Source organism: Lutra lutra, chromosome 12 (assembly GCF_902655055.1).
Source record: "Lutra lutra chromosome 12, mLutLut1.2, whole genome shotgun sequence".
In the NCBI taxonomy this organism is placed as follows: Eukaryota; Metazoa; Chordata; class Mammalia; order Carnivora; family Mustelidae; genus Lutra; species Lutra lutra.
In genome coordinates, this window is record NC_062289.1 from 67,369,450 (window position 1) to 67,657,807 (window position 288,358).

Genomic DNA, 288,358 nt, shown 5'->3' on the forward strand with positions numbered 1-288,358 from the left:
CACCAACTTGCATTCCCACCAACAGTGTAAGAAGTTTCCCCTTTCTCCACATCCTCTCCAACACATGTTGTTTCCTGTCTTGCTAATTTTGGCCATTCTAACTGGTGTAAGGTGGTATCTCAATGTGGTTTTAATTTGAATCTCCCTGATGGCTAGTGATGATGAACATTTTTTCATGTGTCTGATAGCCATTTGTATGTCTTCATTGGAGAAGTGTCTGTTCATGTCTTCTGCACATTTTTTTATATGATTGTCTGATTTCTGTGTGTTGAGTTTGAGGAGTTCTTTAGAGATCTTGGATATCAACCTTTTTGTCTGTGCCGTCATTTGCAAATATCTTCTCCCATTCCGTAGTTGCCTCTTTGTTTTTTTGACTGTTTCCTTTGCTGTGCAGAAGCTTTTGATCTTGATGAAGTCCAAAAGTTCATTTTTGCTTTTGTTTTCTTTGCCTTTGGAGACATATCTTGAAAGAAGTTGCTGTGGTTGATATCAAAGAGGTTCCTGCTTATGTTCTCCTCTAGGATTCTGATGGATTCCTGTCTCACATTGAGGTCTTTTATCCATTTTGAGTTTATCTTTGTGTTTGGTGTAAGAGAATGGTCGAGTTTCATTCTTCTACATAGCTAGACAGACCCATTCTTAGGGATATTCCTAGCTGCCTAGCCCAGACTGAGCTCCAGGGATTCTGTGGGAACACAGGGTGCTGCTTCACCCCAGTCTCAGTCCCAAGGGCCCATAGGCCTGACAGGGGAATGGAGTCTGTGATGTAATGGAACTTGCCACACCTTTTCTCTTGGCAGGGTTAGTCCTGGGGAGCCAGTGATCAAAATCCTTTTGGTATTAGCCCACGAGCCCCTTATGTTGCAGGAAGATCATGAGTATCCTGCCCACTATGGGTAGCCCCCAGCTGAGCTCAGAATCAGGTCCAGCCTTTTCCTAGATCTGTGGGGCCAGAGGTGTGTGAGCATGGGTTTAGTATCTCTGCATAGAGACAGGATGCTGAGGAGTACAGGGGTTCAAGTTCTGGTAGAGGTGTCCCAATTCTGCTCCCCAGGGCCCAGGTTGGCAGGTTTACAACACAGGTTACTTTTGTTCATTTGCTGAAAACATCTGCTGGTTATGCAAATCAGCCAGGTTTCAGGGGCAGCTGCTGTGGAGCTTTGTGTTTTCGGAGAAGGGCTCAGCACCAAGGGGCATACAGCAGAGGGGAGCAACATCTGTAGACCCAACCACTGGCCCATGATATTCTCCTTCAACTGTTTGTCCCTTATCTGGGGATCATTTCTCTACCCCAGACTATGTCCTGCCTCGGTTCCTGGCTAGGTCTGACCATAGCAGTACTCAGGGATGAGGTCAGGCTGAATATTCGGATCCTATTCTATGGTGAAATGAGAAGGCAAAGATTGGGGTAGCATCCTAACCCAAGCACAGCTCCTGAGAGTCAGACCCCATTAAAATGTCACCCTTACCAAGGGCATATACTCTATTCTATGAGTTCCTGCTGTTCTGTAAGATTCTGTCCTTGATGTGAGCTCCTGGGGCTCTACAGAGATGCTGTGCCTCAGTGTTCCCAATGTGCTGACAGGCTCATATAGAACAGTTCTGGCAAGAATGCTGGACAGTGTCTGTGTTTTGCCACAGGCTGGTGAAATACAGTTGGAGTGCCTGTGCCGGAAGAGTAAGAAAATCCAGAAAAGTCAAATCTAAGAGACCTAGAGCCAGCGGGATTTGGAAATCAGTGTGAAGTAAGATTCTCTAAGAAACGGACACCTTTCCTTCAGGTGATAGGTCCTAATATTAGTCCCTGCATGTTAGAGCCTCTGATGCCCAGACCCTCCCCTTGTCCAGGTGGCTTTCCCAGGTGACCTCTGCTGACTCTGGTGGCTGTTCACACTGGCTGCCGGAGTTACAAGGGTTTCCTCGATCCAAGTTTAGATTAAGAATCCACTGATTAAGTCGTGCTTCCCTGACCCATGAAGTGCTGACCAGAAGGGAAAAAATCCTCTCCACTGTGTGTCCTGTGCCATCCATAGACCAGACATGACAGGCTCAGATGAGTCATGAAGAATCCTATTAGAGACTGAAGAGAAAGGCCCTCCTGACGCATCCCCATAGATGTCTCTGGGGTGGTGGAAGTCATGCAGGTGATCGCGGGGCTTGGCACTGGAGCACACAGAACTCAGGGGCTGGTTCTCCCTGATGCAGCTGTGCATGCAGCACCGATAGGTGGCAATGGCAGCTCAATCCCCAAAGAGACAAGAGAACATCCCCTAAAGAACGTGTATTCCCACCCACTTTGTCTTGCACATTCCCCCTCATGTGTTGACCCAAAGGAGACAGAGTCTGCTCTCCATCTTGGGTGTGAGGCCCAATAATAGACACACTGGTGTGGAGACCCAGGTGGGAGACTAGACTCCTTTCTACCTGTGCATTGTCACCTACATTTAATTGGAAGTCAGAAGTTTGCTTTCTTCAGGTCCCTGGCAGTCAGGCTTGACCATGTGGTCCAGTGTGGACCATGGATGTAAGGTAATTGGTGGATATTCTCACGAAGCTTGCTCTCATGAGGAAGGAAGCTATGGGATTCAGGAGCACCTTTCCTGAGGAACATGGGGTAGGAGTTGGAGCTGAGCACTCGCTGGGGTGCATCATCAATAAGAGTTGAAGCAAAACCAACATTGTAGGTTTAAGAAGAAGGAACACTAGCCAGACTTTGAGGGCTCATGCAATTGATGAGCTCCCAGAAAACAAAAATCTTCTTACCTCAGACTTCTCTTTGTGGGGAAAGTCAGCTCCACTCTTCATGTCTAGGCTATTCCTCAGTGTGTTCTTGCAGTAGCAAACCTTCCTGGTGGAATGGGGACCAAGGCATCAGTGGCGAGTTCTGTGCTAGAGAACATGGATCTGGAGATGAGACAGAACTGAACAGGCAGGCTGCTCCATGATCAGAGGTCAGGGCCCATCCTGAAGAAGGAGTCCAGGAGCCGCTCTCAGGTCAGGAAGAAGAAAGAAGTAGTGAGACACGAGTGGGAAAAGCCCAGTCAGTGCCCTTGGGGACCGTTGTAGAGAATATGAAGGAAGGTGGGGAACCTAAGGGACCTGGGATTCCAACCCAGTTCAGGAATCATGTGGACTTCTCTCCTAAGTTGAGCATTCTGGGCACAGAGGGATGTGTCTGGTGTGGTAAGAGGTAATTTCTAGGTAATAAATCAGGTCCTCGGGGAAGCTGCTGGACACATAGAGGGGCCTCTAGGAGGAAGCTGGTGAGGTGGGGACAAGTTTGACACAAGGTGGGTTCAGACCAGCCCTATTTCACCTTAGGTCACATGGGGGCGGAGGACAATCAGGGTAGTAGTTGCTATTCTTCCCTTCCTGTCTTATCCAGCTATAAACACAAGGTGATTAAGGGGCAACATGTACCTCTGGTCCAGTCCCCCTGTCTTTGCCCATGTGGATGACCTGTCACTGCTTTCCTGAGCAGCAACATGAGGGGTGGGTGCACCTGACAGGGAAGGGAGGGCTGGGAGAGGAGTGTAGGTCCCCATCCCCCGGAGCATGAGAGAGAGAAGGCAGAAGCTGACAGGTGCAAGGCAGCAGGTGTCCTCTGCAGCAGGTGAGGAAGGCTGCTCAGACTGGGAAGGGATGTGGGACAACCTCAGCCAGAATGGTCCAGGTCCTGAAGGAGACAGCTTATGCTCTCAGTTCTGACAGCTACCTGTGGGGGCGCTGCTGCACTTGGCCACAGTGAACTCCCTGCTCACCAGGGAGGGAGGTGCCAGGCCATTCATTGTCCTGTTGGAGAAGAAGGCTCTGGTGGGAATCTCCAGATTGTAATTCTCTAGAGGGAACGTTCATGATCCTTTCACCTGAAAATCCATGGAATGATTGTTTTTTTTTTTTAATTTTTTTTTTATTTTTTCAGCATAATAGTATTCATTATTTTTGCACCACACCCAGTGCTCCATGCAATCCGTGCCCTCTACAATACCCACCACCTGGTGCCCCCAACCTCCCACCCCCCACCCCTTCAAACTTCTCAGATCGTTTTTCAGAGTCCATAGTCTCTCATGGTTCACCTCCCCTTCCAATTTCCCTCAACTCCCTTCTCCTCTCCATCTCCCCTTGTCCTCCATGCTATTTATTATGCTCCACAAATAAGTGAAACCATATGATAATTGACTCTCTCTGCTTGACTTATTTCACTCAGCATAATCTCTTCCAGTCCCGTCCATGTTGCTACAAAACTTGGGTATTCATCCTTTCTTTTTTTTTTTTTTTTTTTTTTACAGCTTTATAAACATATATTTTTATCCCCGGGGTACAGGTCTGCGAATCGCAGGTTTACACACTTCACAGCACTCACCATAGCACATACCCTCCCCAATATCCATAACCCCACCCCCCCTCTCCCAACCCCCTCCCCCCATCAATCCCTCAGTTTGTTTTGTGAGATTAAGAGTCACTTATGGTTTGTCTCCCTCCCAATCCCATCTTGTTTCATTTACTCTTCTCCTACCCCCTCGACCCCCCATGTTGCATCTCCTCTCCCTCATATCAGGGAGATCATATGATAGTTGTCTTTCTCCGATTGACTTATTTCGCTAAGCATGATACCCTCTAGTTCCATCCACGTCGTCGCAAATGGCAAGATTTCATTTCTTTTGATGGCTGCATAGTATTCCATTGTGTATATATACCACATCTTCTTTATCCATTCGTCTGTTGATGGACATCTAGGTTCTTTCCATAGTTTGGCTATTGTAGACATTGCTGCTATAAACATTCGGGTGCACGTGCCCTTCGGATCACTACGTTTGTATCTTTAGGGTAAATACCCAGCAGTGCAATTGCTGGGTCATAGGGTAGTTCTATTTTCAACATTTTGAGGAACCTCCATGCTGTTTTCCAGAGTGGTTGCACCAGCTTGCATTCCCACCAACAGTGTAGGAGGGTTCCCCTTTCTCCGCATCCTCGCCAGCATCTGTCATTTCCTGACTTGTTAATTTTAGCCATTCTGACTGGTGTGAGGTGATATCTCATGGTGGTTTTGATTTGTATTTCCCTGATGCCGAGTGATATGGAGCACTTTTTCATGTGTCTGCTTGGCCATCTGGATGTCTTCTTTGCAGAAATGTCTGTTCATGTCCTCTGCCCATTTCTTGATTGGATTATTTGTTCTTTGGGTGTTGAGTTTGCTAAGTTCTTTATAGATTTTGGACACTAGCCCTTTATCTGATATGTCATTTGCAAATATCTTCTCCCATTCTGTCAGTTGTCTTTTGGTTTTGTTCACTGTTTCCTTTGCTGTGCAAAAGCTTTTGATCTTGATGAAATCCCAAAAGTTCATTTTTGCCCTTGCTTCCCTTGCCTTTGGTGATGTTCCTAGGAAGATGTTGCTGCGGCTGAGGTCGAAGAGGTTGCTGCCTGTGTTCTCCTCGAGGATTTTGATGGATTCCTTTCTCGCATTGAGATCCTTCATCCATTTTGAGTCTATTTTCATGTGTGGTGTAAGGAAATGATCCAATTTCATTTTTCTGCATGTGGCTGTCCAATTTTCCCAACACCATTTATTGAAGAGGCTGTCTTTGTTCCAGTGGACATTCTTTCCTGCTTTGTCGAAGATGAGTTGACCATAGAGTTGAGGGTCCATTTCTGGGCTCTCTATTCTATTCCATTGATCTATGTGTCTGTTTTTGTGCCAGTACCATGCTGTCTTGATGATGACAGCTTTGTAATAGAGCTTGAAGTCCGGAATTGTGATGCCACCAACTTTGGCTTTCTTTTTCAATATTCCTTTGGCTATTCGAGGTCTTTTCTGGTTCCATATAAATTTTAGGATTATTTGTTCCATTTCTTTGAAAAAAATGGATGGTACTTTGATAGGAATTGCATTAAATGTGTAGATTGCTTTAGGTAGCATAGACATTCTCACAATATTTATTCTTCCAATCCGGGAGCATGGAACATTTTTCCATTTCTTTGTGTCTTCCTCAATTTCTTTCATGAGTACTTTATAGTTTTCTGAGTATAGATTCTTAGTCTCTTTGGTTAGGTTTATTCCTAGGTATCTTATAGTTTTGGGTGCAATTGTAAATGGGATGGACTCCTTAATTTCTCTTTCTTCTGTCTTGTTGTTGGTGTAGAGAAATGCAACTGATTTCTGTGCATTGATTTTATATCCTGACACTTGACTGAATTCCTGTACAAGTTCTAGCAGTTTTGGAGTGGAGTCTTTTGGGTTTTCCACATAGAGTATCATATCATCTGCGAAGAGCGATAGTTTGACTTCTTCTTTGCCGATTTGGATGCCTTTAATTTCCTTTTGTTGTCTGATTGCTGAGGCTAGGACTTCTAGTACTGTGTTGAATAGCAGTGGTGATAACGGACATCCCTGCCGAGTTCCTGACCTTAGCGGAAAAGCTTTCAGTTTTTCTCCATTGAGAATGATATTTGCGGTGGGTTTTTCATACATGGCTTTGATAATATTGAGGTATATGCCCTCTATCCCTACACTTTGAAGAGTTTTGATCAAGGAAGGGATGCTGTACTTTGTCAAATGCTTTTTCAGCATCTATGGAGAGTATCATATGGTTCTTGTTCTTTCTTGTATTAATGTGTTGTATCACATTGATTGATTTGCGGATGTTGAACCAGCCTTGCAGCCCTGGAATAAATCCCACTTGGTCGTGGTGAATAATCCTTTTCATGTACTGTTGAATCCTATTGGCTAGTATTTTGGCGAGAATTTTTGGATCTGTGTTCATCAAGGATATTGGTCTGTAGTTCTCTTTTTGTTGGGATCCTTGTCTGGTTTTGGGATCAAGGTGATGCTGGCCTCATAAAATGAGTTTGGAAGTTTTCCTTCTATTTCTATTTTTTGGAACAGTTTCAGGAGAATAGGAATTAGTTCTTCTTTAAATGTTTGGTAGAATTCCCCCGGGAAGCCGTCTGGCCCTGGGCTTTTGTTTGTTTGGAGATTGTTGATGACTGTTTCAATCTCCTTACTGGTTATGGGTCTGTTCAGGCTCTCTATTTCTTCCTGGTTCAGTTGTGGTAGTTTATATGTCTCTAGGAATGCATCCATTTCTTCCAGATTGTCAAATTTGTTGGCGTAGAGTTGCTCATAGTATGTTCTTATAATTGTCTGTATTTCTTTGGTGTTCGTTGTGATCTCTCCTCTTTCATTCATGATTTTATTTATTTGAGTCCTTTCTCTTTTCTTTTTGATAAGTCTGGCCAGGGGTTTATCAATCTTATTAATTCTTTCAAAGAACCAGCTCCTAGTTTCGTTGATTTGTTCTATTGTTTTTTTGGTTTCTATTTCATTGATTTCTGCTCTGATCTTTAGGATTTCTCTTCTCCTGCTGGGTTTAGGGTTTCTTTCTTGTTCTTTCTCCAGCTCCTTTAGGTGTAGGGTTAGGTTGTGTACCTGAGACCTTTCTTGTTTCCTGAGAAAGGCTTGTACCGCTATATATTTTCCTCTCAGGACTGCCTTTATTGTGTCCCACAGATTCTGAACCGTTGTGTTTTCATTATCATTTTTTTCCATAAATTTTTTCAATTCTTCTTTAATTTCCTGGTTGACCCATTCATTCTTTAGAAGGATGCTGTTTAGTCTCCATGTATTTGGGTCCTTTCCAAATTTCCTCTTGTGATTGAGTTCTAGCTTTAGAGCATTGTGGTCTGAAAATATGCAGGGAATGATCCCAATCTTTTGATACCAGTTGAGACTTGATTTAGGACCAAGATGTGATCTATTCTGGAGAATGTTCCATGTGCACTAGAGAAGAATGTGTATTCTGTTGCTTTGGGATGAAATGTTCTGAATATATCTGTGATGTCCATCTGGTCCAGTGTGTCATTTAAGGCCTTGATTTCCTTGTTGATCTTTTGCTTGGATGATCTGTCCATTTCAGTGAGGGGAGTGCTAAAATCCCCTACTATTATTGTATTCTTGTCGATGTGTTTCTTTGATTTTGTTATTAATTGGTTTATATAGTTGGCTGCTCCCACGTTAGGGGCATAGATATTTAAAATTGTTAGATCTTCTTGTTGGACAGTTCCTTTGAGTATGATATAGTGTCCTTCCTCATCTCTTATTATAGTCTTTGGCTTAAAATCTAATTGATCTGATATAAGGATTGCCACTCCTGCTTTCTTCTGATGTCCGTTAGCATGGTAAATTCTTTTCCACCCCCTCACTTTAAACCTGGAGGTGTCTTCGGGTTTAAGATGAGTTTCTTGTAGGCAACATATAGATGGGTTTTGTTTTTTTATCCATTGCTGATACCCTGTGTCTTTTGATTGGGGCATTTAGCCCATTAACATTCAGGGTAAGTATTGAGAGATATGAATTTAGTGCCATTGTATTGCCTGTAAGGTGACTGTTATTGTATATTGTCTCTGTTTCTTTCTGATCTACTACTTCTGAGGGTCTCTCTTTGCTTAGAGGACCCCTTTCAATATTTCCTGTAGAGCTGGTTTGGTATTTGCAAATTCTTTCAGTTTTTGTTTGTCCTGGAAGCTTTTAATCTCTCCGTCTATTTTCAATGATAGCCTAGCTGGATATAGTATTCTTGGCTGCATGTTTTTCTCATTTAGTACTCTGAATATATCATGCCAGCTCTTTCTGGCCTGCCAGGTCTCTCTGGATAAGTCTGCTGCCAATCTAATATTTTTATCATTGTACGTTACAGACTTCTTTTCCCGGGCTGCTTTCAGGATCTTTTCTTTGTCACTAAGACTTGTAAATTTTACTATTAGGTGACGGGGTGTGGACCTATTCTTATTGATTTTGAGGGGGGGTTCTCTGAACCTCCTGAATTTTGATGCTTGTTCCCTTTGCCATATTGGGGAAATTCTCTCCAATAATTCTCTCCAACATACCTTCTGCTCCCCTCTCTGTTTCCTCTTCTTCTGGAATCCCAATTATTCTAATGTTGTTTCGTCTTATGGTGTCACTTATCTCTCGAATTCTCCCCTTGTGGTCCAGTAGCTGTTTGTCCCTCTTTTGCTCAGCTTCTTTATTCTCTGTCATTTGGTCTTCTATATCGCTAATTCTTTCTTCTGCCTCATTTATCCTAGCAGTGAGAGCCTCCATTATTGATTGCACCTCATTAATAGCTTTTTTGATTTCAACTTGGTTAGATTTTAGTTCTTTTATTTCTCCAGAAAGGGCTTTTATATCTCCCGAGAGGGTTGCTTTAATATCTTCCATGCCTTTTTCAAGCCCGGCTAGAACCTTGAGAATCGTCATTCTGAACTCTATATCTGACATATTACCAATGTCTGTATTGATTAGGTCCCTAGCCTTTGGTACTGCCTCTTGTTCTTTTTTTTGTTGTGAATTTTTCCGCCTTGTCATTTTGTCCAGATAAGAGTTTATGAAGGAGTAAGTAAAATACTAAAAGGGTGGCAACAACCCCAGGAAAATATGCTTTAGCCAAATCAGAAGAGATCCCAAATTGTGAGGGGGGAGAAAGGGGACAAAAAGGGGTTCAAGAAGAAAAAAAAAAAAAAGAAACTATTTAAAAAAAGAAAGGTGATAAGGAAAAAATATAAAAAGAGGAAAAAAATTATATATATTAGATAAGCTATTTAAAAAATGTTAAAAAAGATAACGGTAAAAGTTAAAAAAATTTAGCAGAAGAAGAGAAAAAGACAAAAAAATTGAAAAAGAAAAAAAAATTAAATTAACTGCAAGGCTAAAAAATCATGGGGAGAAAGCCATGAGTTCCCTGCTTTGCTTTCTTCTCCTTGGAATTCCGCTGCTCTCCTTGGTATTGAAACTGCACTCCTCGGTAGGTGAACTTGGTCCTGGCTGGGTTTCCCGTTGATCTTCTTTCAGATAGTGGTTGATTTTCTGTTTCTAGAATTGCTGTTCTTCTTCTCTTCAATCTCCCGTTGGATTTGTAGGTGTTTGCAATCTTTAGATAAGCTATTTAGCTGATCTCCGCTACCTGAAGTAGTCTCAGCCTGCTACTTCTCCGCCATCTTGACTCCTCCTCCGCTGGAATGATTGTTTTGACCGTAGAGTTTGTCACCAAAGATCCTGTTTTTGATTGATGGGTCATTAAGTAAAATTTAGATAAAAAATTGTAATGGTACTCTCCATTCTTTTGTGAGGAGAAAATGATTTCACTTCTGTGTCTCCCACTCCCAGAAGGTATCCTCCTAACAGAAGCCAGGGTGGAAATGGCAGAAGCTTCTGCTCCTCCTTCTTAATAAATTCCTCATCTGTTCCTTGGACCTCATGCAAAATCAATTTCAAAATCACAGGTCAAAGAATCATGGAAAGAAATTGAACTTATAATACAAATCTCTTCAAATACTGGAAAAGATCTTTCTCCTCAGAGTTACAGTAAGGCCCTAATGTAGCTGGGGTCACCATACAGGGTCACATGGACACGGGTGTCAGTCCATGTGGGTAAGATCATAGCAAAGGGTCAGACTTGTTTGGTGCAGGTGACTTGGGGCAGTGGATGGACAGTGGTGCCAGGAGAAGGTCTCCAGGTGAGCTCCAAGGTGGTGTCTGCTTTTCCTCCTCAGTTTCTGTAAAACAGAGTCACAGAGCCGCTGTGTCACAGAGCCCCTGGGGCCCATCCAGGTGCTTGTACTCAAGGAGAAAGGAAATTCCCACAGGGCTGTGCTTTCTGATACAGCTGTCTTCCATCCAGAGTGACACGTGATTACATCTGGGGACCACACGATGTATAATGACACTCCAAATCTGTATTATGTAATCTGAAGCCTGGCTATAGTTCCCATACAAGAGCCCACCATCTGCCACTCTTCAGTTGAGTTAACACATATCTGAGATCAGGGAACCTGCTAGTCTCCCATCGTTCAGGGTCCAGGCCAGGACTAGGAAGGACTCATGTTCTTAGGCCTGACCAGCATCTGCTTAGAGGACAGGTGAGAGTGAGAGCCAGACCATGACAGGTTGGTTCATGTCCCATCCCCCATCCTTCTATGTCACCTGAGTCACTGACAGCACTCTCAATGTATGTGAAGTAGCACAGCAATGGTCAGCCTAGTCCTGGCTCTCAGTCCTGGTCATGCCTAGGCGGCCATTTACCTATGTTCCATCCTCAGAATCAGCGCTGGATGGTCGCTCATCTCTGTATATATACACCCGCTGGGGGACCAGGCTTGGGTTCTGCTGCTGCCAAGAGGCGTGTTCATGCCTGAGCTCATGGGCTTGATTAGGGCCACTGACATGGAGGGAGTTCACCGCAGATCAGTGGAGGCACAGAGCCTATAAGAGAGGAGAGGGAGTGGTGTTAGAGGAAGACAGCTGAGTCAGAAGTGACTATCACAGCCCTGTGAAGGGAGGGGGCGATGTGGACATAGTGAGTTCGGGTCCTGACCTCATGAACCCTGACTGGGAGGGAAGTCGGGTCACTTGTGTCTTCCACTGTGCCTCCCTGTGGGCCTCTCACCTCAGTTGCAAGCAGGAGCAGAGGAGGGGTGAATCCACTCAGAGAAGGGTCCCCGGAGGAGCAGTACCACAGGCTCACTGGGGAGCTGTCCCACCTGCAGATTCCTGAGCCTCACCCAGTCCGGCTGCAGCACCTTCTGCATCTTGGGGAGCAACCCTTTCCCCATCCCCCAGGACTGTGTGCTCTCTGTGCTTCACAGGGTGGGGATCTAGGCACCATGGAAAATCTCACTTCTTTTCTTATCTCCCTAGGTCCAACTCGGCCACCTGGGACATGGGGCTTCACTGACCTGCTCTGGGTAAGGGAGCTTGAATTAAACTCCAGACCCTGTATGATCTGAAAAGTTGATTCAGAATGGACACTTTCACCAGCCATATGGAGTGTGTGCTGTGGATGGTGATCCCTGGGGCATACTGACTGCATGGCTCTGTGAGCAGAGTCAGAGCCTTTTTTCTTCCAGTGCCTCCTGGGAGTGAATCAGGAGTCAATGTGAGGGCACTGGCTGGGGTGATTCATGGTGACTGTCACAGGGAGTCCTGGGTGTCTACGACACAAGTGAGGCAAGGGGCGGTATGTATGGATTCAGGAGATCCCCTAAGAGTCCCTGGTTTATGGTTACAGTCATGAATGTGCCACAGTTCAATTCAGAATGTCTAATAATAGACCAATGTTCCTGAATGAAGGATTAGTCCTCCCAACTGGCTGGGATGAAGACTAGGTCAGGTATTTTCCTGAAGAAAGGGGATCAAGGGGTGGGTGGTGAAGAAAGTCATTATAGTTGCCTTTCTCTGAATACAGTGTAGTGGCAGAAATGAGGAAGCAAATAACATGTTTTTCTCCTTATGTTGTAGGAATGTGTTTGGATATATAGTGATCATATGTTTATGTTTTCTCTACCTGTCTCATCCCATTATCATCTCACATCAGGTGTGCTAATGGTTGGAAACTGTCTATCTCAATGTTAATATGTAGGATATCAAATCATGTGGGACAAAAATAAATATCCCTAGCAGACAAAAGTGTATTTTGTTTCCTCATATGGGAGAACAAACCTATTTGTGGTTGTCGTGGGATAGTTGCATATTATCAAGTGGAAGAAAGATTATTGATATTCCCTTTATTTTCAGACTGTGGTTTGTGTGGATCTAGTGGATTTCATGAGGGCAAGGTGGGACTCTGGTGGCTTCTTACATGTCAGCATTGAGAGACTGAAATACATTTCATAAAATTGTTTTCTGTCCGTATTTCTTGGTATGGTGCGTGTAAAGAAGGCTTCTTGGGCAAAGTGTGTGTGTGTCAGAGCGTAGAATTGAGAGAGCACTCCTTGTGTGTGTCACTCTTGTAGATGAATATCTTCTGGCCACTCTGGAGGAGGAGACAACTGTCCCAATGTCACTCATTCACCATCAGAACAGATGAGACTCTCCAACTGTCTGTCAGAACGCAGAGCACCTACTGTGTCTGCATCTTTACTCCTTGTATAGAAATAGAAGAAAGGATCTCATCTGGTGGAGAGTGGATATGCACCTTGTGGATTTTGGGGAGGTATCCCAGCTTTGTGGATATATACAGTGGCCCCCTCTCTTCCCTGAGGACTGTCTCCAGGATGCTGGCCATGTCAGATTGGGTTCCTGGAAGCAGACTCTGAGACAGGGCAGTGCATGTTTCAGAGCCTGGAAGGAGAAGTAAAATCAGCCTGGGCAGAAGGAGAGCAACCCACAGAGAGTGAGCCATCAGATGAGCCTCCTTCTTTCAGGGAGCTCTCCAGCTGGGACTTTTCAGGACATCTGAGCCAGAGGCAGGGCCTTGGGCCCTCGGCCTCTGAGATCATTCATCTGAACCTCTCTGAGAAGGGACAGAAACCTGGGGAAGCAGATCTCTGAACTGACCGTACTTTCTAGTGAGGAGATTTCCTATGAGTGGCCAGGGGCTCTAGGAAGCAGTGGGTGCCTGTGTGAGCCCAGAAGAGGGGATGGGGATGAGCTCTAAGTGTCTACTGTACCTGTCTGTTCCACTTTGGTAGATGGGGTCCTCTTATGTCCCCAGAGCTTCAGGAACTCAGCTGAGCTGGGACAATTTGAACTGTAATCCTGATCAGTTGGGAGAGCATTAGCCCACGACCACCATATGGAAATGATGAGATCATGACCACTGGCCAAATGTCTCCCTGTGTCTTTTTTCTACCCAGGCCCTCTGTCTGAAGTTGACACCCAGGCACAGAGAACCAGGCAGCCTAGTGCTGTCAGCTGTAAATGCTCTCCTGACGTCCTGTGCAGAGCTGCTTGGAGGGCTGGATGCGGAGGAAGGTCTGGGGATCTCAGATGAGGAGATCTGGGCCAGAAGTGCTCCCTGCTCTGTGCACAGGCCTCCTGGGGCTGGAGGAGAGTGTGACACAGACAGGGAAGGGGTTTTTGTCTCACTTCTCTATCTGTCTGGGTCACTGTGAGCATTATCACTTCTGTCCCACACCTGACAGTAATAGTCAGCCTCGTCCTCAGCATGGGCCCCAGTGATGGTCAGGGTGGCCGTGTTCCCCGAGTTGGAGCCTGAGAACCGGTCAGGGATCCCTGAAGGCCGGTTTCTATCAGTATAGATAATCAGCACAGGTGCCTGTCCTGGCTTCTGCTGGTACCAGTGAGCATTTTCACGCCCAATGTTGTCTCTCCCACACGTGATCTTGGCCGTCTGTCCCAGGTTCACCAATAGTGAGGGTGGTTGAGTCAGCACATACGAGGCCATGGATCCTGCAAGAGAGAAAATGAGAGGTAGGTTCCAGCCAGAGTATCATCCCCTGGACACTACCACCACTGGTTTAAATCCCAATGATTCTCTAGATAGTTCCCACCCTGATGTCCTCTTTGTTCTGGGGCCCATGCACCGACCTTGTGGATAGAACCTTTGAACAAATGAGAACCATTCCTCCCCTTTCCCTGGGCAGGTGCAGCCCTTTTGGGGTCACACGGATCCAATGACAACAGTAGGAAGAGATTACACCCCACTAGCCCCTCATCCCAAAGGACGGTCTTGAGATCTTGCCCCCCAGTGGCAGTCGACTGCTGAGCTCAAAGTCAGGGCCAGGAGTGTCCCAGAATCAGGGGATAAGGGGGTGTGAGCCTGGCCTCAGCACCTGTGCAGTGAGCCAGGACTCCAAGGAGGAGAGGGGTCCAGGCCATGGTGCAGGTCCCTTGATTTTGTTCCCTGAAGCTCAAGGCTGGGCAGGGTTCCTCCCAGTCCCCTCTTATCCCCTTGCTGGAGACACCTTCTGGTTATGCAAATGAGCCAGAGCTCAGGGACTGCTGCTAAGGAGCCTTGTGGTTTTACAAATGGGCTCAGCTACTAACAAAACACACACACACACACACACACACACACACACACAGAGAGAGAGAGAGAGAGAGAGAGAGAGAGAAATGGCCTCAGCTCCAAGGGACACAGAGACGGGAGGGCAGCTCCTGCAAACTCATCCTCAGCCCAGGTGATTCTCTTTCACCCTGTGTTCCCATAGTCTGGGGTCCAAACTCTATCCCTCTCCATGTCCTGACTTGGCTCCTGGGGAGGCAAGGTCACAAATGAGCTGTGAGGTGGTCTGTCCGCATTTTCTGAATCCATCATAGAATGTTTCTTCTGTAGGTATTGAAGATCATAGGTCAGTGTGTGTCCTACTCCTGGTTTACATTGTGAACATCAAGAAAGGAAAAATTCCTCCCTTTCCAGCTGCACATGGAGTTTTAGGGAGCCATTGATGTGCTACAGGAGTCCGTGCCAATGGAGTGATCCCGGGAAGGTCATAGATTCTGTTCCTCAGTATCCCCAGGGTGCCCTCCATGTCAGGGACAAATCCAGTGCTTGAGCAAGGATTCACAGTGACTGGTGAAGCAGGAATGGGGGTGGGATGGAGCGTCATGAAGTCCTGGACGTATGCTAGAGCCAGAGACAAATTCCACAGGATAGAGATGAGAGACTCCGAGTCAGAACTTCATGTCAGAGCACAAGTGATGATGGTGTAGTAAACCTGCACCTTTACCTTCTGGTTTCAGGTTTTGTTAAGCAATCCTCTCAGTCAGAATCCCTGAGGTCTTTCCAGGTGATCTCTGCGGCCCCCTAGTGGCCACTCCACACTGGCAGCTGGAAGTGCAGGGAAATCTTTTCTCCAGGTAGAGATTCATGACCCAGTGCTCACATCCTGATTACCCTTGATCCATGCACTACTAGCATGCATCCTCCATGAGAGGATTTGTTAGTTTCTGTGGGGCTCCTTCCAGCCACAAGACCAGGTACGAGGAGTCAGATTACCCATGACGATACGAAGAGGCTTATGTGAAGAGGAGGCAGAACCCATCTGAGGTATCAGGCCTCATGTCTCTGGGGTGGTGGTGGTCATGGATGTCGTTTTGGAAATGAACACCAGTAGATACAGGATTCAGGGACTGTCTCACTTGATCTTACTGCTGGACCACCACATAGTCTGATCTTAGCTCCTGCTCCAAGGACAGAGACAGTAGGACACTCAACCAACAAAATCTTATTCAGACCCAACTTGTTCTTCCATAGGTTTCATCCTGGGAAATCAGTGCGAATAAGACACAAGTCTTTCTTGGGTTCCTGCCTTGGGCAGAGCAGCACTGGGGACACAGTTGCTTTGGTGAGACAGTACAACTTCACCAACTGCATCTACCTGCATCTTGTCTTCTATAATCATCGAGAAGCCCCACTATTTCTCATTCTGTCTAGGTCAGCATTGACCTTGTGGCCCAGAGCCAGCCCACAGATGTGTCATTCTTCTGGGGATCTTTCTGGGAAGTTCTGTCTGTGAATGAAAGAAACTGACTAGTCAATTTCTTTTATGAATGCTTTTATGAATTTCTTTTATGAATGCTCTTTCTCTTGTCCCCATGAGTGATAGCTGGAGCTGCAGCAGCCATCCTCAGGTCTGTTGTCAACAACAAGACAAAGCAAAGTCTCCATGGTCACAATGGTGGGAGACACAGTGAGAGGATTTGGGACCTCAGGGAATTGGCTGTACCTGGATAACTCCCATCTGACTTCAGACTTACTTCTGTCTGCTGGAAAATAGCTGCTTGAATGTTCATGCTTCCAACTGATATGGGTGTACATTGCATTAAAAATTCTGGTCCCGTGGGGATAATTACTAATAAAAATCAATCAGTTATTTAAATGATAGGAGAACCTGGACAGTGTTGGGATTGTGCAGAGAATGAAATGACATCAGACAAAATGACCGGCCTGTTGTATGTGGGGAGAGGCTGGAGGAAGCTTCTCTGCAGAGGGGACTATGTGGCTGCTGTCAGGATGGGAAAAGCGGACAAGAACTGAAGTGTTCTTGGAGTCTGTCCCTGTGGGGAAGAGTCTGGTTTGTGAGAGGATGCGGGGACAGTGAGGACCTTAGGTGTCTGTGATTTTATGCTAGTTGAGTTCCAAGGCGATATGTTCCCATAGCTTATAAAATCTTGGGCAGGTGTGTGTGATGTGTTAGAATTCTCATGTTATGTGTTTCCAGGAAGGTGAGTCACTGGAGGAGCCCCGTGTGAGCCTCCCTGCAAACTGAGTGGGAAGTAGGAGCCTGTTTGTAGCTGACAGTGACCTTGGCTTCTCTGTGGCTCACCTGTGTGTGACACATGACATCCAATTCCTTTCACACGCTCCTTTCTATCATATACTGATACACACACATATATATGAATATAGTTGTGAGTGCATGTGCACATATATACTAATTGTGTCTGCTGTGCATATGTTGGAGATGTATTTGTGTACATATATACCAATATGTATGATATATACACATATGTTTCTTGGAGATTTTGAACTCTGGATGGGGTGCCAAAGTTGTAGTTTTGGGAATCTTTGCATTTTTAGGAGACAGGCAGTTCCATTTTATCACCAATGGTAAGGTGTGTGTTGTTACCGTAATGAATGGCAAGACCAAGTTAGTAATCAGACTCATTTTGACAGAGCACAGTGGTTTCAATCAAAGACTTTATTCCTAGAACTGAAATAGTTGGGCAGCTTACCATTTTTTTTTTTTTGCATGTGTGTTTTTTGAAAGCTCCGATGGGCATATACTTTAGCTTGCTACTGAAACTTAACAGAGACTGTAGGTTCCTAATTCACCACTAAGTAACTATGTGACTGAGCTGCCTGAACAAACCATGTTATCAGATCAACCATGCCATGGAATTGGGTAGTCACAGCAGCTCCCCATCATCAAACAGAAGAGGCAAATTTGAGATCAGGCTTCCCCAGGTCCTGAAGGCACAGGCGAGATGCATGAGGACAGAGCCTGAGGGCCATGACACTAGCCCATACTGCATTGTATTTGCTCTGTCTGGCACAATTATGACCCAGTGGGGACAATCCTTTAAATAGTTGATCCAGAGCAAAATCCGTGGTTGGTTTAAGAGGTTCCTGTATGACGTGCAGCCAACTGTGCTAGTTAACAGTCATAGTCCTGCAGCCCTCATCTGGGACACCCCTGCAGAAAGGGAAGTCTAATTTCCAGTTGAGGTCCTCTCTGTGTTAGGACTCCTGTCAGTGTCCTGGGTAACAATGTGTATCTGACCTTCAGAATAAGGACCCTGCAGTCTGAGGAGATAGGTTGGATCATCCTAACAGTCTCTGAGGCCTGAAACCTTGACCTCTGCTGACCCCAGGCCTGGTGTCCCCTTGAGTCTCTCCATGGGTAGGCCCCCACTCTGTCCTGCTGCTCCTGATGCAGCTCTGCTACCCCTGCTGGTAGAGGAGGACTCAGACTGGGAGCTTCCCTCCTGCAGGTCACCCCAGAGCACCTGTCACCTGAGAAGGGGTGCAGACCAGAGTTTCCAGGCTCCCACAGGCAGCTGCCCCCACTGTCCTGCCCAGACCTGCATAGAAGGTCAGAAACATGGTGCAGGAGGTAGGACAAGTGCTATTCCTGTACTTGTCCCAAGGTTGAAATGCACTGGACAGCTTGCTGTCTTCTGTCAGAAAGGAGAGTGCAGGGTGCAGTGTAGTGCATTTGGAAAGGGTTAGTGTCCTGACAATCCTGTGTGATGTCCCACGACCACCAGGTTCCTGTGTATGTAGGAATCAGGACCGATGCTTCCTGCATCTCTATCTGTGTAGTTGGGTTTTACAATCCCTGGGTGATGCCTCTGGTGCTAAATTCAGTTGAGCAGGCAGATCTTTATCTTACTCTTTAGTGATCCTGTATTTACTGCTATTATTGTCGTTCCAGGCCTCATCTCCTGGAGCTCAGTAGCCTCATCTGTGGTTTTGTGGAACTGGGAATCTGCTAATTCTGACTTGGATCCATTTGCTGATGATGCAGCTCACAGAGCAGATGAAAACTTTTCCTTGGATCCCACAGAGGAAGACAGGAGACTCCATCTCCATGGTCAGCTGGCTTAGCTCACATGTAGTCTCTCTAGTAAGACTCTTACAATGTTATGTATCATCGGATGTAAACAAAACAAAACAAAACAAAACAAAACAAAATAGTGTTTCTTACTTGAGTGTAAACTTCCGCATTCACAGCCACTGAAGCTAATGCCTAGAGAGACTAGATTCCCAGGAAAAGAGAAGTGAGAGCAAGTCCAGGAGTGGAGTTCAGGTGTGCTGGATTCAGACCTTGGGCTCTGTGGGGCAGAGCTGACCAGTGCAGGCAAGAGGCTGAGGCCAGGCCTGGCTGCAGGGTTTGCATCCCAGGACTCACTGCCATCCCCAAACTGGCTGGTCTCTAAAGGAGTCCCCTCAACCTGGGCATGGGGAGAGTCAGTGGGGTCATGTCCCAGGTTAGGGCTGGAGAGTCTGTGGGGATGGTGGAGGCCATTTGGATGTGCTGCGGCCTGGTCTGGGGCCTGCTGGCTCTGCTCTGTATTATTGCTTTCTCTTCTCTCCCTGAGTAGTTGGAAATAATGGGGTCTCATGGACATACTACTAGGGACAGCTGATTAGTGTACGGGACCATCGGTTGTGCAGCTTCAGAAGCCTGTGGGACTCATTCTGGAGGGGCCCACCTCTGCAGCATCCCCTGGGCTGAGCTCAGGGCCAGGGTCATGGGCAGAGTCCTGTGGGGGCTGAGCTTGTGTCAGTGCTTGGGGGCAAGACCTGGGTGTGTGAGGAGGGGGAAAGAGTGAGGAGGGGCTATCTTGTAAGGGTCCAGGCCATAGTCAGGACCTCAGATTTCTACCTAGTTGGTCTGATGCTTATTCTGGCTGCCCCAAACCTCTCTCATGCCCTTCCTGGTGCCCATGAGAATGCTCCTTTTCAGGCTGCTGGAGAGAATCTCTGCTTCTGTGTGGACTTCACGGATCTGGTTCATGTGGAGAGGTGCTCTCCTCTGCACTCCATAGGGGAACTCTTCTCACTGTGTGTTTGAAAATATTAAAGGCTTGAGTGAGAAGGGACATGTGAAGATATTTCTGTTAGTTATCCTCATGCAATTTGCTCTGTGAATATTTCTTCTTTTCTTTTGTGTGTAAAATACATAACAGAAAATATTCCATCTTCATTATTTTTCCAGCTCGATTCATCTTCCTAGAGTTTGTTTCTGCTCCCTGAGAATGTTTCATGTCCCACATTGTGGAGCAGAATTGGTGTGAATTGTTCTGAAAGCTTCCTTACATTTTAGTGTCATTTCATATACTGTGGGGTTCTTTTGTTTGTTTGTTTGTTAAGAATTGTATTTATTACTTTATTTGTCAGAGAAAGAGAGAGTGAGCACTAGACCACATGAAATTCCCTGTGCCCACCACCACAAGGCCACTTGTCCCTTGACCCCCTCTGTGGTGTTTCAGTAGCCTGGCCATGGGGCAGGACAGGGCCCTCTGAGTGTTACAGACAACAGTTGAAACAGGGAGTGTGATCCTCTGGCCTTATTACCTTTCTCATCTTCTTGCCCAGTGTAAATGTACAATATACATATTCTTGCACAATGTAAAAACAACTGTGAGGTCAGTGAAGTATGTTAAGAAGAATCATATGATCTGACTTCATTCTGTTCTCTTTGAGGATGAAGGGGAAAAGTTTCAAGAGGTGTTCAAGACAAATGTCTAGAAAGAGATGAATTTAACCAAACATTATAGTTTGTTCAATGGGAGTCTGTGAAAAGTGAGGAGCCTGACATGCTTCCCATGTCATTAGACTGTGGAACTTTCTCAGAACATCTGTTCATCATTCTGTCATTGAGGTGATGGAGGATTCTGTCGCAAGGGAGAGTTCCCCCACTGTGCAGGGACAGACCCAATTAAGGATGGTTTGCAGTGAGTGAATTTAGTGCAGTTGGGGTGGGATGGGGAGGCATGAAGAGGACCTGTGCTAGAGACAGAGGCAAATTCTCCAGGAGACAGATGAGAGACAATGAGATAGAATTTTACATCAGTGCCTACCATATTGTGTCCTCAAAAAGAAATGGTAGTAATAATCAGGTGGATAATGTGACATGTCTGGGGACAATGGTCAGCTTTCTTGTCCATCCAATCTTGGTCTTATTTAGTGGGCTCCATAGCAAAGGGCCATGTTTTAAGGTGGGTGTTTATTTATCAGATGGTTGTTTTTTCATGGGCTAGTCACTTTGGATTTAAGTTTTATTACAACTCACATCTCCTGGAGTTTGGCATGGGAGGATTTTGAGCTCCCCTGTCTGTGGTTTGAATTGGGAATCAGCTAATTCAGACTTGGATATAATTGCACATGATACAGCTTACAGAGCATCTGAAAACTCCCCCTTGTATACCTACGGAGGCAGATAGGAGACTCCAACACCAAGATTAACTCACTGAGACCCCACTGCGTTTGCCTAAGTAATTAAACTCATCAATATTTTGTGTCATTTAACTTAAAAACAAGTGTTTCTCACACCAGTATAAGCTTCCTTAATTCACAGCAGGTAAAGTGATTGCCCAGAGGGGCTACTTTTCCAGGAAAACAGAAGCACGTGGGAGGAAGGGATTATGACTGCCCAATCTGGTTGTGGAGTGTGTGTCCTGGGTACCTCTGACTCCTCCTGACAGGGAATCAACATAGTGGGCACTGTCTGGAGTGTTTCATAATGACTTTCATAGTGCACCTGTGTGTCTACAACACAACTGGGGTAAACAGAGGCATATGGACTCAGGAGATCCCCTAGGATACCTGGGACTGTGATGAGAGTCATCAATTCAGCACAATCCAATTCAGCAGGTCTGATGATGGACCCATCTTCCAGAGTGAAAGTTTGGTCATGGGGGGGCATCATGAGTAGATCCGGTATTTGCTGAGAGAAGGGGGATATGGAGTGGGCAATGAAGAAGGTAATTCTAGACTCCAAATTGACGACAGGGTAGTGGTAGAAATGAATAGGATAAAAGTAATAAAGGTTTCTTCCTTATGTTGACATGAATAGATTTGGTTACATTTTAATCATATGTTTCTGTTCTACCCCCCTGTTTCATCCCTTTATCATCTAACATCACAGATGCTAACAATAGTTAGCTTTACATCTCATTATTGAAGTTATAGATTATCAAATCGCTAGGACAAACATAAAGATCACTAGCAGACAATGATAGACTTTTACCCTCTTGTGGGAAAAGGGTGAGCATGTTTGTAAATGTTCATCCAATATTTTATCATGTTAGGTGGAGATTCTCTTTATTTGGAGACTGTGGTGTGTGGGAATGTGAGTGGATTTTCTGTGGATGAGGGAGCATCTGTGCTGTCTTAAGTGTCACTATTGACAGGCTGAGCTCTATTTCACAGAATTGTTGTCTCCGTGTATCTGGATGGGTGTAAAGAGAGATTCTTGCCCGGATTTGGAGGGTAGAAGTGAGGAAGAGCCCATTCTGTGTCTCACTCTCATGGTGGTTTTGTTCCTTGCAGCCACTTTGTAGGCAGTGGCAACTGCCCCATTATCCCCATTTACCATCAAGAAGGATGTGACTGTGCAACTATCTGTCAGAACTCAGAACACCTAGTGTGTCTGGATATTTTTTCAATGTATAAAAATATAAGGAACAAACTGATCTGTCTGGAGATTAGACAAGTACGTTGGTGATTTGGGTGAGAAGGCCCAGCTTTGTGGGTACACAGTGGTCTCCTCAGGTCCCTGAGAACCCTGTCAGGGATGTTCACCTCCACCATTGTTTCCTGGAAGCAGCCTCTGAGGAGAAGTGCATGTGCAGGAAATCTGGAAGGAGTTGGGGAGCTCAGCTCGGGTAGAAGGAGAAGGGGCCTGCAGTGAGATATCAGGTGCAGCCTCCTTCCTGCGGGGAGACCTCAAACTGGAACCATCTAGGACATCTGAATCTGAGGCAGGGCCTCGGGGTGTTGGCCTGAGGTGATCATTTACCTGAATCTCTCTGAGAAGGGTCATAACTTGTGGAGGCAGATTTCTGAAGCAAAAGCACATCCCAGTGAGGAGCCCCCCTGTGAGCTATCAGGGGTTCCAGGCAGTAGTGGGTGGGTGTGTGAGCCCAGAGGAGGGGATGTGGGTGACCCCTCTGACTACTGTTCCCATCCTCTCCACTCAGGTGGCTCCCACTGATGGCTTCAGGGTTTTAGGAGCCCAGCTTCTCTAGTAAATTTGGACTCTAATCCGGGTCCGTTGTGTGAACAGTGGCCCATAGCACAAGGAAAATGCAGAGATCATGAGCACTGGACAAAAGGCTCCCTCTGTCTTTCCTCCACTGACGCCCTCTGGCCCACATGCACACACAGGCCCAGAGAGCAGGGTAGCCTGGTGCAGTCAGGTAAATGGTCTCCTGACCCAGTGGGTGCAGGACTGCCTGAGAGCAGAGTGGGGGAGGAGCTCTGGCCACCTCAGACATGGGTGCCTAGGGCCAGACCTGCACAGTGCTTTTCCATGGTCCTTTTGGGGCTGGAGGAGAGTGCAACGCAGTCGGGGAAGTGGATTTTGTTTCACTTCCCCACCTGCCTGTGTCACTGTGAGCATTACCACTGCTGTCATAGGACTGACAATAGTAGTCCGCCTCAACCTCATCTCAAGTCCCACTGGTGGTCAGGGTGGCCGTGTTTCCTGATTTAGAGGCTGAGAATGAGTCAGAGATCCCTGAGGGTCCCTCATTATTTTTATTAATCACAAGCACAGGAGCTTGTCTTGGCTTCTGCTGGTATCAATATGTGTATCTTTTTCCCACTACATCTCCAGAGCAGGTGATTGTAGCCGTCTGTCCCTGGGTCACGGACAGAGAGGGCATCTGAGTCAGCCCACTGGAAGCCACGGAACCTGAAAAGACAGGAGAGGAGGGGTTGGTGTGAGGTCCAGGGACTCATTCCCAGGGACCCAATATAGAGTCAGTGTTGGTGCTGAGTTCAGAGATTGTGGCAGGCCCAGCTCAGGTCCCATGAAGTCTGAGCTCATGTGCTGGGCTTGGGGGCACACCTGTGCAGGGAGTGATGATGTGGAGCAGGAAATGGGTCCAGGCCATGGTGGAGATGCCCAGAGCTCTGCCTCCAGAGACATCACAGCAGGGCAGGCTCACCCAGGCTTCTCTTATTCCCTCTACGACCATGGGGCAGTGATTGCTAGTATTTACGCAAATATATTTCCTCCATGCTTTCTGACTGGATTACTCACTTGTGAGATAAGAATGCTGACTGAGGAGGAAGCCAGGAGCCCCTTGCTTCCTTCATGGAGCTTTCTGGTGAGAAAATCAAACTTGGTTTCCAAGGTCTGGCTTCAATAGTGAAATTCCTGGGATCTGACCCTATGACTCTGTCTAAAACCTCTGTGCCTGAGGTCTATGCTGGTCTGACTCAGGGCCTTGCAGTGTCCTGGCCATGGGGTTATCTGGCCCTCTAAGCATGCAGACAACCCCTGATTCAGGATCGGTGCTCCTGTAGCCTCATTATCCACCTCTTACTGCCTCAGATCTCCTGTCTGCCCCCCACTGTGCTCTGGTCCCTGCTTGGCATGTCATCACATTGGCAAACTCTCTCATTCTGAGGTTCGTGCATCCCTTTCTACCTGGGAGTTGACTTGTTAACCAACCAGCAGCTGTTGGTGAGTTCTCACAATGTCTCATGTATTGACCCAGGCTATTTTCATCCCTCTGACAGCCCTCATCCCACAAGAGAGCACCATAATTTTTTTCATCATTGTTTTCATATAAACACGTAAAGGGCATGACAAATCTTTGGAAGCTTCCCAGTCGTTGTGTGGGTCCCCAAGGTCACAGAATCCCACCTGGCATGGGATTATTGCCATTTACTAATTGGCAGTTAGTAACTGGCACTAATGGAATCATTCACCCCTTTAATCAATGCTTTGTAGTTGTCACTCCCTCATTGATTGTTTACCATCTCAGCACAAGAGGGATTACTCTTTATCTGCCTTCCTTTTCCATTCCCTCTCATTGTTTTCACTCTTTGTCCATCTGTCTGTCTGTCCATGCCTACTGGGTTATTTTCTTCCAAGTCCTCAACACCAGAAGGCCCCAGGTGGGTCCTTTGGAGGTGGGATGATTCACTGTATGTGTTTGGATATTATTTCCCTACCATCCTCTGGACTACAATGCATGTGGTGAGGAAAACCCCACTAGAGGGACTTGTGGGAGTCCTTTTTTGGGACACAATCTCTGCAAACCCTTGGTAGAAAACAATCCTTTACTGGAGTGAGTAAGAGGAGCCTGTGATTCCTTGTGACTTAACCTATGTACTTGAAAGAAGTCACTGCAAGTCTGAGACCTGTTGTACTCCTCTCCTCCTGCTCCTCATTTAACCTTGCCTGCTCTGTCTCTAGAGAAGTAGGCGCCTGGGGGAGGAGTCAAGATGGCGGAGAAGTAGCAGGCTGAGACTACTTCAGGTAGCGGGAGATCAGCTAAATAGCTTATCTAAAGATTGCAAACACCTACAAATCCAACGGGAGATTGAAGAGAAGAAGAACAGCAATTCTAGAAACAGAAAATCAACCACTATCTGAAAGGTAGGACTGGCGGAGAAGTGAATCCAAAGGGACGGGAAGATAGACCGCTGGGGGGAGGGGCCGGCTCCCGGCGACTGGCGGAGCAACTGAGCAAAATCAGGACTTTTAAAAGTCTGTTCCGCTGAGGGACATCGCTCCAGAGGCTTAACTGGAAGCCCAGGCGGGGTCAGCGCGGCCTCAGTTCCCGCAGGGTCCCAGAAGGATCGGGGATGTCTGAGTGTCGCAGAGCTTACCTGTATTTGAACGGGGAAGCCGGCTGCAGAGACAGAGCCGAGGAGTGACTCTCAGCTCGGGGTTGCCTGGAACCGGTCGCGGGCTCGGTCAGCTCGGAGCGCGGCCGGAGGCCAGGGTGACGGGAGTCATTGGGAGCTGTTCTCTGGGGGCGCACTGAGGAGTGGGGCCCTGGGCTCTCGGCTCCTCCGGGCCGGAGACCGGGAGGCTGCCATCTTCATTCCCGTCCTCCGGACTCTACGGAAAGCGCTCAGGGAACAAAAGCTCCCGAAAGCAAACCCGAGTGGATTACTCAGCGCCGCCCCGGGTAAGGGCGGTGCAACTCCGCCTGATGGAACTAGAGGGTATCATGCTTAGCGAAATAAGTCAATCGGAGAAAGACAACTATCATATGATCTCCCTGATATGAGGGAGAGGAGATGCAACATGGGGGGTTGAGGGGGTAGGAGAAGAGTAAATGAAACAAGATGGGATTGGGAGGGAGACAAACCATAAGTGACTCTTAATCTCACAAAACAAACTGAGGGTTGATGGGGGGAGGGGGTTGGGAGAGGGGGGGTGGGGTTATGGATATTGGGGAGGGTATGTGCTATGGTGAGTGCTGTGAAGTGTGTAAACTTGGCGATTCACAGACCTATACCCCTGGGGATAAAAATATATGTTTATAAAGCTGTAAAAAAAAAAAAAAGGATGAATACCCAAGTTTAGTAGCAACATGGACGGGACTGGAAGAGATTATGCTGAGTGAAATAAGTCAAGCAGAGAGAGTCAATTATCATATGGTTTCACTTATTTGTGGAGCATAACAAATAGCATGGAGGACAAGGGGAGATGGAGAGGAGAAGGGAGTTGAGGGAAATTGGAAGGGGAGGTGAACCATGAGAGACTATAGACTCTGAAAACGATCTGAGAATTTTGAAGGGGTGGGGGGTGGGAGGTTGGGGGCACCAGGTGGTGGGTATTGTAGAGGGCATGGATTGCATGGAGCACTGGGTGTGGTGCAAAAATAATGAATACTGTTATGCTGAAAAAAATAAAAAAATTAAAAAAAAAAAGTTCCACATAGAGAAGTAGGCGCCTTCTCTCCTCCTACCCTCGTGGAAGTTTCTAGGCTATGGGCAGCTCCTGGATTTTCCATCTCAGGGCTGCATCACTTCCTACGGGGACCAGACCAGAGTTTCGAGGATCCAGCATCACATTTCCTCCCAACTCTGGTCTATGCCCAGGGACCAGGGTTACTTTAATCAATACAGATGCTCAACCTTAACACAGAAGCGTGGGTGTGTGTGAAAGATGCTGCTTTTCAGATACCAGAAAACCTATGGAGGCAATCAACACGTCAAGTAAGCTGGACCCCTTCCATTATATGCATTTGAGATGGGTACTCACAGCGTTGAGAGCCTGGGGAGTCAATATATTTATCACTTTGGTGCACTGTCTTCACCATGCCTCGCTGTCTTACCAGTCGTTGTGTTCCTTGGCAGAACCTGGAAAAGTTCTGTAGGCAGCACGAGGACACATTCTTGGCACCAAAAATTGAGAATTGAGTACCGATGGAGAGACCCAAGCCATGCTCCATGTTGGTCCTGGCAGAGACATCCTAACATGTATTCTGCTTTCTTAGTAGACCCCAGCTCTGCACCCACCATGGGCTTAAGACTCTGTGGCATACCTCCCTTATGGATCAAATGTTTCCTTTTGAACATTCAACACTGGCAAGCATCCTATTATGCTTCATGATGAAATTATAGTGATGATATTCACTCAATGAACCTCCTTGGTAAGCTGCAGAACTTGGAGATCTCTATTCTCTGAGCAGAGACCTGTTATGGATGCAGAGGGTCTGATGGTGCATGGGGTCATCTCAGACCAGCTACACTCTCAAGGTCATTTTCCTGTCTGGACTGATCTGGTCTTTCCCAGCAGTATGGCAAATTAAAGAGCATATTCTGTTTTCAAAAAGACCTAAGTTTGGGGCGCCTGGGTGGCTCAGTGGTTAAGTCGCTGCCTTCGGCTCAGGTCATGATCTCAGGGTCCTGGGATCGAGCCCCGCATCGGGCTCTCTGCTCTGCGGGGAGCCTGCTTCCTCCCCTCTCTCTGCCTGCCTCTCTGCCTGCTTGTGATCTCTCTCTCTCTGTCAAGTAAATAAATAAAATCTTAAAAAAAAAAAAAAAGACCTAAGTTCATCCCTGTGTCTGTCTCTTTGTAATGGTGTCTTGGGATTTTGTGCAGGATGACAGGATTTCCAGGGAGAGTCAAAGGTCTCAGGGCCCTAGAAAGGGGCATGCAGCAGCTCTGCTGAGTCCCCATGGGGAAGAGAAGAGACAGAGTGGGAGGTTTTAGCCTCATTTTCCTTTGTGTGTATCACTGTGGCTTAACCATATTGACCATCGATTGTGTGGCTCTCACCACAGTAATACTCAGCCTCATCCTCAGACTGGATGTTGGAGATGGTTAAATAGTGGTCAACCCCAGAGCTGGATCCTGAGAAGTGACTGGGGATCCCGTCCCCCTTGCTGTGGCTTCCGTCACTATTAACCTTCATCAAATACCGAGGGGCCTTCCCTGGTTCCTGTTGATACCAGCGAACATAGTAATTGCTGTGCTCCCCTGAACAGGGTGCAGGTGAACTGACTGAGGCTGCCAGGGAGGCAGATGCAGATGGAGGCTGAGTCAGCACAGGCAGAGCACAGAAACCTGGAAACACAAAACACAAGAATGATGCTGAATGAACTGGACACTGGACAGTGTTCCCTGGGTACTGTACTTGGAAATGTCAAAGAGGCAGAACCCTGACCTGTAGAGATAATAAAGGACAGGAGGTAGAAGGAAACTTAGTCCATGGTGGAGAGGAACTTCGTAGAACTCTTCTCTTGGGCTGTGCTCCTGGGACTGAGTTCTTCAAACTCCCATCTTTTTTCTTTTTTTTAAAGTTATGAAAAGCTTTATTCTATGCCATGCATTAGAAGTCAGAGTGACCGGGCAGGGCTGCCTCCAAAGAGAGCGACCCCCTTTGGTCTTACAGGCTAGTTTTTATAGGGCACTGTAAGGGCCTGGTTGGCCAGAGGGAGCCATTTTGTTGCAGTGAACTTAGATTGACCCTATGCAATAAACTTAGATTGACCCTGCCCCTCCCAGAGGAACTTACTTGCAAAGCCTAGATACAAGGGCGAGTCAGGCCAGGTGAAGACATCCAATCAGAGGGGTGCGCATATATTTACTGAGGTGAGATCCCATTGGCCACCTGTGTGTGGGTGGGGTTCAACCACCCCTATAAAGGTTTGTCTGCAAGGCTGAGGCTGGGGAGGAGTAGAAGAGTCATTGGAGGAGTAGAAGGGTCAGGGGAGGAGTAGAAGAGTCATCGGAGGAGTAGAAGAATCGAGGGAGGAGTAGAAGAATCGAGGGAGGAGTAGAAGAGTCGTCGGAGGAGTATAAGAGTCGTTGGAGGAGAAGGAGAGTCGTCAGAGCCATCAGAGCCGTCAGAGCTCTTGTAAGAGCTGTAAAAGCCATCAGAGCTCTTTTAAGAGCTGTAAGAGCCGTCAGAGTTATCAGAGCTGTCAGAGCCGTCAGAGCCGTTAGAGCCGCCAGCGACCCCGCTGCCATGAGCTGCGGACTCGCCGGAGCAGCCCGTCTGGGGAGCGGCCTCGCCAGAGCAGCCCCTGTTCGGGAAGTGGCCCTGTCTGGGGAGCAGCCTTTTCCAGAGAGGCCACATTGGGAGTGGCCTTGCTGGGGTCGTCATCGTCACCTTTTCGTAAGAGGCAGCCCTGACCAGTCAGTTTGATTCTTGATGCTTGGCATGAAATAAAGCTTTCCTTGACCTTCGCTTTGTATTAGTTTCGTTCCTTTGATCACGGACCCCAACAGGCACAACCTCAGACCTCTACGTATGTGGCTTTGGCTGATTGGATGTCTTTTACTTGTCTGGCCTTATTTTAGGTGTTTGTTTTAGCAACGGTTACCCGGAACTGATATCACTAACTGCTGAGGCATTTATTAAACAACAAAAAGGCTACCTAGGCAACGTGGTAACAACAAAATGGCTACCTAGACAATGAAATGGCTATCTAGGCAACATGGAGTCACTGGCTAAGCAGGCCCAGGCAGGCCCGAGGGATTTAGCAGGATTTAATGTGGAATTGGCCCCAATAGAAGGGAGATCCTGATATAGATAGGGGGCATCTGCTTCAGGAGGAATTTAAAAGGTTTGAGATTGAGGACTTTAACAGAGATACGGGTCAAGAGGATAGGATTTCGGACAGGGAACTGAGGGGAGATGAACCACAAGGTTCACTGTTATTCCTGATTTAAAGTTGAGCAGTTTGAGTAAGGAAGATGTATGTGCAATTCTGGTTTAAAGTTGAGCAGTTTGTGTAAGGAAGATGTATGTGCAATTCTGGGTCAGTCTTTCCAGCGCTCTCTTCATCAGGATGTGGTGTGGCCCAACGGACAGTTACAAGTCGCAAGTAAGGAGCTGATTTCCTTAACCTGAAGTTTGGGAACTCCCTGGATGAGTTCCTAGAGGTCCATGAACTCAGTTTCAAACTCCCATCTTATCCTCTGTTTTTGCAGCTCAAGGATGGAGGGGCATCAAATGCAAATCTACTTTCCATTCTTCAATTGGTCTGTGTGAGCTCTTGTTTGAGCTCACACAGAGCTTAAGAGCCCCATTCTGGTAATTTCCTGAGGTCAGAAGTAGGATCAGGTGTGGGTTTCTAAAGTAGAGAGTTGATTTTACACAAGAATCATCAATGGGAGCACCAGACATACCCTTTGCACTTCAGCACAACCCGGGGCTTTGGACATACTGGGGTCTGAAAACAAGACCCACAGCGCTCCCCTGGGTGCCCTGGGATGAATGTCACCCTATGTGTATTGCTAGTTTAACAAAATGACTACTTCTGAGGCCTCAGTAGTTGCTAAACCTTTGTGAGGGTGTACAGGTTTCACTGAATGAGACACAATGAAAACCAAGGCACAGTTTTCCTCCAGTCTTTTATTTTTTAATTTAATTTTATTTTTTTAAAGATTTTTTTTATTTATTTATTTGACAGAGAGAAATCAGAAGTAGGCAGAGATGCAGGCAGAGAGAGAGGAGGAAGCAGTCTCCCTGCCGAGCAGAGAGCCCGATGCGGGGCTCGATCCCAGGACCCTGGGATCATGACCTGAGCCGAAGGCAGAGGCTTAAATCACTGAGTCACCCAGGCGCCCCTCCTCCAGTCTTTTAAATGAAGAATCTAACATTGAGAGATTACATGATTTTCTCATTTCTCATTTGCCATGACAGTGATGAATCAGTCAAGTTTCCAATCCAGGAGATGTCTCAGAATCTGCCCTTCCAGTCCCCTCCCTGCACCGGCCCCTCACCATGCTCCCTCTCCCCTCATCCCAAGGCTACTGAGACCTTCTTGTCATCACCCTCTCTCCTTTATTCCAGTCTATGTCCTCCCAGGTTCTGTTCTGAAGAGTGCTCAGATCTTCATGGTGTTGCCGTCCGCGTTTCCCAAAGAAAAACAGCCTGCTGGCTGTGAGTCTATACTGGAGAGACCGTTACCCTAAGGAAATCTTATGCTTTTAACCTGCTTTGTCTATGGCTCCTACAAGGCATGAAAACCTGTGTACCATCAAATGTGGGTAGTCCCAATAGAAAAGTGTTGTCATTCTGGAGGACCCAGCAGATTTCAAAGACATAGCATAAGAAATAAGGTAAAAAATGTTTTTATATGTAATTCATATTGATGTGATAATATTTTCAAGATATTGATCTAAACAAAGTGTACTATGAAAACAAGTTCTGCTCATTGCTTCTCTTTTTTAAAATGTGGGTACTAGAAAATTTTAAATTCTGAATGTGGTTGGAATTTTATTTCTGTTGGATGGGCTGCTCTGCAAAGTCCCACTAGCAGTCACTTGCTTTTGAAAAAGGAGACAGAACCTTCTTGAGCATTAAGAAGAGTCCATGTCTTAGCCTGAAAGCACAAAAGTCCATAGGTTGGTGATGAAGACCAGGGATTTTGGGGTCAGCAGACCTTGGTTTGCTGCTGGTTTGGCCACTTTTAAGCTTTGACCTCAGGCAAGGTACACATCCTACCTGCCTCAGCTTCTGCTTCTGTAAATTGGGGTAATAATCAGAATGCTTTTTTGTAGAGTATTCATGATTAAACAATTTAATAAATGGGAAGTGCTTGGATCGTGGTTCATATGTGGTAAGCACATATAAATCTTTACTCCTCCTGCTCCTTTTAGTATCCTTTATCCTTAAACATGATGTAAAGAAAAGTCACTGGAGTTTAGAGGATGGAGGGAAATTATGGAAACCTAACAAATCTTGGGTTTGGACCATTGAATATGGGCAAAATTTCCTGGCAACACTAAAATCTCTCTCTCTCTCTCTCTCTCTCTCTCTCTCTCTCTCTCTCTCTCACACACACACACACACACACACACACCCAGGTCCTCAGAGGCACTACCCCTTGCACAGGTCACAAGAGGCACACCCTCTCAGGCTGCCATCCTGCTCACTGGGTTATGGGCCCAGGGACATCGTCCTGGTTCTCCAACAGAGACATTATGGGATGTCCCAGCAGAACTAGAGCAGAACTACTTCCTGCTTCTTTAGACCTTGTGATATGTGTCATGTCATCCCCATTGTCACATTAGAGTTGGTCCTACCTGTGATGTCCTTGTTCTGGGAGGGAGAACCTAATTCTGCAGATACTACAAACCTGAACTACATAGGTTGCCAGTCAGTGTGTGTCTTCTGACCCGACCACAGAGGGTAGCACAGAGGCCTGGGTGGGTAGGGGAGGACTGATGGACCTCAGGGTTGGGGCTGGTGGCACTGAGGGAAGAGAGGCTCAGGCAGAGAGACTGGGGCTCCTCACACTGATCCCTCTAGGAGTCAGAGAAGCACAATGGGTATTAAACAGGCTCTAGACATGTCATGTTCACAGCAGAGCTGAGATGGGCTCAGAAGGCCCTACACATGCATCTGGAGGAGAAGCAGATCCTCTTGGTGTCCTGGGGGAACTCCATCAGGCAGGCAGCAGGCACTGTACCCTACCTCCTGATGATGATGAGTTCTTGTCTCACTTCTGACCTACATGGGAGAATATAGAGACCAGAAGTCCAACATTTGCTCACTGTGGTGATAATCAGAGGGCAAGAATAGGGCCTGGATGCCCAGACATACAGATGGGTCAGTTAGGAGGCAGTCAGGGGTCTTTCTGGGTTTGTTAGTTATGCCCCACCTGAGAGCTTTGTGGTACCCATGCTGCCTGCAGAATCCCCCAAGGGCAGGGAGTGCCCAACCATGTCAGGGACACTTGTGGGTTGAATTGTGTATGTATGTCATTGTATGTCCAAATTGTGTATGTCCAAATGTATGTTTGTGTCCTCACCTCCAGCATCTCTCACTGGGCCCGGATTTCAGTATAGGATTATTGCAGACATAATTCCTTAAATTCAGATGAGGTTGCACTGGAGTAGGCTGGTCCCTATTCCAATTGGACTGGTGTCCTTATGAGAGCAAAAATTTGGAGACACATTCTGACAGGGGAGGTCACCCTATGAAGTTAGGGAAGGAATCTATAAGACCAGGAATGCCAAAAATTGCCAGAGAACCCCCAGGTGCTATAAGAGAGAAGATGAAACAAATTCTCTTTCACAGGCTACAAATCAACAAGCAATCTGCCGGTGCCTTGGTCTCAGACTGCTGACTTCCAGAACCGTGAGACAATACATTTCTGTTCTCAGCTCCTTCCCCCCAGTTAGTGTGGCTCTTTACTCCCAGCCCTAGCAGACTAATGTAGTCACCCATAAGAAGTCTGATTTCCCCACAGCAGCAGCATGGCTGGACTCCTTCCAGTTGCTTTATTCTCTGTGATCACAGCAGCAGGAGACGGGCCTCAGCCAGGTGCTTTCCTCTCCTAGAGTGTCTGATTCTCCTCCCCTGAGGACTGCCTCAAGTACCCCAGACAGCACAGAGTCTGTCCTATAACCCAATAATCCTGCTGGGATCCCATATGACTGGGGTCTGTCTGGGGCTGGCTCAGGGCCTCGAAGGAGCCTGGCCATGGGGCTGACCTGGTTCCTCTGGGACATGCAGACAACACCTGATTCATGGAAAGGTGGTCCTGTGGCTTCCTTACCTTACTCCTGCTGCTTCATGTCCCCTCTGTATCCCCCACAAACACTATGATCCCATCCTTGGCATGTCGTCAGAATGGGAAACTGTCATTCTGAGGTTTGTTCATCACTTACAAAAGTGGGTGCTTACCTGTTAAACAACCACCTGTTGCTGCACATTCATCAGGATTTCTAGTCTATTTACACATGGTGCTGTTGTCTCTATGACAGTCACCATCCGACAGCAGACCTGCAATTGGCATTGTCAGTCATTTTATTTCTTTAAAATTTTTCAGCAATGTTTCATGGGAACATATGAAAATATATGAGAAACAACTTCATGGTTTGTGATTTTGTGAGGATCCACACAATCACATGTTCCCATATGCTGTAAGCTCTAGGGCCTGAGCCATGGTCCCTGCAGCCATGAAAGTCACGTCACTCTGGAGACAGTCTCACAAGGAGGCAGTTGATTCTTCTTCCAGAGACCAGGGACCCCAAGTTCTCTGCCTCCTGCCCCCTGAGATGGTCTGAAAAAAGGAGCTGCAGCCCCAGGTCTGAGTTGGGTTGGAGTTGGGGAAGGAGAGGCAGAGTGTGAATCATAAGGTGTCTGGTTGTGCCCATCACGGAGGAGTCAGTCCCTGGGAATACTGGTAGAGAGAGAGGGTACCTGAATTTCCCAGGTGAGGTGCTCATTGTTTCAGGACTCTTGTCAGTGCCCTGGGTGACAAGGTGTGTCTGACCCTGAGAGCATGGTCCTTGAGCCTGCAGAGTCAGGATGAATCATCCTGAAAGCCTCTGAGGACTGAACCACAGACAACCCGCTGACCCCCAGGCCTGGTGTCTCTGTGAGTCTCTCCCCTTGGCAGCCCCAGCCTCTGTCCTGCTGCTCCTGATGCAGCTCTGCTGCACAGTGCTGGTGGAGAAGGACTCAGACCTGGAGCTTCCCTCCTGTGGATCACCCCACAGCACTCATAACCTGAGAAAGGGTGTGGACCAGGGTTTCTAGGCTTCCACCTTCCCTCTGCCGTCCTTGGCCCAGCACAGAAGGTCACATACAAGGTGCAGAAGGCAGGGCAGGTGCAATTCCTGTACTTGTCCTAGGGTTGTAATGCCCTGGATAGTCCACTGTCTTGTTTAAGATAGGAGAGTGCAGGCTACAGTGTAGTGCATTTGAAAAGGGTCAGTGTCCAGACAATCCTGTGTGATGTCCCACAGCCACCAGGTTCCTGTGTATTTAGGAATCAGGACCGATGCTTCCTGCATCTCTGTCCATGTAGTTGCATCATCAGAGTGACAGGTGATGCTTCTGGTGCTAAGTTCAGTTGAATGGGCAAAAATTTACTCTAATTACTTCTATTTTTGCTACAATTAGTTTTATTACAACTCACATCCCATGGAGATTGGTGTGGGAGGATTTTAAACTACTCTGTTTGTGGTTTGGTGCAATTGGGAATCTGCTAATTTGGACTTGGGTAAAATTGCATGTGATGCAGGTTACAGAAAAGCTGAAAACTTTTCCTTGTGTGCCCAGAGAGGCAGACGGAGAGTTCAACACCAAGGGTAACTCACTGAGACCCACTGCATTTGCCTAATAAGTTAAACTCTTCAATGTTTTATGACATTAATTTGATAAATAGTGGTTCTCACATCAGTAGAAATTTCCCCATTTCACAGTAGGTGAAGTGTGACTATCCAGAGCGGCTAGTTTCTCAAGAAAACAGAGGACAATGAGGTGAGTCCAGGAGTGGAGCTCACGTGTGCTGGATTCAACCCTGGGATCTTTTGAGCAGAGCCTGACCAGGGCAGGAGGGATGGGGTGTGACTGCTCTGCTCTGGTTGTGAAGAGTGTGTCATGGGTCCTTCTGACTCTGCCTGGCAGGGATTCAAAGTAAGGGTACTACTGGCTGTGGTGTTTCATGATGACTGTCATGGACATTTGTGTGTCTGCAAGACAATCGGGGTAAGCAGGAACATGGGGATTTAGGAGATCCCCTAGCATTCCCCAGGACTGTGATTACAGTCACCAATTCACCACAACCCAATGTAGCAAGGTCAGATAATGGACCCATCTTCCAGAATGAAGGTTTGGTGGTCATAACTGGTGAGGATCAGGATAAGCTCAGGTATTTGCTGAGGGAAGGGGAATATGGAGTAAGCAGTGAAGAAGGTAATTATAGACACCACACTATAGTGGCATAAATGAGCCAGATAAAAGTAGCATGTGTCTTCTTTATGTTGACATGAATATGTTTCCATATATATATTCATCATAAGTTTCTGTTTTGTTTTCATGTTTCATTCCATTATCTTCTAACATAGAGTTGTTACCAATAGTGAATGCTATATCTCAATATTGAAGTTGTAGCATATGAAATCAGTTGGGACAAAAAATAAAGATCATTAGGAGACAAAAATGTATTTTATATCCTCTTGTGAGGAAAGGGTGAGCATGTTTGTAATTGTTTCCTGGTGAGTTTTATCATGTTAGATGGAAACATGGCTGCCCACATTCTCTTTACTTGGCGTTTAGGTTAATGGGGAACTTGTTAGATTTCAGGTGGACAAGGGGGGACTGTGGTGTCTTATTATGTATCACTGTTGACAGGCTGAGCTGTGTTTCACAGAATTTTTGTGTGTCCATATGTCTGGGAAGGGTGGGGATAATTGGAGATTCCTGTACAGATATGGGGTGGAAGTAAAGAAGGACCCATTGTTTGTCTCACCCCCGTGTTTGTGTTTCTTCTGGCCACTGTGTTGACAGCAGCAACTGCCCCATCATCCCCATTTCACCATCAAGATGGGTGTGACTTTTCAACTATCCGTCAGAACTCAGGATACCTAGTGTATCTGGATCTTCTTACAGTGTACACAAATAGAAGGAACAATCTGATCTGTCTGGGGATTGGACAAGCACATTGGTGATTAATTGAGGAACCCCAGCTTTGTGGGGACACTTTGACCACCTTAGGACCCTGAAGACCCTGTTTGGAGACCCTGGGGACACTGGTGCAGAGAGAGGGGACCCGAATTTCCCAGGTGAGGTGCTCACTGTTTCAGGACTCTTGTCAGTGTCCTGGGTTCCTGGAGCAGATTCTGAGAAGGAGAAGTGCATGTGCAGGAAATCTGGAAGTATCTGGGGAGGTCAGACTGGGCAGAAGGAGGACACACAGTGAGATATCAGGTGAGGTCTCCCTCCTGTAGGGAGCTATAAATCTGGGACTTTTCAGGACATCTGAACCTGGGCAAGCTTGTGGGATCCTGTACTAAGGCCATCATTCATTTGAAACTCTCTGAAAAGAAGCAGAAACATGGGGAGGCAGATTGTTGAAGGACAGCTCTTCCTTGTGATGAGCTCCCTTGTAAGCCTTTAGGGCCTCCTACCACAGGGGTAGGTGGGTGAGTGATCTCAGAAGAGGGGATGTAGGTGACCACATAGTGTCCACTGCCCTTTTGTGCTCCACTCAGAATCTCAGCTGTCATGGACCAGGTTTTCAGGAGCTCAGCTGAGCGGGAATTTCTGGGTTTAAATCCTGGGCAATTAGGCAAAAGTATAGCCCAGTGACCACTATATGGAAATGAAAATCTCTGTCTTTCCATCTACCCAGACCCTCTGTCCCTGAGTCATACACACACAGACAAGCAGGGCAGCCTAGTCCTGTCAGGCCCTCAATTCAACCTCCCTGTACAGAACCTGCCTGGAGGGTAAAGGAGAGGGAACCCTGGGGATCATATGTGTGGGTACCATTGTCTTATCTGCTCACTGCTCCACTTATAGGCTTCCTGAGGCTGGAAGAGAGTGTGAGACAGACAGGGAAGGAGTGTGTGTCTCACTTCCCTGTCTGTGTCCCTGTGAGCATCAACCCTGGTGTCCCACACCTGACAGTAAGAGTCAGGCTTGTCCTTGGTCTGGGCCCTACTCATGGTGTGTTCCCTGAACACACATTATATTTCTTTTTTAAAAAATTTTTAAATTTCTTTTCAGTGTAACAGTATTCATTGTTTCTGCACCACACCCACTGCTCCATGCAATCCATGCCCTATTCAATACCCAACACCTGGTTCCCCCAACCTCCCACCCCCTGCCCATTCAAAACCCTCAGATTGTTTTTCAGAGTCCATAGTCTCTCAAGGTTCACCTCCCATTCCAAATTCCCTCAACTCCCTTCTCCTCTCCATACCCCCTTGTCCTCCATGCTATTTGTTATGCTCCACAAATAAGTGAAATCATATGATAATTGACTCTTTCTGCTTGACTTATTTCACTCAGCATAATCTCTTCTAGTCCTGACCACATTGCTACAAAAGTTGGGCATTTATCCTTTCTGATGGAGGCATAATACTCCATAGTGTATATGGATCACATCTTCCTTAAACATTCGTCCATTGGAGGGCATCTTGGTTCTTTCCACAGTTTGGCGACCATGGCCATTGCTGCTATAAACATTGGGGTACAGATGGCCCTTCTATTCACTACATCTGTACCTTTGGGGTAAATACCCAGTAGTGCAATTGCAGGGTCATAGAGAAGCTCTATTTTTAATTTCTTGAGGAATCTCCACACTATTTTCCAAAGTGGCTGCACCAACTTGCATTCCCACCAACAGTGTAAGAGGGTTCCCCTTTCTCCACATCCTCTCCAACACATGTTGTTTCCTGTCTTGCTAATTTTGGCCATTCTAACTGGAGTAAAGTGGTATCTCAATGTGTTTTTAATTTGAATCTCCCTGATGGCTAGTGATGATGAACATTTTTTCATGTGTCTGATAGCCATTTGTATGTCTTCATTGGAGAAGTGTCTATTCATATCTTCTGCCAATTTTTTTTATATGATTGTCTGTTTTGTGTGTGTTGAGTTTGAGGAGTTCTTTATAGATCCTGGATATCCTTTTGTCTGTACTGTCATTTGCAAATATCGTCTCTCATTCCGTGGGTTGCCTCTTTGTTTTGTTGACTGTTTCCTTTGCTGTGCAGGAGCTTTTGATCTTGATGAAGTCCCAAAAGTTCATTTTTGCTTTTGTTTCCTTAGCCTTTGGAGACATATCTTGAAAGAAGTTGCTGTGGCTGATATTGAAGAGATTACTGCTTATGTTCTCCTCTAGGATTCTGATGGATTCCTTTCTCATGTTGAGGTCTTTTTTTCCATTTCGAGTTTATCTTTGTGTACGTTGTAAGAGAATGGTCAAGTTTCATTCTTCTACATATAGCTGTCCAGTTTTCCCAGCACCATTTATTGAAGAGACTGTCTTTTTTCCACTGTATATTTTTTCCTGTTTTGTCGAAGATTATTTGACTGTAGAGTTGAGGGTCCATATCTGGGCTCTCTACTCTGTTCCAATGGTCTATGTGTCTGTTTTTATGCCAGTACCATGCTGTCTTGGTGATCACAGCTTTGTAGTAAAGCTTGAAATCAGGTAATGTGATGCCCCCAGTTTTATTTTTGTTTTTCAACATTTCCTAGCAATTCGGGGTCTCTCCTGATTCCATTCAAATTTTAGAATTATTTGCTCCAGCTCTTTGAAAAATACTGGTGGAATTTTGATCAGAATGGCATTAAAAGTATAGATTGCTCTAGGCAGTATAGACATTTTTTAAAAAAGATTTTTATTTATTTATTTGACAGAGAGAGATCACAAGCAGGCAGAGAGGCAGGCAGAGAGAGAGGAAGGGAAACAGGCTCCCTGCTGCGCTGAGAGCCTGATGCAGGGCTCGATCTCAGGACCCCGGGATCATGACCTGAGCTGAAGGCAGAGGTTTAAACCACTGAGCCACCCAGGTGCCCCGGCAGTATAGACATTTTAACAATGTTTATTCTTCTGATCCGAGATCCTGATATGGTCTGTCATCTTTTTGTGTCCTCTTCAATTTCTTTCATGAGTGTTCTGTAGTTCCTCAAGTACAGATCCTTTACCTCCTTGGTTAGGTTTATTCCAGGTATCTTATGTTTCTTGGTGCTATAGTAAATGGAATTGATTCTCTAATTTCCCTTTCTGTATTTTCATTGTTAGTGTATAAGAAAGCAACTGATTTATGTACATTGAATTTGTGTCTTGCCACCTTACTGAATTGCTGTATGAGTTTTAGTAGTTTGGGGGTGGAGTTGTTTGGGTTTCCCATACAAAGTATCATGTCATCTGCGAAGAGAGAGAGTTTGACTTCTTCATGGCCAATTTGGATACCTTTTATTTCTCCTTGTTGTCTGATTGCTGTTGCTAGGACTTCTAATACTATATTGAACAAGAGTGGTGAGAGTGGGCATCCTTGTCGTGTTCCTGATCTCAAAGGGAAGGCTGTGAGCTTTGTCCCATTGAGGATATTTGCTGTGGGTCTTTCATAGATAGATTTTATGAAGTTCAGGAATGTTCCCTCTATCTTTATACTTTGAATTGTTTTAATCATGAAAGATGCTGGATTTTGCCAAATACTTTTTCTGTATCAATTGAGAGGACCATGTGGTTCTCTTCTCTTCTCTTATTGATTTGTTCTATCACATTGATTGATTTGCAAATGTTGAACCATCCTTGTAACCCAGGGATGAATCCCACCTGGTCATGGTGGATAATCTTTTTAATGTGCTGTTGGATCCTGTTTGCTACTATCTTGTTGAGAATCTTTGAATCCATATTCATCAGTGATATTGGTCTGAAATTCTCCTTTTTGGTGGGGTCTTTGCCTGGTGTGGGGATCAGAGTAATGCTGGCTTCATAAAAAGAGTCTGGAAGTTTTCCTTCTGCTTCAATTTTTTGAAACAGCTTCAGGAGAATAGGTATTATTTCTTCTTTGAGGGTTTGGTAGAATTCCCCAGGGAATCCATCAGGTCCTGGGCTCTTGTTTTTTGGGAGGTTTTTGATCACTGCTTCAATCTCGTTACTAGATATCAGTCTATTCAGGTTGTCAATTTCTTCCTGGTTCAATTTTGGGAGTTTATAGTTTTCCAGGAATGCATCCATTTCATCTAGGTTGCTTAGCTTATTGGCATATAATTGTTGATAATAACTTCTGAGGATTGTTTCTACTTCCTTGGTGCTAGTTGTGATCTCTCCCTTTTCATTCATAATTTTATGAATTTGGGCTTTCTCTCTTTTCTTTTGGATTAGTGTGACTGATGGTTTATCTATCTTATTGATTCTTTCAAAAAACCAGCTTCTAGTTTCATTGATACAGTCTACTGTATCTCTGGTTTCTACCTCTTTGATCTCTGCTCTAATCTTGATTATTTCCCTTCTTATGTGTGGAGTTGGTTTGATTTGTTGTTGATTCTCCAGTTCTTTAAGGTGTAGAGACAGCTGGTGTATTCTGGATTTTTCAATTTTTTTGAGAGAGGCTTGAATGGCTATGTATTTCCCTCTTAGAGCCGCCTTTGCTGGCATAGGTTTTGGACCGAAGTGTCTTCATTCTCATTGGTTTCCATGAATTGTTTAAGTTCTTCTTTGATCTCCTGGTTGATCCAAGCATTCTTAAGCAAGGTGGTCTTTAGCTTCCAGGTATTTGAGTTCCTTCCAAACTTTTCCTTGTGATTGAGCTCCAGTTTCAAAGCATTGTGATCTGAGAATATGCAGGGAATAATCTCAGTCTTTTGTTATCGGTTGAGTCCTGATTTGTGACCCAATATGTGTTCTATTCTGGAGAAGGTTCCATGTGCACTTGAGAAGAATGTGTATTCTGTTGTTTTAGCGTGGAATGTTTTGTGTATATCTATGAGGTCCATCTTGTCCAATGTGTCATTCAATGCTCTTGTTTCTTTATTGATTTTCCGTCGATGATCTATTTCTGAGAGAGGTGTGTTAAGATCTCCTTCTATTAATGTATTCATATCAATATGACTCTTAATCTTGATTAATAGTTTTCTATGTAATTGGCTGCTCCCATATTGGGGGCATAGATATTTACAATTGTTAGATCATCTTGCTGGATAGTCCCTTTAAGAATTAAGTAGCGTCCTTTGGTATCTCTGACTACAGTCTTTAGTTTAAAATCTCATTTATCTGATATGAGAATCGGTGCCCCAGCCTTCTTTTAAGGCCCACTGGCATAAAAGATGCTTCTCCATCCCTTCACTTTCAGTCTGGGTGTATCTTTAGGTTCAGAATGGGTCTCTTGTAGACAACATATGGATGGGTCCTGTCATTTTATCCAATCTGCAACCTTATGTCATTTTATGGGTGTATTTAGGCCATTCACATTGAGAGTTATTATTGATAGATATGTTTCTATTGACATTGTGTTACCTTTGAATTCTTTCTTTCTGTAGATTGTCTCTGTATTTCTGTTCAATGATTTTTTAGGATTTTTTATCTTTTATAGATCCCCCCTTAATATTTTTTGCAGTGTCGGCTTGGTGGTTGCATAGGTGTTATAAGCCTTGCCGGTCTTGGAAACTCTTTATCTCTCCATCCATTTTGAATGTCAGTCTTGCTGGATAAAGTATTCTTGGCTGCATGTTGTTCTCATTTAGTGCCCTGGATATATCTTGCCAGCCCTTTCTGGCTTGCCAGGTCTCTGTGGACAGGTCTGACATTATTCTGTTGGGCTTTCCTCTGTACGTAAGGAGCTTGATGGGCTTTCCTCTGTACGTAAGGAGCTTCTTTGTCCTAGCTGCTTTCTAGAGGGCCTGCCTAGAATTATAATTCTTCTTTCTTACTATTATATGTCTCGAGGACTTTCGAGAATCTATAATCTTGTGGGGAAACCATTCTGCCTCTAGTACATGAACGCTGGTTCCATTCGTGAGATTGGGAAAATCTTCATGGACAACTTGTTCCACTATATCTTCTAGACTTCTTTCTTTCTCCTCCCCTTCAGGGATTCCAATAATTCGGACATTGGAATGTTTCATGGCATCATTTATTTCCCTGATTCTGTTTTTGTGGCTTCTAAGCTGTTTGTTCCAGGCTTCCTCCTGATCCTTTCTCTCTATCTGTTTGTCCTCCAGATCACTAATTCTATCTTCTGTCTCAGTTATCCTAGCTTTGAGAGAATTTAGATTAGATTGGAACCCATTGAGAGCATTTTGAACATCATCTTTGGTCGCTTTCAGTTCTGCCCTAATCAATTCCATTTGATCATCCATGGCTTTCTCCAACCTAGCTATTGCCTGGATAATTGTTAGCCTGGTTTCCCTTTCCAACATATTGTCTATGTCGATAGCCATTAGCTCTATTGTAGAAGGCCCATCTTCTGTATTTTTCTTCTGTTTGGCATTCTTCCTCCTAGTCATTTTGGTGAGAGATGACTGAATGGATGCAGCTGGATGTATCAACTGTGGTGCAGTCAAGGTGCACCCTGGAAGGCTTCTGAGCAATCCGGATTCCCCACCCAAAAGAGAGAAAAAAGAAAGGAAAAAGAAAAAAGAGAGAGAGAGACAGAAAAAAAAGGGAAGATAAAAGAGAAGGCTCAGCCCAAATGGGTCCCAAAGTAAGATTTATGAAGTACACAAACAAAAACAGACAAACAAAAAGACTGATAATAATATATGACAAGAGATAAAAAATATATATAAAAGCAAAAAAGGGAAGAACTTCATCAAAAAGAACCCCAAGTATAAGATTTATATACTCTCAGGACAAACACAAATACACAGAAACACTGGCAGAAGAAAAAGATGGGAGATTGGTTATAAATTCTCAGTGTGGGCGAGGAAGTTTATTTTGATTCTTCCTGGATGTATCTTGATATCTTTGTTAAAGAACTCAACTTTCCTAAGATAAATGGGGATTAAAAACTGGTTTACCTATAGGGGTAGCATTGACTGGGGAAAGGGGATTACCTTGAAGTTGAACTCTATATGAATATTAGAAAATAAAAATAAAAAAGAATAAACTAGACTCAACTAAACTAAAATTTAAAGAAATTTAAAAAATAGAAAAGCAAAAGAAAAACATGGGTGTATGTGTGATAAAGTTCAGGTTAGAAGGTTATTATGGAATTTGATGTACTGGACAGCTCACTGTGATGGTAAATAGGTTAAAAAATTATCTATGTTAAAAAAAATGAACCAGAATAGTGGGAACGAGTTAAAAATAAAATTTGTATCTATGTGCTGGCGAGGATGCGGAGAAAGGGGAACCCTCCTACACTGTTGGTGGGAATGCAAGCTGGTGCAACCACTCTGGAAAACAGCATGGAGGTTCCTCAAAATGTTGAAAATAGAACTACCCTATGACCCAGCAATTGCACTGCTGGGTATTTACCCTAAAGATACAAACGTAGTGATCTGAAGGGGCACGTGCACCCGAATGTTTATAGCAGCAATGTCTACAATAGCCAAACTATGGAAAGAACCTAGATGTCCATCAACAGATGAATGGATAAAGAAGATGTGGTATATATACACAATGGAATACTATGCAGCCATCAAAAGAAATGAAATCTTGCCATTTGTGACGACGTGGATGGAACTAGAGGGTATCACGCTTAGCGAAATAAGTCAATCGGAGAAAGACAACTATCATATGATCTCCCTGATATGAGGGAGAGGAGATGCAACATGGGGGGTTGAGGTGGTAGGAGAAGAATAAATGAAACAAGATGGGATTGGGAGGGAGAGAAACCATAAGTGACTCTTAATCTCACAAAACAAACTGAGGGTTGATGGGGGGAGGGGGTTGGGAGAGGGGGGGTGGGGTTATGGATATTGGGGAGGGTATGTGCTATGGTGAGTGCTGTGAAGTGTGTAAACCTGGTGATTCGCAGACCTGTACCCCTGGGGATAAAAATATATGTTTATAAAATAAAAAATAATAATAATAATAATAAAAAGAAAAAAAAAGTTGTATCTATGAAGTAGTGGTGGTTGTTCTCTTGTCATCTTTTTTCTTTTCTTTCCTTGTTGGTTTTCTGGGGGAGGGGCCTGCCATGTGGGTTTTCAGTCAATGATGTTCCCAGAGTTAAGTCCTCCCACCCCCCTCAAGGGGGTGGTCTCTGAGGAAACTGGTTTTTCAGGCTTTTGTTCTCTGGGGGGGTTTTTATGTTTGTTTATTTGTTCTCTCGCCTTGACAGCTTTTGATGGTTTTTGGAGGTTTAGAGGAAAACAAACTGCACCCTGACCTCCCTCTCAGAGAGAAGCCTCAGTCTGTTCCCCTCTGGGTCTCCAGAGCACATTCAGCTCCCCCTTGGCTGCTGGCAGAGCAGGTTCTGAGTCGTGGTCCCTGGGGATGCAGGATCTCCTGCTTGTACCCAAAACCATGGCAGCGGTAGCTGTCTGGGCAGCTCCAGACTGCCAGAGAGGATCGAAGCAGTGATCACACACTGAGATTTTCCTGCTGGCCCAGGCTAAGAGTACCTGGTCTTTCTGGGTTCGAGAGTGCCAGGCTTGTGTGCACCTCTCTCAGGGGAGGGTGTGGGGCGCGCGCGTCTCAGGATCTGAGTGCCAGGCACGGGTCTAAGAGCTCCAGGCTAGTGCCTGTGCGCACCTCTCTCTCGGGAGGGTGTGGGGCACATGCATCTCAGGCTCTGATAGCATGGTGTGGTGTTCTGTCATCTGGCGAGGCTCCCAGCCCCTCATGGGAGCCGGACCCCATGCATTCTCGGATGCGCTGGCAGCTCAGGGACCAAGACCTGGTTTCTCTGCTGCATTCTCTCTGGCTCAGCGCCAGGGGAGGCTGTCCTGGGTCCGGGAACTTAAGTCCCTGTCCCTAACCACCCCAATTCCCACAATTTCCCCCCACAATCCTTTGCTCTTTTTGAATGCTTTCAACGAGACTCCAAGTTAATGCTGGTCCCCAGTCGCAGGGCACTCTTGTATTGGGGTAGTACTTTCCAATGGGTCACCTCCCCCTTTCGTTTATCTTCCGATATCAGTCCGATGTTTCCACTCCGCTTTACCTGCCCTCTGTGTCTTCTGCCCCAGTAGAGATCCAGACGTGTATAATTCTGATCTCAGGCTGATTTCATGGGTGATCGGAGTTCTTTGGTAGGTAATCAGCTCACTTTAGGGTACAGTTTGAAACAGCGCCTCCTCCTACTTCCTTGCCATCTTATCCTCTCGTCATCCCTTCTATAACTCTGTTTGATTTCTTTTTTTTTTCTAATCTCAGTTTGATTTCTAGAGTCAAGAGTCTCCCATGGTTTGTCTCACTCTCTGATTTCTCTCCGTTCAGTTTTTCCTCCATTGCCCTATGGTTTTCAGTGCTGTTCCCTATGTTCTATACATGAATAAATCCATATAATAGTCTTTCTCTGCTTGACGTATTTCATTTAACACAATCCCTTCCAGTTCCATCCATGTTGATGGAAACAGTTGGTATTCATCCTTTCTGACATCACAGTAATATTCCATTGTATATATGAACCACATCTTCTTTATCCATTTGTCTTTTAAAGGGAACCTTGGCTTTCCTCACAGTTTGCTATTGTGGATATTGCTGCTCTGTCTGGCACCCATTCTATCCTAGGCACTCTGCGTGATCAAGACACAGTCCCTTACGAACAGGTAACTCCAGCACTACTCAGGTCAGAAAGAGATCTGTGAACTCAGCTGTGCCCTTTGGTGGCTTAGGGAGGATAGAGGATCTGAAAGAACAGGACAAAGCTGAGGGACATGGATTTCCAACCAAGTTCAGGGCCAGTATGGAGTTTTCTCCTCAGATAATCATTCAGGGCACAGAGAGATGTATCAGTTGTGGTAAAAGGCAATTTCCACATAATAAGTCAGGGTTTCTTGGCCACTGCTGGACACAGAGAGTGGCCTCCAAGAGGAAGCTACTGGGGTGGGGACAGGCTTGACACAGATGTCTCCTTCTGTGTGTCTTTGATCTCCTTAGTACTCCTGGGGGTGAGGCCCTCAAGGCAGTGGCAATTATTCCTCCCCCCAACCCCATGACCCACTTAAAGCCACAGGGAGATGAGGGTTCTACTTGTGCCTCTGGACCTGTCTCTATGTCTTGTTCCACGTGGATTATCTGTCACTGTTTTCCCTAACAATCCACAGATTGGCTGAGCTGAGGAAGAACATGAGGGATGAGTGTACCTGACAGGGAAGGGAGGCTGGGAGAGGAGCTCAGGTCCCTGGTTCCTGGAGTAGAAGAGAGAAGAGCAGAAGCTGGCTGGTGCAAGGCAGCAGAAATCCCCTGCACCAGGTGAGGAAGGCTGCTCAGACTGAGAGGGGATGTGGGCCAACCTCAACAAGAATGTTCCAGGTCCTGATGGAGATAACGTCTTAACTCTTAGTTCTGCCAGGTGAGGGACATTTTTATGATCATTTAACCTGAAAAAAATCCCTGGAAATACTATTTCTGTCACAAAGAATCTCACCAAAGCTTGTCATTCTAGTTCATCAAGTCAAGGAGTAATTTTTAGACAAAAGATTCCAATTACACTTGCCATAATTTGTGTGGGGAAAATAATTTTCTGACCTGTCTCTCCCTCCCAGGTAGGTGGCCCTCTGACACAAGCCAGGACAGGAATAGGGGAAGCTTCTACTGTTCCTTCTTAATAAATTCCTTATCTCTTTTTTTTGACCTCAAAGAATTGCTCTACAAATCAATTTTAAAACCACAAGTCAAAGAGAAAGGGTAATTCCATTTATGTAAAAAATCCGTTCATGTGTTGGAGATGTTCTTTCCCTTCAGAGCTACAGGTGAGGCTCTAATGCAGCAGTGACCAAAACACAGGGTCACACAGGGGTGGGAGTGAGTCCATGTGGGTCCGATGTCAGGTAAGTGTCAGATGTGCTTGGTGCAGGTGTCTTGGAGCAGTGGAAGGATACTGGTGCCAGCAGAAAGTCCCCAGGTGGGCTTAAAGTTTGTGTCTGCTCTTCCCCCACAATTTCTATAAAATGTAAGGAGAAATGGGCCTGGGGCAACAGGCGATTTTTCCCTTCTTCAGGATCCCTGAGGCAGCCCTTCATGATGTGGGGACCCGCATCCTGGTTCCCAGGAACCAGAGGAGACGCAGAGGCCCTAGAGTCCACCCAGGCTGCCCATAGCCACGGAGATGAATTTCCACAGAAATGAGCTGAGACAGCTGTCTCCCTCCTGAGTGAGCTGTGATTATATTTGGAGCCCATGTGATGTACCATGACATCCTTAATCTGTATTATCTACTGTATTATCTGACTCCGTTCCCATAGTCAGAAGAGCCCCCCAACTCTGTTATTGCTCAGTAGGGTAAACTCAGATGAGAGGACAGAGAACCTGTGGGAGTCTCCCCTCCTTCAGGGCCCAGGCCAGGATCAGGGAGGACACCTTCTCTTAGGCCTGACCATCTGCTGCTCAGAGGCCAGGGCAGGAGAGTGAGAACCAGGCTATAGAGGACAGTTTGTGTCCTATCCCCCATCCTTCTGTGTCACCTGAGTCACTGCCAGGTACTCCCACTGCCACAGTCAGTGTCACAGCAATGGTCAGTCTGGTCTTCACCCTCAGTCTGATCTTCCTCAGTGGGGTCATGTCTCTGTGTTGCATCCTCAGAATTGGGCTTTGATGGTCACTCATATCCATATATATACCAGCTGGGGGACCAGGCTTGGCTTCTGCTTCTGCCAAGAAGCAGGTTCACACCTGAGCTCATCCCTAGAGCAGGGATCTTAGGCCTGATCAGGGCCACTGACACGGAGGGAGTCAGCATCAGGTCAGGGGAGGCATGGAGCCTGTGAGAGAAGAGAGGAGAGAGTTCTGGGGAAGACAGGAAGCTGAGTCAGTCCCAGGCTGAATGAAAGACCCAGTCCTGAGGGGAGGGAGCAATGTGGACACAGGTGAGGGAAGGGCCTAATGCCATGGACCCTGGGTGGGAAGGAGGACAGAATAGCTGTGCCTCACACTGTGCCTGTTGTGAACATCACATCTGTTTTGGGAAAAGCAGGGGAGCAGGGGTGAAGGGACGTAGATGTTCTGGAATACCAACACCATTGGTGGGACTTCGAGCTGTTCCACCTGCAGATGCCTGGGCCACACCTGGAACTGCTACAGATGCTGATGCATCTTGGGGAGCACCCCCCACCTCAGTGTGCTCACTGAACTTCACAAGGTAAGGCTTCAGGCCACCGTGGAAGATCTCAGTTCCTCTGTTTATCTCCCTAGGTCCTACTATGCCACCTGGGACATGGGGCTTAACTATCTTGCTCTGGTCAGTGGAGCCTGGTTCAGTTCCTTGCTCCTGTAGTGATGTGGAAAAAATGGTCTAAGAATACAGTCTGTCAGAGAGGATAGAAGATGGTGGATGAGTAGGGGACCATTGTTTCATCTAATCCCTGGAGTTCAGCTAGATAGTTATCAAATCATTCTGAACATCTGCAGACTCAACAGAAGGACCTGCTGCAACTCTACAAGGTGTGACCACTTTCTTGCAAGGTAGGAGTTGTGAAGAAGTCAATCAGAGGGGATATATGGGAAGATAAGCCATGGGGGGAGGGGGCCTCTGTAAGCCTGTTACCAAAAGATGATAGAACAGAGTTTGCATAATTGGAACTTTTTGAAGTCTGCTCTGGTGAGGGACATCCCTGCCTGAGGAGCCTCCCAGTGGCAAGACAAGGCTCAATCCTAGGTGGGACAGTGTGGTCTCAGGAAACTGGAGTCACAGGAAGAGAAGGAGAGGATCAGTGTGGTAGAGTTCCCACGTATTGGAATGGGGAAATCAGTGGCAATCAGCAAGCCAGGAGTGGGCTTTCGGTTAGGTGTTACCATAAACCATGAACCGTGGCATGGTCAGGCAACCATTCTCTGACTAGAGGCCCCCAAAGCAGCCACGACAACTGCCACAACACTCCCTCCTTCACCTGGAGGAGCAGGCTGGTGAACACTAAAGGAATCTGTAGAGTTTGGTGCACACAGAAGTGACTGACTTCTTTTCCCTGAGGGTGAACTGAAGAGTGGGGACTGCAATCTTTGAGGTCTGGGACCAGAGGCTGGCCATTGTCATTTTCAGTCTCATCCTCTACTGAGGTGCAGAAAGGCTTCAGGGAACAAAGGCATGTAGAGCAGCCAAAACAGCTTACACTGAGCCTTGTCCCTGGCCAGGGACAGTGCCACTCCACAGGGCAAAGACACCAGAGAGAATCAGCCCAGCAGACCCCTCCCCCAGAAGACCAGCAGGAACATCAGGCTAACAAGCTTATAGATCACACAGAACTGAAAAATGCTTGTGGTAGGGGAAAATAATATATAGAATTTGAGGGGTTTTCCTCATGACTCTTGAGTCTTTCATTTAAATTACTTGCTTTTTATCAAAATTGGATACTAGCCTTTTATCTGGTATGCCATTTGCAAATATCTTCTCCCATTCTGTCAGTTGTTGTTTTGTTTTGTTAACTGTTTTCTTTGCTGTGCCAAAGCTTTCGATCTTGATGAAATCCCAAGAGCTTAGCAAACTCAACACCCAAAGAACAAATAATCCAATCGAGAAATGGGCAGAGGACATGAACAGACATTTCTGCAAAGAAGACATCCACATGGCCAACAGACACATGAAAAAATGCTCCACATCACTCGGCATCAGGGAAATACAAATCAAAACCACAATGAGATAGCATCTCACACCAGTCAGAATGGCTAAAATTAACAAGCCAGAAAATGACAGCTGCTGGCGAGGATGCAGAGAAATGGGAACCCTCCTACACTCTTAGTGGGAATGCAAGCTGGTGCAACCACTCTTGAAAACAGCATGGAGGTTCCTCAAAAAGTTGAAAATAGAACTACCCTGTGACCCAGCAATTTCACTGCTGGGTATTTAGCCTAAAGATACAAACATAGTGATCCGAAGGGGCACGTACACCCAAATGTTTATAGCAGCAATGTCCACAATAGCCAAACTATGGAAAGAACCTAGATGTCCATCAATAGATGAATGGATAAAGAAGATGTGATATATATATATATATATATATATATATATATATATATACACACACACACACACACACACACACACACACACACAATGGAATACTATGAGGCCATCAAAAGAAATACAATCTTGACTTTTGTGATGGCGTGGATGGAACTAGAGGGTATTATGCTTAGCAGAATAAGTCAATCAGAGGAAGACAACTATCATATGATTTCCCTGATATGAAGAAGTGGAGATGCAACGTGGGGGGTTTGGGGGGTTGGAAAAGAATAAATGAAAGAAGATGGGATCGGGAGGGAGAGAAACCATCAGAGACTCTTAATCTCACAAAACAAACTGAACGTTGCTAGGGGAAGGGGGTCGGGGGAGGGTGGTGGGGCTATGGACATTGGGGAGGGTATGTGCTATGGTGAGTGCTGTGAAGTGTGTAAACCTGGTGATACACAGATGTGTACTCTTGGGGCTAAAAATACATATGTTTATAAAAAATTAAAAAATTAGAAAAAGAGGGCGCCTGGGTGGCTCAGTGGGTTAAGCCTCTGCCTTCGGCTCAGGTCATGATCCCAGGGTCCTGGGATCGAGCCCTGCATTGGGCTCTCTGCTCAGCGGGGAGCCTGCTTCCTCCTCTCTCTCTCTCTGCTGCTCTGACTACTTCTGATCTCTGTCTGTCAAATACATAAATAAAATCTTTTAAAAAATTAGAAAAAGATATTAAAAAACAAGTTATTACTAAACTAAAATAAAAATTAAGCTCATAAAAAATTACTTGCTTTTTTCCTATTCTCTTTAGCAAGATTCTTATTTTATCAACTCATTGTTTTAAGTCTTTTTTTAAGTTTTCATTTTACATTTACATTTTATAGATTTTTTTTTCATTTTTGGTTTTCCCTCACTGTATTCAATGTTAGTATTGTATATATATGTTTTTCTTCCCTTTCAATTTTGGGATCTAGTGTCTGTTAGATTCTATTCTTTTTTCCTACCCACCCCCTTCACTTTTTTGGTTACTGATATCTTTGTGTTTGTTTAGTGTACATTTTGCTGGGGTCATAGTTGATATTTTTGATTTTGTTCTCTCGATCCTGTATTCTTCTCTGGACAAAATCGTGAGAAGGAGAATTTCACATCAAAAGAAAGAATCAGAAGTAGTACTCTCTGGCATACATTTAATTAATATGCATATAAATCAAACATCAGATGTAGAATTTAGAATAATGATTATAAGGATACTAGCTGGGATTGAAAAAAAAAAAAGCATAAAAGACACTAGAGAGTCCCTCAGTGTAAAAATAAAATAACTAAAAACTAATCAGCCTGCAGTAAAAAATGTTTTAACTGATATGCAGTCGAAAATGGGTACTCTTAACAACTGGACTAAATGAGGCAGAAGAGAGTCAGTGACATAGAAGACAAAATGATGGAACATAAGGAGGCTGAGGAAAAGGGGGAAGAACAATTCATGAGTTATGAGTGGAGGCCTTGAGGAATCAGCAATACTGTAAAGTGGAAGACTATTACAATAATTGGGGCCCAGAGGAAGAAGAAAGAGGGAGAGAGGGACAGAAGGTGTAGTTGAGAAAATCATAGCTGGGAAGTACCCAAATCTGGAGAAGGAAACAGGTATTCAAGTTCCAGAGGCACAGAGGACCTCCCAAAATCAAGAAAAATAGATCAACACACCAACCTATAATAGTGAAGCTTGCAAATTCAGAGATACAGCAAAAATCCTGACAGCAGTTTGAGATGAGAGTTCCATAACCTATGAGGCGAGAAACATTAGACAGGCAGTAGAACTATCCACAGAGACCTGGATGGCCAGAAAAGCATGGCAGGATATACTCAGGGTACTAAATGAGAAAAAATGCAGCCAAGAATACTCTATCCAGCAAGGTTGTCATTCAGAATTGAAGGAAAGATAAGATCTTCCAGAATAAGCAGAAACTAAAAGAATTTGTCATCATAAAACCAGCCCTGAAGGAAGTATTAAAGGGGATCCTGTAAGATTCTGTTCATTCAGAATAGAAGGAAAGACAAGATCTTCCAGGACAAGTAGAAACTAAAAGAATTTGTCATCATAAAACCAGCCCTGAAGGAAGTATTTTTTTTTTATTTTATTTATCTGACAGAGAGAGATCACAAGTGGGCAGACAGGCAAGCAGAGAGAGAGAGAGAGGAGGAAGCAGGCGCCCTGCAGAGCAGAGAGCCCAATGTGGGACTCGATCCCAGGACCCTGAGATCATGACCCGAGCTGAAGGCAGAGGCTTAACCACTGAGCCACCCAGGTGCCCCCTCTGAAGGAAGTATTAAAGGGGATCCTGTAAGTGAAGAGAGAACCCAAAAGTAACATAGACCAGAAAGGAACAGAGACAATATACAGGAACAATGAATTTAAAGGTAATACGATGGCACTAAATTCATATCTTTCAATATTTACCCTGAATGTAAATGGGCTAAATGCTCCAATCAAAAGTTATTAGATATCAGATTTGATAAAAAAAAGACTGATCCATATGCTGTGTATATGAGACTCATTTTAGAACCAAAGACAATTCCAGATTGAAAGTGAGGTGGTGGAGAAACATTTATCACTGTAATGGACATCAAAGAAAGCTGGAGTAGAAGACCTAAGAATTATAAATATTTTTTCTCCTAACATGGGAATTGTCTATTATATAAACCAGTTAATGACCAACTTAAAGAAACACACTGATAATAATATAACATTAGTAGGGGACTTTAACCCCTCACTCACAGCAATGGGCAGATCATCTAAACAGAAGATCAACAAGGGAACAAGGGCTTTCAATGACATACTGGACCAGATGTACTTCACAGATATATACAGAGAATTCCATCCTAAAGCAACATAACACACATTCTTCTCAAGGGCATATGGAAATTTCTCCAGAAAAGATCACATTCTGGGTCACAAATCAGGCCCCAACCAGGACCTAAGCATTGGGATTATTCCCTGCATTTTGTCAGACCACAGTGTTTTGAACATCGAACTCAGTCTCTAGAGGAAATTTAGGAGGAACTCACATACATGGAGGTTAAAGAGCAGCCTATGAAAGAATGAATGGGTCAACCAGGAAATTAGAGAATTATTTAAAAAGTTCATGGAAGCAAATGAATATGAAAACACAACAGTTCAAAACCTTTGAATTGCAGCAAAGGTGGTCCCATGAGGGACATACATAGTTATACAAGATAATCGTAAGAAAGTAGAAAATTCACAAATACACAAGCTATATTTATACCTAATGGATCTGGAGAAAGAAGAGCAAATAAAGCCTGAAGGAAGGAACAGATGAGAAATAATAAAGATTAGACTAGGAATCATTGAAAGAGAAACGAAAAGAACAGTAGAACAGATCAAGCAAACTAGAAGCTGGTTCTCTGAAGAATTGGGCAGATCAATATACCCCTAGGCAGACTTACCAAAAAGGAAAGAGAAAGGACCCAAATAAATAAAATCATGAACGGAAGAGGAGAGATCATGAACAACACCAAGGAAATACAGTTTTAAGAACATATTATGAGCACATATATGCCACAAATTAAGCAATCTGGAAGAAATGGATAATTTCCTAGAAACATAAACTACTGAAACGGAAAGAGGAAGAAATAGAAAACTTGACTATAGCCATAACCAAGCAGGAAATTGAAGCAGTAACCAATAGTCTCCCAACACACAAGATTCCAGGACCAGATGGCTTCCCAAGGGAATTCTACCAAACATTTAAGGAAGTTTCACTACCTATTCTTCTGAAACTGCTTCAAAATATAGAAACAGAAGGTAGACTTCCAAACTCATTCTATGAGGCCTGCATTGCCTTGATTCCAAAATAAGACAAGGAGAATTACCCACGAAGAAGAACTACAGACCAATATCCCTGTTGAATCTGGATGCCAATTTTTCACCAATTTACTAGGCAACAGGATGGAACAGTGCATTAATAGGATTCTTCACCATGACCAGGTAGGATTTATTCCAGGGACACAAGGGTGGTTCTACATTTGCAAATCAATAAATGTGATATACTACATAAAAAAGGGAAAGGACAAGAACTGTATGATCTTCTCAATTGATGCAGAAAAAGCATTTGACAAAGTATAGCATCCTTTCTTGGTTAAAACTCTCCACAGTGTAGGGATAGAGAGAACCTACCTCAATATAATCAAGGTAATATAGAAAAAACCCACCATGAATATCGTTCTCAATGGGGAAAACCACTGCTTTCTCCCTAAGTTCAGGAAGGTGACGGGGTGTCATTTCTTAGCACTATTTGTTCAAAATAGTGATAGATGTCCTAGCTTCATCAATCAGACAACAAAAAGAAACAAAAGCATTCAAAGTGGCAAAGAAGAGGTTAAATTCTCACTCTTTACAGATGACATGATACGTTATGTGGAGAACCCAAAGACTCCACTCCAAAATTGCTAGAACTCATACAGCAATTCAATAATGTGCCAGGATATACCATCAATGCACGGAAATTAGTTGCATATTTATACAGGAACAATGAGACAGAAGAAAGGGAAATTAAGGAATCAATCCTATTCATAGTAGTACCAAAAACCATAAGATACCTAGGAATAAACCCAACCAAAAAGGTAAGGGATCTATACTCTAAAAACTACAAGACACTTGTGAAATAAATTGGGAAAAGACACAATGAAATGCAAAAACATTCCACGTTAATGAGTGGGAAGAATACATATACTTGGTCTATGCTACCAAGAGGAATCTACACATTCATTGAAGCCCCGGACAAAATACATTAAAACATTTTTCACAGAGCTGGAACAAATAATCCTAACATTTGTATAGAACTAGAAAGATCCAGAATAACCAAGGGAATGTTGAAAATGAAAACCAAAGCTTGTAACATCACAATTCTGGACTTCAAGCTCTATTACAAAGATGTAATCAACCAGGCAGTTTGCACTGGCACAAAAACAGACACGATCAGTGGAATAGAATAGAGAGCCCCGGAGATGTGGGTGACACCTTACTGTCTCCTGTACCTGCCTGTCCCACTGTGGTAGAAGCGTCTCCACCCATGTCCCCAGGGCTTCAGGAGCTCAGCTGAGCTGGGACATGTTGGGCTCTAATACTGTTCAATTGGGAGGGCATTAGCACACAAACACACATGGAAATGATGAGATCATGACAACTGGATGAAAGTCTCCCTGTGTCTTTTTTCTACCCAGTCCCTCTGTCTGTAGATGACACCCAGGCCCAGAGAAGCAGGCAACCTAGTGCTCTCAGCTGTAAATGCTCTCCTGACCCCCCTGTGCAGAGCTGCCTGGAGAGCTGGATGGGGAGGGAGGTGTGGGGATCTCAGATGAGGGGACCTGGGCCAGAAGTGCTCCTGCTCTGTGTGCAGGTCTCCTGAGGCTGGAGGAAAGTGTGACACAGATGGGGAAGGAGTTTGTGTCTCACTTCCCCATCTGTCTGTGTCACTGTGAGCATCAGCATTGCTGTCCCATACCTGACAGTAATACTCAGCCTCGTCTTCGGCCCGGACCCCGCTGATGGTCAGGGTGGCCGTGTTCCCTGAGTTGGTGCCTGAGAACCGGTCAGGGATCCCTGAGGGCCGATCACTATCACCATAGATAATCAGCACAGGGGCCTGGCCCGGCTTCTGCTGGTACCAGTGGACACCTTCACTTCCAATGTTGTTTCCCCCACAGGTCATCCTGACCGTCTATCCCAGGTTCACTGACATCAAGGGAGGCTGAGTCAGCACATAGGAGGCCATGGATCCTGCAAGAGAGAAGATGAGAGTTGGGGTTCCAGCCAGGGTATCATCCCCTATGTATGCCACTTTCCTGGTTTGAGCTCTCTGAATTCCTTAGGCCATTTCCACCCTGCTGTCATCTTAGGTCCTGGGCCTACCTGCCTTGTAGATTGAGCCTTTGAACAAATGAAAAGCACCCACCCCATTTCTTTGGGCAGGTGCAGCCCTTTGGGACTAACAAGGAGCCAGGGAGCACAGTGGGGGTTTATCACCAGCCTGTCATCCTACAGCAGGGTTTGATCATCCTGTCTCCCCTCTCCCCCACTGACAGTCCACTTCTGAGCTCAGAATGCAGGCCAGGAGTGTCCCAGAACCCGGGGCGGGGATGGGGCTGAGCCTGGCCTTAGCACCTGCCCAGTGAGCCAGGAATCCGAGGAGGAGAGGGGTCCAGGCCATGGTGCAGGTTTCTCGATTTTTCTCCCTAAGGCTAAGGCTGGGCCAGGTTCCTCCCAGGCCTCTCTTATCCCCTTGCTAGAGACAGCTGCTGGTTATGCAAATGAGCCAGAGCTCTGGGTTTGTGGTTTTAGAAACGGGCCCAGCTCCAAGAGACACAGAGATGGGAGGGGCAGCCCCTGAGGACCCGCCTTGAACCCAGGGGATTTTCCTTCATCCTGTTTCTCTATAGTCTGGGGTCCAAAATCTATGCCTGTCCATGTCCTGACCTGCCTTCTGGGCAGGCAACTTTACAGCAGAGCTGTGAGGTGGAGTCTGTCTGCATTTTCTGAACCCATCATAGAATGCTTCCTCTGTAGGTACTAGAGGATCATAGGTCAGTGTGTGTCCTACTCCTGGTTTTATTGTTAACATCAGAACAGGAACAAAATCCCTCCATTGCCAGGTGCACATGGAGTTTTAGGGAGCCATTTATGTTGTTGTAGGAGTCTGTGCCAAGGGAGAGTTCCTGGGGCAGGTCATACATAGATGCTGTGCCTCAGTATTCCCAGGGTGCCCTCCCTGCCAGGGACAACCCAGTGCTTGAGCAAGGATTGACAGTGACTGAGTGTAGCACTAATGGGGTGGGGTGGAGTGTCATGAAGTCCTGGACGTGTGCTAGAGCCCAAGACGAATTCCACAGGATAGTGATGAGAGACTCTGAGTCAGAATTTTACATCAGAGCAAAGGTGATAGTGTAGTAAGCCTATACCTTTAGCTTCTGGTCTTGGGTCCTGGTAACCAATCCTCCCAGTTGGAATCCCAGAGGGTTTGTCAGGTGATCTCTTCTGCCTCCTAGTGGCGATTCCACACTGGCAGCTGGAAGTGCAGGGAACTCCTTTGTCCAGGTGTTCATGACCCAGTGTTCACATCCTGATTCCCCTGAACCATTCACTGCTGGCCCCAGGGGAGGATTTGCTCTTCTCTTTGGGACCCCTGAAAGCCTCGAGAACAGGCAGGAGGTGTCAGATTTCCCATGAAAATTGGAAGAGGTTCATATGAAGAGAAGGTAGGACCCATTTGAGGCCCCAGGGCTCATCTTTCTGGGTTGGTGGTGGGTCATGGGTGTGGTTTGGGGGCTGAACACAGGAATCAGGGACTGTCTCACTTGATCTGGCTGCTGGAGCATGAAGTAGTGTGATGATGGCTCCAACCTTGAAGGGAGAAACAAGAGGACAGTCACCCCAGAAACATTTATTCAGATCCAGCTTCGTCTTCCATAGGTTCCACCCTAGAAATCAGTGTAAATAAGACATAAGTGTTTCTTGGGTTCCTGCCTTGGGCAGCACAGCACTGGGGACACAGTTGCTTTGGTGAATCAGCACACCATCACCCAACCCCGTCTACCTTCATCTTGTCTTCTATAATCATTGAGAAGCCCCACTATTGCTATTCTTAGGTATGTCTAGGTCAAGAGTGACCCTGTGTCCCAGAGCTATCTCATCGATGTGTCATTATGCTGGGAATCTTTATGGGGACTTTTGTCTGTGAATTAAAGAGACTAGATTTATGCAGGGCTCTTTCTCTTGTACTCATGAGTCATAGCTAGAGCTGCAGCAGCCATCCCGAGGTCTGTTGTCAATAACAAGGTAAAGCAAAGCCTCCATAGTAGTGGTGGTGGGAGAGACAGTGAGAGGATTTGGTACCTCACAGGACTGGTAGTACCTGGAGAACCAACATTTGTCTTCAGACTTACTTCTGTCTGCAGGAAAATAGATGCTTGAATGTTCATGCCCCTGTTTGAGATGCGCATGTATTTCATTAAAACTTCTTGACTAGTTGGGATAAAAATGCATACAAAACAATCAATTAATTACATGATAGGAGAACCTGGACAGTGTTGGTTGATGTGCAGAGAATGAAGTGATATCAGACAAAATGACAGGCTGGTCATGTGTGCGGAGAGGCTGGAGGAGGCTTCTCTGCAGAGGGACTGTGGGGCTGCTGTCAGGATGGAGAGAAGGGACAAGAACTGAAGTGTGTTCGGAGTCAGTCCTACAGAAAGAGTCTGCTTTGTCTGAGGATGCAGAGACAGTGAGGAACTTAGGTGTCTGCGATTCAAAACTAGTTGAGTTCCAAGGTGATATTTTCCCATAAGTTCAAAACTGAGTGACAGGTGTGATGTGTTAGAATTCTCTGTTGTATGTTTCCAGGGAAGGTGAGTCACAAGAGGAGCCCCATGTGAACCTCCCTGAACACTGAGTGGGACGCTGGAGTCTGTTTGTAGCTGATAGTCACTGTGGCTTCTGTGTGGTGCACCTGTGTGTGTGTGTGTGTGTGTTTCCACATGACATCCAATTCCTGTCACGCACTCCTTTCTATCATATACTGATACACATACCTATATATGAATATACTTGTGAGTGCTTGTGCATATATATACGAATTGTGTCTGCTGTGTATATGTTGGAGATGTATTTGTGTAAATATGTACCCTTACGTATTGTATAAACACATACGTTTTCTAGAGATTCTGAACTCTGGGTTGGGTGCCAAAGTCGTAGTTTTGGGGGTCTTTGCATTTTTAGGAGACATGCAGTTCCATATTATCACCAATGATAAGGTGTGTGTTGTTACCATAATGAATTACAGTACCAAGTTAGCAATCAGACTCATTTGACAGAACACACTGATATCAGTGACGGCAGTGTTCATAGAACTGAAATATATGGGCAGCTTCGCAACTTTTTGTACATCTCTATTATTAGAAAGTTCCAACTGACACATGCTTTGGCTTGTTACTGAATCTTAACAGAGACTGTATGCTCCTTATTAGCCACTAAGCTACTATGTGATCAAGCTGCCTGCATGAAATGAGTGTTTTCAGATCAACCATGCCAGGGAATTGGACAGTCACAGCAGCTCTCCATCATCCAGCAGAGGAGGCGAATTTGAGATCAGGCTTCCCCATGTCCTGAAGGCACAGGCCAGTTGCATGAGGAAAAGGCCTGATGGCCAGGACCCCAACCTATACTGCATTGTCTCTGCTCTGTCTGGCACAATTATGACCCTATGGGGACAATCCTATGAACAGCTGATCCAAAGGAAAAACCATGGTTGGTTTAAGAGGTTCCTGTGTGATGTGCACCCAACTTTGCTTGTTAACAATAGTAGTCCTGCAGCCCTCATCTGGGACACTCCTGCAGAATATGGAAATTTTTTCAATAAGGCTACATCTGAGCAGAGTGCTTTTTTTATTCACCTGGACAGAGAGAAGGACAGAGTGGCTTATTTCTAACCTATGTTCTCTGACTCAGTTTGGGTGGATGGTTAGAGAGTTGGAAGAAACCCAAAAAGGAAAGTGGTGAAAGATGTTTGAGGAAGAGACATGTGAGTAGACCCCACCCCCAAATGAACATAGAGCTATTTGCGTTCCATGAAAATGCCCACAAGAGTGTGTCCTCAGAGGGAAATGGTGTTCATCATCAGGTGGATAATGTGACATTCAGCAGACAGTGGTGAGCCTTCTTGTCCATCCTCCCTTGAACTTGTCCAGGGGTCCTATATTAAAGTGGCTATGCCACACCTTGGTAGGTTATTAATGGGATAATCCTTAGGTTTGTTCACTCATAAGACTGATATAGATATGGACACTTCAGTGGGACCTATCTGACAAGATTGGGGCCAACCTAGCATTCCCAGAATGAGACCATTCCCTGGGGAATCAGCCAGGAGCCTCGTGGCAGATGAATGACATTAGACCTCTTCCATCATGGAGGGGATTGCTCTGTCCTTAGTGGAAAAGACCTTTACTCTGGATAGGAACTTGCTTTCTTTTCCTGAAGTGCTTCTTCCCAAACTGTAACCCTTGGACTTACTGAATGCCTCATCCAGTGTGGCTTTTGTCCAAGGCTCATATTTCATATCAGAAAAGGGCTGCAGTGTGCTGATGCCCATGGAATATTCTCGTTCTACCATGATCCCCACAGTTCGAAACAACTGGCTTGAATGATGGACTTACGGCCTCTAGTAGATTTGTTTACTGTCCAGTCACATGCAGCACCTTATGGGACAGTGGCAAGATATGTCAGGAGATGATATTTGCACTAAATATGTGCCCTATATTTGATGGCATTTCTCCCATAGCCAGCATTCATGGGTCCAGGAATGAAGAGGTAGAATTGGGAATGTCCATACTCACTGACATTCGGGTGACCTACTGTAAAATTTTCACTCCTTGTACCATGACTGTATACTCTGCTGCCCTTAAGGTCTTAGTTCCAAATGAAAATTGCGTCCACACAGAAACACCACAATGCTTCTATTCAACGGAAATGTGAGACTTCCTGTTGTCACTTTGAGCTTGTCTTGTCTCCATGGACATCTCTCTGTCCTTCCAGCCCGATCTTTCATCCCCAACAAGTACATAGGCAAGAAAACATGACAGCCTCATCCCACCTCCTGCACAGGCACCCCTGATCCACATGGTGCAGAGGCTGCCTGGAGGACTGTGTTGGGAGAGAGGTGTGGGAATCTCAGACCTGGAGCCCTGGACCAGACCTCTGTGCTTTGTCCTCAGTCCTCCAGGTCCTGAAGGAGAGTGTGACACAGATAGGAAAAGGGTTTGTGTCTCACACCCTGTCTGCTTGTCACTGTTAGCATTACTGTTGTCCCACACCTGACAGTAATAATCAGCCTTGTCCTTGGCCCTGGTCCTGGTGGGGTTTAGCGTAGCTGTGTCTTCCACGTTGGAGTCTTAGCATCAGAGAATCCCTGAGAGAAGCTTGTTATTTTCATCTATGACCAGCCAAGGTCCTGTCCTGGCTTCTGATGATACCACTGCACACTGAAGATTTCTATACTGTCTCTCTGATAGGTGATCATGGCCATCTGGACCAGGGTCACCGAGCACAGGGCAATTGGGTTCCGCACCAGGGAGTCCTTTCAGGAGCCTGGTCATGGGGCTGAGATAGGTGGGCTCCTGTAGAGCTAGAGACAACACCTGATTCAGGGAAAGATGTTCCTGTGGCCTCATCGTCTACCTTTCCTGCTTCATGTCCCCTCTGCATCCCCCAATTGAACTCTGGTCCCATCCTCAGCATGTCATCAGAATGGAAAACTCTCATTCTGTCACTTGTTCATCGTGGTGCATGTGGGAATTTACTGTTACACAGTCACCTGCTGTTGGAGATTCATCATGACTTCTAGTTTGTTATCACATGGGCTGGGTATCTGTATGACTCCCCTCATCCCAGAGCAGTTCAGCAACTTACATCTCAACACTTGGATTCCTCTAATTTTTTTCTCCCACGTCTCACATAAATTTGTGTGAAGTTCCAGAAACCATCCCTGATTCAGGAACTCACTTTAAGCTCTGTGTGTCTGTGAGGGTCCCCGGGGTCATGACTGCACACAGTGTGATCTTTGGGGACTGGATAGTCAGTGGTCCCTCCTGGGAACTGGATTCTGTCACTGAATCAAGGACATCACAGGGGCCAGAGATGTGTCCTGAGACCGTGGGAGTCACTGCACTCTGGAAACAGTCTCACAAGGAGACTACAGACCCTCCGTCCAGGGACCAGGAGCTCTGAGCACCCACCTCCTGTTCCTGAGACACTCAAGGCAGAGACAGCCCCGGGTCTGAGTCTGCCTGGAGGTGGTGCAGAAGAGGAAGAAGGGGAGTCAGGGCATTTCTGGATGTGCCCAGCACAGAAGGGTCAGTTCCCTGGGTCCTTATGTGGAGAATGAAGGGAGTGTAACTTCTAGGTGAGGTACTGCCTGTGTCAGGAATCCTGTCAGTGTCCTGGGTAATAATGTGTATCTGACCCTCAGAATAAGGTCCCTGCAGCCTGAGGAGATAAGGATGGATCATCCTGACAGCCTCTGAGGACTGAACCCTGGACCCCTGCTGGTCCTCAGGCCCATGTTCCTGTAAGACTCCCAGTGGACAGTCCCAGCCTCTGTCCTGCTGCTCCTGATGTAGCTCTGCTGCACCCTGCTGGTGGAGGAGGACTCAGACCAGGAGCTTCCCTCCTGCAGGTCTCCCCAGAGCACCTGTCACCTGAATAGGGGTGTGGACAAGGTTATCCAGGTCCCACAGGCAGCTGCCCCTACTGCCCTGCCTAGACCAGCACAGAAGGTCACATACATTGTGCAGGAGACAGCACGGGTGGGATTCCTTCCCCTTGTCCATGGGTTGATATGCCCTAGCCTGTCCCACTGGCTGTTGCAACATGTTGGGTGCAGGGTAATGTGTAGTGAATTTTTTAAAGATTTTATTTTTCTATTTGACAGAAAGAGGTCACAAGTATAGAGGCAGGCAGAGAGAGAGAAGAGGAAGCAGGCTCCCCGCGGAGCAGAGAACCCGATTTAGGGCTCAATCCCAGGACCCTGGGATCATGACCTGAGCCGAAGGCAGAGGCTTAACCCACTGAGCCACCCAGGTGCCCCACGTGTAGTGTATTTTGAAAGGGTCACAGTTCAGGAAACCTTTGTGAGATCCCATTGGCATCCCTTTCTCTCCATTTGGGAATCAAGTCCGATGCTGCCTGCATCCCAGTGAGTGTCGCTGGGTCACAGTGCAACAGGCGATCCTTCTAGCACCAACCTTCACATGTGCACCTAAATCTTTATTGGCCTATTTCTGTCATCTCTGCCACTGCTGTTTCTATTACAATCCATAGCACTAGCGTTCTGGAGAAGGAGGATTTCTATATGAGCCTCTTAGGTGATTTGGATGAAGCAGGGAAGTTGGGAATCCAACCAGGATGTGCAATTTCACGTCATACACGTCACACTTTTGCTAAGCCCCTTTCCTCATATTTCTGCAGAAGATGAACAAGAGACTCCCAGCCCAGCGCCCACTCACTGAGACTCCACAATCTCTGTTTCATTCATAAGACTTGTCAATGTTTGTACATCAGTGAATTTGGAAACAAAGTCTTTCTAACATTAGTATAATCTTCCCCACTTCATATAACCTAGAGGTCCAAGGAGACTAGTATCCCAGGAGATCAGAGGAAAGTGGGGTGAGTCCAGGATGGAGTCCAGATGTGCTGGATTCAGATCCTGGGCTCCTTGATGTAGAGTTTGTGCAGGATGGGAGGGATGGAGTGTGTGGTCAAGCTGGGCAACAGGGATTCTATCCCTGAGCCCATCCTAGCCTGTTCTATAAAGAACCTCCCACTAGCCTGCACATGGGGGAGGGTCAGCAGGTTAGAGCTGGACAATCTGTAAGGACAGTGGAGAAAGACTGGTTATGCAGGGACATGGCCTGTGTCCTTCTGGATCTGCTCTGTATTATTGCTTGGTCCTCTCTGTCTTCTAGGTTAGAGAGAATGACAGAGGTCGCCTGGACACACAACTGGGGTCAATGAGTCTTGCAGTGGCACAAGGCCTCCAGGTTCAGGAGGATCAGGGGTTCCTTCTTTTGGTCCCAACCATGCATAACCTCCAGGCTGACTTCAGGTCGAGGTAATGCTCAGGGTCCTGTGGGGGCTGAGCCTATGGGCAGCACCTGGGCCAGCACCTGGGCAGGGAGAGTGGAGGGGAGCAGGAGAGGTTCCAGGCCATGGTGGGTTTCTTGTGGATTTGCAGTCCTCACCTCTTACTGTACCAGTGTTCCTGCTAGTGAGATGACATCACTCACATGTAGGTTAAGGACGATAACTTGGTCTCATCTCCCTCATCATTTCTGCTCTCATTGTCATATGTTTTACCTGTTCCTCCATTATAAATCAAACACATTGGTATTGGTTTTGATTTTAGCACTTGATTGTATTTACAGACATTGACCACTAAATTCTGTTTAGGTTAATCCATGTAGTTATGATTTCCCAAGCTTGTTATAGTTTGTGTAGACTCAGATTTCCCTCTGTCACCCTTTCCTTCTATCCGAGGGGTGTCCTTCATTGTCACTCATGCTGGTTCTGTATAGGGATCATGACTCTCCTCTCTGGCTGTAAGAGTGTCTGCATCACTGCTTTGTAGAAATTTCATAGGATGTCTGCTGTGCTGTCTCTCATTCTCCCTGTGTCTGAGCTTTGTTGAGCTTCTTGGATACATTGATTCCTGGTTTCTCCAAATTTGAAGTGTTTTTGTAGAATATATCTTCACAGACTTTTTATTTCACCCCCAGTCCCTTACTTTCCCTCCCTGAAGTCCCTACACTTGCACACTGTCTGGGTGGTGTAAAGGTGTCTTCAAGGCACTGAGCTTTCATTAATTTTATTAGGTATTTCACTGTGTGTTTCATTTTGAATACTTTCCATTGCTATGACATCAGGTTTCCTATTACCTTCTTCTTTTTTTTTCTAAATTTTTCACTTTTATTAGTTTAATTACTTTTCAGTGTAACAGATTTCATTGTTTATGCACCACACCCAGTCCTTTTTGCAATACATGCCGTCCATAATACCCACCACCAGACTCCCCCAACCTCCCAACCACCTCCCCTTTTAACCCCTCAGATTGTTTTCCAGAGTCCATATTCTCTCATGGTTCATCTCTCCATCCAATTTCCCTCAACTCCCTTCTCCTCTCCATCTCCCCATGTCCTCCATGTTATTTTTTATGCTCCACAAATAAGTGAAACCATATGATAATTGACTCTCTCTGCTTGACTTATTTCACTCAGCATAATCTTCCGGTCCTGTCCATGTTGCACAAAAGTTGGGTATTCATCCTTTCTGATGGAGGCATAATACTCCATAGTGTATATGGACCACATCTTCCTTATCCATTCATCTGTGGAAGGGCATCTTGTTTCTTTCCACAGTTTGGCGACCATAGCCATTGTTGCTATAAACATTGGGGTCCAGATGGCCCTTCTTTTCACTACATCTGTATCTTTGGGGTAAATACCCAGTAGTGCAATGGCAGGGTCATAGGGAAGCTCTACTTTTAATTTCTTGAGGAATCTCCACAGTGTTCTCCAAAGAGGCTGCACCAACTTGCATTCCCACCAACAGTGTAAGAGGGTTCCCCTTTCTACACACCCTCTCCAACACATACTGTTTCCTGTCTTGCTAATTTTGGCCATTCTAACTGGTGTAAGGTGGTATCTCAATGTGGTTTTAATGTGAATGTCCTTGATGGCTAGTGATGATGAACATTTATTCATGTGTCTGATAGCCATTTGTATGTCTTCATTAAAGAAGTGTCTGTTCATATCTTCTACCCATTTTTTGACATGATTATCTGTTTTGTGTGTGTTGAGTTTGGAGTTCTTTATAGATCCTGGATATCAACCTTTTGTCTGTACTGTCATTTGCAAATATGTTCTCCCATTCCATGGGTTGCCTCTTTGTTTTGTTGACTGTTTCCTTTGCTGAGCAGAAGCTTTTGATCTTGATGAAGTCCCAAAAGTTCATTTTCTCTTTTGTTTCCTTTGCCTTTGGAGACATATCTTGAAAGAAGTTGCTGTGGCTGATATCGAAGAGGTTACTGCCTATGTTCTCCTCTAGGATTCTGATGGATTCCTGTCTCACGTTGAGGTCTTCTATCCATTTTGATTTTATCTTTGTGTATGGTGTAAGAGAATAGTCGAGTTTCATTCTTCTACATATAGCTGTCCAGTTTTCCCAGCACCATTTATTGAAGAGACTATCTTTTTTCCACTGTATATTTTTTCCTGTTTTGTCGAAGATTATTTGACCATAGAGTTGAGGATCCCTATCTGGGCTCTCTATTCTGTTCCACTGGTCTTTGTGCTTGTATTTTATGCCAGTACCATGCTGTCTTGGTGATCACAGCTTTGTAGTAAGGCTTGAAATCAGGTAACGTGATGCCACCAGTTTGATTTTTGTTTTTCAACATTTCCTTAGCAATTCGGGATCTTTTCTGATTCCATACAAATTTTAGGATTATTTGCTCCAGCTCTTTGAGAAATACTGGTGGAATTTTGATCGGAATGGCATTAAAAGTATAGATTGCTCTAGGCAGTATAGACATTTTCACAATGTTTATTCTTCCAATCCAAGAGCATGGAATGGTCTTCTATCTTTTTGTGTCTTCTTCAATTTCTTTTGTGAGTGTTCTGCAGGTCCTTGAGTACAGATCCTTTACCTCTTTGGTTAGTTTGATTCCCAGGTACCTTATGGTTCTTGGTGCTATAGTAAATGGAATCCATTCTGTAATTTCCCTTTCTGTAGTTTCATTGTTAGTGTATAAGAAAGCCACTGATTTCTGTACATTGACTTTCTACCATGCCATGTTACTGAATTGCTGTATGAGTTCTAGTAGTTTGGGGGTGGAGTCTTTTGGGTTTTCCATATAAAGAATCATGTCATCTGCGAAGAGAGAGAGTTTGACTTCTTCATTGCCAATTTGGATACCTTTTATTTCTCTTTGTTGTCTGATTGCTGTTGGTAGGACTTCTAATACTATGTTGAACAAGAGTGGTGAGAGTGGGCATCCTTGTTGTGTTCCTGATCTCAACGGAAAGGCTGCAAGCTTTTTCCCATTGAGGATGATATTTGCTGTGGATCTTTCATAGATAGATTTTATGAAGTTCAGGAATGTTCCCTCTATCCCTATACTTTAAAGCGTTTTAATCAGGAACGGATGCTGGATTTTGTCAAATGCTTTTTTCTGCATCAACTGAGAGGACCATGTGGTTCTTCTCTCTTCTCTTATTGATTTGTTCTATCACATTGATTGATTTGCGAATGTTGAACCATCCTTGTAGCCCAGGGATGAATCCCACCCGGTCATGGTGGATAATCTTTTTAATGTGCTGTTGGATCCTGTTTGCTAGGATCTTGTTGAGAATCAAAGCATCCATATTCATCTGGGATATTGGTCTGAAATTCTCCTTTTTGGTAGGGTCTTTGCCTGGTTTGGGGATCAGGGTAATGCTGGCTTCATAGAAAGAGTCTGGAAGTTTTCCTTCTGCTTCAGTTTTTTGAAACAGCTTCAGGGAATCCATCAAGTCCTGGGCTTTTGTTTTTTTGCAGATTTTTGATCACTGCTTCAATTTCGTTACTAGATATCAGTCTATTCACGTTGTCAATTTCTTCCTGGTTCAATTTTGGGAGTTTATAGTTTTCCAGGAATGCATCCATTTCATCTAGGTTGCTTAGCTTATTGGCCTATAACTGTTGATAATAACTTCTGATGATTGTTTCTACTTCCTTGGTGTTAGTTGTGATCTCTCCCTTTCCATTCATAATTTTATGAATTTTGGCTTTCTCTCTTTTCTTTTGGATTAGTGTGACCAATGGTTTATCGATCTTATTGATTCTTTCAAAAAACCAGCTTCTAGTTTCATTGATACATTCTACTGTATCTCTGGTTTCTACCTCATTGATCTAAGCTCTAATCCTGATTATTTCCCTTCTTATGTGTGGAGTTGGTTTGATTTGTTGTTGATTCTCCAGTTCTTTAAGGTGTGGAGACAGCTGCTGTGTTCTGGATTTTTCAATTTTTTTGAGGGAGGTTTGGATGGCTATGTATTTCGCCCTTAGGACTGCCTTTGCTGTATCCCATAGGTTTGCGACCAAAGTGTCTTCATTCTCATTGGTTTCCATGAATTGTTTCAGTTCTTCTTTGATCTCCTGGTTGATCCAAGCATTCTTAAGCAAGGTGGTCTTTAGCTTCCAGGTATTTGAGTTCCTTCTGAACTTTTCCTTGTGATTGAGCTCCAGTTTCAAAGCATTGTGATCTGAGAATATGCAGGGAATGATCTCAGTCTTTTGGTATCAGTTGAGTCCTTATTTGTGACCCAGAACATGGTCTATTCTGGAGAAGGTTCTATGTGCACTTGAGAAGAATGAGTAATCTGTTGTTTTAGGGTGGTTATGTTCTGTATATATGTATGAGGTCCATCTGGTCCTTTGTGTCATTCAATGCTCTTGTTTCTTTATTGATTTTCTGCTTCAATGATCTGTCTATTTCTGAGAGAGGTGTGTTAAGATCTCCTACTATTAATGTATTCATATCAATATGACTCTTTATCTTGATTAACAGTTTTCTTATGTAATTGGCTGCTCCCATATTGGGGGCATAGATATTTACAATTGTTAGATCATCTTGGTGGATAGTCCCTTTAAGAATTATGTGGTGTCCTTCTGTTTCTTTGACTACAGTCTTTAGTTTAAAATCTCATTTATCTGATATGAGAATCGCTACCCTGGCCTTCTTTTGAGGCCCATTGGCATGAAAGATGCTTCTCCATCTCTTCACTTTCAGTCTGGGTGTATCCTTAGGTTCATAATGGGTCTCTTGTAGACAACATATGGATGGGTCCTGTTGTTTTATCCAATCTTCAATCCTGTGTCATTTTATGGGCGCATTTAGGCCATTCACATTGAGAATGATTATTGATAGATACGTTTTTATTGACATCGTGTTACCTTTGAAATCGTTCTTTCTGTAGATTGTCTCTATATTTCTGTTCAATGCTATTCTTAGGATTTTTCCTCTTTTATAGAACCCCCCTTAGTATTTCTTGCAGTGTTGGCTTGGTGGTTGCATAGTCTTTTAAGCCTTGCTGGTCTTGGAAACTCTTTATCTCTCCATCCATTTTGAATGTCAGTCTTGCTGGATAAAGTATTTTTGGCTGCATGTTCTTCTCATTTAGTGCCCTGAATATATCTTGCCAGCCCTTTCTGGCTTGCCAGGTCTCTGTGGACAGGTCTGACGTTATTCTGATGGGCTTTCCTCTGTAAGTAAGAAACCTCTTTGTTCTTGCGGCTTTCAAGAGATTATATCTACAATTATGATTCCTCAGTTTGACTATCAGGTGCCTTGATGTTTTTCTGGAATCTATAATCTTGTTTGGAGACTATTAGGCCTCTAGTACACGAACACTGGTTCCATTTGTGAGATTGGGGAAATTTTCATGAAGAACTTGTTCCACTATATCTTCTAGACTTCTTTCTTTCTCCTCCCCTTCAGGGATTCCAATAATTCTGACGTTGGAATGTTTCATGGCATCATTTATTTCCCTGATTCTGTTTTCGTGGCTTCTAAGCTGTTTGTTCCAGGCTTCCTCCTGATCCTTTGTCTCTATCTGTTTGTCCTCCAGATCACTAATTCTATCTTCTGTCTCAGTTACCCTAGCTTTGAGAGAATTTAGATTAGATTGGAACTCATTGAGAGCATTATGAACCTCATCCCTGGTAGCTTTCAGCTCTGCCCTAACATTGTGAACATCCTCTCTGGTTGCTTTCAGTTCAGCCCTAATCAATTCTGTTTGGTCATCCATGGCTTTCTCCAACCTAGTTATTGCCTGGATAATTGTTAGCCTGAATTCTCTTTCCAACATATTGTCTATGGGATAGCTGTTTGCTCTGTTGCAGAAGGTCCATCCTCTGTATTTTTCTTCTGTTGGGCATTCCTCCTCCTAGTCATTTCTGTGAGAGATAACTGAACAGATGTAGCTGGATGTATCAACCATGGTGCAATCAAGGTACTCTCTGGAACACTTCTGAGCAATCAGGATTCCCCATCCAAATGAGAGAAAAAAGAAAAGAAAAAGAAAAAAAAAGAGAGAGAGAGAGAGACAGGAAAGAAAGAGAAGATAAAAGAGAAGGTTCAGCCCAAATGGGCCCCAATGTAAGATTTATGAAGTATACTAACAAAAACAGACAAAAAGACCTATAAAAGTGTATGACAAGAGAAAAAAATAATAAATATGTATATAAGCAAATAAAGGAAGAACCTCATCAAAAAGAACCCCAAGAACCCTCCTACACTGTTGGTGGGAATGCAAGCTGGTGCAACCACTCTGGAAAACAGCATGGAGGTTCCTCAAAATGTTGAAAATAGAACTACCCTATGACCCAGCAATTGCACTGCTGGGTATTTACCCTAAAGTACAAACGTAGTGATCTGAAGGGGCACGTGAACCCGAATGTTTATAGCAGCAATGTCTACAATAGCCAAACTATGGAAAGAACCTAGATGTCCATCAACAGACGAATGGATAAAGAAGATGTGGTATATATACACAATGGAATACTATGCAGCCATCAAAAGAAATGAAATCTTGCCATTTGCGACGACGTGGATGGAACTAGAGGGTATCATGCTTAGCGAAATAAGTCAATCGGAGAAAGACAACTATCATATGATCTCCCTGATATGAGGGAGAGGAGATGCAACATGGGGGGTCGAGGGGGTAGGAGAAGAGTAAATGAAACAAGATGGGATTGGGAGGGAGAGAAACCATAAGTGACTCTTAATCTCACAAAACAAACTGAGGGTTGCTGGGGGGAGGGGGTTGGGAGAGGGGGGTGGGGTTATGGATATTGGGGAGGGTATGTGCTATGGTGAGTGCTGTGAAGTGTGTAAACCTGGCGATTCGCAGACCTGTACCCCTGGGGATAACAATATATGTTTATAAAGCTGTAAAAAAAAAAAAAGAAAAAGAAAAAAGAAAGGATGAATACCCAAGTTTTGTAGCAACATGGACGGGACTGGAAGAGATTATGCTGAGTGAAATAAGTCAAGCAGAGAGAGTCAATTATCATATGGTTTCACTTATTTGTGGAGCATAACAAATAGCATGGAGGACAAGGGGAGATGGAGAGGAGAAGGGAGTTGAGGGAAATTGGAAGGGGAGGTGAACCATGAGAGACTATGGACTCTGAAAAACGATCTGAGAATTTTGAAGGGGTGGGGGGTGGGAGGTTGGGGGCACCAGGTGGTGGGTATTGTAGAGGGCACGGATTGCATGGAGCACTGGGTGTGGTGCAAAAATAATGAATACTGTTATGTTGAAAAAATAAAAAATTAAAAAAAAAAAAAAAAAGAACCCCAAGTGTAAGATTTATATACTATCAGGACAAACACAAAAACACGGAAACACTGGTGGAAGAAAAAGATGGGAGAGTGGTTATAAATTCTCAGTGTGGGTGAGGAAGTTTGTTTTGCTTCTTCCTGGATGTATCTTGATATCTTTGTTAAAGGACTCAACTTTCCTAAGATAAAGGGGGATTAAAAATTGGTTTACCTATAGGGGTAGTATTGATTGGGGAAAGGGGATTACTTTGAAGTTTAACTCTATATGAATATTAGAAAATAAAAATAAAAAGGAATAAACTAGACTAAACTAAACTAAAATTAAAAAAAAAGATATTTAAAAAATAGAAATGCAATACAAAAACACAAAAATGTCTGTATCAAAAAGTTCAGATTAGAAGGTTATTTTGGAATTTGATGTACTGGACAGCTCACTGTGATGGTAATAGGTTAAATAATTATCTATATAAAAAAATGAACCAAAAAGGTGGGATCAAATTAAAAATAAAAGTTGTCCTATGAAGTAGTGGTGGTTGTTCTCTTGTATTTTTTTTTTTTTTCTTTCCTGGTTGGTTTTCTGGGGGAGGGGCCTGCCACGTGGGTTTTTAGTCAATGATGTTCCCTGTGTTAAGTCCTCCTGCCCCCCTCAAGGGGTTGGGCTCTGAGCAAACCGGTTTTTTCAGGCTTTTGTTCTCTGGAGGTTTTTATGTTTGTTCAATTTTTTTTTCTCACCTTGACTGCTTTTGATAGTTTTTGTAGGTTTAGAGGAAAGCAAACTGCACCCTGACCTCCCTCTCAGAGAGAAGCCTCAGTCTGGCTGCAGAGTCCATATAAATTCCCCCTTGGCCTCTGGCAGAGCAGGTTCCAAGTCGCGGTCCCTGAGGACGCAGGATCTTCTGCTTGTACCCAAAACCATGGCAGCGTTGGCTGCTCCCGACTGCCAGAGAGGTTCCAAGCAAGGATCACACACTGAATTTTTCCCGCTGGCCCGGGCTGGGAGTGCCTGGTCTTTCCGGGTCTAAGAGTGCAGGACTTGCGTGCACCTCTCTCAGGGGAGGCTGTGGGTCCTGCACGCATCTCAGGCTCTGAAAGCGGGGCACAGGTCTGAAAACACCTGGCTGGGCCTTCGCGCACCCTCTCAGGGGAGAGTTTGGGGTATGTGTCTCAGGCTCTGAAACAATGGCGCGGGTCTAAGAGCGCTGTGTGGGCCTTTGTACACCTCTTTCTGGGGAGGGTGAGGGGCGTGCAGGTCTTAGGCTCTGTAGCAGGGCTTGGCATTCACAGGAGCCAGACCCCACGCAATCTCGGGCGTGCTGGGGGCTCAGGGACCAAGACCTAGTCTCTCCGCCACACGCACTCTGGCTAGCGCCAGGGGAGGCTGTCCTGGGTCTGGGGACCTAAGCCCCTGTCCCTAGCCACCCCGACTTCCACAATTCTCCCCCCCCCCGCCCACGATCCTTTGCTCTTTTGGAGTGCTTTCAACCAGGCTCCAAGTTAATTCTGGTCCCCAGATGCAGGGTACTCTTGTATTAGGGGTATTACTTTCCAATAGATCACCTGTGGTGTCTCCCTCCCCCTTTTGCTTATCTTCTGATATCAGTCCGACATTCCCACTCTGCTTTACCTGCCCACTGGTGTCTTCTGCCCCTGTAGAGATCCAGACGTGTATAATTCTGATCTCAGACTGATTTCATGGGTGATAGGAGTTCTTTGGTAGGTAATCAGCTCACTTTAGGGTACAGGTTGAAAAGGCGCCTCCTCCTACTTCCCTGCCATCTTGTCTCCCCCCAGAATATTTTTTAAGTCTTTTTATTTATTTTTGAGAGAGAGAGAACAAGCAAGGAGGGGGGAGGGGCAGAGAGAGAAGCAGGCACCCCAGTGAGCAGGGAGCCTGATGTGGGTCTCAATCCCACGACCCTGAGATCATGTCCTGAGCCAAAGGCGCAGGCTTAACTGACTGAGCCACCCAGGTGCCCAAGTAACAGAATATTTTTTTAAAGATTTTATTTATTTATTTGACAGACAGATATCACAAGTAGGCAGAGAGGCAGGCAGAGAGAGGAAGGGAAGCAGGCTTCCTGCTGAGCAGAGAGCCTGATGCAGGGCTCGATCCCAGGACCCTGGGATCATGAACTGGGCTGAAGGCAGAGGCTTTAACTCACTGAGCCACCCAGCCAACAGAATATTTCTTATGATCTATCTTATTTCTCTGTTTTGGCTCATTAGCTGTCCTCTCATCTGTGACTCATCACAGGCTACATTCAGGTGACATCACACTATGTGACAGAGAACATCAGACATTAGAGCCCAATTCCCACTATCCCTCCACTGCACTGTGGTAGTGTCACAGGATTGCAGGTTCTTGTCTTAGGGAGTCAAGGAATGAATATTGTGCACACAAAATGGTGAAGTAAAGTGACAGTTTACTAAGTGAAGGTGAGAGCAGAAAGCAAAGAAACTCTCTAGAGTGAGAGAGTCCTGAATGGGTTATCACTGAGGGCTTTTAGTGGCTATCTTTTATTGAGAACTGCCTGGGAACCTGGTGGCCTTCAGATTCTTGTGCCATTTTGGTTTGAGCACAGACTATCGATAACACCCTTAATGACTTAATTCTTTGACTTTTGACCATTTTCTGTGATATAATGCAGCCACCAAAGAAAAATGCTCCAACCACCCAAAGCCAGGTAATCTGTTTCCTTATCTCTGTTCAGTCTGTCTTAGCACTTCTGCCTGACAGGGATAGTCTTAGAGCCCAGCTAGAGGCCCCCGATCTCTCCCTGTCTACACCATAAACATTTCCTTACTCAGTAGGAATGTCATACCCACCACTGTTAGCTACATGATAAATTTCAACATATGCAGTGATTAGGTTTGGTATAGGCTGTGATTTATTTTTCAAAAAGAGTTATATTACCAAAAGAATTCTTCATATCTATCCCTGTAGTTTCCATTACTGAGTCTTGCAATCATTCTGTAGATTCAGATTCTTTATGGAATCCCTTCCTCTTGCCTGAGGGAAGTCCAGTATTTCCTGTGTTATGGGTCTGCTGAAGATTGTCTCTGTCAGTTTGGTAGAGCTGAAACATTGTTTTTCTTAGTATCTATTATAGAAGGGTATTTTCCCTGGGTAAAGAATTAAGTGGTTTCTTTTTTGCTTTTCTCAGTATTTTGAAGATGTTAACCCACTGCCCTCTGTGTGCATTTCTGCTCATGAGAAATCAATCTGAATCCTATCACTGTTCCCCTGAATCTAGTGTCTTTCCTCTCTGGTTCCTTTTCACATTCTCTCTTTTTCTTTGCCTTAAACAATGTGATATTGATGGGGTTGGGCTGTTGTTTTGTGCCCCCATATTTCTTTGCTTGGGGTTTCTCATGAATGTAAACTATAGGTACTGAATTTTCATGAAATTTAGGATATTTGTGGCCAGTAATTCATAAAATAATCTTTTCCACCTCCCCACCCTCACTCCCCGGGTTCACAATCACATGTGCATGACATTGTTCACGTTTTCCTACACTGAATGCTGCTCTGCTCACCTATAAAGTCTCTCTGTGCCTCTCACTCTGCTGTATCTGTGCTGTGTCTTCAGATTCCCTCACATTCTTCATCTTGTTGTGTCTGCTGGTGATCTCAAATGTTGTATTTGTGATCTGACACACTGTTGTTTTCATCTCTACCAGTTTGATTGGGATGCCTTAATTTTCTTCTCTGTCTCCTTTTAGCATTTTAATCCTTCAGATGCAATTTGGATAAAAGTCTGCAACACTGTCCTGACTTCCACGCACAGCCCTCTGTCCTGTCCTGTCGTGCCCCTTCCAGACCTGCCGCCCCAGGACCACCTGAGCTGATTCTCAACGTGAGTGTCTCCCTCCCATTGTCTCTGTTTCTCTGTGCCTCACAGACAAATACACACATACACAGACATGACGTGCATGTCCTACTGGATCTGTGTCCTCCAGACCGTCCCAAGTCATGCACCTTATTAGCTATAGTTCTTCATTGTTAAGCTGGTTTTATTTTATTGATTTCCTTAGAGTTTACAGTTCTCACCTCCTACCTTAAGAAAGTTCCTCCCAGTAATATGACATCATTCACATGCAGGATGAGGACATCATAACATGGTCTTATCTAGATCATCATTTCTGGGGCGCCTGGGTGGCTCAGCGGGTTAAAGCCTCTGCCTTCAGCTCAGGTCATGATCTCAGGGTTCTGGGATCGAGCCCTGCATCAGGCTCTCTGCTCTGCAGGGAGTCTGCTTCCTCCTCTCTCTGCCTGCCTCTCTGCCTACTTGTGATTTCTATCTGTCAAATAAATAAATAAAATTAAAAAAAAAGAGTTAGATCATCATTTCTGCCATCATCTCATTGCCATGTGTAGTATTTGTACATCCATTATGAATCAAACACATTGATACATCTTTTGCTTTAAGTAGTTGACTTTTATATACATTAACCATTAACATTGGTTTTACATTTATCCTTGTAGTTATTACATCTGATGCTTTTTATTTCTTTGTGTAGGCTCACATTTCCATCTGTCACCCTTTCCTTCTGTCTGAGGGGTGTCCTTTACTTGTTGCTTGTCCTGAGGGTCTGCGGGTGATCAGTCCTGAGAGGGTTGCTGTGTGAGAAAGGTTTACTTTCTCTCCACTTTTTTTTTTTAAAGATTTTATTTATTTATTTGACAGAGAGAGATCACAAGTAGGCAGAGGCAGACAGAGAGAGAGGAAGGGAAGCAGGCTTCCTGCTGAGCAGCGAGCCCGATGCGGGACTCAATCCCAGGACTCTGGGATCATGACCTGAGCCGAAGGCAGCGGCTTATCCCACTGAGCCACCCAGGCGCCCCACTTTCTCTCCACTTTTTAATGACATTCACCCTGTTTAAAGACAGAAGTTGATAAACATTTTCTATTAGGATTTTGAAGACATTGCTCCCTCATCTTCATGCTTTTATGGTTTAAGGTTAGAAATGTGCTCCTAGCACAATGCTGGTTCTCTGTAAGGTACATGAGTCTCTTCTCTGGCTCTGAGAGTGTCTGCATTGCTGGTTTGTAACAACTTCATTATGATGTTTGCTGTGCTGTCTCTCATGTTTCCTGTGCCTGGCTTCATTGAGCTTCTTGGATATATTGGTTCCCGGGTTTCTCCAAATTTGAAGCCTTTTTGTAGGTTGTTTCTTCAGATTTTTTGGATTCACCTTCAGTTCCTTACTTTCCCTCCTACCATCTCTACACTCATGCAGTGTCTGGCTGGTGTGAAGGTGTCCTATAGGTATTGAGCTTTTATAATGTCTTTAGGATTTTTGCTCTGCATATTATTTTGAATAGTTTCCATCAGGATGACATCAAATTCTATTATTTCTTCTTTGGCAGCCTCATATCTGTTTTCAGTCTATCCTGTGTGTTTTTAAAATTTAGGACCACTTCATTTAGCAAAGATTTAAAAGATTTGGACTTTGAAAATTATCTTCCATATCTGCTCCTAAATATTTACAGGAGATGGGGTTCTAATAACTGTTTATAAATACCCTGATGATCCACCCTATTGTAGCCTGTTTGGAGGACTGGGAGGAAGGGGATGTCCAGACTAGGGACCTGGGTCACACCTACTCACTGCTCTGTGTACAGACCTCCTGGGGCTGGAGGAGAGTGTGACACAGATGGGGAAGGGTTCCACTCCTTGGCTGGCCTGGGAACTGAGACTTGAGAGGTACAGTAGTCTTTATTTTCTGATGCCACTCTCTAAGTGTCATTATGAGACTTACACTGGTTCAGGGCCCAACCTAGATCATAGCTCATGGGCTACAGAGACCAAATAAAATTTATCTTCAAGAGCACATGGCATTTTCAAAGCCATCACAATGGTGTAAATGTCTGCTCTCAAATGTGATCTGCAGCAGGTCACAGGGGCTGTGCCTCAGTATCCCTATTTCACAGCCAGGATCAGGAACAGATCAGGTGCAAAAAGAAATATTGTCATATAAGAGAATGAGAGTGGACCTCAGTGTTTTGTAACTCTTCAAGGGAAGTGTTGTCGTAAGTCACTTTTCTTCAGTTTTGGGGAAAAATATATAATAAATATCTTCTCCTATAAGTTAAGTAAAAAAAAAAAAAAAAACAGTGTTGCAGAAACCAGGAAAGGGAAGAACAATTTTCCAGTCCCTTGTAGAAGGACCTTCAAGAAGGTAAACAGCTGTGTCTGGCAGGACAGCAGACTGTCAGCACATGAAAAGGAGGGGAGAACCTGTGATCACAGGGAGGATGAGTGTTTGTGGACAGTGACAGCATTTTGTTTCATTAGGGTGGGTTAAGGCTCGAGTTGGTAGGGGACTTTGGTTGGACCTGTATTGGAGAAATAGACAGTGTCTCCATGGGCAGGACTATACACATACATACCCTGAAGAATTTGTACTTGAGCATGAAGTATGCACTGTAGATAAATGGCCAATGCCAAAGGACCTAAAGGTCTTAGGTACTGGTTACTAACCTGGACTGCATGTTAGAACTCTTGTTGTCCAAACCCTCTGCATCTGCAGGTCGCCTTGTCATGGGATCTCTGCTGCTCCTTAGTAGCCAGGAGTAAAGGTATAGATTGATGAACCACAGCCCAATTTCTGAGTCCTGAACCAGTGTGGAATGACTTTTCTATATATGGCTTTTGCCTGCCTCATATTCTGACACGAGAAGCCCAGATTACTCAGGAAAACATGAACAGGCTCATTTGGAGGAAAGAGCACCAGTTTCACTGAGGTGTTCCTGCTCATGTGTTAGCATTGGGGAATACGGTACTTAGGGGATGGCTCTTTCTGGTGCCATCTGTGGATGCAGGGTTGGGGTGTGTGTGTGTGTGTATGTGTGTGTTTATGACTAGGAACTAATACCTCAAAGACCGAAATAGGAGAGCATCCACCTAGCAGACATTTTTTCTGACCTACATTCTATCCCGGGCATTCTGCATGAACAAGACACAGCCCTTATTGAAGAAGGAGCTCTGGTGCTTCTTAGGTCAGGAAGAGAAACAAGCAGTGAGATGTGTGTGGGAAGAGCCCAGTCCTGACTTTGGGTAGGGGTTAACATTGGGATGGATGACATGTAGAAGATCAGGACAAATCTGAGAGACCTAAGATTCAAACCCGGTTCCACGCCTGTGTGGAGATTTCCCTTAGGTTAGTGCTCTGGGTGCAGAGGGTTGTGTTAGGTGTGGTCAAAGGTAATTTCCAGGTAATAAGTCAGGTTCTCTGGGCAGCTGCTGGCACATTGAGTGGCCTCCAGGAGGCAGCTGCTGAGGGGGGGACAGACAAGATTCACGTAGGTGTGGTCGTTCCCTGGGATCTCCCTAGGTCTCCTGGGGGCTGAGGCACTCAGGGCAGTGTTTATCATCCCTCAGCTCCACCCTTCCACACTTAAGCCACAGGAAGACTAAGCTGCTCCATGTGCTCTGATATTGTTCCCCTGTCTTCTACACCGTCGATGACCTGTCACTGCTTTCCCCAGTGCCCATAGACTGACTTAGCTGAGCAGGAACAATGTGAGGGGGCACACCTGACAGGGAAGGCAGGCCAGGAGGGAAGTGCAGATCCCTGGTCCCTGGAGAGGGAGATGGAGAGCAGAAGCCAGCAGGTGCAAGGCAGCAGCCATCCCCTGCACCTGTTGAGGAAGGCTGCCCAGGCTGAGAGGGGATGTGGGACAACCTCAGCCAGAATATTCCAGGTCCTGAAGGAAACAGCTCCATCCTCTCAGTTCTGCCAGCTGCCTGTGGGGGGCGCTGCTGCAGTGGGCCAAATGATGCCTGCTGACCAAGGAGGTGACAGCCCCTCCATTGCCACGTTGTTGAGAAATTCTGTTGTGAGAATCCCCAGATTATAATTCCCTAGAGGGACTTTTCATGATCCTTTAACATGAAAAAATCCCCTGAAATTTTATTTTGGTCATAGGGATTCCCACCAAAAATCACCTTTCTTGTTCATTAGGTCAATGAGTAAATTGCGGATGGAAGAGTCCAATGGCACGTGCCATGCTTTTGTGAGGAGAAAATGGTTTTCTCCTCACAACCCCTTTGAAGATATCGCTCTGACGCAAGTCAGGGTGGAAATAGGGGAAGCTTATACTTTTCCTTCTTAATAATTCCTCCTCTGTCATTTGGACCTCATGCATTTGCTCTACAAATCAATTTCAAAACTGTAAGTGAAAGATTCATGGAGAGAAATTCAACTTATGATATAATTTTATTCACATCTTGGAAAAGGTCTCTCCCATTCAAGCTACAGGTGAGGCCCAAATGTAGCCATGGCCTCCACACACGGTCAGCACCGGGTGGGTGTGAGTCCACTTGGGTCAGGTCTAAGCTAAGGGTCAGAGCTGTCTGGTGCAAGTGATTTGGGATAGTGGGAGGAAGTCCGCTGTTGGCCCCATGGTGGTGTCTGCACTTCCTCCATAGTTTCATAAAATTTGAGGGATGGGCCTGGGGCGGCAGGCAACTGGTTCCCTCTTCACAAAGCCTCAGGCAGCCCTTCTATATGTGGAGAGAACTCATCCAGGAAACCAGAGATACAGAGACGCTGAGTCCCACCTAGTCTGTCCGTATCCAAGGAGAAGAGGAATTCCTTCAGAACTGTGCTATCTGAGACAGCTGTCTACCATCCTGAGTGACATGTGATTATATCTGGGGCCCACTTGATGTATAAAGGCATCCTAAATCTGTATTATCTACTGTGAAAACTGCCTAGAGTGCCCATAGTCAGAAAGTCCTCCACTCTGCCATTGTTCTTAGGGTAAACACAGATCTGAGGACAGAGGACCTGCGGGAGCCTCTTACCCTTCAGGAGCCAGGCCAGGACCAGGGAGAACACCTGATCCAAAGGCCTGAGTAGCCTTTGCTCAGAGGGCAGGTGAGAGTGAGTGCCAGGCCTCGGAGGAAGGTTTGTGTCCTGATGCACATCCCTCTCTGTCACTGTGAGTCACTTCCAGGCACTCTCACTGGGATAATAAGTGATGCAGCAATGGCCAGCCTTGTCCTGGCCCTTGTGGTCCTGGTCATGCTCTGGTGAGCTGTGACCTTAAGTCTCATTCTCAGAATCAGACCTGGTTGATCACTCGCATCTGTATATATAACCAGTTCAGGGACTTGACTTGGCTTCTCCTGTTACTAAGATTCAAATTCATGCCTGAGCTCATCTCCAGAGCAGGGGATCCTGCCCTGTACCATTGGGTCTGCCCAGGAACATTGAGAGAGGAGCAGAGAGGAGCCTGGAAGAAGACAGGGAGGCTGAGTCAGAAGCGACTGGCCCAGTTCTGAGGGGAGGGAGCCATGTGGACACAGTGAGTGCAGGGCCCTGACTCCACACACCCTGTGTGGTAAGAAGCAGGGTACCTGTGCCTCACAATGTGCCTCTCTGTGGGCCTCTCGCCTGTGCTGGGTGCAACAGGGAAGCAGGATGAAGCCACTCACAGTGTGGTCCTCGGAGGACCAGCACCACAGGCTCATGCATGTGCAGATGCCTGGGCCCCACCCAGAGCTGCATCTGCATCTTGGGGAGTCTAATGTCCTCTGGGGACTGTGTGTTCACTGAGCTTCCCAGGGTAAGGGTCTACGCCACTGTGGAAAGTCTCACTACCTCTCTTTATCTTCTCAGGCCCTACTAGGCCATCTGGGGTTTAACTGTCCCATTCTGGTCACTAGGCTAGATTTTAGACATCATAATGATGTGGAAAAGTGGTTTAAGAATATATATATATATATATATATATATATATATATATATATACACACACACACACACACACACACACACACATATATATATATATATATATATATTTTTTTTTTTTTTTTTAACCAGACACATGGTGTGTGCCCTGTGGGATATTGGTCACACTGCTCTGGTGGTTGAGAGGGCACCATAGTCCCATATACCATATCCTTCTGGCAATGAATTGCCAGGAACTATAGGGAACACTGGCTAGGGGAAGCCTAATGTCTATCATGGGGCAACTGGGTATCTACAATACCCCTGGGGTAAGCAGGTGTATACATGGACTCAGCCGATCCTCTATTACTCCCTGGGACTGTGATTACAGTCATAAATTCACCACAAACCAATGCAGCACGTCTGACAATGGACACACTTTCCAGAATGACGTTTTGGTATTGTACCTGGTGAGGATCAGGATAAGCACAGGTTATCCCTGCTGAGGGAGGAGGATATGGGGTGGACAGTGAAGAAGGTAATTAGATACCACTCTGTCCTCGGGGTAGTGGCAGAAATGAGGGTGGTAAAAGTAACAAGTGTTTCTTCCTTACGTTGACATAAATAAGTTTGGATACATATTAAGTATATGTTCCTCTTTTGTTCAACTGTGTCATTCTATTATCATCTATCATTAGATGTGTTAACACTAGCTAACTCTATCTCAATATTGAAGTTTGGGATATCAAATCATCTGGGACAAAAATAAAGATTACTAGTGGACAAACACGTATTTTGAATCATCTTGTGGGGAAAGGGTGAACATGTTGGTAATTGTTGATTGGGTAGTTTCATCACATTAGGTGGAAACATGGCTCCAACCTGCTCTTTATTTGGAGATTGGCTTGTGTGGATCTGGCTGAGTGTCATGTGGACGAGGGGGGACTGTGGTGGATTTTTAAGTGTCAGCATTGACAGGCTGAGCTGTACTTCACAAAATTCCTTTCTGTCTGCATTTCTGGGTAGGGTGAGTATAAAGAGAAATTCTTGGACACAGTTTGGGGGGTAGAATTGAGGCATAAACCATTGTGTGTCTCACTCCCATGGTTGTGTATCTTCTGGCCACTTCATAGTAGGAGATGACTCTCCCAATGTCCATCATTCACCATCAGGGTGGATGTGACTCTCCAAATGTCTGTCAGAACCCAGGTCCCCTAGTGCATATGCATCTCTTCTCATTGTATAAAAATACAAGTAGCAATGTGGTCTGTGTGTGGATTGGACACACTCAATGTGGATTTGTGGGAGAAACCAGCGCTCTGTGTGTATATAGTGGTCTCCTGAGGTCCCTGTGAACCACATCAGTGACATAGGACATCCTGGATTGGGTTCCAAAATGCAGACTCTGTGGTGCAGAAACACATGTGTAAGAAATATAGTAGCACGAGGGAGATCAGACTGGGCAGAAGGAAAAGTGACCCACACAGAGTGAGACATCAGATGAGGCCTCATTCCTGCATCGTGCTTTAAGCTGGGACCTTCCAGGATATCTGTACTGGGGGTAGGACCTTGGCTTCAGGAAATCATTCAACTGAATCTCTGTGAAAAGGGGCAGAAACCTGGGAAGGGAGTTTTCTGATCTAAGAGCACTTCCCAGTGAGGAGCACCCCTGTGAGCTGTCAGGGCCTCTAGGCAGAAATGGGGGCATGTGTGGGCCCAGAAGAGGGGTGACCACTGTGGATAATGCAATGGTCTGCTGCACTCAGAATCCACAGCTTCCATGCTGACAGGGCTTTAGCAGATCAACTAGTGCAAAACTCTGGACTCCAATCCTGGTCAGTAGGGTGAAGGAGTGGTCTATGATCACCACATAGAAATGCACAGATAATGACCAGTGTATGGATGTTTCTTTCTGTTTGTCCTTCCAACCAGTCCCTCTGTTTCCAAACATACTCCAGCCCAGAAAATCTCAAGAGCCCCAAATAAACCCACCCTCTAAAGGTATCGCCTGAAGTGTGAGTACCTGGGAGGGCTAGGGATGTTGGATTTGAAGACCTGGGTCAGACCTGCTCACTGCTCTGTGCATAGGCCTTCTGGGTCTGGAGAAGAGTGTGACACTGATGGGGAAGGGGTTTGTATCACATGTCCATGTCTGCCTGTGTCACTGTGAGCATCAGCACTGCTGTCCCACATCTGACAGTAATAGTCAGCCTTATCCTCAGCCTGGACCCAGCTGATGGGCAGATTGGCTGTGTTCCCTGAGTTGGTGCCTGAGAATCACTCAGGGATCCCTGAGGGCCATCTGTTGCTATGATAGATGATCAGTACAGGAGGCTGGCCCGGCTGCTGCTGGTACCAGTAAACATTTTTACTTCCAATGCTGTTTCCCCCACAGGTGACCTGGGCCATCTGTCCCAGGGCCACTGACACAGATGGGGGCTGAGTCAGCATGTAGGAAGCCGTAGGACCTACAAGAAAGAAAAGGAGCATTAGGTTTCCAGCTTTGTGTCTCATCCCCAGAACACCACCATATTCCTGGATTGAGCTCCAGGGACTCCCAGTGCCCTGTTTCCATCCTCCCAGCATCTCAGTCCCTGAAGCACATGGATCTGGCTGGTAAATGGATTCTTTGCTCAAAGGAGTTCATCCTCAATTTTCACTGGATATGTTAGAGCCAGTGAGGGATGACGTCCCTCCATTCTCTTATCCTGCAGCATGGTCAGGGCCATCCTTCCCCCAAGAAGCTGCTGCCTCCTGAGTTCAGATCAGGGCCTGAATTGCCCCAGATCTCTGTAGCTGCAGAGTTCCTGAGCCTGGGTGTAGCACCTGTGCAGTGAGCAAAGGAGGAGAGGGGTCCAGGGTCATGGTGGAGAGGACCCGATTCTGCCCCCCAAGGCCTGTAGTTGGGCTGGCTTCACCCCAAGTGTCTCTTATCTCATTGCTGGAGGGACAGGATGGTCATGCAAATGACCTGGGACTCAGTGGCTGCTGGAGAGGAGCCTTGTGTTTTCAGAGAAGGGTTTAGCCCTAAGAGAGACAGAGAGGGGAGGCCAGCCTTCCAGATTCACCATTAGCTAGACCTGTGCTAGAGACAGAGGCAAATTCACCAGGACACAGACATGAGAGTCCCCAAGTAAGAATTTTACATCAGTCGAAGGTGATAGTGTAGAAAACCTGGACTTTTTCTTTTATCTCTCAGGTTCTGGTGAACAACCCTCCCTGTTGAACTCCCTCCTGATGCCCAGACGCTCCCCATTGGCCAGGTGATCTCTGCTGCCTCCTTGTGGCTGGTCTCCTGGAGGTGCAGGGAAGCCCTTTGTCTAGGTGGAGATTCAGAACCCACTGTTCACATCCTGATACCCTGATCTATGGACTGCTGGCCTCAGGGAAGCCATTGTTATACTGTCCTATCCTCTGTGTAGCCTCTGACACTTTCAAGGCCAGATTTCAGGCGATTTGAGTAACTATGAAAGGAGGAACAGGCCTAAGTGAGGAGGAGAATGCAAGACCCATCTGAGGTATTACTGCTCCTACCACTGGAGTGATGCATTGTTGTGTGTGTGGTTCTGGGCTGGGAACTCGGGGACATAGGACACAGGCTGTTTCTTAGTGACCCTGGTGGCTGGTGCACCCAAACAGGGCAGTGGTGGCTACAGTTCCAAGGATAGAGATGGGAGAACACTTACCTGGCAAATAATTTATTCAGACCTACATTGGCTTTGCAGAGTTTCCATCCTGGGAAATCTTTGTGAGGAAGACAGCTCCTCTCTCAGAGTTGCCATGTTGTGGGTGGGGTGGCATAATGGACACCCTTGTTTTGGTGAGACCGTAGACAGTCTCTACCACCTTTTACCTAGGTCTTGTTTTCTATATTCATTTGAAAGCCAAGACATTGTTATTCCCATGTCCTTCTTGGCCAGGACTAACCTTGTGTTCATTACTGGCCAATAGCTACGTCATTCATCTGGTGATCTTTCTGGGGACTTTTGATCTCATGATGTAAAGAAACATGCTAGATATATGGAGTGTCTTTCCTCTTGAACATAGTGTGACAGATGGAGCTGCAGCAGTCATGTGAGCTCTGTTGTCAGCAGGAATGAAAAATAAAGCTGCATAGCCGAGATGTTGAGACCAAAAGTGAGTCGATTTGGGACCAGGAATTGAGAGTATCTTGGAAAGCAGGCTTCTGCCTCCAGACTTTGTTGGGAGGGAATTTGTCTGTTTCAGCCTTTGATTATCATTTGTATGTTTTCTGTTAAAGTTTTGTGACCAGTAGGGAAATAATGACCACAAAACAGTTAACTGAGGAAATAACAATAGGGAAATGCCATTCAGTAGTAGGCAATATGCAGACAATTAAGTTGGGATGTGAGGTAAAAGGAGACTGTGAGGGGAGAGGATGGAGGAGGTCGCTCTGGGGAGGTGACACTGGAGCTGCTGTCAGGGTGAGAAGAAGGAACGGGCATGAGGATGTGTGTTTGGGGACAGCAGAGTCAGTCTCTGTGGGAAAGATTCCTGTGTGTCTGAAGCTGAACAGTGTTTGAAGGAACAGTGAGAACCTAAAGTGTCTGTGATTTAAAACTTGTCAGTACAAGGTAATAATTTCTTACAAGGTAAAAACTGGGGGGTTGGTGTGAGGTGTTGTCAGAATTCATTTTGCTGTTTTTTTCTGGATTTGGTGAATCACAGGAATGGTTCCTGTGTGAATCGGAGCAAACTGAATTGGAAGCAGCAGCCTTTTTTTTAGCTCACAGTCAGTGTGGCTCATCTGCAGGGTGGTAAGTCTTTTTCTAATGAAACGATGTTGGATTTGTCAAATGCTCTTTCTGCATCGATTGAGATAAGCATGTGAGTTTTGTATTTTATTCCATTGATATGATGTATTGCACTAGTTGTTTTTGTTTGTTAAAACCCTTTGTGTTGTAATAAATTCCTTTTGTTCATGGTGTCTAATTCATTCTGTATTTTGCTGGATTAAGTCTGATAGTGTTTTATTGAGGATTTCCGTGCCTGTATCTGCAAGAGACAGTGGTCTATAGTTTTCTAGTGATATGTGGTTTTGGTATCAGTGTAACAATGGCTACATGAAATGAATTGGGAAGTCTACTACATTAATTTAGTTTTTGGAACAGCTGGTGAAAAATTCCTATTACAGTTGAGTTTTGAACAAAACAGGTATTAGGGGTGCTGACACAGGTGAAGTCTAAAATCTGCATATAACATTTGACTCCCCTAAAACTTAACTACCAATAGTCGACTCTTGACCATAAACCTTACTGAAAACTTACACAGTGGATTAACACATATTTATATGTTACAATATATGTTGTATATTGTATTCTCGTAAAAAAGCAAGTCCAAATAGAAAATGTTGTGAAGAAGAAAATTAGAAAATTAGGATCACTGGTGCTGGTGTGTGGGGCCCTTGCAGCCCCTACCCGACCAGCACCATGAGAGGCTCCAGTGAGGACAGGCACTGTGCTGACCCAGTGCACCACTCCTCAGCCAAGAACATCGATGGGCATATGGTTAATGCAAAACCTGCCTTAACAATGTGGCAAACAGACGTGAACTGCACTCATTTCCTCAACTTGCAAGCCCCCCCTGCTGAGTGGGGTTCATGGAGCCTGGCCTTCCCTTGTGACTAGTTGGAGAGGCAGCAAACAGGGAGTAATGTTCAGATTGAAGAGTTCTTCACTGTTTCTCAGGTCAAATCCATCAGTACAGCAAGATCTGAGTGAATAGGGAGGACACCCACTGCCTGTGGAAGGGGATGGAAGCCTGGCCCAAGGGGGAGCATGCTGGGAGATGCCATCAAATGGCCCTTCACCAAGTTCCATATTGACCAGAAGGCTGTGTGGTGATGTGGTGTGTCCCATGGAAGGGTCCCTATCTCTCCCTGTCTATACCTAAAGCCTTTCCTTACTCAGGAATGTCATACCCATCACTGTTAACTACATGATCAATTCCAACATATGCAGTGATTATGCTTGCTGTAGATAGTGATTTATTTTTCTTTTTTCCTTTTTTTAAAGATTTTATTTATTTGACACAGAGAGAGAGACATCAACAGATGGAATACAAGCAGGTGGAGTGGGAGAGGGGAAGCAGGCTTCCGGCTGAGCAGGGAGAAGATGCAGTCCTGGGATCATGACGTGAGCTGAAGGCAGATGCTTAACAATTGAGCTACCCAGGCGCCCAGACAGTGATTTATTTTTCAAAGAGAGTTAAATCACCAAAAAAAAACCCTTCATATTTATCCCTGTATTTATCTTTCCTGACTCTTACAATCATTTTGTAGATTCAGATTCTTTCTGAAATCACTTCCTCCTGCCTGAGGGAGGTCCAGTAGTATTTCCTGTGATATGGGTCTGCTGATGATCAGTTCTGTCAGTTTGGTAGAGCTGAAGAAACTTTTTTTTAGCCTTCATTATGGAAGGATATTTCCCATGGATAAAGAAATACGGGTTTCTGTTTGTTTGTTTAGTATTTTGAAGATGTTTAGCCACTCCCCTCTGTGTGCATTTCTGCTCATGAGAAATTTGTTGGTATCCTTCACTGTTCCTCTGAATCTACTGTCTTCATTTCTGGGTGTTGTTTTCATCTCTAGGGGTTTGATTGGGGTGCTTTAATTTTCTTCTCTGTCTCCTCTTAGCTTTTCAATCCTTCAGATGAAATTGGATGAAAGTCTGCAACCTTTTCCTGACTTCCATCCACAGCCTTCTGTACTTCCTGCAGCTTCCTGACCTGCCACCCCAGGACTGCCTGAGCTGGTTCTCAAGCTGAGTGACTCTCTCCCACCATCTCTGTCTCTCTGTGCATCACAGAGAAATACACACTTACACGCACATGACATTCATGTCCTATTAGATCTATATCCTCTGGATATTCCTAAGTCATGCACCTTAGTCACTATAGCTCTTTGTTGTTAAAATGATGTTGTTTTAATGGTTTTTTTCTTGTGGCTTTGCAGTCAGTCCTCACCTCCTGCCTCATCAGAGCTCCTCCCAGTGACCTGACATCATTCACTTGCAGGATAAGGATGTCATAACATGGTCCCATCTCCCTCATCATTTCTGCTTTCATTGTCATGTTTTACTTGTTCTTCCACTATAAATCAAACACGTTGCTATGGTTTTTGCTTTAAGTACATGACTGTATTTCTAGGCATTAACCACTAAAACTTGTTTTAGATTTATCTATGTAGTTATGATTTCCCAAGCTTATATAGTTTGTGCAGACCCACTTTTCCCTCTGTCACCCTTTCCTTCTCTCCAAGGAGCATCCGTCACTGTCACAGTCTTCTGGGAAGACTGCTGTTTAAGAAATGTTGATTTCATCTTCACTTTGCAATGACATTTTTGTCAGTAAAGACCAAAGATGACAGATACTTCCTATTAGAATTTGCAGATGTAGCTTTTTTCTACAGTTTTACAGTTTACATAGTTCATGATGAGAAATGTACTTCCTCCATGATGCTGGTTCTCTGTAGGAAACAAGACTCTCCTCTCTGGTTGTGAGAGTTTCAGCATTGTTGTTTTGTTATAATTTCATACGATGTGTCCTGTGCTGTCTCTCATGTTTCCTGGGCCTGAGCTTCATTGAACTTCTTGGATATATTGGTTCCTGGGTTTCTCCAAATTTGAAGCCTTTCTGTGGATTGTTTCTTCTCCTATTATTTTAGATTCACCCTCAGTTTCATACCTTCCCTCCCTGAAGCTCCTACACTTGCACACTGTCTGGGTGGCGTATGGTATCTTCCAGGCATTTAGCCTTCATTAATTTAATCCAGCATTTCACTGTGTGTTTCATTTTGAACACTTTACATTGCTTTTTCATCAAATTCCTTGTTCTCTTCTTTTGCAGCATCATACCTGCTGTCAGTCTATCCCCTGTATTTTTAAATTTCATACATACTCATAGGGAAGTTTTTAAAAGAAAGGTTCTTTATGCAACATGGGGGGTTGAGGGGGTAGGAGAAGAGTAAATGAAACAAGATGGGATTGGGAGGGAGACAAACCATAAGTGACTCTTAATCTCACAAAACAAACTGAGGGTTGATGGGGGGAGGGGTTTGGGAGAGGGGGTGGGGTTATGGATATTGGGGAGGGTATGTGCTATGGTGAGTGTTGTGAAGTGTGTAAACCTGGCGATTCGCAGATCTGTACCCCTGGGGATAAAAATATATGTTTATAAAGCTGTAAAAAAAAAAAAAAAGAAAGGTTCTTTAAAAAATGTCTTCCATTTCTGCTTCTCACATATGTAGTCGTTCCTCCACCCACAGTCCTAGGGAAACTAATAATTCTAATAGTTCTAATAGTTCTAATAATTGATCACAAATTCCATGCTGATCTGCCCTGTGCAGCTTGCCTGGAGGACTGGGCAGAAGGGGGCAAACTAGGGACCTCAGACCTGGGACCTGGGCTAGCCCTGCTCACTGCTCTGTGCACAGGCCTTCTGGAGCTGGAGGAGAGGGTGACGCAGATGGGGAAGGGTTTGTGTCTCACTTCCCCATGTGCTTGTGTCACTGTGAGCATCAGCACTGCTGTCATAGGACTGACAGAAATAGTCAGCCTCGTCCTCAGCCTGTGCACTGCTGATGGTCAGGGTGGCCCTGTTCCCTGACTTGGAGCCAGAGAATCGCTCTGGGATCCCTGAAGGCCGATCACTATCTTCATAAATGACCATCAGAGGGGCTTGGCCTGGCTTCTGCTGGTACCAGTGTACATAAAAATACTCTGCTTCCCCTCCAGTGCAGGTGATTGTAGCCGTCTGACCCAGGGCAACTGACACTGAGGAAGGCTGAGTCAGCTCACTGGAGGTCACAGAACCTGAAAAGACAGAAGAGAAGAGGTTGCAATGAGGTTCAGGGACTCATCCTAGGGTCCCAATACTGAGGCTGTGCTGTGCCTGAACTCAGGGTTTGGCCCAGGCTCAATTCAGGTCCTGTGCAGCTGAGAGTATAGGCAGGACTGGGGACAGCACCTGTGCAGAGAGTGAGGAGGAGGAGTGAGAGAGGAGTCCAGGCCATGGTGCATGTGCTCAGTGCTCTGTGTTCTGAGAATCACAGCTGGGCCAGGCTCACTCTATCCTCTCTTATTTCTTTCCAGGTCCTGGGGTCTGTGATTGTTAGTAGTTATGCAAATTTCTTCCTCTCTGGGATAGCACATGCATTCAAACCAGTTGTGAGCTCAGACCAGGTGACTGAAGAGGAAGAGAGAAACCCTCGGCTTCCTCTAATCAACTCTCAGGTCAGAAAATGAGCCTTGGTCTCCAAATTTAGTATCACAGTCACATTCCTGAGGTTTGAACACAACCACTGTCCCTACCCATTCTGTCTGTGGTCTTTTGGGACTGGTTCATGGCCTTCCTGAATCCTGGCCATGTGGTTGGTCTGGGCTCTCTGGGAGAGTCAGACAACACACGATTCAGGGAAAGGTGGTTCTGTGACCTCAGTACCTTCCCCGCCCCCTCCTTCAGCTTCCCTCTGAGTCACCCCCAGACACTGTGGTACCACCCTTGGCATGTCAACAGAATAGGAAACTCTTTTTTTTTATATTAATTTTATTTTTTTAACATATAATATATTTTTATCCCCAGGGGCACAGGTCTGTGAATCGCCAGGTTTACACATTTCACAGCACTCACCATAGCACATACCCTCCCCAATGTCCATAACCCTACCCCCTCTCTCCCAACCCCCCTCACCCCATCAACCCTCAGATTGTTTTGTGAGATAAAGAGTCATTTATGATTTGTCTCCCTCCCAATCCCATCTTGTTTCATTTACTCTTCTCCTACCCCCTTAACCCCCCATGTTGCATCTCCTCTCCCTCATATCAGAGAGATCATATGATAGTTGTCTTTCTCCGATTGACTTATTTCGCTAAGCATGATACCCTCTAGTTCCATCCATGTCGTCGCAAATGGCAAGATTTCATTTCTTTTGATGGCTGCATAGTATTCCATTGTGTATATATACCACATCATCTTTATCCACTCATCTGTTGATGGGCATCTAGGTTCTTTCCATAGTTTGGCTATCGTGGACATTGCTGCTATAAACATTCGGGTGCATGTGCTCCTTCGGATCACTATGTTTGTATCTTTAGGATAAATACCCAGCAGTGCAATTGCTGGGTCATAGGGTAGTTCTATTTTCAACTTTTTGAGGAACCTCCATGCTGTTTTCCAGAGTGGTTGCACCAGCTTGCATTCCCACCAACAGTGTAGGAGGGTTCCCCTTTCTCCGCATCCTCGCCAGCATCTGTCATTTCCTGACTTGTTAATTTTAGCCATTCTGACTGGTGTGAGGTGATATCTCATTGTGGTTTTGATTTGTATTTCCCTGATGCCGAGTGATGTGGAGCACTTTTTCATGTGTCTGTTGGCCATCTGGATGTCTTCTTTGCAGAAATGTCTGTTCATGTCCTCTGCCCATTTCTTGATTGGATTATTTGTTCTTTGGGTGTTGAGTTTGCTAAGTTCTTTATAGATTTTGGACACTAACCCTTTACCTGATATGTCGTTTGCAAATATCTTCTCCCATTCTGTCAGGTGTCTTTTGGTTTTGTTAACTGTTTCCTTTGCTGTGCAAAAGCTTTTGATCTTGATAAAAGCCCAATAGGAAACTCTTATTCTGAGGTTCATTCATCATCTTGTAAGTGCAAGTTTACTTTGCCCAATAACCATTTGCTTTGGAGATTTATCAGGATTTGTAGTCGATTTACACATGGTGCTATTGTCTCTATGACAGCCCCCATCCCACAGCAGACTAGCAACTGGCATTGTCATCCATTTGTTCCCTTTTAATTTTTCATCAATGTTTCATGGGAACATATGAAAATGGCCTGAATCCATGAGAAACAACTTCAAGGTCTGTGATCCTGTGAGGATCCACATGATCGCACATTCCTATATGTTGTGAGCTCCAGGGCCTGAGTCACAGTCCCTTGCAGCCAAGAGAATCACGGCACTCTGGAGACAGTCTCACAAGGAGGCTGCGGATGCTCCTTCCAGGGACCAGGGTCCCCGAGTGCTCTGCCTCCTGTCCCGTGAGATGCTCTTGAACAAAGGAGCTGCAGCCCCAGGTCTGAGTTGGGGTGGAGGTGGGGAAGGAGAGGGAGTGTGAGTGTCTCTGAGTGTGCCCAGCACAGTGGAGTCAGTCTTTGAAGACATTGGTGGACAGAGGAGACCTGAATTTCCCAGGGGAGGTGCTAACTCTGTCAGGACTCTTGTCAGTGTCCGGGGTGGCAATGCGTGTCTGACCCTCAGAACATGGTCCTTGCAGCCTGAGCAGTTAGGATGGTTCATCCTGACAGTCTCTGAGGAATGAACCTCAGACAACCTTTTGACTGCCAGGCCTGATGTTCCTGTGAGTCTCCCCCTGGACAGCCTCAGCTTCTGTCCTGCAGCTCCTCATGCACCTCTGTTGCCCCCTGCTGGTGGAGATGGACTCAGACCAGGAGCTTCCCTCCTGTAAGTTGCTCCTCAGCACCTGTCACCTGAGAAAGAGTGTGGACAAAGGTTCCCAGCCTCCCACAGGCAACTGGCCCACTGCCCTGTCCAGCTGAACACAGATAGGTCACATACACGGTGCAGGCGACAGGACAGGTGCGATTCCTGTAGTTGTTCCAGGGTTGAAATGCCCTGCCCTAGCCTGCTGTCTTGTTATAAGAATGAGAGTGCAAGGTATGGTGTAGTGCATTTGAAAATGGTCAGTGTCCAAACAAACCTGTGCGATGTCTCACACCCACCGGGTTCCTGTGTATTTAGGAATCAGAATCTATGCTTCCTGCATCCCTATCAGTGTAGTTGGATCATGGGAGTGACAGGTGATGCTTCTGGTGTAAAGTTCAGTTGAGCAGGGATATATTTAATTTTATTGTTATTACTGCTGTTTTTATTACTTTTTTATTATCCAGCCCTCACATCCTGAAATTTGGTGTGGGAGGATTTGTAAAATATCCTAGTCTGTGGCCTGGTGATGTAGGCAAACTGCTCCTTCAGACCAGGATCCAATCGCACATGCTGTAGGTACAGTGTAGCTCAAAACTTGTCCTTGTGTACCCACAGAAGTGTACTGGAGACTCCATCACCAAGAACCCACTGAGTTCTTCTCATTAAAGAGACACTTCAGTGTTTTGTATCATTTAATTTGAAATGACATGTTTCCTACTTGAGTATGAGCTTCCCCATTTCACAGCAAGTAAAGCAGATGCCCAGAGAATAAACTCCAAGGAAAACAGAGGAAGATGGGGGAGTCTGGAAATGCAGCCCAGGTATCTGAGATTTAGACCTGGAGCCTCTGGGGCAGAAATTGACTATGGTTGAAAGAAGAGAGTGTACATCTGGGGTTGTGCCCCCAGACTCACAGCCATCCCCCTCCTGGCCTGGTCTATCAGGGAGACCCCACCCTCCCCTTGCAAGTGGGAGGTTCTGTGGGCTTGTGTTCCAGGTTAGAACTTCAGAGTCTATGGGGCAGTGGAGGCTGGTTGGCTGTGCTGGGGCCTGGCCTGGGTCCTGCTGGCTCCCTTCTGCATCACCACTTTATCTTCTACTCTGCTCTCCCAAGCCAGTGGGAGTGACAGGGATTTCATGGCCATCTGCAGGGGCATCTGAGTCTTACAAGTGAAAAGAGGACCTCTAATTTCAAGAAACTCTGGGGGACATTCTCTGTTTTCCCAACCCCTGCATCAAGCCTTGGGCCAAGCTCAGGGTCAGGGTCATGGTGAGGGTTCTGTGGGAGTTGAAACTGCAGGGAGGGCCTGGGACAGCCCCTGGGCAGGGAGTGAGGAGAGAGATCAGGAGGGTCCATGTCATGGTGGGGACAAGAGGTCTGTCTGTTGAGTCCACAGCTGAGTCTTCCCTCCTGCAAGCCTCCCTCATTTTCTCACTGGTCCCCTTGAAGATGTTCCTTCTCAGCCTGGTAGAGAGAATCTCTGTGCTTCTGGGTGGGCTTCCTGGATGTGGTGCATGATGTGCCACACTCACCTCTGGACTCTTCTTGGAGACCTCTGGTCACTCTGTGTTTGAAAATCTTAAAGTCCAGGAGAGAAGGGACATGCATGGGCATTTTGTAGTTGTTCTCATGAAATGTTCACTGTGTGTATTCCAGCTCTTCATCCTGTGTGTGATACACATAAGAGAAAATCACCCTAATTATTTTTAGGGACTCCATTAATCTCAGATTTTCTATGTGTTCCCTGTGAATGTTTCATGTCCCAGATTGTGGAGCAGAATTGTGTGGGAATTATCTTAAATTGTGGCTTAGATTCTGTGTCACTTCCCTTCCTGGAGGTTTCTGATGGGCAACATCTACTTGGGTGTTGCTTTGAAATTCAATCTAACAGTCTTTGTCGTTAATCGTGGCATTTAGAACATTTCCTGAATGTGACTAGTAATATCATTTCAATATAGCAACTTTCCTTTATGTTCTTGTTGTCCCATGTGTTCTTTGTTCCTTCTTTCCATGTATATAATAAAGATATTTATCCCCCTAGTTAGCATTTATGATGTTTACATTCATTTTGTAGATTCAGATTCTTCCTGGAATCATTTTATCTTCCTAAGGGATGTATATTGTTGCTTGTATTGTGTGTCAGCTGATGAAAACTTCTTTCACTTATTTTATGTGAAAATTTTCATTGAGACTTCATTTGTGAGGGATGTTTTCCCTGGATGAATTGGTTCTCCCCCACTTCCCCCGCCCCATTCTTTCATCTCTAATTTAGAGACATTAATCCAGTGTCTATTGCTGGCATTTCCACTGACGCAAAAACCACTAACATCTTCTTCTGTTTGTTCCCCTGAGTGCAGGGACTCTTTACCTCCTGCTGCTTCTAAAACTCTCTTGTTCATGGCCTTGAATATTTGATATAAATGGGTGTTGTTGTTTTTTCTTCCTTTGTCTTGTGCTTGTGGTCTGTTGAGACTTTTGGACCCATGCATCTTCAGTTTCAAATTTGGAACATTCTCGCCAATGGCTGTCCAAATATTTTTCCATCCCCTACACACTGCTGTCTCTCCTTTTTGGACACACTACATCCTATTCCACTCTTAAAGGTGTCCTCCAGCTTGGGGATTCTCTGTTTACTCTTGTGTCTTTTCTTCTCTCTCTCACTTTGCAGTGTCTGTGCTGTGTCTTCAGGTTCCCTCATGTGTTCTTTGCTTTGTCGTGTCTGCTGTTACTCTCAACCCCTGGATTTGTGATCTGAGACATTGGAGTTTCATCTGTAGGAATTGGATTTGTACCCTTTAACTTTCTTCTCTGTGTCCTGTGAACCCATCAGTGCTCCGACTACATTTAGATGAGACATTGCAACATCATTCTTGCTAGAAAATCCAGGCTTCTGTCCTCCCTGCATCTTGAGTGCATGCCCATTTTTTAAAAAGCATTTATCTATCTATCTATCTATCTATCTATCTATCTATCTATCATCTATTTATTTGGGAGAGAAAGAGTGAGAGAGAACAAGCAGGGGGAGTTCCAGGCATAGGGAGAAGCATGCTCCTTGCCAAGTAAGGAGCCTGATATAGGACTGGATTCCAGGACTTTGGGATCGTGACCTGAGGCGAAGGCAGTTGCTTAACTGACTGAATGACCCTGGTGTCCCCATGACCCATTTCTTTAAATAAGCTTCTGTCTATCTCCCTGTTTCTGTCTCTCTGGATATGTGTGTGTAACATATGAATATATATCCAGGTGTGTATGAGATACAGGCCATATTGGATCCATATTCCCTGGAGAACCCTAACTAATGCACCTTATCAGCTCTTACTCTTTGTGGTTCAAATGGTTTTATTTTGGTGACTTACTTGGTGTTGGAGATCCTCACTGCTAATTGTCAAGTACCTTCTTGTGACATGGTTTCAATTACATGTAGAAGAAGGATGTGATAAGAGGATTTTCTTTCCCCAACATTTTTTTTTAATTTTTCAAGATTTTATTTATTTATTTATTTATTTATTTATTTGACAGAGAGAGAGAGAGAGAGAGAGATCACAAGTAGGCAGAGAGGCAGGCAGAGAGAGAGGAGGAAGCAGGCTTCCCGCTGAGCAGGGAGCCCGATGTGGGGCTCGACCCCAGGACCCTGAGATCATGACCTGAGCTGAAGGCAGAGGCTTAACCCACTGAGCCACCCAGGCACCCCTTTCTCCAACATTTTTACTGACGATTGTCATATATTTTATAGATATATATTATAAATCAAATATATTGTTCTTATTTCTACCTAAACAGTTGACTCTTTAATACACACTAAGTAATAAAATCTTTTTACATTTACCCATTTAGTTTTTGCTATCTGATACTTTTTATACCTTTGTGTAGACTCATATTTCACTCTGCTACACTTTCCTTCTGTCCCAGGGTGTCCTTCACTGTCTCGTGCACCAAAAGTCTGTGGGTGATCAGTTCTGGGAGGTTTACAGTCTGAGAAAGGTTTAGTTTGTCTCACTTTTCAATGACATTTTGACTGGTTAAAAATGAAGGTTGACACAAGAAACAGACTCTTCAGTGTAGAAAACAAACTGGCGATTACCACAGGGTGGGGTGGGAGGATGACTGAGGTAGATGATGGGCATCAGAGAATACAAAAATTTAAAAAAATAAGATTGTCCGTTTTTTAGTTGTATTTTGAAGACATTGCCCCCCGCCCCCCGCCACTCAATTGTCCAGTTTACTTGGTTTGTAAGGAGGAATATATTCCCACCACGTTGCTGGATCCCTGTAGGGAACACTACTCTCCTCTCTGGCTGTGAGAGTGTCTACAATCACTGCTTTGCAGCAATTTCATTACAATGTCTGCTGTGCTGTCTCTCATGTTCCCTGTGCCCGAGCTTCGTTGAGCTTCTTGGATACATTGGTTCATGGGTTTCACAATTTGAGAACTTGGTGGCTCTTTTTCCTTCAGATATGTTTTCAGTCACCATCCACTCCCCACTGTCTCTGCCTCAGTTACTCCAATTACACATCCTTAGGTGGAAAGAAGCTGTCCTCCCTGCACTGGGACTTTCTTCAATTTCTCCAGCTATTTCACTCTGTGTTTCATTTTGAACAATCTCTATTGCTGTGACATCAAGGTGACTATTCCCTTCTTTGGTAACATGTAATCTGCTGTCAATCTCCATCTCTGTATTTTTAAGTCTCAGAATATATGATTATGTTTTAGGCAAGTTTTAAAAGATTTGGGCTTTGGAAAATGTCTTCTATTGTCTGCTCCTAACATATTCAGTCATTCATGAGCTCACATCCACAGCTTAAGTATAGTTATAATAAATGTATCCTTATCCTCTGCCAACCCATCTTGTAGAACCTGTCTGAAGGTGTGTGAGGAGAGTCAGCCTGTGGATCTCAGAAGTGGGATCCTAAGCTAAGCCTGCTCCCTGCTCTGTGCATAGTCCTCTTGGGGCTGGAGGAGGTTGAGACACAGGCAGGGAAGGGGATTTTGTCTCACTTCCCCATCTGTCTGTGTCACTGTGAACTTCACCACTGCTATCTGATGACTGACAGTAATAGTCAGCCTCATCCTCGGCCTGGGCCCCATTGATGGTCAGGGTGTGTGTGGTCCCTGAACTGGAACCAGAGAATCGGTCAGGAACCTCAGAGGGACGCTCAGTGTCCTCATAAATGACCTGCACAGGGGGTTGGCCTGGCTTCTGCTGGTACCAATATGCATAACTTTTTGACAGTATCTCTCCAGAGCAGGTGATGGTAGCTGTCTGTCCCAGGGACACTGACACCGAATGAGGCTGAGACAACACACTGGAGGCCATGGAGCCTGAAAAGAAGAAGAGGAGAAGTTGGTGTGAGGTTCAGGGGCTCCTTCCCTGGGTCCCTGTAATGAGGTTGTTCTGAGATCAAGCTCTGAGGCAGGCTCAGCTGAGGTCCTCTAGGGGCTGAGCATTTGCAGAGGGTCAAGGGACACCACCTGTGCAGAGAGTGAGGACGGGGAGTAGGAGAGGGATCCAGTCCATGGTGGAGATGTCTGGAGCTCTGCCTCCTGAGATCCCACAGCACTGCTGGGTTCCACCCAGCCTCTTTTATTCCTTTCTAGGAACTTGGGTCAGTGACTGTTAGTAGTTATGCAAATTTTCTCCACTTCAGGGGCTCCTAAGTGATCCACAAGTTGTGAGATCAGAACATGTGATTGAGGAGGAGGAGAGGAGCCCGGAGTTTACTCCAAGCAGCTGCCAGTTTCAAAACCATCCTTGACAACAAACATCTGGGATCAGTTACTTTCCTGGCATCTGAACACATGATAACCAAATGAAACTACTCTGTATGGGGTCTGCCCTTGACTCTCTCTGGGGTCTTTCAGAAGCCTGGCCATGGAGCTGGGATGGGTCCTCTGAGAGATGCAGACACCTGGTTCAAGGAGAGGTGGTCCTATGCCCTCATTACCTTCCTCCTCCTGCATTGTGTCCCCACTGTGTCCCCCTGAGGCACTGTGATCCCATGGGCCCCATGTCATCAGATTGTGGAATTTTCTCATCAGAATGTTTGTGCATTGGTGTCTGTGAGAGTCCACTTGCTTTTTTAAAAGATTATTTATTTATTTATTTGACAGAGGGAGAGAGAACACAAGTAGCAGAGAGGCAGGTAGAGGGAGGGGGAAGCAGGCTCTCTGCTGAGCAAAGATCCCAAAGCAGGTTTCAATCATGGAACACTGAGACCATAACCTGAGCCAAAGGCAGAGGTTTAACCCACTGAGCCACCAAGGCGCCTGAGATTCCACTTGTTAAGAGACAATCTGCCTTTGAACATTGATCACAATGTCTAGTGTATTGACACATGGTGATGCCACACCCCCATCTCACAGCAGACCAGCTCATAGATTGTCAGCACATTGATTTCTTTATGATTCTTCATCGGTGTTACATGGAAACATGTGACTTGCATGAGAAATCACCACTGACACTTTTGAGCACCATGTTTTGTTAGGGTCCCAGAGTTAGGTCTTTTCACATGGGTGAGTTGTGGAGCCAGGCTAGCATCCCAGGAGGGAGCTGGATTCTGTCACTGTACAAGGAGAGCCCAGGGACCAGAGCTGTGGCCTCATGTAGTGAGAATCCACTTCACTCTGGAGACAGTCTCACAAGGAGGCTGTGGTGCTCATTCCAGGGACCAGGGAATCCAAGTACTCCTTGTCCCACCCCTTGAGACCCTCCTGAGCAAAGAAGCTGCAGACCTCGGTCTGCTTCTGCCTGGACATGGGGATGGAGAGTCAGAAGGTGAGTGGTCAGGATGTTCTCAACATGTCCAGCTTGGACGAGACAGCTCCTGGAACACCAGTGCACAGAGCAGGGAGATGCATTTCCCACGTAGGCATTCACTGTGTCAGGACTCCAGTCAGTGTCCTGGGTGTCACTGTGTGTCTGACCTTCATAGCAAGGTCTCTTCAGCAGCTGGAGATAGGAGTGATTATTCCAATTTCTTTCTGGGGACTGAACCCTGGACTCCTGTTGCCCCCAGGCCTGGTGTTCCTGTGAGGCTCCCCATGAACAGCCCCAGGCTCGTCCTGCTCTTCGTGATGCAGCTCTTCTGCCCCCTGCTGGTGGAGGAGGACTCAGACCAGGAGCCTTCCTCCTGCAGGTTCCCTCACAGCACCTGTCACCTGAGAAGGGATGTGGACCATGGTTTCCAGCCTCCCACAGGCAGCTGCCCACCCACAAGCCCTGCCCAGCCCAGCACAGATAGGCCACATACCTGGTGAAGGAGGCAAGGCAAGTGGGATTCCTGTACTTGTCCCTGGGTTGAAATGTCCTGGGCTAGCCTGGTGTCCTGTATAAAAAGAAGAGAGCAGGGTAGAGTGTAGTGCATCAGAAAAGGGCCAAATCCAGATAAACCCATGTGATGTCCTATCACTACCAGTTTCCTGTGTATCAAGTGTCAAGATTGATGCTTCCCCACCCTGATTAGTGCAGATTGTCGTAAGTGGGAACAGATGATGCTTTTGTGTAAAGTTTACTTGTGCACATAAATTTGCTTTATTACTGTTATTGTTGTTGTTGTTATTATTATTATTATTATTATAAACTCCTCAGGGCATAGCTTGATCATGGGAGCAAATAGGGAGGGAGGGTGAGGCCAGGCAGGGCACCAGGATTTCTGTTCCCAACTCACTGCCATCCCCATCCTGGCTGATCTCTAAAGGGCCCCTGTGGCTTGCACATGGAGAGGTTCAGGAGGTTCATGTTCCAAGTTAGAGCTGGAGAACCTGTGGGGACAGCGGAGGCTGTTTGGCCAGGCAGGGCCCTGGCCTGGGTCCGGGGGCTCTGCTCGACATTATTGTTTTGTCCTCTGTCTCTTTAGCAGGTGGTAGTGATGAGGATGTCATGCCCACTCTACTGGGGGAAGCTAATCTTACAGGTAATCACAGGATCTGAAAAATCAGGAGACTCTGGAGCTCATTCTTATTCTCCTCAATCTTGCAGCATTCCCTGGGCTGAGTCTCAGGGTCATGGTTGGGGTCCGGTGGGGGCTGAGCCAATAGGCAGGGAAATACAGGCAAGACCTGGGTAGAGAGCGAGGAGGAGGAGCAAGAGAGGGTCCTGGTCATGGTGGAGAGCCCAGAGTTCTGTCTCCTGAGGCTACAGCTGAACCTGGCCACCACAAACTTCTGTCACGTTATCCCTGGTTCCTGTGAAAATGCTCCTTCTCAGGCTGCTGGAGAGAATCTCTGCTCCTGGCAGGCTTCAGGGATCTGGTGCCTGTGGAGCTGTCCCCACCTCTCAGCTCCATAGCGGAACTCCTGTCTGAATGTATGGAAAATTCTTTTTTAATTTAATTTTTTATTTTAATTTAAAATCAATTAATTAACATACAGCTTATTATTAGTTTCAGGAATACAGTTCAGTGATTCATCAGTTGCGTATAACACCCAGGGCTTATTATATCATGTGCCCTTTGTAATATCCATCACCCCCTTACGCATCCCCCAGCCTCTTCCTTCCAGCAACCGTCAATTTGTGTCTTACAGTGAAGGGTCCCTTTATGGTTTGTCTCCCTCTCTGGTGTCTTCTTGCTTAATTTTTCCCTCCCTTCCCCTAAATGTAGGGGAAAATCTTTAAAAGAAAGGGGGGCGCCTGGGTGGATCAGCCGTTAAGCGTCTGCCTTTGGCTCAGGTCATGATGTCAGGGTACTGGGATCGAGCCCCGCATCGGGCGCTCTGCAGTGGGGAGTCTGCTTCTCCCTCTCCCACTCTCCCACTGTGTTCCCTCTCTCGCTGTCTCTCTCTCTCTCTGTCAAATAAATAAATAAAATCTTTAAAAAAAATGTAGGGGAAAGGAGGGAGGGGTGAAGGCTATTTCCCTATCAGTTCCTCATGAGATGAGCACTGTGAATATTTCTTTTTTGTTTGTGTGTGTAAAATACATGCAATATAAATAATTTCATTCTATTTTTTTAATTTTATTTTTTTTAATATTTTTAATTAATTTTTTATTTTTTCAGCATAACAGTGTTCATTATTTTTGCACCACACCCAGTGCTCCATGCAATCCGTGCCCTCTACAATACCCACCACCTGGTGCCACCAACCTCCCACCCCCCACCCCTTCAAAATTCTCAGATCGTTTTTCAGAGACCATAGTCTCTCATGGTTCACCTCCCCTTCCAATTTCCCTCAGCTCCCTTCTCCTCTCCATCTCCCCTTGTCCTCCATGCTATTTGTTATGCTCCACAAATAAGTGAAACCATATGATAATTGACTCTCTCTGCTTGACTTATTTCAGTCAGCATAATCTCTTCCAGTCCCGTCCATGTTGCTACAAAACTTGGGTATTCATCCTTTTCTTTTTTCTTTCTTTTTTTTTTTTTTTTTTTTACAGCTTTATAAACATATATTTTTATCTCCAGGGGTACAGGTCTGCGAATCGCCAGGTTTACACACTTCACAGCACTCACCATAGCACAGACCCTCCCCAATATCCATAACCCCACCCCCCTCTCTCAACCCCCCTCCCCCCATCAACCCTCAGTTTGTTTTGTGAGATTAAGAGTCACTTATGGTTTGTCTCCCTCCCAATCTCATCTTGTTTTATTTACTCTTCTCCTACTCCCTTAACCCCCCATGTTGCATCTCCTCTCCCTCATATCAGGGAGATCATATGATAGTTGTCTTTTTCCGATTGACTTATTTCGCTAAGCATGATACCCTCTAGTTCCCTCCATGTCGTTGCAAATGGCAAGATTTCATTTCTTTTGATGTCTGCATAGTATTCCATTGTGTATATATACCACATCTTCTTTATCCATTCGTCTGTTGATGGACATCTAGGTTCTTTCCATAGTTTGGCTATTGTAGACATTGCTGCTATAAACATTCGGGTGCACGTGCCCCTTCGGATCACTACGTTTGTATCTTTAGGGTAAATACCCAGCAGTGCAATTGCTGGGTCATAGGGTAGTTCTATTTTCAACATTTTGAGGAACCTCCATGCTGTTTTCCAGAGTGGTTGCACCAGCTTGCATTCCCACCAACAGTGTAGGAGGGTTCCCCTTTCTCCGCCTCCTCGCCAGCATCTGTCATTTCCTGACTTGTTAATTTTAGCCATTCTGACTGGTGTGAGGTGATATCTCATTGTGGTTTTGATTTGTATTTCCCTGATGCTGAGTGATATGGAACAATTTTTCATGTGTCTGTTGGCCATCTGGATGTCTTCTTTGCAGAAATGTCTGTTCATGTCCTCTGCCCATTTCTTGATTGGATTATTTGTTCTATGGGTGTTGAGTTTGCTAAGTTCTTTAGATTTTGGACACTAGCCCTTTATCTGATATGTCAAATGCAAATATCTTCTCCCATTCTGTCAGTTGTCTTTTGGTTTTGTTAACTGTTTCCTTTGCTGTGCAAAAGCTTTTGATCTTGATGAAATCCCAATAGTTCATTTTTGCCCTTGCTTCCCTTGCCTTTGGTGATGTTCCTAGGAAGATGTTGCTGCGGCTGACGTCGAAGAGATTGCTGCCTGTGTTCTCCTCAAGGATTTTGATGGATTCCTTTCTCACATTGAGATCCTTCATCCATTTTGAGTCTATTTTCGTGTGTGGTGTAAGGAAATGATCCAATTTCATTTTTCTGCATGTGGCTGTCCAATTTTCCCAACACCATTTATTGAAGAGGCTGTCTTTTTTCCATTGGACATTCTTCCCTGCTTTGTCGAAGATGAGTTGACCATAGAGTTGAGGGTCTATTTATGGGCTCTCTATTCTGTTCCATTGATCTATGTGTCTGTTTTTGTGCCAGTACCATGCTGGCTTGATGATGACAGCTTTGTAATAGAGCTTGAAGTCCGGAATTGTGATGCCACCGACTTTGGCTTTCTTTTTCAATATTCCTTTGGCTATTCGAGGTCTTTTCTGGTTCCATATAAATTTTAGGATTATTTGTTCCATTTCTTTGAAAAAAATGGATGGTACTTTGATAGGAATTGCATTAACTGTGTAGATTGCTTTAGGTAGCATAGACATTTTCACAATATTTATTATTCCAATCCAGGAGCATGGAACATTTTTCCATTTCTTTGTGTTCCTCAATTTCTTTCATGAGTACTTTATAGTTTTCTGTGTATAGATTCTTAGTCTCTTTGGTTAGGTTTATTCCTAGGTATCTTATAGTTTTGGGTGCAATTGTAAATGGGATGGACCATTTAATTTCTCTTTCTTCTGTCTTGTTGTTGGTGTAGAGAAATGCAACTGATTTCTGTGCATTGATTTTATATCCTGACACTTTACTGAATTCCTGTACAAGTTCTAGCAGTTTTGGAGTGGAGTCTTTTGGGTTTTGCACATATAGTATCATATCATCTGCAAAGAGCGATAGTTTGACTTCTTCTTTGCCGATTTGGATGCCTTTAATTTCCTTTTGTTGTCTGATTGCTGAGGCTAGGACTTCTAGTACTATGTTGAATAGCAGTGGTGATAACAGACATCCCTGCTGTTTTCCTGACCTTAGCAGAAAAGCTTTCAGTTTTTCTCCATTGAGAATGATATTTGCGGTGGGTTTTTCATAGATGGCTTTGATAATATTGAGGTGTGTGCCGTCTATCCCTACACTTTGAAGAGTTTTGATCAGGAAGGGATGCTGTACTTTGTCAAATGCTTTTTCAGCATCTATGGAGAGTATCATATGGTCCTTGTTCTTTCTTTTATTAATGTGTTGTATCACATTGATTGATTTGCGGATGTTGAACCAACCTTGCAGCCCTGGAATAAATCCCACTTGGTCGTGGTGAATAATCCTTTTAATGTACTGTTGAATCCTATTGGCTAGTGTTTTGGCGAGAATTTTTGCATCTGTGTTCATCAAGGATATTGGTCTGTAGTTCTCTTTTTTGATGGGATCCTTGTCTGGTTTTGGGATCAAGGTGATGCTGGCCTCATAAAAGGAGTTTGGAAGTTTTCCTTCTATTGCTATTTTTTGGAACAGTTTCAGGAGAATAGGAATTAGTTCTTCTTTAAATGTTTGGTAAAATTCCCCCGGGAAGCCATCTGGCCCTGGGCTTTTGTTTGTTTGGAGATTTTGGATGACTGTTTCAATCTCCTTACTGGTTATGGGTCTGTTCAGGCTTTCTATTTCTTCCTGGTTCAGTTGTGGTAGTTTATATGTCTCTAGGAATGCATCCATTTCTTCCAGATTGTCAAATTTGTTGGCGTAGAGTTGCTCATAGTATGTTCTTATAATTGTCTGTATTTCTTTGGTGTTCGTTGTGATCTCTCCTCTTTCATTCATGATTTTATTTATTTGGGTCCTTTCTCTTTTCTTTTTGATAAGTCTGGCCAGGGGTTTATCAATCTTATTAATTCTTTCAAAGAACCAGCTCCTAGTTTCGTTGATTTGTTCTATTGTTTTTTTTTTTTTTTTTTTTGTTTCTATTTCATTGATTTCTGCTCTGATCTTTATGATTTCTCTTCTCCTGCTGGGTTTAGGGTTTCTTTCTTGTTCTTTCTCCAGCTCCTTTAGGTGTAGGGTTAGGTTGTGTACCTGAGACCTTTCTTGTTTCTTGAGAAAGGCTTGTACCGCTATATATTTTCCTCTCAGGACTGCCTTTGTTGTGTCCCACGGATTCTGAACCGTTGTGTTTTCATTATCATTTGTTTCCATAAATTTTTTCAATTCTTCTTTAATTTCCTGGTTGACCCATTCATTCTTTAGAAGGATGCTGTTTAGTCTCCATGTATTTGGGTTCTTTCCAAATTTCCTCTTGTGATTGAGTTCTAGCTTTAGAGCATTGTGGTCTGAAAATATGCAGGGAATGATCCCAATCTTTTGATACCGGTTGAGACTTGATTTAGGACCAAGAATGTGATCTATTCTGGAGAATGTTCCATGTGCACTAGAGAAGAATGTGTATCCTGTTGCTTTGGGATGAAATGTTCTGAATATATCTGTGATATCCATCTGGTCCAGTGTGTCATTTAAGGCCTTTATTTCCTTGCTGATCTTTTATTTGGATGATTTGTCCATTTCTGTGAGGGGAGTGTTAAAGTCCCCTACTATTATTGTATTCTTGTCGATGTGTTTCTTTGATTTTGTTATTAATTGGTTTATATAGTTGGCTGCTCCCACGTTAGGGGCATAGATATTTAAAATTGTTAGATCTTCTTGTTGGACAGTTCCTTTGAGTATGATATAGTGTCCTTCCTCATCTCTTATTATAGTCTTTGGCTTAAAATCTAATTGATCTGATATAAGGATTGCCACTCCTGCTTTCTTCTGATGTCCATTAGCATGGAAATTCTTTTCCACCCCCTCACTTTAAACCTGGTGGTGTCTTCGGGTTTAAGATGAGTTTCTTGTAGGCAACATATAGATGGGTTTTGTTTTTTTATCCATTCTGATACCCTGTGTCTTTTGATTGGGTCATTTAGCCCATTAACATTCAGGGTAAGTATTGAGAGATATGAGTTTAGTGCCACTGTATTGCCTGTAAGGTGACTGTTATTGTATATTTTCTCTGTTTCTTTCTGATCTACTACGTTTAGTGTCTCTCTTTGCTTAGAGGACCCCTTTCAATATTTCCTGTAGAGCTGGTTTGGTATTTGCAAATTCTTTCAGTTTTTGTGTGTCCTGGAAGCTTTTAATCTCTCCTTCGATTTTCAATGATAGCCTAGCTGGATATAATATTCTTGGCTACATGTTTTTCTTATTTAGTACTCTGAATATATCATGCTGGCCTGCCAGGTCTCTGTGGATAAGTCTGCTGCCAATCTAATATTTTTACCATTGTACGTTACAGACTTCTTTTCCCGGGCTGCTTTCAGGATCTTTTCTTTGTCACTAAGACTTGTAAATTTGACTATTAGGTGACGGGGTGTGGACCTATTCTTATTGATTTTGAGGGGGGTTCTCTGAACCTCCTGAATTTTGATGCTTGTTCCCTTTGCCATATTGGGGAAATTCTCTTCAATAATTCTCTCCAATATACCTTCTGCTCCCCTCTCTGTTTCCTCTTCTTCTGGAATCCCAATTATTCTAATGTTGTTTCATCTTATGGTGTCACTTATCTCTCGAATTCTCCCCTCGTGATCCAGTAGCTGTTTGTCCCTCTTTTGCTCAGCTTCTTTATTCTCTGTCATTTGGTCTTCTATATCGCTAATTCTTTCTTCTGCCTCATTTATCCTAGCCGTCAGAGCCTCTATTTTTGATTGCACCTCATTAATAGCTTTTTTGATTTCAACTTGGTTAGATTTTAGTTCTTTTATTTCTGTAGAAAGGGCTTTTATATCTCCCGAGAGGGTTGCTTTAATATCTTCCATGCCTTTTTCAAGCCCGGCTAGAACCTTGAGAATCATCATTCTGAACTCTATATCTGACATATTACCAATGTCTGTATTGATTAGGTCCCTAGCCTTTCGTACTGCCTCTTGTTCTTTTTTTTTGTTGTGAATTTTTCTGCCTTGTCATTTTGTCCAGATAAGAGTTTATGAAGGAGCAAGTAAAATATTAAAAGGGTGGCAACAACCCCAGGAAAATATGCTTTAGTCAAATCAGAAGAGATCCCAAATTGTGAGGGGGGAGAAAGGGGATAAAAAGGGGTTCAGAAAGAAAAAAAAAAGAAACTACTAAAAAAAGAAAGCCAATAAAGAAAAAATATAAAAAGAGGAAAAAAATATATATCTTAGATAAACTATTTAGAAAACGTTAGAAAAGAAAATGGTAAAAGTTAAAAAAATTTACCAGAAGAAGAGAAAAAGAAAAAAAAATTAAATTAACTGCAAGGCTAAAAAATCATGAGGAGAAAGCCATGAGTTCTGTGCTTTGCTTTCTTCTCCTTGGAATTCCGCCGCTCTCCTTGGTATTGAAACTGCACTCCTTGGTAGGTGAACTTGGTCCTGGCTGGGTTTCCCGTTGATCTTCTGGGGGAGGGGTCTGTTGTAGTGATTCTCAAGCGTCTTTGCCCCAGGCGGAGTTGCACCGCCCTTACCAGGGGTCAGGCTGAGTAATCCGCTCGGGTTTGCTGGGTTTGCTTTTGGGAGCTTTTGTTCCCTGAGCGCTTTCCGTAGAGTTCCTGAGGACGGGAATGAAGATGGCGGCCTCCCGGTCTCCGGCCCGGAGGAGCCGAGAGCCCAGGGCACCACTCCTCAGTGCGCCCTCAGAGAACAGTGCCCAATGACTCCCGTCACCCTGCCTCCTGGCCGCGCTCCGAGCTGACCGAGCCTGCGACCGGTTCAAGGCAACCCCGAGCTGAGAGTCACTCCTCGGCTCTGTCTCTGTAGCCGGCTTCCCCGTTCTAATACCGGTAAGCTCTGCGACACTCAGACACCCCCGATCCTTCTGCGACTCTGCGGGACCTGAGGCCGCGCTGACCCCGCCTGGGCTTCACCCCAGTTAAGCCTCTGGAGCGATGTCCCTCAGCGGAACAGACTTTTAAAAGTCCTGATTTTGCTCCGTTGCTCCGCCAGTCGCCGGGAGCCGGCCCCTCCCCCCACGGTCTATCTTCCCATCGCTTTGGATTCACTTCTCCGCCAGTCCTACCTTGCAGATAGTGGTTGATTTTCTGTTTCTAGAATTGCTGTTCTTCTTCTCTTCAATCTCCCGTTGGATTTGTAGGTGTTTGCAATCTTTAGATAAGCTATTTAGCTGATTTCCCGCTACCCGAAGTAGTCTCAGCCTGCTACTTCTCCACCATCTTGACTCCCTGGAGGTCTTAGTTTTAAGAGAACTTCTTCACTCAGTGACACAACAATGATTCTATCCAACTGAAAGCTGATACTCCCCCTTGTCACTTTGAGCTTCTTGTATCTCCATGGATGTCTCTCTGTCTGTACTTTCAGCCTGATCTTCTATCCCTCAACAAGTACTCTAGCCAAGAAAACATGACAGCTTCATCCTGTCTCCTGCACATGCCCTCCTGATCCACAGAGTGCAGAGCCTCCCTGGAGGGCCAGTTTGGGGAAGAGGGCTTGGAAACTCAGATCTGGGGCCCTGGTCCAGATATGCTGTGCTTTGTCCAGAGTCCTCCTAGGGTGAAGGAGAGTGTGACTCAGATGGGGAATCAATGTGTGTCTCACATCCCCATCTCTCTCTGTCAGCATGAACATTAGTGCCAGTGTCTCTCACCTGACAGTAAAATTTAGCCTCATCCTAGGAGTTTAGCCTTGTCCTGCTGGTGTTTACAATGACTGTGTCATCTAGGGTGGTGGAGCTGGAGAATCGGTCAGGAATCCCTGAGCAATGCTTGCTATTGGCATATATGACCAGCAGTGTCCTGTCCTTGCTTCTGCTGGTACCAATGTACACTAAAGATTTCTATAATGTCTTCCTGATGGGTGATCATGGCCATCTGTCCCAGGATCACAGAGCACAGGGCTGCTGAGTCAGCACCAAGGAGGCCCTACAGGAGCCAGGCCATGGGACTGAGCTGGGCCCTTCCAGAGCTACAGACAACACCTGATTCAGGGAAGGGTATTCTGTGGCCTCAGCCTCTACCCTTCCTGATTCATGTCCCCTCTGTATCTCCCAACCAAATGCTGGTCCCATCTTCAATATGTCATCAGAATGGAAAACTCATTCTTTGATTGAGACTTATTCATCATGGTGCATGTGGGAATTTACCTGTTATACATTCACCTGCTGTTGGCAATTCATCACAACTCCTCGTCTATTTCCATCTGATGCTTCTGTCTCTATATGACTCCCTTCATCCCAATCGTGGACAAGCGATTGGCATTGCCAACACATCGATTCATTTCCTGTTCTTTTCTTCCATGTTTCATGTAAACTTTGAAAAGTGCCAGAAACGTCCCTGACTGAGGGACTCACTTCAAGCTCTATGTCTTTGTGAGAGCCCCCAGGGTCACATCTTTGTACACAGCATGAGCTCTGGGTCTGGGTAGTTAGTGGTCCCTTCTGGGTACCAGATTCTGTCACTGGAGCAAGGACACCAAGAGATCAGAGATGTGTCCTGAGGCCATGGGAATCACTTCACTCTGAGGACAGTCTCACAAAGAAGCTGCAGATGTTCCTTCTAGGGACAAGACACTCTACATGCCCCACCACCTGCCCCTTGAGACACTTGTGAGCATGGAAACAGCAGCCCTGTGTCAGAGTCTGCCCGGAGGAAGAGTAGGAGAGGCAGAGGGTGAGGGATCAGGGCATCTCTGGATGTGTCCAGGACAGAAGGCTCAGCTCCCTGGGACTTCAGGTGGAGAGGCAGGGACCGGAATTTCCCAGGTGAGGAACTTACACTGTCAGGACTCCCATTAGTGTCCTGGTTGACACTGTGTGAGTCTGACCGTTGGAGGATTGTCCCAGCAGCTTGAGGAGATATTGATGGATCATCACTACTTCCTTCTGATACTGAACCTTAGACCCTGGTGTCCCCCAGTGCTAGTGTCCCTGAAATGCTCCACCTGGGCAGTCCCAGCCCCCGTCCTGATGCTGACGCAGCTCTGCTGCCCCCTGCTGGTGTAGGAGGAGGACACAGATCAGCCGCATCCCTCCATCAGGTCACCCCACAACAACTGTTACAAGAGAAAGTATGTGGATCAGATGTTTAGCCTCCCTCAGGCAACTAGCACCCTCTAGTCTGTCTAGCCCAGCACAGAAAGACCATAACACAGAGTAGGAGGCAGGGTAGTGAGATTCCTGTACTTGTCCCAGGCCTCCCTTACTGTGTTCTTATGACAGAATGAGCACGCTAAATTATCCTGCATTTGGAAAGGCCAGGAAATCTCTGTGAGATCTTATTTTTTTTAAATTTCTTAACATATTCATTGTTTTTGCACCACACACAGTGCTCCATGCAATACGTGCCCTCCTTAATACCCACCACCTGGCTCCCCAAACCTCTAACGCCCCCGCCCCTTCAAAACGCTCAGGTTGTTTTTCAGAGTCCATAGTCTCTCATGGTTCACCTCCCCCTTCCAATTTCCCTCAACTCCCCATCCTCAACTCCCCTTCCCTCAATTTCCCCATCACCCCATGTCCTCCATGTTATTTGTTATGCTCCACAAATAAGTGAAATCATATGATAATTGATCTCTCTGCTTGACTATTTCACAGCATAATCTCTTCCAATCCTGTCCATGTTGATACAAAAGTTGGGTATTCATCATTTCTGATGGAGGCATAATACTCCATGGTGTATATGGACCACATTTTCCTTATCCATTCGTCCATTGAAGGGCATCTTGGTTCTTTCCACAGTTTGGCGACCGTGGCCATTGCTGCTATAAACATTGGGGTACAGATGGCACTTATTTTCACTACATCTGTATCTTTGGGGTAAATACCCAGTAGTGCAATTGCAGGGTCACAGAAAAGCTCTATTTTTAATTTCTTGAGGAATCTCCACACTGTTCTCCAAAGTGGCTGCACCAACTTGCATTCCCACCAACGGTGTAGGAGGGTTCCCCTTTCTCCACATCCTCCCAACACATGTTGTTTCCTGTCTTGCTAATTATGGCCATTCTAACTTGTGTCAGGTGGTATCTCAATGTGGTTTTAATTTGAATCTCCCTGATGGCTAGTGATGATGAACATTTCTTCATGTGTCTGATAGCCATTTGTATGTCTTCATTGGAGACGTGTCTGTTCATATCTATTGCCCATTTTTTTTATATGATTGACTGTTTTGTGTGTATTGAGTTTGAGAAGTTCTTTATAGATCCTGGATGTCAGCCTTTTGTCTGTACTGTCATTTGCAAATATCTTCTCCCATTCAGTGGGCTGCCTCTTTCTTTTGTTGACTGATTCCTTTGCTGTGCAGAAGCTTTTGATCTTGATGAAGTCCCAAAAGTTCATTTTTGCTTTTGCTTCCTTTGCCTTTGGAGACATATCTTGAAAGAAGTTGCTGTGGCTGATATTGAAGAGGTTACTGCCTATGTTCTCCACTAGGATTCTGATGGATTCCTGTCTCACCTTGAGGTCTTTTATCCATTTTGAGTTTATCTTTGTGTACGGTGTAAGAGAATGGTCGAGTTTCATTCTACATATAGCTGTCCAATTTCCCCAGCACTATTTATTGAAGAGACTGTCTATTTTCCACTGTATATTTTTTCCGGTTTTGTCACAGATTGTTTGACCATAGAGTTGAGGGTCCATATCTGGGCTCTCTACTCTGTTCCACTGGTCTATGTGTCTCTTTTTATGCCAGTACCATGCTGTCTTGGTGATCACAACTTTGTAGTAAAGCTTGAAATCAGGAAACGTGATGCCCCCAGTTTTGTTTTTCTTTTTCAACATTTCCTTAGCAATTCGGGTCTCTTCTAATTCCATACAAATTTTAAGATTGTTTGCTTCAACTCTTTCAAAAATACCGGTGGAATTCTGATCAGAATGGCATTAAAAGTATAGATGGCTCTAGGCAGTATGGACTTTTTAACAATGTTTATTCTTCTGATCCAGGAGCATGAATGGTCTTCCATCATTTTGTGTCTTCTTCAATTTATTTCATGAGTTTTCTGTAGTTCCTCAAGTACAGATCCTTTACCTCTTTGGTTAGGTTTATTCCCAGGTATCTTATGGTTCTTGGTGCTATAGTAAGTGGAATTGATTCTCTGATTTCCCTTTCTGTATTTTCATTGTTAGTGTATAAGAAAGCCACTGATTCCTGTACATTGACTTTGTATCCTGCCACGTTACTGAATTGCTGTATGAGTTCTAGTAGTTTGGGGTGGAGTCTTTTGGGCTTTTCATATAAAGAATCATGTCATCTGTGAAGAGAGAGAGTTTGACTTCTTCATTGCCAATTTGGATACCTTTTATTTCTCTTTTTGTCTGACTGCTGTTGCTAGGACTTCTAATACTATGTTGAACAAGAGTGGTGAGAGTGGGCATCCTTGTCATGTTCCTGATCTCAACGGGAAGGCTGTGAGATTTTTCCCATTGAGGATGATATTTGCTGTGGGTCTTTCATAGATAGATTTTATGAAGTTCAGGAATGTTCCCTCTATCCCTATACTTTGAAGCTTTTTAATCAGGAATGGATGCTAGGTTTTGTCAAATGCTTTTTCTGCCTCAATTGAGAGGACCACGTGGTTCTTCTCTCATCTTTTACTGATTTTTTTCTATCACATTGATTGATTTGCGAATGTTGAACCATCCTTGAGGCCAGGGATGAAACCCACCTGGTCATGGTGGATAAGCTTTTTAATGTGCTGTTGGATCCTGTTTGCTAGGATCTTGTTGAGAATCTTAGCATCCATATTCATCAGGGATATTGGTCTGAAATTCTCCTTTTTGGTAGGGTCTTTGCCTGGTTTGGAGATCAGGGTAATGCTGGCTTCATAGAAAGAGTCTGGAAGTTTTCCTTCTGCTTCAATTTTTTGAAACAGCTTCAGGAGAATAGGTGTTATTTCCTCTTTGAAAGTTTGGTAGATTTCCCCAGGGAATCCATCTGGTCCTGGGCTCTTGTTTTTTGGGAGGTTTTTGATCACTGCTTCAATCTCATTACTAGATATTGGTCTATTTAGGTTGTCGTTTTCTTCCTGGTGCAATTTTGGGAGTTTACAGTTTTCCAGGAATGCATCCATTTCATCTAGGTTGCTTAGCTTATTGGCATATAACTGTTGATAATAACTTCTGATGGTTGTTTCTACTTCCTTGATGTTAGTTATGATCTCTCCCTTATCATTCATAATTTTATTAATTTGGGCTTTCTCTCTTTTCTTTTGGATTAGTGTGGCCAATGGTTTATTGATCTTATTGATTCATTAAAAAAAAGCTTCTAATTTCATTGATACTTTTTACTGTATCTCTAGTTTCCATCTCATTGATATCTGCTCTAATCTTGATTATTTCCCTTCTTGTGGATGGAGTTGGTTTGATTTGTTGTTGATTCTCCAGTTCTTTAAGGAGTAGAGACAGCTAGTGTATTCTGGATTTTTCAATTTTTTTTGAGGGAGGCTTGGATTGCTATGTATTTCCCCCTTAGGACCGCCTTTGCTGTATCCCATAGGTTTTGGACGAAGTGTCTTCATTCTCATTCATTTCCATGAATTGTTTCATTTCTTCTTTGATCTTCTGGTTGATCCAAGCATTCTTAAGCAAGGTGGTCTTTAGCTTCCAGGTGTTTGAGTTCCTTCTGAACTTTTCCTTGTGGTTGAGCTCCAGTTTCAAAGCATTGTGATCTGAGAACATGCAGGGATTAATCTCAGTCTTTTGGTATCAGTTGAGCCCTGACTTGTGACCCAGTATGTGGTCTATTCCGGAGGAGGTTCCATGTGCACTTGAGAAGAATGAGTACTCTGTTGTTTTAGGGTGGAATGTTCTCTATATATCTATGAGGTCCATCTGGTTCAATGTGTCATTCAATGCTCTTGTTTCTTTATTGATTTTCTGCTTCGATGATCTGTCTATTACTGAGAGAGGTGTGTTAAGATCTCCTACTATTAATGTATTCATATCAATATGACTCTTTATCTTGATTAATTGTTTTCTTATGTAATTGGCTGCTCCCATTTTGGGGGCATAAATATTTACAATTGGTAGATCATCTTGGTGGATAGTCCCTTTAAGAATGATGTAGTGTCCTTGTGTATCTCTGACTACAGTCTTTAGTTTAAAATCTCACTTATCTGATATACGAATCGCTACCCCAACCTTCTTTTGAGGCCCATTGGCATGAAAGATGCTTCTCCATCCCTTTATTTCTGGCTGTATCCTTAGGCTTGAAATGGGTCTCTTGTAGACAACATATCGATGGGTCCTGTCATCTGCCACCCTGTGCCATTTCATGGGCACATTTAGGCCATTCACCTTGAGAGTGATTATTGAGAGATACATTTTTATTGACATCGTGTTACCTGTTTCTATAGATTTGTTTCTATAGATTCTCTCCATATAATTCTGTTCAATGATATTCTTGTTTTTTTTCCCTCTTTTATAGAACGCCCCCTTAATATTTATTGCAGTGCTGGCTTGGTGGTCGCATACTCTTTTAAACCTTGCAGGTCTTGGAAGTTCTTTATGTCTCCATCCACTTTGAATGTCTGTCTTGCCAGATAAAGTATTCTTCACTGCATGTTCTTCTCATTTAGTGCCCTGAATACATCTTGTCAGCCCTTTCTGGCTTACCATATTTCTGTGGACAGGTCTGACATTATTCCGATGGGCTTTCCTCGGTATGTGAGGTATCTCTTCTCCCTAGCTGCTTTCAAAAGCTCCTGTCTAAAATTATGATTTATCATTTTCATAATCAGGTGTCTCGAGGTCTTTCTAGATTCTATGATCTTGGGGGCAGATCTTTCTCTTTTGGTATATGAACGCTGGTTCCATTCACCAGATTGGAAAATATTCATGGAAAATTTGTTCAGCTATATCCTCTAGTCTTCTTTCTTTCTCCTCCCCTTCGGGGATTCCAATAATTCTGACATTGGAACATTTCATGGCGTCATTTATTTCCCTAATAAATGGTTTTTCATGGCTTCTAAGCTGTTTGTTCCAGGCTTCCTCCTGATCCTTTTTCTCTATCAGTTTGTCCCTTAGATCACTAATTTTATCTTCTGCCTCAGTTACCCTAGCATTTAGAGAATTTAGATTAGATTGGAACTCATTGAGAGCATTGTTAACACCATACCTGGTGGCTTTCACTTCTGCCCTCATCAATTCCATTTTGTAATCAAAGGCTTTTTTCCAAACTAGCTATTGCCTGCATAATTGTTAGCCTGAATTCCCTTTCCAACATACGTTTATGTCCATATCCAATAGCTTTGATGGAGAGGGACCAGTCTCTGAATTTTTCCTCTGTTGGGCATTCTTCCTCCTAGTCATTTTGGTGAGAGAAGACTGAAGAGATGTGTAGCTGAATGTATCATCCATGGTACCAGTAAGGAGCACTGTGGAATGCTTCTGAGAAATCAAGAGTCCACACCAAAAAGAAAGAAGAAATGTAAAAAAAAAGCAAGAATGATAGAGACTGGAAAAAAAAGAAAAAATGAAAAGAGAAAGCCCAGCCCGATTGGGTCCCAAAAGTAAGATTTATAAAGTATACAACAAAAATAGACAAACAAGAAGACCAATGAAAGTAGATGACAAGAAACAATGAAAAAATAAAAAGAACCCTGTCAAAATGAACCCCAAGTATAAGATTTATATACTACCAGAACAAAAACAAATACACAGAAACACTGATAGAAGAAAAAGATGGGAGGGTGTTTATAAATTCACAATGTGGGTGAGGAAGTTTATTTTGATTCTTCCTGGATGTATCTTGATATCTTTGTTAAAGGATTCAAGTTTCCTGAGATAAAGGGGGATTAAAACTGTTTTATATATAGGGGTAGCATTGATTGTGGAAAGGGGATTACCTTGAAGTTTATCTCTATATGAATATTTAAAAATAAAGTAAAATTTAAAAAATTAAAAATAGAAAAGCAAAAGAAAAACACAGGTATGTGTATCAAAAAAGTTCAGAATAAAAGATTATTAAGGAATTTGATGTACTGAACATTTCATTGGAATGATAAATAGGTTAAAAAGTTATATAAAAATGAAAAGAACAAGAATAGTGGGAAAGAATTAAAAATAAAAGTTGTATCTTGGGCGCCTGGGTGGCTCAGTGGGTTAAGCTGCTGCTTCGGCTCAGGTCATGATCTTGGGGTCCTGGGATCGAGCCCCACATCGGGCTCTCTGCTCAGCAGGGAGCCTGCTTCTTCCTCCCTCTCTGCCTGCTTGTGATCTCTCTCTGTCAAATAAATGAATAAAATCTTAAAAAAAAAGTTGTATCTATGAAGTAGTGGTTGTCCTCTTGTTTTTTGTTTGTTTGTTTGTTTGTTTTTGGGCAGGCTTTCTGGGGCAGGGGCCTGTTGCGTGGTTTTTCAGGGAGTCTTGCTAGAGTGGAGTCCTCCTATCCCCATCAAGGGGCTGGGCTCTGAGAAAACCGTTTTTTTAGGCTTTTGTTCTCTGGGGTTTTTTTGTTTGTTTGTTTGTTTGTTTTTTCTCCCCTTGGGAGCTTTTGGCAGTTCTTTGGAGGTGTAGAGGAAAGCAAACTGCACCCAGATATCCATCTCAGAGAGAAGCCTCAGTCTGATCCCTTTTGGGTGCTCCAGAGCACATAAATTCCCCCTCTGCCACTGACAGAGCACATCCCCAGACACGGTCTCTGGGGTCACAGGAACTCCCGCTTGTACCCAAAACCATGAGATCACTAGTCTTGGCTGTCTGGGCAGCTCCAGACTGCCGGAGACGTCCCAACCAGAGAGAGTACACTGAGATTTTCACAGTGGCCTGGGCTGAGAGAGTTCAGAATCTCTAGGTCCTAGAGATCACCAGCTAGTGCCTGCACAGACCTCTCTCAGGGAAGGGTGTGGATGGCAACTCAGACCCTGGTCCCACAGCATGCGTGCAGAATACAAAAGGCTGTGGTTCTAAAGAGCGCTGGCTGATATCCACATCAGACTCCTTCACGGGAGCTGCCAACCAGATGCTCTCAGGCATGCTGGTGTCTCAGGGACCAAGACCTGGCTTCTTCGCTGTGCTCTCTGGTTCAGTGTCAGTGGTGGCCCTCCTGGGTCCGTGGGCTTAAGTCCCTGTCCCTAACCTCCCAATTCCACCAATTTCCCCTTAAGGTCTTTTGCTCTTTTTGAGTGCTTTCAAGTAGACACCAAGTTAATGCTGGTTCCCAATCACAGGGCACTCTCGTACTGGGGTATTCCTTTCCAATGGGTCGCTTCTGGTGGTTCCCTGCCCCTTTTGTTTATCTTCCGATATCAGTCCGATGTTCCCACTCTGTTTTACCTGTTGACTGGCTTTGTCTGCGCCTGTAGAGATCCAGAAGTGTATAATTCTAATCTCAGGCTGATTTCATGGGTGATCAGAGTTTTTTGGTAATCAGTTCATTTTGGGGGACCAGTTGAAACAGTGCCTCCTACTTCTCCACCATATTGTCTCCCCCCCACCCCATAATTTTTTTATTTATCTCGTAGAATTTGATTCTTTCTCGCATCACTCTCTTCTGAGGGGCATCCATACTATTTCTTTTATATTGTGTTGGGTGGTGATCCACTCCTGCCACTTTTTGTATGCATGTCAGAAAATTCTTTATTTAGTCTTCATTTTTATTTTTTATTTATTTTTATTTTTTTTTAAATTTTTTTTAATTTTTTCAGCATAACAGTATTCATTATTTTTGCACCACACCGAGTGCTCCATGCAATCCGTGCCCTCTACAATACCCACCACCTGGTGCCCCCAACCTCCCAACCCCACCCCTTCAAAATTCTCAGATCGTTTTTCAGAGTCCATAGTCTCTCATGGTTCACCTCCCCTTCCAATTTCCCTCAACTCCCTTCTCCTCTCCATCTCCCCTTGTCCTCCATGCTATTTGTTATGCTCCACAAATAAGTGAAACCATATGATGATTGACTCTCTCTGCTTGACATATTTCACTCAGCATAATCTCTTCCAGTCCCGTCCATGTTGCTACAAAACTTGGGGATTCATCCTTTTTTTTCTTTTCTTTTTTTTTTTTTTACAGCTTTAAAAACATATATTTTTATCCCCAGGGGTACAGGTCTGCGAATCGCCAGGTTTACACACTTCACAGCACTCACCATAGCACATACCCTCCCCGATATCCATAACCCCACCCTCTCTCCCAACCCCCTCCCCCCATCAACCCTCAGTTTGTTTTGTGAGATTAAGAGTCACTTATGGTTTGTCTCCCTCCCAATCCCATCTTGTTTCATTTACTCTTCTCCTACCCCCTCGACCCCCCATGTTGCATCTCCTCTCCCTCATATCAGGGAGATCATATGATAGTTGTCTTTCTCCGATTGACTTATTTCGCTAAGCATGATACCCTCTAGTTCCATCCACGTCGTCGCAAATGGCAAGATTTCATTTCTTTTGATGGCTGCATAGTATTCCATTGTGTATATATACCACATCTTCTTTATCCATTCGTCTGTAGATGGACATCTAGGTTCTTTCCATAGTTTGGCTATTGTAGACATTGCTGCTATAAATATTCGGGTGCATGTGCCCCTTCGGATCACTATGTTTGTATCTTTAGGGTAAATACCCAGCAGTGCAATTGCAGGGTCATAGGGTAGTTCTATTTTCAACATTTTGAGGAACCTCCATGCTGTTTTCCAGAGTGGTTGCACCAGCTTGCATTCCCACCAACAGTGTAGGAGGGTTCCCCTTTCTCCGCATCCTCGCCAGCATCTGTCATTTCCTGACTTGTTAATTTTAGCCATTCTGACTGGTGTGAGGTGATATCTCATGGTGGTTTTGATTTGTATTTCCCTGATGCCGAGTGATATGGAGCACTTTTTCATGTGTCTGTTGGCCATCTGGATGTCTTCTTTGCAGAAATGTCTGTTCATGTCCTCTGCCCATTTCTTGATTGGATTATTTGTTCTTTGGGTGTTGAGTTTGCTAAGTTCTTTAGATTTTGGACACTAGCCCTTTATCTGATATGTCATTTGCAAATATCTTCTCCCATTCTGTCAGTTGTCTTTTGGTTTTGTTCACTGTTTCCTTTGCTGTGCAAAAGCTTTTGATCTTGATGAAATCCCAATAGTTCATTTTTGCCCTTGCTTCCCTTGCCTTTGGTGATGTTCCTAGGAAGATGTTGCTGCGGCTGAGGTCGAAGAGGTTGCTGCCTGTGTTCTCCTCGAGGATTTTGATGGATTCCTTTCTCACATTGAGATCCTTCATCCATTTTGAGTCTATTTTCGTGTGTGGTGTAAGGAAATGATCCAATTTCATTTTTCTGCATGTGGCTGTCCAATTTTCCCAACACCATTTATTGAAGAGGCTGTCTTTGTTCCATTGGACATTCTTTCCTGCTTTGTCGAAGATGAGTTGACCATAGAGTTGAGGGTCCATTTCTGGGATCTCTATTCTGTTCCATTGATCTATGTGTCTGTTTTTGTGCCAGTACCATGCTGTCTTGATGATGACAGCTTTGTAATAGAGCTTGAAGTCCGGAATTGTGATGCCACCGACTTTGGCTTTCTTTTTCAATATTCCTTTGGCTATTCGAGGTCTTTTCTGGTTCCATATAAATTTTAGGATTATTTGTTCCATTTCTTTGAAAAAAATGGATGGTACTTTGATAGGAATTGCATTAAATGTGTAGATTGCTTTAGGTAGCATAGACATTTTCACAATATTTATTCTTCCAATCCAGGAGCATGGAACATTTTTCCATTTCTTTGTGTCTTCCTCAATTTCTTTCATGAGTACTTTATAGTTTTCTGAGTATAGATTCTTAGTCTCTTTGGTTAGGTTTATTCCTAGGTATCTTATAGTTTTGGGTGCAATTGTAAATGGGATGGACTCCTTAATTTCTCTTTCTTCTGTCTTGTTGTTGGTGTAGAGAAATGCAACTGATTTCTGTGCATTGATTTTATATCCTGACACTTTACTGAATTCCTGTACAAGTTCTAGCAGTTTTGGAGTGGAGTCTTTTGGGTTTTCCACATAGAGTATCATATCATCTGCGAAGAGCGATAGTTTGACTTCTTCTTTGCCGATTTGGATGCCTTTAATTTCCTTTTGTTGTCTGATTGCTGAGGCTAGGACTTCTAGTACTATGTTGAATAGCAGTGGTGATAACGGACATCCCTGCCGTGTTCCTGACCTTAGCGGAAAAGCTTTCAGTTTTTCTCCATTGAGAATGATATTTGCGGTGGGTTTTTCATAGATGGCTTTGATAATATTGAGGTATGTGCCGTCTATCCCTACACTTTGAAGAGTTTTGATCAGGAAGGGATGCTGTACTTTGTCAAATGCTTTTTCAGCATCTATGGAGAGTATCATATGGTTCTTGTTCTTTCTTTTATTAATGTGTTGTATCACATTGATTGATTTGCGGATGTTGAACCAACCTTGCAGCCCTGGAATAAATCCCACTTGGTCGTGGTGAATAATCCTTTTAACGTACTGTTGAATCCTATTGGCTAGTATTTTGGCGAGAATTTTTGCATCTGTGTTCATCAAGGATATTGGTCTGTAGTTCTCTTTTTTGTTGGGATCCTTGTCTGGTTTTGGGATCAAGGTGATGCTGGCCTCATAAAATGAGTTTGGAAGTTTTCATTCTATTGCTATTTTTTGGAACAGTTTCAGGAGAATAGGAATTAGTTCTTCTTTAAATGTTTGGTAGAATTCCCCCAGGAAGCCGTCTGGCCCTGGGCTTTTGTTTGTTTGGAGATTTTTGATGACTGTTTCAATCTCCTTACTGCTTATGGGTCTGTTGAGGCTTTCTATTTCTTCCTGGTTCAGTTGTGGTAGTTTATATGTCTCTAGGAATGCATCCATTTCTTCCAGATTGTGAAATTTGTTGGCGTAGAGTTGCTCATAGTATGTTCTTATAATTGTCTGTATTTCTTTGGTGTTCGTTGTGATCTCTCCTCTTTCATTCATGATTTTATTTATTTGGGTCCTCTCTCTTTTCTTTTTGATAAGTCTGGCCAGGGGTTTATCAATCTTATTAATTCTTTCAAAGAACCAGCTCCTAGTTTTGTTGATTTGTTCTATTGTTTTTTTTGGTTTCTATTTCATTGATTTCTGCTCTGATCTTTAGGATTTCTCTTCTCCTGCTGGGTTTAGGGTTTCTTTCTTGTTCTTTCTCCAGCTCCTTTAGGTGTAGGGTTAGGTTGTGTACCTGAGACCTTTCTTGTTTCTTGAGAAAGGCTTGTACCGCTATATATTTTCCTCTCAGGACTGCCTTTGTTGTGTCCCACAGATTCTGAACTGTTGTGTTTTCATTATCATTTGTTTCCATAAATTTTTTCAATTCTTCTTTGATTTCCTGGTTGACCCATTCATTCTTGAGAAGGATGCTGTTTAGTCTCCATGTATTTGGGTTCTTTCCAAATTTCCTCTTGTGATTGAGTTCTAGCTTTAGAGCATTGTGGTCTGAAAATATGCAGGGAATGATCCCAATCTTTTGATACCGGTTGAGACTTGATTTAGGACCAAGAATGTGATCTATTCTGGAGAACGTTCCATGTGCACTAGAGAAGAATGTGTATTCTGTTGCTTTGGGATGAAATGTTCTGAATATATCTGTGATGTCCATCTGGTCCAGTGTGTCATTTAAGGCCTTGATTTCCTTGTTGATCTTTTGCTTGGATGATCTGTCCATTTCAGTGAGGGGAGTGTTAAAATCCCCTACTATTATTGTATTCTTGTCGATGTGTTTCTTTGATTGTGTTATTAATTGGTTTATATAGTTGGCTGCTCCCACGTTAGGGGCATAGATATTTAAAATTGTTTGATCTTCTTGTTGGACAGTTCCTTTGAGTATGATATAATGTCCTTCCTCATCTCTTATTATAATCTTTGGCTTAAAATCTAATTGATCTGATATAAGGATTGCCACTCATGCTTTCTTCTGATGTCCATTAGCATGGTAAATTCTTTTCCACCCCCTCACTTTAAACCTGGAGGTGTCTTCGGGTTTAAGATGAGTTTCTTGTAGGCAACATATAGATGGGTTTTGTTTTTTTATCCATTCTGATACCCTGTGTCTTTTGATTGGGGCATTTAGCCCATTAACATTCAGGGTAAGTATTGAGAGATATGAATTTAGTGCCATTGTATTGCCTGTAAGGTGACTGTTATTGTATATTGTCTCTGTTTCTTTCTGATCTACTACTTTGAGGGTCTCTCCTTGCTTAGAGGACCCCTTTCAATATTTCCTGTAGAGCTGGTTTGGTATTTGCAAATTCTTTCAGTTTTTATTTGTCCTGGAAGCTTTTAATCTCTCCGTCTATTTTCAATGATAGCCTAGCTGGATATAGTATTCTTGGCTGCATGTTTTTCTCATTTAGTACTCTGAATATATCATGTCAGCTCTTTCTGGCCTGCCAGGTCTCTGTGGATAAGTCTGCTGCCAATCTAATATTTTTACCATTGTACGTTACAGACTTCTTTTCCCGGGCTGTTTTCAGGATCTTTTCTTTGTCACTAAGACTTGTAAATTTTACTATTAGGTGACGGGGTGTAGACCTATTCTTATTGATTTTGAGGGGGGTTCTCTGAACCTCCTGGATTTTGATGCTTGTTCCCTTTGCCATATTGGGGAAATTCTCTCCAATAATTCTCTCCAATATACCTTCTGCTCCCCTCTCTGTTTCCTCTTCTTCTGGAATCCCAATTATTCTAATGTTGTTTCCTCTTATGGTGTCACTTATCTCTCGAATTCTCCCCTCGTGGTCCAGTAGCTGTTTGTCCCTCTTTTGCTCAGCTTCTTTATTCTCTGTCATTTGGTCTTCTATATCGCTAATTCTTTCTTCTGCCTCATTTATCCTAGCAGTGAGAGCCTCCATTTTTGATTGCACCTCATTAATAGCTTTTTTGATTTCAACTTGATTAGATTTTAGTTCTTTTATTTCTCCAGAAAGGGCTTTTATATCTCCCGAGAGGGTTGCTTTAGTATCTTCCATGCCTTTTTCAAGCCCGGCTAGAACCTTGAGAATCATCATTCTGAACTCTATATCTGACATATTACCAATGTCTGTATTGATTAGGTCCCTAGCCTTTGGTATTGCCTCTTGTTCTTTTTTTGTGTTGTGAATTTTTCCGCCTTGTCATTTTGTCCAGATAAGAGTTTATGAAGGAGCAAGTAAAATACTAAAAGGGTGGCAACAATCCCAGGAAAATATGCTTTAGCCAAATCAGAAGAGATCCTGAATTGTGAGGGGGGAGAAAGGGGATAAAAAGGGGTTCAGAAAGAAAGAAAGAAAGAAAAAAAAAACCATTAAAAAAAAGAAAGCCGATAAAGAAAAAATATAAAAAGAGGAAAAAATATATATATATTGGATAAACTATTTAAAAAACGTTAAAAAAAGGAAAACGGTAAAAGTTAAAAAAAATTTAGCAGAAGAGGAGAAAAAGAAAAAAAAATTGAAAAAGAAAAAAAAATTACATTAACTGCAAGGCTAAAAAATCATGGGGAGAAAGCCATGAGTTCCGTGCTTTGCTTTCTTCTCCTCTGGAATTCCGCCGTTCTCCTTGGTAGGTGAACTTGGTCCTGGCTTGGTTTCCCGTAGATCTTCTGGGGGAGGGGCCCATTGTAGTGATTCTCAAGTGTCTTTGCCCCAGGCGGAGTTGCACCGCCCTTACCCGGGGCCGCGCTGAGTCATCTGCTCGGGTTCGCTTTCGGGAGCTTTTGTTCCCTGAGCGCTTTCCGTAGAGTCCGGAGGACGGGAATAAAGATGGCGGCCTCCCGGTCTCCGGCCGGAGGAGCCGAGAGCCCGGGGCCCCACTCCTCAGTGCGCCCTCAGAGAACAGCGCCAAATGACTCCCGTCACCCTGGCCTCCCGCCGCGCTCCGAGCTGACCAAGCCTGTGACCGGTTCAAGGCAACCCTGAGCTGAGAGTCACTCCTCGGCTCTGTCTCTGCAGCCGGCTTCCCCGTTCTAATACCGGTAAGCTCTGCGACACTCAGACACCCCCGATCCTTCTGCGACCCTGTGGGACCTGAGGCCGCGCTTACCCCGCCTGGGCTTCACCCCAGTTAAGCCTCTGGAGCGATGTGCCTCAGCGGAACAGACTTTTAAAAGTCCTGATTTTGCTCCGTTGCTCCGCCGCTCGTCGGGAGCCGGCCCCTCCCCCCGCGGTCTATCTTCCCGTCGCTTTGGATTCACTTCTCCACCAGTCCTACCTTGCAGAAAGTGGTTGATTTTCTGTTTCTGGAATTGCTGTTCTTCTTCTCTTCAATCTCCCGTTGGATTTGTAGGTGTTTGCAATCTTTAGATAAGCTATTTAGCTGATCTCCCGCTACCCGAAGTAGTCTCAGCCTGCTACTTCTCCGCCATCTTGACTCCTCCCTAGTCTTCATTTTTAAAAGATATTCTCCCTTGGTAAAGAATTAAGGTTTTTTTTTTTTTTTCAGTATTTTAAAAACATACCAACTTTGCTTGCATTTCTGTTACTGAGAAATTTGCTAGAATCTTTTTCTGTCTTTCCATAAAAACTGTGTGTCTTTTCCTTCTGGATGTTTTGGAGACTGTCTCTTTTTTTTGCTGACAATTTAGACACAGGAAAATGTTGCGGGGTTTTTTTGTTTGTTTGTTTCTTTGTTTTGTTTTGGTTTTTTGTTTGTTTGTTTTGTTCTTGTTTTTTTTACTATGGCTTCTAGTTTAAATTTTTCGAGCTTTTGGGATCTGTGAGTTTAAGTTGTAATTATAGTTTTAGGTTGTGGCTAAAATAGATGATAAGCACGGGGTCTTCGTCTGGCCTCTGCTGGTACCTATGAATATGTTTACTTCCAGTGTTGTTTCCCCACAGATGATCCTGGCTGCTGTCTCAGGGCGACCTGCACAGATGGGGGCTGAGTCACTACACAAGAGGCCTCAGAGCTGGCAAGAGAGGAAAGAAGTCAGCTGAAAAATCAAGGACTCATTCCAAGTGACTGCCCACCTGTGAGGCCTGGCCTGTGCTCAAGGGATTTTGTAGACCCTCAGGGGTGCCCCTCTCATCAGTCTCAGTCCTAGAGTAGTGTGGGTCAGACTGGTGGTTGGAGCTTTTGAATAAATTGGAAAAAAACACATTTAGGGGGGCATGGGCATTCCATCAGGGCTCACACAAAGCCATGAGCACTGTGGGGGGTGGTTTACCCACCCAGATTTTCATCATACAGCAGGGCCAGGAGCATCCCCCCCACACACACAGGCAGCCCCTCCTGGGCTCAGAAAAAGGGTATGGCTTGACTGAAGGACTTAGAGCTGTTGTGTGTGTGTGAGCTTGGACTCGACACCTGTGCAGTGAGCAGGACACTGAGGAGAAGAAGGATCCAGGCCATGGTGGAGTTGCCTGATTCTGCTCTCAAGGTCTGAGGCTGGACAAATGTCCTCCCAGTTCTCTCTTAGCCCCTTGCTGGAGATACCTACTGGTTTTACAAACCAGGGGACCTCAGAGGCTGAAGAGTTTTGTGGATTCTCATAAAGATCTCAGACCCAAGGGTCACTGAAAGGGCAGGAGTGGTTCTTTTCGAATCCACTCTCTGCCTAGGGAATTCTGCTTCACTCTTGGTCCTATAGTCAGGGGCTGACATTCCCACTCCAGTTTGTGTTCTGATGTCCCTCTGGGCAGGCCTAGGCACAGACAGCTCAGTGGTGAAGCCTGTCTTTATTTTCTAATGCTTTTCTGTCATTGACACACTGTGGCTCACATAGTTGCAGGGACTTACTGCAGGTGAGACCTCATGTGCCACAGGAAAATAAAGTTCATCATCTATCAAGAGAACATGGACTTCCCATAGGTAGGATGTTTCTGTAAATATCTTCTATTGGCTGTGAACTTTGGGGCAGGCCATAGGTTCTGTGCCTCGTCATCCCCATTTTGCAGTCAGGGGCGGGAACTGATAAGTTGCAAAAAGAAATGACTGCCATATAAGAGAATGAGAGGGGCTATAAACTGTAATAACTCTTCAAGGTAATATTTATCACATTTAAGTAATCTTCAGTTTGGGGGGAAAATATATAATAAATATCTCAATTTATACGTTAAGTCAAAAAATGTTTACCGAGGAAACTGCTGTGTTGCAGGCACTAGGAATGTGAACATAATTTTCCAGTCCCCTGTCCACTCCTTAAGAGAGGTGAGTGGAGGGACAGGTGAGGGGCAGGGGGAAGGAACTTCCAGGAAGAAGGAATAGTGTGTCTGGAAGGACAGGGGTCTCTCAGCACAGGGGAGGGAGGAAATGTGTGATCACAGGAAGAACTGATGTTTGTGGACAGTGACTGCATTTTGTTTCATGAGGGTGGCTAGGTCTTGGTTTGGTGGGAGGCTGGGCCTATATTATAGAAATGGGCAATGTCTCCATGAGGAAGACCACACACACACATATCCTTAATAATTTGTAGTTGAGAGTGAAGGATGTCACTATAGACTAATGACCAATGACAAGTGACCTGAAGTTCTCAGGTCCTGGTTACCCGTCCTGGTTACCTGGTTACTACCACCCGTCATGTGGCAGAAGCCCTTATGCCCAGGTCCTCCCCATCTGCAGGTTACTTTGCCAGGTGATCTCTGCTGCCCCCTGGTGGCCACTCCACCATGGCTGCTGGAGGTGCAGTGGCATTCCTGGCACAGGTGTAGACTCATAACCTACAGCTCAGGTCCTGATTCCTGGTCCATGGACTCTTTCCCCAGTGAGGAATGACTCTTCTTTTTTTTTTTTTTTTTAAAGATTTTATTTATTTATTTGTTAGAGAGAGAGAGAGAGAGAGAGAGCATGAGCACAGGCAGACAGAGTGGTAGGCAGAGGCAGAGGGAGAAGCAGGCTCCCCACTGAGCAAGGAGCCTGATGTGGGACTCGATCCCAGGACGCTGGGATCATGACCTGAGCCGAAGGCAGTTGCTTAACCAACTGAGCCACCCAGGCGTCCCAGGAATGACTCTTCTAAGCATGGCTCCTGCCTGCCTCATGTTCTGGTATTAGAGGCCCAGATTCACAATGAAAGCAAGAGCAGGCCCATGTGGAGGAGGAGAGCACAGGTTTTACTGAGGTGTCGCTGCCCCTGTCTCTGGGGTGTGGGGTGTCATTCAGGTGGTAATGCAGTTAGAACTGGGGATCAGAGGACCCAGGGGATGGCTCGTATTGGAGCAACAGTGCATGCAGGTCTGATGTGGGGTTGGGGGAAAGAGTGACCAGGGACGAATTCCCCAAAGACAGAGATGGGGAGGATCCACCCTGCAGACGTTTATTCAGGCCCTCGCTGGTCTGGCACACATTCCATCCTGGGAATTCTGCATGGACAAGACACAGTACCTACTGAAGATGGAACTCTGGAGCTGCTCAGCATGGGGGAAAGTCAGGAGAAGTGAGATGTGTGTAGGAAGAGCCCAGTGGGTGCTACTGCATAGGGGCAGAGGGGGAGTTAGAGGATCTGAAAGAACAGGATAAAGCTCAGGGACCTGGGATTCAATCAAGTTCCAGGCCAGTGTGGAGTTTTCCCCTCAGGTGAGCATTCTGGGCACAGAGGGCTGTGTCAGATGTGGTCAGAGGTATCTTTCAGGTGATATGTCAGTTCTCTGGGCAGCTGCTGGGTACAAATAGGGGTCTCTAAAAGAAAATGCTGAAGTGGGAGCAGGTTTGACACAGATGTGGTCTGTCCCTGTGATCTCCCTAGATCACATGGGGGCTGAGATTGCTTAAGGTAGTACTTATTCTCCCTCCCCTACCCCATACACAACTAAGCAACAGGGACACCAGAGTGCTCCATGTGCCTCTGTCCCTGTCCCCTTGTGTGGAGTCCCACATGGATGACACATCATTGATTTCCCCAGCACCCCACAGACTGGCTAAGCTAAGCAAGAATATGAGGGAGGGGTGTATCTGGCAGTGAAGGAAGACAGGGAGAGGAGTGCTGATATCTGGTTCCTTGAGAGGGTGAGAGTAGAGCAGAAGCTGACAGGTGCAAGGCAGCAGCCATCCCCTGCACCAGGTGAGGAAGGCTGCCCAGGCTAAGAAAGGAACTGGAACAACCTTAGCCAGAATGTTCCAGGTCTTGGAGACCACTCCTTCCTCTCAGTTCTGCTTTCTCCCTGTCGGGGACACTGCTGTACTTGGAGAAGGGGGAACTTGGGTCCAGGGAGGCGCCAGTCCAATCATGGTCATGTGGATGAGAAATTAATGGTGAGAATCCCCGGATTAATACTCTGTAGAGTTATACTTTCATGGTATTTTAACCTGAAAAAAATTTTCTTGGTCATAGGTATTCTTACCAAAAATCATCATTCTGGTTTATCACACCAATAAGTAAGCTGAAGATCCATAATCCAATAGTTCTTGCCATGCTCTTGTGAGGGGAAAATTGTTTTCTGTCATGGCCTTCCTATTATCCCCCAGATATTGCTCTGATTCAACCCAGGGTGGAAATAAGGGGATGTGCTCTTCCTTCGTAATACATTCTTTTTTTTTTTTAACTTTTAATTTTTATTTATTTTTAAAATTTCTTTTCAGTGTACTGGAATTCATTGTTTATGTACCACACCCAGTGTTCCAAGCAATATGTGCCCTCCATAATACTCACCACTAGGCTCACCCAACCTCCCATCCCAGACCCCGCTAAAGCCCTCAGATTGTTTTTCAGAATCCATAGTCTCTCAGGGTTTGTCTCTCCCTCCAATTTCCCCCAACTCCATTCTCCTCTCCATCTCTCCATGTCCTCCGTTTTATTCCTTATGCTCCACAAATAAGTGAAACCATATGATAATTGACTCTCTCTGCTTGACTTATTTCACTCAGCATAATCTCTTCCAGTCCCGTCCATGTTGCTACAAAAGTTGGGTATTCATCCTTTCTGATGGAGGCATAATACTCCATAGTGTATATGGACCACATCCTCCTTATCCATTCGTCCATTGAAGGGCATCTTGGTTCTTTCCACAGTTTGGCGACCGTGGCCATTGCTGCTATAAACATGGGGGTACAGATGGCCCTTCTTTTCACTACATCTCTATCGTAATACATTCTTCATCTGTTTTTTCCTCCTCATGAAATTGCTGTAAAAATCAATTTCCAAACCACAAGTTAAAGAATGATGATGAGAAATTCAGTACATTATATATATATATATATATATATATATATATATATATATATATTTTTTTTTTTTTTTTCAATCTTGGAAAATATTACCTTGGACCTAGTTGTGTGGCCCAAATGCAGTTGAGGCCATCCCATGGGGTCCACACAGGGGTGGGTGTGAGTCCATGTGAGTCAGACCTGCCTGGTGCAGGTGACTTGGGGAAATAGGAGGCCAGTAGTGCCAGGAGCAAGTCCCCTGTGGGCCCCAAGTTGGTGTCTGCATTTCTACCAGTTTCTACTAAACCTAAAGATGGTAGAGCCTGGGGAAGCAGGGGCCTCGTCTCCTGTTTAGGATGCCTAAGACAGCATTTCTGGATGTGAGGATTCCTCATCTAGTCGTGGGGATTCCTCATCCAGTCACGAGGGGAGGCAGAGGCCATTGGGCCCATCCAGGCTTCCAGTACCCAAGGAGAAGAGGAATTCCCCCAGGACTGGGCTGAGACAGGTGTCTCCCCTCTGGAGTGGCATGTGATTATATCTGGGTCAAACATGATGTATAACGGTATCCTAAATCTTCCGTAAAACCTGACTACAGTCCTCTTAATATAGTATATCTCCCTATATCTGTCATTGTTCAGTGTGATATACAGATTTCGAGAACAGAGAACCTGCTAGAAATACCACTTGTGCAGGGGCCTGTCCAGAACCAGGGAGGACAACTGACTATAAGGTCTGACCTGCAGTTGGTGCTAGTAAGAGTGCAAGCCACACTAGGTGGGCAGCTTTGTATCCCACTTCAACATTTTTCTGTGTCACTTCGAATTACTGCCAACTGCTCTCACTGCCATGGTAGGCTACTCAGCAATGGTCAACCTTCTCTTAGCCCTGGATGTGTCTGATTCTCAGCGTGGCCTTGTCCATGAGTTGGATTCTCAGTATCAGTCAGGGATCCCTAAGGGTCATTTGGTATCTTTACAAATGAACAACCCTGGGTCCTGGCCTGGCTCTTATTGGTTCCAAGTAGCATATTCACTTGTAAACTTATCTCCAGAACTAGGGCCTGCCCAGAGTCCCTGACATGGAGGGATTGTCCAGGGATGCACAGGGCCTATAAGAGGGGAGTAGCTGAGGGAGACCCAGTCTCTGTACCTGACAGTCTCTAACTCGTGCTAGCTTAGACCTGGGCACAGAGTGGTGGCTCCACAATGCTGGAGGAACAGCCCACTTGTAACTCTAACCTCTCAGAGTCTAAACATGAGCATCACGATGAGATTCCCATGCCTTTCCTTGCTCTCGACCCTCAGACACATACAGGCATCAGTCATCACGTGATCAAGTCACTAATAAACTAACTCATCACATAATGGAAGTAATGATTATTAGTGATTTCCTGGGAAAATAGGCTGGATCGGGCATGATGTGCTCACTGAAAAGGATAACGCATGTTAGGTCTGGGTGATTGGTCAGGACAGGGTCTCCAGACACACAGATGTGGAGGGCGTGAAGGAAATCTGGGAGGGACTGACCCTGCTCCTGCCTGAACATGGCTGCACAGAGTCTGCTGTGTTGGGTCACACACAAGTCAGGCCAGGGTCAACCCTCCCCACACCTCTCCGTGGTAATGGGAAGACTGGACAGATATGAACAGCTGTGTGGAGGGTCCCCCTTGGCAGGACAGGCTGGACAACAGTAGCTAGAGGCAGGATCTCCAGTGACAGCCCTGCACTGTCCCAGCCTTTAGAGCAGATACAGTGGGCGTCTGAGCACATGGACCTCAAGGGGGGATACTGTGTACCATATGGATGCCTTCATCTGCTATCCTTCCAGGGTCCCCCATTGCCATGAGGTGAGAGCAGAAGGGAAACATGAACCTAAAGACATGCTAGGGAAGTGGGCACAGCCCAGGGGACAGGAGGGAGTGGTACCAGCCCAAGTGGCTCTGTTCTCAGTTCCTCATCACTGATATCCCCGAGAAAGAGCTCTCTCCCAACTCATGCAGCTTTTGTCCAAGTGGCATTCCTCAGGTGGCCTTGCTCCACGTGGTGTCCATGATGTGACCTTCATTTGCATCATGTGGGTTCACACCACACAATGTTGCTTGGAACCCACTCGTATGTGGAAACGTATCCTCCATTTGTGATTTCCATGCATGGGGGACATTTCTACCTCATTATCCTTGTAGAGGCCGATCTTTCTTCCTTGTTGGCCCGGCATGAGGGCTAAATTCCTTTACCTGGAGTCATAATGTGGAGGCTCCTTGCCTTGTCTTTAAGCATTTGCCATGGTTACTGGCAGGGAGTAGCTCTCATCACAGTGTCCATTACCCTGTTCTGTCATCTTCCTGAGAGGCCTCACTCTTCTGAAAATGCGGAGCTGACCTTGGGTGAGAGGGAGTGCTGTGATGCAGTGTTCTTCTCGGCTTCTATGTTAGCATCATCTGAAGAAACAAGAACAAGTGTCATCTGCTCACAGGACCTGGGTGGACAGGGCCTCATTTTAAGTGTCATAAGAAAACATGGTTTCTGTTCTCATGGCACCTGATATGTAGCTTCGGTTCATGTGTCTTTGGCCATCATGGCCATGGCTAATGTGACACTGATGACATGGCATTGGTGAATGGGTCCTCTGCCTGCATGGCACCATATCTGACTGCTTCAGTCCAAGTGGCACCACTTAGTTGGCATCTGTCCCAGTGGCACCAGCCTTGGTGCCCTTGGCCAATGTGGCCCAATTATGCCGACTTGGTCAAAGATGCACCCACTCCCACAAGTGACACCAGCTCATGTGGTCTTGGTCCAAATGGTACTCCCTTGATATGGCTTTGGTTTGCATGGTTTTTGTTTGTACTGCATGCCCTCACTTGGTACCCACACACATTTGGGGGACACATCCCAAGTCTCTGAATTCACGAGTAATCAGTCTCAGGACTGCTGTGGAGGCAGAGATGCCCAGAGAGTGCAAGCTCCCAGAGTTGGAGTCTGGGTTCTTTGAGGGGTGACTCCTGACCCCACTCTGTGGCCAGGTAGGACTCTGCCAGGAGCTGTTGGTAGCAGGATACATGATTATATCCCGAGTGTCCCTACTGCCATGATACAGGAGATGGTGACCTTCTGACCCCAGATGTTTAGGGAGGTTGATTTAGGACAGACTGGCTCCAGCCCTGTGAAGAGGGAGCAAAGGGGTGAACTGGGAGAGCAGGGCCCTGACCCCATGGACCCTGAGTGGGAGGGAGTGCAGGGCACCTGTGCTCACACTGTGCCTCCCTGTGGGCTTCTCACCTGTGCTGGAAGCAACAGCAGAGCAGGGGGAAACTACTCAGAGGGGGGTCCTCAGAGGAGCAGTACCACAGGCTCACTGGGGAGCTGTACCACCTGCAGATGCCTGGGCCTCACCCAGCCCTGCTGTAGCTGCATCTGCATTTTGGGGAACAGCCCCTCCTCAGGGGACTGTGTGCTCACTGAGCTTCACAGTGTGGGGTTCTCAGCCACCGTGGAAAATCTCACTTCTTCTCCTTGTCTTCCTAGGTCATATGAGGCCACCTGGTTCTTGGGGTTTAACAGTCTCGCTCTGGTCACTGAGCTCGATTCAGAATCTTTAGCCTGTAATAATGTAGAAAAAAAATGATTTAAGAATAGACACTTTATGAGCCACATGGGGTTTGCCTTGTGGATGGGATACTCCAGTGGGATACTGACCACACTACTTTGGTGGTTGAGAGGGCAACATACTCCCACCCACCATGTCTTCCAGGCAGTGAATCACCCAGATGAGTAGGAGGCACCGGCTAGGGGAAGCCTGATGTCTATCACCAGACAATTGGATATCTACAACACAACTGGGGGTAGCAGGTGTATGCATGGACTCAGAAGAACCTCTATTACTCCCTGGGGCTGTGATTACAGTTATAAATTCACCACAATCCAATGCAGCATGTCTGACAATTGACACACATTCCAGAATGAAGGTTTGGTGGTTATAACTGGTGAAGATCCAGACAAGCTCAGGTGTTTGTTGAGGGAAGAGGAAATGCAGCAGACAGTGAAGCAGGTAATTATAGATACCACTCTGACTTCTGGGTAGTGGCAGAAATGAGCAGACTAGAACATGTATTCTCTTCTTGTGTTGTAAGAATATGTTTGGATACATAGTTATCATATGTTTCTGCTTTGTTCTCCTGTCCCAAACCATTATCATCTATCATCAAATGTATTTATAGTTGTTAACTTTATATCTCAATATTGAAGTTGTGGAATATCAAATCATCTGGAACAAAATAAAGATCACTAGTAGACAAAAATGTATTTTATATCCCCTTGTAGGGATATAAATCATAATTATTCACTTCATAGATTTGTCTTATGAGGTGGAAGCAGAGCTCCCAATATTCTCTTTATTTGGACCCTGATTTGTGCAGACCTTGGTGAATGTCATGAGGAGGAGTGGTGGTCTGTGGTGGCTTATTACTTGTCTGCACTGACAGGCTGAGTTGTATTTCAAAAAATCATTGTCTGCACATATTTCTGGGTAGGGTGAGTGTAAAGAGAAATACTTGGTCACCATTTTGGAGGTAGAAGTGAGGCAGCACCCACTGTGTGTCTCACTCCCATGGTTTTGTACCTTTTGGCCACTTTGTAGGATGAGGCCACTGACTCCTCATCCCACATTCACTATCAGGATGGATGGACTCTCCAAGTACTTATCAGACCTCATAGCACCTACTGTGTGTGCATCTATTCTCATTGTACAGAAATAGAAGATATGATATGGTCTGTCTGAGGATCTCACATGCTAAGTTGGATTTGGAGGAGAAAGCAAAGCTTTGTGGACATATAGTGGACTCCTCAGGTCCCTGAGGACTCTGTTTGGCCATCCTGGATTAGGTTCCTCGAATAGACTCTGAGATGCAGAAGTGCATTTGCAGGAAATCTGGAAGGAGTGAGGCTGGCCAGACTGGGCAGAAGGAGAATGACTCACAGTGAAACATCAGATGAGGTCTCCTTCCTGTGGTGAGCTCTAAAGTTGGGGCCATTCAGGACATCTGAACCTGAGGGAGGATCTTGAGACCTTTGATTCAAGCCATCATTCAATACAGTCTCTCCGAGGAAGGGCAGAAACCCGGGGAGGCAACTTTCTGAACTAAGTGCATTTCCCCAGTGAGCAGACCCCTTGAGCTATCAGGGACTCGAGGGAGATATGGGACATATGTGAGCCCAGAAGAGGAGTGACCACATTGAATAATGCACTGGTCTGCTCCACTCAGAATCCCCAGCCATCATGGTGGCAGGGCTTCTGGAGCTCAACTGAGTTGGAAGATTCTGGGCTCCAGTCCTGGGCAATTGGGTGAAGGAGTGGTCTCTGACCACCATAAAGAAATGAGTGGTAATTACCACTGACAGATGGTTCCTTCCGTTTGTCTTTACACCCAATCCCTCTGTTCCCAAACATACTCAGGCCCAGAAAATCTCAGGAGCCCCAAACCAACCCTGTATTTCTTGTGCAGGTACTATCAAAGTGTGGGTGTCTAGGGAGGTCTGGGGACTTTGGATTTGGGGACCTGAGTTAGACCTGCTCCCTTCTCTGGGCACAGGCCTCCTGGAGCTGGAGGAGAGTGTAACCCAGATAAGGAAGGGGTTTGTGTCTCACTTCCCCATCTGTCTGTGTCACTATGAGCATCAGAACTGCTATCCCACACCTGACAGTAATAGTCAGCCTCGTCCTCAGCCCAGGCCCCACTGATGGTCAGGGTGGCCGTGTTCCCAGAGTTGGTGCCTGAAAATCACTCAGGAGTCCCTGAGGGCCATTTGTTGCTATGATAGATAATAAGCACAGGAGCCTGTCCCGGCTGGTACCAGGAAACATATTTATTTCCAATGTTGTTTCCCCCACAGGTGACCTGGGCTGTCTGTCCCAGAGCCAATGACACAGATGGGGGCTGAGTCAGCACATAGGAGGCCACAGAACCTGCAAGAAATAAAAGGAGCATTAGATTTTCAGCTCTGGGTATCACCCCAGAACACCATCACCTGCCTGGCCTAAGCTCCAGGGATTCTCACTGCCCTGTTTCCACCCTCCCAGCATCTCAGCTCCTGAAGCCCATGGATCTGGCTGGCGGATGGATTCTTTGCCCAAAGGAGAGCATCCTCAATTTTCTCTGGACAAGTCAGAACCAGTGAGCACTTGGGGGGATGACACCCCTGCTATCTTTCATCATGCATCATGGTCATTAACATTCTTCCCTGGACAAGCACCTCCCTGCAGAGCTCAGAGTCAGGGCCTGGATTGCCCCATATCCCTGGGGCTGCAGAGGGTGTGAGCCTATGTGTAGCACCTGTGCAGTGAGCAAGGAGGCCAAGAAGGAGAGGAGTCCAGGCCATGGTAGAGATGCCCTAATTCTACTCCCCAAGTCCTATGGCTGGGCTGGATTCATCCCAGGCCTCTCTTATCCTCTAGCCGGAGAGACAGGATGTTCATGCAAATCAGCTGGGGCTCAGGGGCTGCTGCTGAGGAGCCTTGTGGTTTCAGAGAGGGGCTCATCCCCAAGGGACACAGAGGAGAGCAAGCCCTGAAGACCCACCCTCAGCCCAGGGGATCCTGCTTCATACCCTGGTCCATAGTCTGGGGTGCCCAACTCCAGACTTATCCATGTCCTGACCTCAATCCTGGGCTGGTCTGTCCTGGTTGAGTGCTGAAGTGGAATTTCCATTCTTTGAGCCCACGATAGTTTGTTTCCTTTGCAGGCACTATGAAGCTTACATCAGTGAAGTCCCCAAGCCGTGTGTCTGTTGGGGAACATCAGAACCCAAACAAAAGTCCTCCCTTGCCAAGTACACATGGAGTTTTAAGGAGTCATTGAAGGGCTACTGGAGGTATGTGTCCTGAATGTGGGCCATAGATGCTGTGCCTCAGAATCTCTAGGGTGCACTGAGTGCTGGGGCTGACTCAGCCTTAGCAGAGAATAACAGTGACTGAGTGTAGCAGGAATGTGCTTGGTGGGGACGCATGAAGTCTTGGACCAGTGCTAGAGACAGAGACAAATTCATCAGGATACAGCTCTGAGAACCCCCGAGTCAGAATTTTACATCAGAGTCAAAGCTGATAGTGTAGAAAGCATGCACGTATTCTTTTCTCTCTCAGGTTCTGGTGAACAACCCTCCGTGTTAGAACTCCTATTGCCCAGACTCTCCCCAGGGCCAGGTGGCTTGGCCATTTGGTCTCTGCTGCCCCCTGGTGGCTCCTCTCCTGGATGTGCAGAGAGGTCTTTTTGTCCAGGTGGAGATTCAGAACCCACTGTTCACATCCTGATTCCCTTATCTGTGGCATACTCTTCTCTACGTGGCCCATGCCACTTTCATGGCCATATTGCAGGAGATCCGAGTATCCATGAAAATAGGAACAGGCCCATGTGAGGAGGAGAAAGCAGGACCCATCCAAGGTATCATTGGACCTACCACTGGGTTGGTGGGTTGTCATGGATGTGGTTCTGAGCTGGGAACTGGGGGACACAGGACTCAGGCACTAGTTATTAGCGACCCTGATGGCTGGTGCACCAAAATAGGAAGTGGTGACTACAGCTCCAAGGACAGAGACAGGAGAACAACCACCTGGCAAATAATTTATTTGACCAACTTTTGTTTGGCAGACTTTCCATCCTGGAAAATCTTTGTGAAGAAGACAGTTTCTCTCTCAGAGTTTCCATGTTGTGGGTGGGATGGCATAATGGACACACTTGTTTTGGTGAGACAGTAGACAGCCTCTACCACCTTTTACCTAGGTCTTGTCTTCTATATTCATTTGAAAGCCAAACCATTGTTATTCCCATGTCCTTCTTGGCTAGGACTGACCTTGTGAATAAGCACTGGTCGATAGCTATGTCATTCATCTTTTGATCTTTCTGGGGACCTTTGATCTCATGAAGTAAGGAAACACACCAGATATATGGAGTGCCTTTCCTCTTGAACATGGTTGTGACAGCTGGAGCTGCAGCAGTCATGTGAGCTCTGTTGTCAGCGAGAATGAAAATCAAAGCTGCAAAGCTGAGATGTTGAGACAAAGAGTGAGTAGATTTGCAACTTGGAATTGGAGAACATCCCGGAAACTAGGCTTCTGCTTCCAGATTTTGTTAGGAGGGAATTTGTCTGTTCCTGCCTTTGATTATCATCTGTATGTTTCGCATTAACGTTTTGTGACCAGTAGGGAAATTATGACAAATCAATGAACTAACCAAATAACGTTAGGGAATAACCATTCAGTAGTAGGTAATATGCAGAAATTAAGTTGGATATCAGGGGAAAAAATGACACTGTGTGCAGAGAGTTTGGAAGAAATCGCTCTGGGGGTGACACTGGAACTGCTGTCAGGGTGAAAAGAAGGAACGGGTACAGGACATGTGTTTGGGGACAGCAGAGGCAGTCTCTATGGGAAAGATTCCTGTTTGTCTGAGGCTGAATGAGCAGTGAGAACCTAAATTGTCCATGATTTAAATCTTGTCAGTTTCAAGGTAATATTTTTTTAGAAATGAAAAATTGGGGGGTTGGACTGATGTGTTGTCAGAATTCATTCTGCTGTTTGTTTTTGGTTTTGGTGAATCACAGGATTGGTTCCTGTGTGAATAGGAGCAAACTGAAGTGGAAGCAGCAGCCTTTTTGTAGCTGATGGTCATTGTGGTCATCTGCTGGGTGGTCAGTCAGTCTGATATAATGTATTCTACTAATTGTTTTTGTATGTTCAAACCCCTTGTATTGTTGCAATAAATCCCTTTTGTTCATGGTTTCTAATTCATTCTATGTTTTGCTGGCTTAAGTTTGATAGTGTTTTGTTGAGGATTTCTGTGCCTGTATTTGTAAGAGACAGTGGTCTATAGTTTTCTAGTGATGTGTGGTTTTGGTATCAGTATAACAATGGCTACATGAAATGAATTGGGAAGTCTACCACATTAATTTATTTTTTGGAACAGCTGGTGAAAATTCCTATTACAGTTGAGTTTTGAATAAAACATGTGTTAGGGGTGCTGACACAGGTGCAGTCTAAAATCTGCATATAACATTTGACTCCCCCAAACCTAAACTACTAATAGTCTATCTTGACCATAAATCTTACTGACAACATGCACAGTGGATTAACACATATTTATATGTTACATGTGTTGTATATTGTATTCTTGTAAAAAAGTGAGTCCAAATAGAAAATGTTGTGAAGAAGAAAATTAGAAAATTAGGATCACTGGTGCTGGTGTGTGGGGCCCTTGCAGCCCCTACCCGACCAGCACCATGTGAGGCTCTAGTGAGGACAGGCACTGTGCTGACCCAGTGCATTTATCCTCAGCCAAGTATATCGATGGGCATATGGTTAATGCACAAGAACCTGTGCATGGTCACCAACCTGCCCTAACAATGTGGCAAACAGACGTGAACTGCACTCAGTTCCTCAACCAGCAAGACCCCTTTGCTGAGTGGGGTTCATGGAGCCTGGTCTTCCCTTGTAACCAGTTGGAGAGGCAGCAGACAGGGAGTAATGTTCAGATTGAAGAGATCTTCACTGTCTCTCAGGTCAAATCCATCAGTACAGCAAGATCTGAGTGAATAGGGAGGACACCCACCCCCTGTGGAAGGGAAAGGAAGCCTGGCCCAAGGGGGAGCAGGCTGGGAAATGCCATCAAATGGGCCTTCACCAAGTTCTATATTGACCAGAAGGCTGTATGGTGACGTGGTATGTCCCATGGAAAGGTCCCTATCTCTCCTTGTCTACATCTTAAGCCTTTGCTTACACAGTAGGAATGTCACACCCATCACTGTTAGCTACATCATCAATTCCAACATATGCAGTGATTATACTTGCTGTTGATACTGATTTATTTTTCTTTCTGATTTATTTTTCTTTTTTCCTTTTTTTAAAGATTTTATTTATTTGACACAGAGAGAGACATCAAAGGATGGAATACAAGCAGGTGGAGTGGGAGAGGGAGAAGCAGGCTTCCGGCTGATCAGGGAGAAGATGCAGGTTTGAGCCCAGGACCCTGGGATCATGACCTGAGCTGAAGGCAGATGCTTAACGATTGAGCCACCCAGGCGCCCAGTGATTTATTTTTCAAAGAGAGTTAAATCACCAAAAGAAAGCCTTCATATTTATCCCTGTATTTATCTTTCCTGACTCTTACAATCATTTTGTAGATTCAGATTCTTTCTGAAATCACTTCCTCCTGCCTGAGGGAAGACCGGCAGTATTTCCTGTGATATGGGTCTGCTGATGATCAGTTCTGTCAGTTTGGTAGAGCTGAAGAAACTTTTTTTAGCCTTCATTATGGAAGGATATTTCCCATGGATAAAGAAATACGGGTTTCTGTTTGTTTGTTTAGTATTTTGAAGATGTTTAGCCACTCCCCTCTGTGTGCATTTCTGCTCATGAGAAATTTGTTGGTATCCTTCACTGTTCCTCTGAATCTACTGTCTTCATTTCTGGGTGTTGTTTTCATCTCTAGGGGTATGATTGGGGTGCTTTAATTTTCTTCTCTGTCTCCTCTTAGCTTTTCAGTCCTTCAGACGAAATTTGGATGAAAGTCTGCAACCTTTCCCTGACTTCCATCCACAGCCTTCTGTCCTTCCTGCAGCTTCCAGACCTGCCACCCCAGGACTGCCTGAGCCGGTTCTCAAGCTGAGTGACTCTCTCCCACCATCTCTGTCTCTCTGTGCATCACAGAGAAATACACACATACACGCACATGACATTCATGTCCTATTAGATCTATATCCTCTGGATATTCCTAAGTCATGCACCTTAGTCACTATAGCTCTTTGTTGTTAAAATGATGTTGTTTTAATGGTTTTTTTTCTTGTGGCTTTGCAGTCAGTCCTCACCTCCTGCCTCATCAGAGTTCCTCCCAGCGACCTGACATCACTCACTTGCAGGAAAAGGACGTCATAACATGGTCTCATCTCCCTCATCATTTCTGCTTTCATTGTCATGTTTTACTTGTTCTTCCACTATAAATCAAACATGTTGCTATGGTTTTTGCTTTAAGCACATGACTGTATTACTAGGCATTAACACTAAAACTTGTTTATCCATGCAGCTATGATTTCCCAAGCTTATATAGTTTGTGCAGACTCACTTTCCCCTCTGTCACCCTTCCTTCTCTCAGAGGGACGTCCATCACTGTTGCTCATGCTGAGGGTCTACGGGTGATCAGTTCTGAGAAGTCTGTTGTCTAAGAAAGATTGATTTTGTCTTCACTTTGCAATGACATTTTTGTCAGTAAAGACCAAAGATGACAGATATTTCCTATTAGAATTTGCAGACATAGCTTTTTTCTACAGTTTTACAGTTTACATAGTTCATGATGAGAAATGTACTTCCTCCATGATGCTGGTTCTCTGTAGGAAACAAGACTCTCCTCTCTGGTTGTGAGAATTTCTGCATTGTTGTTATGTTATAATTTCATATGATGTGTCCTGTGCTGTCTCTTATGTTCCCTGTGCCTGAGCTTCATTGAGCTTCTTGGGTATATTGGTTCCTGGGTTTCTCCAAATTTGAAGCCTTTCTGTAGATTGTTTCTTCTCCTATTTTTTTGATTCACCCTCAGTTTCATACCTTCCCTCCCTGAAGCTCCTACACTTGCACACTGTCCGGGTGGCATAAGGTATCCTCCAGGCATTTAGCCTTCATTAATTTAAACCAGGCATTTCACTGTGTGTTTCATTTTGAATACTTTACATCGCTTTTTCATCAAATTCCTTGATCTCTTCTTTTGCAGCATCATACCTGCTGTCAGTCTATCTCCTGTATTTTTAAATTTCATACATACTCATTTAGGAAAGTTTTTAAAAGAAAGGTTCTTTAAAAAATGTCTTCCATTTCTGCTTCTCAGATGTGTAATCGTTCCTCCCCACACTGTCCTAGGGAAACTAATAATTCTAGTAGTTCTAGTAGTTCTAATAATTGATTACAAATTCCATGCTGATCTGCCCTGTGCAGTCTGCCTGGAGGACTGGGCAGAAGGGGGCAAACTAGGGACCTCATACTTGGGACTTGGGCCAGACCTGCTCACTGCTCTGTGCACTGGTCTCCTGGAGCTGGAGGAGAGTGTGACATAGATAGGGAAGGGGTTTGTGTCTCACTTCCCCATGTGCTTGTGTGACCGTGAGCAATACCACTGCTGTCATAGGACTGACAGTAATAGTCAGCCTCGTCCTCAGCCTGTGTGCTGCTGATGGTCAGGGTGGCCGTGTTTCCTGACTTGGAGCCAGAGAATCTCTCTGGGATCCCTGAGGGCCGCTTACTATCTTCATAAATGACCATCAGAGGGGCTTGGCCTGGCTTCTGCTGGTACCAGTGTACATAAAAATACTCTGCTTCCCCTCCAGTGCAGGTGATTGTAGCCGTCTGACCCAGGGCAACTGACACTGAGGGAGGCTGAGTCAGCTCACTGGAGGTCACAGAACCTGAAAAGACAGAAGAGAAGAGGTTGCAATAAGGTCCAGGGGCTCATCCCAGGGTCCCAATACTGAGGCTGTTCTGTGCCTGAGCTCGGGGTTTGGCCCAGGCTCAATTCAGGTCCTGTGCAGCTGAGAGTATGGGCAAGACTGGGAACAGCACCTGTGCAGAGAGTGAGGACGAGAAGTGAGAGAGGAGTCCAGGCCATGGTGCATGTGCTCAGTGCTCTGTGTTCTGAGAATCACAGCTGGGCCAGGCTCACTCTATCCTCTCTTATTTCTTTCCAGGTCCTGGGGTCTGTGATTGTTAGTAGTTATGCAAATTTCCTCCTCTCTGGGACTGCACATGCATTCAAAGCACTTGTGGGCTCAGACCAGGTGACTGAAGAGGAAGAGAAGAACCCTTAGCTTCCTCTAAACAGCTCAGGTCAGAAAATAAGCCTTGGTCTCCAAATTTAGTATCACAGTCACAATTCTGGGGTTTGAACACAACCACTCTCTCTACACATTCTGTCTGAGGACTTTTGGTGCTGGTTCATGGCCTTCCAGAATCCTGGCCATGTGGTAGGTCTGGGCTCTCTGAGAGAGTCAGACAACACTTGATTCAGGGAAAGGTGGTTCTGTGACTTCACTACCTTTCCCGCCCCCTCCTTGAGGTTCCCTCTGAGTCCCCCAAAGACACTGTGGTACCACCCTTGGCTTGGCAACAGAATAGGAAGCTCTCTTTTTCTGAGGTTCGTTCATCATCTTGTAAGTGCAAGTTTACTTTGCCCAATAGCCATCTGCTTTTGGAGATTTATCAGGATTTGTAGTCTAATTACACATGATGCTGTTGTCTCTATGACAGCCCCCATCCCACAGCAGACCAGCAACTGGCATTGTCAGCCATTTGTTCACTTTTAATTTTTTCATCAATGTTTCATGGGAACACATGAAAATGGCCTGAATTCATGAGAAACAACGTCAAGATCTGTGATCCTGTGAGGATCCACATGATCACACATTCCCATATATTGTGAGCTCCAGTGCCTGAGCCATGGTCCCTGCAGCCAAGAGAATCACGTCACTCTGGAGACAATCTCACAAGGAGGCTGCAGATGTTCCTTCTAGGGACCATGGTCCCCAAGTACTGTGCCTCCTGCCCCCTGAGATGCTCTGGAACAAAGGTGTTGCAGCCCCAGGTCTGAGTTGGGGTGGAGGTGGGGAAGGAAAGGCAGAGTGTGAGTCATTGGGTGTCTCTGGATGTGCCCAGCACAGAAGAGTCAGTCTCTGGAGACACTGGTGGACAGAGAGGGAACCTGAATTTCCCAGGTTAGGTGCTCACTCTGTCAAGAGTCTTGTCAGTTTCTGGTTGACACCGTGTGTCTGACCCTCAGAACATGGTCCTTGCAGCCTGGGGAGTTAGGGTGGATCATCCTGACAGTCTCTGAGGATTGAATCTCAGACAACCTGTTGACCTCCAGGCCTGGTATCCCTGTGAGGCTCCCCCTGGGCAGCCCCAGCCTCTGTCCTGCAGCACCTGATGCAGCTCTGCTGCCCCTGCTGGTGGATGGGGACTTGGACCAGGAGCTTCCCTCCTGTACTTCTCTCTGCAGCACCTGTCACCTGAGAAAGAGTGTGGGCAAGGGTTTCCAGCCACCCACAGGCAACTTCCCCCCTGCCTTGCCCAGCCCAGTGCAGCACAGACAGGTCAGATACACGGTGCCGGCGACAGGACAGGTGCGATTCCTGTAGTTGACCCAGGGTTGAAATGCCCTGCCCTAGCCTGCCGTCTTGTTATAAGAATGAGAGAGAAGGTACAGTGTAGTGTATTTGAAAAGGGTCAGTGTCCACACAAACCTGTGCGATGTCCCACAGCCACAGGATTCCTGTGTATTTAGGAATCAGAATCTATGCTTCCTGCGTCCCTATCCATGTAGTTGGGACATGGGAGTGACAGGTGATGCTTCTCGCACTAAGTCAGTTTTAGCAGGGATATATTTAATTTTATTGTTATCACTGCTTTTTTAAAAATTCATTTTTTATTATCCAGCCCTCACCTCCTGAAGTTTGATGTGGGAGGATTTGTAAAATATCCTAGTCTGTGGCTTGGTGATGTTGGCAAACTGCTCCTTCAGACCTGGATCCAATCCCACATGCTGTAGGTACAGTGTAGCTGAAACCTTGTCCTTGTGTACCCACAGAAGCATACTGGAGACTCCAACACCAAGAACCCGCTGAGTTGTTCTCATTAAAGAGACACTTCAGTGTTTTGTATCATTTAATTTGAAATGACATGTTTCCTACTTGAGTATAAGCTTCCCCATTTCACAGCAAGTAAAGCAGATGCCCAGAGAATAAGTTCCCAGGAAAACAGAGGAAGATAGGGGGAGTCTGGAGATGCAGCCCAGGTGTCTTAGATTTAGACCTGGAGCCTCTGGGGCAGTGGAGGCAGGTTGGCTGTGCTGGGGCCTGGCCTGGGTCTTGCTGGCTCCCTTCTGCATCACCACTTTATCTTCTGCTCTGCTCTCCAGAGCCAGTGGGAGTGATAGGGATCTCATGGCCATCTATAGGGACATCTGAGTCTTACAAGTGAACAGAGGACCTGTAGTTTCAAGAAACTCTGGGGGACATTCTCTTTTGTCCCACACCCTGAAGTAAGCCCTGGTACAAGCTCAGGGTCATGGTCATGGTCAGGGTTCTGTGGGGACTGAGCCTGTGGGCAGAGCCTGGGACAGCCCCTGGGCAGGGAGTGAGGAGAGAGAGAGAGAAGGAGGTTCCATGTCATGGTGGGGACCAGAGTTCTGTCTGTTGAACCCACAGCTGAGTCTTCCCCCCTGCAAGCCTCCCTCATTCTCTCACTGGTCCCCTGAAGATGTTCCTTCTCAGCCTTGTAGAGAGAATCTCTGTGCTTCTGGGTGGGCTTCCTGGATCTGGTGCATGATGTGCCACACTCACCTCTGGACTCTTCTTGGAGAGCTCTGGTCACTCTGTGTTTGAAAATCTTAAAGTCCATGAGAGCAGGGGCTTGTGTGGGCATTTTGTAGCTGTTCTCATGAAACGTTCACTGTGTGTATTCCATCTCTTCATCCTGTGTGTGATACACATAAGAGAAAATGTTCATCCTAATTATTTTTAGGGACTCCATTAATTTCCCCAGATTTTCTACGTGTTCCCTGTGAATGTTTCATGTCCCAGATTGTGGAGCAGAATTGTGTGGGAATTATCTTAAATTGTGGCTTAGATTCTGTGTCACTTCCCTTCCTGGAGGTTTCTGATGGGCAGCATATACTTGGGAGTTATTGTGAAATTCAATCTAACAATCTCTGTCTTTAATCATGGCATTTAGAGCATTTCCTGAATGTGACTAGTAATATCATTTCAGTATAGCAACTTTCCTTTATGTTCTTGTTGTCCTATGTGTTCTTTGTTCCTTCCTTCCATATATATGTATATATGTATATATATATACATATATATGTATATTTATTTGTATATGTATATTTGTATATATGTATATATGTATATATGTATATTTATATGTATATATATATATTTGACAGACAGAGACCACAAGTAGGCAGGGCAGGGGGGAAGCAGGCTCCCCGCTGAGCAGAGAGCCCAAGCGGGGCTCGATCCCAGGACCCTGGGATCACGACCCAAGCCGAAGGCAGAAGCTTTAACCCACTGAGCCACCCAGGCGCCCCTCCATGTATATATTTTTTGATTAATAGAATATGTTTTAATGATTCCATCTTATCTCCCATTTCTGCTTAAGTTCCTTTTGTCTGATGATCAATAACTTGCAATAGTCTACATTCTGTGATGCTACCAAATTATGTAGAATGTAAGCACCTAATAACATCCTTTTGTGTCTCACCTCTCAGCATATTCACTGTGATTTTCCTATGTATTATTTCAACTCTGTCAGGAGTTCCAACATACATAGTCATTATATGTTCTACACAGTTTTAGGGAGACATTGACATGCTGTAGGATTCCGTGCCAAGGGAGAGATCCTGGGGAAGGTTATAGATGCTGTGCCACAGTATATCCAGGGTGACCTCCCTGCCAGGGACAGACCCAGTGCTTGAGCAAGGATTCACAGTGACTAGTGTAGCAGGAATGGGGGTGGGGTGGAGCGTCACAAAGTCCTGGACCTGTACTAGAGCCAAAGACAGATTCTACCAGATAGTGATGAGAGACCCCAAGTCAGAATTTTACATCTGAGCAAAGGTGATAGTGTAGTAAACCTATACCTTTACCTTCTGGTCTCAGGTCCTGGTAACCAATCCTCCCACTTAGAATCCCTGAGGCTTTGCCAGGTGATCTCTGCTTCCCCCTAGTGGCCGCTCCACACTGGCAGCTGGAAGTGCAGGGAAATCTTTTGTCCAGGTAGAGAGTCATGACCCAGTGCTCACATCATGATTCTCCTTGATCCATGCACTGTTGGCTCCAGGGGAAGATTTGCTTGTCTCTGTGAGGCTCCTGCCAGCATCAAGACCAGGTAAGAGGAGTCATATTACCCATGAAAATAGGAAGAGGCTCATGTGAAGAGAAGGCAGGACCCATCTGAGGTATCAGGGCTCATGTCTCTGGGGTAGTGGTGGTCATGTCTGTGGTTTTGGGGCTGAGCACCAGGAGACACAGGATCTGGCTGCTAGAGCACCAAGTAGTGTGATGATGGCTCCTGCTCCAAGGACAGAGACAGTAAGACACTCAACCAAAAAATTCTTTTTTTTTTAATTTTTTTTTATTTTTTCAGCATAACAGTATTCATTATTTTTGCACCACACCCAGTGCTCTATGCAATCCGTGCCCTCTACAATACCCACCACCTGGTGCCCCCAACCTCCCACCCCCCACCCCTTCAAAATTCTCAGATCGTTTTTCAGAATCCATAGTCTCTCATGGTTCACCTCCCCTTCCAATTTCCCTCAACTCCCTTCTCCTCTCCATCTCCCCTTGTCCTCCATGCTATTTGTTATGCTCCACAAATAAGTGAAACCATATGATAATTGACTCTCTCTGTTTGACTTATTTCACTCAGCATAATCTCTTCCAGTCCCGCCAATGTTGCTACAAAACTTGGGTATTCATCCTTTCTTTTTTCTTTTTCTTTTTTTTTTTTTTTACAGCTTTATAAACATATATATTTATCCCCAGGGGTACAGGTCTGCGAATCGCCAGGTCTACATACCTCACAGCACTCACCACAGCACACACCCTCCCCAATATACACAACCCCACCCCCCTCTCCCAACCCCCTCCCCCCATCAACCCTCAGTTTGTTTTGTGAGATTAAGAGTCACTTATGGTTTGTCTCCCTCCCCATCCCATCTTGTTTCATTTACTCTTCTCCTACCCCCTCAACCCCCCATGTTGCATCTCCTCTCCCTCATATCAGGGAGATCATATGATAGTTGTCTTTCTCCGATTGACTTATTTTGCTAAGCATGATACCCTCTAGTTCCATCCACATTGTCGCAAATGGCAAGATTTCATTTCTTTTGATGGCTGCATAGTATTCCATTGTGTATATATACCACATCTTCTTTATCCATTCGTCTGTAGATGGACATCTAGGTTCTTTCCATAGTTTGGCTATTGTAGACATTGCTGCTATAAACATTCGGGTGCACGTGCCCCTTCGGATCACTACGTTTGTATCTTTAGGGTAAATACCCAGCAGTGCAATTGCAGGGTCATAGGGTAGTTCTATTTTCAACATTTTGAGGAACCTCCATGCTGTTTTCCAGAGTGGTTGCACCAGCTTGCATTCCCACCAACAGTGTAGGAGGGTTCCCCTTTCTCCGCATCCTCGCCAGCATCTGTCATTTCCTGACTTGTTAATTTTAGCCATTCTGACTGGTGTGAGGTGATACCTCATGGTGGTTTTGATTTGTATTTCCCTGATGCCGAGTGATATGGAGCACTTTTTCATGTGTCTGTTGGCCATCTGGATGTCTTCTTTGCAGAAATGTCTGTTCATGTCCTCTGCCCATTTCTTGATTGGATTATTTGTTCTATGGGTGTTGAGTTTGCTAAGTTCTTTAGATTTTGGACACTAGCCCTTTATCTGATATGTCATTTGCAAATATCTTCTCCCATTCTGTCAGTTGTCTTTTGGTTTTGTTAACTGTTTCCTTTGCTGTGCAAAAGCTTTTGATCTTGATGAAATCCCAATAGTTCATTTTTGCCCTTGCTTCCCTTGCCTTTGGTGATGTTCCTAGGAAGATGTTGCTGCGGCTGACGTCGAAGAGGTTGCTGCCTGTGTTCTCCTCGAGGATTTTGATGGATTCCTTTCTCACATTGAGATCCTTCATCCATTTGAGTCTATTTTCGTGTGTGGTGTAAGGAAATGATCCAATTTCATTTTTCTGCATGTGGCTGTCCAATTTTCCCAACACCATTTATTGAAGAGGCTGTCTTTTTTCCATTGGACATTCTTTCCTGCTTTGTCGAAGATGAGTTGACCATAGAGTTGAGGGTCTATTTATGGGCTCTCTATTCTGTTCCATTGATCTATGTGTCTGTTTTTGTGCCAGTACCATGCTGGCTTGATGATGACAGCTTTGTAATAGAGCTTGAAGTCCGGAATTGTGATGCCGCCGACTTTGGCTTTCTTTTTCAATATTCCTTTGGCTATTCGAGGTCTTTTCTGGTTCCATATAAATTTTAGGATTATTTGTTCCATTTCTTTGAAAAAAAATGGATGGTACTTTGATAGGAATTGCATTAACTGTGTAGATTGCTTTAGGTAGCATAGACATTTTCACAATATTTATTATTCCAATCCGGGAGCATGGAACATTTTTCCATTTCTTTGTGTTCCTCAATTTCTTTCATGAGTACTTTATAGTTTTCTGTGTATAGATTCTTAGTCTCTTTGGTTAGGTTTATTCCTAGGTATCTTATAGTTTTGGGTGCAATTGTAAATGGGATGGACTCCTTAATTTCTCTTTCTTCTGTCTTATTGTTGGTGTAGAGAAATGCAACTGATTTCTGTGCATTGATTTTATATCCTGACACTTGACTGAATTCCTGTACAAGTTCTAGCAGTTTTGGAGTGGAGTCTTTTGGGTTTTCCACATATAGTATCATATCATCTGCGAAGAGTGATAGTTTGACTTCTTCTTTGCCGATTTGGATGCCTTTAATTTCCTTTTGTTGTCTGATTGCTGAGGCTAGGACTTCTAGTACTATGTGGAATAGCAGTGGTGATAACGGACATCCCTGCCGTGTTTCTGACCTTAGTGGAAAAGCTTTCAGTTTTTCTCCATTGAGAATGATATTTGCAGTGGGTTTTTCATAGATGGCTTTGATAATATTGAGGTATGTGCTGTCTATCCCTACACTTTGAAGAGTTTTGATCAGGAAGGGATGCTGTACTTTGTCAAATGCTTTTTCAGCATCTATGGAGAGTATCATATGGTTCTTGTTCTTTCTTTTATTAATGTGTTGTATCACATTGATTGATTTGCGGATGTTGAACCAACCTTGCAGCCCTGGAATAAATCCCACTTGGTCGTGGTGAATAATCCTTTTCATGTACTGTTGAATCCTATTGGCTAGTATTTTGGCGAGAATTTTTGCAGCTGTGTTCATCAAGGATATTGGTCTGTAGTTCTCTTTTTTGATGGGATCCTTGTCTGGTTTTGGGATCAAGGTGATGCTGGCCTCATAAAATGAGTTTGGAAGTTTTCCTTCTATTTCTATTTTTTGGAACAGTTTCAGGAGAATAGGAATTAGTTCTTCTTTAAATGTTTGGTAGAATTCCCCCGGGAAGCCGTCTGGCCCTGGGCTTTTGTTTGTTTGGAGATTTTTGATGACTGTTTCAATCTCCTTACTGGTTATGGGTCGGTTGAGGCTTTCTATTTCTTCCTGGTTCAGTTGTGGTAGTTTATATGTCTCTAGGAATGCATCCATTTCTTCCAGATTGTGCAAATTTGTTGGCGTAGAGTTGCTCATAGTATGTTCTTATAATTGTCTGTATTTCTTTGGTGTTCGTTGTGATCTCTCCTCTTTCATTCATGATTTTATTTATTTGGGTCCTTTCTCTTTTCTTTGTGATAAGTCTGGCCAGGGGTTTATCAATCTTATTAATTCTTTCAAAGAACCAGCTCCTAGTTTCATTGATTTGTTCTATTGTTTTTTTGGTTTCTATTTCATTGATTTCTGCTCTAATCTTTATGATTTCTCTTCTCCTGCTGGGTTTAGGGTTTCTTTCTTGTTCTTTCTCCAGCTCCTTTAGGTGTAGGGTTAGGTTGTGTACCTGAGACCTTTCTTGTTTCTTGAGAAAGGCTTGTACCACTATATATTTTCCTCTCAGGACTGCCTTTGTTGTGTCCCACAGATTCTGAACCGTTGTGTTTTCATTATCATTTGTTTCCATAAATTTTTTCAATTCTTCATTAATTTCCTGGTTGACCCATTCATTCCTTAGAAGGATGCTGTTTAGTCTCCATGTATTTGGGTTCTTTCCAAATTTCCTCTTGTTATTGAGTTCTAGCTTCAGAGCATTGTGGTCTGAAAATATGCAGGGAATGATCCCAATCTTTTGATACCGGTTGAGACTTGATTTAGGACCAAGAATGTGATCTATTCTAGAGAATGTTCCATGTGCACTAGAGAAGAATGTGTATTCTGTTGCTTTGGGATGAAATGTTCTGAATATATCTGTGATGTCCATCTGGTCCAGTGTGTCCTTTAAGGCCTTGATTTCCTTGTTGATCTTTTGCTTGGATGATCTGTCCATTTCAGTGAGGGGAGTGTTAAAGTCCCCTACTATTATTGTATTCTTGTCGATGTGTTTCTTTGATTTTGTTATTAATTGGTTTATATAGTTGGCTGCTCCCACATTAGGGACATAGATATTTAAAATTGTTAGATCTTCTTGTTGGAGAGTTCCTTTGAGTATGATAGAGTGTCCTTCCTCATCTCTTATTATAGTCTTTGGCTTAAAATCTAATTGATCTGATATAAGGATTGCCACTCCTGCTTTCTTCTGATGTCCATTAGCATGGTAAATTCTTTTCCACCCCCTCACTTTAAACCTGGAGGTGTCTTCGGGTTTAAGATGAGTTTCTTGTAGGCAACATATAGATGGGTTTAGTTTTTTTATCCATTCTGATACCTGGTGTCTTTTGATTGGGGCATTTAGCCCATTAACATTCAGGGTAAGTATTGAGAGATATGAATTTAGTGCCATTGTATTGCCTGTAAGGTGACTGTTATTGTATATTTTCTCTGTTTCTTTCTGATCTACTACGTTTAGTGTCTCTCTTTGCTTAGAGGACCCCTTTCAATATTTCCTGTAGAGCTGGTTTGGTGTTTGCAAATTCTTTCAGTTTTTGTTTGTCCTGGAAGCTTTTAATCTCTCCTTCTATTTTCAATGATAGCCTAGCTGGATATAGTATTCTTGGCTGCATATTTTTCTCATTTAGTACTCTGAATATATCATGCCAGCTCTTTCTGGCCTGCCAGGTCTCTGTGGATAAGTCTGCTGCCAATCTAATATTTTTACCATTGTACGTTACAGATTTCTTTTCCCGGGCTGCTTTCAGGATCCTTTTTTTGTCACTAAGACTTGTAAATTTTACTATTAGGTGATGGGGTGTGGACCTATTCTTATTGATTTTGAGGGGGGTTCTCTGAACCTCTTGAATTTTGATGCTTGTTCCCTTTGCCATATTGGGGAAATTCTCTCCAATAATTCTCTCCAATATACCTTCTGCTCCTCTCTCTGTTTCCTCTTCTTCTGGAATCCCAATTATTCTAATGTTGTTTCGTCTTATGGTGTCACTTATCTCTCGAATTCTCCCCTCGTGGTCCAGTAGCTGTTTGTCCCTCTTTTGCTCAGCTTCTTTATTCTCTGTCATTTGGTCTTCTATATCGCTAATTCTTTCTTCTGCCTCATTTATCCTAGCAGTGAGAGCCTCCATTTTTGATTGCACCTCATTATTAGCTTTTTTGATTTCAACTTGGTTAGATTTTAGTTCTTTTATTTCTCCAGAAAGGGCTTTTATATCTCCCGAGAGGGTTGCTTTAATATCTTCCATGCCTTTTTCAAGCCCGGCTAGAACCTTGAGAATCGTCATTCTGAACTCTATATCTGACATATTACCAATGTCTGTATGGATTAGGTCCCTAGCCTTTGGTACTGCCTCTTGTTCTTTTTTTTGTTGTGAATTTTTCTGCCTTGTCATTTTGTCCAGATAAGATTTTATGAAGGAGCAAGTAAAATACTAAAAGGGTGGCAACAACCCCAGGAAAATATGCTTTAGCCAAATCAGAAGAGATCCCACATTGTGAGGGGGGAGAAAGGGGATAAAAAGGGGTTCAAAAAGAAAAAAAAAAAGAAACTATTTAGAAAAAGAAAGCCAATAAAGAAAAAATATAAAAAGAGGAAAAAAATATATATATATTAGATAAACTATTTAAAAAATGTTAAAAAAGAAAATGGTAAAAGTTAAAAAAATTTAGCAGAAGAAGAGAAAAATAAAAAAAAAATTGAAAAAGAAAAAAAAATTAAATTAACTGCAAGGCTAAAAAATCATGGGGAGAAAGCCATGAGTTCCGTGCTTTGCTTTCTTCTCCTCTGGAATTCCGCCGCTCTCCTTGGTATTGAAACTGTACTCCTTGGTAGGTGAACTTGGTCCTGGCTGGGTTTCCCGTTTATCTTCTGGGGGAGGGGCCTGTTGTAGTGATTCTCAAGCGTCTTTGCCCCAGGCGGAGTTGCACCGCCCTTACCCGGGGCCGCGCTGAGTAATCCGCTCGGGTTTGCTTTCGGGAGCTTTTGTTCCCTGAGCGCTTTCCGTAGAGTCTGGAGGGCGGGAATGAAGATGGCGGCCTCCCGGTCTCCCGCCTGGAGGAGCCGAGAGCCCGGGGCCCCACTCCTCAGTGCGCCCTCAGAGAACAGCGCCCAATGACTCCCGTCACCCTGGCCTCCCGCCGCGCTCCGAGCTGACCGAGCCTGCGACTGGTTCAAGGCAACCCCGAGCTTCGAGTCACTCCTCTGCTCTGTCTCTGTAGCTGGCTTCCACGTTCTAATACCGGTAAGCTCTGCGACACTTCGACACCCCCGATCCTTCTGTGACCCTGTGGGACCTGAAGCCGCGCTGACCCCGCCTGGGCTTCACCCCAGTTAAGCCTCTGGAGTGATGTCCCTCGGTGGAACAGACTTTTAAAAGTCCTGATTTTGTGCTCCGTTGCTCCGCCGCTCGCCAGGAGCCGTCCCCTCCCCCCGCGGTCTATCTTCCCGTCGCTTTGGATTCACTTTTCTGCCAGTCCTACCTTTCAGATAGTGGTTGATTTTCTGTTTCTAGAATTGCTGTTCTTCTTCTCTTCAATCTCCCGTTGGATTTGTAGGTGTTTGCAATCTTTAGATAAGCTATTTAGCTGATCTCCCGCTACCTGAAGTAGTCTCAGCCTGCTACTTCTCCGCCATCTTGACTCCTCCCCCAGAATGATTGTTTTGACCATAGAGTTTGCCACTAAAGATCCTGTTTCTGATTGATCAGGTCATTAAGTAAAATTTAGATGAAAAATTTTAATGGTACTCTCCATTCTTTTGTAAGGAGAAAATGATCTCACTTCTGTGTCTCCCATTCCCAGAAGGCATATTTCTAACAGAAGCCAGGGTGGAAATGGCGGAAGCTTCTGCTCTTCCTTCTTAATAAATTCCTCATCTATTCTTTGGACCTCATGCAATTACGCTCAAGTTCAATTTCAAAACCACAGGTCAAAGAATCGTGGAAAGAATTTGAACTTATGATACAAATCTCTTCAAATACCAGAAAAGATATTTCCCCTCAGAGCTACAGTAAGGCCCTAATGTAGCCGGGGCCACCACACAGGGTCACATGGACATGGGTGTCAGTCCATGTGGGTCAGACCATAGTAAGGGTCAGACATGCCTGGTTCAGGTGACTTGGGCAGTGGATGGACAGTGGCAGGAGAAGGTCTCCAGGTGGGCCCCAAGGTGGTGTCTGGTCTTCCTCCTCAGTTTCTGTAAAACCTGAAGAAGGGAAGCACCTGGAGCAGCAGGGGTCTGGTCCCCTCCTCAGTAAGTTTTGGGCAGCCCTGTAGGTTGTTGTAAACCTCATCCAGGAAAGCAAGGAGTCAGAGAGCTGCTGGGGCCCATGCATGTGCTTGTACCCAAGGAGAAGGGAAATTCCCACAGGGCTGTGCTTTCTGATACAGCTGTCTTCCCTCCAGAGTGACACATGATTACATCTGGGGCCCACACTATGTATAATGACACTCCAAATCTGTATTATCTACTCTGAAGCCTGGCTGTAGTTCCCATACAAGAGCCCACCAGCTGCCACTCTTCAGTTGAGTTAACACAGATCTGAGGACAGGGAACCTCCTAGTCTCCCATCCTTCAGGGTCCAGGCCAGGACTAGGAAGGACTCATGTTCTTAGGCCTGACTAGCATATGCTTAGAGGACAGGTGAGAGTGAGAGCCAAACCATGACAGGTTGGTTCATGTCCCATTCCCCATCTTTCTATGTCACCTGAGTCATTGCCAGCACTCTCAATGTATGTGAAGTAGCACAGCAATGGTCAGCCTAGTCCTGGCTCTCAGTCCTGGTCATGCCTAGGGGGCCATTTGCCTATGTTCCATCCTCAGAATCAGCGCTGGATGGTCGCTCATCTCTGTATATATACACCCGCTGGGGGACCAGGCTTGGGTTCTGCTGCTGCCAAGAGGCGTGTTCATGCCTGAGCTCATGGGCCTGAATAGGGCCACTGACATGGAGAGAGTTGGCCGCAGGTCAGGGGAAGCACATGCCTGTAAGAGAGGAGAGGAAGTGGTGTTGGAGGAAGACAGCTGAGTGAGAAGTGACTGTCACAGCCCCGTGAAGGGAGGGGGCAATGTGGACATAGTGAGTGTGGGTCCTGACCCCATGGACCCTGACTGGGTGGGAGATTGTGTCACTTGTGCCTCCCACTGTGCCTCTCTGTGGGCCTCTCACCTTGGTTGCAAGCAGGAGCAGAGCAGGGGTGAAACCACTCAGAGAGGGGTCCTTGGAGGAGAAATACCACAGGCTCACTAGGGAGCTGTTCCACCTGCAGATGCCTTGGTCTCACCCAGTCCTGCTGCAGCTGCATCTGCGTCTTGGGGAGCAACCCCTTCCCCATCCTCCAGGACTGTGTGCTCTCTGTTCCTCAATGGGGGGTGTCTAGGCCCCGTGGAAAATCTCACTTCTTCTTCTTATCTCCCTAGGTCCTACTCAGCCACCTGGGACATGGGGCTCCACTGACCTGCTCTGGGTAAGGGAGCTTGAATTAAACTCCAGATAATGTATGATCTGAAAAGTTGTTTCAGAATGGACACTTCCACCAGCAATATGGAGTGTGTGCTGTGGATGGTGATCCCCCAGGGCATACTGACTGCACAGCTCTGTGAGCAGAGTCAGGGTCTTATTTCTTTCAGCACCTCCTGGGAGTGAATCAGGAGTCAATGTGAGGGCACTGGCTGGGGTGATTCATGGTGACTGTCACAGGGAGTCCTGGGTGTCTACTGCACAAGTGAGGCAAAGGGCAGTATGTATGGATTCGGGAGATCCCCTAGGAGTTCCTGGTTTGTGGTTACAGTCATGAATGTGCCACAGATATTTCCAGCATATCTGAAAATAGACCAATGTTCCTGAATGACGGTTTAGTCCTCCCAACTGGCTGGGATGAGGACTAGCTCAGGTATTTTCCTGAAGAAAGGGGATCAAGGAGTGGGTGGTGAAGAAAGTCATTATAGTTGCCTTCCTCTGAATACAGTGTAGTGGCAGAAATGAGCATGCAAATAACATGTATTTCTCCTTATGTTGTAGGAATGTGTTTGGATACATAGTAATCATTTGTTTATATTTTCTCCACCTGTCTCATCCCATTATCATCTCACATCAGGTGTGTTAATGGTCGGAAACTGTCTATCTCAGTGTTAACATTTAGGATATCAAATCATGTGGGACAAAAATAAATATTCCTAGGAGACAAAAGTGTATTTTGTTTCCTCTTATGGGAGAAAGATCCTACTTGTGGTTGTCGTGGGATAGTTGCATATTATCAAGTGGAAGAAAGATTACTGATATTCCCTTAATTTGCAGAGTATGGTTTGCATGGGTCTAGTGGATTTCATGAGGGCAAGGTGGGACTCTGGTGGCTTCTTACATGTCAGCATTGAGAGACTGGACTACATTTCATAAAATTGTTTTCTGTCCGTATTTCTGGGTAGGGTGCATGTAAAGAAGTCTTCTTGGACAAAATGTGTGTGTATTGGGAGGCTGAATTGAGACAGCATTCCTTGTGTGTGTCACTCCCATAGATGAATATTTTCTGGGTACTGTGGAGGAGAAGGCAACTGTCCCAATGTCACTCACTCACCATCAGAACAGATGAGACTCTCCAATTGTCTGTCAGAACCCAGAGCACCTAGTGTGTCTGTGCCTTTCCTCCTATAGAAGTAGAAGAAAGGATCTCATCTGGTGGAGACTGGACACGCACCTTGTGGATTTTGGGGAGACATCACAGCTTTGTGGATATATATAGTGGCCCCCTCTGTTCCCTGAGGACTGTCCCTAGGACTCTGGCCATGTCAGATTGGGTTTCTGGAAGCATACTCTGAGATAGGGAAGTGCACGTTTAAAAACCTGGAAGAAGGAAAATCAGCCTGGGCAGAAGGAGAGCGACCCACAGAGAGTGAGCCATCCGATCAGCCTCCTTCCTTCAGAGAGCTCTCCAGCTGGGACTTTCAGGACATCTGATCCAGAGGCAGGGCCTTGGGCTCTGGACCTCTGGAGATCATTCATAAGAACCTCTCTGAGAAGGGACAGAAACCTGGGGAAGCAGATTTCTGAACTGGCAGCAAGTTCTAGTGAGGAGCTCCCCTGTGAGTGGCCAGGGGCTCTAGGAAGCAGTGGGTGCATGTGTGAGCCCAGAAGAGGGGATGTGGGTGACCCCTTGGGGTCTACTGTACCCATCTGTTCCACTTTAGTATGAGCTCCTCTCATGTCCCCAGAGCTTCAGGAACTCAGCTGAGCTGGGACATTTTGAACTGTAATCCTGATCAGTTGGGAGAGCATTAGCCCATGAGCACCACATGGAAATGATGAGATCATGACCACTGGCCAAATGTTTCCCTGCATCTTTTTTCTACCCAGCCCCTGTGTCTTCAGTTGACACCCAGGCACAGAAAAGTAGGCAGCCTAATGCTGTCAGCTGTAAATGCTCTCTTGAATTCCCTGTGCAGAGCTGCCTGGAGGGCTGGATGGGGAGGAAGGTCTGGGGATCTCAGGTGAGGGGACCTGGGCCAGAAGTGCTCCCTGCTCTGTGCACAGGCCTCCTGGGGCTGGAGGAGAGTGTGACATAGATGGGGAAGGGGTTTTTATCTCACTTCCCTATCTGTCTGTGTCAGTGTGAGCATCAGCACTGCTGTCCCACACCTGAAAGTAATAGTCAGCCTCGTCCTCAGCACGGGCCCCGCTGATGGTCAGGGTGGCAGTGTTCCCCGAGTTGGAGCCTGAGAACCTGTCAGGGATCCCTGAGGGTCGGTTGCTATTCCTATAGATAATCAAAACGGGGGCCTGTCCTGTCTTCTGCTGGTACCAGTAAGCATATTTACCCCCAATGTTGTTTCCCCCACATGTGATCTTGGCCATCTGTCCCAGGTTCACCATTATTGAGGGTGGCTGAGTCAGCAAGTATGAGGCCATGGATCCTGCAAGAGAGAAGATGAGAAGTAGGTTGCAGCCAGAGTATCATCCCCTGAACACTACCACCACTGGTTTAAATCTCAGTGATTCTCTAGATAATTCCCACCCTGATGTCCTCTTTGTTCTGGGGCCCATGCGCTGGCCTTGTGGATAGAACCTTTGAACAAATGAGAACCATTCCTCCCCTTTCCCTGGGCAGTTGCAGCCTTTTTGAGGTCAGACAGAGCCAATGACGACAGTAGGAAGAGATTACACCCCACTAGCCCCTCATCCCAAAGGACGGTCTTGAGATCTTGGCCCCCAGTGGCAGTCCACTGCTGAGCTCAAAGTCAGGTTAGGAGTGTCCCAGAACCAGGGGATAAGGGAGTGTGAGCCTGGCCTCTGCACCTGTGCAGTGAGCCAGGAATCCAAGGAGGAGAGGGGTCCAGGCCATGGTGCAGGTCCCTTGATTTTGCTCCCTGAAGCTCAAGGCTGGGCAGGGTTCTTCCCAGTCCCCTCTTATCCCCTTGCTGGAGACACCTGCTGTTTATGCAAATGAGCCAGAGCTCAGGGACTGCTGCTGAGGAGCTTTGTGGTTTTAGAAATGGGCTCAGCTACTAACAAAACACACACACACACACACACACACACACACACACGCACACACACACACACACACACACACACGGAAATGGGCTCAGCTCCAAGGGACTCAGAGATTGGAGGGTAGCTCCTGCAAACTCATTCTCAGTCCGGGTGATTCTCTTTCCCCCTGTGTTCCCATAGTCTGGGGTCCAAACTCTATCCCTCTCCATGCCTTGACCTGGCTCTTGGGGAGGCATGGTCACAACTGAGCTGTGAGGTGGAGTCTGTCTGCATTTTCTGAACCCATCATAGAATGTTTCCTCTGTAGGTACTAGAGGATCATAGGTCAGTGTCTGTCCTACTTCTGGTTTATATTGTGAACATCAATATAGGAAAAAATTCCTCCCTTGTCAGGTGCACATGGAGTTTTAGGGAGCCACTGATGTGCTGTAGGAGTCCGTGCCTAGGGAGAGCTCCTGGGGCAGGTAATGGATGCTGTACCTCAATATCCCCAGGATGTCCTGGTCAGGGTGTCCATGTCAGGGACAAACGCAGTCCTTGAGCAAGGATTGACAGGGACTGAGTGTAGCACTAATGGGGTGGGGTGGAGTGTCATGAAGTCCTGGACGTGTGCTAGAACCAGAGACAAATTTCACAGGATAAAGATGAGAGACTCTGAGTCAGCATTTTATATCAGACCACAGGTGATGATAGTGTAGTAAACCTATACCTTTACTTTCTGGTCTCACGTCCTGGTAAGCAATCCTCCCAGTCAGAATCCCTGAGGCCTTTCCAGGTGATCTCTGCTGCCCCCCTAGTGGCCGCTCCACACTGGCAGCTGGAAGTGCAGGGAAATCTTTTGTCCAGGTGGAGATTCATGACCCAGTGCTCACATCCTGATTCCCCTTGATCCATGCACCGCTCGCATGCATCCTCCAGGGCAGGATTTTCTCGTCTCTGTGGGGCTCCTGCCAGCATCAATACTAGGTATAAGGTGTCAGATTACCCATGAAAATAGGAAGAGGCTCATGTGACGAGGAGGCAGGACCCATCTGAGGTATCAGGCCTCATGTCTCTGGGGTGGTGGTAGTCATGGATGTCGTTTGGGGCTGAACACCAGGAGATACAGGACTCAGGGACTGTCTCATTTGATCTTTCTGCTGGACCACCACATAGTCTGATTTTAGCTCCTGCTCCAAGGACCGAGACAGTAGGACACTCAACCAATAAAATCTTATTCAGACCCAACTTGTTCTTCCATAGGTTTCATCCTGGGAAATCAGTGTGAATAAGACACAAGTATTTCTTGGGTTCCTGCCTTGGGCAGAGCAGCACTGGGGATACAGTTGCTTTGGTGAGACAGTACACCTTCACCAACCCCATCTACTTGTATCCTGTCTTCTATAATCATTGAGAAGCCCCACTATTTCTCAATTCTATCTAGGTCAGCATTGACCTTGTGGCCCAGAGCTAGCCCACAGATGTGTCATTCTTCTGGGGATCTTTCTGGGAAGTTTTGTCTGTGAATGAAAGAAACTGACTAGATTTATGAATGCTCTTTCTCTTGTCCCCATGAGTGATAGCTGGAGCTGCAACAGCCATCCTGAGGTCTGTTGTCAACAACAAGACAAAACAAAGTCTCCATTGTCACAATGGTGGGAGACACAGTGAGAGGATTTGGGACCTCAGGGAATTGGCTGTACCTGGAGAACCACCATCTGACTTCAGACTTACTTCTGTCTGCCAGAAAACAGCTGCTCAAATGTTCATGCTTCCAACTGATATGGGCGTACATTGCATTATCCAGTGGGGATAATAACTAATACAAATCAATCCTTTATTTAAATAATGGGAGAACCTGGACAGTGTTGGGATTGTGCAGAGAATGAAATGACATCAGACAGAATGACCAGCCTGTCGTGTGTGGGGAGAGGCTGGAGGAAGCTTCTCTGCAGAGGGGACTGTATGGCTGCTGTCAGGATGGGAAAAAGGGACAAGAACAGAAGTGTGCTTGGAGTCTGTCCCTGTGGGGAAGAGTCTGGTTTTTGAGAGGATGTGGGGACAGTGAGGGCCTTAGGTGTCTGTGGTTCTATGCTAGTTGAATTCCAAGATGATATGTTCCCATAAAAGACTATACAGTCCAAAAGGCTGTAATGTGCTGATGCACACTATGGAATATGTGGTTCTACACATTCTACAGTGTGGAATTCACTGGTTCTACCATGCTCCTACAGCATTCGAAACAGCTGGATAGAATAATGGACTACTGGCCTCTTACAGACTTTTTTACTGTCCATTCACATGCAACAGCTTGTGGGACTGTGGCAAGATTTGGCAGGAGGTGATATTTACACTAAATATGTGTCCTATGCACGATGCTGTTTCTCCCATAGCCAGCATTGATGGGTCCAGGAATGAAGAGGTGGAATTGGGAATGTCCATACTCACTGACATTCTGGGTGACCCACTGCAAAATTTTCACCCCTTGTACTATTAATGTATGCTTTACTGCCCTAGAAGTCTTAGCTCTAAAGGAGAATTGCTTCTATCCCTAAACACCACAATGATTCTGTTCAGTGGAAAGTTGAGACTTTGCCTTGTCACTTTGAGCTTGTCTTGTCTGCATGGATGTCTCTCTGTCCTTCCAGCCTGATCTTTCATCCACAGCAAGTCCCCTAGGCAAGAAAAATGACAGCCTCATCCTGCCTCCTGCACAGGCACCCCTGATCCATACGGTACAGAGGCTGCCTGGAGGGCTGTGGTGGGAGAGAGGTCTGGGAATCTCAGATTGGGCCCTGGGCCAGACCTCTGTTCTTTGTCTACAGTCCTCCAAGGGCGGATGGAGAGTGTAACACAGATAGGAAAGGGGTTTGTGTCTCACAATCCTGTCTGCCTCTGTCACTGTGAGCATTACTGTTGTTCCACACCTGACAGTAATCATCAGCCTTGTCCTTGACTCTGGTCCTGCTGGGGTTTAGGGTGGCTGTGTCTTCCAAGTTGGAGTCTTAGCATCAGAGAATCCTCAAGAAGCACTTGTTATTGTCATCTATGACCAGCCAGGGTCCTGTCCTGGCTTCTGCTGGTACCATGGTACACTGAAGATTTCTATACCATCTCCCTGACAGGTGATCATGGATATCTGGACCAGGGTCACTGAGCACAGGGTAGCTGAGTCAGCACCAGGTCGGTGTTTTTGGAGCCTGGCCATGGGGCTAATTTGGGCCCTTGCAGAGCTACAGACAGCACCTGATTCAGGGAAAGGTAGTTATGTGGCCTCAGCATCTACCCCTCCTTTTTCATGTCCTCTCTGCTTCCCCCAGCTGCACTTTTGTCCCATTCTCAGCATGTCATCGGAATAGAAAACTCTTGCATCCTGACATTTTTTCATCATGGTGCATATGGGAACTTACTTGTTATACATTCACAGGTTGTTGAGGATACTTCTACTCTATTTCCACGTGGTGATTCTGTCTCTATGACAGTGCCCATTAAACAGCAGACCAGCATCTTGCATCGTCAATACTTTGATTCCTTTCATTTTTTTCATCCCTGTCTCATGTAAACTTGTGAAAAGTGCCAGAAACCATCCCTGACAGAGGGACTCACTTCAAGTTCTGTGTCTCTGTGAGTCCCCAGGGTCATATCTGTGCACAGGGTTTGAGCTCTGGAGACTGGATAGTTAGTGGTCCTTCCTGGGAACTGAGTTCTGTCATTGAAGCAAGGACAGATCAGGGACCAGAGATGTGGACTGAGGCTGTGGGAATCACATCACTCTGGAGACAGTCTCACAAAGAGGCTGCAGACCTTCCTTTCAGGGACCCATGGCTCTGAGTGCCCTACCTCCTGTCCCCGCAAGACACTCATGAGCAAGGTAGTTGCAGCCCCAGATCTGAATCTGACTGGAGTGGGGCAGGAAATGCAGAGGATGAGGGGTCATGGTGTCTTGGACGTGTCCAGCACAGAAGGGTCAGCTGCCTGGGATCTCAGGTGGAGAATGAAGGGAGGTGCTCTGTGTGTGACGACTCCTGTCAGTGTCCTGGGTGACAATGTGTATCTGACCCTCAGAATAAGGTCCCTGCAGTCTGAGGAGATAGGTTGGAATATCCTGACAGCCTCTGAGTCCTGAACCCTGGACTCCTGTGTCCCCTTGAGGCTCCCCATGGGCAGCCCCAACTTCTGTCCTGCTGTTCCTGATGCAGCTCTGCTGCCCCCTGCTGGTGGAGGAGGACTCAGACCATGGCCTTCCCTCCTGCGGGTCACCCCAGAGCACCTGTCACCTGAGAAGGGGCGTGCACCAGAGTTTCCACGCTCCCACAGGCAGCTGTCCCCACTGCCCTGCCAAGAACAGCACAGAAGGTCAGAAACATGGTGCAGGAGGTAGGGCAGGTGCGATTCCTATACTTGTCCCAGGGTTGAAATGCACTGGATAGCCTGCTGTCTGAAAGAAAGGAGAGTGCAGGGTATAGTGTAGTGCATTTAAAAAGGGTCAGTGTCTAGACAATCCTGTGTGATGTCCCACGACCACCAGATTCCTGTGTATGTAGGAATCAGGACCGATGTTTCCTGCATCTCTGTCTGTGTAGTTGGGTTTTCCTATCCCCTGGTGATGCTTTTGGTGCTAAATTCAGCTGAGCAGGAAGACCTTTATCTTACTCTTTAGTAATCCTGTATTTATTGCTATTATTGTTGTTCCAGGCCTCATCTCCTGGAGCTCGGTGTGGGAGGATCTGTAAAGTAGCCTAATCTGTGGTTTTGTGGAACTGGGAATCTGCTAATTCTGACTTGGATCCATTTGCTGATGATGCAGGTCACAGGACAGATGAAAGCTTTTCCTTGGATCCCACAGAGGAAGACAGGAGACTCCAACTCCATGGTCAGCTGGCTGAGATCACGTGGAGTCTCTCTAATTAGTAAGACTCTTACAATGTTATGTATCATTGGATGTGAAAAAAAAAATAAATAAACAGCATTTCTTCCTTGGATGTAAGCTTCCGCATTCATAGCCGCTGAAGCTAATGCCTAGAGAGACTAGCTTCCCAGGAAAAGAGAAGTGGGAGTGAGCCCCAGACCCTGGGGTCTTTGTGGCAAAGCTTGACCAGTGCAGGCAGGAGGCTGAGGCCAGGCCTGGATGTAGGGCTTGCATCCCAGGACTCACTGCCATCCCCAAACTGGCTGGTCTCCAAAGGAGCCCCCTCAATCTGTGCATGGTGAGAGTCAGTGGGGTCGTGTCCCAGGTTAGGGCTGGAAACTCTGTGAGGATGGTGGAGGCCGTTTGGCTGTGCTGCAGCCTGATCTGTGGCCTGCTGGCTCTGCTCTGTATTATTGCTTTCTCTTCTCTCTCTGAGTAGTTGGGAATTATGGGGTCTCATGGCCACACTACTGGGGACAGCTGATTAGGATACGGGACCATCGGTTCTGCAGCTTCAGGAGCCTGTGGGACTCATTCTGAAGGGCCCCACCGCTGCAGCATCCCCTGGGCTGAGCTCAGATCCAGGGTCATGGACAGAGTCCTGTGGGGCCTGAGCTTGTGTAAGTGCTTGGGGCAGGACCTGGGGGTGTGAGGAGGGGGAAAGAGTGAGGAGGGGGCATCTTGTAAGGGTCCAGGCCATGGTCAGGACCTCATATTTCTGCCTAGTTGGTCTACTGCTTCGCCTGGCCGCCCCAAACCTCTCTCAAGTCCTCTCTGGTCCCCATGAGAATGCTCCTTTTCAGGCTGCTGGAGAGAATCTCTGCTTCTGTGTGGGCTTCACGGATCTGTTCATGTGGAGAGGTGCTCACCTCTGGGCTCCATAGGGGAACTCTTGTCCCTGTGTGTTTGAAAATCTTGAAGGCTCGAGTGAGAAGGGACATGTGAGGCCATTTTTGTTAGCTATTCTCATGCTAAATACCCTGTGAATATTTCCTCTTTTCTTTTGTGCGTAAAATACAGTCCAGAAAATGTTCCATCCTCATTATTTTTCCAGCTCAATTCATCTTCCTAGAGTTTGTATCTGCTCCCTGAAAATGTTTCATGTCCCACGTTGTGGAGCAGAATTGGTGGGAATGTTCCTGAAAGTTTGCTTACGTTTTAGTGTCATTTCATATGCTGTGGGGTTCTTCTTTTTTTTTTTTAAAGGATTCTATTTATTGATTTATTTGTCAGAGAGAGAGAGAGAGCACAAGACCACATGAAACTCCCTGTGCCCACCCTGCCGGCCACCTGTCCTTGGCTCTCTCTAGTGTTTTAGGAGCCTGGCTGTGGGGCTGGGCAGGGCCCTCTGAGTGTTACAGACTACAGTTGATATGGGGAGGGTGGTCCTGTGGCCTCATTACCTTTCTCATCTTCTTGCACAGTGTCCCCTCTGCATCCCCCAGAGGCATTGTGATCCCATGCTTCCCATGTCATTAGACTGTGGAACTTTTCTCATTAGAACATGTGTTCATCATTCTGTCATCGACATGATGGAAGATTCTGTCGCAAGGGAGAGTTCCCCCACTGTGCAGGGATAGACTCAATTGAGGAAGGTTTGCAGTGACTGAATTTAGTGCAGTTGGGGTGGGATGGGAAGGCATGAAGAAGACCTGTGCTAGAGACAGAGGCAAAATCTACAGAAGACAGATGAGAGACAATGAGACAGAATTTACATCAGTGTCTATCATACTGTATCTTCAAAAGGAAATGGTAGTAATAATCATGTGGATAATGTGACATGTCTGGGGACAATGGTCGGCTTTCTTGTCCATCCAATTTTAATCTTATTCAGTGGGCTCCATAGCAAAGGGCCATGTTGTAAGGTGGGTGTTTATTTATAAGATGATTGTTTATTCATGGGCTAATCACTTTGGATTTAATTTTTATTACAACTCAAATCTCCTAGAGTTTGGCATGGGAGGATTTTGAACTCCCCTGTCTGTGGTTTGGTGAATTGGGAATCCGCTAATTCAGACTCGGATATAATTACACATGATATAGCTCAGAGAGCATCTGAAAACTTTCCCTTGTGTACCCACAGAGGCAGACAGGAGAATCCAACACCAAGATTAGTTCACCGAGACCCCACTGCATTTACCTAATTAATTAAACTCATCAATATTTTGTATCATTTAATTTGAAAACAAGTGTTTCTCACACCAGTATAAGCTTCCTTAATTCACAGCAGGTAAAGTGATTGCCCCAAGGGGCTAGTTTCTCAAGAAAACAGAGGCAATTGAGATGAGTCCAGGAATGGAGCTCAGGTGTACTGGATTCAGACCCTGGGCTCTTTGGGGCAGAGCTTGACCAGTGTGGGAGGAAGGGAGAATGACTGCCCTACTCTTGTTGTGGAGAGTGTGTCCTGGGTCCCTCTGACTCCTTCTGGCAGGGACTCAAATTATGGGGCACTGTCTGGGGTGTTTCATAATGACAGTCATAGTGCAATTGTGTGTCTACAACACAACTGGGGTAAACAGGAGCATATGGACTCAGGAGATCCCCTAGGATACCTGGGACTGTGATGAGAGTCATCAATTCAGCACAATCAATTCAAGAGGTCTAATAATGGACCCATCTTCCAGAGTGAAAGTTTGGTCATGGGGGGCATCATGAGTAGATCAGATATTTGCTGAGAGAAGGGGAATAGGGAGTGTGCAATGAAGAAGTTAATTCTAGACTCCATATTGACCACAGGGTAGTGGTAGAAACAAATAGGATAAAAGTAATAAAGGTTTCTTCCTTATGTTGACATGTATAGGTTTGGTTATATTTTAATCATGTGTTTCTTTTCTAATCCCCTGTTTCATCCCTTTATCATCTAACATCACAGATGCTAACAATAGTTAGCTTTACATCTCATTATTGAAGTTATAGATTATCAAAAGGCAGGGACAAACATAAAGATCACTAGTGGACAATGATATACTTTTATCCTCTTGTGGGAAAGGGTGAGCATGTTGACATTTTATCATGTGAGGTGGAGACATGGTTGCCAACACTCTCTTTATTTGGAGACTGTGGTGTGTGGGAATGTGGGTGGATTTTATGTGGATGAGGGCTCATCTGTGGTGTCTTAAGTGTCACTGTTGACAGGCTGAGCTCTATTTCACAGAATTGTTGTCTGTCCATGTATCTGGATGGATGTAAAGAGAGATTCTTGCAGGATTTAGAGGGTAGAAGTGAGGAAGGACCTATTCTGTGTCTCACGCCTGTGGTGGTTTTGTTCCTTGTGGCCACTTTGTAGGCAGTGGCAACTGCCCCATTATCCCCATTTACCATCAAGAAGGATGTGACTCTCCAACTATCCGTCAGAACTCAGAACACCTAGTGTATCTGGATATTTTTTCAGTGTATAAAAATATAAAGAATAAACTGATCTGTCTGGAGATTGGACGAGTATGTTGGTGATTTGGGTGAGAAAGCCCAGCTCTGTGGGTACACAGTGGTCTCCTCAAGTCCCTGAGGACCCTGTCAGGGATTACACCCTCCACCATTGATTCCCAGAAGCAGACTCTGAGGAGGAGAAGTTCATGTACAGGTAATCTGGAACGAGTTAGGGAGCTCAGCTCGGGTAGAAGGAGAAGGGGCCTGCAGTGAGATATCAGGTGAGGCCTCCTTCCTCACATGCCCCCATCTCAAGCTGCGACCATTCAGGACATCTGAATCTGAGGCAGGGCCTGGGGGGCTGGCCTGAGGTGGTCATTTACCTGAATCTCTCTGAGAAGGGTCATAACTTGAGGAGGCAGATTTCTGAAGCAAAAGTACTTCCCAGTGAGGAGCCACTCTGTGAGCTGCGAGGGTTCCAGGTAGTAGTGGGTGGGTGTGTGAGCCAGAGGAGGGGATGTGGATGACCCCTCTGTCTACTGTACCCAACCTCTGGACTCAGGTGGCTCCCATTGATTGCATCAGGTTTTTAGGAGCTCAGCTTCTCTGGGAAATTTGGACTCTAATCCTGGTCCGTTGTGTGACGAGTGGCCCATAGCACAAGGAAAATGCAGAGATCATGAGCACTGGACATAAGGCTGGCTCCCTCTGTCTTTCCTCCACTGAAGCCCTCTGGCCCACATTCACACACAGGCCCAGAGAGCAGGGTAGCCTAGTGCAGTTGGATAAATGGTCTCCTGACCCAGTGGGTGTAGGACTGCCTGAGAGCAGAGTGGGGGAGAAGCTCTGGGGTCCTGGGCCAGACCTGCTCATTGCTTTTCCATGGTCCTTCTGGGGCTGGAGGAGAGTGCAACATAGTCGGGGACATGGATTTTGTCTCACTTCCCCATCTGCCTGTGTCACTGTGAGCATTACCACTGCTGTCATAGGACTGACAATAGTAGTCAGCCTCATCCTCATCTTGAGTCCCACTGATGGTCAGGGTGGCTGTGTTTCCTGATTTAGAGGCTGAGAACTTGTCAGAGATCCCTGACAGTCGCTCATTATTTTTATTAATCACAAGCACAGGAGCCTGTTTTGGATTCTGCTGATACCAATATTCGTATCTTTTTCCCACTACATCTCCAGAGCGGGTGATTGTAGCCGTCTGTCCCTGGGTCACCGACAGAGAGGGCGGCTGGGTCAACCCACTGGAGGCCATGGAACCTGAAAAGACAGGAGAGGAGGGGTTGGTGTGAGATCCAGGGGCTCATTCCCAGGGACCCAATATAGACTCAGTGTTGCTGCTGAGCTCAGAGTTTGGGGCAGGCCCAGCTCAGGTCCCATGAAGGCTGAGCTTGTGTGCAGGGCTTGGGGGCACACTTGTGCAGAGAGTGATGATGGGGGGGCACAAAAAATGTCAAGGCCATGGTGGAGATGCCCAGAGCTCTGCCTCCAGAGACATCACAGCAGGGCAGGCTCACCCTGTCTCCTCTTATTCCCTCCAGGCCCATGGGGCAGTGATTGCCAGTATTTATGCAAATATATTTCCTCCATGCTTTCTGACTGGATTACTCACTTGTGAGATCAGAATAGGTGACTGAGGAGGAAGCCAGGAGCCCCTGGCTTCCTATATGGAGCTTTCTGGTAAGAAAATCAGTCTTGGTTTTCAAGGTCTGGCTTCAATAGTGAAATTCCTCGGATCTGACCTTTTGACTCTGTCTGAAACCTCTGTGCCTGAGGTCTATGCTGGTCTGGCTCAGGGCCTTGTAGGAACCTGGCCACAGGGTTAACTGGCCCTCTGAGCATGCAGACAACCCCTGATTCAGGGTCAGTGCTCTTGTAGCCTCATTAACCCACCTCTTCCTGCCTCAGATCTCCTGTCTTGCCCCCACTGCACTCTGGTCCCTGCTTGGCATGTCATCACATTGGGAAACTCATTCTGAGGTTCGTGCATCTCTTTCTACCTGGGAGTTGACTTGTTAACTTACCAGCAGCTGTTGGAGATTCCTCACAATGTCTCATGTATTGACACAGGCTGTTCTCCTCCCTGTGACAGCCTTCACCCCGCAAGAGAACAGAAATTGGCCACCATAATTTTTTTCATCATCGTTTCATGTAAACATGTAAAGGGCATGACAAATCTTTGTAAGCTTCCTAGTCTTTATGTGGGTCTTTGATGTCACACAATCCCACCTGGCATGGGATTACTGCCAATTACTAATTGGCAGTTAGTAATTGGCACTAATGGAATCATTTGACCCCTTTAATCAACCCTTTGTAGTTGTCACTACCTCATTGATTGGTTATCATCTCAGCACAAGAGGGATTACTCTTTATCTGCCTTCCTTTTCCATTCCCTCTCATTGTTTTCACTCTTTGTCCATCTGTCTGTCTGTCCATGCCTACTGGGTTATTTTCTTCCAAGTCATTAACAATGGAAGGCCCCATGTGGGCTTGGAGGTGGGATAATTCATGGTGTGGGTTTGGATATTATCTGGGCTTGAGACAGTGTCCCTGCAGGAAGCAGATCCTGTCATTGCACAAGGACATCTTGGGGACCAGAGCTATGGCCTGAGAACGGAGCATCCAGTTCTCTCTGGAGACAGTCTCACAAGGAGGTTGCTGATGCCCCTTTCAAGGACCAGGGGCTCACTGGTCCCTGCTTTCCCTCCCTTAGGTGTTCCTGAGCAAGGAGCTGCAGCCTGGAAGAGGGAGAGGTGAGCTGAAGGTGAGTGGTCAGGGTATCCTTGGACATGCCCAGCACAGAGGAATCAGGCCTGGGAGCACTGGTGGACAGTAAGAGGACCTGCATATCCCACCCAGTGTGTCAGGTCTCCCATCAATATTCTGTGTGTTCGACCCTCAGAATAAGGTCCCTGCAGCCTGAGAAGATAGAATGGATCATCCCAACAGTCTCTGGGGACTGAACCCTGGACTCCTGCTGACCCCCAGGCCTGGTGTCCTGGGCAGCCCCAAACTCTGTCTTGCTGCCCCTGCTGAAGTTCTGCTGTCCCCTGCTTGTGGAGGAGGATTCAGTCCAGGGGATTTCTCCTTGCAGGTTACCCCATAGCACCTGTCACCTGAGAAAGGATGTGGACCAGGTTTTCCAGCCTCCCAGAGTCAGCTGCACTCCCTGCCCTGCCCAGCCCAGCACAGACAGGTCACATACACTGTGCAGGAGGCAGGACAGGTGTGATTCCTGTACTTTTCCCATGGTTGAAATGCCCCAGCCTAGCCCACTATCTTCTTTCATAGTAGAGTGCAGGGTGCAGTGTAGTGCATTGAAAAAGGTCAATACTGACAAAATTCTGATGTCCCACTGGCACCAGATTCCTGTGTATTTAGGAATCAAGATGATACATCTTGCATCAGTATATGATAGAATACATGAAAAAGGGACACACAGTGGAAGATAAAGAATTTAATAGAATATGACTCATGGGGAGGATTCCAGACGTCTCCAGGGAAAGACATTGAAAGTGAGAACATTGAGTAACTAGTGAGAAGTGGGTGGGGTGAGGGGAAGGAAGGGAAGAAGGAAGGGAGATGCAGAATGAGTAGGGGGGCAGTGGAGTAAGGAGATCTTCTTGAACTTACTCTCACTCGTGGCTCAACCTGCTTGGGCTCTCCTCACAGTGTTAGTGGCATCACCTCCATCTCTCTTGGCTAGAGCTTATCACCGGTTTCAGGTGCTCCTTGTGTTAAATAATAAGTTTCTCATCAGGCCCAAGAGATACCCACAATGAGACAATGGTACTAAAGGATTTCTATTACTGAGGACTCTGCTAAAGCAAGAAGCTACATCAGAACTTCTGACAAAAATTTTCATTCCTGGCCTCACGATCACCTGGCAATCTGTGAAGCCAAAAATCACTGATGAGGAACAATGGAGGAAGAGACACTCATTCTTGTCACTTTCCTTACTCACTTCTACAGGACAAGAGGTGACCAGTGGTCTCTTACTGAAACCCTGATCCTGTTATAAACTTGACAAATAGTAATTCCCACTAATGGAATCCTTTGATCCCTTTAACCAACACTTTGTATTTGTTGCTCCCTCATTGATTGGTTACCATCTCAGCACAAGAGGCAATGCTCTTTTCTGCCTTCCTTTTCCATTCCCTCTCATTGTTTTCACTGTTTGTCCATCTCTCTGTCTGTCTGTGCCTACTGGGTCATTTTCTTCCAAGTCATCAGCACCAGAAGGCCCCAGGGTGGATGATTCATTGTGTGGGTTTGGATATTATTTCCCTACCATCTTCTGAACTACAATGTATGTGGTGAGGAAAATCCTACTAGAGGGACCTGTGGGAGTCCTTTTTTGGGACACAGTCTCTGCAAACCCTTGGTAGAAAACAATCCTTTACTGGAGTAAGAGGAGCCTATGATTCCCTGTGACTCAGCCTGCCATGTACTTGAAAGATGTCACTGCAAGTCTGAGACCTGCTGTTCACCTCTCCTCCTGCTTCTCTTTTACCCTTGACTACTCGGTCTCTAGAGAAATAGCCACCTTCTCTCCTTCTACCGTCATGGAAATTTCCAGGTTATGGGCAGCTCCTGGATTTTCCATCTCAGGGCTGCATCACTTCCTACGGGGACCAGACAAGAGTTTCAAGGATCCAGCATCACAGTTCCTCCCAACCCTGCTCAGGTCTATGCCCAGGGACCAGGGTTATCTTGATCAATAAATATGCTCAATGTTAACACAGAAGCGTGGGTGTGTGTGAAAGATGCTGCTTTTCAGATACCAGAAAATCTATGGAGGAGATCAACATGTCCCGTAAGCTGGCCCCTCTCCCATTATATGTATTTGAGATGGATACTCACAGGGTTGAGAGTCAGGGGAGTCAATATATTTATCACTTTGGTGCACCTTCTTCACCATGCCTTGCTGTTATACCAGTAGCTGTATTTCTTAGCAGAACCTGGAAAAGTCCTGTAGGCAGCACGTGGACTCATTCTTGGCACCAAAAGTTGAAAATTGAGTACTGATGGAGAGACCCAAGCCATGCTCCATGTTGGTCCCGGCAGAGACATCCTAACATGCATTCTGTTTTCCTATTAGATCCCAGCTCTGCACACTCCATTGGCTTAAGACTCTGTGGCATACCTCCCTTGTGGACCAAATGTTTCCTTTTGAACATTCAACACTGATAAGCTTCCTATTATGCTTCATGATGAAATTATCATGATGGTATTCACTCAACCAACCTCCTTGGTAAACTCCAGAACTTGGAGATCTCTGTCTATTCTCTGAGAAGAGACCTGTTATGGATGCAGAGGGTCTGATGGCTCATGGGGTCATCTCAGACCAGCTACTCTCTCATGGTCATTTTCCTATCTAGGCTGATCTGGTCTTTCCCAGCAGCATGGCAAATTAAAGAGCATATTCTCTTGTCAAAAAGACCCAAGTTTGTCCCAGTGTCTGTCTCTTTGTAATGGTGTCTTGGGATTTTGTGCAGGATGACAGGGTTTCCAGGGAGAGTCAAAGGTCTCAGGGCCCTAGAGAGGGGCATGGAGCAGCTCTCCCTGAGTCCCCATGGGGAAGAGAAGAGACAGAGTGGGAGGTTTTAGCCTCATTTCCCCTTTGTGTGGCTTAAACATATTGACCATTGATTGTGTGGCTCTCACCGCAGTAATACTCAGCTTCATCCTCCAACTGGATGTTGGAGATGGTTAAATAGTGGTCAACTCCAGAGCTGGATCCTGAGAAGCGACTGGGGATCCCATCCCCCTTGATGTGGCTGCCGTCACTATTAACTTTCATCAAATACCGAGGGGCCTTCCCTGTTTGCTGTTGATACCAGCGAACAAAGTAATTGCTGTGCTCCCTGCTCAGGGTGCAGGTGAGCTTGATAGAGGCTCCCAGGGAGGCAGGTGCAGATGGAGGCTGAGTCAGCACAGGCAGAGCACAGAAACCTGGAAACACAAAACACAAGGATGATGCTGAATGAACTGGACACTAGACAGGGTTCCCTGGGGACTATACTTAGAGGTAAATGTAGAGATAATAGAGATAATAAAGGGCAGCAGGTAGAAGGGAACCCAGTCCATGGTGGAGAGGAACTTCGTAGAACTCTTCTCTTGGGCTGTGCTCCTGGGACTGAAGTCTTCAAACTATCATCTTATTCTCTGTTTTTGCAGCTCAAGGAAGGAGGGGCATCAGATGCAAATCTACTTTCCATTCTTCAGTAGGTCTGTGTGAGCTCTTGTTTGAGCCCTGAGCTTAAAAGCCTCATATGGGTAATTTCCTGAGGTCAAAAGTAGGAGCAGGTGTGGGTTTCTAAAGTGGAGAGTTGATTTTACACAAGAATCATCAATGGAAGCATCAGTCATACCCTTTGCACTTGAGCACAACCCAGGGGATTTGGACTTACTGGGGTCTGAAAACAAGACCCACAGTGCCCCCCTGGGCGCTCTGGGATGAATGTCACTCTATGTGCATTGTTAGTTTAACAAAATGACTTCTTCTGAGCCCTCAGTAGGTTCTAAACCTTTGCGAGTGTGTACAGGTTCCACTGAATGAGACACAATAAAAATAGTAGCCCTATGCTCAAGGCCCAATTTTCCTCCAGTCTTTTTTTTTTTTTTAAAGATTTTATTTATTTATTTGTCAGAGAGAGATCACAAGTAGGCAGAGAGGCAGGCAGAGAGAGAGGAAGGGAAGCAGGCTCCCTGCTGAGCAGAGAGCCCGATGTGGGACTCGATCCCAGGACCCTGAGATCATGACCTGAGCTGAAGGCAGCGGCTTAACGCACTGAGCCACCCAGGCACCCTCCTCCAGTCTTTTAAATGAAGAATCTAACATTGAGAGATTACATGATTTTCTCATTTCTCATTTGCCATGACAGTGATGAGTAAGTCAAGTTTCCAATCCAGGAGATGTCCCAGAGCCTGCCCTTCTGATCCCCTCCCTGTACCGACCCCTCACCATGCTCCCTCTCTCCTCATCCCAAGGTTACTGAGACCTTCTGGTCATCCCCTCTGTCCGTTATTCCAGTCTATGTCCTCCCAGATTCTGTTATGAGGATGTTCAGATTTTCATGGTGTTGCTATCTGTGTTTCCCAAGGAAAAACAGCCTGCTGGCTGTGAGTCTATACTGGAGGGACAGTTACCATAAGGAAACCTTATGCATTTAACCTATCTGTCCATTGCTCCTACAGGGCATGAAAACCTGTGTACCATCAAATGTGGGTAGTCCCAATAGAGAAGTGTTGTCGTTTGGGGGACCCAGCAGATTTCAAAGACATAGCATAAAAAATAAGATAAAAATATTTTTATATGTAATTCATATTGATGTGATAATATTTTCAAGAAATTAAACTAAACAAAGTGTACTATGGAAACAAGTTCTGCTCATTTCTTCTCATTTTTTAAAATGTGGGTACTAGAAAATTTTAAATTATGAATGTGGTTTGAATGTTACTTCTATTGGATGGGCTGCTCTGCAAAGTCCCACTAGCAGTAACTTGCTTTTGAAAAAGGTGACAGAACCTTCTGGAGCATTAAGAAGGGGCCATGTCTTAGCCTGAAAGCACAAAAGTCCTAAGGTTGGTGATGAAGGCCAGGGATTTTGGGGTCAGAAGACCTTGGCTTGCTGCTGGGTTGGCCACTTTCTAGCTTTGACTTCAGGCAAGTTACACATCCTACCTGCCTCAGCTTCTGCTTCTGTGAATTGCGGTGATAATCAGAATGCTTTTTTATAGAGTACTCATGATTTAACAATTTAATAAATGGGAAGTGCTTGGAATTGTGCCTCATATGTGGTAAGCACATATAAATCTTTACTCCTCCTGCTCCTTTTAGTATCCTTTATCCTTAAACATGATGTAAAGAAAAGTCACTGGAGTTTAGAGGATGGAGGGAAATTATGGAAACATAACAAATCTTGGGTTTGGGCCATTGAAAATGGGTAAAATTTCCTGGCAACACTAAAATCTCTCTCTCTCTCTCTCTCTCTCTCTCTCACAGACACACACACACACACACACACACACACACACACACACACACACACACACACTCAGGCCCTCAAAGGCACTATCCCTTGCACAGTTCACAAGAGGCACATCCTCTCAGGCTGCCATCCTCCTCACTGGGTCATGGGCCCAGGGACATGGTCCTGGTTCTCCAACAGACACATCATGGGATGTCCCAGCAGAACTAGAGCAGAACTACTTCGTGCTTCTTCAGACCTTGTGATATGTGTCATGTCATCCCCATTGTCTCATTAGAGTTGGTCCCACCTGTGATGTCCTCGTTCTGGGAGGGAGAACCTAGTTCTGCAGATACTACAAACCTGAACTACATAGGTTGTCGGTCGGTGTGTGTCCTCTGACCCGACCACAGAGGGTAGCACAGAAGCCTGGGTGGGCAGGGGAGGGCTCATGGGTCTCAGGGCTGGGGCTGGTGGCACTGAGGGAAGAGAGGCTCAGGCAGAGATACTGGAGCTCCTCACACTGATCCCTATAGGAGTCAGAGAAGCACAATGGGGATTAAACAGGCTCTAGACATGTCATGTCCACAGCAGAGCTGAGATGGGATCGGAAGGCCCTACACATGCAGCTGGAGGAGAAGCAGATCCTCTTGGTGTCCTGGGGGAACTCCATCAGGCAGGCAGCAGACACTGTACCCCACCTCCTGATGATGATGAGATCTTGTCTCACTTCTGACCTACATGGGAGAATATCGAGGCCAGATGTCTGACATTTGCTCACTGTGGTGATAATCAGAGGGCAAGGATGGATCCTGGATGCCCAGACATACAGATGGGTCATTAGGAGACAGTCAGGGCTTTTTCTGGGTTTGTAGTTATGCCCCACCTGATCCCTAGAGCTTTGTGGTACCCATGCTACCTGCAGAATCCCCCAAGGGGAGGGAGTGTCCAACCATGGCAGGGACACTTGTGGGTTGAATTATGTCCCACAGCTCCCAAATGTATGTTTGAGTCCTCACCTCCAGTATCTCTCTCTGGGCCCTGATTTCAGTATAGGATCATTGCAGATGTAATTCCTTAAATTCAGATGAGGTTGCACTGGAGTAGGCTGGACCCTATTCCAATTGGACTGGTGTCCTTATAGGAGCGAAAATTTGGAGACATATTCTGACAAGGGAGGCCACCCTATGAAGTTAGAGAAGGAATCTATAAGACCAGGAATGCCAAAAATTGCCAGAGAACCACCAGGTGCTGTAAGAGGGAAGATGAAACAGATTCTCCTTCACAGCCTACAAATCAACAAGCAATCTGTTGGTGCCTTGGTCTCAGACTGCTGACTTCCAGAACCGTGAGACAATACATTTCTGTTCTCAGCTCCTTCCCCGCAGTTTGTGGGGCTCTTTTCTCCCAGCCCTAGCAAACTAATGCAGTCACCCATAAGAAGTCTGATTTCCCCACACCAGCATGGCTGGTCTCCTTCCAGTTGCTTTATTCTCTGTTATCACAGCAGCAGGAGACGGGCCTCAGCCAGGTGCTTTCCTCTCCTAGAGTGTCTGATTCTCCTTCCCTGAGGACTGCCTCAAGTACCCCAGACAGCAGAGTCTTTCCTATAACCCAAGACTCCTGCTGGGATCCCATATGACTGGGGTCTGTCCGGGGCTGGCTCAGGGCCTCACAGGAGTCTGGCCATGGGGCTGACGTGGTTCCTCTGGGACATGCAGACAACACCTGATTCAGGGAAAGGTGGTCCTGTGGCTTCTGTACCTTCCTCCTCCTGCTTCCGGGCCCCTCTGCATCCCCCACAGACACTGTGATCCCATCCTTGGCATGTCGTCAGAATGGGAAACTCTCATTCTGAGTTTCATACATCACTTACAAAAATGGGTGCTTACCTGTTAAACAACCACCTGTTTTTGAAGATTCATCACGATTTCTAGTCTATTTACACATAATGCTGCTGTCTCTCTGACAGCCCCCATCCCACAGCAGACCAGCAATTGGCATTGTCAGCTATTTCATTCCTTTTAATTTTTTCATCAATGTTTCATGAGAATATGAAAATATATGAGAAACAACTTCAAGGTTTGTGATCTTCTAAGGATCCACACAATCACATGTTCACATATGCTGTAGCTCAAGGGCCTGAGCCATGGTCCCTGCAGCCATGAGAGTCACGTCTCTCTGGAGACAGTCTCAGAAGAATGTTGCATGCAGATGCTTCTTCCAGGGAACAGGGACCCCAGGTTCTCTGCCTCCTTCTCCCTGAGATGGTCTGAAAAAAGGAGCTGCAGCCCCAGGTCTGAGTTGCGGTCATGTTGGGGAAGGAGAGGCAGAGTGTGAGTCATCAGGGTGTCTCTGGTTGTGCCCAGCACAGAGGAGTCAGTCCCTGGGAACACTGGTGGAGAGAGAGGGGACCTGAATTTCCCAGGTGAGGTGCTCACTGTTTTAGGACTCTTGTCAGTGTCCTGGGTGACACTGTGTGTCTGACCCTGAGAGCATGGTCCTCGCAGCCTGTGGAGTTAGGGTGGATCATCCTGAAAGCCTCTGAGGACTGAACCGTAGACAACCTGCTGACCTCCAGGCCTGCCATCTCTGTAAGTCTCCCCCCTTGGCAGCCCCAGCCTCTGTCCTGTGGCTCCTGATGCAGCTCTGCTGCCCCCTGCTGGTGGAGAAGGACTCAGACCTGGAGCTTCCCTCCTGTGGATCACCCCACAGCACCTGTCACCTGAGAAAGGGTGTGGACCAGGGTCTCCAGGCTTCCACAGACAGCCGCCCCTCTGCCGTCCTCGACCCAGCACAGAAGGTCACATACAAGGTTAAGAAGGCAGGGCAGGTGCGATTCCTGTACTTGTCCCAGGTTTGTAATGCCCTGGACACTCCACTGTCTTGTTTCAGAAAGGAGAGTGCAGGCTACAGTGTAGTGCACTTGAAAAGGGTCAGTGTCCAGACAATCCTGTGTGATGTCCTACAGCCACCAGGTTCCTGTGAATTTAAGAATCAGGACCGATGCTTCCTGCATCTCTGTCCATGTAGTTGGGTCATCAGAGCGAAAGGTGAGGTGATGCTTCTCGTGCTAAGTTCAGTGGAACAGGCAAAAATTTACTCTAATTACTGCTATTTTTACTACTATTAATTTTGTTACAACTCACATCCCGTGGAGATTGGTGTGGGAGGATTTTAAACTACTCTGTCTGTGGTTTGGTGCAATTGGGAATCTGCTAATTTGGGCTTGGGTAAAATTACATGTGATATAATTTACAGAACAGCTGAAAACTTTTCCTTGTGTGCCCAGAGAGGCAAACAGGAGAGTTCAACATCAAGGCTAACTCACTGAGACCCCACTGCATTTGCCTAATAAGTTAAACTCTTCAATGTTTTATTTTATGATATTAACTTGATGAAGAATGTTTCTCATATCAGTAGAAATTTCCCCATTTCACAGCAGGTGAAGTGAGTACCCAGAGAGGCTAGTTTCTCAAGAAAACAGAGGACAATGAGGTGAGTCCAGGAGTGGAGCTCACGTGTGCTGGAATCAGTCCCTGGGATCTTTTGAGCAGAGCCTGACCAAGGTGGGAGGGATGGGTGTGACTGCCCTGCTCTGGTTGTGAAGAGTGTGTCATGGATCCTTCTGACTCCGCCTGGCAGGGACTCAAACTAGGGGCACTGCTGGGTGTATCATGATGACTATCGTGAAGCAATTGTGTGTCTACAAGACAATCGGGATAAACAGGAACATAGGGATTTAGGAGATCCCCTAGCATACCCCAGGACTGTGATTACAGTTATCAATTCACCACAACCCAATGCAGCATGTCAGATAATGGACTTTTCCTCCAGAATGAAGGTTTGGTGGTTATAACTGGTGAGGATCAGGACAAGCTCAGGTATTTGCTGAGGGAAGGGGAATATGGAGTGAGCAGTGAAGAAGGTAATTATAGACACCACACTGACCACACTAGAGGTATAAATGAGCCAGATAAAAGTAGCATGTGTCTTCTTTATGTTGACATGAATATGTTTGGATATATATTCATCATGTGTTTCTGTTTTGTTCTCGTGTTTCATTCCATTATCTTCTAACATAGAGTTGTTACCAATAGTGAATGCTATATCTCAATACTGAAGTTGTAAGATATCAAATCAGTTGGGACAAAATATAAAGATCATTAGGAGACAAAGTTGTATTTTATATACTCTTGTGAGGAAAGAGTGAGCATGTTTGTAATTGTTTCCTGGAGAGTTATATCATGTTACGTGGAAACATGGCTGCCCACATTCTCTTTACTTGGTGTTTAGGTTAATAGGGAACTTGTAAGATTTCATGTGGATGAGGGGGGAATGTGGTGTCTTATTAAGTATCACTGTTGACAGGCTGAGCTGTGTTTCACAGAATTTTTGTCTGTCCATATGTCTGGGAAGGGTGGGGATAATTGGAGATTCCTGTACAGATATGGGGTGGAAGTAAAGAAGGACCTATTGTTTGTCTCAGCCCCGTGTTTGTGTTTCTTCTGGCCACTGTGTTGGCAGCAGCAACTGCCCCATCATCCCCCTTTCACCATCAAGATGGATGTGACTCTCCAACTATCCGTCAGAACTCAGAATACCTAGTGTGCTGGATCTTCTTTCAGTGTATAAAAATACAAGGAACAATCTGATCTGTCTGGGGATTGGACAATCACATTGGTGGTTAGTTGAGAAACCCCAGCTTTGTGGGGACACTTTGGCCTCCGTAGGTCTCCGAGGACCTCGTTGGGTGTCACTGGGGACACTGGTGGAGAGAGAGGGGACCTGAATTTCCCAGGTGAGGTGCTCACTGTTTCAGGACTCCTGTCCATGTCCTGGGTTCCTGGAAGCAGACTCTGAGAAGAAGTGCATGTGCAGGAAATCTGGAAGTATCTGGGGAGGTCAGACTGGGCAGAAGGAGAAGAGACCCACAGTGAGATATCAGGTGAGGTCTTCCTCCTGTAGGGAGCTATAAATCTGGGACTTTTCAGGACATCTGAACCTGGGCAAGCTTGTGGGATCTTGGACTACGGCCGTCTTCATATGAACTTCTCTGAAAAGAAGCAGAAACTTGGGGAGGCAGATTGTTGAAGGATAGCACCTCCTTGTGATGAGATTCCTTGTAAGCCTTTAGGCCCTCCCACAGGGGTGGGTGGGTAAGTGATCTCAGAAGAGGGGATGTAGGTGACCTCACAAGGTCCACTGTCCTTGTGTGCTCCACTCAGAATCTCAGCTGCCATGGACCAGGGTTTCAGGTGCTCAGCTGAGCTGGGAATTTCTGGGTTCAAATCCTGGGCAATTGGGTAAAAATATAGCAGAGTGACCAGGATATGGAACTGAAAGTCTCTGTCTTTCCATCTACCCAGACCCTCTGTCCCTGAGTCATACCCACACAAACAAGCAGGGCAGCCTAGTCCTGTCAGGCCTCAAATCACTCATGAACCTCCTTGTGCAGAGCCTGCCTGGAGGGTAGAGGAGAGGGAACCCTGGGGATCACATCTGCTCACTGCTCTGCTTACAGGCCTCCTGGGGCTGGAAGAGAATGTGACACAGACAAGGAAGGGGTTTGTGTCTCACTTCCCTGTGTGTGTCCCTGTGAGCATCAACACTGCTGTCCCACACCTGACAGTAAGAGTCAGACTTGTCCTTGGTCTGGGCTCTACTTATGGTGTGTTCCCCAAACACACATTATATTTCAAATAATGTTCAGTTACCCAAGATATAGTACATCATTAGTTTTTGATGTAATATTTAAGGATTTATTGTTTGTAACACCTGGTGCTCATTGCAACACATACCCTCCTTAATACCCATCAATTGCTTCTCCCCTCCCCCACCCCCATCCCTTCTTTAACTCTCAGTTTGATTCCTGGAGTCAAGAGTCTCTCATGGTTTGTCTTGCTCTCTGATTTCTCTCCATTCAGTTTTTCCTCCATTGCCCTATGGTTTTCAGTGTTGTTCCCTATGTTCTACATATGAGTGAATCTATATTATAATAGTCTTTTTCTGCCTGACTTATTTCATTTAACATAATCCCTTCTAGGCCATCCCTGTTGATGGAAATGGTAGGCATTCATCCTTTCTGATGTCACAGTAATATTCCATTGTATATATGAACCAAATCTTTATCCATTTGTCTGTTAAAGGGAATCTCTACTTTTTCCACAGTTTGCTATTGTGGACATTGCTGCTATGTCTGGCACCCATTCTATCCTGGGCACTCTGCATGATCAAGACACTGTCCTTATTGAACAGGTAACTCTGGCAATGCTCAGGTCATAAAGAGACCTGTGTAGAGCCCAGTTGTGCCCTTTGGTGGGGCGGGGAGGATAGAGGATCTCAAAGAACAGGACAAAGCTGAGGGGACTGGAATTCCAACCCAGTGCAGGGCTATTATGGAGTTTTCTCCTCAGATAATCATTCAGAGCACAGAGAGATGTATCAGTTGTGGTAAAAGGCAATTTCCAGGTAATAAGTCAGGGATTCTTGGCCACTGCTGGGCACAGAGAATGGCCTCCAAGAGGAAGCTACTGGGGTGGGGACAGGTTTGACACAGATGTCTTCTTCTGTGTGTCTTTGATCTCCTTAGTACTCCTGGAGGTGAGGCCCTTGAGGCAGTGGCGATTATTCCTCCCCTCCCCCATGACCCACCTAAAGCCACAGGGAGACCAGGGTCTACTTGTGTCTCTGGACCTGTCAGTGCTTTCCCTTACACTCCACAGATTGGCTGAGCTGAGGAGAAACATGAGGGAGGAGTGTACCTGACAGGGAAGGGAGGCTGGGAGAGGAGTGCAGGTCCCTGGTTCCTAGAGTAGAAGAGAGAAGAGCAGAAGCTGGCTGGTGCAAGGCAGCAGAAATTCCCTGTACCAGGTGAGGAAGGCTGCTCAGACTGAGAGGGGATGTGGGCCAACCTAAGCAAAATTGTTCCAGGTCCTGAAGGAAACAACTTCTTGCTCTTAGTTCTGCCAGGTGAGGGACATTTTGATGATCATTTAACCTGAAAAAATCGCTGGAAATACTATTTCTGTCACAGAGAGTCTCACCAAAGTTTGTCATTCTAGTTCATCAAGTCAAGGAGTAATTTTTAGACAAAAGATTCCAATTACATTTGCCATAATTTGTGTGTGGAAAATAATTTTCTGACCTGTCTCTCTCTCCCAGGTAGGTGTCCCTCTGACACACAACACGCCAGGACAGAAATAGGGGAAACTTCTGCTCTTTCTTAATAAATTCATTATTACTTTTTTTGACCTCAAAGAATTGTTCTACAAATGAGTTTTTAAACCACAAATCAAAGAGCCAGGAAGAGTAATTCCATTTATGTAAAAAATCCATTCATGTGTTGGAGATGTTCTTTCCCTTCAGAGCTGCAGGTGTGGTTCTAATGCAGCTGTGGCCAAAACACAGGGTCACAGATGGGTGGGAGTGAGTCCATGTGGGTCTGATGTCAGCTAAGGGTCAGATGTGCTTAGTGCAGGTGTCTTGGGGCAGTGGGAGGACACTGGTGCCAGCCAAAAATTCCCAGTGGGCCCAAAGGTTATGTCTGCACTTCCTCCACAGTTTCTATAAAACTTAAGGAGGGATGGGCCTGGGACAACAGGGGCTTTTCCCCTTCTTCAGGAACCTAGAGGCAGCCCTTCACAATGTAAGGACCCTTACCCAGGAACAAGAGGAGGCACAGAGCCCCTGCAGCCCAACCAGGCTGCCCATATCCACGGAGAAGATGAATTTCCACAGAAATGAGCTGAGACAGCTGTCTCCCTCCTGAGTGAGCCGTAATTATATTTGGAGCCCATGTGATGTACAATGACATCCTTAATCTGTATTATTTACTCTATTATCTGACTACATCCCCATAGTCAGAAGAGCCCCCCAACTCTGTCATTTCTCAGTAGGGTAAACTCAGATGTGTGGACAGATAACCTGTGGGAGTCTCCCCTCCTTCAGGGCCCAGGCCGGGATCAGGGACGACACCTTCTCTTAGGCCTGACCAGCTGCTGCACAGAGGGCAGGGCAGGGGAGAGTGAGAACCAGGCTGTGGAGGACAGTTTGTGTCCCATCCCCCATCCTTCTGTGTCACCTGAGTCACTGCCAGGTACTCCCACTGCCACAATCAGTGTCACAGCAATGGTCAGTCTGGTCTTCGCCCTCAGTCTGGTCTTCCTCGGTGGGGTCATGTCTCTGTGTTGCATCCTCAGAATCGGGCTTCGATGGTCACTCATATCTGTATATATACCAGCTGGGGGACCAGGCTTGGCTTCTGCTGCTGCCAAGAAGCAGGTTCACACCTGAGCTCATCCCTAGAGCAGGGATCTTAGGCCTGATCAGGGCCACTGACACAGAGGGAGTCAGCATCAGGTCAGGGGAGGCATGGAGCCTGTGACAGAGGAGAGGAGAGAGTTCTGGGGAAGACAGGAGGCTGAGTCAGACCCAGGCTGAATGAGAGACCCAGCCCTGAGGGGAGGGAGTAATGTGGACACAGGTGAGGGCACGTCCCAACACCATGGACCCCGGGTGGGAAGAAGGACAGAACAGCTATGCCTCACATTGTGCCTGTCATGAGCATCACATCTGTTTTGGGAAGAGAAGGGGAGCAGGGGTGAAAGTATAAAGATATGTCTGGAAGATCAACACCATTGGTGGGGCTGCGAGCTGTTCCACCTGAAGATTCCTGGGCCCCACCTGAAACTGTGCAGATGCTAATGCATCATGGGGAGCACCCCCCACCTCAGGGGACTGTGTGCTCACTGAGCTTCACAGTTTCAGGCTTCAGGCCACCATGGAAGATCTCACTTCCTCTGTTTATCTCCCTAGGTCCTACTGTGCCACCTGGGACATGGGGCTTAACTGTCTTGCTCTGGTCAGTGGAGCTTGGTTCAGTTCCTAGCTCCTGTAGCAATGTGGAAAAATGGTCTAAGAATAGAGTCTGTCAGAGAAGATAGAAGATGGTGGAAGAGTTGGGGACCCTTGTTTCATCTAGTCCCCGGAGTTCAGCTAGATAATTATCAAATCATTCTGAACATCTGCAGACTCAACAGAAAGAACTGCTGCAACTCTACAAAGTGTGACCACTTTCTGCAACGTAGGAGTTGTGCAGAAGTCAATCAGAGGGGATATATGGGAAGAAAAGCCGTGGGGAGAGGGAGCCTCTGTAAGCCTGTTACCAAAAGATGATAGAACAGAGTCTGCATAATTGGAACTTTTAGAAGTCTGCTCTGTTGAGGAACGTTCCTGCCTGAGAAGGCTTCCAGTGGCAAGATAGGGCTTAACCCTAGGTGGGACAGTGTGGTTTCAGAAAACCTGGGTCACAGGAAAAGAAGAGAAGATCAGTGTGGTAGAGTTCCCACGTATTGGAATGGAGAAATCAGTGGCAATCAGCAAGCCAGGAGCGGGCTTTCAGCTAGGTGTTACCATAACCCATGAACCGTGGCATGGTCAGGCAACCACTCTCTGACTGGAGGCCCCCAAAGCAGCCATAACAACTGTGACAACACTTCCTCCTTCACCTGGAGGAGCAGGCTGGTGAACACCAAAAGGAATCTGCGGAGTTTGGTTCACACGAAAGTGACTGACTCCTTTTCCCTGAGGATGAACTGAAGAGTGGGGACTGCAATCTTTGAGCTCCGGGACTGGAGACTGGGCCATTATCATTTTCAGTCTCATCCTCTACTGAGGTGCAGAAAGGCTTCAGGGAACAAAAGCCACATAGGCTTACACTGAGCCTTGTCCCTGGCCAGGGGCAGTGCCACTCCACAGGGCAAAGGCACCTGAGAATCAGCCCAGCAGACCCCTCCCCCAGAAGACCAGCAGGAACATCAGGCTAACAACAAGCTTATGGATCACACAGAACTGAAAAATGCTTGTGGTAGGGGAAAATACTATATAGAATTTGAGGGGTTTTCCTCATGACTCTTGAGTCTTTCATTTAAATTACTTACATTTTTCCTATTCTCTTTAACAAGATACTTATTTTATCAACTCATTGTTTTTAAGTCTTTTTAAAATTTCATTTTATATTTACATTTGATAGATACTTTTTTTTTCATTTTTGGTTTTCCCTCACTGTATTCAAGTTTATTTTTGTATATATATGTTTTTCTTCCCTTTCAATTTTGGGGTCTAGTGTCTTTTACAGTATATTCTTTTTTCCTACCCACCTCCTTCACTTTTTTGGTTACTGATCTCTTTGTGTTTCTTTAGTATATATTTTGCTGGGGTCATAGTTGATATTTTTGATTTTGTTCTCTTGTTCATGTATTCTTCTCTGGACAAAATGACAAGAAGGACGATTTCACAACAAAAGAAAGAATCAGAAGTAGTACTCTCCAGCATATTTTAATTAATATGGATATAAGTCAAACATCAGATGTAGAATTTAGAATAATGATTATAAGGATACTAGCTGGGATTGAATAAAAAAGCATAAAAGACTCTAGAGAATCCCTTAGTGCAGAAATATAATAGCTAAAAACTAATCAGGCTGAAATAAAAAATGTTTTAACTGATATGCAGTCGAAAACGGGTACTCTAACAACTGGAGTAAATGAATCAGAAGAGAATCAGTGGCATAGAAGATGAAATGATGGAACATAAGGTGTCTGAAGAAAAGAGAGAAGAATGACTAACGAGTCATGAGGGGAGGGCTTCAGGAATCAGCAATACCATAAAGTGGAAGACTATTAGAATAATTGGGGTCCCAGAGGAAGAATAAAGAGGGAGAGAGGGACAGAAGGTGTATTTGAGAAAATCATAGCTGGGAAGTACCCAAATCTGGGGAAGGAAACAGGTATTCAAGTTCCAGAGGCACAGAGGACCTCCCCAAATCAAGAAAAATAGATCAACACCCCAACCTATAATAGTGAAGCTTACAAATTTCAGAGGTAAAGGAAAAATCCTGACAGCAGTTTGAGATGAGATGTCCATGACCTATGAGGCTATAAACATTAGACTGGCAGTAGAACTATCCACAGAGACCCGGCTGGTCATAAAAGCATGGCAGGATATACTCAGGGTAATAAATGAGAAAAAATGCAGCCAAGAATACTCTATCCAGCAAGATTTTCATTCAGAATGGAAGGAAAGATAAGGAGCTTCCAGGACAAGCAGAAACTAAAAGAATTTGTCATCATGAAAACAGCCCTGAAAGAAGTATTAAAGGGGATCTGTAAGTGAATAGAGAGCCCAAAAGTAACATGGACCAGAAAGGAACAGAGACAATATACAGGAACAGTGACTTTACAGGTAATACGATGGCACTAAATTCATATCTTTCAATATTTACCCTGAATGTAAGTGGGCTAAATCCTCCAATCAAAAGTCATTAGATATCAGATTTGATAAAAAAAGACCCATCCATATGCTGTGTACATGAGACTGATTTTAGAACCAAAGATAATTCTGTATTGAAATTAAGGCAGTGGAGAAACATTTATCATGCTAATGGACATCAAAGAAAACTGGAGTAGCAATCCTCCTATCAGACAAATTTGATTTCAACCGAAGACTGTAGCAAGGGATGAAGAGGGACACTATATCATCCTAAAGGGTCTATCTAACAGGAAGATCAATCAATCATAAATATTTTTTCTCCTAACATGGGAAATGTCAATTATATAAACCAGTTAATGACCAACTTAAAGAAACACACTGATAACAATATAACAATAGTAGGGGACTTTAACCCCTCACTCACAGCAATGGACAGATCATCTAAACAGAAGATCAATAAGGGAACAAGGGCTTTCAATGACATACTGGACCAGATGGACTTCACAGATATATACAGAGGATTCCATCCTAAAGCAACATAATACACATTCTTCTCAAGGGCATATGGAACTTTCTCCAGAAAAGATCACATTCTGGGTCACAAATCAGGCCCCAACCAGCACCTAAGCATTGGGATTATTCCCCACATTTTGTCATACCACAGAGTTTTGAACATTGAGCTCAGTCACGAGAGGAAATTTGGGAGTAACTCACATACATGGAAGTTAAAGATCATCCTATGAAAGAATGAATGGGTCAACCAGGAAATTAGAGAATTATTAAAATATTTCATGGAAGCAAATTAAAACAAAAACACAACAGTTCAAAACCTTTGAATTGCAGCAAAGGTGGTCCCATGAGGGATGTACATAGTTATATAAGATGATCGCAAGAAAGTAGAAAACTCACAAACACACAAGCTATATATATACCTAATGGATCTGGAGAAAGAGTAGCAAATAAAGTCTGAAGGACGGAGCAGATGAGAAATAATAAAGATTAGACTAGAAATCAATGAAGGAGAAACAAAAAGAACAGTAGAACAGATCAAGCAAACTAGAAGCTGGTTCTCTGAAGAATTCAGCAGATCAATATACCCCTGGGCAGACTTACCAAAAAGGAAAGAGAAAGGACCCAAATAAGTAAAATCATGAACGGAAGAGGAGAGATCATGAACAACACCTAGGAAATACAGTTTTAAGAACATATTATGAACACATATATGCCACAAATTAGGCAATCTGGAAGAAATGGATATATTCCTAGAAACATAAATTAATGATATGGAAAGAGGAAGAAATAGAAAACTTGACTATACCCATAACCAACAAGGAAATTGAAGCAGTAACCAATAATCTCCCAACACACAAGCGTCCAGGGCCAGATGGCTTCCCAAGGGAATTCTACCAAACATTTAAGGAAGAATCACTACCTATTCTTCTGAAACTGTTTCAAAAAATCGAAACAGGTGGAGGAGTCAAGATGGCGGAGAAGTAGCAGGTTGAGACTACTTGAAGTAGCGGGAGATCAGCTAAATAGCTTATCTAAAGATTGCAAACACCTACAAATCCAACAGGAGATTGAAGAGAAGAAGAACAGCAATTCTAGAAACAGAAAATCAACCACTATCTGAAAGGTAGGACTGGCGGAGAAGTGAATCCAAAGCAACTGGAAGATAGACCATGGCGGGAGGGGTCGGCTCCCAGCGAGCGGCGGAGCAACGGAGCACAAAATCGGGACTTTTAAAAGTCTGTTCCGACGAGGGACATCGCTCCAGAGGCTTAACTGGGGTGAAGCCCAGGCGGGGTCAGCACGGCCTCAGGTCCCACAGGGTCACAGAAGGATCGGGGGTGTCTGTTGCAGAGCTTACCGGTATTAGAACCGGGAAGCCGGCTACAGAGACAGAGCCGAGGAGTAAGCTCTAAGCTCGGGGTTACCTTGAACCGGTCGCAGGCTCGGTCAGCTCGGAGCGCGGCCAGGAGGCCAAGGTGACGGGAGTAATTGGGCGCTGTTCTCTGAGGGCGCACTGAGGAGTGGGGCCCCGGGCTCTCGTCTCCTCCGGGCCGGAGACCGGGAGGCCACCATCTTCATTCCGGTCTTCCAGAACTCTACGGAAAGCGCTCAGGGAACAAAAGCTGCCGAAAGCAAACCCAGCAAACCAGAGCAGATTACTCAGCCCGGCCCCGGGTAAGGGCGGTGCAACTCCGCCTGGGGCAAAGACGCTTGAGAATCACTACAACAGGCCCCTACCCCAGAAGATCTACGAGAAACCCAGCCAGGACCAAGTTCACCTACCAAGGAGTGCAGTTTCAATACCAAGGAGAGCGGCGGATTTCCAAGGAGAAGAAAGCAAAGCATGGAACTCATGGCTTTCTTCCCATGATTCTTTAGCCTTGCAGTTAATTTAATTTTTTTTCTTTTTCAATTTTTTTTCTCTTCTTCTGCTAAATTTTTTTAACTTTTACCGTTTTCTTTTGTAAAGTTTTTTAAATAGTTTATCTAGTATATATATATATATATATATATATATATATATATATATATATATATTTTCCTTTTTATATTTTTTATCGGCTTTCTTTTTTTAATAGTTTCTTTTTTTTTTCCTTTCTGAACCCCTTTTTATCCCCTTTCTCCCCCCTCACAATTCAGGATCTCTTCTGATTTGGATAAAGCATATTTTCCTGGGGTTGTTGCCACCCTTTTAGTATTTTACTTGCTCCTTCATATACTCTTATCTGGACAAAATGACAAGGCGGAAAAATTCACCACAAAAAAAAGAACAAGAGGCAGTACCAAAGGCTAGGGACCTAATCAATACAGACATTGGTAATATGTCAGATATAGAGTTCAGAATGATGATTCTCAAGGTTCTAGCCGGGCTTGAAAAAGGCATGGAAGATATTAAAGCAACCCTCTCGGGAGATATAAAAGCCCTTTCTGGAGAAATAAAAGAACTAAAATCTAACCAAGTTGAAATAAAAAAAGCTATTAATGAGGTGCAATAAAAAATGGAGGCTCTCACTGCTAGGATAAATGAGGCAGAAGAAAGAATTAGCGATATAGAAGACCAAATGACAGAGAATAAAGAAGCTGAGCAAAAGAGGGACAAACAGCTACTGGACCACGAGGGGAGAATTTGAGAGATAAGTGACACCATAAGACGAAACAACATTAGAATAATTGGGATTCCAGAAGAAGAGGAAACAGAGAGGGGAGCAGAAGGTATATTGGAGAGAATTATTGGAGAGAATTTCCCCAATATGGCAAAGGGAACAAGCATCAAAATCCAGGAGGTTCACAGAACCCCCCTCAAAAGCAATAAGAATACGTCCACACCCTGTCACCTAATAGTAAAATTTACAAGTCTTAGTGACAAAGAAAAGATCCTGAAAGCAGCCTGGGAAAAGAAGTCTGTAACGTAAAATGGTAAAAACATTAGATTGGCAGCAGACTTATCCACAGAGACCTGGCAGGCCAGAAAGAGCTGGCATGATATATTCAGAGTACTAAATGAGAAAAACATGCAGCCAAGAATACTATATCCAGCTAGGCTATCATTGAAAATAGAAGGAGAGATTAAAAGCTTCCAGGACAAACAAAAACTGAAAGAATTTGCAAATACCAAACCAGCTCTACAGGAAATATTGAAAGGGGTCCTCTAAGCAAAGAGAGACCCTCAAAGTAGTAGATCAGAAAGAAACAGAGACAATATACAATAACAGTCACCTTACAGGCAATACAGTGGCACTAAACTCATATCTCTCAATACTTAGCCTGAATATTAATGGGCTAAATTCCCCAATCAAAAGACACAGGGTATCAGAATGGATTAAAAAAAACAAAACAAAACCCATCTATATGTTGCCTACAAGAAACTCATCTTAAACCCGAAGACACCTCCAGATTTAAAGTGAGGGGGTGCAAAAGAATTTACCATGCTAATGGACATCAGAAAAAGCAGGAGTGGCAATCCTTATATCAGATCAATTAGATTTTAAGCCAAAGACTATAATAAGAGATGAGGAAGGACACTATATCATACTCAAAGGAACTGTCCGACAAGAAGATCTAACAATTTTAAATATCTATGCCCCTAACATGGGAGCAGCCAACTATATAAACCAATTAATAACAAAATCAAAGAAACACATCGACAAGAATACAATAATAGTAGGGGACTTTAACACTCCCCTCACTGAAATGGACAGATCATCCAAGCAAAAGATCAACAAGGAAATCAAGGCCTTAAATGACACACTGGACCAGATGGACATCACAGATATATTCAGAACATTTCATCCCAAAGCAACAGAATACACATTCTTCTCTAGTGCACATGGAACATTCTCCAGAATAGATCACATTCTTGGTCCTAAATCAAGTCTCAACCGGTATCAAAAGATTGGGGTCATTCCCTGCATATTTTCAGACCACAATGCTCTAAAGCTAGAACTCAATCACAAGAGGAAATTTGGAAAGAACCCAAATACATGGAGACTAAACAGCATCCTTCTCAAGAATGAATGGGTCAACCAGGAAATTAAAGAAGAATTGAAAAAATTTATGGAAACAAATGATAATGAAAACACAACAGTTCAGAATCTGTGGGACACAACAAAGGCAGTCCTGAGAGGAAAATATATAGCGGTACAAGCCTTTCTCAAGAAACAAGAAAGGTCTCAGGTACACAACCTAACCCTACACCTAAAGGAGCTGGAGAAAGAACAAGAAAGAAACCCTAAACCCAGCAGGAGAATAGAAATCATAAAGATCAGAGCAGAAATCAATGAAATAGAAACCAAAAAAAAAACAATAGAACAAATCAACGAAACTAGGAGCTGGTTCTTTGAAAGAATTAATAAGATTGATAAACCCCTGGCCAGACTTATCACAAAGAAAAGAGAAAGGACCCAAATAAATAAAATCATGAATGAAAGAGGAGAGAGCACAACGAACACCAAAGAAATACAGACAATTATAAGAACATACTATGAGCAACTCTATGCCAACAAATTTGACAATCTGGAAGAAATGGATGCATTCCTAGAGACATATAAACTACCACAACTGAACCAGGAAGAAATGGAAAGCCTGAACAGACCCATAACCAGTAAGGAGATTGAAACCGTCATCCAAAATCTCCAAACAAAAGCCCAGGGCCAGATGGCTTCCCGGGGGAATTCTACCAAACATTTAAAGAAGAACTAATTCCTATTCTCCTGAAACTGTTCCAAAAAATAGAAATAGAAGGAAAACTTCCAAACTCCTTTTATGAGGCCAGCATCACCTTGATCCCAAAACCAGACAAGGATCCCAACAAAAAAGAGAACTACAGACCAATATCCTTGATGAACACAGATGCAAAAATTCTCGCCAAAATACTAGCCAATAGGATTCAACAGTACATGAAAAGGATTATTCACCACGACCAAGTGGGATTTATTCCAGGGCTGCAAGGTTGGTTCAACATCCGCAAATCAATCAATGTGATACAACACATTAATAAAAGAAAGAACAAGAATCATATGATACTCTCCATAGATGCTGAAAAAGCATTTGACAAAGTACAGCATCCCTTCCTGATCAAAACTCTTCAAAGTGTATGGATAGATGGCACATACCTCAATATTATCAAAGCCATCTATGAAAAACCCACCGCAAATATCATTCTCAATGGAGAAAAACTGAAAGCTTTTCCGATAAGGTCAAGAACATGGCAGGGATGTCCGTTATCACCACTGCTATTCAACATAGTACTAGAAGTCCTAGCCTCAGCAATCAGACGAGAAAAGGAAATTAAAGGCCTCCAAATGGGCAAAGAAGAAGTCAAACTATCACTCTTTGCAGATGATATGATACTATATGTGGAAAACCCAAAAGACTCCACTCCAAAACTGCTAGAACTTGTACCGGAACTCAGTCAAGTGTCAGGATATAAAATCAATGCACAGAAATTAGTTGTATTTCTCTACACCAACAACAAGACAGAAGAAAGAGAAATTAAGGAGTACATCCCATTTACAATTGCACCCAAAACTATAAGATACCTAGGAATAAACCTATCCAAAGAGACTAAGAATCTATACTCAGAAAACTATAAAGTACTCATGAAAGAAATTGAGGAAGACACAAAGAAATGGAAAAATGTTCCATGCTCCTGGATTGGAAGAATAAATATTGTGAAAATGTCTATGCTACCTAAAGCAATCTACACATTTAATGCAATTCCTATCAAAGTACCATCCATTTTTTTCAAAGAAATGGAACAAAGAATCCTAAAATTTATATGGAACCAGAAAAGACCTCGAATAGCCAAAGGAATATTGAAAAAGAAAGCCAAAGTTGGTGGCATCACAATTCCGGACTTCAAGCTCTATTACAAAGCTGTCATCATCAAGACAGCATGGTACTGGCACAAAAACAGACACATAGATCAATGGAACAGAATAGAGAGCCCAGAAATAGACCCTCGACTCTATGGTCAACTCATCTTCGACAAAGCAGGAAAGAATGTCCAATGGAAAAAAGACAGCCTCTTCAATAAGTGGTGTTGGGAAAATTGGACAGCCACATGCAGAAAAATGAAATTGGATCATTTCCTTACACCACACACGAAAATAGACTCCAAATGGATGAAGGATCTCAATGTGAGAAAGGAATCCATCAAAATCCTTGAGGAGAACACAGGCAGCAACCTCTTCGACCTCAGCCACAGCAACATCTTCCTAGGAACATCGCCAAAGGCAAGGGAAGCAAGGGCAAAAATGAACTATTGGGATTTTATCAAGATCAAAAGCTTTTGCACAGCAAAGGAAACAGTGAACAAAACCAAAAGACAACTGACAGAATGGGAGAAGATATTTGCAAACAACATATCAGATAAAGGGCTAGTGTCCAAAATCTATAAAGAACTTAGCAAACTCAACACCCAAAGAACAAATAATCCAATCAAGAAATGGGCAGAGGACATGAACAGACATTTCTGCAAAGAAGACATCCAGATGGCCAACAGACTCATGAAAGAGTGCTCCATATCACTCGGCATCAGGGAAATACAAATCAAAACCACAATGAGATATCACCTCACACCAATCAGAGTGGTTAAAATTAACAAGTCAGGAAATGACAGATGCTGGTGAGGATGCGGAGAAAGGGGAACCCTCCTACACTTTTGTGGGAAGGCAAGCTGGTGCAACCACTCTGGAAAACAGCATGGAGGTTCCTCAAAATGTTGAAAATAGAACTACCCTATGACCCAGCAATTGCACTGCTGGGTATTTACCCTAAATATACAAACGTAGTGATCCGAAGGGGCACGTGCACCCGAATGTTTATAGCAGCAATGTCTACAATAGCCAAACTATGGAAAGAACCTAGATGTCCATCAACAGACGAATGGATAAAGATGTGGTATATATACACAATGGAATACTATGCAGCCATCAAAAGAAATGAAATCTTGCCATTTGTGATGACGTGGATGGAACTAGAGGGTATCATGCTTAGTGAAATAAGTCAATCGGAGAAAGACAACTATCATATGATCTCCCTGATATGAGGGAGAGGAGATGCAACATGGGGGTTTAAGGGGGTAGGAGAAGAATAAATGTAACAAGATGGGATTGGGAGGGAGACAAACCATAAGTGACTCTGAATCTCACAAACAAACTGAGAGTTGATGGGGGGAGGGGGGTTGGGACGGGGTGGGTGGGGTTCTGGACTTTGGGGAGGGTATGTGGTATGGTGAGTGCTGTGAAGTGTGTAAACCTGGCGATTCGCAGACCTGTGCCCCTGGGGATAAAAATATATGTTTAAAATAATAATAATAATAAAATTTAAATAAATAAAAAAAAATCGAAACAGAAGGAAAACTTCCAAACTCCTTCTATGAGGCCTGCATTGCCTTGATCCCAAAATATGACATGGAGAGTTACCCACCAAGAAGAACTACAGACCAATATCTCTGATGAATCTGGATGCCAATTTTTCACCAATATACTAGCCACCAGGATGGAACAGTGCATTAATAGGATTCTTCACCATGACCAGGTGGGATTTATTTCTGGGATGCAAGGGTGGTTCTACATTTGCAAATCAATAAAAGTGATACACTTCATAAAAAAAAAAGAAAGGACAAGAACTGTATGATCCTCTCCATTGTTGTAGAAAAAGCATTTGACAAAGTATAGCATCCTTTCTTCTTCTTCTTCAGTAGTCTTCTTCTGTAGTCTGGGGTCCAAAATCTACGCCTCTATTCTTCTTCATCCTACTTCTTTAGAGTGTAGGGATAGAGAGAACATACCTCAATATCATCAAAGTAATATAGAAAAAACCCACCATGAATATCGTTCTCAATGGGGAAAAACACTGCTTTCTCCCTAAGTTCAGGAAGGTGACAGGGGTGTGAATTCTTAGCACTATTGTTCAAAATAGTAATAGAAGTCCTAGCTTCAGCAATCAGACAACAAAAAGAAACAAAAGCATTCAAAATGGCAAAGAAGAGGTTATATTCTCACTCTTTACAGATGACATGATTATTTATGTGGAGAACCCAAAGTCTCAACTCCAAAATTGCTAGACTCATTCAGCAATTCAACAATGTGCCAGGATATACCATAAATGCACAGAAATCAGTTGTGTATTTATACATGAACAATGAGAAGAAAGGGAAATTAAGGAATCAATCCTATTTATAGTAGTACCAAAAATCTTAAGATACCTAGGAATAAACCCAACCAAAAAGGTAAGGGATCCATACTCTAAAAACTACAGGACACTTGTGAAAGAAACTGGGAAAAGACACAATGAAATGCAAAAACATTCCATGTTAATGAGTGGGAAGAATACATATTCTTGGTCTATGCTACCAAGAGCAATCTACACATTCAATGAAGCTCCTGACAAAACACCATTGACATTTTTTACAGAGCTGGAACAAATAATCCTAACATGTGTATAGTATTAGAAAGATCCAGAATAACCAGGGGAATGTTGAAAATGAAAACCAAAGCTTGTGACATCACAATTCTGGACTTCAAGCTCTATTACAAAGATTTAATCAACCAGGATATTTGTACTGGCACAAAAACTGACACGATCAGTGGAATAGAATAGAGAGCCCCGGAGATGTGGGTGACACCTTAGTGTCTCCGGTACCTGTATGTTCCACTGTGGTAGAAGAGTCTCCACCCATCTCCCCAGGGCTTCAGGAGCTCAGCTGAGCTGGGACAATACTGTTTAGTTGGGAGGGCATTAGTCCACGGCCCACATGGAAATGATGAGATCATGCCCACTGATTGAAAGTCTCCCTGTGTCTTTTTTCTACCCAGTCCCTCTGTCTTTATATGAACCCAGGCCCAGAGAAGCAGGCAACCTAGTGCTGTCAGCTGCAAATGCTCTCCTGACCCCCCTGTTCAGAGCTGCCTGGAGAGCTGGATGGGGAGGGAGGTGTGGGGATCTCAGATAAGGGGACCTGGGCCAGAAGTGTTCCCTGCTCTTGCACAGGTCTCCTGAGACTGGAGGAAAGTGTGACACAGATGGGGAAGGGGTTTGTGTCTCACTTCCCCATCTGTCTGTGTCACTGTGAGCATCAGCACTGCTGTCCCATATGTGACAGTAATAGTCAGCCTCGTCCTTGGCCTGGACCCCGCTGATGGTCAGGGTGGCCATGTTCCCTGAGTTGGTGCCTGAGAACCGTTCAGGGATCCATGAGGCCCATTCGCTATCAACATAGATAATCAGCACAGGGGCCTGGCCCGGCTTCTGCTGGTACCACTGGACACTTTTTCTTCCAATGTTGTTTCCCCCACAGGTCATCCTGACCATCTGTCCCAGGTTCACTAACATTCAGGGAGGCTGAGTCAGCACATAGGAGGCCATGGATCCTGCAAGAGAGAAGATGAGAGTTGGGATTTCAGCCAGGGTATCATCCCCTATATATGCCCCCTGCCTGTTTTGAGCTCTCTCAATACCTTAGAGCTCTCTAAATTCCTCTAAATTCTCAAATTCCACCCTGCTGTCGTCTTGGTTCCTGGGCCTACCTGCCTGATAGATTGAGCCTTTGAACAAATGAAAGGTGCAACCCTTTGGGACTAAGAAGGAGCCAGGGAGCACAGTGGGGGTTTATTATCAGCCTGTCATCCCACAGCAGGGTCTTAATCATCCTGCCCCCCCCCCACTGACAGTCCACTTCTGAGCCCAGAATCAGGGCCAGGAGTGTCCCAGAACCCGGGGCTGGGATGGGCGTGAGCCTGGCCTTAGCACCTGCCCAGTGAGCCAGGAATCCGAGGAGGAGAGGGGTCCAGACCATGGTGCAGCTCCCTCGATTTTTCTCTCTAAGGCTCAGGCTGGGCCAGGTTCCTCCCAGGGCTCTCTTATCCATTTGCTGGAGACAGCTGCTGGTTATGCAAATGAGCCAGAGCTCTGGGTTTGTGGTTTTAGAAATGGGCTCAGCTCCAAGAGACACAGAGATGGGAGGGGCAGCCCCCGAGGACCCGCCTTGAACCCAGGGGATTTTCCTTCACCATGTTACCCTGTAGTCTGGGGTCCAAAATCTATGCCTCTCCATGTCCTGACCTTTCTCCTGGGCAGGCATCTTCACAGCAGAGCTGTGAGGTTGAGTCTGTCTGCATTTCCTTTTTTTTTTTAAATTTTAAATATTTATTTGTTTGTTTGTTTATTTATTTATTTAAATAAACATATAATGTATTTTAATCCCCAGGGTTACAGGTCTGTGATTCACCAGGTTTACACATTTCACAGCACTCATCATAGCACATATCCTCCCCAATGTCCATATCCCCACCACCCTCGCCCGTCCCCCCTCCCCCCAGCAACCCTCAGTCTTTTTGAGATTGAGTCTTTTATGGTTTGTCTCCCTTTGAATCCCACCTTCTTTCATTTTTTCTTTTCCAACCCCCCAACCCCCTCACATTGCATCTCCACTTCCTCATATCAGGGAGATCATATGATAGTTGTCTTTCTCAGATTGACTTATTTCGCTAAGCATAATACCCTCTAGTTCCATCCATGTCGTCGCAAATGCCAAGATTTCATTTCTTTTGATGGCTGCATAGTATTCCATTTTGTATATATACCACTTCTTCTTTTTTATTTATTTATTTTAATTTTTTATTTCTTTTCAGTGTAACAGTATTCATTGTTTCTGCACCACACCCAGTGCTCCATGCAATCTGTGCCCTCTCTAATACCCACCACCTGGTTCCCCCAACCTCCCACCACCCGCCCCTTCAAAAAGCTCAAATTGTTTTTCAGAGTCCACAGTCTCTCATGGTTCACTTCCCCTTCCAATTTCCCTCAACTGCCTTCTCCTCTTCATCTCCCCTTGTCCTCCATGCTATTTGTTATGCTCCACAAATAAGTGAAACCATATGATAATTGACTCTCTCTGCTTGACTTATTTCACTCAGCATAATCTCTTCCAGTCCCGTCCATGTTGCTACAAAACGTGGGTATTCATCCTTACTTTTTTCTTTATTTTTTTTTTACAGCTTTATAAACATATATTTTATCCCCAGGGGTACAGGTCTGCGAATCGCCAGGTTTACACACTTAGCACATACCCTCCCCAATATCCATAACCCCACCCACCTCTCCCAACCCCCTCCCCCCATCAACCCTCAGTTTGTTTTGTGAGATTAAGAGTCACTTATGGTTTGTCTCCCTCCCAATCCCATCTTGTTTCATTTACTCTTCTCCTACCCCCTCAACCCTCCATGTTGCATCTCCTCTCCCTCATATCAGGGAGATCATATGATAGTTGTCTTTCTCCGATTGACTTATTTCGCTAAGCATGATACCCTCTAGTTCCATCCACGTCGTCGCAAATGGCAAGATTTCATTTCTTTTGATGGCTGCATAGTATTCCATTGTGTATATATACCACATCTTCTTTATCCATTCGTCTGTAGATGGACATCTAGGTCCTTTCCATAGTTTGGCTATTGTAGACATTGCTGCTATAAACATTCGGGTGCATGTGCCCCTTCGGATCACTACGTTTGTATCTTTAGGGTAAATACCCAGCAGTGCAATTGTAGGGTCATAGGGTAGTTCTATTTTCAACATTTTGAGGAACCTCCATGCTGTTTTCCAGAGTGGTTGCACCAGCTTGCATTCCCACCAACAGTGTAGGAGGGTTCCCCTTTCTCCGCATCCTCACCAGCATCTGTCATTTCCTGACTTGTTAATTTTAGCCATTCTGACTGGTGTGAGGTGATATCTCCTTGTGGTTTTGATTTGTATTTCCCTGATGCCGAGTGATATGGAGCACTTTTTCATGTGTCTGTTGGCCATCTGGATGTCTTCTTTGCAGAAATGTCTGTTCATGTCCTCTGCCCATTTCTTGATTGGATTATTTGTTCTTTGGGTGTTGAGTTTGCTAAGTTCTTTATAGATTTTGGACACTAGCCCTTTATCTGGTATGTCATTTGCAAATATCTTCTCCCATTCTGTCAGTTGTCTTTTGGTTTTGTTCACTGTTTCCTTTGCTGTGCTAAAGCTTTTGATCTTGATGAAATCCCAAAAGTTCATTTTTGCCCTTGCTTCCCTTGCCTTTGGTGATGTTCCTAGGAAGATGTTGCTGCGGCTGAGGTCGAAGAGGTTGCTGCCTGTGTTCTCCTCGAGAATTTTGATGGATTCCTTTCTCACATTGAGATCCTTCATCCATTTTGAGTCTATTTTCATGTGTGGTGTAAGGAAATGATCCAATTTCATTTTTCTGCATGTGGCTGTCCAATTTTCCCAACACCATTTATTGAAGAGGCTGTCTTTTTTCCATTGGACATTCTTTACTGCTTTGTCGAAGATGAGTTGACGATAGAGTTGAGGGTCCATTTCTGGGCTCTCTATTCTGTTCCACTGATCTATGTGTCTGTTTTTGTGCCAGTACCATGCTGTCTTGATGATGACAGCTGTGTAATAGAGCTTGAAGTCCGGAATTGGGATGCCACCAACTTTGGCTTTCTTTTTCAATATTCCTTTGGCTATTCGAGGTCTTTTCTGGTTCCATATAAATTTTAGGATTATTTGTTCCATTTCTTTGAAAAAAATGGATGGTACTTTGATAGGAATTGCATTAAATGTGTAGATTGCTTTAGGTAGCATAGACATTTTCACAATATTTATTCTTCCAATCCGGGAGCATGGAACATTTTTCCATTTCTTTGTGTCTTCCTCAATTTCTTTCATGAGTACTTTATAGTTTTCTGTGTATAGATTCTTAGTCTCTTAGGTTACGTTTATTCCTAGGTATCTTATCGTTTTGGGTGCAATTATAAATGGGATGGACTCCTTAATTTCTCTTTCTTCCGTCTTGTTGTTGGTGTAGGGAAATGCAACTGATTTCTGTGCATTGATTTTATATCCTGACACTTTACTGAGTTCCTGTACAAGTTCTAGCAGTTTTGGAGTGGAGTCTTTTGGGTTTTCCACATATAGTATCATATCATCTGCAAAGAGTGATAGTTTGACTTCTTCTTTGCCGATTTGGAAGCCTTTAATTTCCTTTTGTTGTCTGATTGCTGAGGCTAGGACTTCTAGTACTATGTTGAATAGCAGTGGTGATAACGGACATCCCTGCCGTGTTCCTGACCTTAGCGGAAAAGCTTTCAGTTTTTCTCCATTGAGAATGATATTTGCGGTGGGTTTTTCATAGATGGCTTTGATAATATTGAGGTATGTGCCGTCTATCCCTATACTTTGAAGAGTTTTGATCAGGAAGGGATGCTGTACTTTGTCAAATGCTTTTTCAGCATCTATGGAGAGTATCATATGGTTCTTGTTCTTTCTTTTATTAATGTGTTGTATCACATTGATTGATTTGCGGATGTTGAACCAACCTTGCAGCCCTGGAATAAATCCCACTTGGTCGTGGTGAATAATCCTTTTCATGTACTGTTGAATCCTATTGGCTAGTATTTTGGCGAGAATTTTTGCATCTGTGTTCATCAAGGATATTGGTCTGTAGTTCTCTTTTTTGTTGGGATCATTGTCTGGTTTTGGGATCAAGGTGATGCTGGCCTCATAAAATGAGTTTGGAAATTTTCCTTCTATTTCTATTTTTTGGAACGGTTTCAGGAGAATAGGAATTAGTTCTTCTTTAAATGTTTGGTAGAATTCCCCTGGGAAGCCATCTGGCCCTGGGCTTTTGTTTGTTTGGAGATTTTTGATGACTGTTTCAATCTCCTTACTGGTTATGGGTCTGTTCAGGCTTTCTATTTCTTCCTGGTTCAGTTGTGGTAGTTTATATGTCTCTAGGAATGCATCCATTTCTTCCAGATTGTCAAATTTGTTGGCGTAGAGTTGCTCATAGTATGTTCTTATAATTGTCTGTATTTCTTTGGTGTTCGTTGTGATCTCTCCTCTGTCATTCATGATTTTATTTATTTGGGTCCTTTCTCTTTTCTTTGTGATAAGTCTGGCCAGGGGTTTATCAATCTCATTAATTCTTTCAAAGAACCAGCTCCTAGTTTCGTTGATTTGTTCTATTGTTTTTTTGGTTTCTATTTCATTGATTTCTGCTCTGATCTTTATGATTTCTCTTCTCCTGCTGGGTTTAGGGTTTCTTTCTTGTTCTTTCTCCAGCTCCTTTAGGTGTAGGGTTAGGTTGTGTACCTGAGACCTTTTTTGTTTCTGGAGAAAGGCTTGTACCGATATATATTTTCCTCTCAGGACTGCCTTTGTTGTGTCCCACAGATTCTGAACCGTTGTGTTTTCATTATCATTTGTTTCCATAAATTTTTTCAATTCTTCTTTAATTTCCTGGTTGACCCATTCATTCTTTAGAAGGATGCTGTTTAGTCTCCATGTATTTGGGTTCTTTCCAAATTTCCTCTTGTGATTGAGTTCTAGCTTCAGAGCATTGTGGTCTGAAAATATGCAGGGAATGATCCCAATCTTTTGATACCGGTTGAGACTTGATTTAGGACCAAGAATGTGATCTATTCTGGAGAATGTTCCATGTGCACTAGAGAAGAATGTGTATTCTGTTGCTTTGGGATGAAATGTTCTGAATATATCTGTGATGTCCATCTGGTCCAGTGTGTCATTTAAGGCCTTGATTTCCTTGTTGATCTTTTGCTTGGATGATCTGTCCATTTCAGTGAGGGGAGTGTTATAGTCCCCTACTATTATTGTAATCTTGTCGATGTGTTTCTTTGATTTTGTTATTAATTGGTTTATATAGTTGGCTGCTCCCACGTTAGGGGCATAGATATTTAAAATTGTTAGATCTTCTTGTTGGACAGTTCCTTTGAGTATGATATAGTGTCCGAGAAGGACACTACATAATTCTTAAAGGGACTATCCACCAAAATGATCTAACAATTGTAAATATCTATGCCCCCAATATGGAGCGGCCAATTACATAAGAAAACTGTTAATCAAGATAAAGAGTCATATTGATATGAATACATTAATAGTAGGAGATCTTAACATGCCTCTCTCAGAAATAGACAGATCATCGAAGCAGAAAATCAATAAAGAAACAAGAGCATTGAATGACACATTGGACCAGATGTGTCCAATTCTACCCTAAAACAACAGAATACTCATTCTTCTCAAGTGCACATGGACCCTTCTCAAGAATAGACCACATACTGGGTCACAAATCAGGAGTCAACTGATACCAAAAGATTGAGATTATTCCCTGCATATTCTCAGATCACAGTGCTCTGAAACTGGAGCTCAATCACAAGGAAAAGTTCAGAAAGAACTCAAACACCTGGAAGCTAAAGACCACCATGCTTAAGAATGCTTGGATCAACCAGGAGATCAAAGAAGAACTAAACAATTCATGGAAACCAGTGAGAATGAAGACAATTCAGTACAAAACCTATGGGATACAGCAAAAGCCATCCTAAGGGGGAAATACATAGCCATCCAAGCCTCCCTCAAAAAAATTGAAAAATGCAGAACACACCAGCTGTCTGTACACCTTAAAGAACTGGAAATTTGATAACAAATCAAACCAACTCCACACATAAGAAGGGAAATAATCAAGATTAGAGCAGAGATCAATGAGTTAGAAACCAGAGATACAGTAGAATGTATCAATGAAACTAGAAGCTGGTTTTATGAAAGAATAAGATCGATAAACCATTGGCCACACTAACCCAAAAGACAAGAGAGAAAGCCCAAATTCGTAAAATCATGAATGGAAAGGGAAAGATCACAACTAACACCAAGGAAATAGAAACAATAATCAGAAGTTATTATCAACAGTTATATGCCAATAAGCTAAGCAACCTAGATGAAATGGATGCATTCCTGGAAAACTATAAACTCCTAAAATTGAACCAGAAAGAAATCGACAACCTGAATAGACCGATATCTAGTAATGACATTGAAGCAGTCATCAAAAACCTCCAAAAAAACAAGAGCCCAGGACCTGATGGATTCCCTGAGGAATTCTACCAAACTTTCAAAGAAGAAATAACACCTATTCTCCTGAAGCTGTTTCAAAAAATTGAAGCAGAAGGAAAACTTCCAGACTCTTTCTATGAAGCCAGCATTACCCTGATCCCCAAACCAGGCAAAGACCCTACCAAATGGAGAATTTCAAACCAATATCCCTGATGAATATGGATGCTAAGCTTCTCAACAAGATCCTAGCAAACAGGATCCAACAGCACATTAAAAAGCTTATCCACCATGATCAGGTGGGATTCATTCCTGGGCTACTAGGATGGTTCAACATTCGCAAATAAATCAATGTGATAGAACAAATCAATAAGAGAAGAGAAAAGAACCACATGGTCCTCTCAATTGATGCAGAAAAAGCATTTGACAAAATCCAGCATCTGTTCCTGATTAAAATGCTTCAAAGTATAGGGATAGAGGGAACATTCCTGAACTTCATCAAATCTATCTATGAAAAACCTACAGCAAATATCATCCTCAATGGGAAAAAGCTTGCAGCCTTCCTGTTGAGATCAGGAACACGACAAGGATGCCCACTCTCACCACTCTTGTTCAACATAGTATTAGAAGTCCTAGCAACAGCAATCAGACAACAAAGAGAAAGAAAAGGTATCCAAATTGGCAATGAAGAAGTCAAACTCTCTCTCTTCACAGATGACATGATTCTTTATATGGAAAACCGAAAAGACTCCACCCTCAAACTACTAGAACTCATACAGCAATTCAGTAACGTGGCAGGATACAAAGTCAATGTACAGAAATCAGTGGCTTTCTTATACACTAACAATGAAAATACAGAAAGGGAAATTAGAGAATCAATTCCGTTTACTATAGCACCAAGAACCATAAGATACTTGGGAATAAACCTAACCAAAGAGGTAAAGGATCTGTACTCAAGGAACTACAGAACACTCATGAAAGAAATTGAAGAAGACACAAAAAGATGGAAGACCATTCTATGCTCTTGGATTGGAAGAGTAAACATTGTGAAAATGTCTATACTGCCTAGAGCAATCTATACTTTTAATGCCATTCCAATCAAAATTCCACCGATATTCTTCAAAGAGCTGGAGCAAATAATCCAACAATTTGTGTGGAACCAGAAGAGACCCCGAATCTCTAAGGAAATGTTGAAAAACAAAAATAAAACTGGGGGCATCACATTACCTGATTTCAAGCTTTACTACAAAGCTGTGATCACCAAGACAGCATGGTACTGGCATAAAAACAGACATATAGACCAGTGGAACAGAGTAGAGAGCCCAGATATGGACCCTCAACTCTATGGTCAGTTAATCTTCGACAAAACAGGAAAAAATATACAGTGGAAAATAGACAGTCTCTTCAATAAATGGTGCTGGGAAAACTGAACAGCTATATGTAGAAGAATGAAACTTGACCATTCTCTTACACCATACACAAACTCAAAATGGATAAAAGACCTCAACGTGTGACATTAATCCATCAGAATCCTAGAGGAGAACATAGGCAGTAATCTCTTTGATATCAGCCACAGCAACTTCTTTCAACATATGTCTCCAAAGGCAAAGGAAACAAAAGCGAAAATAAACTTTTGGGACTTCATCAAAATCAAAAGCTTCTGCACAGCAAAGGAAACAGTCAAGAAAACAAAGAGACAACCCACGGAATGGGAGAAGATATTTGCAAATAACAGTACAGACAAAAGGTTGATATCCAGGATTTATAAAAACTCCTCAAACTCAACACACACAAAACAGATAATCATATCAAAAAATGGGCAGAAGATATGAACAGACACTTCTCCAATGAAGACATACAAATGGCTATCAGACACATGAAAAAATGTTCATCATCACTAGCCATCAGGGAGATTCAAATTAAAACCACATTGAGATATCACCTTACACCAGTTAGAATGGCCAAAATTAGCAAGAGAGGAAACAACATGTGTTGGAGGGGATGTGTAGAAAGGGGAACCCTCTTACACTGTTGGTGGGAATGCAAGTTGGTGCAACCTCTTTGGAGAACAGTGTGGAGATTCCTCAAGAAATTAAAAACAGAGCTTCCCTATTATCCTGCAATTGCACTACTGGGTATTTACCCCAAAGATACAGATGTAGTGAAAAGAAGGGCCATCTGTACCCCAATGTTTATAGCAGCAATGGCCACAGTCACCAGACTGTGGGAAGATCCAAGATGCCCTTCAATGGACGAATGGATAAGGAAGATGTGGTCCATATACACTATGGAGTATTATGCCTCCATCAGAAAGGATGAATACCCAACTTTTGTAGCAACATGGGGGACTGGAACAGATTATTTTGAATGATCAGTCTCTTCCAGGGACTGGAAGAGATTATTCTGAGTGAAATAAGTCAAGCAGAGAGAGTCAATTATCATATGGTTTCACTTATTTGTGGAGCATAACAAATAGCATGGAGGACATGGGGAGTTAGGAGAAGGGAGTTGGGAGAAATTGGAAGGGGAGGTGAACAATGAGAGACTATGGACTCTGAAAAACAATCTGAAGGGTTTGAAGAGGTGGGGGGTGGGAGGTTGGGGGAACCGGGTGATGGGTATTGGAGAGGGCACGGATTGCATGGAGCACTGGGTGTTGTACAAAAACAATGAATACTGTTACACTGAAAATAAATAAAAAGAAATTAAAAAATAAAAAATAAAAAAAATTAAGTAAAAAAATTTAAATATAATTAAATTAAATTTAAATTTATAAATTAAAAAAAAAAAAGTAAAAGAAAAGACCCAGAATAGCCATGGGAATGTTGATAATGAAAACCAAAGCTTGTGACATCAAAATGCTGGACTTCAAGCTCTATTAAAAAGCCGCAATCCCCAAGACAGTATAGGTAGTGGCAGAAAAACAGACACATAGATCAATGGAACAGAATAGAGAGCCTCAGAGATGTGGGCGACTCCTGTACCTGTCTGTACCACTCAGATAGAGGAGGCTCCAGTCATCTCACCAGGGCTTCAGGAGCTCATCTGAGCTTGGACATGTGGTGCTCTAATACTGGTCAGGTGGGAGAGCATTAGCCCACGACCACACATGGAAATGATGAAATCATGACCACTGGATGAAAGTCTCCCTATGTCTTTTTTCTACCGAGGCCCTTGTTCCCAATTGACACTTTTCCCCAGAGAAAGGGGCTAGTGTGGTCAGCTGCAAATGCCCTACTGACCCTCCCTGTGCAGAGCTGCCTGGAGGGGTGGATGGGCAGGGGGACCGAGACCTGTGGCTCTCAGATCAGTGGACCTGGGTCAACTGCTCAATGCTTTGTGCACAGCCCTCCTGTGGCTGCCAGAGAGTGTGACACAGATGGGGAAGGGGTTTTTGTCTCACTTTCCTGTCTGTATTTGTCACTGTGGTCTACCACTGTGTGGTACCTGACAGTAATAGTCAGCCTCATCCTCAGCTTGAGCCCCACTGATGGTCAGGGTAGCCGTGTTTCCCGAGTTGGTGCCTGAGAACCGGTCAGGGATCCCTGAGGGCTGATAGTTGTCACCATAGATAACCAGCACGGGGGTCTGGCCCGGTTTCTGCTGGTACCAGTAAACACTTTTACTTCCAATATTGTTTCCTCCACAGGTGATCCTGACCATCTGTCCCAGGTTCACTGACATTGAGGGAGGCTGAGTCAGCACATAGGAGGCCATGGAACCTGCAAGAGAGAAGATGAGAGGTGGGGCTCCAGCCAGGATGTCATCCCTTGTATGCACCCACCTGCCTTGCTTGAGCTCTTTTGATTCCCTAGGCCATTTCCACCCTGCTGTCATCTTTGTTCCTGGGCCCCCTGGGCTTGTCAGGTCATGTGAGCCCGAGCTCAGCACCTGTGCAGTGAGCCAGGAATCCGAGGAGGAGATGGGTCCAGGCCATGGTGCAGGTCCCTTAGTTTTGCTCCCTGAGGTCCAAGGCTGGACAGGGTTCTTCCCAGGCCTCTCTTATCCCCTTGCTGGAGGCACCTGCTGGTTATGTAAATCAGCCAGAGCTCAGGGCTGCTGCTGAGGACCCTTATGGTTTTAGAAATGGGCTCAGCTCCAAGGGACACAGAGATGGGAGGGGCAGCCCCTTCCGGCCGCCCCTCAACCCAGCAGATTCTCCTTCACTCTGTGTCCCTATAGTCTGGGGTACAAACTCTATACCTCTCCAAGTCCCAACCTGTCTCCTGGGCAGGAATGTTCATAGAAGAACTGTAAGGTGGAGTCTTTCTGCATTGTCTGAACTCATCATAGAATGTTTACTCTTGAGGTACTAGAGGACCATAGTTCAGTGTGTGTCCTACCCCTGGTTTATATTGGTGAACATCAGAATATGAACAAAATTGCTCCCTTGCCAGGTGCATAAGGAGTTTTAGGGAGATACTGAGGTGCAGTATGAGTCTGTGCCAAGGGAGAGCTCCTGGGAGAGATTCTAGATGCTGTTCCTCAGGATCCCCAGGGTGCCCTCCATGTAAGGGACAAACACAGTGCTTGAGCAAGGATTGACAGTGACTGTTGTAGCAGGAATAGGGTGGGGCAGAGCATCATGAAGTCCTGGGCATGTGCTAGAGCCAGAGACAAATTCTACGGAATAGAGATGAGAGAATTTTGTTGGAATTTTACATCAGAGCAAAGGTGATAGTGTAGTAAACCTATACCTTTACCTTCTGGTCTCTTGTCCTGGTAAACAATCCTCCCAGTTAGAATCCCTGAGACTTTTCCAGGTGATCTCTGCTTCCCCCGAGTGGCTACTCCACACTGACCCCTGGAGGTGCAGGGAACTCCTTTGTCCAGGTAGAGATTCAGGACCCACAGCTCACATCCGGATTCCCCCGATCCATACACTGCTGGCCTCAGAGGAGGATTCTCTTCTCTATGGGGTCCCTGCCAGCCACAAGACCAGGTAAGAGGAGTCAGATTACCCATGAAAATAGTAAGAGGTTCATGTGAAGAGGAGGCAGGACCCATCTGAGGTATCAGGGCTTATGTCTCTGGGGTGGTCGTGGTCATGGGTGTGGTTTTGGGGTTGAGCACCAGGAGACACAGCACTCACTTGTCTCACTTGATCTGGCTGCTGGAGCACCAAATAGTGTGATGAGGGCTCCTGCCCCATGAAAAGAGACAGTAGGAAACTCAACCAACACATCCTTATTCAGACCCAACTTGTTCTTCCATAGGTTTCATCCTGGGAAATCAATGTGAATAAGACACAAGTCTTTCTTGGGTTCCTGCCTTGGGCAGAGCAGCACTGGGAACACAGCTGTTTTGGTGAGACAGCACACCATCATAAACCCCATCTACCTGCATCCTGTCTTCAATAATCATTGAGAAGCCCCACTATTGCTATTCTCAGGTCTGTCTAGGTCATCATTGACCTTGTGGCCCTTGACCTTGGGGATCTTTCTGGAGAGTTTTGTCTGTGAATGAAATAGACTAGATTTATGCAGTGCTCTTTCTCTTGTACTCATCAGTTGTAGCTAGAGCTGCAGCAGCCATACTGAGGTCTGTTGTCAACAAGGTAAAGCAAAGCCTCCATAGTAGTGATGGTGGAACAGTGAGAGGATTTGGGACCTCACAGAAGTGGTAGTACCTGGAGAACCACTATCTGACTTCAGACTTACTTCTGTCTGCAGGAAAATAGCTGCTTGAATGTTCATCTCTCTGACTGAGATGGGCAGTCTTTTATTAAAAACTTTTGACTTGTTGGGATATTAACTAATATAAAACAATCAATTAATGAAATGATAGGTGAACCTGGACATTGTTGGGTGATATTCAGGGAATGAAGTGCCATCAGACAAAATGAGAGGTCATGTGTGGAGAGAGGCTGGAGGAGGCATCTCTGAAGAGGGGACTGTGGGGCTGCTCTCAGTAGGGGAAAAGGGACAAGAACTGAAATGTGTTTAGATTCTGTCCCTGTGAGGAAGTGTCTGCTTTGTGTGAGGACACAGGGACATTGAGGACCTGAGGTGTCTGTGATTCAAAGCTAGTTGAGTTCCCAGGTGACATTTACCCAGAAGTGAAAAACTCAGGGGCAGGTGTGATGTGTTATAATTCTCATGTTGTATGTTTCCAGGGAGCCCCATGTGAACTCCCTGAAAGCTGAGTGGGAAGCAGGAGCCTGTTTGTAGGTGACAGTCACTGTAGCTTTTCATGGCTCACCTGCGTGTGTGTGTTTCCATATGACATTAAATTCCTTTCAAACACTCCTTTCTATCATATACTGATACACATATGTACATATGAATATACTTGTGAGTGCATGTGCACACATATATTGATTGTGTCTGTTGTGTGTATGTTGGAGACGTATTTGTGTACATATATACCCATATGTGTGATATGTACACATAAGTTTTCTAGAGATACCGAACTCTGGATTGGGTGCTAAAGTTGTAGTTTTGGGGATCTTTGCATGTTTAGGAGACACACAGTTCCATATTATCACCAATGATAAGGTGTGTGTTATTACCATAATGAATGGCAGGACCAAGTTAGTAATCAGACTCATTTGACAGAGCACACGGGTTTCAGTTAATGACAGTGTTCCTAGAACTGAAATAGATGAGCAGGTTACCATTTTTAAAAAAATGTGTATTAATAGAAAGCTCTAATTGGCACACACTTTGGCTTGTTACTGAACCTTAACAGAGACTGTATGCTCCTTATTAGCCACTAAGTTACTATGATCGAGTTGCCTGCATGAACTGTTATCAGACAAACCAATGCATGGAATTGGCATTCATAGCATCTCTCCATCATCAAACAAGATATAAACTCGAGATCAGGCTTCCCCAGGTCCTGAAGGCACAGGCGATTTGCATGAGGAAAAGGCCTGATGGCCATGACCCCAACCCATACTGCATTGTCTCTGTGTCTGGCACAATTATGACCCAGCGGGGACAATCCTATGAACAGCTGATCCAGAGGAAGAACCATGGTTGTTTTAGGAAGTTCCTGTCTGATGTGCATCCAACTGTGCTAGTTAACAGTAGTAGTCCTGCAGCACTCATCTGGGACACCCCTGCACAATATGGAAAATTTTTCAATAAGGCAACATTTGAGCAAAATGTTTGGTTTATTTCACCTGGGCAGAGAGAAGGACAGAAGTGGCTTATTTCTAACCTGTGTTCTCTGACTCAGTGTGGATGGATGGTTAGAGAGTTAGAAGAAACAGGAAAAGGTAAGTGGTGAAAGCTGTTTGAGGAAGAGATGTGTGAGGAGAACCCACCTGCAAATGAACATAGAGCTATTTTTGTTCCATGAAAATGGCCACAAGAGTGTGTCCTCAGAGGGAAATGGTGTTAATAATCAGGTGGATAATGTCACATTCTGCAGACAGTGGTGAGCCTTCTTGTCTATCCACTCTTGATTTTGTTCAGTGGGACGCTAGCAAAGTGGCCATGTTGCACATTGGGACGTTATTCATGAGATAATCCCTAGGTTTTTTTCACTCATAAGGCTGACATGCCTATGGCTACTTCTGAGGGACCAATCTGCCAAGAGCAGAAACCAAGCCAGAGTACCCAGGAAGAGACCATTCCCTTGGGAATCAGCCAGGAGCCTGATGGCAGATGAATTCCATTAGACCCTTTCCACCATGGAAGGAATTGCTCTGTCATTAGTGGAATAGACCTTGACTTGGATAGGAACTTGCTTACTTTGTAGTGCTTCTTCCCAAACCATAACCCTTGGACTTACTGAACGCCTCACCCTTTTCTTCATGATGGTGCATGTGGGAATTTACTTGTTACACAATCACCTGCTGTTGGAAATTCATCACAACTTCCTCTCCACTCAGGTGGAGGTGGCTCTCACTGATGACATCATGGCTTTAGGAGCTCAGCTGCTCTGGGAAATTTGGACTCTAACCCTGGTCCATTGTGTGAAGAGTGGTCCATTGCACAAGGAAAATGCAGAGATTATGAGCACTGGACAAAAGGCTCCCTCTGTGTTTCCTTCACCAAAGCCCTCTGTCCCACATTCACACACAAGCAAAGAAACCAGGGTAGTTTAGTGTTGTCAGCTAAATGCTCTCCTGACCCAACCTGTGCAGAGCTGCCTGAGAGCAGAGTGGGGAGGAGCTAGGGAGACCTCAGACCTGGAGGCCAGGGCTAGACCTGCTCAGTGCTTGTTCATGGACCTCCTGGGCCTGGAGAGGAGTGTGATATAGACAGGGAAGGGGCTTGTGTCTCATTCCCCATCAAACTGTGTCACTGTGAGCATTACCACTGCTGTCATAGGATTTATAGAAATAGCCTTGTCCTCAGTCCAGGTCCAGCTGATAGTCAGAGTGGCCGTGTTTCCTGAGGTAGAGCCTGAGAACTGGTCAGAGATCCCTGAGGGTTGCTCATTATTTTTAGTAATCACAACCACAGGAGCTTGTCTTGGCTTCTGCTGGTAGAAATATGCATATCTTTTCCCCAGTACATCTCCAGAGCTGGTGATTGTAGTCATCTGTCCCAGGGCCACCAACACAGAGCATTGCTGAGGTGGTCCAACAGAGGCCATGGAACCTGAAAAGACAGGAGAGGAGGGGTTGGTGTGAGGTCCAGGGGCTCATTCCCAGGGACCTAATATAGAGTCAGTGTTGGTGCTGAGATCAGGGTTTGGGGCAGGCCCAGCTCAGGTCCCATGAAATCTGAACTTGTGTTCAGGGCCTAGGGGTGCACCTGTGTAGAGAGCGATGATGGAGAGCAGGAGAAGAGTCCAAGCCCTTGTGGAGATGCCCAAATCTCTGCCTCCAGAGGTCCCACAGCAGGGCAGGCTCACCAAAGCTTCTCTTATTTCCTCCAGGCCCATGGGGCTGTGATTGCTAGTATTTATGCAAATATATTTCCACCATAGGTCTCTGACTGGATTACTCACTTGTGAGATCAGAATAGGTGACTGAGGAGGAAGCTAGGAGCCTCTGGCTTCCTCCATAGAGCTTTCTGGTCAGAAAATCTGTCTTGGTTTCCAAGGTCTGGCTTTAATGGTCAGATTACTAGGATCTGACCTTATGACCCTATCTGAAACCTCTGTGTCTGGGGTCTGTGCTGGGTTGGTTTGGAGCCTTAAAGGAGCCTGGCCATGGGGTGAGGTGGGACCTCTGAGAGTGCAGACAACCCCTGATTCAGTGATAGGTGCTTCTGTAGCCTCATTACCCACCTCTTCCTGCCTCAGGTCCCCTGTCTTTCCCACACTGCACTCTGGTCCCATGCTTGGCATGTCATTACTTAGGGAAACTCTCTCATTCTGAGGTTTGTGTATCCCTTTCTACCTGGGAGTTGACTTGTTAACCAACCACCAGCTGTTGGAGATTCCTCACAATGTCTCATGTATTAACACAGGCTGTTTTCATCCCACAAGAGTGCAGAAATTGGCCACCATATTTCTTTCATCAGTGTTTCATTTAAGATGTAAAGAGCATGACAAATTACTGGAAACTTCTTTGTCTTTGCGTGGGTCCCCAAGATCTCTCGATCTCACATGGCATGAGCTCTGGGCTTGAGACTGTCCCTGCAGGAAGTGGATCCTGTCATTGCGAAAGACAACCCAGGGACCAGAGCTGTGGCCTGAGCAGGGAGCATCCATTTCCCTCTGGAGACAGTCTCACAAGGAGGTTGCTCATGTCCCTTCCAGGGACCAGGAGCTCAGTGGTCCCTTCTCTCCCTGCCTCAGCGGTTCCTGACCAATGAGCTGCAGTCTGGAGAAGGGAAAGATGAGTTGAGGGTAAGAACTCCAGGTGTCTTTGGACATGCCCAGCACAGAGGAGTCAGTGCCTGGGAATACTGGTGGACAGTGACAGGACCTGCATTTTCCACCCAGTGTGTCTGACCTCCCTTCAATACTCTGTGTGTGTGACTCTCAGAATAAGGTACCTGCCACCTGAGAAGATAGAATGGGTCATCCCGGCCATTTCTGGGGACTGAACCCTGGACCCCTGTTGAGCCCCAGGCCTAGTGTCCCTGTGAGTCTCCCCCTGGACAGTCCCAGCCTCTGTCTTGCTGTTCATGATGCAGCTCTGCTGTCCCCTGCTGGTGGAGAAGTACTCAGACCTGGAGCTTTCCCCTGCAGGTCTCCCTGAGACAACTGTCACCTGAGAATGGTTGTGGATCATGGTTTCCAGCCTCCCACAGACAGCTGTGCCGCATGACCTGCCCAGCCCAGCACAGACAGCGTCACATACAGGGCACCTTGTATACAGGAGGCAGGACAGGTGTGATTCCTGTACTTGTCCCAGGGTTGAAATGCCCTGGCCTAGCCGGCTATCTTCTTTCAGAAAGGAGAGTGCAGGGTGCAGTGTAGTGCATTGAAAAGGGTCAATACTGACACAATCCTGATGTCCCACAGGCACCAGATTCCTGCATAGTTAGGAATTAAGACTGATACATCTCTGATCCCTATATGGGGGGATCCCTATGATTCTATATGGTAGAATACATGAAAAAGGAGCACAGAGTGGAAGATTGAGTAGAATATGAATTGAGTAGAATATGACTCATGGGGGGTATTCCAGACATCTCCAGGGAAAGATATTGAAAGTGAGAACTATTGATTAACTAGTGAGAAGTGGGTGGGGCGAGGGGAAGGAAGGGAAGAAGGAAGGGAGATGCAGAATGAGTAGGGGAGCCATGTGGAAATGAGATCTCCTTGAACATACTATCTCTCATGGCTCAGCCTGCCTGGCCTCTCCTCACAGTGTTAGTGGCATCACCTCCATCTCTCCTGGCTAGATCTTATCACCTCTTTCAGGTGCTCCCTGTGTTCAATAATAAGTTTCTCACCAGGCCAGGAGATTCCCCCAATGAAACAATGGCACTAAAGGATTTCTATTCCTGAGGACTCTGCTAAGGCAAGAAGCTACATAAGAACTTTTGACAAAAATTTTCACTCCTGGACTCAGGATCACCTGGCAATCAGTGAAGCCAAAAGCCATTGATGAGAAACAATGCAGGAGGAGACACTCACTCTTGACACTCTTCATTACTCACTTCTAAAGGACAAGAGCTGATCAGTGGTCTCTTACTGAGACCCTGATCCTACTATAAACTTGACAAATAGAAATAACCACTAATGGAATCCTTTGACTCATTTTAACCAATGCTTTGTAGTTGTTATTCCCTCATTGACTGGCCCAAGATAAGCACAAGAGGGAATGCTCTTTATCTGCTTCCCTTTTCCAATCACTGTCATCACTTCCACTGTTTATCCATCTGTCTGTCTGTTCAAGGGTCTGGGGTAATTTCTTCCAAGTCATTAACATCATAAAGCCCCAAGTGGGCTTGGAGGTGGGATGATTCACTGTGTGGGTTTGGGTGTTGTTTCCCTACCATCCTCTGGACTGTCTTTCCTACAATGTCCATTGTAGGAATCCCCACTAGAGGGACCTGTTGGGGTCCTCTTTTGGGACACAATCTCTCAAACCCTTGGTAGGGAATTATCCTTTACTGGAGGGTGTAGGATGGGCCTGTGATCCCCTGTGACTCAGCCCACCACATACTTGAAAGAAGTCCCAGATGGACTGAGACCTGCTGTTCACCTCTCCTCCTGCTCCTCCTGTACCCCTGCCTAGTCTGTCTCTAGAGGAATAGCCACCTTCTCTCCTCCTACTCACTTGGGAGTTTTCCAGGCTATGGGTAGCTCCTGGATTTTCCATCTCAGGGCTGCATCACTCACTATGGATCCCAGAATTTCTGGGATCCAGCATCACAATTCCTCCCAACCCTGCTCAGGTTTATGCCCTGGACCAGGGTTACCTTGATCATTACAGATGCTCAATGTTAACACAGAACTGTGGGTTTATGTGAAAGATGCTGCTTTTCAGATATCAGAAAATCTATGGAGGAGCTCAACATGTCCAGTAATCTGGTCCCCCTACCATCATATGCATTTGAGATGAATAACTCACAGGGTTGAGAGTCAGGGGAGTCAAAATATTTATCACTTTGGTGCACGCCCTTCACTGTGCCCTGTTATTGTACCAGTAAATGTGTTCCTGGGCAGAACCTGGAAAAGTCCTGTAGGCAGCATGTGGACTCATTCTTGGCACCAGAAGTTGAGAATTGAGTACCGATGGAGACCCAAGCCATGCTCCATGTTGGTCCTGGCAGAGACATCCTAACATGCATTCTGTTTTCCTACTGGATCCCAGCTCTGCACTCACCGTGGACTCAAGACTCTCTGCCATGCCTCCCTTGGGGACCAAGTGTTTCCTTTTTAACATTCAACACTGGCAAGCATCCCACTATGCTTCATGATGAAATTAAAGTGATGATAGTCACTCAACCAACCTCCTTGGTAAACTCCAGAACTCTGAGATCTCTTTCCATTCTCTGAGCAGAGACCCATCATGCATGCACATTGTCTGATGGCTCAAGGGGCCATATCAGACCAGCTACTCTCTCAGGGTTGTTTTCCTATCTGGGCTTCTGGGCTGGGCTGGTGTTTCCCAGCTGTAGGGTGAAGGAAAGAGAATGTTCTGTTATCAAAAAGAATTAAATTACTACCTATGTCTGTCTCTCTATAATGGTGTCTTGGGATTTGCTACAGGGTGACAGGGTTTTCAGGGAGAGTCAAAGGTCTCAGGGCTCTGAAGAGGGATAAACAGCAGCTCCTTCTGAACCCCCATGGGGAAGAGGAGAGAGAGAGAGAGTGGGAGGTTTTATCCTCACTTCCCTTTTGGGTGTATCACTGTGGCTTAATGTACTTGACCATCTATTTTATAGTTTGCACCACAGTAATACTCAGTCTCATCCTCAGACTGGATGTTGGAGATGGTTAAATAACGGTCAACCCCAGAGCTGGATCCTGAGAAGCGACTGGGGATCCCATCCCCCTTGTTGTGGCTTCCATCACTATTAACCTTCATCAAATACCGAGGGGACTTCCCTGGTTCCTGTTGATACCATTGAATATAATAATTGCTGTGCTCCCTGCTCAGGGTGCAGGTGAGCTTGACTGAGGCTCCTGGAGAGGCAGATGTAGATGGAGGCTGAGTCAGCACAGGTGCAGCACAGAAACCTGGAAACACAAAACACAAAAATGATGCTGAATGTACTGGACACTACACAGGGTCCCTGGGGACTGTGCTTGGAGAGAAATGACAAGGAGGTTGAACCCTGACCTGTAGAGAAAATAAAGGGCAGGAGGTAGAATGGCACCCAGCCCATGGTGGAGGGGAGCTTTGTAGATGTTTGATCTGAGCCTGTCCTGCTGGGACTGAACTCCCCCAACTCCCATCTTATCCTCTGTTTTTTTTTTCAGCTCAAGGAAGGAGGAGCATTAGATGCAAATCTACTTTCCATTCTTCAGTGTGTCTGTGTAAGCTCTTTTCTGAGCTCTGAGGTTAAGGTCCTCATGCTGGTAATTTCCTGAGTTCAGAAGGACCAGGTGTGGGTTTCTAAAGTGGAGAGTGGATTATACACAAGAATCATCAAAGGAAGCATCAGTCATACCCTTTGCACTTGAGCACAGCCCAGGAGATTTGAATTTACTGGGGTCTCAAACCAAGACCCACAGTGCCCCCCTGGGCACCCTTGGATGAATGTCACCCTATGTGTATTGGTAGTTTAACAAAATGACTACTTCTGAGCCCTAAGTAGGTGTTAAACCTTTGGTGAGTGTGTAGAGGTTCCACTGAATAAGACATAATAAAAATAGTAGCTCTATGCTCAAGGCACAAATTTCCTCCAGTCTTTTCAATGAAAAATCTAACATTGAGAGATTAAATGATTTTCTCATTTCTCATTTGCCAAGACAGTGATGAGTAAGTAATGTTTCCAACCCAGAAGACGTCCCAGAACCTGATTTTCCAATCCTCTTCCTGCCCCATCCCCTCACCATGCTCCCTCTCCCCTCATCCCAAGCCTATTGGTCCCTCAGGTCATCACCCTCTCTCCTTTATTCCAGTCTATGTTTTCCAAGGGCCTGTTCTGAGGAGTGCTCAGACCTTCATGATGTTGTTGTCAGTGTTTCCCAAGGAAAAAACAGCCTGCTGGCTGTGAGTCTATACTGTTGGGACTGTTACCCTAAGGAAACCTTATGCATTTAACCTGCTCTGTCCAATGTGGCTGCCGCAAGCCACACATGCATGTGGACCATTAAATGTTGGTAGTCCCAATAGAGATGAGCTGTTATTCTGGGGGACCCACCAAATTTCAAAGACTCAGGATGAAAAATAAGGTAAAAATATATCATATTTTTAAAATTTAATCATATTGATATGATAATATTTTCATTTGATTGAACTAAACAAAGTGCATTATGAAAACAAGTTCTGCTCTTTTCTTCTCATTTTTAAAATGTGGCTACTAGAAACTTTTAAGTCACATATGTGGTTTGAATTTTATTTCTGTTGGACAGGCTGCTCTGCAAAGTCCCAATAGTAGTCAATGGCTTTTGAAAAAAGAGACAGAACCTTCCAGAGCATTAAGAAGAGGCCATGTCTTAGTGTGAAAACACAAAGGACATAGGTTGGTGAAGACCAGGGATTCCTGGGTCTGAAGTCCTTGGCTTGCTGCTGGTTTGGGCACTTTCTAGTTTTGACCTCAAGCAAGTTACACATCCTACCTGCCTCAGATTCTGCATCTGTTAATTGGTGTGATAATCAGAATGATTTTTGTAGAGTATTTGTGATTAAACAATTTAATGAGAAGTTCTGGGAATCATGCTTCATATGAGGTAAGGACATACACATCGTTACTTTTCCTGCTCCTTTTAATATCCTTATTCTTAAACTTAATATAAAGAAAAGTCACTGGAGAATAGAAGATGGGGGAAATTATGGAAACTTAAGAAGTCTTGTGTTTGGGACATTTAAATTGGCAATATTTCCTGGCAACACTAAAATCTCTCTCTCTCTCTTTCTCTCTCTCTCTCTCACACACACACATTCACACGCACACGCACACACACCATCAGAGACATTACCCCTTGCACAGGTCTCAAGGGGCACATCCTCTCAGGCTGCCATCCTGCTCACTGGGTCATGGGCCCAGGGACGTGATCCTGGTTCTCCAACAGAGATATCACGCGATGTCCCAGCAGAACTAGAGCAGAACAACTTCCTGCTTCTTCAGACTCTGTGATATGTGTCATGTCATCTCCATTGTCTCTCTAGAGTTAGCCCTACCTGTCACCTCCTAGTTTTGGGAGGGAGAACCTAGCTCTGCAGAAACTGCAAACATGAACTACATAGGTTGCCAGTCAGTGTGTCTCCTCTGACCCAACCACAGAGGGTAGCACAGAGGCCTGGGTAGACAGGGGAGAGCTGATGGGCCTCAGGGCTGGGCTCATGGCGCTGAGGGAAGAGAGGCCTCAGGCAGAGAGACTGGGGTTCCTCCCACTGATCCCTCTAGGGGTCAGAGAAGCACAATGGGGATTTAACAGGCTCTAGACATGTCATGTCCACAGCAGAGCTGAGACGGGCTCAGAAGGCCCTACACATGCAGCTGGAGGAGAAGCAGATCCTCTTGGTGTTCTGGGGGAACTCCATTAGGAAGGCAGCAGGCACTGTTCCCCACCTTCTGATGATGATGAGATCCTTGTCTCTCTTCTGACCTACATGGGAGACTATAGAGGCCGGATGTCCGACATTTGCTCACTATGGTGATAATCAGAAGGCAAGGATGGAGCCTGGATGCCCAGACATACAGATGGGTCAGTTAGGAGTCAGTCAGGGCTTTTTCTGGGTTTGTTAGTTATGCCCCACCTGATCCCTGAGAGTTTTGTGGTACCCGTGCAACCTGCAGAATCCCCCAAGGGGAGGGAGTGCCCAACCATGGCAGGGACACCTGTGGGTTGAGTTATGTCCCACACTCCCAAATGTGTATGTTTGAGTCCTCACCTCCAGTATCTCTCACTGGGCCCTGATTTCAGGATAGAATCATTGCAGACATAATTTGTTAAATTCAGATGAAGCTGCTCTGGGGTAGGCTGGGCCCCTAATCCAATTGGATTGGTGTCCTTATGAAAGGGAAAATTTGAAGACAGACTCTGACAAGGGAGGCCACCCTATGAAGTTAGAGCAGGAATCTACAAGACCAGGGATGCCAAAGATTGCCAGAAAACCACCAGGAACTGGAATATAGACGTATGAAACAGATTCTCCTTCAGAGCCTACAAAACAACAAATCTGCCAGTGCCTTAATCTCAGAATGCTGAACTCCAGAACTGTGAGACAATACATTTCTATTGTCAGCTCTTTCCCCCAGTTTGTGGGGCTCTGTTCTCCCTTCTAGCAAACTAATGTAGTCACCCATAAGAAGTCTGATTTTTCCACAACACCAGAATGGCTGGGCTTCTTCAAGTTGCTTTATTCTCTGTTATCACAGCAGCAGGGAAGGGGCCTCATCTAGGTGCTTTCTTTTCCTAGAGTGTCTGATTCTCCTCCCCTGAGGCCTGTCTCAAGTCCCCCAGAGAGCACGGAGTCTGTCCTATAACGTAAGTCTCCTGCTGGCATCCCATTTGCCTGTGGTCTGTCCAGGGCTGGCACACAGCCTTGCAGGAGCCTGGCTATGGGGCTGACCTTATCCCTCTGGGACATGCAGACAACACCTGATTTAGGAAAATGTGGTCCTGAGGCTTCCTTACCTTCCTCCTCCTGCTTCAGGTGCACGCACATCCCCCAGACACTCTGTGATCCCATCCTTGGCATGTCCTTAGGATGGGAACTCTCATTCTGAGGTTTGTTCATCACTTACAGAGGTGGGTGCTTACTTGTTAAACAACAACGTGCTGTTGGAGATTCATCAGGATTTTTAGTCTTTTCACACATGGTGCTGTTGTCTCTCTGACAGCCCCCATCCCACAGCAGACCAGCAACTGGCATTGCCAACCATTTCATTCCTTTTAGTTTTTTCATCAGTGTTTCACAGTAACATGTGAAAAGAGTTAAGAACCTTGAGAAACAGACTTCAAGGTGTGTATTCTTGTGAGGATCCACATGATCACATGTTCCCATATGGTGTGAGCTCGAGGACAAGAGCCATCATCCCTGCAGCCATGAGAATCATGTCTTTCTGGAAACAGTCTCACAAGGAGGCTGCGGATGTTCCTTACTGGGACTGGGTTCCCTCAGTGTTCTGCCTCCTGACCCCGGAGATGCTCATGAACAAAAGAACTGTAACTCCTGGTCTGAGTTGGGGGGGGGGGGAGGTGGGGAAGGAGAGCCAGAGTTAGTCAATCATCAGGGGGTCTCTGCATGTGAGCAGCACAGAGGATTCAGTCCCTGGGGACAATGGTGGTCAGATAGGGGACCTGAATCTCCCAGGTAAGGTGCTCACTGTGTCAGGACAGCTGTCCTGGGTGACACTCTGTGTCTGACCCTCAGAACATGGTCCTTGTAGCCTGAAGAGTTAGGATGGATCATCCTGACAGCCTCTGAGGACTGAACCTCAGACAACCTGCTGACCCCCCAGGCCCGGTGTCCCTGTGAGGCTCCCCCTGGGCAGCCCCAGCCTCTGTCCTGCTGCTCCTGATGGAGCTCTGCTGCTCCCTGCTGGTGGAGGAGAACTCAGACCAGGAGCTTCCCTCCTGCAGGTCACCCCAGAGCACCTGTCACCTGAGAAAGGGTGTGGAGCATTGTTTCCAGCCTCCCACAGGAGCTGCAACTGGTCCCTCTTGCACTGCCCAACACTGAAGGTCAGAAACAGTGTTCAGATTCAGGACAGGTGTGACTCCTGTAATTGTTTCAGGGTTGAAATTCCCTGGATAGCCTGCTGTTATATTTGAGAAAGGGGAGTGCAAAGTACAGTGTAGTGCATTTGAAATGGGTCAGTGTCCTGACAACCCTGTGTGATGTCCCACAGCCACCAGGTTCTTATGTATTTAGGAATCATGCTGATGCGCCTCGAATTCCTATCCATGCAGTTGGGTCATCAGTGAAAAAGGTGATGCTTCTGGTGCTAAGTTCACGTGAGCAGGCAAACCTTTATTTTAGTCTTCTTACTGCCATCTTTACTGCTATTCGTTTTATTAGAACTCCCATCCTGGGGATACTGGTGTGGGAAGATGTGAAACTACTCTGTATGTGGTTTGGTGAATTGGGAATCTGCTAATTCAGACTTAGGTATAATTGCATGTGATGGATGTTACAGAACAGCTGCAAACTTTTCCTTGTGTGCCCACAGAGGCAGACAGGAGACTCCAAATCAAAGGTAACTCACTGACACCCCATTGCATTTGCCTAATTGATTAAATTCTGCAATATTTTGTATGCTTTCATTTGATAAAGTGTTTTTCTACATCAGTAGAAATCCCCCATTTCACAGTAATTAAAGTGAGTGCCCAGAGGGGCTATCTTCCCAGGAAAACAGAGGATAGTGGGGCAAGTCCAGGAGTGGAGCTCAAGTGGGCTTGATTCATACCCTGGGCTCTTCTGAGTGAGCCTGACCAGGGCGAGAGGGACAGAGTATGACTCCCCTGCTCTGCTTGTGGAGAGTGTGCCATGGGTCCTTCTGACTCCTCCTGGCAGGGATTCAAAGTAGAGGGCACTGCCTTGGGTGTTTTATGATGACTGTCATGGGGTAATTGTGTGTCTACAAGACAATTGTGGTAGGTAGGAATATATGGATTCAGGAGATCCCCTAGGATACCCTAGGACTGTGATTACAATAATCAATTCAACAGAATCTAATACAGCAGGTGAGATAATGGACCCACATTCTGGAATGAGGGTTTGATTTTCCAAACTGGTGAGGATCAAAACTAACTCAGGTATTTGCTGAGAGAAGGGGAATATGGAGTCAGCAGTGAAGAAAGTAATTATAAATACCACACTATACACACTGTAGTGGTTGAAACGCATAGGATGAAAGTAGCAAGTGTGTCTTCTTCATGTTGACATGAACATATTTGGATATATATTAATCATATGTTTCTGTTTTGTTCTCGAGTTTTATCCTATTATCAACTAACATCACAGGTGTTAACAGTAGTTATTTTTATATCTCAGTATAGAAGTTTAGGTATCAGATCAGCAGGGACAAAAATAAAGATCACTAGCAGACAAAGATATATTTTATATCCTGTTGTAGGGAAGGGGTGAGCAGGTATGTAATTGTTCATGGGATAGTTTTATCATGTTAGGTAGAAGCATGGCTGCTAACATTCTCTTCCTTGGGGGGTTTAGGTTAGTGTAGGATCTTGCTATATTTCATGTGGACAAGGGGGGGCTGTGGTGTCTTATTAAGTGTCACTGTAATTGTTGTCTGTCCATATTTCTGGATAGGTTAGGTGTAAACAGAGATTCCTGCATGGATCTGGGGGTAGAGGTAAGGAAGAACCCATTGTGAGTCTCACTCCCATGGTTGTTTTTCTTCTGGCCATTGTGTTGGCAGCAGCAACTGCCCCATACTCCCCATTCAGTATTGAGATGGATATGACTCTCCAACTATCTGTCAGAACTCAGAACACCTAGTGTGTCTGGATTTTTATTTAGTGTATAAAAATACAAAAAATAATATGACCTGTCTAGGGATTGGACAAGCACATTGGTGATTGGTTAAGAAACTCCTACTTTATGGGAACACAATGTCCTCCTCAAGTCCTGAGGACCTGTTGGAGATGCCTGCCTTCCTGGATTGGGTTCTTGGAAGCAGGCTCTGAGATGGAGAAGTGTATGTGCAAGAAATCTGGAAGGAATTGGGGAGGTCAGACTGGGAAGAAGGAGAAGAGACCCACAGTGAGCCATCAGATGAGGTCTTCCTCCTGCAGGAAGCTCCAAAGCTGGGACAATTCAGGGCATCTGAACCTGGGCCAGCCTGTGGGATCTTAGACCAAGGCCATCATTCAGCTGAACCTCTCTGAAAAGGGGCAGAAAACTGGGAAGGCAGAGTTTTGAAGAACAGCACTTCCCAGTGAGGAGCTCCCCTGTGAGTCTTTAGGGCCTCCCATAGGGGTAGGTGGGTGGAGATATAGGTGACCCCACAGGGTCCACTGCACTTGTCTGCTCCATTCAGAATCTCAGCCAGCATGGATTTTCTCAGCTATGCTGGGAATTTCTGAGTTCATAACCTGATCAGTAGGGTGAAAATGTAGCCCAGTGACCACAATGTGGAAAAGAGATTCTCTGTCTTTCCGTCTACACAGACCATCTGTCCCTGATTCATACCCACAGAGACAAGCCAGTGAGCCTAGTCCTGTCAGGGTTCAATGCACTCATGAACCTTCCTGTACAGAGCCTGCCTGGAGGGCTGAGGGGAGACGAAACCCTGGGGTTCACACATGGGGGGACCAGGAACTAATCTGCTCCCTGCCTTGTGCACAGGCCTCTGGTGGCTGGAGGAGAGTGTGACACAGATGGGGAAGGGGTTTGTGTCTCACTTCTTTGCCTGTGTCACTGTGAGCATCAGCACAGTTAACCCACACCTGACAGTAATAGTCAGCCTTGTTCTCTGCCTGGGCCCACTCATGGTCAGGTTGTGTGTGTTCCCTGAACACATATTATTTTTTGAAAAATATCCAGTTAGCCAACATATAGTACATCATTATTTTTTGATGTAATGTTCAACGATTCATTAGTTGTTTGTAACACGCAGTCCTCATCACAACACATACCTCTTGTAATACCCATTATCTGGTTACCCCATCCCCCCAACCCTATCCCTTCTGTAACCCTCAGTTTGTTTCTTGGAATCAAGAGTCTCTGGTGGTTTGTCTTCCTCTCTGATTTCTTCCCATTCAGTTTTTCTCCTTACCCTATGGCCCTCAGTGCTGTTCCTTATGTTCCACATATGAGTGAATCTATATGATAATGGTCTTTCTCTGTTTGACTTATTTCATTTAGCACAATCCCCTCCAGTTCCATCCTTGTTGATGGAAATGATAGGTATTCATCCTTTCTGATATCTGAGTAATATTCCATTGTATGTGTGAAGCACATCTTCTTTACACATTCCTCTGTTGAAGGGAATCTCGGCTCTTTCCACAGTTTAGCTATTGTGGACATTGCTGCTATGTCTGCAACACATTCCATCCTGGGCATTCTGCATGATCAAGATACAGTCCCTATTGAACAGGGGACTCTGGCACTGCTCAGGGCAGGAAGAGATCTGTGTAGAGCTCAGTTGTGCCCTTCAGTGGTTTGGGGAAGATAGAGAATCTGATAGAAAAGGGCAAAATGAGAGACCTGGAATTCCAACCCAGTTCTGGGCCAGTAGGGAGTTTTCCCTAAAGATACTCATTCTGGGCACATGGAGATGTATCAGTTGTGGTAAAAGGCAATTTACAGGTAATATGTCAGAATTCCTTGGCCACTGCTGGACAAAGAGAGTGTCCTCCAGGAGGAAGCTGCTGGGGTGGGGACAAGGTTGACAGAGATGTCTGCTTCTGTGTGTCTTTGATCTCCTTAGTACTCCTGGGGGTACCCTCAAGGCACTGGCTATTATCCTTCCCCTCCCCCATGACCTATCTAAAGCCACAGGGAGACCAGGGTTCTACTTGTGCCTCTGGACCTGTCTCCCTGTCTTGTTCTACGTGGATGACCTGCCACTGCTTTCTGACACTCCACAGATTGGATGATCTGAGTAGGAACATGAGGGAGGAGTGTACCTGACAGGGAAGGAATAGAGCCTGGAGAGGAGTGCAGGTCCCTGGTTCCTGGAGAGGGAGAGAGAAGAGCAGAAGCTGGCTGGTGCAAGGCAGCAAAATCCCCTGCACCAGGTGAAGAAGGCTGCTCAGACTGAGAGGGTATGTGGGCAAACCTCATCCAGAATGTTCCAGGTCCTGAAGGAGGCAGCTTCTTCCTCTCAGTTCTGCCAGCCACCTGTGGGAGGCCCTGCTGCACTTGGCCACAGTGACCCTGCTGCCCAGGGAGGTGCTGGACCATTCACTGTCCTGTTGATGAGAAAGCCTCTGGTGGGACTCTCCAGGTTATAATTCCATAGAGGGACTTTTTAGAGATCATTTACCCTGAAAAATACCTGGAAATATTTCTGTCACAGGGATTCTCACCAAAGATTGTCTTTCTAGTTCATCAGGTCAAGAATTAATTTTTAGGTGAAAGATTCCCATTGTACTCACCATACTTTTGTGTGGGAAAAATGATATACTGACCTGTCTCTCCCTTCCAGGAAGGTATCCTTCTGACATAAACCAGGATGGTAATAGAGGAAGTTTCTGCTCTTCCTTCTTAATAAAGTCCTTATGTCTCATTTTGACATCATGCAATTGCTCTACAAATCAGTTTTAAAACCACAAGTCAAAGAATCAAGAAGAGAAGTTCCATTTGTGTAAAATATCCATTGATGTCTTGGGAAAGTTCTTTCCACTCAGAGCTACCGGAGAGGCTCTAATACAACCGTGGCCACTACACAGGGTCCCACAGTGTGGGGCTGAGTCCATGTGGGTCAGACTGGAGCTAAATGTCTGACCTGTCTGGTGCAGGTGACTAGGGCTAGTGGGAGGACAGTGGTGCCAGGAGAATGTTGCCCAGGTGGGACCTTGGTGTTGTCTCCACGTCCTCCGCAGTTTCTCTAAAACCTAAGTAGGGATGGGCCTGGGGCATCAGGGGCCTGGTGCCCTCTTCAGGAACCCTAAGGCACCCTTCCAGATGTGGAGACCCTTACCCGGGAACCAGAGGAGACACAGAGTCCCTGGGGCCCATGCAGTTTGCCTGTAGCCACGGAGAAGTGGAAATCCCTTGGGACTGTGTTCTCTAAGACAGCTGTCTTCTCTCCTGAGTGACACGTGATTAAATCTGGGGCCCACATGATGTATAATGACATCCTAAAACTGTATTATCTACTGTGGAACCTGACACAGTCCCCATAGTCAGAAGAGCCCCCAACTCTGTCATTGTTCAGTTGGATAAATACAGATCCAAGGACAGAGAACTTGCTGGAGTCTCCCACTCTGCCGGAGTCAGAATAGGACCAGGGAAGACTACTGATCTTAAACACTGACCAGCAGCTGCACAGATGGCAGGTGAAAGTGAGAGCCAGGACATGGAGGACAGTTTGTGTCCCATCCCACATCCTTCTGTGCACTTGAGTCACTGCCATGTACTCCCACTGCCACAGTCAGTGTCTCAGCAATGGTTAGCCTAGTCCTGGCCCTCAGTCTGATCTTCCTCAGTGGAGTCATGTCCCTATGTTGCATCCTCAGAATTGGCCTTGGATGGTCACTCATATCTGTATACATACCAGCTAGGGGACCAGGCTTGGCTTCTGCTGCTGTCAAGAGGCATGTCCACACACGAGCTCAACCTCAGAGCAGGGATCCTGGGTCTGATCAGGACGACCAATATGGAGGGAATCAGCCTTAGGTTAGGAGAGCCATAGTGCCTAAAAGAGAGGAGAGGAGAGTGAGGGCTGGGGAAGACAGGGACACTGAGTGAGGAATGAGTGACCCAGCCCTGAGGGGATGGAGCAGTGTGGACACAGGTGAGGGCAGGGCCCAACCCCATGGACCCTGGGTGGGAAGGAGGACAGAACAGCTGTGCCTCACACTGTGACTCACAGTGGCCCTCTCACATGTGCTGGGAGGGGCACAGCTTAGAGTTCTCAGATGTGTCTGGAAGATCAACACCAACAGTGGGACTGGGAACTGTTCCATCTGCCAATGCCTTGGCGCACCTGGACCTGCTGCAGCTGCAGCTGCATCTTGGGAGCACCCCCCCCCCTCAGGAGACTGTGTGCTCACTGAGGTTCCCAGGGTAGGGGTTCAGGCCACTATGGAAGATCTCAGTTCCTCTGCTTATCTCTCTAGGTCCTACTTGGCCACCTGGGACATGGGGCTTAACTGTCCTCAGTGGAGCTTGGTTCAGTTTGGATCCCCTGTAGTGATGTGGAAAAAATGGTTGAAGAATAGAGTCTTTTGGAGATGACAGAAGATGGTGGATGAGTATGGGATCCTTGTTTCAACTACTCGCTGGAATTCAGCTAGGTAGTTCTCAAATCATTCTGAACACTTGTACACTCAACAGAAGAAGTTGCTGCAACTCTACAAAGAGTGACCACTTTCTACAAGGTAGGAGTTGTGCAGAGATCAATCAGAGGGGATATATGGGAAGATAAGTCATGGGGGGAGGGAGCCTCTGTAAGCCTCTTACCAAAAGGTGATACAGCAGACACTGCACAATTGGAACTTTTAGGTCTTCCCTGGTGAGGGATGTGGCTGCCTAAAATGTGCCCTGGTGGCAAAGCAGGGCCAAATCCTAGGTGAGACAGTCTGGTCTCAGGATCCCCAGGGCCACAGGAAGACCAGGGGAGCCTGAGTGCCGCAGAGTTCCCAAGTATTGCAATGGGGAAGCCAGCTGCAAACATCAAGCAAGGAGTGGGCTTTCAGCCCAGTGTTACATAAACTGTGAACCATGGGATCATCAGGCAACAGGTCTTCAAGTAGGGACACAACAAACTGTTATGAGAGCTGCCATGAGAATCCTCCTTCTCCCAGAGGAGCAGTGTGGGTGCACAGTGCAGGAATCTGCAGAGTTTGGTGCACACAAAAGTGACTGACTCCTTTCCCCTGAGGGTGCACAGAAGAGTAGGATTGCAATCTTTCAGCTCTGGGGCTGGAGACTGGGCTATTGCCATTTTCAGTCTCATCCTCTACTGAAGTGCAGAAAGGCTTCGGGAAGCAAAAGCCACATAGAGCCATCCAAAGCAGCTTTCATTGAGCCTGGCCCCCTGACAAGGGGATGAAGACAGTTGAGAATCAGCCCAGCAGTCCCCTCCCGCAGAAGATGAGCAGGAACATCAAGCTAATACCAAGTTTATGGATCACTCAGAAGTGAAACATGCATGTGCTAAGAGAAAATTATATATAAAATTTCAGGTTTTGTTTTTTTTTAATGGTTATTGAGTCTTTCATTTAAATTATTTCCTTTTTTCTATTTTTTTTCTCTTCAACTAGCTTCTTATTTATCAACTCATTGTTTTTAAGTCTTTCCAAAATTTTCATTTTAGATTTGTATTTTATAGATATATTTTTCATTTTTGGCTTCCCTTCACTGTATTCAATTTTATTTTTGTATGTATGTTTTTTCTTCACTTTCAATATTGCAATCTAGTGCCTGTTAGATTATATTCTCTCTTCCTCCCTCACCCCCTATTTTACCTTTTTTAGTTTTCTGATCTCTTTGTGTTTGCCTAGTGTATATTTTGTTGGTGACATAGTTGATATTTTTTATTTTGTTTTCTTGTTCATCCATTCTTCTCTGAACAAAATTACTAGAAGAAAAACTTCACAACAATAAAAAGAACCAGAAGTAGTCCTCTCTGGCGACCTTTATTCAATACAGTTATAAGTCAAATGTTGGACATAGAATTTAGTATAATGGTCATATGGATACTAACTTTGCTTGAAAAAAAGCATAAATGACACTAGAGAATCCCTTAGTGTAGAAATAAAATAACTAAAATCTATTCAGGCTGAAATTAAAAATTTTTTAACTGATATGCCATCTAAAATGGGCTCTCTAACAACGAGGGTAATGAAGCAGAAGAGAGTCAGTGACACAGAAGACAAAATGGTGGGCAGTAAGGAAGCTGAGGAAAAGAGGGAAAAACAACTAATGAGTCATGAGGGGAGGTCTCAAAAAATCAGCGATACCATAAAGTGGAAGAATAATACAATAATTGGGGTCCCAGAAGAAGAAGAAAGGGGGAGAGAGGGGCAGAAGGTATATGAGCAATTCATAGGGGAGAAGTACCCAAATCTGGGGAAGGAAACAGGCATTCAAGTCCCGGAGGCACAGAGGGCTCCCCTGAAAGTCAATACAAATAGATCAACATCCCAACATATGATAGTGAAGCTTGCAAATTTCAGAGATAAAGCCAAAATCCTGAAAGCATCTCGGGATGAGAGTTGTGTAACCTATGAGGCCAGAAATGTTAGACTGTCAGCAGACATATTCACAGAGACCTGGCAGGTCAGAAAACCCTAGCATGATGTATTCAGGCTATTAAATGAGAAACACAGGCAGCCAAGAATACTTTATTCAGCAAGGCTGTATTTCAGAATGGAAGGGAAGATAAGGAGGTTCCAGGACAAACAGAAACTAAACGAATTTGTCATCATGAAACCAGCCATGCAAGAAATATCAAAGGGGATCCTGTGAGTGAAGAGAGAGCCCCAAAGTAAGATAGACCAGAAAGGAACAGAGACAATACACAGAAACTTTACAGGTGGCACTACATTCATCTCTTTCAATAGTTACTCTGAATGCAAGTGGGTTAAATGCTCCAATCAAAAGGCATTGGGGGGTGCGGACGTTGCCGGAGCCCGTGGCTGCCACGGTGGCCATGAGAGGCTGCAACCAGATGCCAGAACAACGTGAAGGCAACTTTTCTAGAGCAGCCAGTGCGGCTGGATCAGCCCACACTCCATATCTGGTCTTATCATTTCATCAAAACCACTGTTAAGAGGAGTCAAGATGGTGGAGAAGTAGCAGCTGAGACTACTTCAGGTAGTGGGAGATCAGCTAAATAGCTTATCTAAAGATTGCAAACACCTACAAATCCAACGGGAGATTGAAAAGAAGAACAGCAATTCTAGAAACAGAAAATCAACCACTATCTGAAAGGTAGGACTGGCGGAGAAGTGAATCCAAAGCGACTGGAAGATAGACCGCGGGGGGAGGGGCCGACTCCCGGTGAGCGGCGGAGCAACGGAGCACAAAATCAGGACTTTTAAAAATCTGTCCCGCTGAGGGACATGGCTCCAGAGGCTTAACTGGGGTGAAGCCGAGGCGGGGTCAGCGTGGACTCAGGTCCCACAGGGTCACAGAAGGATCGGGGGTGTCTGAGTGTCGCAGAGCTTACCGCTATTAGAACAGGGAAGCTGGCTACAGAGACAGAGCCGAGGAGTGAGCTCTAAACTCGGGGTTACCTTGAACCGGTCGCAGGCTCGGTCAGCTCGGAGCGCGGCCAGGAGGCCAGGGTGACGGGAGTAACTGGGCGCTGTTCTCTGAGGGCGCACTGAGGAGTGGGGCCCCGGGCCCTCGGCTCCTCCGGGCCGGAGACCGGGAGGCCGCCATCTTCATTCCCGTCCTCCGGAACTCTACGGAAAGCGCTCAGGAAACAAAAGCTCCCGAAAGCAAACCCAGCAAACCCGAGCGGATTACTCAGCCCAGCCCCTGGTAAGGGTGGTGCAACTCCGCCTGAGGCAAAGACGCTTGAGAATCACTACAACAGGCCCCTCCCCCAGAAGATCAACGAGAAACCCAGCCAGGACCAAGTTCACCTACCAAGGAGTGCAGTTTCAATACCAAGGAGAGCGGCGGAATTCCAGAGGAGAAGAAAGCAAAGCATGGAACTCATGGCTTTCTTCCCATGATTCTTTAGCCTTGCAGTTAATTTAATTTTTTTTTCTTTTTCAATTTTTTTTCTCTTCTTCTGCTAAATTTTTTTAACTTTTACCATTTTCTTTTTTAACGTTTTTTAAATAGTTTATCTAATATATATATATATTTTTCCTTTTTATATTTTTTATCGGCTTTCTTTTTTTAATAGTTTTTTTTTTTTTCTTTCGGAACCCCTTTTTATCCCCTTTCTACCCCCTCACGACTTGGGATCTCTTCTGATTTGGCTAAAGCATATTTTCCTGGGGTTGTTGCCACCCTTTTAGTATTTTACTTGCTCCTTCATATACTCTTATCTGGACAAAATGACAAGGCGGAAAAATTCACAACAAAAAAAAAGAACAAGAGGCAGTACCAAAGGCTAGGGACCTAATCAATACAGACATTGGTAATATGTCAGATATAGAGTTCAGAATGACGATTCTCAAGGTTCTAGCCGGGCTTGAAAAAGGCATGGAAGATATTAAAGCAACCCTCTCGGGAGATATAAAAGCCCTTTCTGGAGAAATAAAAGAACTAAAATCTAACCAAGTTGAAATCAAAAAAGCTATTAATGAGGTGCAATCAAAAATGGAGGCTCTCACTGCTAGGATAAATGAGGCAGAAGAAAGAATTAGCGATACAGAAGACCAAATGACAGAGAATAAAGAAGCTGAGCAAAAGAGGGACAAACAGCTACTGGACCACGAGGGGAGAATTCGAGAGATAAGTGACACCATAAGACGAAACAACATTAGAATAATTGGGATTCCAGAAGAAGAGGAAACGGAGAGGGGAGCAGAAGGTATATTGGAGAGAATTATTGGAGACAATTTCCCCAATATGGCAAAGGGAACAAGCATCAAAATCCAGGAGGTTCACAGAACCCCCCTCAAAATCAATAAGAATAGGTCCACACCCCGTCACCTAATAGTCAAATTTACAAGTCTTAGTGACAAAGAAAAGAACCTGAAAGCAGCCCGGGAAAAGAAGTCTGTAACGTACAATGGTAAAAATATTAGATTGGCAGCAGACTTATCCACAGAGACCTGGCAGGCCAGAAAGAGCTGGCATGATATATTCAGAGTACTAAACGAGAAAAACATGCAGCCAAGAATACTATATCCAGCTAGGCTATCATTGAAAATAGATGGAGAGATTAAAAGCTTCCAGGACAAACAAAAACTGAAAGAATTTGCAAATACCAAACCAGCTCTACAGGAAATATTGAAAGGGGTCCTCTAAGCAAAGAGAGACCCTCAAAGTAGTAGATCAGAAAGAAACAGAGACAATATACAATAACAGTCACCTTACAGGCAATACAATGGCACTAAATTCATATCTCTCAATACTTACCCTGAATGTTAATAGGTAAATGCCCCAATCAAAAGACACAGGGTATCAGAATGGATAAAAAAACAAAACCCATCTATATGTTGCCTACAAGAAAATCATCTTAAACCCGAAGACACCTCCAGGTTTAAAGTGAGAGGGTGGAAAAGAATTTACCATGCTAATGGACATCAGAAGAAAGCAGGAGTGGCAATCCTTATATCAGATCAATTAGATTTTAAGCCAAAGACTATAATAAGAGATGAGGAAGGACACTATATCATACTCAAAGGAACTGTCCAACAAGAAGATCTAACAATTTTAAATATCTATGCCCCTAACGTGGGAGCAGTCAACTATATAAACCAATTAATAACAAAATCAAAGAAACACATCGACAAGAATACAATAATAGTAGGGGATTTTAACACTCCCCTCACTGAAATGGACAGATCATCCAAGCAAAAGATCAACAAGGAAATCAAGGCCTTAAATGACACACTGGACCAGATGGACATGGATATATTCAGAACATTTCATCCCAAAGCAACAGAATACACATTCTTCTCTAGTGCACATGGAACATTCTCCTGAATAGATCACATTCTAGGTCCTAAATCAAGTCTCAACCGGTATCAAAAGATTAGGATCATTCCCTGCATATTTTCAGACCACAATGCTCTAAAGCTAGAACTCAATCACAAGAGGAAATTTGGAAAGAACCCAAATACATGGAGACTAAACAGCATCCTTCTAAAGAATGAATGGGTCAACCAGGAAATTAAAGAAGAATTGAAAAAATTTATGGAAACAAATGATAATGAAAACACAACGGTTCAGAATCTGTGGGACACAACAAAGGCAGTCCTGAGAGGAAAATATATAGCGGTACAAGCCTTTCTCCAGAAACAAGAAAGGTCTCAGGTACACAACCTAACCCTACACCTAAAGGAGCTGGAGAAAGAACAAGAAAGAAACCCTAAACCCAGCAGGAGAAGAGAAATCCTAAAGATCAGAGCAGAAATCAATGAAATAGAAACCAAAAAAACAATAGAACAAATCAACGAAACTAGGAGCTGGTTCTTTGAAAGAATTAATAAGATTGATAAACCCCTGGCCAGACTTATCACAAAGAAAAGAGAAAGGACCCAAATAAATAAAATCATGAATGAAAGAGGAGAGATCACAACGAACACCAAAGAAGTACAGACAATTATAAGAACATACTATGAGCAACTCTACGCCAACAAATTTGACAATCTGGAAGAAATGGATGCATTCCTAGAGACATATAAACTACCACAACTGAACCAGGAAGAAATAGAAAGCCTGAACAGACCCATAACCAGTAAGGAGATTGAAACAGTCATCAAAAATCTCCAAACAAACAAAAGCCCAGGGCCAGACGGCTTCCCGGGGGAATTCTACCAAACATTTAAAGAAGAACTAATTCCTATTCTCCTGAAACTGTTCCAAAAAATAGAAATAGAAGGAAAACTTCCAAACTCATTTTATGAGGCCAGCATCACTTTGATCCCAAAACCAGACAAGGATCCCATCAAAAAAGAGAACTACAGACCAATATCCTTGATGAACACAGATGCAAAAATTCTCGCCAAAATACTAGCCAATAGGATTCAACAGTACATGAAAAGGATTATTCACCACGACCAAGTTGGATTTATTCCAGGGCTGCAAAGTTGGTTCAACATCTGCAAATCAATCAATGTGATACAACACATTAATAAAATAAAGAACAAGAATCATATGATACTCTCCATAGATGCTGAAAAAGCATTTGACAAAGTAAAGCATCCCTTCCTGATCAAAACTCTTCAAAGTGTAGGGATAGACGGCACATACCTCAATGTTATCAAAGCCATCTATGAAAAACCCACCGCAAATATCATTCTCAATGGAGAAAAACTGAAAGCTTTTCCGCTAAGGTCAGGAACACGGCAGGGATGTCGTTATCACCACTGCTATTCAACATAGTACTAGAAGTCCTAGCCTCAGCAATCAGACAACAAAAGGAAATTAAAGGCATCCACATAGGCAAAGAAGAAGTCAAACTATCACTCTTTGCAGATGATATGATACTATATGTGGAAAACCCAAAAGACTCCACTCCAAAACTGCTAGAATTTGTACAGGAATTCAGTAAAGTGTCAGGATATAAAGTCTATGCACAGAAATCAGTTGCATTTCTCTACACCAACAACAAGACAGAAGAAAGAGAAATTAAGGAGTCCATCCCATTTACAATTGCACCCAAAACTATAAGATACCTAGGAATAAACCTAACCAAAGAGACTAAGAATCTATACTCAGAAAACTACAAAGTACTCATGAAAGAAATTGAGGAAGATACAAAGAAATGGAAAAATGTTCCATGCTCCTGGATTGGAAGAATAAATATTGTGAAAATGTCTATGCTACCTAAAGCAATCTACACATTTAATGCAATTCCTATCAAAGTACCATCCATTTTTTTCAAAGAAATGGAACAAATAATCCTAAAGTTCATATGGAACCAGAAAAGACCTCGAATAGCCAAAGGAATATTGAAAAAGAAAGCCAAAGTTGGTGGCATCACAATTCCGGACTTCAAGCTCTATTACAAAGCTGTCATCATCAAGACAGCATGGTACTGGCACAAAAACAGACACATAGATCAATGGAACAGAATAGAGAGCCCAGAAATGGACCCTCAACTCTATGGTCAACTCATCTTTGACAAAGCAGGAAAGAATGGCCAATGGAAAAAAGACAGCCTCTTCGATAAATGGTGTTGGGAAAATTGGACAGCCACATGCAGAAAAATGAAACTGGATCATTTCCTTACACCACACATGAAAATAGACTCAAAATGGATGAAGGATCTCAATGTGAGAAAGGAATCCATCAAAATTCTCGAGGAGAACACAGGCAGCAACCTCTTCGACCTCAGCCGCAGCAACATCTTCCTAGGAACATCACCAAAGGCAAGGGAAGCAAGGGCAAAAATGAACTTTTGGGATTTCATCAAGACCAAAAGCTTTTGCACAGCAAAGGAAACAGTTAACAAAACCAAAAGACAACTGACAGAATGGGAGAAGATATTTGCAAATGACATATCAGATAAAGGGCTAGTGTCCAAAATCTATAAAGAACTTAGCACCTCAACACCCAAAGAACAAATAATCCAATCAAGAAATGGGCAGAGGACATGAACAGACATTTCTGCAAAGAAGACATCCAGATGGCCAACAGACACATGAAAAAGTGCTCCATATCACCCGGCATCAGGGAAATACAAATCAAAACCACAATGAGATATCACCTCACACCAGTCAGAATGGCTAAAATTAACAAGTCAGGAAATGACAGATGCTGGTGAGGATGCGGAGAAAGGGGAACCCTCCTACACTGTTGGTGGGAATGCAAGCTGGTGCAACCACTCTGGAAAACAGCATGGAGGTTCCTCAAAATGTTGAAAATAGAACTACCCTATGACCCTGCAATTGCACTGCTGGGTATTTACCCTAAAGATACAAACGTAGTGATCCGAAGGGGCACGTGCACCCGAATGTTTATAGCAGCAATGTCTACAATAGCCAAACTATGGAAAGAACCTAGATGTCCATCAACAGACGAATGGATAAAGAAGATGTGGTATATATACACAATGGAATACTATGCATCCATCAAAAAAATGAAATCTTGCCATTTGCGACGACGTGGATGGAACTAGAGGGTATCATGCTTAGCGAAATAAGTCAATCGGAGAAAGACAACTATTATATGATCTCCCTGATATGAGGGAGAGGAGATGCAACATGGGGGGTTAAGGGGGTAGAAAAAGAATAAATGTAACAAGATGGGATTGGGAGGGAGACAAAACATACGTGACTCTTAATTTCACAAAACAAACTGAGGGTTGATTGGGGGAGGGAGGTTGGGAGAGGTGGGTGGGGTTATGGATATTGGGGAGGGTATGTGCTATGGTGAGTGCTGTGAAGTGTGTAAACCTGGCGATCCGCAGACCTGTACCCTGGGGATAAAAATATATGTTTATAAAAAAATAAAATTAAAATTAAAAAAAAAAGGCATTGGGTATCAGATTAGATAAGAATCAAGACCTATCCATATGGTGTGTATAGGAGATCCATTTTAGAACCAAAGACAAAATTCTAGATTGATAGTGAGGGTGTGGAGAAATATTTATCAAGCTAATGGTGATCAAAGAAAGCTGGGGTAGTATTCCTTCTATCAGACAAATTTGATTTCAAGCCAAATACTGTAGCAAGGGATGGAGAGGTACACTATATCATCCTTAATGTTTCTATCCAACAAGAAAATTTAGCAATTATAAATATTTAGTCTCCTAACATGGGAAATGCTAATTATATAAAACAATTAATAACCAACTTAAAAAACACATTGTCAATAATATTACACTAGTAGGGGACTTTAACTCCCTCTCACAGCAATGGACAGATAATCTAAACAGGAAATCAACAGGGAAACAGGGATTTCAGTGACATACTGGACCAGATGGACTTCGAAGAGATATTCAGAGAATTCCTTTCTAAAGCACAGAATACACATTCCTCTTGAATGCCTATGGCTTTCTCCAGAAAAGATCACATTCTTAGTCACAAATTAGATCCCAACCAGGACCTAAGCACTGGGATTATTCCCTGCATATTTTCAGACCACAATGCTTTGAAACTTGAACTCAATCACTGGAGTAAATTTGGAAGGAACTCAATACATGGAGGTTTAAGAGCATCTTACAAAAGAATGAATGGGTCAACTAGAAAATTGGAGAATTATTTTAAAAAATTAATGGAAGCAAATGAAAACGAAAACAACTGTTCAAGGCCTTTGAACTGCAGCAAAGGTAGTCCTATGTGGGGCATACATAGCAATAGCAGATTATAGCAAGGAACTAGAAAACTCACAAATACACAACCTACCATTACACCTAATGGAGCTGGAGAAAGAACAGCAAATAAAGCCTAAAGGAAGCAGCAGATAAGAAATAATAAAGATTAGAGAATAAATAAAAGAAACTGAAACTGAAAGAATAGCAGAACAGATCAAGGAAACTAGAAGCTGGCTCTCTGAAGAATTGAGCAGATCAATATATCCCTAGGCAGACTTATCAAAAAGAAAAGAGGAAGGACCCAAATAAATAAAATCATGAATGAAAGAGGAGAGGTCTTGAACAACACCAAAGAAATACAATTTTAAGAACATATTATGAGCAACCATATGCCAACAAATTAGGCAATCTGGAAAAAATGGATATATTCCTACAAACATATAAACTACTAAAATGGAAAGAGGAAGAAATAGAAAACTTGACTACACCCATAACCAACAAGGAAATTGAAGCAGTAACCAATAATCTCCCAACAAACAAGAATCCAGGGCCAGATGGCTTCCCAAGGGTATTCTACCAAACATTTAAAGAAGAATCACTACCTATTCTTCTGAAGCTGTTTCAAAAAATAGAAATGGAAGGAAAACTTCCAAACTTGTTTTATGAGGCCAGCATTGCCTTGATCCAAACATAAGATGGGGACCCCACCAAAAAGAATTACAGTCCAATATCCCTGAGGAACACAGATGCCAACATTTTCACCAAGGTACTAGCCAACAGGATGGACAAGTGCATTAAAAGGATTATTCACCACAGCAAAGTGGTGTTTCTTCCTGGGTTGCAAGGTCTTTCTACATTCACAAATCAATCAGTGTGATACACTACATAAATAAAAGAAATAACAAGAACCACATGATCCTCTTAGTTGATGCAGAAAATGCATTTGACAAAATGTAGCATCCTTTCTTGTTTAAAGCTCTCCACAGTGTAGGGATAGAGGGAACATATGTCAATATTATCAAAGTAATATAGGAAAAGCCCATAGGGGATATCATTCTGAATGGGGAAAAAAGTGAGAGCTTTTCCCCTAAGGTCAGGAAGATGACAGGGATGTCTACTCTCGCCACTATTGTTCAGCATAGTAGTAGAAGTCTTAGCTTCAGCAATCAGGCACCAAAAAGAAACAAAAGGCATTTAAATTGGCAAAGAAGGAGTCAAATTCTCACTCCTTACAGATGACATGCTTTATGTGGAAAACCCAAAAGACTCCACCCCAAAATTACTAGAACTCATACAGCGATTCAACAACATACCAGGATATACCATCAATGCACAGAAATCAGTTGCATTTCTATACAGTAACAATGAGACAGAAGAAAGGGAAATTAAGGAATCAAACCCATTCACAGTTGCACTAAAACCCATAAGATACCTAGGAATAAGCCCAATCAAAAAGGTAAGGGATCCATACTATAAAAACTACAGGACACTTGTGAAAGAAATTGAGAAAGGACATAAAGAAATGCAAAAACATTCCATGCTAATGGGTGGGAAGAATACATATTCTTCATCTTTGTTACTAAGAGCAATCTACACACTCAATGAAACCATTGACAAAATACCATAGACATTTTTCACAGAACTGGAACAAATAATTCTAATACTTGTATAGAATGAGGGAAGACCCAGAATAGCCAGGGGAGTGTTGAAAATGAAAACCAAAGGTTGTGATATCACAATTCCAGACTTCAAGCACTATTATAAAGTTGTCATCATCAAGTCAGTGTGGTACTGGCCCAAAAACAGACACATAGATCAATGGAACCAAATAGAGAGCCTCAGAGATGTGGGTGACACCTCAGTGTCCACTGTACCTGCCTGTTCCACTGGGGTAGAAGAAGCTCCACCCATGTGCGCAGGGCTTTAGGAGCTCACCTGAGCTTGGACTTGTTGGGCTCTAATACTGGTCAGTTGGGAGAGCATTAGCCCACAACCACACATGGAAATGATGAAAACAAGACCACTGGATGAAAGTCTCCCTGTGTCTTTCTTCTCCCAATGCCCTTGTCCCCAGTTGACATCCAGGTCCAGAGAAGTGGGCAGCCTAGTGCCCTCAGCTGTAAATGCTCTCCTGACTCTCCCTGGACAGGGGTGCCAGTAGGTATGGATGGGAAGATAAGGGAGTTCTGGGGATCTCCTATAAGGGGAGCTGAGTCAGAAGTGATTACTGCTCTGTGCACAGGCCTCCTGGGGCTGGAGGAGAGTGTGAAACAGATGGAGAAGGGGTTTGTGTCTTACTTCCCCATCTGTCTGTGTCACTGTGAGCATTACCACTATCCCACACTTGACAGTAATAGTCTGCCTCGTCCTCAGCCTGGGCCCCACTGATGGTCAGGGTGGCCATGATCCCGGAGTTGGTGCCTGAGAACCAGTTCGGGATCCCTGAGGCCCGGTTGCTATTACCATAGATAACCAGCACAGGGCCCCGGCCTGGCTTCTGCTGGTACCACTGAACACGTTTACTTCCAATGTTGTTTCCTCCACAGGTGGTCCTTACCGTCTGTCCCAGGTTTACAGACATGGAGGGGAGCTGAGTCAGCACATAGGAGGCCATGGAGCCTGCAAAAGAGAAGACGAGAGGTGAGGTTCTAGCACGGTTGCCTTTCCTTGTATGCTTGGACCTGCCTGGCTTGAGCTCCTTCAGTTTCCTAAGCCATTTCCACCTCTTAATTCCTGGGCCCCCTGGGCCTGCTTGGTGGATGGAGCCTTTAAACAAATGAAAAGAACCCATCCCCATTTCTTTGGGAAGGTGCAGCCCTTTGGAGCTTACAAGGAGCCAGGGAGCACAGTGGGGGGTTGTCAGGAGCCCCTCACCCCACAGCAGGTTCTTGATCCTCCTGTCCCCCACTGACAGTCCACTGCTGAGCTCAGAGTCAGGGCCAGGAGTGTCCCAGAACCCAGGGCTGGGGTGGGCGTGAGCCTGGGATCAGCACCTGTGCAGTGAGCCAGGAATCTAAGGAGGAGAGGGGTCCAGGCCATGGTGCAGGTCCCTAAGGCTCAAGGCTGGGCAGGATTCCTCCCAGGCCTCTCTTATCCTCTTGCTGCAGACACTACTGGTTATGAAAATGATCCAGAGCTCTGGGGCTGCTGCTGAGGAGCCTTGTGGTTTTAGAAGTGGGCTCCGCTCCAAGAGACATGGAGATGGGAGGCGCAGCCCCTGCAGACCCACTCTCAATCCAGGGGATTCTCCTTCACACCGTGTCCCTATAGTCTGGGGTCCAAAACTATCCCTTTCCCTGTCCTGACCTGGCTCCAGGGTAGGCATGTTCATGGCAGAACTGTGAGGTGAATTCTGTCTGCATTTTCTGAACCCATAATAGAATGTTTATTCCGTAGGTACTAGAGGGTCATAGGTCAGTGTGTGTTCTAGTCCTGGTTTATATTGTGAACATCAGAACATGAACAAAATTCCTCCCTTGCCAGGTGCACATGGAGTTTTAGGGAGCCATTGAGGTCCTGTAGGAGTCTGTGCTAAAAAGATATCCTGGGGCAGGTCACAGATGCTGTGCCTCTGTATCCACAGGGATCATCCTTATCAAAGCCTTGAGGAAGGCCTTGATAAGTGCTTGAGGAAGGATTGACAATGACCAAGTGTATCAGGAATGGGGTGGGGTGGAAAGTCATGAAGTACTGGACCTCTGCTAGAGCCAGAGACAAATTCTACAGGATAGAGATGAGAGACCCTGAGTCACAATTGTACATCAGAGCAAAGGTCATCTCTTCCGCAAGATGATCTCTGCTGCCCCCAGTGGCCGCTCCACAAGGAGGGCTGGAGATGCAGGGAAATCCTTTGTTCAGGGGAGATTTAGAACCCACTGCTCACATCCTGATTCCCCCTGATGCATGCACTGCTGGCTGGCCCCAGGGGAGAATTTGCTCTTCTCTGTGGGCCCCTTGCCAGCCTCAAGACCAGGCAGGAAGAGTCAGATTATCCATGAAAATAGGAAGAGGCTCATGTGAAGAGAAGGCAGGGCCAATCTGAGGTCTCAGGGCTCATATCTCTGGTTTGCTGGGGGTCATAGGTGTGGTTTGGGGGCTGGTCACCAGGGGACACTGGACTCAGGGACTGTCTCAGTTGATCTGGCTGCTCGAGCATCAAGTAGTGTGATGATGGCTCCTCCTCAAAGACATGGACCAGAGAACCGTCACCCAACAAACATTTATTCAGATCCAGCCTGGTCTTCCATAGGTTCCATCTTGGGAAATCAGTGTGAATAAGATACAAAGCTTTCTCAGATTTCTGCCTTGGCAGGACACACAGGGGACACTTGCTTTGGTGAGACAGTACGCTATCACCACCCCCATCTACCTGCATCTTGTCTTTTATAATCATTGAGAAGCCTTGCTATTACTATTCTCAGGTCTGTCTAGGTCAGCATTGACCCTGTGTCCCAGAGATATTCCACCAATGTGTCATTCTGCTGGGGATCTTTCTGGGGAGTTTTGTCTGTTAATGAAAGAAACAGACTAGATTTATGCATGCTCTTTCTCTTGTACTCATGAGTCATAGCTGGAGCAGCAGCAGCCATCCTGAGTTCTGTTGTCAACAAGGCAAAGCAAAACCTCTGTAGTCATGATGGTGGGAGAAGAGTGTGGGACCTCACAGAATTGTTAGTACCTGGAGACCCACTAACTGACTTCAGACTTACTTCTGTCTGCAGGAAAATAGGTGTTTGTTGGGAAAGAAAAAGTGAATTGGGGGTAATCGGAGGGGGAGATGAACCAATGGACCATGAGAGACTGTGGACTCTGAGAAAAAAAAAAAAAACTGACGGTTTTGGAAGGAACGGGGATGAAGGTATGTGTCAGCCTGATGGTTGGTATTAAGGAGGGCATGTGCTGCATGGAGCACTGGGTGTGGTGCATAAACAATGAATCTTGGAATACTGAAAAAATTTAAACAATGATAGAAGAGCCTGGGCAGTGTTGGGTGATATGCAGAGAATGAAGTGACTTCAGACAAAATGACAGGCAGGTAGTGAGTGGGGAGAGGCTAGATGCTGGAGGCTGGAGGAGGCTTCTCTGCAGAGGAGACTGCCGGGATGCTGTCAGGATGGGAAGAAGGGAGAAGAATTGAGGTGTGTTCGGAGTCAGTCCCTGTGGGGAAGAGTCTGCTTTGTCTGAGGATGCGGGGACAATGAGGACCTTAGGTGTCTGTGATTCAAAGCTAGTTGAGATCCCAGGTGATATTTTATCAAAAGTAAAAACCCAATGGCAGGTGTGATGTGTTAGAATTCTTATGTTGTATGTTTCCAGGGAAGGTGAGTCACAAGAGGAACCCTGTGTGAACCTCCCTACAGACTGAGTGGGAAGCTGGAGCCTATTTGTAACTGACAGTGACTGTGTTTTCTCCATGGCTCAACTGTGTGTGTATGTTTCCAAATGACATCCGATTCCTGTCACACACTCCTTTCTATCATATACTGATACACATACCTATATATGAATATAGTTGTGAGTGCATGTGCACATATATACTGATTGTGTCTGCTGTGTGTATGTTTGAGATGTATTTGTCTACATATATACCCATATGTATGATATATACACATATGTTTTCTAGAGATTCTGAACTCTGAATTAGGTGCCAAAGTTGTAGTTTTAGGGATCTTTGCATATTTGGGATACACACAATTCCATTTTATTACCAATGATAAGGTGTGTGTTGTTACCATAATGAATGGCAGGACCAAGTTAATAATCAGACTCATTTGACAGAGCACACTGGTATTTGTCAATGACAGTGTTCCTAGAACTGAAATAGATGGGCAGCTTACCAATTTTTAAAAATGTGTGTTAATAGAAAGCTCTAACTGGCACACACTTTGGCTTGTTACTGAACCTTAACAGAGACTGTATGCTCCTTATTAGCCACTAAGTTACTATGTGATCCAGCTGCCTGCATGAACTGAGTGTTTTCAGACCAACCATGCCATGGAATTGGTTTTCATAGCATCTCTCCATCATCCAACAGAAGAGATATATTTGAGATCAGGCTTCCCCAGGTCCTGAAGGCACAGGAAACTTGCATGAGGAAAGGGCCTCCATGGCCATGACCCCAATTGCATTGTCTCTGCTCTGTCTGACACAATTATGACCCAGTGGAGACAATCCTATGAACAGCTGATCCAGAGGAAAAACCATGGTTGGTTTAAGAGGTTCCTGTCTGATGTGCAGCCAACTGTGCTAGTTAACAATACTAGTCCTGCAGTCCTCATCTGGGACACCCCTGCACAATATGGACAATTTTTCAATAACACACCGTTTAAGCAGAGTACTTGGTTTACTTTACCTGGGCAGAGAGAAGGACAGAAGTGGCTTATTTCTAACCTATGTTCTATGACTCAGTTTGGCTGGATGGTTAGAGACTTGGAAGAAACAGGAAAAGGAAAGTGGTGAAAGATGTTTGAGGAGGAGATGTGTGAGGAGAACCCACTCCCTAATGAACACAGAGCTATTTGTGTTCCATGAAAATGCCCACAAGATTGTGTTCTCAAAGGGAAATGGTGTTAATAATCGGGTGGATAATGTGACACGTCTGGGGACAGGGGTCAGCCTTCTTGTCCATCCACTTTTGATTTTGTTCAGTGAGCCTATAGCAAAGTGGCCGTGTTGCATGTTGGAAGGTTATTCCTGGGATAATACCTAGGTTTGTCCACTCATAAAGCTCATGCCCACTCATAAAGACATGGTTATGGCCACTTCTGATGGACCAACCTGCCAAGAGCAGAAACCAACCCAGAGTTCCCAGGAAGAGACCATTCGCTTAGGAGTCAGCCGGGAACCTGGTGGCAGATTAATTACATTAGACTTCTTCAATCATGGTAGGGATAGCTCTGTTCTTATTGCAATAGATCTTTACTAAAACAGGGAAGAGCTTACTTTGGCTGCGGTGCTTCCTCCCAAAACATCCTTGGAATGTCTCACCCACTGTTCTAGTATTCAGTGTGGCTTCTGTCCAAGGGACATATTTCAGAAAAGGGCTACAGTGTGTCAGTATCCATGGAACACACTGTTCGACCATGTTCCCCCACTTCAAATCAGCTGACTTGAATGATGGACTACTGGACTCTTACAAACTTGTTTACTGTCCAGTCACATGGCAATACCTTGTGGGGCTGTGGCCAGATTTGGCAGAAGGTGATATTTTCCCTGAATCTGTGTATACTATATGGTGCTGTTTCTCCCATAGCCAGCATTCATGATTCCAGGAATCAAGAGGTAGAATTAGGAATGTTCCCATACTCACTGACATTCTGGATGAGCAAAATTTTCACTCCTTGTTATTACGACCCTACACTCTGCTGCCCTAGAGGTCTTAATTCCACCCAGGGACATATGTTTCTACCCAGTGCTAGAGAATGGTTCTATTCACCTGAAAATTGAAATGTCCCCTTGCCACTTTGAGCTTGACTTTCTCCATGGATATCTCTGTGTCTCCTTCCAGCCTGATCATCCTCAGCATACCATAGTCAAGATAACATGACAGCCCCATCCTGCCTTCTGCACAGGCATTCCTGACCCACACGGTGCAGAGGCCACTTTGGGGGCTGTGTTGGGGGAGAAGTCTGGGAATCTCAGATCTGGGGACCTGGGCCAGACCTACTCTGCCTTGTTCACAGTCATCCTAAGTTGAAGGAGAGTGTGACACAGACAGGGAAGGGGTTTGTGTCTCACAACCCTGTCTGTCTCTCTCACTGTGAATATTAGTACCACTGCCCTACACCTGACAGTAGTAGACAGTCTTGTCCTTGGCCCTGCTCCTGCTGGTGTTTAGGGTGGTCCTGTATTCCAATTTGGAGTCCTAGAATTATAGAATCCCAGAGGGAAGCTTGATATTGTCCTATATGTCCAGCCAAGGTCCTGTCCTGGTTTCTGCTGATACCATTGTACACTGAAGATTTCTATACTGTCTCTCTGATAGGTGATTATGGCCATCTGGACCAGGGTCACTGAGCACAGGGCAGCAGAGTCAGGACAAGGGAGGCTTTTCAGGAGCCTGGCCATGGGGCTGAGCTGGGCCCTTGCAGAGCTACAGACAACACCTGATTCAGGGAATGGTGTTCTGTGGTCTCTGTGTCTACCCCTCCTTCTGCATGTCCCCTCTGTGTGCCCCAGCTGAACTCTGGTCCCATCCTCAGCAATTCATAACAACGGGAAATTCTCTCATTCTAACATTTATTCATCATGGTGCATGTGGGAATTTACCTGTTCTATATTCACCTGCTGCTGGAGATTCATCATAACTTCTAGTTTATTTTCACGTGGTACTTCTGTCTCTATGACACCGCCCATCCCACAGCAGTCCAGCAACCTACATCTCGACATTTTGATTCCTTTCACTTTATTCTTCCATGTCTCATGTAAACTTGTGAAATGTGACAACCCACCCTGACTGAGGGACTGACTTCAAGTTCTGTGTCTCTGAGTATCTCCATGGTCACATCTTTCCACAGGGAATGAGCTCTGGAGACTGGATAGTCAGTGGTCTCTCCTGGAACTGGATTCCGTCACTGAAGCGAGGACAGCACAGGGACCTGAGGCTGTATGAATCACTTCGCTCTGGAGACAGTCTTACAAGGAGGCTGCAGACTCTTCTTCCAGGGACCAGGGGCTCTGTGTGCGCCACCTCCCATCCCCTGAGATAGTCGTGAGCACGGAAACTGCAGCCCTGGATCTGAATCAACATGGATTGGGGCAGGAGACATGGAAGGTGAGGAGTCTGGGCATCTCTGGGTGTTCCCAGCACAGAAGAGGCAGCTACCTGGGACCTCAGGTGGAAAATGAGGTGACTGGAGTTTCCAGGTGAGGTGTTCACTGTGTTAGGACTCCTGTCAGTGTCCTGGGAAACAGAATAATATTCCCTGCAGTCAGAGGAGATAGATTGGATCATCCTGCCAGCCTCTGAGGCCTGAACGTTTGACTGCTGCTGACCCTCAGGTCTGGTGTACCTATGATGCTCCCCGCTGGCAGCCCCAGCATCTGTCCTACTGCTCCTGATGCAGCTCTGCTGCCCCCTGCTGGTGGAGGAAGACTCAGAGCAGGAGCTTCCTTCCTGCTGGTCACTCCAGAGCACCTGTCACCTGAGAACGGGTGTGGATTTGTGAGTCCAGCCTAACTCAGGCAGTTGCCATCCTCCATGCCTTCCCAGCACAGAAGGCCACGTACTTGGTGGAGGAGGCAGGGCAAGTGGGATTCCAAGTGGCCCTAGGCTGGCCACTTTTATTCATACAACAGGAAGAGTGCAGGGTAAATTGTCGTGCATTTATGAGGTCTCAGGCTAGAGGAGAAAACCTTGTGAGATCCTATCGGCAACACTTTCTCTCCATTTAGGAGTCATGTCTGTTGCTGCCTGCATCCCAGTAAGTGTCCCTGGGTCACAGTGCAACAGTTGATCCTTCTAGCACTAACCTTCACATGTGCACCTAAATCTTTATTGGCCTATTTCTGTCATCTCTGCCATTGCTGTTTCTACTACATCCCAGAGCACTAGCAGTCTGGGGGAGGATGGTTTGTACAGGAGCCTCTTGGGTGATGTGGATGAAAGAGGGAAGTTGGGAACTAAGACTTGGTTGTGCAATTTCATGTCATACATGTCACTTTTTGCTGAGCCCCTTTCCTTGGATTTCTGCAGAGGACAGACAAGAGACTCCCAGCCCAGCACCTGCCTACTGAGACCCTGCAGTCTCTGTTTCATTCATAAGACTCTGTCAATGTTTGTATATCATTGAACTTGAAAACAAAATGTTCTAACATCAGTGTAAGCATCCCCATTTCATATCACATAAGGTTGAGGTCCAAGGAGACTAGGTTCTTGAGAGAGCAGCAGAAAGCAGGGTGATTCCAGGATGGAGGCCAGGCGAGCCTGGATTCAGATCTCAGACTTCTCCGGACAGAGTTTGAACAGGATGGGAAGGAGGGAGGGTCAGACCAGGCTGGGCAGCAGAGCTTCTGTCCCTGAGCTCACTGCCATCTCCTTCCTGGCCAAGTCCATGAAGAAACCCCCTCAACCTGCATGCAGATTATATTTGGAGAATTCGTAGGAACAGTGGATACTGTTTGGCTGTGCAGGGACCTGGTCCTTCTGGATCTGCTGAGTACTATTGTTTAGTCATCTCTGTCCTCCAAGTTCGAGGGAATGACAGGGGTCTCCTGGACACACCACTGGGGTCCAATGAGTCTTGCAGTGGACACTAGATCTGCAAGTTCAGGGCATGGTGGGGCTCATTCTCTGGGTCCCAACTCCTGTAGCATCCCCTGGGATGAGCTCAGGTTCAAGGTCATGCTCAGGGTCCTGTGGAGGCTCAGCCTGTGGGCAGGGCCTGGGGCAGCTACTAGGCAGAGCATGACAAGGAGGAGCTGGAGACTCCAGGCCATGGCAGTTACCTTAGATTCCATCTCTTGAGCCCACAGTTGAGCCTAGCTGCACCAATTCTCCCTTATGCTGGGTTCCTGTGAAAATTCTCCTTCACAGGCATGTGGAGAGTATTGCTGCTTCTGGGCGGGCTTCATGGATCCAGTTTACATGGAACTGCAGTCTCTGTTTCATTTCTGGGCTTTATAGGGGAGCTCTTGTCACCCTGTGTTTGAACATCTTAAAATCTCAAGTGAGAAGGGGCATGTGAGGATATTTCTGTATCTGTTCCCATGAAATATGCCCTGTGGGTAAAATACATAACAAAATTTCCACACTATTTTTAAGTGCCCACATTATTTTCGCAGATTCCCTGACTGTTCTGTGAATGTTTCATGTCCCACATTGTGGAGCAGATTGAGTGTAATTTTTCCTGAATTTCTGTTTAAATTTTTTGTGATTTCCTTTACTGGAGATTTCTGATGGGCAGCATGTAGTTGGGTGTTGCTGTGAAACCCAGTCTGACATCCTTGTCTTGTAATCTTGATGTTTAGACCATTTCCTGAATGTGATCAGTACTACCATTTCAGTATAGCATCTTGCTTTTATTTTCTTTGTCCCAAGTATTCTTTGTTTCCTGTTCCCATGTATCCCTCCTTTAAATCTAACTGAGCGTTGTTGAGTGCTTCCATTTCTTCTCAGTATTTTGACTCATTGGCTCTGACTTGTTATGACCTTATTCTCTCCTGCCTCACCCCTACCCCTCCTCCAAATCTCCATCTAGGCAATGCTAGAGAACTGTCACATCCGGAGTAAGAGCCTGAGAGCATACTTCTGTGTTTGCACTCTGGGTTTTTACTGTCATTGTCATGGGTATTACTTTTAGCTGTACTATCAATTCCAACATAGGTACAAGTTATATTTGCTTCAGATAGTAAGTTACCTTCAAAGAGATTAGAAAAAATCAAATATCTATCTATCCCAGTAGGTGGCCTTTGGATTTCTTTCTTTCACTTTGTGGATTCAGTTAATTCTAGAATCACTTCCTCCTGCCTGCATATTTATTTTTTATGTTACGAGTCAGCTGATGATCACTTTGGTCACTTTTTGTATATCTGAAAAAATTTTATTTATTCTTCATTTTTGAAAGATATTCCCTGGGAAAGGAATGAAGTTCTTTTTCTATTTTCAATATATAAAATATGCTAATCTACTATCTCTCTCTGCATTTCTGTTAATGAGAAATCTGCTAGAATCCCATTTGTTCCTCTAAACATAGTGTATCATTCCCTTCTGGATGCTTTGAATACTGTTTCTTTTCATCAACCTCAAACAGTTTGATATTGATGGGTGTTGGATTTAGTTTTTTTTTTTTTTAATATATTTATTGTGCTTCAGGTATTGAACTTTTTGGATCTGTGGGTATTAGGTTTTTATGAAATATAGAACAACTTTGAGCAATATATCATTAAGTAGTTTTCAAACTATCTGCCCCTCCTTTAGGGACACAGTCAAACACTCTTACATTGTTTGGGTTGTCTCATGCTCAGTGATCCTCTGTTCACTTTTTAGAGTGTTTTTTTCTGTCTTTCCCTTTGAAGCATCTGTGCTGTGTCTTCAGGTTCCCTCATGTGTTCTTCTTTTTGTCATGCTGCTCATCTAACCCAGGTATCTGTGATCTGAAACACTGTAGAATTCCTCTGTAGAAGTTTGAGTTGGATGCTTTAATTTGCTTCTCCTCTTAATGTGTTCAACTGTTCAGACTAAATTTGGATGAAAGTATGCAACATGGTTCTTACTGGATCTCCAGTCTCCTGTCCTGTCCTGAAGTTTCCAGACCTGCTGCCCCATGACTGCCTGGGAAATTTATTTTTCTTTTTATGTTTCTTTTTTTATATATAAATTTTATTTTTAATAAATATATATTTTTATCCCCAGGGGTACAGGTCTGCGAATCGCCAGGTTTACACACTTCACAGCACTCACCATAGCACATACCCTCCCCAATATCCATAACCCCACCCCCCCTCCCAACACCCCTCCCCCCATCAACCCTCAGTTTGTTTTGTGAGATTAAGAGTCACTTATGGTTTGTCTCCCTCCCAATCCCATCTTGTTACATTTATTCTTCTCCTACCCCCTTAACCCCCCATGTTGCATCTCCTCTCCCTCATATCAGGGAGATCATATGATAGTTGTCTTTCTCCGATTGACTTATTTCGCTAAGCGTGATACCCTCTAGTTCCATCCACGTCGTCGCAAATGGCAAGATTTCATTTCTTTTGATGGCTGCATAGTATTTCATTGTGTATATATACCACATATTCTTTATCCATTCGTCTGTTGATGGTTTCTAGGTTCTTTCCATAGTTTGGCTATTGTATACATTGCTGCTATAAACATTCGGGTGCATGTGCCCCTTCGGATCACTACGTTTGTATCTTTAGGGTAAATACCCAGCAGTGCAATTGCTGGGTCATAGGGTAGTTCTATTTACAACATTTTGAGGAACCTCCATGCTGTTTTCCAGAGTGGTTGCACCAGCTTGCATTCCCACCAACAGTGTAGGAGGGTTCCCCTTTCTCCACATCCTCGCCAGAATCTGTCATTTCCTGACTTGTTAATTTTAGCCATTCTGACTGGTGTGAGGTGATATCTCATTGTGGTTTTGATTTGTATTTCCCTGATACCGAGTGATATGGAGCACTTTTTCATGTGTCTGTTGGCCATCTGGATGTCTTCTTTGCAGAAATGTCTGTTCATGTCCTCTGCCCATTTCTTGATTGGATTATTTGTTCTTTGAGTATTGAGTTTGCTAAGTTTTTATAGATTTTGGACACTAGCCCTTTATCTGATATGTCATTTGCAAATATCTTCTCCCATTCTGTCAGTTGTCTTTTGGTTTTGTTCACTGTTTCCTTTGCTGTGCAAAAGCTTTTGATCTTGATAAAATCCCAAAAGTTCATTTTTGCCCTTGCTTCCCTTGCCTTTGGTGATGTTCCTAGGAAGATGTTGCTGTGGCTGAGGTCGAAGAGGTTGCTGCCTGTGTTCTACTCAAGGATTTTGATGGATTCCTTTCTCACATTGAGATCCTTCATCCATTTTGAGTCTATTTTCGTGTGTGGTGTAAGGAAATGATCCAGTTTCATTTTTCTGCATGTGGCTGTCCAATTTTCCCAACACCATTTATCGAAGAGGCTGTCTTTTTTCCATTGGCCATTCTTTCCTGCTTTGTCGAAGATGAGTTGACCATAGAGTTGAGGGTCCATTTCTGGGCTCTCTATTCTGTTCCATTGATCTATGTGTCTGTTTTTGTGCCAGTACCATGCTGTCTTGATGATGACAGCTTTGTAATAGAGCTTGAAGTCCGGAATTGTGATGCCACCAACTTTGGCTTTCTTTTTCAATATTCCTTTGGCTATTCGAGGTCTTTTCTGGTTCCATATGAACTTTAGGATTATTTGTTCCATTTCTTTGAAAAAAATGGATGGTACTTTGATAGGAATTGCATTAAATGTGTAGATTGCTTTAGGTAGCATAGACATTTTCACAATATTTATTCTTCCAATCCAGGAGCATGGAACATTTTTCCATTTCTTTGTGTCTTCCTCAATTTCTTTCATGAGTACTTTATAGTTTTCTGAGTATAGATTCTTAGTCTCTTTGGTTAGGTTTATTCCTAGGTATCTTATAGTTTTGGGTGCAATTGTAAATGGGATGGACTCCTTAATTTCTCTTTCTTCTGTCTTGTTGTTGGTGTAGAGAAATGCAACTGATTTCTGTGCATTGACTTTATATCCTGACACTTTACTGAATTCCTGTACAAATTCTAGCAGTTTTGGAGTGGAGTCTTTTGGGTTTTCCACATATAGTATCATATCATCTGCAAAGAGTGATAGTTTGACTTCTTCTTTGCCTATGTGGATGCCTTTAATTTCCTTTTGTTGTCTGATTGCTGAGGCTAGGACTTCTAGTACTATGTTGAATAGCAGTGGTGATAACGGACATCCCTGCCGTGTTCCTGACCTTAGCGGAAAAGCTTTCAGTTTTTCTCCATTGAGAATGATATTTGCGGTGGGTTTTTCATAGATGGCTTTGATAATATTGAGGTATGTGCCGTCTATCCCTACACTTTGAAGAGTTTTGATCAGGAAGGGATGCTGTACTTTGTCAAATGTTTTTTCAGCATCTATGGAGAGTATCATATGGTTCTTGTTCTTTCTTTTATTAATGTGTTGTATCACATTGATTGATTTGTGGATGTTGAACCAAACTTGCAGCCCTGGAATAAATCCCACTTGGTCGTGGTGAATAATCCTTTTAATGTAATGTTGAATCCTATTGGCTAGTATTTTGGCGAGAATTTTTGCATCTGTGTTCATCAAGGATATTGGTCTGTAGTTCTCTTTTTTGATGGGATCCTTGTCTGGTTTTGGGATCAAGGTCATGCTGGCCACAAAAAATGAGTTTGGAAGTTTTCCTTCCGTTTCTATTTTTTGGAACAGTTTCAGGAGAATAGGAATTAGTTCTTCTTTAAATGTTTGGTAGAATTCCCCCGGGAAGCCATCTGGCCCTGGGCTTTTGTTTGTTTGGAAATTTTTGATGACTGTTTCAATCTCCTAACTGGTTATGGGTCTGTTCAGGCTTTCTATTTCTTCCTGGTTCAGTTGTGGTAGTTTATATGTCTCTAGGAATGCATCCATTTCTTCCAGATTGTCAAATTTGTTGGCGTAGAGTTGCTCATAATATGTTCTTATAATTGTCTGTATTTCTTTGGTGTTCGTTGTGATCTCTCCTCTTTCATTCATGATTTTATTTATTTGGGTCCTTTCTCTTTTCTTTTTGATAAGTCTGGCCAGGGGTTTATCAATCTTATTAATTCTTTCAAAGAACCAGCTTCTAGTTTCGTTGATTTGTTCTATTGTTTTTTTGGTTTCTATTTCATTGATTTCTGCTCTGATCTTTATGATTTCTCTTCTCCTGCTGGGTTTAGGGTTTCTTTCTTGTTCTTTCTCCAGCTCCTTTAGGTGTAGGGTTAGGTTGTGTACCTGAGACCTTTCTTGTTTCTGGAGAAAGGCTTGTACCGCTATATATTTTCCTCTCAGGACTGCCTTTGTTGTGTCCCACAAATTCTGAACCGTTGTGTTTTCATTATCATTTGTTTCCATAAATTTTTTCAATTCTTCTTTAATTTCCTGGTTGACCCATTCATTCTTTAGAAGGATGCTGTTTAGTCTCCATGTATTTGGGTTCTTTCCAAATTTCCTCTTGTGATTGAGTTCTAGCTTCAGAGCATTGTGGTCTGAAAATATGCAGGGAATGATCCCAATCTTTTGATACCAGTTGAGACTTGACTTAGGACCTAGAATGTGATCTATTTTGGAGAATGTTCCATGTGCACTAGAGAAGAATGTGTATTCTGTTGCTTTGGGATGAAATGTTCTGAATATATCTGTGATGTCCATCTGGTCCAGTGTGTCATTGAAGGCCTTGATTTCCTTGTTGATCTTTTGCTTGGATGATCTGTCCATTTCAGTGAAGGGAGTGTTAAAATCCCCTACTATTATTGTATTCTTGTCGATGTGTTTCTTTGATTTTGTTATTAATTGGTTTATATAGTTGGCTGCTCCCACGTTAGGGGCATAGATATTTAAAATTGTTTGATCTTCTTGTTGGACAGTTCCTTTGAGTATGATATAGTGTCCTTCCTCATCTCTTATTATAGTCTTTGGCTTAAAATCTAATTGATCTTATATAAGGATTGCCACTCCTGCTTTCTTCTGATGTCCATTAGCATGGTAAATTCTTTTCCACCCCCTCACTTTAAACCTGGAGGTGTCTTCGGGTTTAAGATGAGTTTCTTGTAGGCAACATATAGATGGGTTTTGTTTTTTTTATCCATTGTGATAACCTGTGTGTCTTGATTGGGGCATTTAGCCCATTAACATTCAGGGTAAGTATTGAGAGATATGAATTTAGTGCCATTGTATTGCCTGTAAGGTGACTGTTATTGTATATTGTCTCTGTTTCTTTGTGATCTACTACTTTTAGGGTCTCTCTTTGCTTAGAGGACCCCTTTCAATATTTCCTGTAGAGCTGGTTTGGTGTTTGCAAATTCTTTCAGTTTTTGTTTGTCCTGGAAGCTTTTAATCTCTCCATCTATTTTCAATGATAGCCTAGCTGGATATAGTATTCTTGGCTGCATGTTTTTCTCGTTTAGTACTCTGAATATATCATGCCAGCTCTTTCTGGCCTGCCAGGTCTCTGTGGATAAGTCTGCTGCCAATCTAATATTTTTACCATTGTACGTTACAGACTTCTTTTCCCGGGCTGCTTTCAGGTTCTTTTCTTTGTCACTAAGACTTGTAAATTTGACTATTAGGTGACGGGGTGTGGACCTATTCTTATTGATTTTGAGGGGGGTTCTGTGAACCTCCTGGATTTTGATGCTTGTTCCCTTTGCCATATTGGGGAAATTGTCTCCAATAATTCTCTCCAATATACCTTCTGCTCCCCTCTCCGTTTCCTCTTCTTCTGGAATCCCAATTATTCTAATGTTGTTTCGTCTTATGGTGTCACTTATCTCTCGAATTCTCCCCTCGTGGTCCAGTAGCTGTTTGTCCCTCTTTTGCTCAGCTTCTTTATTCTCTGTCATTTGGTCTTCTGTATCGCTAATTCTTTCTTCTGCCTCATTTATCCTAGCAGTGAGAGCCTCCATTTTTGATTGCACCTCATTAATAGCTTTTTTGATTTCAACTTGGTTAGATTTTAGTTCTTTTATTTCTCCAGAAAGGGCTTTTATATCTCCCGAGAGGGTTGCTTTAATATCTTCCATGCCTTTTTCAAGCCCGGCTAGAACCTTGAGAATCGTCATTCTGAACTCTATATCTGACATATTACCAATGTCTGTATTGATTAGGTCCCTAGCCTTTGGTACTGCCTCTTGTTCTTTTTTTTGTTGTGAATTTTTCCGCCTTGTCATTTTGTCCAGATAAGAGTATATGAAGGAGCAAGTAAAATACTAAAAGGGTGGCAACAACCCCAGGAAAATATGCTTTAGCCAAATCAGAAGAGATCCCAAATCGTGAGGGGGAGAAAGGGGATAAAAAGGGGTTCAGAAGAAGAAGAAGAAAAAAAGAAACTATTAAAAAAAGAAATCCGATAAAAAATATAAAAAGAAAAAAAAATATATATATATATATTAGATAAACTATTTAAAAAACGTTAAAAAAGAAAACGGTAAAAGTTAAAAAAAAATTAGCAGAAGAAGAGAAAAAAAAAATTGAAAGAGAGAAAAAATTATTTTAACTGCAAGGCTAAAGAATCATTGGGAGAAAGCCTTGAGTTCCATGCTTTTCTTTCTTCTCCTCTGGAATTCTGCCGCTCTCCTTGGTATTGAAACTGCACTCCTTGGTAGGTGAACTTGGTCCTGGCTGGGTTTCTCGTTGATCTTCTGGGGGAGGGGCCTGTTGTAGTGATTCTCAAGCGTCTTTGCCCCAGGAGGAGTTGCACCGCCCTTACCCGGGGCCGGGCTGAGTAATCTGCTCGGGTTTGCTGGGTTTGCTTTCGGGAGCTTTTGTTCCCTGAGCGCTTTCCGTAGAGTTCCGGAGGACGGGAGTGAAGATGGCGGCCTCCCAGTCTCCGGCCCGGAGGAGCCAAGAGCCCGGGGCCCCACTCCTCAGTGCGCCCTCAGAGAACAGCGCCCAATGACTCCCGTCACCCTGGCCTCCGGCCGCACTCTGAGCTGACTGAGCCTGCGACCGGTTCAAGGTAACCCCGAGTTTAGAGCTCACTGCTGGGCTCTGTCTCTGTAGCCGGCTTCCCTGTTCTAATACCAGTAAGCTCTGCGACACTCAGACTCCCCCGATCCTTCTGTGACCCTGTGGGACCTGAGTCCGCACTGACCCCGCCTGGGCTTCACCCCAGTTAAGCTTCTGGAGCGATGTCCCTCAGTGGAACAGACTTTTAAAAGTCCTGATTTTGTGCTCCATTGCTCCACCGCTCGCCACGAGCCGGCCCCTCCCCCCGCGGTCTATCTTCCCGTCGCTTTGGATTCACTTCTCCGCCAGTCCTACCTTGCAGAAAGTGGTTGATTTTCTGTTTCTGGAATTGCTGTTCTTCTTCTCTTCAATCTCCCGTTGGATTTATAGGTGTTTGCAATCTTTAGATAAGCTATTTAGCTGATCTCCCGCTACCTGAAGTAGTCTCAGCCTGCTACTTCTCTGCCATCTTGACTTCTCCCTTTTCTTTCTTTTTTAATGGAGCTTAAATATATATATATATATATTTTAAATTTCTTTTCAGCGTAACAGTATACATTGTTTTTGCACCACACCCAGTGCTCCATGCAATACATGCCCTCCCTATATCCCACCACCTTGTTCCCCCAACTTCCCCCTGCCCCGCCTCATCAAGACCCTCAGGTTGTTCTTCAGAGTCCATAGACGCTCATGGTTCACCATCCCTTCCAACTTCCCCCAACTCCCTTCTCCTCTCTAACTCCCCTTGTCCTCCATGCTATTTGTTTTGCTCCACAAATAAGTGAAACCATATGATAATTAGCTCTCTCTCCTTGACTTATTTCACTCAGCATAATCTCTTCCAGTCCCGTCCATGTTGCTACAAAAGTTGGGTATTCATCCTTTCTGATGGAGGCATAATACTCCATAGTGTTTATGGACCACATCTTCCTTATCCATTCATCCATTGAAGGGCATCTTGGTTCTCTCCACAGTTTGGCGACCGTGGCCATTGCTGCTATAAACATTGGGGTACAGATGGCCCTTCTTTTCACTACATCTGTATCTTTGGGGTAAATAACCAGTAGTGCAATGGCAGGGTCATAGGGAAGTTCTATTTTTAATTTCCTGAGGAATCTCCACACTGTTCTCCAAAGTGGCTGCACCAACTTGCATTCCCACCAACAGTGTAAGAGGGTTCCCCTTTCTCCACATCCCCTCCAACACATGTTGTTTCCCGTCTTGCTAATTTTGGCCATTCTAACTGGTGTCAGGTGGTATCTCAATGTGGTTTTAATTTGAATCTCCCTGATGGCTAGTGATGATGAACATTTTTTCATGTGTCTGATAGCCATTTGTATGTCTTCATTGGAGAAGTGTCTGTTCATATCTTCTGCCCATTTTTTGACATGATTATCTGTTTTGTGTGTGTTGAGTTTGAGGAGTCTTTATAGATCCTGGATATCAACCTTTTGCCTGTACTGTCATTTGCAAATATCTTCTCCCATTCCGTGGGTTGCCTCTTTGTTTTGTTCACTGTTTCCTTTGCTGTGTCCAAGCTTTTGATTTTGATGAAGTCCCAAAAGTTTATTTTGGCTTTTGTTTCCTTTGCCTTTGGAGACATATCTTGAAAGAAATTGCTGTGGTTGATATTGAAGAGATTACTGCCTATGTTCTCCTCTAGGATTCTGATGGATTCCTGTCTCACGTTGAGGTCTTTTATCCATTTTGAGTTTATCTTTGTGTGCAGTGTAAGAGAATGGTCGAGTTTCATTCTTCTACATATAGTTGTCCAGTTTTCCCAGCACCATTTATTGAAGAGACTGTCTTTTTTCCACTGTATATTTTTTCCTGTTTTGTCGAAGATTACCTGACCATAGAGTTGAGGGTCCATATCTGGCTCTCTACTCTGTTCCACTGGTCTATGTGTCTGTTTTTATGCCAGTACCATGCTGTCTTGGTGATCACAGCTTTGTAGTAAAGCTTGAAATCAGATAACGTCATGCCCCAGTTTTAGTTTTGTTTTTCAACATTACCTTAGCGATTCGGGGCTCTTCTGGTTCCGTACAAATTGTTGGATTATTTGCTCCAGCTCTTTGAAGAATACCGGTGGAATTTTGATTGGAATGGCATTAAAAGTATAGATTGCTCTAGGCAGTATAGACATTTTAACAATGTTTATTCTTCCGATCCAAGAGCATGGAATGGTCTTCCATCTTTTTGTGTCTTCTTCAATTACTTTCTTGAGTGTTCTGTAGTTCCTCGAGTACAGATCGTTTACCTCTTTGGTTAGGTTTATTCCCAGGTATCTTATGGGTCTTGGTGCTATAGTAAATGGGATGAATTCTCTAATTTCCCTTTCTGTATTTTCATTGTTAGTGTATAAAAAAGCCACTGATTTCTGTATGTTGACTTTGTATCCTGCCACATTGCTGAATTGCTGTATGAATTCTAGTAGTTTGGGGGTGGAGTCTTTTGGGTTTTCCATATAAAGAATCATGTCATCTGCGAAGAGAGAGACTTTGACTTCTTCATTGCCAATTTGGATACTTTATATTTCTCTTTGTTGTCTGATTTCTGTTGCTAGGACATCTAATACTATGTTGAACAAGAGTGGTGAGAGTGGGCATCCTTGTCGTGTTCCTACTCTCAACGGGAAGGCTGCAAGATTTTTGCCATTGAGGATGATATTTGCTGTGGGTCTTTCATAGATAGACTTTATGAAGTTGAGGAATGTTCCCTCTATCCCTATACATTGAGCGTTTTAATCAGGAATTGATGTTGGATTTTGTCAAATGCTTTTTCTGCATCAATTGAGAGGACCATGTGGTTCTTCTCTCTTCTCTTATTGATTTGTTCTATCACATTGATTGAACCATCCATGTAGCCCAGGGATGAAACCCACCTGGTCATGGTGTTTAATATTTTTAATGTGCTGTTGGATCCTGTTTGCTAGGATCTTGTTGAGAATCATAGCATCCATATTCATCAGGGATATTGGTGTGAAATTCTCCTTATTGGTAGGGTCTTTGCCTTGTTTGGGGATCAGGGTAATGCTGGCTTCATAGAAAGAGTCTGGAAGTTTTCCTTCTGCTTCAATATTTTGAAGCAGCTTCAGGAGAATAGGTGTTATTTCTTCTTTGAAAGTTTGTTAGAATTCCCCAGGGAATCCGTCAGGTCCTGGGCTCTTGTTTTTTGGGAGGTTTTTGATGACTGCTTCAATGTCGTTTCTAGATATCAGTCTATTCAGGTTGTCAATTTCTTCCTGGTTCAATTTTGGGAGTGTATTTTTCCAGGAATGCATCCATTTCATCTAGGTTGCTTAGCTTATTGGCATATAACTGTTGATAATAACTTTTGATGATTGTTTCTACTTCCTTGGTGTTAGTTGTGATCTCTCTCTTTTCATTCATAATTTTATTAATTTGGGCTGTCTCTCTTCTCTTTTGGATTAGTGTGGCCAGTGGTTTATCGATCTTATTGATTCTTTCAAAAAACCAGCTTCGAGTTTCATTGATACGTTCTAGTGTATCTCTGGTTTCTACCTCATTGATCTCAGCTCTAATCTTGATTATTTCCCAACTTATGTGTGGAGTTGGTTTGATTTGTTGTTGATTCTCCAGTTCTTTAAGGTGTAGAGACAGCTGGTGTGTTCTGGATTTTTCAATTTTTTTGAGGGAGGCTTGGATGGCTATGTATTTCCCCGTTAGGGCCACCTTTGCTGTATCCCATAGATTTTGGACCTATGTGTCTTCATTCTCGTTGATTTCTATGAATTCTTTAAGTTCTTCTCTGATATCCTGGTTGATCCATGCATTCTTAGGCAAAGTGGTCTTTAGCTTCCAGGTGTTTGAGTTCCTTCCGAACCTTTCCTTGTGATTGAGCTCCAGTTTCAAAGCAGTGTGATCTGATAATATGCAGGGAATATTCTCAGTCTTTTGGTATCAGTTGAATCCTGATTTGTGACCCAGTATGTGGTCTATTCTTGAGAAGGTTCCATGTGCACTTGAGAAGAATGAGTATTCTGTTGTTTTAGGGTGGAATGTTCTGTATATATCTGTGAGGTCCATCTGGTCCAATGTGTCATTCAATGCTCTTGTTTCTTTGTTGATTTTCTGCTTCTCTGATCTGTCTATTTCTGAGAGAGGCGTGTTAAGATCTCCTACTATTAATGTATTCATATCAATATGACTCTTTATCTTGATTAACAGTTTTCTTATGTAATTGGCTGCTCCCATATTGGGCGCATAGATATTTACAATTGTTAGATCATCTTGGTGGATAGTCCCTTTAAGAATTTTGTAGTGTCCTTCTGTATCTCTGACTACAGTCTTTAGTTTAAAATTTAATTTATGTGATATGAGAATTGCTACCCCAACCTTCTTTTGAGGCCCATTGGTATGAAAGATGCTTCTCCATCACTTCAGTTTCATTCTGGGTATATCTTTAGGTTCAAAATGGGTCTCTTGTAGACAACATATGGATGGGTCCTGTTGTTTTATCCAATCTGCAACCCTGTGTCATTTTATGGGTGCATTTAGGCCATTCACATTGAGAGTGATTATTGATAGATTCGTTTTTATTGACATAGTGTTACCTTTGAGGTTTTTCTTTCTGTAGATTGTCTCTATATTTCTGTTCAATGATATTTTTAGGATTTTTTCTCTTTTGTAGAACCCCCCTTAATATTTCCTGCAGTGTCGGCATGGTGGTTGCATAGTCTTTTAAGCCTTGCCAGTCTTGGAAACTCTTTATCTCTCCATCAATTTTGAATGTCAGTCTTGCTGGATAAAGTATTCTTGGCTGTATGTTCTTCTCATTTAGTGCCTTGAATATATCTTGCCAGCCCTTTCAGGCTTGCCAGGTCTCTGTGGACAGGTCTGACATTATTCTGATGGGATTTCCTCTGTACGTAAGGAGCTTCTTTGTTCTGGCTGCTTTCAAGAGCGTCTGCCTACAATTATAATTCTTCATTCTTTCTATTAGGTGTCTCGAGGACTTTCGAGACTCTATAATCTTGGGGGGAAACTGTTCTGCCTCTAGTACAATGCTGGTTCCATTAGTGAGATTGGGAAAATTTTCATGAACAACTCGTTCCACCTTATCTTTTAGACTTCTTTCTTTCTCCTCCTTTTCAGGGATTCCAATAGTTCCGACTTTAGAACTTTTCATGGCATCATTTATTTCCCTGATTCTGTTTTCGTGGCTTCTAAGCTGTTTGTCCCAAGCTTCCTCCTGATCCTTTCTCTCCATCTGTTTGTTCTCCAGATCACTAATTCTATCTTCTGTCTCAATTATCCTAGCTTTGAGATAACTTAGATTAGATTGGAACTCATTGAGAGCATTTTGAACATCATTCTTGGTGGCTTTCAGTTCTGCACTAACATTGTGAACATCATCGCTGGTGGCTTTCAGTTCTGCCCTAATCAATTTTGTTTGGTCATCCATGGCTTTCTCCAACCTAGCTATTGCCTGGATAATTGTTAGCCTGAATTCCCTTTCTGACATACTGTCTATGTCAATAGCCATTAGCTTTGTTGTAGAAGGCCCATCCTCTGTATTTTTCTTCTCTTCAGCATTCCTCCTCCTAGTCACTTTGGTGAGAGTTGACTGAACGGATGTAGCTGGATATATAACTGTGGTGCAGTCAAGGTGCACCCTGGAACGCTTCTTAGCAATCAGGTTTCCCCACCCAAATGAGAGAAAAAAGAAAAGTAAAAGAAACAAAAGAGAGAGAGAGAGACCAAAAAAAAAAAAAAAAAAAAAAAAGGGGGGGGGGGAGATAAAAGAGAAGGCTCAGCCCAAATGGACCCCAAGGTAAGATTTATGAAGTATACAAACAAAAACAGACAAACAAAAAGACTGATAAAAGTATATGACAAGAGAAAAAAAAATATATATATATAAAAGCAAAAATATGAAGAACCTCTTCAAAAATAACCCCAAGTATAAGATTTATATACTATCAGGACAAACACAAATACACAGAAATACTGGTGGAAGAAAAAGATGGGAGAGTGGTTATAAATTCTCAGTGTGAGTGAGGAAGGTTATTTTGATTTTTCCTGGATGTGTCTTGATATCTTTGTTAAAGGACTCAACTTTCCTAAGATAAAGGGGGATTAAAATTGGTTTACCTATAGTGGTAGCATTGATTGGGGAAAGGGGGTTACCTTGAAATTTAACTCTATATGAATATTAGAAAATAAAAATTAAAAAAAACTAAACTAAACTAAACTAAAATTTAAAAAAATTTTAAAAAATAGAAAAGCAAAAGAAAAACATGGGTGTATGTATCAAAAAGTTCAGGTTAATAGGTTATTATGGAATTAGATGTACTGGACATCTCACTGTGATGGTAAATAGGTTAAAAAATTATCTATATAAAAAAAATGAACCAGAATAGTGGGAACGAGTTAAAAATAAAAGTTGTATCTTTGAAGTAGTGGTGTTTGTTCTCTTGTTGTCTTTTTATTTTTTTCTTTCCTGGTTGGTTTTCTGGGGGAGGGGCCTGCCACACGGGTTTTCAGTCAATGATGTTCCCTGAGTTAAGTCCTTTAGTCCCCCTCAAGGGGGTGGGCTCTGAGGAAACCGGTTTTTCAGGCTTTTGTTCTCTGGATGTTTTTATGTTTGTTTGTTTGTTGTTGTTGTTTTCTGTCTCTCCCCTTGACAGCTTTTGATGGTTTTTGGAGATTTAGAGGAAAGCAAACTGCACCCCGACCTCCCTCTCAGAGAGAAGCCTCAGTCTGCTCCCCTGTGGGTGCTACAGAGCTGCTGGCAGAGCAGGTTCTGTGTCCCCGGTCCCTGGGCATGCGGATCTCCTGCCTGTACCCAAAACCACGGCAGTGGCAGCTGTCTGGGCAGCTCCAGACCACCAGAGATGTTCCAAGTAATGATCACACACTGAGATTTTCCCTCTGGCCCGGGCTGGGAGTGCCTGGTCTTTCCAGGTCTGAGAGCACTGGGCTGGCACCTGCGTTCACCTCTCCCAGGGGAGGGGGTGGGGCGCACACGTCTCAGGCTCTGATAGCACGGCCCAGCGTTTTGCCCTCTGGTGAGGCTCCCAGCCTCTCACAGGAGCCAGATCTCATGCGTTCTGGGGCGCACTGGCAGCTCAGGGACCAAGACCTGGTTTCTCCGCTGCACTCTCTCTGGCTCAGCCCCAAGGGAGGCTGTCCTGGTTCCAGGGACTTAAGTCCCTGTCCCTAACTGCCCCAATTCCCACAATTTACCCCTGCCATCCTTTGTTCTTTGTGTGTGCTTTCAACCAGACTCCAAGTTAATGCTCGTCCCCAGTCACAGGGCACTCTCGTATTGGGGTATTACTTTCCAATCGGTCGCCTCTGGTGGCTCCCTCCCCCTTTTGTTTATCTTCCGATATCAGTCCGACGTTCCCACTCCACTTTACCTGCCCACTGGCATCTTCTGCCCCTGTAGAGATCCAGACATGTATAATTCTGATCTAAGGCTGATTTCATGGGTGATCAGAGTTCTTTGGTAGATAATCAGCTCACTTTAGGGTACAGGTTGAAACGGCACCTCCTCCTACCTCCGCGCCATCTTGTCTCCGCCTGAAATTTCTAAATATAAGTCTCTCCCTGTCTCCTGATCTATCTTTGTCTTTCTCTCTGTGTGTATCACATATAAATACACATACAGGTATATATGAGATACATGTCCTACTGCATCTGTATTCTCTGGAGAATCCTAACTGATTGACCTCATTAGCTGTAAGTCTTTATTGTGAAGACATTTTATTTTAATATTTTCTTTAGGATTTGAATCTTTACCTCTTAATTGATCAAACTAATTTGCCGTGATGATCCTATTCATATCTAGGCTAAGGATGTCATAACATGGTCTTCTCTTCCCCATCATCCTTGCTCTCATTGTCGTAAGTTTTACTTTCACATCCAGCATAAATCACAACACATTGTTATCCTTTCTGATGTAAGCAGCTATCTTTTGTACACATCAACAAATACAGATGCTTTTATACTTATCCACATATGTAGGATATCTGATGCTTTTTATATCTTTATGTAGATGCAACATTTTTACTGACGATTGTCATATATTTTATAGATGCATATTATAAATCACATTTTTCTTATTTCTACCTAAACAGTTGACTCTTTAGTAGACACTAAATTATAAAATCTTTTTATGTTTATCCATTTAGTTTTTGCTATCTGATACTTTTTATACCTTTGTGTAGACTCACATTTCACTCTGCTACAGTTTCCTTCTGTCCCAGGGTGTCCTTTACTGTCTCTTGTGCCAAGAGTCTGCGGGTGATCAGTTCTGGGAGGTTTACAGTCTGAGAAAGGTTTAGTTTGTCTCACTTTTCAATGACATTTTGACTGGTTAAAAATGAAGGTTGAGGGGTGCCTGAGTGGCTCAGTGCGTTGGGCCGCTGCCTTCGGCTCGGGTCATGATCTCGGGGTCCTGGGATCGAGTCCCGCATCGGGCTCTCTGCTCAGCGGGGAGCCTGCTTCCCTCTCTCTTTCTCTCTGCCTGCCTCTCCGCCTGCTTGTGATCTCTCTCTGTCAAATGGATGGATAGAATCTTTAAAAAAAAAAAAAAATGAAGGTTGACACAAGAAACAGACTCTTCAGTGTAGAAAACAAACTGGCGATTACCACAGGGTGGGGTGGGAGGATGACTGAGGTAGATGATGGGCATCAGAGAATACAAAAATTAAAAAAAAGATAAGATTGTCCATTTTTTTAGTTGTATTTTGAAGACATTGCTCCCCACCCCACTCAGTTGTCCAGTTTACTTGGTTTGTAAGGAGGAATGTATTCCCACCACATTACTGGATCCCTGTAGGGAATACGACTCTCTTCTCTGTCTGTGAGAGTGTCTACAATCACTGGTTTGCAGCAATTTCATTACGATATCTGCTGTGCTGTCTCTCATGTTCCCAGTGCCTGAGCTTCTTTGAGCTTCCTGGATATATTGGTTCATGAATTTCACCAATTTGAAAACTTGTTGGCTTTTTCCCTTCAGATATATTTTCAGTCATCACCCAACCCCAACCTTCTCTGCCTAAGTTACTCCAATTACACATCTTAAGGTGGAAAGAAGCTGTCCTCCCTGCACTGAGATTTTCTTCAATTTCTCCAGCTATTTCACTCTGTGTTTCATTTTGAACAATCTCTATTATGTGACATCAAGATGACTAGTCTCTTCTTTTGTTACATCTAATCCGCTGTCAGTATCATCTCTGTATTTTTACATCTCAGGACTTAGGATGGTCATTTAGGGGTGTTTTTAAAAGATCTGGCCTTTGAAAACTGTCTTCTAGATCGTCTCCTAACATATCCAGTCATTCATGTGCTCATGGCCACAGAATAAGTGTAGTTATAATAAATGTATCCTTATTCGCTGCTGATCCATCCTGTGCAGAGCCTGCCTGGAAGGGTGTGAGGTAGGTCAGCTGGGAGATCTCAGATCTTGGAACCTGTGTCAGACCTGCTCACCGCTCTGTCCACAGGCCTCTGGGGACTGGAGGAGAGTGTGACAGAGATGGGGAAGGGGTTTGTGTCTCATTTCTCTGTCTGCCTGTGTCACTGTGAGCATCAGCACTGCGATCAAATGACTGACAGTAATAGTCCCCCTCATCCTCGGCCTGGGCCCCACTGATGGTCAGGGTGTGTGTGTTCCCTGAACCGGAGCCAGAGAATTGATCAGGGATCCCAGAGGGATGATCAGTGTCCTTATAAATGACCAGCTTGGGTGATTGGCCTGGCTTCTTCAGGTACCATTGTGTATATTCTTTGCTCAGTATCTCTCCAGAGCAGGTGATGGTAGCCATCTGTCCCAGGGACACTGACACAGAGGGAGGCTGAGTCAGCACACTTGAGGCCATGGAGCCTGAAAAGACAGAAGAGAGGTTGGTGTGAGGTTCAGGGCCTCATTCCCTGAATCCCCATAATGAGGATGTGCTGGGGCTGAGCTCAAGTTTTGAGGCAGGCTCAGTTAAGGTCCTGCAGGGGCTGAGCATTTGCAGAGGGCCCAGGGACAGCACCTGTGCAGAGGGTGAGGACAGGGAGCAGGAGAGGGGTCCAGTCCATGGTGGAGATGCCCAGAGCTCTGCCTCCTGACACCCCACAGCACTTCTGGGTTCCACCCCAGCCTCTTTTATTCCTTACTAGGTCCTTGGGTCAATGATTGTTAGTAGTTATGCAAATTTCCTCCACTTCAGGGGCTCCTAAGTGATACACAAGTTGTGAGATCAGAACATGTGATTGAGGAGGAAGAGAGGAGCCCCAAGTTTACTCCAAGCAGCTGCCAGGTTAAAAAAATCATCGTTGGGGGGGACAAGATGGCAGGGAAGTAGGAGGAGGAGGCTTTTCAACCTGTACCCTAAAGTGAGTTGATTACCTACCAAAGAACTCCGATCACCCATGAAATCAGCCGAGATCAGAATTATACACATCTGGATCTCTACAGGGGCAGAAGACGTCAGTGGGCAGGTAAAGCAGAGTGGGAAAGGTGGACTGATATCTGAAGATAAACAAAAAGGGGAGGGAGCCACCAGAGGTGACTGGTTGGAAAGTAATACCCCTAATACGAGCCAGAGTGCCCTGCGTCTGGGGAGTAGCATTAACTTGGAGACTGGTTGAAAGAACTCCAAAAGAGAAAAAGATCGCAGGAGGAAATTGTGGGAATAGAGGCTGCTAGGGACAGGGGCTTAAGTCCCCAGTCCCAGGACAGCCTCCCCTGGCTCTGAGTCAGAGAGAGTGCGGTGGAGAAACCAGGTCTTGGTCCCTGAGCATGCCCCAGCATGCCCAAGATTGCGTGGGTTCTGGCCCCTGTGAGGGGATGGGAGCCACGCCCGGATGGCAGAATGTGTGAGCCCTGCTACAGAGCCTGAGATGCCCATGCCCCTCATCCTCCCTGGAGAGAGGTACAAAGGCCCAGCTGGTGCTCTTTGACACGCGCCATTGTTTCAGAGCCTAAAATGTGCACCCCAAACTCTCCCCTGAGAGAGGTGCGCAAAGGCCCAGCCTGGTGCTTTCGGACCTGCACCCCGTTCTCAGAGCCTGAGACACGCGCCTGACCCACAGCCTCCCCTGAAAAAGGTGCGTGCAAGCTGGGCGCTCTTAGACCCAGAAAGACCAGGCACTCCCAGCCTGGGCCAGCAGGAAAATCTCAGTGTGTGATCACTGCTTAGAACCTCTCTGGTGGTCTTGAGCTGCCCAAACAGCTGCCACTGCTTTGGATTTGGGTATAAGCAGAAGATCCTGTGTCCCCAGGGACTGCTACTTGGAACTTGCTATGCCAGCGGCCAAGGCGGCATTTATATGGGCTCTGCAACACCCACAGAAGAACAGACTGAGGCTTATCTCTGAGAGGGAGGTCAGGGTGCAGTTTGATTTCCTCTAAACCTAAAAAAACCATCAAAAGCGGTCAAGGTGAGAGGAAAAAAAAAAAAAAAGGTGAACAAACATAAAAACCTCCAGAGAACAAAAGCCTGAAAAAAACGGTTTCCTCAGAGCCCACCCCCTTGAGGGGGACTGGAGGACTTAACTCAGGGAACAGCATTGACTGAAAATGCACGTGGCAGGCCCCTCCCCCAGAAAACCAACCAGGAAAGGAAAAAAAAAAAAAGGACTACAAGAGAACCACCACCACTAATCCATAGGACAACTTTTATTTTTAATCTGTTCCCACTATTCTGGCTCATTTTTTTTTATATAGATAATTTTTAACCTATTTACCATCACAGCGAGCTGTCCAGTACATCAAATTCCATAATAACATTCTAACATGAACTTTTTGATACATACACGTGTGTTTTTCTTTCACATTTCTATTTTTTGAATTTTTTAAAATTTTAGTTTAGTTTAGTCTAGTTTATTCCTTTTTAATTTTTATTTTCTAATATTCATATAGAGTTAAACTTCAAAGTAATCCCCTTTCCCCAATCAATATTACCCCTATAGGTAAACCAATTTATAATCCCTCTTTTTTTTTAAAGATTTTATTTATTTATTTGACAGACAGAGATCACAGGCAGGCAGAGAGGGAGGCAGAGAGAGGAAGGGAAGCAGGCTCCCTGAGGAGCAGAGAGCCTGATGTGGGGCTCGATCCCAGGACCCTGAGATCATGACCTGAGCCGAAGGCAGAGGCCTTAACCCACTGAGCCACCCAGGCGCCCCTATAATCCCTCTTTAGCCTAGGAAAGTTGAGTCCTTTAACAAAGATATCAAGATACATCCAGGAAGAATCAAAACAACCTTCCTCACCCACACTGAGAATTTATAACCACTCTCCCATCTTTTTCTTCCACCAGTGTTTCTGTGTTTTTGTGTTTGTCCTGATAGTATATAAATCTTACACTTGGGGTTCTTTTCAACAAGGTTCTTCCTTTATTTGCATATATATATTTTTTCTCTTGTTATATACTTTTATCAGTCTTTTGGTTTGTCTGTTTTTGTTTGTATACCTCATAAATCTTACCTTGGGGCCCATTTGGGCTGAACCTTCTCTTTCATCTTCCCTTTCTTTCCTGTGTCTCTCTCTCTTTTATTTTTTCTTTTTCTTTTCTTTTTTCTCTCATTTGGGTGGGGAATCCTGATTGCTTAGAAGAGTTTCAGGGTGCACCCAGACTGCACCACAGTCGATACAACCAGCTATATCTGTTCAGTCAACTCTCACCAAAATGACTAGGAGGAGGAATGCCCAACAGAAGAAAAATACAGAGGATGGACCTTCTGCAACAGAGCTAACGGCTATCAACATAGACAATATGTCGGAAAGAGAATTCAGGCTAACAATTGTCCAGGCAATAGCTAGGTTGGAGAAAGCCATGGATGACCAAACAGAATTGATTAGGGCTGAGCTGAGAGCGACCAGGGATGATGTTCACAATGTTGGGGCAGAGCTAAAAGCTACTAGGGCTGAGGTTCACAATGCTCTCAATGAGTTCCAATCTAATCTAAATTCTCTCAAAGCTAGGGTAACTGAGACAGAAGATAGAATTAGTGATCTGAGAGACAAACAGATAGAGAGAAAGGATCAAGAGGAATCCTGGAACAAACAGCTTAGAAACCATGAAAACAGAATCAGGGAAATAAATGATGCCATGTAACATTCCAGCATCAGAATTATTGGAATCCCTGAAGGGGAGGAGAAAGAAAGAAGTCTAGAAGATATAGTGGAACAAATTCTTCATGAAAATTTTCCCAATCTCGTGAATGGAACCAGCGTTTATGTACTAGAGGCCGAATGGACTCCACCCAAGATTATAGATTCCAGAAAAACATCAAAGCACCTGATAGTCAAATTGAGGAATCATAATTGTAAGTATAATCTCTTGAAAGCTGCTAGGACAAAGAGGATCATTACATACAGAGGAAATCCCATCAGAATAATGTCAGGCCTGTCCACAGAGACCTGGCAAGCCTGAAAGGGCTGGCAAGATATATTCAAGTCAATAAATGAGAAGAACATTCAGCTAAGAATACTTTATCCAGCAAGACTGACATTCAAAATGGATGGAGAGATAAAGAGTTTCCAAGACTGGCAAGGCTTAAAAGACTATGCAACACTGCAGGGAATATTAAGGGGGGTTCTATAAAAGAGGAAAAATCCTAAGAATATCATTGAACAGAAATATAGAGACAATCTACAGAAAGAAAGACTTCAAAGGTAATACGATGTCAATAAAAGCATATCTATCAATAATCACTCTCAATGTGAATGGCCTAAATGCTCCCATAAAAAGGCACAGGGTTGCAGATTGGATAAAACGACAGGACCCATCCATATGTTGTCTACAAGAGACCCATGTTGAACCTAAAGATACACCCAGACTGAAAGTGAAGTGATGGAGAAGCATCTTTCATGCCAATGGGCCTCAACAGAAGGCCGGGGTAGCGATTCTCATATCAGATAAATTAGATTTTAAAATAAAGACTGTAGTCAGAGATACAGAAGGACACTACATCATTCTTAAAGGGACTATCCACCAAGATGATCTAACAATTGTAAATATCTATGCCCCCAATATGGGAGCAGCCAATTACATAAGAAAACTGTTAATCAAGATAAAGAGTCATATTGATATGAATACATTAATAGTAGGAGATCTTAACACACCTCTCTCAGAAATAGACAGATCAGAGAAGCAGAAAATAACAAAGAAACAAGAGCATTGAATGACACATTGGACCAGATGGACCTCATGGATATATACAGAACATTCCACCCTAAAACAACAGAATACTCATTCTTCTCAAGTGCACATGGAACCTTCTTAAGAATAGACCAAATACTGGGTCACAAATCAGGAGTCAACTGATACCAAAAGATTGAGATTATTCCCTGCATATTCTCAGATCACAATGCTTTGAAACTGGAGCTCAATCACAAGGAAAAGGTCAGAAGGAACTCAAACATCTGGAAGCTAAAGACTAATTGCTTAAGAATGCTTGGATCAACCAGGAGATCAAAGAAGAACTGAAACAATTCATGGAAACCAATGAGAATGAAGACACTTCAGTCCAAAACCTATGTGATACAGCAAAGGCGGCCCTAAGGGGGAAATACATAGCCATCCAAGCCTCCCTCAAAAAAATTGAAAAATCCAGAACACACCAGCTGTCTCTACACCTTAAAGAACTGGAGAATCAACAACAAATCAAACCAACTCCACACATAAGAAGGGAAATAATCAAGATTAGAGCTGAGATCAATGAGGTAGAAACCAGAGATACAGTAGAACGTATCAATGAAACTAGAAGCTGGCTTTTTGAAAGAAACAATAGCATCGATAAACCATTGGCCACACTAATCCAAAAGAAAAGAGAGAAAATCCAAATTCATAAAATTATGAATGGAAAGGGAGAGATCACAACTAATACCAAGGAAGTAGAAACAATCATCAGAAGTTATTATCAACAGTTATATGCCAATAAGCTAAGCAACCTAGATGAAAAGAATGCATTCCTGGAAAACTATAAACTCCCAAAATTGAACCAGAAAGAAATCGACAACCTGAATAGACTGATATCTAGTAACAAGATTGAAGCAGTGATCAAAAACCTCCCAAAAAACAAAAGCCCAGGACCTGACGAATTCCCTGGGTAATTCTACCAAACTTTCAAAGAAGAAATAACACCTATTCTCCTGAAGCTGTTTCAAAAAATTGAAGCAGAAGGAAAACTTCCAGACTCTTTCTATGAAGCCAGCATTACCCTGATCCCCAAACAAGGCAAAGACCCTACCAATAAGGAGAATTTCACACCAATATCCCTGATGAATATGGATGCTATGATTCTCAACAAGATCCTAGCAAACAGGATCCAACAGCACATTAAAAATATTAAACACCATGACCAGGTGGGTTTCATCCCTGGGCTACATGGATGGTTCAATCAATGTGATAGAACAAATCAATAAGAGAAGAGAGAAGAACCACATGGTCCTCTCAATTGATGCAGAAAAAGCATTTGACAAAATCCAACATCAATTCCTGATTAAAACGCTCAATGTATAGGGATAGAGGGAACATTCCTCAACTTCATAAAGTCTATCTATGAAAGACCCACAGCAAATATCATCCTCAATGGCAAAAATCTTGCAGCCTTCCCGTTGAGAGTAGGAACACGACAAGGATGCCCACTCTCACCACTCTTGTTCAACATAGTATTAGATGTCCTAGCAACAGAAATCAGACAACAAAGAGAAATATAAAGTATCCAAATTGGCAATGAAGAAGTCAAAGTCTCTCTCTTCGCAGATGACATGATTCTTTATATGGAAAACCCAAAAGACTCCACCCCCAAACTACTAGAATTCATACAGCAATTCAGCAATGTGGCAGGATACAAAGTCAACATACAGAAATCAGTGGCTTTTTTATACACTAACAATGAAAATACAGAAAGGGAAATTAGAGAATTCATCCCATTTACTATAGCACCAAGACCCATAAGATACCTGGGAATAAACCTAACCAAAGAGGTAAACGATCTGTACTCGAGGAACTACAGAACACTCAAGAAAGTAATTGAAGAAGACACAAAAAGATGGAAGACCATTCCATGCTCTTGGATCGGAAGAATAAACATTGTTAAAATGTCTATACTGCCTAGAGCAATCTATACTTTTAATGCCATTCCAATCAAAATTCCACCGGTATTCTTCAAAGAGCTGGAGCAAATAATCCAACAATTTGTACGGAACCAGAAGAGCCCCGAATCGCTAAGGTAATGTTGAAAAACAAAACTAAAACTGGGGCATGACGTTATCTGATTTCAAGCTTTACTACAAAGCTGTGATCACCAAGACAGCATGGTACTGGCATAAAAACAGACACATAGACCAGTGGAACAGAGTAGAGAGCCAGATATGGACCCTCAACTCTATGGTCAGGTAATCTTCGACAAAACAGGAAAAAAATATACAGTGGAAAAAAGACAGTCTCTTCAATAAATGGTGCTGGGAAAACTGGACAACTATATGTAGAAGAATGAAACTCGACCATTCTCTTACACTGCACACAAAGATAAACTCAAAATGGATAAAAGACCTCAACGTGAGACAGGAATCCATCAGAATCCTAGAGGAGAACATAGGCAGTAATCTCTTCAATATCAACCACAGCAATTTCTTTCAAGATATGTCTCCAAAGGCAAAGGAAACAAAAGCCAAAATAAACTTTTGGGACTTCATCAAAATCAAAAGCTTGGACACAGCAAAGGAAACAGTGAACAAAACAAAGAGGCAACCCACGGAATGGGAGAAGATATTTGCAAATGACAGTACAGGCAAAAGGTTGATATCCAGGATCTATAAAGACTCCTCAAACTCAACACACACAAAACAGATAATCATGTCAAAAAATGGGCAGAAGATATGAACAGACACTTCTCCAATGAAGACATACAAATGGCTATCAGACACATGAAAAAATGTTCATCATCACTAGCCATCAGGGAGATTCAAATTAAAACCACATTGAGATACCACCTGACACCAGTTAGAATGGCCAAAATTAGCAAGACGGGAAACAACATGTGTTGGAGGGGATGTGGAGAAAGGGGAACCCTCTTACACTGTTGGTGGGAATGCAAGTTGGTGCAACCTCTTTGGAGAACAGTGTGGAGATTCCTCAGGAAATTAAAAATAGAACTTCCCTATGACCCTGCCATTGCACTACTGGTTATTTACCCCAAAGATACAGATGTAGTGAAAAGATGGGCCATCTGTACCCCAATGTTTATAGCAGCAATGGCCACGGTCGCCAAACTGTTGAAAGAACTACGATGCCCTTCAAGGGATGAATGGATAAGGAAGATGTGGTCCATATACACTATGGAGTATTATGCCTCCATCAGAAAGGATGAATACCCAACTTTTGTAGCAACATGGACGGGACTGGAAGAGATTATGCTGAGTGAAATAAGTCAAGCAGAGCGAGTCAATTATCATATGGTTTCACTTATTTGTGGAACATAACAAATAGCATGGAGGACATGGGGAGTTAGGAGAAGGGATTTGGGGGAAATTGGAAGGGGAGGTGAACAATGAGAGACTATGGACTCTGAAAAACAATCTGAAGGGTTTGAAAAGGTGGGGGGGTGGGAGGTTGGGGGAACCAGGTGGTGGGTATTAGAGAGGGCACGGATTGCATGGAACACTGGGTGTGGTACAAAAACAATGAATACTGTTATGCTGAAAAAAATAAAAAATTAGATATTAAAAAAAAAAAGATTTAAAAAAATCATCCTTGACAACAAACATCTGGGATAAGTTACCTTCCTGACATCTGAACATATGATAGCCAAATGAAACTACTCTGTATTGGGTCTGCCCTTGGCTGTCTCTGGGGTCTTTCAGGAGCCTGGTCATGGAGCTGGGCTGGGTCCTCTGAGAGATGCAGACACCTGTTCAAGGAAAGGTGGTCCTATGCCCTCATTACCTTCCTCCTCCTGCACTGTGTCCCCACTCTGTCCCCCTGAGGCACTGTGATCCTATGCTCCCCATGTCATCAGATTGTGGAACTCTCTCATCAGAATCTTTGTACATTGTTGTCTGTTTGAGTCTACTTGTTAACAGACCATCTGCTTTTGAAGTTTGATCACAACGTCTAGTGTATTGAAACGTGGTGATTTCATCTCTCTGACACCCCCATCCCACAGCAGACCAGCTCATAGATTGTTAGCACATTGATTCCTTTATGATTATTCATCAATGTTTCATGGAAACAAGTGATTTGTATGTGAAATCATGACTGACTAAAAAAGACACTTCAGAGCTCCATGTTTTGTTAGGGTCCCAGCCATGTCTTCTGACACGGTGAGTTCTGGAGCCAGGCCAGCATCCCAGGAGTGAGTTGGATTGTGTCGCTGCACAAGGACAGCCCAGGGACCAGAGCTGTGGTCTCAGGTAGTGAGAATCCACTTCTGGAGACAGTCTCAAAAGGAGGCTGTGGCACTCATTCCAGGGACCAGGGACTCCAAGTACTCCTTGTCCCACCCCTTGAGACCCTCCTGAGCAAAGAAGCTGCAACCCCAGGTCTGCTTCTGCCTGGACATGGAGATGGAGATTCAGAAGGTGAGTGGTCAGGATGTTCTCAACATGTTCAGCTCGGACGAGATAGCTCCTGGAACACCAGTGCACAGAGCAGGGGGATGCATTTCCCATGTAGGCATTCACTGTGTCAGGACTCCTGTCAGTGTCCTGGGTGTCACTGTGTGTCTGACCTTCAGAGCAAGGTCTCTTCAGCAGCTGGAGATAGGAGTGATTATTCCACTTCTTTCTGGAGACTGAACCCTGGACACCTGTGGACCCCAGAATTGGTGTCCCTGTGAGGCTTCCCATGGACAGCCCCAGCCTCTGTCCTGCTATTTCTGATGCAGCTCTGCTGCCCCCTGTTGGCGGAGGAGGACTCAGACCAGAAGCTTTATTCCTCCAGGTCTCCCATAGCACCTGTCCCGGAGAAGGGTGTGGACCATGGTTTCCAGCCTCCCACAGGCAGCTGCCCCACCCCCAAGCCCTGTCCAGCCCAGCACAGATAGGCCACATACATGGTACAGGAAGCAGGACAAGTGGGATTCCTGTACTTGTCCTAGGGTTGAAATGTCCTGGACTAGCCTGGTGTCTTGTATAAAAAGAAGAGTGTGGGGTAGAGTGTAGTGCATTGGAAAAGGGCCAAATCTGGATAAATCTTTGTAATGTCCCATCACGTCCAGTTTCCTGTGTATTAAGTTGAGATTGATGCTTCCCTACCCCAATTAGTGCAGATTGTCATAAGTGAGAACAGATGTGCTTTGGTGTAAAGCTTACTTGTGCGAATAAATCTGCATTATTTTATTTTATATATATTTTTTACAAACATATAATGTATTATTAGCCTCAGGGGTACAGGTCTGTAAATTGTGAGGTTTACAGCACTCACCATAGCACATACCCTCCCCAATGTCCATAAACCCACCACCCTCTCCCTACCCCCGTTCCCCCGGCCCCCCTCAGTTTGTTTTGTGACATTAAGAATCTCATGGTTTGTCTCCCTCCCAATCCCATCTTGTTTCATTTATTCTTTTCCTGCCCCCCAAACCCCCCATGTTGCATCTCCACTTCCTCATATCAGGGAGATCATATGATAGTTGTTTTTCTCCAATAAATCTGCATTATTATTATTGTTGTTGTTGTTGTAGTTGTCATTATAAACTCCTCAGGGAATAGCTACCAGGACAGGAAATAGAGAGGGAGGGTGGTACCAGGTGGGGCAGCAGGCTTTCTGTTCCAGACTCACTGCCATCCCCATCCTGGCTGGTCTCTAAAGAGCCCCCATGGCTTGCACATGGAGAAGGTCACTGGGGTCATGTCCCAGGTTAGAGCTGGAGAACCTGTGGGGACAGTGGAGGCTGTTTGGCCATACAGGGCCTTGGCTTGGGTCCTGGGGCTATGCTCAGCATTATTGTTTGGTCCTCTGTCTCCTGAGTAGGTGGTAGTGATGAGGATGTCATGGCCACTCTATCTATCTAGGGGGAAGTTAATCTTACAGATAACCACAGGGCCTGCAAAATTGGGAGACTCTGGGGCTCATTCTCATTGTCTACACCCTTGCAGCATTCTCTGGGCTGAGCTCAGGCTCAGGGTCATGCTCAGGGTCCTGTGGGGGCTGAGCCCTTGGGCAAGTCCTTACGGGCAAGACATGGGTAGAGAGTGAGGAGGGGGAGCAGGAGAGGGTCCCAGTCATGGTGAAGAATCCAGAGTTCTGTCTCCTAAACCTACAGCTGGACCTGGCCATCCCAAGCTTCTGTCATGTCATCACTGGTTCCTGTGAAAATGCTCCTTCTCAGGCTGCTGGAGAGAATCTCTGTGCTTCTGGGCAGGCTTCATGGACCTGGTGCCTATGGAGCTGTTCCCACCTCTCAGCTCCATATGGGAACTCTTGTTTGTCCGTATGTAAAAATTATTTTTTAATTTTATTTTTAAATTTTAATTTAAAATCAATTAATTAACATATAGTGTATTACTTTCAGGAATACAGTTCAGTGATTCATCAGTTGTGTATAACACTCAGGGCTCATTATATCATGTGCCCTCCTTAATATCCATCACCCCGTTACCCATCCCCCAGAACCTCCCCTCTAAGACATGCACTGTGAATATTTCTTATTTTGTTTGTGTGTATAAAATACACGCAATATAAATAATTTCATTCTAACTATTTTTAAGTGTTCATTCTCTGTGTCTTCCCTGTGAATGTTTCATATTCTACATTGTAGAGCAGTATTGGTGGGAACTTGTCTTGTACTTACAGTTGGATTTTCATGTGGTTTCATTTACAGTCTTTTTCTGAAATGGACATAGAGTCAGGCATTACTGTTAAACTCAGTTTGACAATCTGTCTTTTCTTTGCATTTAGACCTTTTCCAGGGTGTGATTAGCACTGACATTCCACATAACATCCTTGTATATAGTGTTTCTTTGTCCATGTTCTTCTTCCCTTTCTCCATTTCTTCCTTTTTTAAGTTACTGGTGCATTTTTAGGATTCCATTTTATCTCCTATTTTTTGGTTATTAGCTCTACCTATGTCTGTCATATTCTCATGAGTTGTTATAGTCCACATTCAGGTGTGTTCCCCCATGTTACACAGACTGTCAGATCCTTACAGCAAACTTCTCCCTCTTCTTCTCAGTATTTTTTGCTGTAATTCATACATACTAGTTTTAACTGTATTATATATATATTATTTATGTATTATATTATAACTGTATTACAAATTCCAACATAGATATGTATTTGAATTACTTTAGACAATGAATTATCTTCAAAAAAGATTCAGATACAAAAAAGTCTTAATATTTTCCCTAGTAGTTAGCATTTGTGATTTTTTTTCATCTATCTTGTAGAATCTCATTCTTTCTGGAAGCACTCTGTCTTGCCTGAGTGGTGTCCGGTCCTATTTCTTTTCTATTGGGTTAGCTGATGATCAATCCTGTCACTTTTTGCATGTATGTCAGAAAATGTTTTATTTAGCCTTCATTTTTGAAAGATGTTTTCCCTTGGTAAAGAAATATTTTTTTCTTTTTTTCCGTATTTTAAAAATTTACTGTTTGTGCTTGCATTTCTGTTAATGAGAAATTTGCTAGAAATTTTCTGTCTTTCCCTAAAAACTGTGTGCCTTTTCCTTCTGGTTACTTTGGAGACTGTCTTGTTTTCCCTGCCTATTTGACTCTGGTGGTTTTTTTTTTTTTTTTTAACTTTTGTCTGGTAGTTAAAGTGTATTGAGCTTTTGGGATCTGGGAGTTTTAGTTACAGGTATAGTTATTGGCTGGGGGTTTAATAGATGATCAGCACAGGAGCTTGATCTGGCCTCTGCTGGTACAGGTAAGCATGTTTACTTCCAGTGCTGTTTCCCCACAGGTGATCCTGGCTGTCTGTCCCAGGACCACCCACACAGAAGAGGGCTGAGTCACCTCATAGGAGGCCACAGCTGCAAGAGAGAAAAGGAGAGGTTGGCTGGAAAATCAAGGATTCATTCCAAGAGACTGCCCACCTGTGAGGCCTGGCCTGAGCTCCAGGGATTTTCTAGATCCACAGGGGTGCCCCTCTCATCAGCCTTAGTCCCAGAGTAGTATGGATGTGACTGGTGGTTGGAGCTTTTGAAAAAACTGGCAAAGAACACTATCCCTGGGCATGGGCATTCCATCAGGGCTCACAGAAAGCCATGAGCACTGTGGGGGTGTTTCACTCACCCAGCTCCACATCCTGCACCAGGGTCAGGCGCAGCCTCCCCCCAGGCAGCCCCTGAAGGGCTCAGATGAAGGGTCTGTCTTATCCCAAGGAACTGGAGCTGGTGTGGTTGTGAGCCTGGACTTGGCACCAGTGCAGTGATCAAGGACCCTGAGAAGAAGAAGGATCCATGCCATGGTGGAGCTGCTCCAAAGTCTGAGGCTGGGGAAGTGTCCTCTAAGGCCTCTTCTAGCTCCTTGCTTGAGACACCTACTGGTTGTGCAAATCAGTGGGGCCTCAGAGGCTGCTACTGAAGAGCTTTGGGGGTTCTCATAAAGAACTCAGTTCCATTGGACACAGAGAGGGCAGGGGTGGTTCTTGTTAACCCCACTCTCAGACCAGGGAGTTCTGTTTCACCCTTGGTCCTATAGTCCGGGGCTGACATCCCCACACCAGTTTGTGTTCTTATTGATGTCCCTCTGGGCTTGCCTAGCCACAGAGAGCTCAGTGGTGAAGTCTGTCTTTATTTTCTAATGTTTTCCTGTTGTTGACACACTGTGGCTCACACAGGTGCAGGATTTACCCCAGATGACAGCTCGTGAGCCACAGAGAACAAATAAAGTTCATCATCTATTAAGAGAACATGGACTTTCTTTAGGTAGGATGGTGCTGTAAATATCTTCTGTTGGCTGTGAACGTTGGGGGCAGGCCGCAGGTGCTGTGGCTCACTATCCCCATTTTGCAGTCAGGGGCAGAAAGATATAATTTGCAAAAAGGAATGATTGCATTGTAAGAGGAAGAGAGGGGTATAAGGTTTTATAACTCTTCAAGGTAATATTCATCATGTTTAAGTCATCTTCAGTTTTGGGGGAAAATATATAAATAACCTCTCAATTTGTAAGTTAAGTCCAAAAAAGTTTACCGAAGAAATTGCTGTGTTGCAGGCACTAGGAAAGAGAAGAACAGAATTTTCCAGTCCTCTGTACTTTTCTTAAGGGAGGTAAATGGAGGGACAGGTGAGGGGCAGAGGGGAGGAACTTCCAGGAAGGAAGAGTAGTGTGTCTGGAAGGACAGAGGTCTCTTAGCACAGGAGAAGGAGGAAATGTGTGATCACAGGGAGAACCGATGTTTGTGGATAGTGACAGCATTTTGTTTCATGAGGGCAAGCTAGGTCTTGGATTGGTGGGGGCATGTTGCCTGGACCAATATTACAGAAATAGGCAATGTCTCCATGAGGAAGACCACACACACACACACACACACACACCCTGAAGAATTTGTAGTTGAGACTGCACTGTATGCTAATGACCAATGACAAACGACTTGAAGGTCTCAGGTCCTGGTTACTAAACCAGTCCTCACGTGGCAGAAGACCTTATGCCCAGGTTCTGCCCATATGCAGGGGACTTTGCCGGGTGATCTCTGCTGCCCCCTGGTGGCCACTCCACCATGGCTGCTGGAGGTGCAGTGGCGTTCCTGGCACAGGTGTAGACTCATAACCTACAGCTCAGGTCCTGATTCCTGATCCATGGACTCTTTCCCCAGTGAGGAATGACTCTTCTAAGCATGGCTCCTGCCTGTCTCATGTTCTGGCATTAAAGGCCCAGATTCACAATGAAAACAAGAGCAGGCCCATGTGGAGGAGGAGAGCACAGGTTTTACTGAGGTGTCGCTGCCCCTGTCTCTGGGGTGTGGGGTGTCATGCAGGTGGTACTGCAGTTAGAACTGGGGGACCAGAGGACTCAGGGGATGGCTCTTATTGGCGCCAACAGTGCATGCAGGGCTGATGTGGGATTGGGGAGAGGGTGACCAGGGACTAATTCCCCAAAGACAGAGACAGGGAGGATCCACCCAGCAGACATTTATTCAGACCCTCACTGGTCTGGCACACATTCCATCCTGGGAATTCAGCATGGACAAGACACAGTCCCTACTGAAGAGGGAACTCTGGAGCTGCTCAGCATGGGAAAACTCACAAGAAGTGAGGTGTGTGTAGGAAGAGCCCAGTGGGTGCTACCTCGTAGGGGCTGAGGGGGAGTTAGAGGATCTGAAAGAACAGGATAAAGCTGAGGGACCAGGGATTCAAATCAGTTCCAGGCCATTGTGGAGCTTTCCCCTCAGGCCAGCATTCTGGGCACAGAGGGATGTGTCAGGTGTGGTCAGAGGCAAGTTCCAGGTGATAAGTCAGTTCTCGGGGCAACAGCTAGGCACAGTTAGGGGTCTCTAACAGGAAACAGCTTGAGTAGGAGCTGGCTTGACACAGATGTGGTCAGTCCCTGGGATCTCTGTAGGTCATCTGGGGACTGATGTTGCTCAGGGTAGTGCTTATTCTCCCTCTCCTCCTCCCCATACACATATAAGCCACAGGGAGATCAGAGTGCTCCAGGTGCCTCTGTTCCTGTCCCTTTGTTTGGAGTCCCACGTGGATGACATGTGATTGCTTTTCCCAGCACCCCACAGACTAGCTAAGCTAAGCAAGTACATGAGGGATATACCTGGCAGTGAAGGGAGGCAGGGAGAGGAGTGCAGGTCCCTGGTTACCAGAAAGGGAGAGAATAGAGCAGAAGCTGACAGGTGCCAGCCAGCAGCCATCCCCTGCATCAGGTCAGGAAGAGTGCACAGGCTGAGAGGGGAACTGCAACAACCTCAGCCAGAATGTTCTAGGTCCAGGAGACAGCTCTTTCCTCTCAGTTCTGCTCTCTCCCTGTGGGAGGTGCTGCTGCACTTGGACAGGGGGCCACCTGGGGTCCAGGGAGGTGCCAGCCCACTTGTGGTCATGTGGATGAGAAATTTATGGTGAGAATCCCCAGATTATAACTCTGTAGAGTTACACTTTCATGGTATTTTAACCTGAAAAAAAATTTTTTGGTCATAGCTAGTCTTACCAAAAATTATCATTCTAGTTTATCACATCAATAAGTAAGCTGTAGATCCATAATCCAATAGTACTTGCTATGCTCTTGTGAGGGGAAAATTGTTTTCTGTCCTGTATCCTCCTATTCTCCCCAAGGTATTGCTCTGATTCAACCCAGGGTGGAAATAGGGGGATCTGCTCTTCCTTCTTAATAAAGTCTTCATCTGTTATTTCCTTCCCATGAAATCGAAGAATCATGATGAAAAATTCAGTGCATGATAGATATATTTTTTGAATCTTGGAAAAGATTAGCTTGGACCTAAAGGTGTGGCCCAATGCAGCCAAGGTCACCCCACGGGGTCCACACAGGGGTGGGTGTGAGTCCATGTGGGTCAGACCTGAGCTAAGGGTCAGACCTGCCTGGTGCAGGTGACTTGGGGCAGTAGGAGGATGTGGTGCCAGGAGCAAGTCTCCTGTGGGCCCCAAGGTAGTGTCTGCACTTCCACCACAGTTTCTACTGAACCTAAGGAGGGTAGAGCCTGGGGCAGCAGAGGCCTGGTCTCCTCTTCAGGAAGCCTCAGACAGTGTTTCTGGATGTGGGGAATCCTCAGTGTGGCATGAAGGGAGGCAGAACCCATCAGGCCCATCAAGGCTTCCTGTACCCAAGGAGAAGAGGAATTCCCCCTAGAATGTGCTGAGACAGGCATCTCCCCTGTGGAGTAGCACGTGGTTATATATGGGTCAAATGTGATGTATAATGGCATCCTAATTCTATAATATCTTCCATAAAACCTGACTACAGTCCCCATAATACAGTATAGCTCTCTATATCTGTTGTTGTTCAGTGTGATATACAGATTCAAGGACAGAGAACCTGCTAGAAATCCCACTTGTGTAGGGGCCGGTCCAGGACCAGGGAGGACACCTGACCCTAAGGTCTGACCTACAGTTGGTGTTAGTGAGAGAGAAGGTCAGAGTCAGTGGGCAGCTTTGTATCCCACTTCCACATTTTTCTGTGTTACTTTGAATTACTGCCAGCTGCTCTCACTGCCACGGTAGGTGACATAGCAATGGTCAAGCTTCTCTTAGCCCTGGATCTGTCTGATTTTCAGCCTGGCCTTGTCCACAAGTTGGATTCTCAGTATCAGTCAGGGATCCCCAAGGGCCATTCAGTATCTTTACATAAGAACATCCCTAGGTCCTGGCCTGGCTCCTGCTGGTTCCAAGTTACATATTCAGTCCTGACCTGATCTCCAGAACTAGGGCCTGCCCAGAGTCACTGACATGGAGGAACTGTCCAAGGAGGCACAGGGCCTATAAGAGGAGAGAAGAGGGGATGAGGGAGAAAGATCTATTCCTGGGAGGCTCTCCTGAGCTGACTCAGGGTTTGGGGCAGGCCCAGGTCAGGTCCTGTGGGGGCCGAGCCTACAGACAGAGCCTGGACATGGCCCTTGTGCAGTGACTGGGGAGGGGGATGGAGGACCAGGCCATAGAGAAGATGTCCCAGAGCCCTGTCACCTGAGGCCCCACACATGGGCAGGGCTCCCCCAGTCCCTGTCACCCTCCAAGGGCATAACCTACATTTGACTCCTGAGGAGATGGCTAAAGTTGGTAGAAGACACAGAACTCAGAAAAACAGGGAGTAGTGTTCTTACCCCCCAGCCCACATCTTGGCCTACAAACTCTTCTTTTGCGTGAAGGGAATGCTGCCTGACATCGGCGCCACCATGGAGGGTCCCATAATTGCTGTGGCCTGCTGTGGTCACCACTAGTTCAGCTTCTAGTATCTTCTGTGCCTTCCTTCTTCACCAAGGTCAGTTCAGCAAGGACCTCTCCTCCTGTGAGGGAGGGAGGCCTGCAGCTCACAGGGACCAGGGAGTGAACCAGGGGAGGCTGCGGTTCCATGTTCTCCTGACTCTTGGTGCCCCACCCCCACTCTGTCCATTCCTGGTTGTCTTGGAAGCTGGGCTCTGGGGCTTGGACCTCATGGGGTTGAGTGCAAGTTCCACCAGAGAAGGAGCCCAGGAGCAGGGATGTGTCCTGATTCCCACACTGACTGACCTCCCAGACTATGGACTGGTATACACCAAATGTGAATGTCACCCATGGTTGATGTGTCACAAGGGGCTGACAGGTGCTGACACTCAGCCCCTGTCCTACACATTGTACCAATTTTCCTTCCCATGAGCCTGAGAGGCAGGATGGCTCAGGTCTCCATGGCATGGGTGATACCCTGACTCACTGTGTGGTGACTCTCCACAGTCCCAGAGTGCGATGTGAGAACTCTGATAATGTCTATGTCATAAACAGGGAAGCTGTAGAGACTGTGACTCCTGTTGAGTACAGTGCTCTGGAGTCCAGACTCTGTATGTGATAGTCTCTCACTAGTGCTGGCATAGAACGGGGCACAGAGAAGGGGCTCGACAATGTTGGAGGAAGGAGCCCACAGCCAACACTAACCTTTCAGAGTCTAAGCATGAGTCACAGTGAGAATCCTATGCCTTCCCTTTCCCCTCAGACACATGCAGTTATCAGTCACCATGTGACCAAGTCACTAACAGCCTAAATCATCACATAATGGAAGCAATGATTATTAGTGGATTCCTGGGAAAATAGGCTGGATCAGGCATGATGTGCTTACTGAAGAGGGAGGTGAGGATAAGGAGTGTGAGGTCTGGGTGATGGGTCAGGACAGGGTCTCTATGTCCACACAGATGTGGAGGGCTTGAAGGAAGTCTGGGAGGGGCTCACCCTGCTCCTGACTGAACAGGGCTGCACAGGGTCTGCTGTGTTGGGTCACACGCAAGTCAGGCCAGAGTCAAACCTCCCCACACCTCTCCGTGGTAATGGGAAGACTGGACCGAACTGAACAGCTGCGTGGAGGGTCCCCCTTGGCAGGACAGGCTGGACAACAGTAGCTAGAGGCAGGATCTCTGGTGACAATCCTGCACTGTCCCAGTCTTTAGAGAAGATACAGTGGGTGTCTGAGCACATGGACCTCAAGAGGGGATACCGTGTACCATCCGGATGACTTCATCTGCTGATCCTTCCAGGGTCCCACTTTGCCATGAGGTGAGAGCAGAAGGGAAACATGAACCTAAAGACATGCTAGGGAAGTGGACACAGCCCAGGGGACAGGAGGGAGTTGTACCAGCCCAGCTGGCTGTGTTCTCAGTTCCTCATCACTGAGATCCCTGGGAAAGAGCTCTCTCCTCACCATACACCAACTCATGCAGCTTCAGTCCAAGTGGCATCTCCTCAGGTGGCCTCACTCCACATGGTGCCCATGATGTAATCTTCATTTGCATCATGTGGGTTCACACCACACAATGTTGCTTGAAACCCACTCTCATGAGGGAACATATCCTCCATTTGTGATTTCCATGCATGGGGGGCATTTCTACCTCATTGTTCAGTTCAGAGTCCATCCTTTTTCCTGGCTGGCCAGGCATGAGTGCTAAATTCCTCTACCTGGAATCAAAATGTGGAGGCTTCTTGCCTCATCATTAAGCATTTGCCATGGTTACTGGCAAGTAGTGGCTGTCATCACACTGTCCATTACCCTGTTCTGTCATCTTCATGAGAGGCTTCACTCCTCTGAGGATGTGGGGCTGACCTTTGGTTGGAGGGAATGCTGTAATGCAGTGTTCTTCTTGGCCACTATGTTAGCATCATTCCAACAAACAAGAGCAAGTGTCACCTGCTCACAGGGTCTGGGTGGACAGGTCTTCATCCACATGTCATAGGAAAACATGGTTTCTGTTCACATGGCACCTGATATGTAGTCTTAGCTCATGTGTCTTTGGCCATCATGGCCATGGCTAATGTGACACTGATGATAGGGCATTGGTGAAAGGGTCCTCTGGCCACGTGGCACCTGATCTGACTGCTTCAGTCCAAGTGGCACCACTCAGTTGGCATCTGTCCTAGCGGCACCAGCCTAGGTGGCCTTGGCCAATGTGGACTTGGTCAAAGATGAACACACTACCATAAGTGGCACCAGCTCATGGGGTCTTGGTCCAAATGGTACTCACTGATATGGCTCTGGTTTGCATGGTCTTGGTTTGCACTGCATGGCCTCACTTGGTACCCACACACATTTTGGGGACAAATCCCAAGGCTCTGAGTTCCCAAGTAACCATTCTTAGGACTGCTGTGGAGCCAGAGATGCTCCAAGAGTGCAAGCTCCCAGAGTTGGAGTCTGGGGTCTGTGAGGAGTGACTCCTGACCCCATCCCATGGCCAGATGGGGCTGTGTCAGGAGCTGTTGGTAGCAGGAGACATGATTATATCCTGAGTGTCTCTACTGCCATGGCACAGGAGATGGTGACCTTCTGACCCCAGATGTTTAGGGAGGTGGATTTAGGACAGACTGGCCCCAACCCTGTGAGGAGGGAGCAAAGGGGAGAACTGGGAGAGCAGTGCCCTTGACTTGAGTGGGATGGACAAGGCACCTGTGTGCATACTGTGTCTCCCTGTGGGTCTCTTACCTGTGCTGGGAGCAGCCGGGGAGATGGCACGAAGGCACTGAGAATGGGGTCCTCAGAGGAACAGCACCAAGGCTCACTGGGGAGCTGTCCCACCTGCAGATGCCTAGGCCCCACCCAGTCCTGCTGTAGCTGCATGTGTATCTTGGGGAGCAATCCCTCCCCTGCCTCCTGGGACTGTGTACTCACTGAACTTCACATGGTGAGGTTCTCAGTCATCGTGGAAAGTCTCACTTCTTCTCCTTGTCTTCCTAGGTCATATGAGGCCACCTGGTTCTTGGGGTTTAACTGTCCCACTCTGGTCACTGAGCTCGATTCAGAATCTTTAGCCTGTAATAATGTAGAAAAAATGATTTAAGAATAGACTTTTTACCAGCCACATGGGGTATGCCTTGTGGATGGGATACTCCAGGGGGATATTGACCACACTGGTCTGGTGGTTGAGAGGGCAACATACTCCTAAACACCACGCCTTCCCGGCATTGAATAACCCAGATGAGTAGGCAGCATGGGGTAGGGGAAGCTTGTTGTCTATCACAGGACAATTGGATATCTACAACACAACTGGGGTAAGCAGGTGTATGCATGGACTCAGCCGATCCTCTATTATTCCCTGGGACTGTGATTACAGTCATAAATTCACCACAATCCAATGCAGCAGGTTTGATAAGGGACCCACCTTCCAGAATGAATGTTTGGTGGTTGTAACCAGGGAGGATCTGGAAAGCTCAGGTGTTTGTTGAGGGAAAAGGCTATGGGTTGGACAGTGAGGAAGGTAATTATAGATACCACTCTGACCTCCGAGTAATGGAAGAAATGAGCAGGATAGAACTAACACATGCTCTCTCCTTATGATGTAAAAATGTTTGGATTCATAGTCATCATATGTTTCTGTTTTGTTCACTTGCTCCATCCCATTATTATCTATCATCAAATGTATTAACAATAGTTAACTTTATATCTCACTTTCAAAGTTATGGGATATCAAAACAGCTGGGACAAAATAAAAATCACAAGTAGACAAAAATGTATTTTGTATCCCCTTGTAGGGAAAGGATGAACATGTTCATAGTTGTTCACTTCATAGATTTATCCTATGACGTGGAAGCAGGGCTCCAAATATTCTCTTTATTTGGAGCCTGATTTGTGGGGACCTGGGTGAATGTCATGTGGAGGAGGGGTGGGCTGTGCTGGCTTATTACTTGTCTGCATTGACAGGCTGAGCTGTATTTCATAAGATCATTGTCAGTCCATATTTCTGGGTAGGGTGACTGTCAAGAGAAGTTCTTGGGCACCATTTGGGGGGTAAAAGTGAGGCAGCACCCATTGTGGGTCTCAGTCCCATGGTTGTATACCACCTGGACACTTTGTAGGAGGAGGCCACTGTCTCATCATCCCCCATTCACTCTCAGGATGGACGGACTCTCCAACTGCCTATCAGAACTCACAGCACCTAGTGTGTATGCATCTTTTCTCATTGTATAAAAATAGAAGATATAATATGGTCTGTCTGGGGATCTCACACACTAAGTTGGATTTGGAGGAGAAAGCAGAGCTTTGTGGATATATAGTAGACTCCTCAGGTCCCTGGTTGTCCTGGATTGGGTTACCAGAAACAGACTCTGAGATGGAGAAGTGCATTTTCAGGAAATCTGGAGGGAGTGAGGCTGGCCAGACTGTGCAGAAGGAGAGTGACCTACAGTGGGACATCAGATGAGGCTGCCTTCCTGCTGGGACCATTCAAGACACCTGAACCTGAGGGAGGGTCTTGGGACCTTGGGTCAGGCCATCATTCAACACAGTCTCTCCAAGAATGGCAAGAAACCTGGGGAGACAGTTTTCTTAACCAAGAGCACTTCTCCAGTGAGGAGGATCCCTGTGACTATCCCCAGCTCCAGGCAGAGATGGGGGCTTATGTGAGACCAGAAGAGTAATGTGAGACAGTGAGTAATGCACTGGTCTGCTCCACTCAGAATCCCCAGCTGGCAGGTGGCAGGGTTTTAGGAGCTCTGCTGAGCTGGAAGATTCTGGGTTCTAGTCCTGGGAAGTTGGGTGAAGGAGTGGTCTATGACCACCATATGGAAATGCGGGGTGATGACCATTGACAGATGTTTCTTTCTGTTAGCCCTTATACCCAGTAGCTCTATTTACAACATATTCAGCCCAGACAATCTCAGGAGCCCCAAATCAACCCTGTACACCTTGTGCAGGTACTTCCAACGTGTGGGTGTCTAGGGAGGTCTGGGGATGTTGCATTTGGGGACCTGAGTCAGACCTGCTCATTGCTTTGTGCACAGGCCTCCTGGGGTTGGAGGAGAGTGAGACACAGACAGGGAAGACATTGTGTCACTGTGAGCATCAGCACTGCTATCCCACACCTGATAGTAATAGTTAGCCTCATCCTCAGCCTGAGCTCCACTGATGGTCATGGTGGCCGTGTTCCCAGAGTTGGTGTCTGAGAATCTCTCAGGGATCCATGAGGGCCAGCTGCTGCTAGAATAGATGATCAGCACAAGACTCTGGCCTGCCTTCTGCTGGTATCAGTAGACATTTTTATTTACAATGTTGTTTCCCCCACAGGTGACCTGGACCATCTGTCCCAGGGCCACTGACACAGATGGGGGCTGAGTCAGCACATAGGAGGCTAGAGATGCTACAAGAAAGAAAAGGAGTGTTAGGTTTTCAGTTCTGGGTCTCATCCCTAGAACACCATCACCTGCCTGGCCTGAGCTCCAGGGATTCTTGGGGCCCTGTTTCCACCTTCCCAGCATCTCAGCCCCTGAAGCCCATGGGTCTGGCTGGTTGATGGATTTTTTGCCCAAAGGAGATTATCCTCAGTTTTCTCTGGACAAGTCAGTGCCACTGAGCACTGGAGGGGATGACACCCCTCCAGTCTCTCATCCTGCAGCAGGGTCATGACCATCCTTCCCCTGACAAGCAGCTCCCTGTTGAGCTCAGAGTCGGGGCCTGGATTGCTCCAGATTCCTGGGGCTGCAGAGGGTCTGAGCCTGGGTGTAGCACCTGTGCAGTGAGCAAGGGGGCCAAGGAGGAGATGGGTTCAGGCCATGGTGGAGTGACCTGATTCTGTTCCCCAAGTCCTGTGGCTGGGCTGACTTCATCCCAGGCATCTCTTATCTCCTTGCTGGAGGGATAAAATGGTCATGCAAATCAGCTGAGGTTCAGGGGCTGCCGCTGAGGAGCCTTGTGGTTTCAGAGCAGGGCTCAGCCCCAAGGGACACAGAGAAGTGAGGGCTGGAGCTGCAGACCCACCATCAGCCCAGGGGATTCTGCTTCACCCCCAGTCCATAGTCTGGGGAACGAACTCGATCCCTCTGCATGTCCTGACATCACTGCTGGTCTGATCTGTGCTGGTGGAGCACTGAGGTGGAGTTTGTCTGCATTTTCTTAGCCCACAATAGCGTTTCCTCTGCAGGCACTAGGTGGCTTAAGTCAGTGCAGTGCCTAAGCCATACGTCCATTGGGAAACATCAGAACCCAAACAAAAGTTCTCCCTTGCCAAGCACACATGGAGTTTTAAGGAGCCATTGAAGGGCTGATGTAGGTGCGTGTTCTGAGGGCTGGTCATAGATGTTGTGTCTCAGTATCCACAGGATGCGTTGTATGCTGGGGCTGACTCAGCTTGAGCAGAGACTGACAATGACTGAGTGTAGCAGAAATGTGCTGGGTAGGGAGGCATGAAGTTCTGGACCTGTGTTAGAGACGGAGACAAAATCACCAAGATACAGATCTGAAAGCCCCCGAGTCAGAATTTTACATTAGAGTCAAAAGCGGCAGTGTAGAAAACCTGCACCTTTCCTTCTGGTTCCAAGTCCTGGTGAACCCTCCCTGTTAGAACTCCTGATGCCCAGACCCTCCCCAAGGCCAGATGGCTTGGCCGGTTGATCTCTGCTGCCTCTTGCTGGCCACTCGTCTGGAGGTGCAGGGAAATCTTTTTAGTCCCAGTGGAGATTCAGGACCCACTGCTCACATGCTGATTTCCTGATCTGTGGACTGCTGGACTCAGGGAGATATACTCTACTCTATGTGGGCCCTGCCACTCTCAAGGCCAGCCTGAAGGAGATCTGAGTATCCACGAAAAATAGGAGGAGAAAGCGCAACTCGTCTGAGGTGTTACTGCTCCTACCACTGAGGTGGTGGGTCATCACGGGTGTTGTTCTGGGCTGGGGGCTGGGGGACACAGGACTCAGGAACTGCTTTCTAGTGACCCTGGTGGCTGATGTACCAAAATAGGGCAGTGGTGGCTACAGCTCCAAGGACAGAGGCAGGAGAACACTCCCCTGGCAAGTAATTTATTCAGTCCCGCTTTGGTCTGGCAGACTTTCCATCCTGGGAAAGTTTTGTGAAGAAGACAGTTTCTCTCTCAGAGTTTCCATGTTGTGGGTGGAGTGACATAATGGACACACTTGTTTTGGTGAGACAGTAGAGAGTCTCTACCACCTTTTACCTAGGTCTTGTCTTCTGTATTCATTTGAAAGTCAAAACCATTGTTATTCCTATGTCCTTCATGGCTGGTCTGACCCTGTGTTTAGCACTGGCCAATAGCTATGTCATTCATCTGGTGATTTTTCTGGGGACTTCTGATCTCATGAAGTAAGGAAACACACCAGATATATGGAGTGCTTTTCTTTTTGAACATGGTGTGACAGCTGGAGCTGTAGTAGTCATGTGAGCTCTGTTGTCAGTAGGAATGAAAGAAAAGCAAAGCTCCATGGCTGAGATGTTGAGACAAAAAGTGAGTAGATTGGGGACCTGGAATTGGAGAGTATCTTGGAAAGTAAGCTTCTGCCTCCAGGCTTTATTGGGAGGAAATTTGTCTGTTCCTGCCTCTGCTTATTACCTGTATGTCTTAGACTAAGGTTTTGTGACCAGTAGGGAAATAATGACCACAAATCAATGAACTAATCAAATAATTATAGGGAAAAACCATTCAGTAGTAGGTAATATGCAGACAATTAAGTTGGATATCAGGAAAAATGACACTGTGCAAGGAGAGGTTGGAAGAGGTAGTTTTGGGGAGGTGACACTGGAGACTCTGTCAGGGTGAGAAGAAGGAACAGGTACAGGACATGTGTTTGGGGACAGCAGAGCCAGTGTCTGCAGGGAAGTTTCCTGTTTGTCTGAGGCTGAAGAAACAGTGAGAACCTAAGGTGTCTGATATAAATCTTGTCAGAACCAGGTAATATTTTCATCGAAGTTAAGAACTGGGGTCTGGAGTGAGGTGTTTCAGAATTCATTTTGCTGTTTTGCTTCTGGTTTTGGTGAATCACAGGAATGGTCCCTGTGTGAAAAGGAGCAAACTGAAGTGGAAGCAGCAGCCTTTTTGTAGCTGATGGTCATTGGGCTCATCTGCTGGGTGGTCTGTCATTTTCTAATGAAAGGATGTTGGATTTGTCAAATGCTCTTTCTGCATCTATTGAGATAACCATGTGAGTCTGGTATTTTATTCCATTGATATGCTGTATTATACTACTTGTTTTTGTATTTTCAAACCCCTTGTATTGTTG

At 44.9% G+C, this 288,358-nt stretch overlaps 1 long non-coding RNA gene, 1 pseudogene and 3 gene segments (V, D, J or C); all 5 read right to left on the reverse strand.

The window, feature by feature from the left end:
• Positions 1–1,093: 1,093 nt before the first annotated feature.
• On the reverse strand, positions 1,094–157,625 carry LOC125081768 (immunoglobulin lambda variable 3-9-like). The segment is given in 4 exon segments: positions 1,094–1,110; positions 10,894–10,899; positions 13,898–14,185; positions 157,546–157,625. Coding segments are annotated over 4 exon segments (357 nt in total).
• LOC125082626 (immunoglobulin lambda variable 4-3-like) lies at positions 27,968–28,436 on the reverse strand (annotated as a pseudogene).
• On the reverse strand, positions 124,738–135,466 carry LOC125082627 (uncharacterized). Its single transcript, XR_007122024.1, has 3 exons — positions 135,367–135,466; positions 134,888–134,999; positions 124,738–124,754 (listed from the first exon to the last, which is right to left on the reverse strand). It is a non-coding gene; the product is annotated as an uncharacterized LOC125082627 (long non-coding RNA).
• A 14,010-nt stretch (positions 157,626–171,635) lies between the features above and the next one.
• Positions 171,636–214,876, reverse strand: LOC125081769 (immunoglobulin lambda variable 4-3-like). The segment is given in 2 exon segments: positions 171,636–171,958; positions 214,778–214,876. Coding segments are annotated over 2 exon segments (369 nt in total).
• A 7,852-nt stretch (positions 214,877–222,728) lies between these two features.
• LOC125081770 (immunoglobulin lambda variable 3-9-like) overlaps positions 222,729–288,358 on the reverse strand; it is a 69,400-nt gene continuing 3,770 nt past the window's right edge. Inside the window, 2 exon segments of the V gene segment in view lie at positions 222,729–222,781; positions 237,486–237,755. Coding sequence covers positions 222,729–222,781; positions 237,486–237,755 — 323 coding nt within the window.